The sequence below is a fragment of the Aethalodelphis obliquidens genome, unplaced genomic scaffold, assembly GCF_003676395.1.
Source record: "Aethalodelphis obliquidens isolate GAN/ISIS:26980383/991018 unplaced genomic scaffold, ASM367639v1 scaffold5, whole genome shotgun sequence".
Taxonomy (NCBI): Eukaryota; Metazoa; Chordata; class Mammalia; order Artiodactyla; family Delphinidae; genus Aethalodelphis; species Aethalodelphis obliquidens.
The window spans coordinates 45,438,945-45,708,009 of record NW_020837949.1 but is presented as its reverse complement, the minus strand read 5'-3'; the positions used below and the strand labels follow the sequence as shown (position 1 = coordinate 45,708,009).

The following is a 269,065-nucleotide window of genomic DNA, read 5'->3' as shown; positions in this document are numbered from 1 at the left end:
TGTGTGTGTGTGTGTGTGTGTGTGTGTGTGTGTGTGTGTGTGTGTGTGTTAAGAGTTCAAGGGGTGTCTAGACAGAAATGTGGCCAACACTGTTAGAAGTGCGTGGTAAGTGGGCTACACTGAACTAGTTTAACGACATCTGGGTTGGATGACTTGGACTCCTCCACCACTAATCTCTCCCTTAACCTCAGATACCTGTTGGAGTAGGGCCATTTCACTAAGTAGTTTTGCTTAGTGAAATGCCAAGGTGTACTCTGAAGCATTCTTTTTTTTTTTTTTTTCTGAAGCATTCTTGAGGTTTTCTCTTTGATTCATTTGTCCCATACCCTGTGCATTGTACCAGTCTTCCACTACTCTTGGAAGCAGAGTCTTTTTAGTAATAGACAGGAAGGATGAATCCTGCTTTCCTGATGGATATTGCTGTTGGGATGAGAGGGTTAGGCTATGCAAGAGGAGGGCCAGAAGAGGTTTATTAGTTCCTGAAGTACCTTGGGATATCCTTGTATTAGATTAGGTCAAGGAGTCAAGCCCCGCCCCCCCATTCACTAATCTAATACGGCGTATCCATGGGAACTTTCACAAAATCTCCAAATTGTTTCAAAGGTGCTCCTGAAGATAACTTGGAACTTCCTAGACCAGGAGTTTCTACAAGGAAAGCCTGTGAGAATAATAGAAGCTTAACACCTGAAAGGGAATTGTTCTAAAATGTCAAAGATGCTTATATTCATAAATATTGCCACATGATTTAAAATTTGGTTTCCCACATAGAGTGAAAACAGTTTTTCTGCAGTAAGTACCTTAATGACAGAGTTGTTATACATACAGTGCCTTATTTCTGTGGTTCTTTCCTGTAAACTTATGAATTCCGTGTTCACTATTTTATGAGATTTCTAAAAGTATCTGACCAAAAAATATCTTTCCAACAAAATCAGTTTGAGATTTAAATGCTTTTGGATTGTCTTGATCATTTAGTAGCTGGATAACTGAAAGCAAACTGTACAGTATTAGCAATGTAAATTTGTATTTTGGGAAAATACCAAGTTACTGTATGTCATGAGCCTTTCAGAGTAACTCATTAATATTTGAAATGTTATTAAATCTGTAAATGTTAAGGATATTCATGTCCAGGTATTCAGAGGATAGCCGTCAAGGAAGTCGAACGGTATATGGTTCAACCATTGCTGGAACTCAAACATTGCAAAGGCTATAAAGGCCTTCCTGAGGTATTTCAGTATCCAAACTATTATCATTTTAGTATATAATCAGTTTAAAAACTACCAATGAAGTATTTTACATTCTTTTTGTTTTTCAGTCTTTGAAATCTGATATAAATTTTATATTTATAGCACATCTGTATTCAGAACTAGCCATATTTTAAGTGCTCGAGAGCCATATGAGACCAGTGGCTACCGTGTTGGACGCACAGGTCTAGATGACTGGGAGGTTGTTTTTCGACTCTGTCCTTAACCTGAATATTTTTGAAAGCCTTGTAATTCCAACTTTGTGAAGACCTGAGTTTCTCAAAGTTAATGTAGCTACAACGCATGAGCAGAGCTGGTCCTATGTTGTTACTAAATTGAGGTAGAGTTGCCAGATTTTTTTCAGTGAAGAGGGCTGGAAATATTTTGAAAAGGTCGATGGTCTAATGAATCCTCTTTGTGTGCTCTCATAGATGTCACTGGCTTTTGTCATCATCAGTTTTCTTGGTGAGCACACACAGGCTCTGAATAACTGGTCAGTTTGATAGTTAGGAATTAGCGTATGAAGTTTTAGCCAAATGACCAGTAGGAATTGTGAGCAGTGCTGATGATAGCACTAGTCTAAGTTGTCCCCTGTGTTGAGCTCTGTGGGGGCAGTTTCATGAGTTTCAGGCCTTCTAGCCAGTAGTTGACTTTTTTACCACATCCATGCTTAAACTTCTAAACTTGTTCACCTGACCCTCATTCACAAAACTGAGACTCTTCAAAATCCAGCTTGAGAGTCACCAATAGTCAGTTCTAAGCTCTCTTCAGTAAGATGTTCTCTAGTTTGTGTGGGATTCTGTGCTCAAGTGTGCTGTTGAAAGGAGTCGGGGTGGGATTGCCAGGGAGTTTGTCTGCAAGAATGGACTACACCGAGGGAAGACAGATATTATACTCTTCTGCTTTGGGATCCTCATAAGCCAGTGATTCTCAGCACTTGGCTAAACATTAGATCAACTCAGAAGGTAGGAAGGGAAGGCAGAGGCAGCTTTTTAAAGATATTAAAGATCCCACCCCAGAGATTCTTGAGTTGACTGTTCTGGTGTGATCCTGTTGTGTAGCCAGCGTACAGCCCTTATCTAGGGCTTCCTCACACCCCCAAAATAGGGTGTCAGCTGTTGAGGAGGAGAGTGCCAGACATGTTTCAGACCTCTGCAACTAGCTTCATCCCCTTCAATTCTCTTTCCTGCTTGATGGAACTCTTGGATCTTTTGAATGAGAAAACTGCTCCTGTATTTTTATGCATTCTTCCCAGCTCTGTGGTTCGTAGAATAAACTACTTTATCCAGCCAGGCTTACATCCTTGATTTGCACAGCAAAGTTTATAGATTCTTAAAAGCCCTTTCTGCCTCCAGAACACGGCTCTGATAAATCAAAAGCCCTTTGGCTTTCAGGCTCCCGTCTCTTCCTTTGGCTTTCAAAAACTCAGCTTTGACACTTGAAATTGAAATTGTCTTTGTTTTAATCCATATTGTCTCTCCCTCCTGAAGCAGCAGCTGCCAGTGAGTCACTGAGTAAGCTGCCATAGCAACCAGGAATGCAAGGAATGAAAAATGTAGCAGTTAATAATTCAAAGATAGTGTTTTATTACACTCACATCAATCACTAGAAAGCACTGTGGTAACTGTGTGGGCATGTGAGTAGCTATAGTCTCGTATAGTTTTCATTCTTAATGTTGGTAATCTTCAGAAGTCTTTCTCACCATGAAGAATGTGTGGGAGTTACTTGAACTAGAATGCAGGGTAAACTGAAGTGGTTCATTCATTTAGCACATATTGATTGAACATTTGAGAGATGGAAGATACTGTGTGAGACACTGCGTGAACACTGATAAGGAAAAAAGATAGATCCTGCCTTTACGGAGCTTATGGTTCAGTATTCCTATAGCAGAGGTTGGTAATCAGCTATGGCACAGCAGATGCATAAGTAACATGGATGCATGAAATCTAGCTCTTTTTCTTTCTTTCCAGTTTTATCAAGCACGTGTAAGTTTAAGGTGTACAGCGTAATGATTTGACTTACATACATCATGAAATGATTACCACAATAAGCTTATTAAACATATATCATCTCATGTAGATACAGAATAAAAGAAAAAAATTTTGTGCTGAAAACTCTTAGGATTTACTGACTTAACTTTCATATATAATACATCAGTATTTATTATATTTATCATGTTGAATATTACATCCCTAATAATTATTTATCTTATAACTGAAAGTTTGTGCCTTTTGACCACCTTCTAGCCTGGTTCTTAAATAAGCATTTGTGTCAGATCTTTCAAGGCCTAAGATTATTAAAGTCATCAGAAAATATTTGTGCATCTGGTAACAGTTGTGTACCCTGTGCCAAACCTGGGTATGTGTCAGTACTGCTAAAACAAAGGTGAAAACAGATGAAAGTGCTCCAAACACTAGGATTACAGTAAAGACAAGCAGACAGATTTGTTAACTCCTTTCCATTTTTAGAGGCCTGTTTCCTCAATGAGAACAGTGTTATATTTCTAATCAAATTTTTTTCTTCTCAGCATATTAAAAGCAACTAATACTTTATAATTTACATAGGGCAATAACATCCATTGTAAGTATACAATCTGATGAGTTTGGACACACACATACACTTTTGAAACTGTCACTACAACCAAGATGAGTACATTTCCATCCCCCCTCAAAAGTTACCTCAAGCCCCTTTGCAGTCAGTTTCCACCCATCCACCCTCAGGCCTGGACAGCCGTTGATCTGCTTTGTGCCACTATAGATTAGATGAAAACATTCAGTGTGTACTTTGTGTCCGGCTTGTTTGGCTCAGCATATTTGTGAGAGGCAGCAGTGTTGTTGCTTGAATCAGTTCTTTTTTATTGCTGAGTAGTAGTATATGAATGTGAGTATCATATAGTATGTTATCCATTCTCCTGTTGGTGGACACATGAGCTATTTCTAGTTTGGGGCTATTATGAATAAAGTGGCTATGAACATTTATATATAAATCTTTATGTGAACATGTGATTTAATTTCTCTTTAATAAATACCTATGAGTGGAATGACTGAATTGTATGGTAAATATTTGTTTAACTTTATAAGATACCACCAGACTGTTTCCAGAGTTGGCTGTACCATTTTACATAACATTTACATTTACATTTACATTTCCACCAGCATGAAGATTTTGCCACATCACTGTCTTTTCAATTTTAACCATTCTAGTGGGTATGTTGTGGTACCTTCTGGTTCAGTTTGAATTGACCTAACCACTAATAACGTTAAGCATCTTTTTATGTGCTCATTTGCCACTCATATTTTTTTAGTGAAAGGTCTGTTCAAATATTTATCCTATTACTTTTAACAGTTTTGTTGAGGTATAATTTGCATAACCATAAAATCCAACCATTTAAAGTGCACAATTCCATGGCTTTTAGTATATTTACAAAGTTGTGCAATCCTCAACATGTCTAATTCTATAATATTTTTATCACCATAAAGAAACTTTATACCCATTAACAATCACTCCTCATTTCCCCCTTCTCAGCACTTAGGCAACCACTAGTCTATATTCTGTCTCCATAATTTCCCTTTTCTGGATATTTCATATAAAGAGAATAATACAAAATATGGTCTTTTGCATCTAGCTTCTTTCACCTAACGTGTTTCTGAGGTTCACACATGTTTAGCATGTATTATTCTTTACCTAGTTTTGCTGAGTAGTATTCTGTTGTACGTATTGATATATACCACATTTGTTCATTTACTGATGGATAAAATTTGGATTGTTCCCACTTTTTTGTTATGAATAATGCTGTTAGAAACATTCGCCTTCAAGTCTTTGTGTGGATATATATTTTTCATTTGTCTTAGGTAAGTACCTAGAAGTAGAATTGTTGGGCTATATGCATGCAGTTGTCATCCCATCCCAGCCTGAGGTTATGTTGGAGGCTCACTGTTATTCGCATGTCACTATGTTAAGTTTCTGCTGTTCTGTTCACCTGTTGCTTGGCACAAGTAGTGTCTCATCCTCAGGCTAGCTGTAATGTTTGGCCTTCTCTGGTTGCCCCCAAGATGATACTTTTTCCAACAATACCCCTGAGCATGAGTTTTCTTACATTTTGCTCCAAATCAGTCTAACCCCTCCAGCAGGAAGGCTGCAGATACAGCCTGCCCACTCTGGTCGAATTACAGTGCCACCAACTTGGGAGATTTCTGGGGAGAGGTGGAGCTGCTCCAGGCTGAAGTGCTGGGCTCCCACTGATTTTGCCAAGATTCAGTAGGTTTTCTTAAGTAAATGTTGCCTGTTTGTTGCATGCCTTTGGTCAGTTTCCAGTTTTGAAATGATAGTTTTGATAGTTTTGTCAAATTTTGTCATTATTTTGTGGGGATGAAATTTGCCATACTTCTTACCTAGTTATTCCTAAAGTCTCACAGGGCTGCTTATTTTTAAATTGGGTTGTGCATCATTTCATTATTGAGTTGCAAGAGTTCTTTGTATGTTCTGCACGCAAATCTGTAATCAGATACATGATTTGCAAATACATTCAGTCTATGGCTTGCCTTTTCATTTTCTTAACAGTGTCTTTGAAAGAGCAAAAGTTTTCAATTTTGATGAAGTTCAATTTCCTTATTTTTTTCCTGTTTATGCTTTTTGTGTCCTAAGAAATCCTTGCTTAATACAGAGATCTTTCTCCATAGCTCTTACATTTAGATCTGTGATACAATTCGAGATAATTGTTGTATATGGTGTGAAGGTAAGTATTGAGGTTTATGTTTATCCATATGACTCTCCAGCTTATTTAGATCATTTGTTGAAATGATTCTCTTTTCCCTGTTGAATTAATTTGGCATTTTTGTTGAAATTAACTTGGCATTTTGTTGAAAATCAAATGATATGTGTGGATCTGTTTCTGGGATCTGTTTTGTTCCATTGAACTATATGTCTTATGCCAATGTTACATTGTCTTGATTATTGTAGATTTATAGTCTTAAATCATTGCCTTCAGTTTTTGTTTTTTGTTTTGTTTTGTTTTGCGGTACGCGGGCCTCTCACTGCCATGGCCTCCCCCGCCGCGGAGCACAGGCTCCGGATGCGCAGGCCCAGCGGCCATGGCCCACGAGCCCAGCCGCTCCGCGGCATGCGGGATCCCCCCGGGCCGGGTCACGAACCCGCGTCCCCTGCATCTGCAGGCGGACCCCCAACCACTGCACCACCAGGGAAGCCCTACCTTCAGTTTTGAAAAAAAAATTCGCTGGGCATAGAATTCTACATTGTAATTTTTTTTTCCTTCAGTACTTTAAAGATACTGCTTCATCATCTTCTCTCTTACATAGCTTCAGGCAAGAAGTTTGCCATCGTTCTTTTTTTTAAATTTTTAATTGAGACATAATTTGTATACCATAAAATTCACCATTTTTAAGGGTACTATTCAGTGTTTTTGGTTTATTCACAAGGTTATGCAACCACCACGACTGTCTAATTCCAAAACATTTACACTACTCCAGAAGGAAACCCCATGCCCATTAGTAGTCCCACCCCATTTTCCCCTTCCCCCTTGCCCCTGGTAACTGCTAAACTACTGTCTCTCTCTATGCATCTTCCTATTCTGGACATTTCATCAAATGGAATCATAGAATATGTGTTCTTTGGTATTTGGTTTCTTTCACTTAGCATGATGTTCTCAAGGTTTATCCATGCTGTAACACATAGTAGTACTTCATTTCTTTTTATGGTTGAATAATATTCCATTGTATGGATATACCACAGTTTTTGATGGACATTGGGTTGTTTCCATTTTTTACTATCTTAAATAGTATTACTGCGATCATTTGTGTACAAGTCTTTTTGTAAAAGTATGTTTTCAATTACCTTTGGTATGTACCTAGTAGTAGAATTGCTGGGTCATATATATGGCAACTCTGTGATTAACTTTCTGTAAACTACCAAACTTTCTCCAAAATGGCTGCATCAGTTTACATTCCCACCAGCAATGCATAAAGGTTCCGATTTCTCCACATCCTCACCAACACATGTTGTTCATCGTTTTTAATATAGCCATCCTAGTGACTTCGTGAGGTGGTATTTCACTGTGGCTTTGATTTGCATTTCCATGACTATGTTCAGCATCTTTTCATGTGCTTATTGGCCATTTGTATATCTTTGGAGAAATGTCTTCAGATCCTTTCCCTGTCTTTAAATTATTTGCCTTTTTATTGTTGAGTTTCAAGAATTCTTTTTAATATGTTCTGGATTCTTAGACCCTTATCAGATATATGATTTGCAAATATTTAAATATTTTCTGGGTTGTCTTCTCACATTTTTGATAAAGTGACTTTTGTAACACAAAAGATTTTAATTTTGATGAAGTACAGTTTTATCTATTTTTTTCCTTGGCTTCTTGTGTTTAGGTGTCATCTGTGAAACCATTGCCTAATCCAAAGTTAGAAAGATTTACACCTATGTTTTCTTCTAAGAATTTTATAATTTAAGCCCTTACATTTAGGTAAGGTCTTTGATCTATTTGGAGTTAATTTTTATGTATAGTATGAGGTATTGGGGTCCAAGTTCATTCTTTTGCGTGTAAGCATCCAGTTCCAGCACTATTTATTGAAAAGACTATTCTTTCCCCCATATTCCTTTTTTGAAAGTCAGTTGACTATAAATGTATGGATTAATTTCTCAACTCAGTTTTATTCCATTGATCTATGTCTGTCCTTTTGCCAGTATCACACAGTCCTGATCACTATATGTTTGTAATATGTTTTGAAGCTGGGAAGTGTACTTGGCTTAGAAATGTAGGAAGTTTCCCATGGCAGTTGACCTAAAGATAAGGTGATACCAGTTTGTAAGTATTAGCATAGCTTTACATTTTTGTACACAGTAAATGATGATGTAATCCAAATGGTAGGAAGATCCTTGATTGGGCACTCTTCCACTATTAGAGTTGACGAATTTTTGCTTGATAGTATTTTCATAAATACTATACTTTACCTTTTCTAGCAAGGTGAGACATCAAACCATGTTGATGGTTGCTGGTATTTGATTTGTTAGCTGACAGTCAAGTCAGGACAGCTTTTTAAAAAATCTTCCTTTGAAGATATCCCACGCTCTTGAATTAGAAGAATTAATATTTTTAAAATGGCCCTACTACCCAAAGCAGTCTGCAGATTTAATGTGATCCCTATCAAATTACCCATGTCATTTTTCACAGAACTAGAACAAATAATCCTGAAATTTATGCGGAGCCATAAAAGACCCAGAATTGCCAAAGGAATCCTGAGGAAAAAGAACAAAGGTGGAGGCATAACCCTCCAGACTTAAGCTGAATACTACACAGCTGAAGTAATCAAAACAGCATGGTATTGGCACAAAAACAGACATATGGATCAGTGGAACAGAATAGAGAGCCTCAAACCCACACACCTAAGGTCAATTAATTTTCGACAGAGGAGGCAAGAATATACAATGGAGAAAAGACAGTCTCTTCTGCAAGTGGTGTTGGGAAAGCTGGACAGCCGCATGTAAATCAGTGAAGTTAGATGTCTCCCTCATACCCTACACAAAAATAAACTCAAAATGGCTTAAAGACTTGAATAGAAGACATAATGCCATAACACTCCTAGAAGAGAACATAGGCAAAACATTCTCTGACATAAATTGTAGCAGTGTTTTAAGTCAGTCTCCCAAGGCAATAGAAATAAAAGCAAAAATGAACAAATGGGACCTAATCAAACTTACAGGCTTCCTTTGCACAGCAAAAGAAACCATAAAACGAAAAGGCAACCTACAGACTGGGAGAAAATATTTGCAAATGATGCAACGGACAAGGGCTTAATTCCCCAAATATAAAAACAGCTCATACAGTCCAATAACCAAACAAAAAACCAACACAGTCCCATCAAAAAATGGGCAGAAGACCTAAATAGACATTCCTCCAAAGAAGACATACAAATGGCCAATAGGCACATGAAAAGATGTTCAACTTCCCTAATTAGGACAGAAATGCAAATCCAAACTACGGTGAGGTATCACCTCACACCAGTCAGAATAGCCATCATTAAAAAGTCTATAAATAACAAATGCTGGAGAGGGTGTGGAGGAAAGGTGACCCTCCTACACTGTTGGTGGGAACAGCCACTATGGAAGACAGTTTTATATATTTACATAAACTGAATCACTTTGCTGTACACCAGAAACTAACACAATATTGTAAATTAACTATACTTCAATCTAAAAATACCTGGTGGAATAAAAAAATAAAATCTATCTTTGAGACAATTGCAAAAGTAAATATGTAAGTACTTAAGTAATACTACCTCAGATCTTACAGTATAAACCACTGTTAATATTTGGTGAATATATCACTTATCAACCTGTGCAAACATAATTTTACATAAATAGTGTCATACCATACATGTTTTCTTTCAGTCTGCACATTCAACAAATATATCATAGATACCTTTGTCGTTAAATACAGATGTATTTCATAGTTTTGATGATAGCATTATACCACTGTTGAAGTAACTATAATTTCATTAATACTCTTATTGTTGAAATTTCAAGTTTTTTTGTTTTTTGGTTTTTTTTAACATCTTTATTGGGGTATAATTGCTTTACAATGGTGTGTTAGTTTCTGCTTTATAACAAAGTGAATCCGTTATACATATACATATGTTCCCATATGTCTTCCCTCTTGTGTCTCCCTCCCTCCCACCCTCCCAATCCCACCCCTCCAGGCTGTCACAAAGCACCGAGCCAATATCCCTGTGCCATGCGGCTGCTTCCCACTAGCTATCTACCTTACTACGTTTGTTAGTGTGTATATGTCCATGACTCTCTCTCGCCCTGTCACAGCTCACCCTTCCCCCTCCCCATATCCTCAAGTCCGTTCTCCAGTAGGTCTGTGTCTTTATTCCTGTCTTACCCCTAGGTTCTTCATGACATTTTTTTTTCTTAAATTCCATATATATGTGTTAGCATATGGTATTTGTCCTTTTCTTTCTGACTTACTTCACTCTGTATGACAGACTCTAGGTCTATCCATCTCATTACAAATAGCTCAATTTCATTTCTTTTTAAGGCTGAGTAATATTCCATTGTATATATGTGCCACATCTTCATTATCCATTCATCCGATGATGGGCACTTAGGTTGTTTCCATCTCTGGGCTATTGTAAATAGAGCTGCAATGAACATTTTGGTACGTGACTCTTTTTGAATTTTGGTTTTCTCTGTGTATATGTCCAATAGTGGGATTGCTGGGTCATATGGTAATTCTATTTGTAGTTTTTTAAGGAACCTCCATACTGTTCTCCATAGTGGCTGAACCAATTCATATTCCCACCAGCAGTGCAGGAGTGTTCCCTTTTCTCCACACCCTCTCCAGCATTTATTGTTTCTTTTTTTGGTGATGGCCATTCTGACTGGTGTGAGATGATATCTCATTGTAGTTTTGATTTGCATTTCTCTAATGATTAATGATGTTGAGCATTCTTTCATGTGTTTGTTGGCAGTCTGTATATCTTCTTTGGAGAAATGTCTATTTAGGTCTTCTGCCCATTTTTGGATTGGGTTGTTTGTTTTTTTGTTATTGAGCTGCATGAGCTGCTTGTAAATTTTGGAGATTAATCCTTTGTCACTTGCTTCATTTGCAAATATTTTCTCCCATTCTGAGGGTTGTCTTTTGGTCTTGTTTATGGTTTCCTTTGCTGTGCAAAAGCTTTGAAGTTTCATTAGGTCCCATTTGTTTATTTTTGTTTCCATTACTCTAGTAGGTGGGTCAGAAAGGATCTTGCTGTGATTTCTGTCATTGAGTGTTCTGCCTATGTTTTCCTCTAAGAGTTTGATAGTTTCTGGCCTTACATTTAGGTCTTTAATCCATTTTGAGCTTATTTTTGTGTATGGTGTTAGGGAGTGATCTAATCTCATACTTTTACATGTACCTGTCCAGTTTTCCCAGCACCACTTATTGAAGAGGCTGTCCTTTCTCCACTGTACATTCCTGCCACCTTTATCAAAGATAAGGTGTCCATATGTGCGTGGGTTTATCTCTGGGCTTTCTATCCTGTTCCATTGATCTATATTTCTGTTTTTGTGCCAGTACCATACTGTCTTGATTACTGTAGCTTTGTAGTATAGTCTGAAGTCAGGGAACCTGAGTCATCCAGCTCCTTTTTTCGTTCTCAAGATTGCTTTGGCTATTCCGGGTCTTTTGTGTTTCCATACAAACTGCGAAATTTTTTGTTCTAGTTCTGTGAAAAATACCAGTGGTAGTTTGATAGGGATTGCATTGAATCTATAGATTGCTTTGGGTAGTAGAGTCATTTTCACAATGTTGATTCTTCCAATCCAAGAACATGGTATATCTCTCCATCTATTTGTATCATCTTTAATTTCTTTCATCAGTGTCTTATAATTTTCTGCATACAGGTCTTTTGTCTCCTTAGGTAGGTTTATTCCTAGATATTTTATTCTTTTTGTTGCAATGGTAAATGGGAGTGTTTTCTTGATTTCACTTTCAGATTTTTCATCATTAGTGTATAGGAATGCCAGAGATTTCTGTCCTTTAATTTTGTATCCTGCTACTTTACCAAATTCATTGATTAGCTCTAGTAGTTTTCTGGTAGCATCTTTAGGATTCTCTATGTATAGTATCATGTCATCTGCAAACAGTGACAGCTTTACTTCTTCTTTTCCAATTTGGATTCCTTTTATTTCCTTTTCTTCTCTGATTGCTGTGGCTAAAACTTCCAAAACTATGTTGAATAAGAGTGGTGAGAGTGGGCAACCTTGTCTTGTTCCTGATCTTAGTGGAAATGCTTTCAGTTTTTCACCATTGAGGATGATGTTTGCTGTGGGCTTGTCATATATGGCCTTTATTATGTTGAGGAAAGTTCCCTCTATGCCTACTTTCTGCAGGGTTTTTATCATAAACGTGTTGAATTTTGTCGAAAGCTTTCTCTGTATCTATTGAGATGATCATATGGTTTTTCTCCTTCAATTTGTTAATATGGTTTATCACATTGATAGATTTGCATATATTGAAGAATCCTTGCATTCCTGGGATAAACCCCACTTGATCGTGGTGTATGATCCTTTTATCGTGCTGTTGGATTCTGTTTGCTAGTATTTTGTTGAGGATTTTTGCATCTATGTTCATCCGTGATATTGGCCTGTAGTTTTCTTTCTTTGTGACATCCTTGTCTGGTTTTGGTATCAAGGTGATGGTGGCCTCGTAGAAGGAATTTGGGAGTGTTCCTCCCTCTGCTATATTTTGGAAGAGTTTGAGAAGGATAGGTGTTAGTTCTTCTCTAAATGTTTGATAGAATTCGCCTGTGAAGCCATCTGGTCCTGGGCTTTTGTTTGTTGGAAGATTTTTAATCACAGTTTCAATTTCAGTGCTTGTGATTGGTCTGTTCATCTTTTGTATTTCTTCCTGATTCAGTCTTGGCAGGTTGTGCATTTCTAAGAATTTGTCCATTTCTTCCAGATTGTCCATTTTATTGGCATAGAGTTGCTTGTAGTAATCTCTCATGATCTTTTTTATTTCTGCAGTGTCAGTTGTTACTTCTCCTTTTTCATTTCTAAATCTATTGATTTGAGTCTTCTCCCTTTTTTTCTGGATGAGTCTGGCTAGTGGTTTATCTATTTTGTTTATCCTTTCAAAGAACCAGCTTTTAGTTTTATTGATCTTTGCTATCGTTTCCTTCATTTCTTTTTCATTTATTTCTGATCTGATTTTTATGATTTCTTTCCTTCTGCTAGCTTTGGGGTTTTTTTGTTCTTCTTTCTCTAATTGCTTGAGGTGCAAGGTTAGGTTGTTTATTCGAGATGCTTCCTGCTTCTTAAGGGGGGCTTGTATTGCTATAAACTTCCCCCTTAGAACTGCTTTTGCTGCATCCCATAGGTTTTGGGTCGTTGTGTCTCCATTGTCATTTGTTTCTAGGTATTTTTTTATTTCCCCTTTGATTTCTTCAGTGATCACTTCATTATTAAGTAGTGTATTGTTTAGCCTCCATGTGTTTGTATTTTTTACAGATCTTTTCCTGTAATTGATATCTAGTCTCATGGTGTTGTGGTCAGAAAAGATACTTGATACAATTTCAATTTTCTTAAATTTACCAAGGCTTGATTTGTGACCCAAGATATGATCTGTCCTGGAGAATGTTCCATGAGCACTTGAGAAAAATGTGTATTCTGTTATTTTTGGATGGAATGTCCTATAAATATCAATTAAGTCCATCTTGTTTAATGTATCATTTAAAGCTTGTGTTTCCTTATTTATTTTCATTTTGGATGATCTGTCCATTGAAATTTCAAGTTTTATTCAACTTAACACTCCCACCAACAGGACACGTAAGTGCAAATTTTACTTTGGGCAAAACTGAGTTTTGTCACTATTTTTCTATCTTTGCTATATCTACCATTGTTCTATATCCTCTTCCCTGTTTAATTTTCTTCTGTTAAGATGTTGTGTGAAAGAAGTTCACTAATCCACCAATATCTCTTGAAATTATAAATTAAAAAGAGGGCAACTGAAGAGTATAATTGAGTATAAATTGAAACTGTGGAGTCGTGTAATGCCAGGGGCATAGGTTAACCACACATGATGATAAAAATAAAACTATTAATTAAGCTTTTCACACCAACCCTTTGATAGTTCTTTTTATTAGGGTTTTGTGTAATGAGCTTATGCTAATAAAAGTGATATCTCGTATTTTGGAACACTCACTGTGTGCCAGCAGTCATGCTAGGCACAGATATCTCATTTAATGCTTACAACAGCCTTGTCAGAAAGGGATTTTCATCCTTATCTTCATAGATGAGGAAGCTTGAGGTTAAGTGATTTGACCAAGAGAAAACCATGGGTAGGTGACTGAACCAAAATTGTGATTATGAATATTAGGGTTCCTGGCTCCAGAAATTTGATAGTGTACCACCAGAAGATTATAGAGAGGTTATAAAAGCAGAGGTTGATAAGATGTTAGTCTAGGATTTCCTAGTATCAGAAATAGCAAACCCTTTTATCTTAATGGAGCTGATCAGTGAAGCTATCTTATAGTAAGTAGGTTGCTTGATTAGTCATGGGATGCCTCAATAGAGGTTAAACAGAAAGAACAGATGTGTCAAGGACCTTGAGGATCCTCTGTCTCCAAAGGCAGATTGACTGGAAACCTCAAAGCCCAATGAGGGGGAGTAGGACCTAAGTTGAAGGTCAGTTTGGAGAAGTTGTAGGGGCTACAGGGTTACAGATTTAGTTAGGCACTTAATTTGTAGCTGAGGAGAATAAGGCCCTTAGTAAACCTCACCTGAGTGTGCCTAGGAGCTTTTAACGCCTCAGATTTGAAATACAGTACTTCAATACTGTAACCAAACTCTATCTTTTCAACCACATACACTATTCTTTTCCATGTACCCTAAGCCCCAGTTAAACAAAATCATTTGCTATATCTTCAAAAGACCTTTGTAGCAATCTAAGGGAATGGATGTCTAGGTTATTTTTCCCTCATATCTTTGCTTATGAACATTCTGCCATTCTATAAGACCTTTCAAAATGTCCTTTCTTAGAGAAAGCTGCTTCTGATTGTGCTAAAACCTATTATGAACCACACCCCATAATTAATAATTTATAAATACTTCCTTCATCACACTTAGCCTAATGCCCTTCATTAGTTATTTATTTTCTTGTCTGATTCCATCTAATAGCCTTTAAGCCAGAGGGTGAACTAGTTTTAAGTCACGTCCACAAATTCTTTGGTGTGTCCCCAATCAAGAGGTAGAATATCAACTTCATTTCTCTTGAGTGTGGACTGGACCTCCTAATTTCTAACGAATGCAGTGGAAGTGATACTGTAGGACTTCTGAGGCTTGGTTAAAAAAGGCAGTATGCTTCTGTCTGGCTCTCTCAGGAAGTTTTCCCATGGGGCCAAGTTTTCATGCTCTGGGGAAGCCCAGGCCATATCAGCTGCCAGATAGTTGAGTGAGGAAGGCTTCTAGATGACTCCAACGCCAGCTGCTATCAGATTACATACAACCATGCGAGAGACCCTGGGTGAGAACTACCTAGCTGAGTCCATTCAGCCCCCAGAATTGTGAGAGATGATGATACCTGATATTTGTGTTTTATGCTACTAAATTTGGGGTGGTTTGTTACACAGCAGTCACTAGAGCAGAGACCTCTGCTAGAAACACTGGAGAACATCCACTGGGATGGTCCACCATCTTCATGTTTGGCTGCTTCTCAAGCAGTGCCCATGGCATGTGTTTTTTCTAAATCCTCTGTTGACCAGGGCTCTTACAAAAGCTGCTCTTTGTCTCAGCATCCTGATGCTCTTGGAATCCTTGCAGTTACAAGAAATGTACAGACAACTTTCCAAAAATGGGCAAGCAAAGTTAAATCAATAAAGATACTACTAAATTCAAGCAAGAAGGAAAGTAGTACAAGTTAAAACAGTTGTTGAGGACAGTTAACCTTATTCTCTTTAAGCGCTTCCTGAATGTCAGTGGCTCATTCTAGATATTTGTTAGCCACATACATGCTGCTTAGTTAATATTCATTTTTGCTTATTGTCCTAGGAGCTGAAATGGGCTGTGTATAATTGTTTGGAGCTTAAGGTAAAGCAAAGAAAAAGGTTATTTTAGTGATGGTTCTAATAATTAATCCTTTAGATATTTTAAAATAAAAAATTTTCAGCAAAATACTGGATATTTGTTGTAGAAATTTTCAAAAATACGAGTAAAGCACAAAGGAGAAAACATCATTTGTTTTTTTTGGTATATATCATTCCAGACTCTTACTCTATGCCTATAGGTTCACGGGATGCTGTTATGTAATACCAGATCATGTTACTCCTCTGCTGAAAATCCTCCATGGATCCCATCTTACTCAAAGCCACAACTGAAGTCTTTACCATGACCTAAAAGACCCTATAACATCTGGAGTGTGTGCATGCATACACAGATGTATGCGTTCCAGTGGCTCTTTCTCTTTAAGTCGTTTCCCCCGCTCTTCCTCCTGTTCCCTTGTGGCCATATTGATCATTTAATGTTCGTAAAATACAGCAGGCAAGCCCCTGCACCAGAGCCTTTGCACTTGCTCATCTCTCTGCCTGTGACCTTCCTTCAGGTCTCACAAGCATCCTCTTCCACTTTTTTTTGCTTTGGTTCAGCTGTTGCCTTATCAGAGAGACTTTCCTTAACCATACAGTACAAAACAGGAATACCTTACCAGCCCATTGAGCTCCCCTCACCCTCACATCTCCTGTTTTCCTTACCCTGCCTTACTCTTTTTCTGTATCACATATTTGACGAATTTGGCCCATGAGCCTTAGTTTGCTGACTCGTGTTCTAGAAGATTTAGGTGTTATATTTAGTCTGTGATCCATTTCCAATTTTTTTTTTTTTTTTTTTTTTACTGTGGTACAAAGTATGGGTTGAGGCACTTTTTTTTTTTGTATATGAACAATTATTCTAGCACCACTTGTTTAAAAGGCTGTTCTTTGATTATATTGTGTCAAAAATCAATTATCTGTACATGTGTGGGTTTGTTTCTGGATTCTCTGTTCTGCCTGTTTCTGCCCTTCCCCTGTACTACACTATCTTGATTGCTGTAGCTTTGTGCTTTGTAGTAAGTTTTGAAATGAGGTAGTGTGAGTCTTCCAACTTTGTTCTTTTTTTTCACCAAATATTTTAGTTTTTCTAGTTCCTCCCTCCCTCCTTCCCCTCCTCTCTCCGTTCCTTACTTCCCTTTTATTACATTGGCTAGGATCTCCAGTGTGATGTGAATGAAAATGCTGAAAGCTGAGAACCTCGCTTGTTCTGGAACTTAAAGGGAAAGCCTTCAGTCTCACTACTAAGTTTACGTTAGCTTAGGTGTTTTGTAGATGCCATTTATAAAATTGAGGAAGTTGCCTTTTGTTCCTATTTCCTAAGACAATTTATCATGAATGGATATTGAATTTTGTCAAGTGCTTTTTCTCTCATCTGTTGAGATGATTATAAGGTTTTTCTTCTTTGATCTGCTAATATGATGAATTTCACTGATTTTTGAATGTTGAACCAACCTTTTATATATTTCTCAATTCAATTTGCTAATATTAGTTAAGGATTTTTGTTTGTTTGTTTTTGGGTTTTTTTCTTTCTATGGCCAGGAAGGATGTTGGTCTATAGTTTTCTTGCAGTATCTTTGCAGGATAATGGAGGTCTCATTAAAAGACGTTGAGACGTGTTCCTTCCTCTTTTATTTTCTGAAAGAGTTTGTGTAGAATGGTGTAAAATTTCCTTTGTGCTCCGCTTTAGCTGTATCCCACAAACTGTGATATGCTGGTTGAAAACAAGGTTGGTTGAAAACAAGGATGGGGGCAGACTATATTGGTAGTATAAATAACATTTATCACATTAGACTTGAGCCCACTGCTTGTCTCTCGAGGCAGACAGATTCCCTGAGTGAAGACAAAGAATTCTTCCAAAGCAGGCTGAAGAGTCTCTGAAGAGAACAGACTGACCATTGCCACCAGCATAGCGCCAGTATCTGTTCCCACTCCTAATGAGCTTATAATGTTTGTACAGTAATGATTTCAGCAGAAGTATTTTGTTGACTTGAGGTTAGGTTCCAATTTTTATAAGACTGAAGGGTTGGGGTTAATAAATGTGAGGAAAATTCAAATATCATAAAAGACCTGCCATCCGATGCATATAAAGTAACAGCTGTCACTTTAAATTCTTGTCAATGAGGTCAGGTTGGGGATGAAAATAATCTAGGAGTCAATCAGATGTAGAGCAGTAACTGGACTGAGAAGAACACACGAGGGGTTTTGCCTTTTCTTATACCACAGAGACAGTGGGAGAATGAAAATACAGCAGTGAGAATTGTGAAAGCATTCTGTGAAAACATTAGGTGATACCTAGGGGGCACCAAAGTACGGTAACAAATAAGATTAGCAGTAAAGAAGAAAATCTGAGATATCAGGAAATTAATCTTATTCCACCATGTTGGGTGGAGGCTGTCTACTTTGTCGTCATCTCTTTGATCTGAGGACCTTGGGTTGGCAGTCTTCATCTGAAGATCATCTGCTCCTAGAGGATTGTTAAGACCCGAGCTTAAGATCTCCTGGAAAGGTCTGTTTCATCAGGACTCAAAGGTATTGATAATTTTTTCTCATATTAAATCATTTTAAAAATTTCTATTATGATTTGTATGTTTTTGTTCTTTTAGCCCTAGTTTTGAAAATTAAAGAGAGCTCTCAAAATACTTTTAAGTTAGTTAAAATTCAAATTACCAAACAAATTATTTCTACTTTTCTTCCTTTTATAATGTGAAGAAGCAAATCACAAGTTACCTTGTAATCATTACAGGATACCCAAAAAACACTGAGTTGTAAAAGACACATTGGAAGTTTTAGTATTCTCAAATTGGGAAAGGCAAAAATAAAGAAGATTGACAAGGAGACAAGATAGAAACATAGTAAGAAGTATCTAACTGCAGTTTTTACAAGTTGACAATGTAAAAACAGCAGCAATAAGTGATGATTATAGGAAACTTTAACACAGTTTCTTCTTTTTGAAAAAATTATTTAAGAGTATGCCAAAAACACATAGATTTCACAATATTTTTATCTTTAAGAAGAAACTACTACCTGGGCACAAAATAAGTTGGGTCATTTTACAGAAAGAAAACCCTAATTTTAATTTGATTCTTGTGTTATATCACCCAAATAATGATTCACAGTGAAGGCTCTGTCTGCCTTTCGTTAATGCAACTTTCTAAAGCCTTCCTAAATATTTGTTAAGACATATGTAAACATGTAATTTAAAGTGTTAGTTCTCCTTTAAAATAGGATTACCTATTACATTGAATTTACCATCTTAGTAAAATGAACAGTTTCAATGATAAATGGTTAAACCATATTCATTATCTGATGTGTATGAGATGTATTATTTTGTTACTATACTATAATATAGTCTCAACCATTTTATTAGTTACTGCCTTAACCAAAATAACTCATTTTATTTTCCTCCAAACAACTAGAATACATAAAACCAAAAAGTGTTTAAATTTTTTTCTCCATGCATGGCTGCACATTTTGTATCTTTTACAGATTTTAAGATTTTGCAAAAATAAATATTTTCCAATGCATCTGCACTTACTCTTTAGTCATTCTATAATTTTAAAAATAGGAAACAAGCATAAATTTAAACCATATTACATGACCAGCATTTTGTATCTTTTTCTTAGAAATTGTCAAGGTATCCAAAGATTGTTTATTAATTTAGCTCAATTTAATATTATCCTAAGTTATTAACAAAGTTAACTATGGATTGGGAAGCTGCAATTTAAGTGTACACATTAAGTCTTTATAAGGTTTGTAGCATAATAAGAATTGCACATGACTAAATCAACTTGACCTAAAATGCAAGCGATTTAGAAAAGTTCAAATCATAAAAACGTTAAATCCAAGTCTTATACAAACCAGTACACTGCACTAAGATGATTTTTACGTGATGGTACATCAGTGAGAAGACCGAGAGCTGTTTTTAAACTGAAGTCATTCCAATTTGTCCAGAGGGATATGATCAGGAATATTACGTGAACTCTTTTCTAGTATTAACTCTTTATTTCTGATATACGATGAACCTCTGCATCCATAAACCAAAAATTTATATTATGTCAAAAGTTTTAACTTTCTGGCTTTTTGAATCTGATAGTCTAGCTTCTAATGCCATTACTCAAAACTAACAATTAACTTTTTTCTCTTGTATTAGTTTTAGCAAGAAAAAATTGAAAAGGCAATATGTGTAAAGCTTGAGACTTTAAAAAATTTTACTCGAATTTTATCTGGACTAGATGAATATGTGAGTAACAACAGATAACTTTTTGATTAATTTTTAAAAAATAATTCCTAGGGAAAAGAGATGGGGGAGGAGGGAGCCAGCTATAGGCAGATGAGATGGGAAAAGTTAATCTACTATCTGGTAATTATATAATTCTGAAAAGTATAATTTTATATTTATAGAAAGAGCTGTAGGATTTATAGTACAACCTGTGTCCATTTGAAAGGATTGTTTCTATCCTTCTGTCAGAGATAATCATCTTGTTGGGCCAAGAGAATCATTGGGATTTGGATGCTACAGTTTCCCTTGGGCCCCCTTTATGATCGCCTAGAGGCTTCTAGTTCTTCCTCTTTTTGGCTAGAATGGGAGAATTTTCCAGTGGTTTACAGTGTCAAGTTCTTGCATCTCCTGGACCCATCGATGGAAAGAAGTGCTTGAATGAGGTCAAGAAAGTTTGGAGTATATGGGCCAGGACAGGACTTGGGAAGTCCTTAATGATGGCACAATGATCTGAATATAACCTGGATTAGAAGTTGACATATTAGGGACTTCTTCATATAAAGGTTGCAATTTTAAGGGACTCTGAATTATTATGGATCATTCCGAAGATGGAAAAGGAGAGAAGAGAAAGGCAAGATAACAAACTGGAAAGTGCAGAACAGGGTTTAGGTGAATCCACAGGTGAGGCAGATTTTTAATTTTTTACATTTTATTGGTCTAGGGAAAGAGTCTTTTAGGGAAATTTTAGAATCTGGACTGTATTTAGAAGCCTCTCCTACCAATTTTAGCTATATTTTAAAGTAACTTTATACTCACAAAGAATTGCAAAAAATAGGACTGAGAATTCCTGTGTCTCTTCACCCAGAATTCCCCAGATGGCCCAGTGGTAAGACCTTATATAACCATAGTTCCTTATCAAAAACAAGAAGTTGACAGTGGTACAGTGCTTTTAACTAACTACAGACTTATTCAATTTTTACCAAGTTTTACACGCATTCTTTTTTTTTAAATGTATAGTTCTATGACATTTTATCACATATATAGATTCCTATACCTACCACAACAATCAGGATACACAACGTTCCCATTGCCACAAATAAATTCTCTCATGCTAATGTTTTTATAATCATACCTTCTCTATAGTTGTAACCACTGGCAACCACTGATCTGTTCTTTCTCACTATAATTTTGTCATTTCAAAATGGAAATTTATAATTTCTATAAATGGAATCATACAGTGTATAACCTTTTGAAATTGGCTTTTTTTACTCAGGATAATAGCCTTGAGATCCTTTCAATGTATTGCAGGTATCAATAGTTCCTTCCTTTTTATTGATGAGTAGTATTCCTTTTTATTGATGAGGAGTATTCCATTGTATGGATGTACCAAAGTTGATCCATTCACTTTTTGTAGGACATTTTTGATTGTTTCCAGAGTTCAGATTATGAATAAAGCTGCTGTAAACATTCATGTACAGATTTTTGTGTGGACAGATTTTTGTGTTTTCCTTTCTCTAGGATAAATACCCAGGAGTATGATTGCTGATTCTTATGGTAAGTCTATGTTTAACTTAATAAGACACTGCCAAACATTTTTCCAAAGTAGGTGTATCATTTCGTATTCCCACCAGCAATGTATGAGAGATCCAGTTGCTCTGTATCCTCACCAGCAGTTGGTATTGTGGATTTTTTCATGCCATTCTAGTAGGTTTCTAATTGAATTTTTTGTTTTCTACTCTTGTATTTAGAGAATTCCTTATATCTTATGAAAATAGGTCTCACATGAGAACTGTGAATTGCAAATGTATCTCCTAGTTCATATCTTATATTTTCATCCTCTTAACAGGGTCTTTCTCATAGCAAAAGGATTTGATATTGATAAAATTCAATTTGTTGGTATTTTTCTTTTATGATCATGATTTTGGTGTCATGGCTAAGAACTGTACCTAACCCATAAGATTCTTTCCTATGTTGTCTTTTAAAAGATTCATGATTTCACTTTTCACATTTATATCTATGATCCATCTTGAGTTAATTTTTGTGTCAGATGTGAGGTTTATGTTGAAGCCTAAAAATGTACAGTTATTCTAACACCATTTATTGAAAAGCCATTTTTTCTCCTTTGACTTGCTTTTGCCCTTCTGTCAAAATCTGTACTTGGTGGGTTATTTCTGGCACTCTTTTCTGTCCTGTCCTTCTACCAATACTACATTGTCTTTTTATATATATATATATATAAATTTTTAAAATATTTATTTATTTAGTTAGTTGCACCGGGTCTTAGTTTCAGCACATGGGCTCCTTAGTTGTGGCATGTGAACTCTTAGTTGTGGCATGCATGTGGGGTCTAGTTCCCTGGCCAGGGATTGAACCCGGGCCCCCTGCATTGGGAGCGTGGAGTCTTAACCACTGCACACCAGGAAAGTCCCCTTCTTTCTGAAATTTTTTGTTTTGTTTTTATATTTCCATATAAATTTAGAAAGCTTCTCTATGTCTACAAAAAATCCTTCTGAGATTTTGATAAAAATTGCATTAAGCCTGTAGATCAATTGGGGGAGACTTGACATCTTTAATGTGTTAAGTCATTTTTCAATCCATAAACACAGTAGATTTCTCTCTTTATTTAGGTCTTTAAAAATATATTCATCAGAGTCTTGTAATTTTCTTCATACTAATCCTGTGCATCTTTTGTTGGATTTAGACTGTAGCATTTCTCATTTTTTTGTGGAGCAATTGTAAGTGGTTTTGTGTTTTTAATTTCATTTTTGATATGTTTGTTGCTAGCATATAGAAATTCAATTGATTTTTGTGTGTGAATCTTGTATCTTGCAGACCTGTAAAGCTCAATTTTAAGTGCTTTCCTCTCTTCTGTTTCCTGGAAGAAATGGTGTAAAATTGCTGTTATTTATTCTTTCAGTGTTTGATACAATTAAGCAATGAAACCATCTGGCCCAGAGATTTCTTTATCAAAAGGTTTTATACTGTGGATTCAATTTTTTTAGTATTTACAAAACTATTCAGGTTATCTGTTTCATTTGGGGTGAGTTTGGAGAGCTGTAGCTTTTGAGGAATTTGTTGATTTTATCCAAGTTGTCGAATTTATGGGCATAGAGTTGTTTTCCCTTATTATCTTTTTAATGTCTGCTGAGTCTGTAGTGATATTTCTTCTTTCATTCATGATGTTGGTAATTTGTCTCATCTCTTTCTTGTAGATAGAAAAATACTTTTTTATCTATTGGGTCAATTTCCTTTAAATCGTGTATAGACTACTTACATTTAATGTAATTTTGGTATGTTAGGATTTAAGTCTGCTAGTTTGTATTCTCTTTGTTCTTTCTGTTTTTCATTGATCTTTCCTACCTTCTTATGAGTTACTTGAACATTTTTTTAGTATTCCATTTAAATTGATTTACAGTGTTAATAAGTGTATCTCTTTGTATAATTTTTAGGTGGTTATTGTACATTTGCATAAATAAGTTATATGTAGCAGTCTACCAGTATCTGCATTATGCCACTTCAAATGGAATGTAGAAACAGACCATTGGATAGTTGGGATTTTGTTTCCTTTTTGTGCTAAAGTGCCTGTCAGATGAATAACATTGTTTATGTCAGATTTCTCCAAAGTGACCATTGCAGTACCTAATTGTCCTTGATGAAATTATGCAACTTGGAAAGATGTGTACATGATTTAGCAATGTAACAGGTATCATGAAGGAAAAGGTATTTGGCCTGAAGGGAATGCAAACTTAGACTAAAAAGTTCTCATGAGGATTATTGCATTGATTATGTGCTTGTGCAACTGCATGTCTCCAGAATATGGTCATGGACCAGATTGCCAACTGAGGGCTGGTTTTAAAACAAGAAAGAAAAAAGCAGATCTAGGAAGACACAACTATAGAAAGGAAGTCTTAAAATATCTTGAAAGGTGACTGTTGTGGGTTGAATTGTTTGCCAAAAAGTTACGTTGAAGTCTAAACCCCAAGGTACCTGTGAATGTGAGATTATTTGGAAATAGGGTGAAGTTAAGATGGGGTCATACTGGGTTAGGATGGGCCCGAAATCCAATGGCTGGTGTCTTTATAAGGAGAGGGAGATTTGGAGACACACGAAGAGGAAAGTAGGCCATGTAATGACAGAGGCTGAGATTGGAGGGCTGCAGCTATAAGCTAAGGAAGACCAAAGATTGCAGCAACCACCAGAAGCTAAGAAGGATTCAAGTAACACAGTGACCCAAGGCAGAGTTTGTTCTAAGGATGCAGGGCTGATGAGATGAAATGTTCTGAACTTAGCAGCCATCAGAACCAGCCTCACTGACAATTTATCTGGTATGTGTCCCTCACTATAGGCTTTTCTCTTATAGAGGAGTAATTGTCAAGAAAGTGGGGACACAGTTTTTGAGGCACTAGCCTGCTGTGTTCCCCCCTTTGCCTGGCAAAGAATAAAGCCACCCTTTCTTTATCCTCCAAAAAAAAAAAAAAAAGTGGACAACTGGGCAGATAATAGGAATGCTGAGTTAAATGCTTAGCAGCCGAATTTTACCAAGGATCAGTACAAGATCAGAATTCCAAAGTCCCAAGAACCAAATATAAGGCTAACATTGAAGGGCTCAGCAAATTATTTGGAACTCACATTCAGCTGCAGTTGTCTTGGCAAGGACGGCCTTGAGACTGGAGATTCAAGGAGTTTGAGATTTCCACACTATTTCTAAGTCAAGCATGGTTTGTGTCAGGGAAGGGTCTAAGCCAGATCTCAGGAAGATCCACTGTTGTCAAAGCTCACCAGCCAGAGTCCACCATGAACAGAACTGAGGTCAAAGTGAGGTTTTTTTAGCTAGGTGAGGACCTGAGGGGCATCCTTTTAAGAGGTTTTGGACTTGTGATTCAAAGAAGGGTTAATAAAAGTGGAGGCTGGTAGTGATTTGGGTGCTGTCAGGAGCTTGGGGCTATTCAGTGATTGTGTACCTTGGTAATTTTATCTAGGAGTCAGTACACTTAAAGCAGAGCTAGAGTTACTGTTGGCAAAAAAAAAAAGAAAAGTCATGTCAGAAGCAGGAGGTATATAATTACTTTTGTGGCTTTGTCTGTCTCTTGTTTGAGACATGTTCACTGAGTGGTTGTGCTCTGTCTCAGTCCACTGTGTTCACAGAGCTGCCTTTTCTGATCATTGTTGACATATTGTGACCATTGTTTATATTTAGATGGGACTGTTTAGCCTTTCTATTAGTAGCCAAGGCTCTTTTTCCTTTTCTAGGGGCCTGGCCTGGAGACAGCATTTATCACTTCTGCCTACATTCCATTGGTTAGGACACAGTCATGTGGCTACACCTAAGAGGCTGGGAAGTAGATTTTAGCTGTGTGACAGAAGGAAATGTGAATTAAGTTTAGTAATTACATAACACTCTTTTTGTTGTTCTTCTTCTTTTAAAACAATATTTTCTCTCTTTATCCCCATTCCCACTCCCATAAGACATACACCTTATTATTTAATATGTGTCCTTCAGATCTACCTTCCATATATTTAGATTCTATAGATTTTTATGAATCTTTGAAAGATGCATAGGATTGCTTTGAGTGCATTCTTAAAATGTAAATAAATGTTCATTGTATATCATTCAATGATTATTATTGAAAATTAATGATTATTAACTTTTTACTGTGTTTTTGAGATCTGTGCTGCTACATAAAAATCTAATTTATATCTCCTGATTGCTTCAAAATATTACATTTTATTCATATTCATTTGACATTTTCTTATCATTTCACCAAGTACAAAACGTCAAAAGCTTTACTAACTTAATTTGTCATATTTATTCTTCCAGTTATAAAGCACCCCTTAGTGGCTTAAGATAATGACAGTCATTTTACTCACAGATCTGCAGTTTGGACTAGGATTGTCAGAGACAGCTCATCTCTGCTCCATGCAGTATTAGCTAGTGCTGGGAGCTTCTCAGCTGGTTGGGGCTGGAGTCAACTGAGTGCTCAGTCACATCTGGTGGTTGATGTTGACTGTTTGCTGGGGCTGTTTGCCGGAGCACCTACACATAGCATGTCCATGTAGCTGCTTGGCTTCCTCACAGTGTGGTGGCTTGGTTCCAAGGGCAGTTGTCTCAAGAGAGCAAGGCAGAAAGGAGTGCATGAGTTTCTTGTGACCTTGTCTCAAAGTCACGTAGAGTCACTTCCACTGTACATTCTTGGTTGAGGAGGACACAGAGGTCTTCCTAGGTTCACAGGTAGAAGGTGTAGACCCCACCACCCAATAGAAGAAACATCAATGTTACACAGTCCAAAAAAAAAAAAAGGCACGTGGAATGGGATATACTGTTGTATCCATCTTTAGGAAAGACAATCTGCCACATTTGTGAAAATTAAGAATCTGATTTGGATATAAAACATGATTTTGAGACTAATTAGCAAAGATTTTAACTGTAAAAATACAACTTTTTAATAGTCCAAATACACTCTTTCCTTTTGGACCAAGTACTAGACTGTGGCCGACAAACTCTTGCTCCCTGTATCCCTAGACTTCTTCTCTAAAGTTATCAATATCTTTCCCCCCGGTCCTTATTTTTCATGTGATCATTGTAACAGATGAGATCAGCCACTTCCTAGAACATGATTACAAAACCTATGCACACCTTCGGTGTCATAAAGAGAAAGTGATTTTTTTTTTTTCCTTCAGAAAATACATCTTATGAGAAAGAAATAGTAACTAGTTCTCAGGCTTTCTCCTTTTGTTTTGTGCTGCTGACCAGAGGATCTTTTATGTGCTGGATATTCTGATTCGATTCGATGCCCTCAATACACAATGTGACTATTCTGAAAGCTTATTGTTTCCATCACTAGAAAGTAGATCCATAATTTTTGTGGTTCTCATGCTTTTTTCTCCAACCTGTTCTCTCCTGAGACTCCATTAAACATGATGGTGCTTGAGGAAAGCACTGCCAAAATAGCTGTCTGCTTTTCTCTTTTTAAATTTTGTTTTGTTTTTGTTTTTTGCGGTACGTAGGCCTCTCACTGTTGTGGCCTCTCCCGCTGCGGAGCACAGGCTCCGGACGCGCAGGCTCAGCGGCCATGGCTCACGGGCCCAGCCGCTCCGCGGCATGTGGGATCCTCCCGGACCGGGGCACGAACCTGTGTCCCCTGCATCGGCAGGTGGACTCTCAACCACTGCGCCACCAGGGAAGCCCTGTCTGCTTTTCTTAAGGTGATAGGATGTGAGGAGAATGGGGAAGTGTTCTAGCAATCAGTAGGCCTAGGAGAGGTTGTAATTGAGTTCACCTAGGCCTATCAAGTCTTGATTTCTATACATCATTTTAGCCATATCCCTCAAAATCCAGAAAGACTGTAGCCAGGTAGATGATAATGCATAGCATAGCAGTGCTTCCCTTTTAGATAAAGTTTTCACCAAAGCAGAAAATCACAGGTAAAACAGTAAGGTGGGCCAATCAAGTCCATCCCTCTTTCTTCTTGAATCTCTAGGCCAAGATGAGATCGGTCTTGGGCTTTTGTTTTCCCTCATTTGTTTGTTTAGTGGAAATTTTCAAATGTATACAAAAGTAATGAGAATACAATAGTGAACTCCCATGTACCCATCCCCTGACTTTAGCAATTATCAGCCCAAGGCCAATCCTGCAATGTATGTTCTCCACCTTCCTTCCCCAAATGTATTTTAAATGCATTATTTTAAAGCAAAACCTTGATACAGTTTCATCTGTTAAGTACTCAATATGTATGTGTAAAAGGTAGAGACTCTTTATAACCACAATAACATTATCACACATTTAAAAATAAGCAATTCTGGAGGCTGTTGAAACATGCAAAAGGTGTATTTGTAATCGAGGAGCATGAAGCAAAGTTACATAACATGAAAAAGGAAGTTTTAGTTTCCAAAGTCCTGGAAGAGGTTCCAGTTCAGCAGGTCTGTCTGACGTTGAGAGCTACACCCGGTCTTTCTGTCCTTCTAATAAATCCCCTCCTTTTGTGATAAGACTGATTTGTTAGACTTTCATGATTTACACTTGGAACTGTCACGACAGTCCTCCTGCTATGTAGATACCTTAATGTTGCTCTTTATTTCTCTCCATATTCTTTGATTTCTCACACTACTCAATTTAGTTATAATAATAATGCCATCAGCTCCCATTTATTGAATGCCTATCACGTGCCAGACACTCTACCAAATACTTGACATTTAAACCTCACAACAACCCACTGAGGACGGTAATTTCCCTATTTTGTAGAGGAAGAAATAAGAATTTACATGGATTAGGTCATTTGCTCAGGTTACACAGTTAATAAGAACCAAAATCCTACCCAGATCTTTCTACTCCTCAGTCTGTTTTCCCACTCTGCCATGCTGGACCTGACAGGCATGATTTTTGTTTCCTAAAAATCCAATACAGTTCTATAGCATCAAGCTGTGAGTTGTTCATCAAACCGTTTTCTCCTATTGCTAGGCACATGACTAGACTCCTTCACTGCAGTTAGGCTTGGCCACATGGTTGAGTTCTACCTATAAAAGGTGAACAGAAGAGTTATGCCCTATTTCTTGGCCAGGCCCAATAAAATTTCCCATTTGCTGTCCTCTATGCTCTGCTTCTGCTATTTAGTTTATGGTGCCTAAAGTGACCTTGGAAGCCACATGTTGACGATGGCAAAAACTGACAGCCTGGGTCCCTGACAGAGGCCCCTGCCACCAATCTCAAATCTCCTTGAACTATTTATATGAGCAGGAGATAAACTTCTGTTGTATTTAAGCCATTATGTATTTAGGGGTCTATTTATTACAGTAGTTAGCCTTCCTTAATTTTTATGTACTATTTCAATTATGCTTTCCCGGGTAACAAACACCTCAAAATTTTAGTGGCTTAAAACCACAGTCTTAACTCATGATTCTGTGAATCAGAAACTTAGGCTCTTGCCTATACTTGTTCATGCAACTACAATCAGCAGGTGGGTCAGCTGGGGGCTGACTGGTCTAGCATTGCCTGCCTCACATGCCTGGAGATAAGAATGGCTGCTGGCTGGACCACGTGTCTCCAGCAGGTTTGCCTGGGGTTATTCACGTGGTAGTGGAAGTGTTCTCTGCAGCAAGAGCGGGCAAGCCCCGATCTGCAAGTACTTTTCAGGCTTCTGCTTGCGTGTGTTTGCCAGTGTACCATTATCCAATGCAAGTCACAGAGGTAGAGGGAAATGTAATTTATTAAGGAGCATTTACTGCAGCACTCTCCCATATATACTAACAGTACTAATGCACAAATTAGGCAAATCGTTCACATATGTACAACAGCTCAGTCGCATATTTGACAATAGAGTGCAGCTTTTTTTTTTTTTTCTATTAATTTTTGGCTGTGCTGGGTCTTCATTGCTGTGCGCGGGCTTTCTCTAGTTGCGACGAGTGGGGGGCTACTCTAAGTTGCGGTGCAAGGACTTCTCATTGCTGTGGCTTCTCTTGTTGAGGAGCACGGGCTCTAGGCACGCGGGCTTCAGTAGTTGTGGCGCACAGGCTTAGTTGCTCCGCGGCATGTGAGATCTTCCCGGGCCAGGGCTCGAACCCATGTCCCCTGCATTGGCAGGCGGATTCTTAACCACTGTGCCACCAGGGAAGCCCTAGAGTGCAGCTTTAAGGCTGTTTTCATAACCCTTGAATCAAGTTGTAATATCGGGGTTGGTTTTAATAAAAATTATATTGATTTTGTTTTAAAATTACATTTCAGGTTTATATATAAGAAGTGAAATATTTACCAATACATGATAAATTCATAGCATTGGCACTATAACAGAGATGTTGTAGCTTATGGCCTAAATTTACCTGAGGTTTAATGAATCCAATTTATCAAGATCCTATGGATTTGTAGCCAAATCCATACTTTAAAACAGTCTTTAAAGGGTTAGTTTCACCCTTATTTAGAGTAACTTGTAAGAAAATGATTAAGTTCTAAGTTCAGTACTTCTTCACTTTCCTTAACTTTTCCTTTATTAGGCCACATTTAACCACCTGTAAGGGCAGAATGCTTTCCTCCACTGCTCAGGGCAAAGTACTCTGCAGTGCCTTACCTCCACAATGCTATTGATATGGTGGTTAAAGGCCTGAGTTCTGGAGCCAGAATGTGCAGGTTCACATCCTGTCATTTCTGCTTGTTGTGTGACCCTGGGCAAGTTAACTACTCGGTACCTCAGTTTCTTCACCTATAAAATGGGAATAATTACCACAACCTAACTCATAGGGCTGTTGTGAGGATTAAATGAGATAAAGTATCTAAAAAAGCCCTTAGTTCAGAGCCTAACCCAGGTTATAAGAGGTCATACTGATTTTCTTTTTAAATTTCAGCTTTCTTGAGGTATAATGGACAATTTTATTTTTAACTACTCTTCAGACCTGTATGTGAGAATGAAATATTTACAAATACATTATAGACTTAGGTTTGTAGGAGATTGCCTGTTTTCTTAGGAGATGCATGCTAAAATATTGAGATAAAGTCTCATTTGAAAGTTGTATAGCAACTTTCAAATGCTATACAAAAAGAAAAAATATGTGGAAAATATAGAACGTTAAATATGGTGCCATGTTAATACTTGTTAATATATGTAGGATATGAATGTTCATTGTATTATGTCAAGTTTTCTGTAGGTTTGAAATCTTTCGTAATAAAACTTGGAGGGAGGATGGAAATACTTTCCCCAGTTCTCTCAGTGTCTCATTTTTCTTTTCATTTCTTCTTCCTCCCTCTGTTATCTCCCCCAAATTGTCTCTCATATCTCTCCCTTGCAGGGCCCCTTGTCTCTCCTCATCTACAGGTTATCTCTTTATTATGTACGTGTTAATAGCCGCAGCTTAGTGTAAGTGGTTAAACATACAAACTCTGGAGCCGGACTGTCTGTTAGAGTATCTGCCATCTCACTTATTGTGCGACCTTGGGCAAGTTACTTTAAACTCTCTGTAGCTCACTTTCCTCCTGTGGTTATCGTAAGGAGTAAAGAAACAATGAGTATCTATAAATGATTAGAAGAGGGTCTGGTATATTGTCAGCCTCTGTAGGAATTTGCCATAATGATAATAATAATCTCTTGGTGTCCCTCACGTCTTTCCTTCTGTTCAGTGGTGATAGGCCCTGGAGCCGTCCTCCTGAGGAGAGGGAGTTGGGAGAAGACTGCAAATGCTTCTTACTTAATACCTTTTTTTTTTTTTTTTTCCCTGAACACAAAAGGAATTGAAGTGGGCAAAAATCCTCCTGAAAAATGTTTCCACGTTTAGAATAAATATGTTCTACTCTGTTTTTGCTTTCTGATTTCCCCCTGAAAAGATAATTATTTAACAGTAAAACCTTGCATTAACCCTGGACGTTGGTAGTGGCATCAACACCTTACCCTTAACCTCACAGGCCCATCTAGTCTGCACTGTCTTCTCCTTTCTCACTCTTGAAATGGCACAGCCCTTCTTCCTGTACGAAGGTCAGCCTCTCACCTGTGCTGGAGATCCCAGCCTCCTCATCTTCTGAGGAACCTTGCATTCTCATTTACTCCTTCTCTCTTCTGTACTCACCTCTCCCTCCCAATTACGTCTTTTCCATGAACATTTAACTCCTTCTCATCTTAAGTTGGACGAGGGAACCCTCCCTAGATTCCATCTCCCCTTTGAGCTACTGTCTTATCTTTTCTGCTTCACATGATATTTCTTGAAAGAGATTCTCATTTTCCAGTTACTTCTCAGCCCACTCCAGTGGCTTCCCTGCTGTCAGTTTAACAAAACAGCTGTTACTAAGGTGAGCCATAAACTGTATGTCACTAAATCCTCGGGCATTTTTTAGGACTAACGTTATTACTTTGACTTACAAAAACATTCAGCAGTTCGACTGTAATCTCCTTATTGAAACCTCTTTATTCACCATTGGCTGTTTGTTGTTCTGTGAATAATAAAGTACTGTGTCTCTGACCCAGGAGTCTCAGGTCTCATGCTAGCATCCATGAAACAGTGTCTGACTTATTAAATAACTTGTGAGTGGACTAAAATACAGTCCCAGACTTGACACTAACCATCGTATTCCTAGCAGCCCACAGTGCCTGGCATGAAGTAGGTGTTCAGTATTTATTTGTGAGATGGCTGGATGGACGGATGGACTTTCTCAGCTCTGCCAAAACATTGCAGGGATAAGACCTTTCAGAAGAGCCAACCAGGTTCTGGGATTGTGAGGGAGACAGCTGAGAGAACGCGAACATTAATTTGATCTGAGGTTTCTCTGGGTTTATGTGTCTAATTGGAGAGTATTTTGATCAGCCAGCTTCTCTTCTGAAATGTAAACCATCTGACAGAGGTAATCCTATTAATTCCATTTTATTCTGAATTAGTTGAGTTGGCGTAATGTTCTAATATTTAGCTGAGTGTAGCGGTGGTGCGTGGGGAGGGCTGATGTGGGAGGTCGGCAGCCTGTGGTGGGCAGAGGCCTGGGTTCTCTTTCGAAGGGGGAATTCTGGATATTCCTGGGTTTCTTAGAGAGGGTGTGCAGGTGGGGGAACCAGGAAGTGAGAGAGAGAAGTGGGATAACAGCAAAGGCACGCTTGCTCAGCCTCAAGATCTGCCCGAAGCCTGCTGTCGGTCGCTGTGGACACACCATAGAAGTTCATCTCTGAAGCTGCTGGTGCCAGAGTGCTTCAGACTTTAACTGTCCCTGTAAGGATGGACTGTTCCCCTTTTACAAACAGCATTTTTTAAAGTAACCTAAGCAAAGTTTTACATAGGATAAAATTGTTTTCAGGACAGATAAAAAGAGTGAAAAGAATGCATGAGAATATTAAATGTACAACTATTAAGATTTCTAGAATTAGAAACTGAATAATTGTGTAGAAAGGCAAACAGCCTTTAGGGTGACAGAGGGGTTCTTGGAGTTGACAAGAGTGACAAGAATTATCTAGGGTTTGACTCTCAACAGGAGGGATATCACCCCAAGGGGGTAAAAATTGGTTCTTGGGGGACAAAAAACGGCCTGCATGGCCAGGGTACCTAAACAGAAATACAGTATATTTGTGGTATTAGAATTTCATGGTGGCAAAGGGCTTTAGGTAAATATGTCTTAAAAGTCTCCTTACAGGGCGGTAACAAAAAAAAAAGTTGAGAAACACTGGACCTGTTGATTCAAATGGAAGGATTTTGTTGATCACCAGTGGGTCCCCCTGGGAAGACGAACTGGAAATGTGTGTTGACTCAGCAGAAGGAAAAAGATCTCACATGTTGTCTAGTGAGTATCCACTGGGAGATCTAAAAGCAGCGGTGGGCAGCTGGGCCGTCCCCCAGAGCTGCTCAGTAGGTGATGAGCTTCTGGCCCCATACAGATTCAGTGCCCAGGAGGCCAGGCTGATGGCCTCAGACACACGCAGCCAGTTCCTGGACACGGCAATAGGACAGTATGAATTGGGTGGGAGTTCGGATTCCAGTAGTTAAACCACCCACCTTCCACCCTCCCGATTTGTTTTGCTGTGTTCTGTTCTTAGCTACCTCCCTCCCTACTCTTCTCTCCTGCTACCTCTCAAGACTCCCATTATTCATTTCTGCTGCAGGCAGGGGGATCAGTAGCAATGTTGAATGAAAAGAATGCTAGACACAGAACCACATGCTGACATCAAAGAAAGAAGTGACCTTCAGCCATACAATTTTAGTGTGGAAAGCCAGATAGTACACTCTTAACATCTGTGAAATCAGATTAAAATGCAAGTAGACTTTTAGCTTTCCTAATCCCTGCTTCTGAATAGGACCTGGACATGCAGGTCCTTAACAAAATAAAAATGAAGACAATATCAGGTATAGGGAATGGTTAGTTCTTACCCCACAGGTATTTGGCCTTGGAAATGGCTTCTGGTCTCTCAGCAGCATATAAGTCTAGACTTTGCTATGAGTTCGAAAATGGCAGTGTTGTTTCAGAGGGGCTCCTAAGTGTGGGAAGGATGGCCTAGCACAGTCTCCTCTTTTGCCCTATCCCTGATGCTCATTAAGGTCATGCTAGAAGGGAAAGGTCTGATTAGATAACCAACGTTGCTACTTCTGGAGCTCTACTACATGTCAGGCACTGTTTTAAGTGCTTTACATATATTAATTACTTCTCATAACCAAACAACCCTGCAAAGGGCGCACTATTATTACAGATGGTAAGCTCAGGCACAGGAAAGCCAAGTCACTTGTCCAAGGTCACACAAATTCTGGTACCACTGGAATTTGAACCCAGATCTTCAGTACCCACAGAGCTTGCTGTAACTCTGCTGTTTATATGCCTTGGGGCCAACTCTCCCTAACTTAACACTGTCTTTGAAGTCATGGATGAATGGGCTTACAATGAAGTTGCTCTTAACACCATGTACTTGGGATTTTTATGTAAGTAGAACATTGGGTCAGTCATCAGGCCTCCTAAGCAGTTGAATCCTTTAGGCCACTTACATAATGGACTAACTGCTGGATACGTGCTGCCCTCTTGTGATGAAAATAATCCCAATACGACCTTCTCGAGCTCTCCAGAATGCACCTACTTCCTTTAGTCCAGTCCCATGGTTGGGGGTAGAAGATACGTGGGCTCTGAAAATCCAGACTCTTGTGTCACCTGACGTTTTCCAGGGTGTTCCTAGCCTTGTGACTCTGTCAGTGAGGCTTGTAAACGTGATTCCAGAGTCTGTAAATTTTAGCACCATTAATACAGAAGAGACCAGGCTTCCCAAAGGGGCACTAAAGAGACCCCACCTGTGTCCTTGGGGGGAGAGTTCATTTTGTTTAACTTGCCCTAGTGAATTGGGATCAGGTTTAAGAGGCTTGGCAGAAAAAAGGTCAGTTGGAGAATGAACTGAAGGTCACAAACTATCAGAACAGAGGGAAAATAAAGCCAGCAGAAGGCCTGTGTTCGGGTTCTTGCCGTAGTGATAATACAGCGTGTGGCCTTGGGCAAGTCGCTTTGCTCTCTGACGCCAGTGTCTGCGCTGGCAGGGTAAGAGGGGTGAACTAAGTGAGCTCAAAATCTTAGATATTACCAGGTCCAACCTTCTGCATTTGCCAAAATCCCTTTCCTAAAGGGTGTTGCTTCACCACCACCACCCCCATTTTTATAGGCATCCTCATTAGTAAAACAAGATACATATCCACACTCACTAGTTCTCAGTTTCCTCACTCGGGAAGTAACCCCTACTGGACAGGGTTGTTGGGAAGAACCAGTTTCCATTTGACACAGTGCTAATGGGTTCAGTCAGACTGGGTTTGTTTAGGCAAAGACACACGCACACATACAAATGCTTAAAATCAAGGAAGACTGATTTTGAAGATACACCTACCCAGTTATAAGTGACTATCTTCACAGTGCCACTTGAAAACATGCTGATTTATGGGTTACTCATTATTCCCTGCAGCTGTAGTTATTACCAGCGCCTGCCTGTGGCTGTAACACATCTATGTGTGTGGGCAGTGCCTGGGTACCATCTAGGGTGAACGGTCCAGGGCAGGGAGTCTCATTCGTATTCAAAGAAGACATGACATTGTTCTGTAACTTCCACCTGCTTCCAAACCATTTATTAGACTCCTATACTTGACGGGTTCACGTAGATTGGAAAAAAAAAAAATTCATAGCAAGAATCTTTGACTTGCTAATCCCGCTGCAAAGAAATAATCCTAAAGAACTTTCTACTTCCATAGAAATGTCTGTAAGAATCACCACAACCACCACAGCCAGTCTGGAAACCTGAATGTCCATCTAACACTTGGAACATAATTGAGCAGATTATCAAACCAATAGAATACAAATGATAATTATAAAGGTTAACAATGTGGGAAAATGATTGAAAGAAATTGCAGGTGTACACTGTGATTATAACTATGTAAAAAGATGTCAAAATAGTCAACCTTAAAAAAGAAATTCTGACATGGATGAACTTTGAGGACATCATGCTAAGTGAAATAAGCCAGTCATAAGAAGACAAACACTGTATGGCTTCACTTATATGAGGGACCTGGGATAGTCAGAATCATAGAGAAAGTAAGTACAAGGGTGGTTGCCAGGGGCTTGGGGGATGGGGAAATGGGGAATTATTGTTTAATGAGTATAGAATTTTGGTTTTACAAGAAGAGTAATTCTGGAGATCGGCGTTGGTGATGGTTACACAACATATGGATGTGTTTATACCACTGAAATGTACACTTAAAAATGATTAAGATGGTAAATTGTATATTATGTGTATTTTACCACAACAAAAAAGTCTCCGAGTAGGCAAAATATGGAAAAATAGCATGCAAAAATAAGTAGCTGTGTTAGCATTGTGTTATTATAAGCGTTATTTGAATCTTTTCCTTTAACATTGTGATACTGCTTTTGCAACACAAATGTGACAGAAAAAGTCAAGGAAAAAAATTCGAGTTATTTCGATATTTGTTATTTGCCCAAAAAAGCACCTGAGTAGTCTTGGGGAAAATCAGAAACTTAACATCCTTGAACTTATTTTATAATTTACTATTGTTTAAAATCTTTTTTTTTTTTTTCATTACAGATCATCGGGGGCCTGTAATCTTTTCAGTACTTAGTGCTTCTAAAAGTTTTAAGCTGGTCTTGGGTGCAGTTAATTCAGTTTTAAGTGAGAATCACGCTGGGATGGCCCCTGGGCCCTGCAGCTCTGCTGCCAGCCCATCTGTGTGGTAACATGAGCTTTGTCCTCCTTACCAGCTAATTCCACTTTCATTAAAATTCCTCTCTGTGGACCTGGGATAATGGTCATGGTTCTGCCTTTCAGCTCCAGAGCAAGGATTTTTTTTTTTCCTGTAAGTGAGCAATTGTTACTGGAAATAGATGTGTGTAACACCTGGAAGTGGATGAAAACACCAGTGAGCCAAATGCTCCTTCCCAGTTGGGCAGCTGAAAGGGACACCTGGCAAAGGCTGGAGAGCCTGGCTTTGTGCAGTGGTGCCGGCTCCTGCTCTGCTCTTACTGTGCAGTGAAGACCTGGATGTGCCTCCCTCTGTTCAGTGAGTGACAAATGGTAGGGCTCTTTGGTAAGAATGATGACAACTAACAGCTATGCTTTTCACTGACAGAGCCAGGATATTGCAGGAAGCTTGATGTTGAATGTTTTTAGACTTGACTTTGAGAACTTCCAGTCCCATATTTGACCTTGTTGGGAAGTTCCCTAAGCCTAAGAGTGTAAAGAGGACGCCTGGGGGTGCCATTGTGAGCAGAAATGAGAAACGTTGGTTTAATGCTATTGTATATTGAGCACTGACCCTGCACTGGGCATTGTGCTAACTGCTTTCCACGCTTCAGCTCATTTAATCCTCACAGCAACCCTGGGAGTCAGTACTCTGGGATTCCTGTTTTTCAAGGAGGAAATTGAGATTCTGACAGTCTTAAAATGTGACCCAAAGCCCCACAGTGATTTGACATGGCTTATTTTAATAAGTTCCAAATCAGCAAGGACAAGCCATAAATGTAGTTCTGAAATACAGGAGCTATAGTTTCTCTCCCTAAATCAACTCAGTTCCTGTGGAAAGAAAGAGTCATATCTTAAGTTTGTGGAATTCCTTTATTTCCCCAAATTTTCTGTTATCTTTTTCTTAATTAGGAAAAGTCTCCACTTCTCTGCACAGAAGCTCACCTGTGGGTAATGGAGAACTTTAGTGAATTAGGAGCCTGATTTTACTTTTATAAGAAAAATAGAAAATCTATCATTCACCATCTAAAAGACTAAAGTATTTCCAAGTTAGAATTTAAGCCAATAACACACAAATTCAGTTTCCCTTAGAGGCAGCAGTTTTAATTTTGGTAGTCTCTAAAAGCAGTAATATTTGGTAGTTTCTGGATACATTTTAGACTCTCAAAAGTTTAGTTTTAGCAGCTTAATAAAGTATGAATTTGTCAGCTGAGAAGTGTGCTTCTCTCACTCGGCAAGCCTGAAGTCTGAAGCACCCTTGACCAGTGCTCATTCCTTTGTGCTTTCTGGGCATATCTGCTGCCCAGAATCTCTGGTAGAGAGTTGCTGCCTCAGGGGCTATTAGGCAAATACCCTAATCTGGGGGTGTGGGCAGAGTGGGTAGGAGCCGCCAAAGCAGTGCCTTAGGGGAATGGCCCCCATGTGCTGAGTGACTGTCACAGGATTTTCCCCCTAACTTTCAGGACCAACTTCCTGAATTGTACCCTTCCTAACTGGGGCTGCTGTATAAAGTCAGGCTGGACTTCTGAGAACTCCAAGGTACTGCTGGAGGGCCCCCTCACCCCTGCCCCTCTCATGCTTGGCCCCTGTCAGCTCGGTGCCTCTTGCCACAGCGGGTCCAGGCCCACCTCTGTCCTCCCCTCGGCAGTGAACAGCCGAGGAAGATAGTGGACGTCAAACCCGGCCTGCCAGGGCCCATCATGGCACGGTGCTGAGGGATGAGGTTCGGCCATGCCAGCGTACCCTGGCCCCAGCCACTGGGGACTCAAGTTACTCCCTCTGAGAAGCCACCGGTGTGGATCGAGTGGTCAAATGGAGAGGCCTCAGATGCTTCCTCTGCTTTTTTCGGTCCCTTGGTGGGTAGAGAGGCCTGCGAAGGATCACACTGAGGATGCCTCTTGCCTTCCCTCGTCAGGCTCTCCTCGTAGCACGTCACCCCAGGGCCCCACCCCATGCAGTAAGTGCCTCTGAAGGGGTCACAGTGTGCTTGCCAGGCCGAGTCCCTTTTTAAAATCCCAGGCTCAGGCAGTTAGAAAAAATGAGTGTTTTCAGTATTTTACTAACAAATGAATTGGCAAAAGAACAAGTTCTCTGGTGAAACCTCCTTTCCCCCACTTAGCATCCACCAGGTGCCCGCCATGGTGGCAGGGGTCTGACGTGCTTGCTGGGTTCTCAGCGGCTTGCCTTGCCTCCAACTCAGTCACTCGCACAACTGCTCGAGGGCAGGAAGAGACTTCCCTTCCTCAAAAGGGTAGGAGAGAGAGAGAGAGAAGCTCCTGTTTGGATGCCGGAGCCACATGGGCAAGCCAGGCCTTATTCCTTTTGAAGGACGGCGCTGATTCTTCTTCCTGGGACAGAGAACCTCTGCCCACAGCATCAGTCTTCCGAAGGTCAGCCCCGACCCACGAAAGCCCTGAGTGGAGCCTCAGCATTACGAAGGCATTGTCCTGTCCCTCAGACTGGCTAAGAGGAGGGCATCCTGCGATCTTTGTCAGCAGACGGTGAGACTCCAGGACTAAGACGTAAGCCCATGGCGGGTCCTTCCTTTGGCACCAAGTCCCTACAGAACCTTGGATGAGTCAGATCCCCACACTGTACCCCCCCCCTCAGTATCCACAGCTCTGAAGTGGGAATGATATCAACACATGGGGAAGTACTGAGGAGGAAGAGAACATTGCAGGTAAAACACTTTTGTTCGTTGAGCACCTTTTCCCCAAGAAACATGGCACCAACTTTGCACCATGTCCCCAACTCTTCATTGAATGCGGCAGTGACCGACTCACTCTCCCTGGTCTTTGGGCAGGCGTTTCTATGAGCTCAAAGTCTCATTCCTCTAATTTCAGATTAAAATAATCATGCATTAACATCTCTTCAGAGTATGTTTACAGTCACTAAAACAGCTCATACTTTTCCTGCAGAATTGTAACAGCTACTCAGGGACTCTGCCAATCAGAGTGCCCGCACAGAGCTCGTTTTGCACCACGAAGGCAGGAATCCTGGAAGCTCCACCTCGGCAGACGCTGGATGTTTCAGACATCCAAGACAGGCAACTGCACAGAGTCACCCCCATGGCCAAGATCCACCCACAGAAAAAAATCCCCTCAGAAACAGACAATCCGCTTCTCGTCTTCAAAGACTTTGGCCTCCTCTGGCTTTATCAAGTTTCCGTTTAAGCTGTTGGAGAAAAACAAAGAACACAAGTAAGTGTGAGAGACTACTGTATGCTCCTTCCCATTATGTGTTCCTAACACACTCTTGTGCTTCACACAACCCTGAAATTAAGGAACAGAATCTGTCCAACACTTGTTTTTACTTTTTTCTTTTTTAAAATTGAAGTATAGTTGATTTATAGTATTGTGTTAATTTCAGGTGTATAGCATGGTGATTCAGTATTTCTGCAGATAATATTCTGTTACAGGTTATTACAAGATAATGGATATAATTCCTTGTGCTATACAGGATATTCTTGTTTGTCTATTTTATATATAGTAATTTGTATCTGTTAATCCCATACCCCTGATTTGTCCCTCTCCCCTTTGGTAACTACAAGTTTATTTTCTATATCTGTGAGTCTATTTCTGTTTTGCATATACAAGCATTTGTATTATTTTTAGATTCCACATGTAACTGATATATAGTATTTGTTTTTCTTCTTCTGACTTATTTCAATTAGCATAATTTTCTCTAGATCCATCCACGTTGCTGTAAATTGTAATATTTCATTCTTTTTTATGGCTGAGTAATATTCCAGTGTGTGTGTGTGTGTGTGTGTGTGTGTGTGTGTGTGTATCACATATTAATCCAATCATCTGTCGATGGGCACTTGGGTTGCTTCCCTGTCTTGGCTATTGTAAATAGTGCTGTTTTGAACACCGAGGTGCATGTATCTTTCCAAATTGGTGTTTTAGTTTTTTGTGGATATATACCCAGGAATGGAATTGCTAGATCATATGGTAGTTCTATTGTTAGTTTTTTAAGGAACCTCCATACTGTTTTCCATAGTGGTTGCACCAATTTACATTCCCACCAGCAGTGTACAAGGGTTCCCTTTTTTCTATATCCTTTCCAGCATTATTTGTAGACTTTTTGATGATAGCTATTCTAACAGGCGTGAAGTGATACCTCATTGTGGTTTTGATTTGCATTTTCTAATAATTAGCGATGTTGAGCACCTTTTCATGTGCCTGTTGGCCATCTGTAAGTCTTCTGTGGTAAAATACCTATTCAGATCGTATACCCATTTTTTAATTGGGCTTTTTCTTTTATGTTAAATTGTATGAGCTGTTTGTATATTCTGGACATTAACCCCTTGTTGATTGCATCATTTGCAAATGTTTTCTCCCATTATGTAGGTTGTCTTTTCATTTTTTCGATGGTTTCCTTTATGGTGCAAAAGCTTTTAAGTTTAATTAGGTCCCATTTGTTTATTTTTGCTTTTATTCCTTTTGCCTTAGGAGACTGACCCAAGAAAAAATATTGCTATGATTGATGTTAAAGAGTGTTCCCGCTATGTTCTCTCCTAGGAACTTTATGGTTTCCAGTCTTACATTTAGGTCTCTAAGCCATTTTGAGTTTATTTTTGTATATGATGGGAGGGAATGTTCTCATTGTTTTACATGTAGCTGACCAGTTTTATCAGCATCACTTGTTGAAGACATTGTCTTTTCTCCATTGTACTGTATATTCTTACCTCCTTTGTTGTAGATTAATTTACCATAGGTGCATGGGTTTATTTCTGGGCTCTGTATTCTGTTCCACTGATCTGTTTGTTTTTGTGCTGATACCGTGCTGTTTTGATTACTGTGGCTTTGTAGTATAGTGTGAAGTCCAGGAGGGTCAGACCTCCAAATTTGTTCTTTTTTCTCAGGATTGCTTTGGCAATTCAGGGTCTACTGTGGTTCCATATAAATTTTAGGATTATTTGTTTTAGTTCTGTGAAAAATATCGTGGGTATTTTTACAGGTATTGTATTAAATCCGTAGATTGCTTTGGGCAGTATGGCCATTTTAATATTTATTCTTCCAATCCAAGAGCATGGGATATCTTTCCATTTGTTTGAATCACCTTCAATTTCCATCATCAGTGTTCTATAGAGTATAGGTCTTGCACCTCCTTGGTTAAGTTTATTCCTAGGTATTTTATTTTTCTGACATGATATTTTTTTTTTTTTTTTTTTTTGCGGTACGCGGGCCTCTCACTGTTGTGGCCTCTCCCGTTGCAGAGCACAGGCTCCGGACGCACAGGCTCAGGGCCATGGGTCACGGGCCCAGCCACTCCGCGGCATGTGGGATCTTCCCAGACCGGGGCACAAACCCGTGTCCCCTGCATCGGCAGGCGGACTCTCAACCACTGCGCCACCAGGGAAGCCCTCTGACATGATTTTAAATGGGATTTCTAAAACTTTTCTCTTTCTAATATTTCATCATCAGTGTTACAGAAACACAACCTATTTCTATATATTAATCTTGTATACTTCCACCTTGCTGAATTCATTTAGTAGTTGTAAGTTTTTGTGGGGAGACTTCAGGGTTTTCTATATAGTATCATGTCATCTGCAAATAGTGACAATTTTACCTCTTCCCTTTCAATTTGGATACCTTTTATTTCTTTTTTTTTGTCTGAGTGATGTGGCTAGGACTTCCAATGCTATTTTAAATCAAAGTGGTGAGAGTGGACATCTTTGTCTTGTTCCTGAATTTAGCAGAAAGGCTTTCAGCTTTTCACCATTGAGTACTATACTGGCTGTGGGTTTGTCACAAATGACCTTTATGATGTTGAAATATGTTCCCTCTATACCCACCCACTTTGATGAGAGTTTTTATCATGAATGGATGTTGAATCTTGTCAGGTGCTTTTCCTGTGTCTGTTGAGATGATCATGTGGTTTCTTTTGTCTTTCGTTAATGCGGTGTATCACTGATTGATTTGCGTATGTTGACCCATCCTTGCGTCCTGGAATAAATTTAGTTTATCATGGTGTATGATCCTTTTTATGTATTGTTGGATTTAGTTTGCTAATATTTTGTTGAGGATTTTTGCATTTATATAAAAAATATTGGCCTGTAGTTTTCTTTTTTGTAGTGTCGTCTGGTTTTGATATCAGGGTAATAGTGACCTCCTAGAATAAATTTGGGAGTGTTCCCTCCTCTTCAATTTTTTGAAATAGTTTAAGAAGGATAGGTATAAGTTCTTTATATGTTTGCTAGAATTCCTTTGTGAAGCTGTCTGGTCCTGGACTTTTGTTTGCTGAGAGTTTTGTTTGTTTGGTTTGGTTTGGTTTGAAGATTCAATTTCACTTCACTTCTAGTGATCAGTCTGTTAAAATTGCCTGTTTCTCCTTGACTCAGTCTTGGTAGGCTATATGTGTCTAGAAATTTGTCCATTTCTTCTACATTGTCCAAGTTGTGAGCATATAAATGTTCATAGTATTCTCTTAGGATTTTCTGTATCTCTGTGGTATCAGTTGTTATTTCTCCTTTCATTTCTTATTTTATTTGGGTCCACTCTTTTTTCTTCTTGGTGAGCCTGGCTAAAGGCTTATCAATTTTGTTTCTCTTTTCAAAAAACCAGCTCTTGGTTTCATTGATCTTTTCTACTTTTTTTTTAAATCTCTTTTATTTCCTCTCCAATCTTTATTATTTCCTTCCTTCTGCTGACTTTGGGCTTTGTTCTTCTTTTTCTAATTCCCTTAGGTGGTATGTTAGGTTGTTTGAGATTTTTCTTATTCTCTGAGGAAGGTCTGTATCACTATGAACTTTCCTCTTAGAACTGCTTTTGCTGCATCCCAGAGATTTTGGAAAAATGTGTTTTCATTTTCAGTTGGTCTTGAGGTATTTTCTGATTTCCTCTTTGAGTTCATCATTGACCCATTGGTTTTTTAGTAGCATATTGTTTAGTCTCCACATGTTTGTTGTTCTCTCATTTTTCTTTCTGTAGTTGATTTCTAGTTTCGTACTATTGTGGTCAGGAAAAATGCTTGATATAATTACTATCCTCTTAAGTTTGCTGAGGCTTGTTTTGTGACCTAGTATGTGATCTATCCTAGAGAATGTTCCATAGGCACTTTAAAAGAATGTGTATTCTGCTTTTTTTGGCTGTAGTGTCCTATAGATATCAATTAAGTCCAACTGGTCTGCTGTGTCATTTAGGACCTCTACTGCCTTACTGATTTTCTATCTGCATGATCTGTCCATTGTTGTAAGTAGGGTGTTAAAGTACCTCACTATTGTATTATTGTCAGTTTCTCCCTTTATGTCTTTTAGTATTTGCTTTATGTATTTAGGTGCTCCTGTATTGGGTGTATATGTTAATGAGTGTAATATCCTCTTCTTGTATTGATTCCTTTATCATTATATAATGCCCTTCTTTGTCTTTGTTTTAGCCTTTGTTTTAGTTTATTTTGTCTAATACGAGTATTGCTCCCCCTGCTATCTTGTCATTTCCATGTGAATGAAGTTTTTTTCCATCCCCTCACTTTCACTCTGAATGTGACTTTTGCCCTGAAGTGAGTCTCTTGTAGGTAGCATATTGAAGGGTCTTGCTTTTTTATCCAGTAAGCCACCCCTTATCTTTTGATGGGAGCATTTAGTCCACTGACATTTAAGGTAATTACTGATCGGTATGTACTTATTGTCATTTTATTCCTTGTTTTCCAGTTGTTTTTGTAGTTCTTCTTTGTCCATTTCTTCTTCTTTTTGTCTCTCCCATTGTGGTTTGATGCATTTCTTTATAGTATACTTGAGTTCCTTTCTTTTTGGTTTTTGTGTATCTATTGTAGGCTTTTGAATTGTGATTACCATGGAGTTCATATATGTTGACCCATAATTATATATAGTTGCTTTAAACTGATAATAATTTAAGTTCAGACACATTCTAAAAGATCTACATTTTTTACTCCTGATATCATATTTTATTTTATTTTATATTTTTAACACCTTTATTGGAGTATAATTGCTTTACAATGGTGTTAGTTTCTGCTTTACAACAAAATGAATCAGTTATATATATACACGTTCCCATATTTCTTCCCTCTTGCGTCTCCCTGCCTCCCACCCCTCCAGGCGGTCACAAAGCACCAAGCTCATCTCCCTGTGCTATGCGGCTGCTTCCCACTAGCTATCTACCTTACGTTTGGTAGTGTATATATGTCCATGACTCTCTCTCGCTTTGTCACAGTTCACCCTTCCCCCTCCCCATATCCTCAAGTCCATTCTCCAGTAGGTCTGTGTCTTTATTCCTGTCTTACCCCTAGGTTCTTCATGACATTTTTTTCCTTAAATTCCATATATATGTGTTAGCATACAGTATTTGTCTCTCTCTTTCTGACTTACTTCACTCTGTATGACAGACTCTAGGTCTATCCACCTCATTACAAATAGCTCAATTTCGTTTCTTTTTATGGCTGAGTAATATTCCATTGTATATATGTGCCACATCTTCTTTATCCATTCATCTGAAGATGGACACTTAGGTTGTTTCCATCTCCGGGCTATTGTAAATAGAGCTGCAATGAACATTTTGGTACATGACTCTTTTGAAATTATGGTTTTCTCAGGGTATATGCCCAGTAGTGGGATTGCTGGGTCATATGGTAGTTCTGTTTGTAGTTTTTTAAGGAACCTCCATACTGTTCTCCACAGTGGCTGTATCAAATTACATTCCCACCAACAGTGCAAGAGGGTTCCCTTTTCTCCACACCCTCTCCAGCATTTATTGTTTCTAGATTTTTTGATGGTAGCCATTCTGACTGGTGTGAGATGATATCTCATTGTAGTTTTGATTTGCATTTCTCTAATGATTAGTGATGTTGAGCATTCTTTCATGTGTTTGTTGGCAGTCTGTATATCTTCTTTGGAGAAATGTCTATTTAGGTCTTCTGCCCATTTTTGGATTGGGTTGTTTGTTTTTTTGTTACTAAGCTGCATGAGCTGCTTATAAATTTTGGAGATTCTTTGTCAGTTGCTTCATTTGCAAATATTTTCTCCCATTCTGAGGGTTGTCTTTTGGTCTTGTTTATGGTTTCCTTTGCTGTGCAAAAGCTTTGAAGTTTCATTAGGTCCCATTTGTTTATTTTTGTTTCCATTTCTCTAGGAGGTGGGTCAAAAAGGATCTTGCTGTGATTTATGTCATAGAGTGTCCTGCCTATATTTTTCTCTAAGAGTTTGATAGTTTCTGGCCTTACATTTAGGTCTTTAATCCATTTTGAGCTTATTTTTGTGTATGGTGTTAGGGAGTGATCTAATCTCATACTTTTACATGTACCTGTCCAGTTTTCCCAGCACTACTTATTGAAGAGGCTGTCCTTTCTCCACTGTACATTTTGCCTCTATCAAAGATAAGGTGACCATATGTGCGTGGGTTTACCTCTGGGCTTTCTATCCTGTTCCATTGATCTATATTTCTGTTTTTGTGCCAGTACCATACTGTCTTGATTACTGTAGCTTTGAAGTATAGTCTGAAGTCAGGGAGCATGATTCCTCCAGCTCCGTTTTTCGTTCTCAAGATTGCTTTGGCTATTCGGGGTCTTTTGTGTTTCCATACAAATTGTGAAATTTTTTGTTCTAATTCTGTGAAAAAATGCCATTGGTAGTTTGATAGGGATTGCATTGAATCTGTAGATTGCTTTGGGTAGTAGAGTCATTTTCACAATGTTGATTCTTCCAATCCAAGAACATGGTATATCTCTCCATCTATTTGTATCATCTTTAATTTCTTTCATCAGTGTCTTATAATTTTTCTGCATACAGGTCTTTTGTCTCCTTAGGCAGATTTATTCCTAGATATTTTATTCTTTTTGTTGCAGTGGTAAATGGGAATGATTTCTTGATTTCACCTTCAGATTTTTCATCATTAGTGTATAGGAATGCCAGAGATTTCTGTCCTTTAATTTTGTATCCTGCTACTTTACCAAATTCATTGATTAGCTCTAGTAGTTTTCTGGTAGCATCTTTAGGATTCTCTATGTATAGTATCATGTCATCTGCAAACAGTGACAGCTTTACTTCTTCTTTTCCGATTTGGATTCCTTTTATTTCCTTTTCTTCTCTGATTGCTGTGGCTAAAACTTCCAAAACTATGTTGAATAAGAGTGGTAAGGGTGGGCAACCTTGTCTTGTTCCTGATCTTAGTGGAAATGCTTTCAGTTTTTCACCATTGAGGACGATGTTGGCTGTGGCTTTGTCATATATGGCCTTTATTATGTTGAGGAAGGTTCCCTCTATGCCTACTTTCGGCAGGATTTTTATCATAAATGGGTGTTGAATTTTGTCGAAAGCTTTCTCTGCATCTATTGAGATGATCATATGGTTTTTCTCCTTCAAATTGTTAATATGGTGTATTACGTTGATTGATTTCCGTATATTGAAGAATCCTTGCATTCCTGAAATAAACCCCACTTGATCGTGGTGTATGATCCATTTAACGTGCTGTTGGATTCTGTTTGCTAGTATTTTGTTGAGGATTTTTGCATCTATGTTTATCCGTGATATTGGCCTGTAGTTTTCTTTCTTTGTGACATCCTTGTCTGGTTTTGGTATCAGGGTGATGGTGGCCTTGTAGAAGGAGTTTGGGAGTGTTCCTCCCTCTGCTATATTTCGGAAGAGTTTGAGAAGGATAGGTGTTAGCTCTTCTCTAAATGTTTGATAGAATCACCTGTGAAGCCATCTGGTCCTGGGCTTTTGTTTGTTGGAAGATTTTTAATCACAGTTTCAATTTCAGTGCTTGTGATTGGTCTGTTCATATTTTCTATTTCTTCCTGATTCAGTCTTGGCAGGTTGTGCATTTCTAAGAATTTGTGCATTTCTTCCATGTTGTCCATTTTATTGGCATAGAGTTGCTTGTAGTAATCTCTCATGATCATTTGCATTTCTGCAGTGTCAGTTGTTATTTCTTTTTTTTCATTTCTAATTCTATTGATTTGAGTCTTCTCCCTTTTTTTCTTGATGAGTCTGGCTAATGGTTTATTAATTTTGTTTATCTTCTCAAAGAACCAGCTTTTAGTTTTATTGATCTTTGCTCTGATGTCATATTTTATATCTCCGTGCTTATCCCTTTACTGTTTATTGTAGTTATAGTCACTTTTACAATTTTTTTTTTATTATGATGGTTTTATTAACAAGTATATAATATACTGCATACTGTACACACGAGGACTGTACAGTACAAATTTATGTTCACAGTTTGACATTACAAAATGTCATTATTCCGTCTTTTTTTGAAACCACATACTGGTTTAAGTGATCTTCAATATATATTTGTCTTTCCTATTGTTATTTTCCCTTTCCTATAGATGCTTCTTTTCCATTTAGAGAAGACTCTTCAACATTTCTTTCAGAGTATGTTTAGTATCACTGAATTCTTTCAGGTTTTTGCTTGTCTGAGAAATCCTTCTCTCCTTATATAATCTTTTCTCCTTGATAATCTTGCTGGGTTGAGTATCCTAGGTTGTAGGTTTTTCCCCTTCAGGACTTTGAATATCATGCCACTCCTTCTAGCCTGCAAGGTTTCTGCAGAGAAACCAGATGATAGCCTTATGCGGGGGTGGGGGGGTTCCCTTGTGTATGATGCTGTTTTATACTTGCTGCCTTTAGAATTCTAACTTTTGCCATTTTAATTATGATATGTCTTGGTGTGGGTGTGTTTGGGTTCCTCTTGTTTGGGACCCTCTGTGCTTCCTGTACCTAGATATTTATTTCCTTCTTTAGGTTTGGGAAGTTTTCAGCCATAATTTCTTCAAATACATTTTTGATTCTCTTCTCTCTTCTCATTCTGGGAACCCTATAATGCAGATGTTGGCACATTTTATATTATCCCATAGATCTCATATGTTGCTTTCATTTTTTTTCATTTTCTTTCTGTCTGCCGTACTGATTTGATAGTTTCCATTTTTTAATCTTCCAGATCATTTATGTGTTCTGTGTCATTTAGTCTGCTATTCATTGCTCTTAGGGTGCTTTGTGTCTACAATGGAATTATTTTTGATTGGGTCTTTTTATAGTTTTTGTTAAAATGATCTGTGCTCTAGATCAACTCTTTGTTGATCAACTTAGATCAACTCTTTCTTCATTCAGTTAGCATTTTTATTACCAACTTTTTGAACTCATTGTTACCTCTGTTTCATTAGTTTTTCGGGGGGAGGGTCTCTTGCTCTTTCAATTGGGAATAGTTCCTCTGCTTTTTCATTTTACTTAACTTTCTCTGTCTCAATGAATTTAGGTGAAACAGTTACCTACTGTGGTCTTGAAGGGGTGTTTGTTTTTATGTGGGAGTGTCCCCATGTAGACTGTGTGCCCAGTGTTTTTGGTGTGAGGATGGGTTTTGACGTGGATACCAGTCATGTCTTCTTCAGGATGTGCGGGCCCCTATCAGCTTGATGGGGGTGTGGCTAGAATTGAAAGAGCTAGAGCCTGCACAGGGTGTGATGCAGGACTTCCTCTCTGCTCAGTGGCCATCACACAGGGCAGGGGGCTGCTCCTAAGTTGCTGGAGTGAATGCCCTGAGGGTTGGGCTCAAGCTGGCTCTGTTCCTTTTAAGTGTATGTTTTTCCTTCTCCCTGCACTGGGGCTTGTGCACTTACAGAGGTCCAATGGCACCACCTGTGTAGGCAGCTGCAGCTCTGCTCAGATGCAGCCCAAGGTCATGTCTTTTCCCCATTGTGGTCATCCCAGATCTAGTGCAAGGTTGTGGTGTGGAGTGGGTGGGGCTGGAGCATTTGCTCAGCTAGCACTAGGGGTCATGGCATTATGGCTGTGGGAGTTGAAGCAGCTATGCTGCCATCAGACGTCTGGGCTGCTTCTGTAGTGCTGTTTTAGTAAGTGCTAACAGTGGCTGCTACTGCCCTACCTGGACCACCCCCCAGGTTCCTGGGCCACCTCTGCATCTCTAGATCGAGTCTTCTCCCAGGACCTGGCTGCCCTAGATCTAGTGCCAAGCTGTGGTGTGGAATGAGTGGGGCTGGGGTGGTTGCTCAGCTGGGACTGGTGAGTGTGGTGACACCACCATGCTAGGGCAGACCTCACTTTGCCCTCTCTGGTGGTAAGCAAGCACCCATGCACTCCTCACAACTGGAGTCTAGGCTTCTCCAGCCTTTCTGTCTGTCCTAGCAGTTCTCCAAGCAGCCAATGGGGCTTGTCTCCTCTGTGTGGCTCAACCTGCTCACTCCCCAGGGCGAGTATCCACCTGTCTGGTCTTCCTTTTCCTCTTGGTCCCCTCCCATGGGCTCTGTCCTGACCTGATGCTTTTTTTTCCCATCCTCTGTGATTACATGGGAATCTTTCTTGCAGCCTTGGTTGTACAGGAGTTCTCCTGCCAGTTTCCAGTTAGTTTTCCACAAGACTTGTTCCACATGTAGATGTATTTTTGATGTGTTTGTGGGGGAGGTAAGCTCCACGTCCTCTTACCCTGCCATCTTGATGACTTGTTTGATATTCACATATTAATCCTTTCCAGCTACCATCACTCTATGGACTGGGTCTCACTAAGGTAACCAATAGCCTCTATAAACCTGAACTTAAATGACAGTTTTTAGCCCTTGTCTTTCCTGACCCTCACAGGCATTTGGCTGTCCTGCCCTCTCCCTCCTCCTTGAAACACCACCTTCCCTTGGTTTGATATTATGCTCTCTGGTTTCTTTCCTACATCTGGCCACTCCATCGCTGTCTCCTTTTTTATGTCCTCCTCCATGTGACCTCCAAATAATGGATTTCCTCCAGGCTTGGGGCCTGGCCCTCTTCCCCAGAAGAACCTCATCTATCCCTGGCCTCATTCATATGTCATTGAGCTGGGCCAGACCGCTCCACTGTGGGGCCGCTTACCTACTTGACACCTTCATCTGGACACCTCCCAGGTACCTCAAAGTGGGCACATCTCCCCAGGGTTCCCTAGCTCCCTGAATGGTACAACTCTACATCCAGTTGTGCAAGTTAGTAACCTGGGGGTCAACCTTCGTCCTCATCTTCATATTCTATCTATCTATCACAGAGTTCTATTCCCTAAATACCCCTAGAATGGGCTCCCTGGAACCTCTCCGTATGTTCAGCACCACCATCCTGACCTAAGCACCCATCATCTCTTCTCTGGCTCACTGCAGTGTCCTACTGACCGTCCCTTTACATGGCCTCCTCCAATCCGCTTTCCTAGAGGAGCCAGAGTGGTCTTTTTACAATGCACATCTGATCACATCCCTCTTTGCTTCAAACTGTTCAATCACTTTCCCTTGCTTTTAGGATAAAGACCAAAATACTTAACATGACCCACATGACCCACAGATATTTTATGGTCTAGTCTCCGCCTGTCTCCTCTGCCTCCTGTTGCTCCCTCTTCCACACTGTCTGAACCACAGGCCCATCTGCTTCTTGCTGTTCTTCAAGGGCACCATGTTTTTTCATGCCTCAGAGCCTTTGCACGTACTGTTTCCCCACCTGGAACACTTTCAGCTGATGAACTCGTATTCATCCTTCATGGCTCAGTTTAAATGCCACTTCCTTAGGGAGACCTTCCCTGAAACCTCATCTGTATTAGGTTCCCTTCTTAGCTTTCCCCTTTCTAGCACTCATCATGATTGTAATTAAATAGTTACTTGAATGATTTGTTTCTTAACTGTGTCTTCCTCACTAGAGGGTACACGCATGAGGGCAGGTCCATTTTGTTCACCACTGGACTCTTGGTACCAGCATCGTGCCTGGCACACAAGCACTTTGTTGTTCAACAAATGAAGATGCGGTGCTTTCCCTGGGGACTCAGCAGTGACCATGACACAGGCCCTACCCTCAGGCTGTCTCGTCTAGACTGTAGCTCCTTCACAGGAAGCTATTACAATGGAGTGCAGTAAATGCTATAATTTACAATACCAGGTCATTGAACACCGCTAACTTCTGTCTTTGAAGACTGAGGGACTTCAGACCTCAGGTTCTTTTTGGACAGGGACAAGGCAGAAATAAATGTCAGTACAGATAATGAGTCCAAAGCGATGGTCCAAGGTCATCTGTGCCAGTGTGGCCCCAGGCAGAGCTGCTCCCTCATCTCCACTCCCCTGCTGGCTCAACCCCTGGACAGGGCCAACACAGCCAGCACTCTCACCGAGCCCAGTCCCAGGGAGTCAGACACCTGGGCTGAGCCAGGGGCTGAAGTAAAGATACTCCTGGGCCAGCACCCGAGCCCTCCTCCTTGTCCTCTTTCCGAGTCCTCCCTGACACCAGTGCCGCTTTCAGGCTCTGCAGAGCATGCCTTGAAGATCGACACCTGGTCCTACACAAATAATTCCTTGTGTAGGAACAGCGGTTGTCTGTTGGTAGGTGACAAAGGCCCATTTCAAGCTTGACGGACTTAAAGCAGCTGCATATCCTTACAACCATCCTAACCAGCCCCTGAGAAGGGTGGAAGCCAGCTGTAGTCCACAGACTGTCCTGCAGCCTGGCCTCCCCTCCTCTGCCTGCTGTCCTCAAACAATAGAGTCAGCAGGAAACGGGGTGGTTCTAGGAAAGGATCACAGGCTGAGGGTGGTTGGAGATTAACGCGAATTAAAATCCCACTGGCTCTCCAGTGCCTTTGAGGGCTGAGCAGCGGGCTTCGGCCTTGAAGGCACACATGCCACAGCCTCTCCATCGGTCTGCCTTGGAGCTGGGCTTTCTACTCTAGGACAGTGTTTTCAAATGTTTTTCTGACTGTGACCTCAAATAAGAACATTTTACATTGTGAACCAGCATCTGTGTATACGTACACACCCACATCTGAAATGAGATTATGAAAGAATATTTCATACTAGGCACAGAGCATTCTGGCTCTGTTTCATTTTTTAAATAATGCTGGTTGCAACCCACCAAACCAATTTTATGGTCCACTAACAAATTCTAAAGCGAAATTTAAAAAGGTCAGGGAGGTAGCTGTACCTTGCTCCATTGTTTTTGGCTGTGAAATTCTTCTCCCCAGTCATGAAGAAAGAAATGTAGTTAACGAGCAACTACCCCCTGAGCTGAGGGTTTGGCTCACCGTGAGGCTGCTCCGTGGATCTCAGGGCCCACAGTGGTAGCCTGAACTCCTGTGGTCTCTGTCCTCACGGGGCCCTGGATTTGTGTCATGGTTCCCATGCAGGTCTGAGCCTCACACACTGCTGGGCTGTCTCAGGCCAGGCCTCGGGTAGATAGCAATTTCCAGGGCACTTGGGGGTCTGGATTCAGAGACACGGAGCCCTCTGTTCTCAGCTCGGTTACATCAGTACTCTGAGGCAGTCAGGGACCTTTCTGTCCAGTTAACTGCTGTTTCCCTAGCATTTAACCCAGTGGTGTAACCATTGTCACTAATGGGACACACACACTCCCCCACCCCCGAATATGCTACAGGCCCAGTCCTACCTCGGGGCTGTGTGTCCCGTAGGAGGCACAAGAAAGGAAATGGGGCTCAACATTGCAGCAAAGCAGAGCACATGCCTTCCTTCTGCTAGCATAACAGAAACAGGAAGTCGAAAAAGAGTACAGTCAGCTCAAATACAGCCTGGAAGCCCAGAGAAGGAAAAGAACATGCTTTAAACTCTGGGCCAGCATGGTCATCTCTCAGGCTCATGAGTCCCAGAGTGATTAACTTTCAGTGGGAATCCCTTTCCCAGTCTGTCTGCCCCCGTGCAACCCAGGACAGTAGGCAGGACAGGGGGGCTGGGGAGGAGAGCCCTGACTATAGAGTCGTAGTCTGAGCTGAATTTCAGCTTCTCTTAGGTGTGACCTTGGTCTGGGCCTTAGTTTCTACATCTGTGAAATGGAGACAATACTACCTACATTACAGATTGTTGGAAAGATGGGAGATAAATGGACAGTGCCCTGCATTGTACGTGGCACACAGTAAATGGTGCTGAGTAAATAATCGTTGTTATCATTACAAGTGGTAGATTGGTCTTACCAAATCTCCATTATGCCAGTGTTCTTCTGTAATGCATCTGCCAACTGGGCAATCCCCTTGGCTGTAATCTGGTTCTGGATAAGCCTGAAAGAAGAATATATCTTTTGTATCAAGTAATACTGGATTAAATCTGCCCACTTCATTAGGGGGTTGGAAGGATACGATGGGATAAGAGACAGGGTCAGGGGAAGAACTGAGTCCCCTTAACTTTCGATCTTGCTGAGATTGTGTCAATCAGATCCATGAAAATAAAGAACATGCTTTAAAATGTTTAATTTTTCTGATGGGCAGAAGACCTAAATAGACATTTCTCCAAAGACGACATACAGATGGCCAAGAGGCACATGAAAAGATGCTCATCATCGCTAATAATTAGAGAAATGCAAATTAAAACAACAATGAGGTATCACCTCACACCAGTCAGAATGGCCATCATCAAAATGTCTACATACAATAAATGCTGGAGAGGGTGTGGAGAAAAGGAAACCCTCCTACACTGTCGGTGGGAATGTAAATTGGTACAGCCACTATGGAGAACAGTATGGATAGTCCTTAAAAAACTAAAAATAGAGCTACCATATGATCCAGCAATCCCACTCCTGGGCATATATCCAGAGAAAACCATAATTCAAAAGGATACGTGCACCCCAGTATTCACAGCAGCACTATTTACAATAGCCAGGACATGGAAGCAACCTAAATGTCCATCGACAGATGAATGGATAAAGAAGATATGGTGTGTATATATATATATATATATATATATATATATATATATATACAATGGTTTATTAGCCATAAAAAAATGAAATCATGCCATTTGCAGCAACATGGGTGGACCCAGACATTATCATACTAAGCAAATTAAGTCATTAAGAGATAGACAAATACCATATGATATCACTTATATGTGAAATCTGAAATACGACACAAATGAACATATCTATGAAACAAAAACAGACTCACAAATAGAACAGACTTGTGGTTGCCAAGGGGGAGGGAAGGTTTGGGATTAGCAGATGCAAATTATTATATATAGGATAAACAACAAGGTCCTACTGTATAGCACAGGGGACTGTATTCAAACTCCTGTGATAAACCATAATGGAAAAGAATATATATATGTATAACTGAGTTACTTTCCTGTACAGCAGAAATTAAATACAACACTGTAAATTAACTACACTTAAGTAAAATTTTTTTAAATGTTTAACTTTTCTGTGTATTTTTATAGTGAGCATAATATATCTGTATATTCATATGTAGGTAATTTAATATATGAACATATATGTATGCATGTGTGCTTGACATTTTTCACTGCAGGGGTGCCCAGTCAAAAATGTTTGGAGACTACCAGTCTGAACAACAAATTCTTGGAGACTACCAGTCTGAACAACAAATTCTAAGGAACACATCTGGGGAACAGGCAGTCTGATGTCTCCTTCCAGATGGCTGGAGAAAGGCAAGGCAGTTTTTAAAGTTAAGTATTTTTTAAAGAGCTGGCCATTCTCTTCTTTGGGGGAAACAAAGGCTTCCAAGATGGAGGGAGGAAGAACAGTTCTGCTGCTACTCATGGGTCCCAGTGGAAAAGCATCAATAATGGGGCCTCTAAGAGTATACCCCATTATGTTGGGTGGCATTGATTCTAATGAAACAAAGATTTCAGATATAGCTGGGAAGCCTGGGCAATTCCCAAATTGCTCCCCTGGGAAGCCATGCGTCTAACCCACCCAGGAAAGAGCAGCACAAGTCAGTGATACGTCTGTGCTTCATCACAGGTTCACTCCTCACCCCCCAGCTATTTGTAGCATAAGGCTACTATTGAACTTGACCTTTAGAAATTCTGGGCACTGATCCAAGAAGGTAGCTGTGCACCAGGAAGATAATGACCTATATTACTGTGACTAATGAGATTATAGAAATTAAGCCAGTTCCTTAAGGAGGCAGTATAGCATCCTGGTTAAAAGCTCTCCTCATATACATACACCCACTCCCCACTTCTCAGCTGCAGATCCTTGAAGAAATAAACTTAAGCTTTCTATTCCTCAGCTGCCTGATCTATAAAATGGGAATAACTATAAGAGAACCCCGCTACCCTGGGTGTGTGAGATTTCAATAGGAGGATGTGTATGAAGTAGTTCTCATCATTTCTACCGTGGCGCCCAGGGGAAGGGAGCTCTTGTCACCATTCCTGCCCAAGCACACAGGACTCGGTGGCTGTGCTGCAGCCAGGACCCAGTGATCCCCGCCACATCTCTCAAAGACTGGGGCTCCTGGGCCAAGTGGCAGAGGTGAGACCTTCTGGTAAGCACAGCCACAGTGTGACTTGGACATTTTTGCAAAAGGAGCAAAAATAGAACCTGGAAGTGGGCACTGAGTTCTGCATTCAGTTAAATTCTGCCGTTTCCTAATCACCCCTTCCGGAAAGCTGCAAACACTGCCACCACCTACACCTTGCTGGGGGGAGGGTGAGCTGCCTGAAGCCTAGACCTGGCAAGAGGCTGGGTAGGAGAAGAAGTAAAAAGCCTGGCAGTGCTCAGGTACATATGCCCACTGGCTACCTTCACTGCAGACAGTGTAGTCTGTACTGGCACCAAGAGCTAAGAGTCACTCTCTAGCCCTGTTCTAGCTCTGTTCTCGTGAAGGGGCTGGCCTGACACCTAGGGAAGGGCATAAAAGAACGTCTACAGGTCAGAAAGAAAAGGAATAAAACAAACACAGATGTAAAAGTAGCACACTCTGGGTTTTTTGGGGGTTTTTTGTTTTTACAGAAATTGACTTGGTCATCTAAAATTCACATGGAAATGCTAGAGACCCAGAATAGTCAAAACAATATTGAGAAAGAAGAACAAAGTTGGAAGACCCACATTTCCTGGTTTCAAAACTTACTACAAAGTTACAATAATCAGGACAGTGTGGTCCTGGCATGATGATAAACATATGGCTCAATGAACTAGAATAGAAGGTCCAGAAATAAACTCACAGATTTATGGTCAACTGAGTTTTGACAAAAGCGTCAGGGCCATTCAAAATGGAAAGAGACTTTTCAACATGTGGTGCTGGGACAACTGGATATCTACATGCAATAATATGAAGCTGGACCCCTAACACCTCATACCATACACAGAAATGAACTCCAAATGGATCAAAGACCTAAATGTAAGAGCAAAACTATAACACTTAAAGGAAATCTTTGGGATCTTGGATTAGCCAGTGATTTCTTACTAAGATACCTAAAGCACAGGCAACTAAACAAAAAATAGATAAATTGGACTTTATCAAAATTAAATACTTTGGTGCTTCAAAGGTCACTCTCAAGAAAGTGAAAAACCTCACAGAAAGAGAAGAAATATTTGCAAATCGCGTATCTAGTAAATGTCTAGCACCCAGAATATATAAAGAACTCTAACAACTCAGCAATTAAAAGGCATATAACCCAATTTACAAATGGACAAAGGATGTGGAGACAGTTCTCTAAAGAAGGTACACAAATGGCCAATATGCACATGAAAAGACACCCAACACTGTTAGCAGTCAGGGAAATGCAAATCAAAACCATGATGAGGGCTTCCCTGGTGGCGCAGTGGCTGAGAGTCCGCCTGCCGATGCAGGGGACACGGGTTCATGCCCTGGTCCGGGAAGATCCCACATGCTGCAGAGCGGCTGGGCCCATAAGCCATGGCCGCTGAGCCTGCGCATCCGGAGCCTGTGCTCCGCAACGGGAGAGGCCACAACAGTGAGAGGCCCGCGTACCGAGAAAAAAAAAAAAAAAAAAAAAAAAAACCCATGGTGAGATACCACTTTACACCCACTAGGATGGCATTACCCAAAAAAGACAGACAATAGCAAGTGTTTGTGAGGACATGGAGAAATGGGGACCTTCATACATGACTGGTGGAAATGTAAATAGCACAACCACTTTGAAAAACAGTTTGGCATTTAACAGAGTGACCATACGACCCAGCAATTCTATCCCAAGAGAAATGAAAACATTTCACATACAAACATGTGCGCGAATGTTCACAGTAGCATTATTCATGATAGTCATAAAGTAGAAACAACCCAAATGTCCACCAACTGAAGAATGGACAAACAAAACATGGACTGTCCATACAATGGAATATCATTCAGCCATAAAAAGCAATGGAGTACTGATATATGCTACAATGTAGGTGAACCTTGAAAACTTTCGCTAGTGAAAGAACATAGAAACAAAAGGTCATATATTGTATGACTGCATTTCTATGAAATGCCCAGAAGAGGCAAATCCATAGAGACTGGAAGTAGATTAGCAGGTGCCAGGGACTAAGGGAGGAGAAGGATGGGGAGTGATGACTTAACGCGTACAGGTTTCTGGCGGGTAGGGGAGGTGGGTAGTTTTGTAAAATGTTCTAGAATTAGATAGTGGTGATGGTTGCACCACCTTATAAATATGCTAAAAACCACTGAACTGTACACTTAAAAAGTGTGACTTTATGATATGTGAATCTCAAAAAATATTTCAAAAGATATATCTCAAAGAATATTTTTTTAAAAAGCACAGTGTTTAAATCTGAATTACCATAAATGTTTCAACGTCTGGTTGACTTTCAACATCTCTGCCAAGCTCTCTGCCACTTCATCATCAAGTTCATTTTTGGTGAGCCTGGAAAAGAAAGGAAGTGTCGACTCAGGACAGCGCTACCTGGCACCCACTCTCCACTGAGTTCACAGAAGCGGGATCCCAGCCCCGGCGTCTGCATCTTATGCAGCTCATCACTTGCTGAGAACCCAGCAAACAGCCAGGCTCCAAGCCAGCCTCTGAGCCCCACAGACAATAAACGGAGGTTCATTTCTAGTGCAACCCTTCACCCAAGCTCCTACTTCTTAGCCGTGCTGCTGCTGGGGGAGCCCATACTCCCTCCCCATCCTTGCTGAGCCCTCAGATCTCTCAGAAGACGGGCCCACAGAAAGCGAGGGGCCAGTGCCTGCTTCTCGGGTCTCCAGCCGTTAAGATCCCTTGAACACCACGGACAGTGTGTTACTAAACTCAGTCAGATGAAGACCTAGAAAAGCCTGCCGACTGCGCGTTAAAATGTGTTCATCACTTTGCTCCGAGGCCACTTATGAAGGACCCGAGTTCTGTGACTGAAAGTTCAGGAAGTCTCTCAGTTGTTCGTAAAAGCAGGAAGTGGTCTGGATAAAGTACAGAGGGCTAGAAGTTCCTGGTTGTAAAGAGAATTAAACCCTGTTGTGCCAGTGGATGAAAGAATAAATAAGGAAGGAGAAATGAATATAAAGAACATTTAAAAAATCATTCCTTGAAGAGCAATTTGGTAGTGTCTATCCACACTTTAAATGTGTTTCACTTTGGGCCAACAATTCAACGTCTAGAAATCCACCCTATGGTGTGCAAAGACATTACACACAGGTTCTATACATGCAGTATTGGTTGCAGTCTTTTCGGTCGTAACATAAGATGTGAACAAATTTCAGTATCAGTAGAGGCAGCCAGCAAAATACATTGTGAGTGTACATTCAAGGGACACTGTGCAACCTTTAGAGAGAATGAGGTAGGATAAAGAAAGAGGCAGAAGAGCATGGGGCTCAAGATGCTCTGAGCCAGACATGCCGGCTGGCAATGGCTTACTAGCAGGGCGACCACAGCACGTGGTTGAACTTCTCTGGGCCTGAGTTTTCTCACCAGCAAATGTGAACAGTAATGGTACAGCCCTCATAACACAGTTGTGAGAATGAGTTAATACATGGAAAAGGCTGAGAACAATGTGTGATGTACAGTGAGTACTCAAGAGATTTTGGGGATTGACATTATTATTATCCCTCTAGACCTGTGGTTCTCAACTGGGGTGACTTCTCCAGGGGACACTTGCCAATGTCTGGAGACAATTTTGACTGTCACAATTAGGGGTTACTACTGGTATCTAATGGGTAGAGGCCAGGGATTCTGCTAAATATCTTACAATACACAGGACAGCCTCTCAACAAAAAAGAATTATTTGGACCCAAATGTCAACAGTGTTGAGATTGAGAAACCCTGACATAAAAGGACATGTCAGATATGTACAATATATGGTTGAGATATTTTTTCTTTAGTCACTTGCTAAATGCTATTCAGTTTCATAAGAAAAGCGATATTTATTTGAATATACATTCAAATGCTAGAAATAAAAGATTATATTTAGAAAGCATGAGGGAGGAGGTTCTTTCACTTCCTACTTTCCCGACTTCAGTGTATTATATTTTTTTCAAAAAAGCACGTATTACTTTTCAAAATCTTTTAAAAGAAAAGATTTTTTTGAGGGAAAAAGGAAAATGCACTTACTGGCCAGCAGGTCTAGTATCTGAATTCTCATAATGACGACATTTTCATTAACTAATGTAGCCAATATCTCATGAGGAGGATACAGAGACATGTAATATAACTTCCTTTCCCAGAAGCAATTTATGATACAGGCAAGTAAATAAATAAAAATACGGTAAATGACCAAAAAAAGGAACAACCAAAAGAAAGAAAAAAAGCATCACTTTCAGAAGGTAACACACAGTTAACTAGTGGCCCTGGAGTGCAGAGAGGGAGCGAGGGCTGTGGGCTTCCCGTGACAGGTGAGCTGGAGCATGAAGGCCAAGTCCTGATGTGACTACCTGGGGACAGAGGAGGCTGCACGGGGGGTAGGCAGTTTAAGAGGAAGAAGGGAGAAAGTTCTGAGACAAGTGCATGAAAGTTGGACTCCTCAAGGCATATCTGAGGGTGTTCCGAGGATATCCTGACAGAATAGCTAGCCGCCTGGTTTTCCTGAGGCCTAGGGTGGGCAAAGAAGGCTAAGGTCTCAAACTCATGTTCCTGGGACCCATTCCACCCATTCTGTACTTGTTTGTGCTTCTGGGAATGGCTATTTTCTTCTTTAGGAGGAAATGAAATTATAAACCTTCCTTTGAGGAAAGGCCTAGAGCCTTTACAACAGAGAGGCACTCTTTCAGTTAAGATTCCAGGCTGTGCACAGTCTTTGGAAAAATCCCTGAGACCCAACCGTTCAAAATGACTCTGGTCATTACCAGAATATTTTCAGAGACGCATTCTGCTGCAGGGCCCATGCGAGGCTCTTTCCTCCTTCTGTAGAAATGCCATTGAATGCAAGACTAGGAAGGAAAAACATTTGGGGTAGGTTATTAAAAACACGTCTACATTTGGCTTTGGTTTCAGCAACCAAAACAGCTGGCAAGACTCCACCTGGACGTGGTTCCTGCCTGGGCTGATTTGAAGCAGGAAGCGTAAGTGCCAGCCTCACCAGCAGCCACTCAGCCTTTGCTGCTCCAGAGCCCAGGACGAGGCCAAATCACCAGACTGCTCGAGGAGAGGCCAGACAGGAAATGAACATGGCAAGACCTGGTCACACGGGCTGAGGACGCCTGGCGAGCTCTGCTTCGGAGGCTGACACCTTACAGGCGCCTGTCGGGGAGGCCTGGAGAAGTTTCCTCTGTTCTTGTATGGAAGGAACTCTGCTACTGCCCCCACCGTATTTAACCCTTTGTCAGTGACAGGAAGGACACGGGCAACCAGGAGACCCCCGAGTCTCAGAGATTTGGCCAGAGGCCTAAAGGAGGGCCAGGGAGGACCAAGTCTGTTTACAGAGGTGAAGGGTCCCCTCTTGTCCCAGCACCATCCTGAGAAATGAGGAGGGGGCAGGAATCTGTGGCCCAGTGTCTTTCAGTTTTGTCTGGACTGAAGAATTCCTCCCCAACCCCCAAGGGGCACGGGAAGACTACAGAGGGGCTGGCAATGTCTAGTCTTGATCTGACTGGTGTGTGCACATGTCACATCACAGAGCTGAAAACTTAAGCATAATATACTTAACTGTATGCCTCTTCTATGTCGATACAAACGTTTTTAAAAAGAAAAAGAAAAACCACACACACAAATACCTTCCCTGTTAGGAATGCCAGCCGCCCTCTTTCCCCTGGCTCCTCCTCTGGTAAAACAAGAGGAACACGGAGTGACCAGGTTGGCCCTGAAGACGGCAGTTCTCAGAAGGCAGCAGTTACCTCAAGTTAGTCAAGCTCGGGTGGTTCCTCAGAGCCTCTGCAAAGGCCCTTGCTCCTTCATCACCGATTTGATTGCCCCACATCCTGAGGGCAGAGGGAAGACAGTGAAAGTTACCTCATGCTCATCCCTTATTTTCTGCTCAAGGCCATGGCATGTATACTCAACACGCAGATGTTTCTGCTCCATCCCTGGAGCTGTGGCCTGGAGATGAATCCCTCCACCAGCCCCTTAGTGAGCTGCTCTGGAGGAAAAAAAGCAGTAGAAGGCTTGTGAACAGAAGTCAAATCAGACAGCTGCACAATTAGGAACCAAGTCTCACCCCTGAGCTTTTGTGAGCCTAAGCTCACAACTATCCCTGAAATGTCACCTGCAGGATATACAGGTTGGTGGCAGCTTGAAAGGAAGGCCTGTGGCGGTGCCAGACCCAATATCCATTTGACCCTGTGCAGGGGTGCCGGACATTCTTGAAGACATAGTCGGTCTTGCATGAAGCAAAGATCAGAAAGCACACTGAGAAAACTTATCGGCAATTTCCCTGGTATGTAAAGAGGAGGTGACCAAACCATGTTGTTCAGATTGTTGCAGTTTGGGTAGGGAGGTGCCATGACAAGCTGTATTCTCTCCCCCACAGTAGAAAGCCTTAGAGGATCTGGCTAAGTCGAGGGTCTGCATGGTAAGACGTTGGGCTCCCATCCTGGCCCTGCCCCCCACCACCTGGGCGTGCTTGGGTAATGCATAGTCTCTGAGGTCTTAGTCTCATCTGTAAAGCAGGTATAAGAAGAGCATTTTCTCATAGAGTTGTTGTGAGGATTAAGTGAGTTAATATATGCAAAGCACTCCAAACAGTGCTGAGCCTATAGTAAGAGTCAGCTATTCCTAAAAGGCTGAGGGTCACTGTCTACAGAAAGCAAGTCTGCCAGGCTCACCACAGAACTGGGGCTGCCTCAGCTACATGCTCTCACCAGGCAAGCGGCCTGCTGACGTCCCTGCCGGTATGGCTTCTGAAACCCCAGAAAGAGAGTTTTCAGCATTTTGCGTAAAAAGTGTGTGTACTAGATAAAACTGCATGGTATCAAACTTTGAATAAAGTGAAAAACTACTCATGACATGAGATTAAGTGAAAAAAGGTAGAATAAAATTCTGTACAGATAGTTTGACGTCTACCATATTAAAAAAAATAGTATAGAGAGAACATAAACTGCATGAGAGAGAGCAAGAAAGCTTACCTGACCTCAAGTGTTAACAATAATTATTTCTGAGAAGATGATCTCCATTATACTGTTCATATTTTCCATAGTTTACAAATAAAATTATCTATGTGTCTTCTAGAATCAGAGAAAAAATCATAACTCTATGAAAAGCTGTAGTCTCCTGAATCAAAACCATAATGAAATATCACCTCACACCCATATGGATGGTTACTATCAAAACACCAGAAAATAACAAGTTGTTGGTAAGGATGTGGAGAAATTGGAACCCCTGTGCACTGTTAGTAGGAATGTAAAATGGTATAGCTGCTGCAGAAAACAATATGGTGGTTCCTCAAAAAATTAAAAATAGAATTACCATGTGATCCAGCAATTCCACTTCTGGGTATATACCCAAAAGGATTTACAGCAGGGTCTCAAAGAGATCCATGTACACCCATGTACATAGCAGCATTATTCACAAGAGCTAAAAGGTGGAAACAATCCAAGTGTCCACTGACAGGTGAATGGATAAACAACTGTGGTATATATATAGAATGGTCTATTACACCGCCTTAGAAAGGAAGGAAAGTCTGACACATGCTACAACATGGATAAACCTTGAGGACATCATGCTAAGTGAAATAAGCCAGTCACAAAAGAAGACAAATACTGTATGACTCCACTTATATGACTCCCTACAGTAGTCAAATTCACAGGAACAGAGGATACTATAGAAAGGTGGTTGCCAGGGCTGAGGGGAGGGGAGAATGAGTTTCTGTTTCGCAAGATAGAGTTCTGGAGATGGATAATGGTGATGGTTGCACAACTATACAAATGTGGTTGCACAACTATATGAATGTACTTAATGCCACTGAACTGTACACTTAAAAGGTTAAGATGGTAACTTTTGTTATGTGTATTTTCAATAAAAAATTGAATTAAAAAAGCCTCCAGAGGGCTTCCCTGGTGGCGCAGTGGTTAAGAGTCCGCCTGCAAATGCAGGGGACACGGGTTCATGCCCCAGTCCGGGAAGATCCCACATGCCATGGAGCGGCTAGGCCTGTGAGCCATGGCCACTGAGCCTGCGCATCTGGAGCCTGTGCTCCGCAGCGGGAGAGGCCACAACAGTGAGAAGCCCACTTACCGCAAAAAAAAAAAAAAAAAAAAAAGCCTCCAGAGACAAGGTGGCAGAGTAGAAGGATGTGAGCTCACCTCTTCTTATGAAAACACCAAAATTACAACTAAATGATGAAAAACCATTGATGAAAAAAATGCTGGAACCTACCAAACAAGATGTCCTACATCCAAAGACAAAGAAGAACCCACAACGAGACAGTTTGAGGGGAGCAATTGTGATAAAATCAAATCCCATACCCACCAAGTGGACAACCCCTAAACTGGAAAACTATCACAGAAGTTCTCCCACAGGAGTGAAAGTTCTGAGCTTCACGTCAGGCTCCCCAGCCTGGGGGTCTGACAATGGGAGGAGGAAGAGCCCCAGAGAATCTGCCTTTGAAGGCCAGCGGGATTTGATCACAGGAATTCCACAGGACTGGAGGAAACAGAAACTCCACTCTTGGAGGGCACACACAAGGGATTGTGCACACCAGGACCCAGGGAAAAAAGCAGTGACCTCTCCTAAGAGCCTAGGCCAGACCTATATGCTGGTGTTGGAGGGTCTCCTGCAAAGGCAGGGGGCAGCTGTAGCTCACTGTGGGGACAAAGACACTGGTGGCGGTAGTTCTCGGGAGTACTCATTGGTGTGAGCCCTCCTGGAGGCTGCCATATTTTCACCAACACCTGGCCCCACCCAATAGCATGTTGGCTCCAGTGCTGGGTCACCTCAGGCCAACCAAGTGGGAACACAGCCCCACCCATCAGCAGACAGGCTGCTTAAAGTCTTCCTGACCACACAACTGCCGGCTGAACACACCTCCTGACACAGCCCTGTGCATCAGAGGGATAAGACCCAGCTCCACCCACCAGTGGGCAGGAACCAGTCCCTCCCACCAGGAAGCCTGCACAAGCCTCTTAGACCAGCCTCATCCACCAGGGGGCAGACAGCAGAAGCAACAAGAACTACAACCCTGCAGACTGTGGAAAGGAAACCACAATCACAGAAAGTTAGACAAAATGAGACAGCAGAGGAATATTTCCCAGATGAAGGAACAAGATAAAACCTCAGAAGAACAACTGAGTGAAGTGGAGATAGGCAATCTACCCAGGAAAGAATTTAGAGTAATGATAAGAAAGATGATCCAAGATCTCGGAAAAAGAATGGAGGCACAGATTGAGAAGATACAAGAAATGTTTAACAAAGACCTTGAAGAACTAAAGAACAAACAAACAGACAAACAATAAAATAACTGAAATAAAAAATACAGCAGAAGGAATCAATAGCGGGATAAGTGAGGCAGAAGAACAGATAAGTGAGCTGGAAGCCAGAATGGTGGAAATCACTGCTACAGAACAGAATAAAGAAAAAAGAATGAAAAGAAATGAAGACGGGCTTCCCTGGTGGCGCAGTGGTTGAGAATCTGCCTGCTAATGCAGGGGACACGGGTTTGAGCCCTGGTCTGGGAAGATGCCACATGCTGTGGAGCAGCTAGGCCCGTGAGCCACAACTACTGAGCCTGCGCATCTGGAGCCTGTGCTCCGCAACAAGAGAGGCCGCGATAGTGAGAGGCCCGCGCACCGCAATGAAGAGTGGCCCCCGCTTGCCACAACTAGAGAAAGCCCTTGCACAGAAACGAAGACCCAACACAGCCAAAAATAAATAAATAAACAAATGTGGGGTTTTTTTAAAAAAAAAAAGGTTGGCCCAGTTTAAAAAAAAAAAATGACAATCTTAAAAGACCTCTGGGATGACACTAAATGCACCAATGTTCACATTATAGGGGTCCCAGAAGGAGAAGAGAGACAGAAAGGACGTGAGAAAATATGTGAAGAGATAATAGCTGAAAACTTCCCTAACGTGGGAAAAGAAACAGTCACCCAAGTCCAGGAGGTGCAGAGAGTCCCAGACAAGATAAACCCAAGGAGGAACACACCAAGACACATAGTTATCAAATTGACAAAAATTAAAGAAAAAATATTAAAAGCAACAAGGGAAAAATGACAACATACAAGGGAACTCCCATAAGGATATCAGCTGATTTCTCACCAGAAACTCTGCAGGCCGGAAGGGAGTGGCATGATATATTTAAAGTGATGAAAGGGAAGAACCTACAACGAAGATTACTCTACCCGGCAAGGATCTCATTCAGGTTAGACAGAAAAATCAAAAGCTTTACAGACAAGTAAAACCTAAGAGAATTCAGCACAACCAGACCAGCTTTGCAACAAATGTGAAAGGAACTCCTCTAGGTGGGAAAGAAGCCAGTAACTTAAAACAACCTTGTACATATATAGACTGCCATATCAAAACCTCATGGGAGGCAGAAATAGAGACACAGATGTAGAGAACAAACGTATGGACACCAAGTTGGGGAAAGCGGCGGGGGTAGTGGTGGTGTGATGAACTGGGCAATTGGGATTGACATGTATACACTGATGTGTATAAAATTGATGACTAATAAGAACCTGCTGTATACTAGGAATAGACCTACCTAGGGAAACAAAAGACCTGTATGCAGAAAACTATAAGACACTGATGAAAGAAATTAAACATGATACCAACAGATGGAGAGATGTACCATGTTCTTGGATTGGAAGAATCAATATTGTAAAGATGACTATACTACCCAAAGCAATCTACAGATTCAATGCAATCCCTATTAAATTACCAATGGCATTTTTTTACGGAACTAGAACAAATCATCTTAAAATTTGTATGGAGACACAAAAGACCCCAAATAGCCAAAGCAGTCTTGAGGGAAAAAAACGGAGCTGGAGGAATCAGGCTCCCTGACTTCAGACTATACTACAAAGCTACAGTAATCAAGACAGTATGGTACTGGCACAAAAACAGAAACATAGATCAATGGAACAAGATAGAAAGCCCAGAGATAAACCCATGCACCTATGGTCAACTAATCTATGACAAAGGAGGCAAAGGTATACAATGGAGAAGAGACAGTCTCTTCAATAAGTGGTGCTGGGAAAACTGGACAGCTACATGTAAAAGAATGAAATTAGAACACTCCTTAACACCATACACAAAAATAAACTCAAAATGGATTCGAGACCTAAATGTAAGACCGGACACTGTAAAACTCTTAGAGGAAAACATAGGAAGAACACTCTTTGACATAAATCACAGCAAGATCTGTTTTGATCCACCTCCTAGAGTAATGGAAATAAAAACAAAAATAAACAAATGGGATCTAATGAAAGTTCAAAGCTTTTGCACAGCAAAGGAAACCATAAACAAGATGAAAAGACAACCCTCAGAATGGGAGAAAATATTTGCAAACGAATCAACAGACAAAGGATTAATCTCCAAAATATATAAACAGCTCATGCAGCTCAATATTAAAGAAACAAACAACGCAATCCAAAAATGGGCAGAAGACCTAAATTTTAGAGGTATAAGTAATAAATCAATAGTGGAAACAAAATGTAATCATTAAAAAAAAATCCCCATTAATGCAAGAAAAAGGAAAAAAGAAACAAAGAAAAGTTTGGACCAAACGGAAAAGAGCTGGCAAAGTAATAGATTTTAATCCAATCAGTAATCACATTAAATGTGAATAATCTAAACATACCAATTAAAAAGAGACTGTCAGTTTAGATAAAAAGGCAAAACTCAACTAGATGCTGCCTACAGACAAAGATGACAGTGAAGTTGTAAAGGGGGTGTGCATATTTGGAGTTTTGGGGGTTACTGATTTGGGTGGTAGTTGTACAAAGTATTTCCTTTGTAATTGCTTGTTAAACTCCATTTTATATACTTGATATGTATATTCCCAATAAATAAATAAAGTTAACTGGCAATCAAATGTCTGCTGAGGTTGGGGGGGGGAAGAACCTGCTGTATAAAAAAACAAATAAAATAAAATTTAAAAATTAAAAAACATCATGGGAACAGCAAACCCAAAAACTACAATAGATACACACACACAAAAGAAAAAGCAACCCAAACACAACTCTAAAGATGGTCATCAAACCACAAGAGAAGAGAACAAAAGAGGAAGGGAAGAAAACAGACCTACAAAAACAAACTCAGGCTTCCCTGGTGGTGCAGTGGATGTGGGTCCGTGCCCCAGTCCAGGAAGATCCCACATGCCACGGAGCAGCTACTAGGCCTGTGAGCCATGGCCGCTAGGCCTGCGCGTCCGGAGCCTGTTTTCCGCAACGGGAGAGGCCACAACAGTGAGAGGCCCGCGTACCGCAAAAAAAAAAAAACCAAAATGATTAAGAAAATGGCAATAGGAACATACATATGGATAATTACCTTGAATGTAAATGGATTAAATGCTCCAACAAAAAGACACAGACTGGCTGAATGGATACAAAAACAAGACCCGTATATATGCTGTCTACAACAGGCCCACTTCAGACCTAGGGACACAAACAGGCTGAAACTGAGGGGATGGAAGAAGGTATTCTATGCAAGTGGAAATCAAAAGAAAGCTGGAGTAGCAATACTCATATCAGACAAAATAGACTTTAAAATAAAGACTATTACAAGAGACAAAGAAGGACACTATATAATAATCATGGGATCAATCCAAGAAGAAGATATAACAACTGTAAATATATATGCATCCAACATAGGAGCACCTCAATATATAAGGCAAATACTAACAGCCATAAAGGGAGAAATCAACAGTAACACAGTAATGGTGGAGGACTTTAACATCCCACCACTTTCATCAATGGACAGATCATCCAGACAGAAAATCAGTAAAGAAACACAGGCCTTAAATGACACATTAGACTACATGGACTTAATTGATATTTATACAGCATTCCATCCAAAAGCAGCAGAATACACATTCTTCAAGTGCAAATGGAACATTCTCCAGGACTGACCACATGCTGGGCCACAAAGCGAGCCTTGGTAAATTTACAAAAAGTGAAATCATATCAAGCATCTTTTCTGACCACAATGCTATGAGATTAGAAGTCAACTACAAGAAAAAAACTGTAAAAATCACAAACACATGGAGGCTAAACAATATGCTACTAAACAACCAGTGGATCACTGAAGAAATCAAAGAGGAAATCAAAAAATACCTAGAGACAAATGAAAATGAAAAGCACAACAATCCAAAACCTATGGAATGCAGCAAAAGCAGTTCTAAGAGGGGAGTTTATAGCTATACAATCTTACCTCAGGAAACAAGAAAAATCTCAAATAAACAACCTAACCTTAAACCTAAAGCACTAGAGACAGAAGAACAAACAAAACCTAAAGTTAGTAGCAGAAAAGAAATCATAAAGATCAGCGCAGAAACAAATGAAACAGAAACAAAACAGTAGCAAAGATCAATGAAACTAAAAGCTGGTTCTTTGAAAAGATAAACAAAATTGATAAATCTTTAAGCCAGACTCATCAAGAGAAAAGGGCGAGGACTCAAATCAATAAAATTAGAAATGAAAAAGGAGAAGTTACAACAAACACCACAGAAATACAAAGGATCAAAAGAGACTACTATGAGCAACTGTATGCAAATAAAATGGACAACCTGGAAGAAACGGACAGATTCTTAGAGAAAGGTACAATCTCCCAAGACCGAACAAGGAAGAAATAGAAAATATGAGTAGACCAATCGCAAGCACTGGAATTGAAACTGTGATTTTTAAAACTCCCAACAAACAAAAGGACAGGACCTGGTGGCTTCACAGAATTCTACCAAACGTTTAGAGAAGAGCTAACACCTCTCCTTCTCAAACTCTTCCAAAAAATTGCAGAGGGAGGAAAACTCCCAAACTCATTCTATGAGGCCACCATCACCCTGATACCAAAACCAGACAAAATTACCACACAAAAAAGAAAATTACACTCCAATATCACTGATGAACATAGATGCAAAAATCCTCAACAAAATACTAGCAATACATTAAGAGGATCATACGCCATGATCAAGTGGGATTTATCCCAGGGATGCAAGGCTTTTTCAATATCCGCAAATCAATCAGTGTGATACACCATGTCAACAGACTGAAGAATAAAAACCATATGATCATCTCAATAGATTCAGGAACAGCTTTTGACAAAATTCAACACCAATTTATGATAAAAACTCTCCAGAAAGTGGGCATAGAGGGAACATACCTCAACATAATAAAGGCCATATATGACAAACCTACAGCTAACATCATGGTCAACAGTGAAAAGCTGAAAGCATTTCCTCTAAGATCAGGAACAAGACAAGGATGTCCACTCTCACCACTTTTATTCAACATAGTTTTGGAAGTCCTAGCTATGGCAATCAGAGAAGAAATAAATAAATAAAAGGAATCCAAATTGGAAAAGAAGAAGTTAAACTGTCACTGTTTGCAGATGATATGATACTATACATAGAAAACCCTAAGGATACTTACTACCAGAAAACTACTAGAGCTCAGCAATGAATTTGGTAAAGTTGCAGGTTACAAAATTAATACACAAGAATCTGTTGCATTTCTGTACATTTACAATGAAAGATCAGAAAGAGAAATTCAAGAAACAATCCCGTTTCCCATCACATCAAAAAGAATAAAATACCAAGGAATAAACCTACCTAAGAAGACAAAAGACCTGTACTCTGAAAACTATAAGACGCTGATGAAAGAAATCGAAGATGACACAAACAGATGGAAAGATATACCATGTTCTTGGATTGGAAGAATCAATATTGTCAAAATGACTTGGGTAGCCAAGGCAATCTACAGATTCAGTGCAATCCTTATCAAATTACCAATGGCATTTTTCACAGAATTAGAACAAAAAAATCTTAAAATTTGTATGGAAACACAAAAGACCCTGAATAGCCAAAGCAATCTTAAGAAGAACGGAGCTGGGGAAATTATGCTCCGACTTCAGACTATACTATGAAGCTACAGCCATCAAACCAGTATGGTACTGGTACAAAAACAAATACAGATCAATGGACCAGGATAGAAAGCCCAGAAATAAACCCATGCACCTATGGTCAATTAATCTACGACAAAGGAGGCATGACCATACAATGGGGGAAAGGCAGTCTCTTCGATAAACGGTGCTGCGAAAACTGGACAGCTACATGTAAAGGAATGAAATTAGAACATTCTTTAATCACCATCACAAAAATAAACTCAAAATGGATTAAAGACCTAAATGTAAGACCTGGTGCTATAAAACTCTTAGAGGAAAACATAGGAAGAACACTCTTTGACATAAATCACATTAATATTTTTTTCTACCCATCTCCTAGAGTAATGGAAATAAAAACAAAAATAAACAAATGGGACCTAATTAAACTCAAAAGCTTTTGCACAGCAAAGGAAACTATACACAAAAAGACAACCCACAGAATGGGAGAAAATACTTACAAACAATGCAACTGACAAGAGATTAATCTCCAAAATCTACAAACAGCTCATGCAGCTCAATATCAAAAAAACAGACAACTCAATCAAAAAATGGGCAGAAGACCTAAATAGACATTTCTCCAAAGAAGACAAACAATAGCCAAAGCAATATCATATCATGGCCAAGAGGCACATGAAAAGATGCCCAACATCACTAATTATTAGAGAAATGCAAATCAAAACTACAATGAGATATCACCTCACACCAGTCAGAATGGCCATCATCAAAATGTCTACAAACAATAAATGATGATGAAGGTGTGGAGAAAAGGGAACCCTCCTACACTGTTGGTGGGAATGTAAACTGATACAGCCGCTATGGAGAACAGTATGGAGGTTCCTTAAAAAATTAAAAATAGAGCCACCATATGATCCAGCAACCCCACTCCTGGGCATATATCCAGAGAAAACCATAATTCCAAAGGATACATGCACCCCAATGTTCACTGCAGCACTATTTACAATAGCCAAGACATGCAAGCAACCTAAATGTCCAAAGACGAAGAATGGATAAAAAAGATGTAGTACATATATACAATGGAATATTACTCAGCCATTAAAAAAGGATGAAATAATGCCATTTGCAGCAACCTGGATGGACCTGGAGATTATCATACTGAGTGACGTAAATCAGAGAAAGACAAATATCATATGATATCACATGCGGAATCTAAAAAAACCCGATACAAATGAATTTATTTACAAAATAGAAACAGACTCACAGACTTAGAAAACAAACTTACGGTTACCAAAGGAGAAAGGTGGGGGGGCAGGGAAGGGATAAATTGGGAGTGTGGGATTGACAAATACACACTACTGTGTTTAAATAGATAACTAATAAGGACCTACTGTATAGCACAAGGACGTCTGCTAATAAGGACCTCCTGTATAGCACAAGGAAGTCTACTCAATATGCTATAATAACCTAAATGGGAAAAGAATTTGAAAAAGAATAGATACGTGTATAGCTGAATCACTTTGCTCTACACCTGAAAGTAACACAACATTATTAACTATACTCCAATATAAAATAAACATTTTTTAAAAGCCTCCAGAGACTATATAATCTTAAAATGAAGCACACCTGCCTGAGGAAGTTTACCACATAGGGCTAAAACTCCATTTGCTAGCTCCCTCCATTTGCTGGTGGTGATAAATACTGCCTTTTGCATGAATTAAATAAAGTCCATGCGATTAAAGTGGCAGTCAAACCTGGGACTTGCCACAACATTTCCCACGCAGGAGCCAGTGGGGCCCAGCCACCAGGGCATCTACGATGGAGGCTCTCTGTGGCCTCTGCCCCACAGCTTGCGCCAGCGATCCTTTGGCTAGATGGATGTACGAAAAGACCAGCAGGCGCTCCTGTACACAGAGCAGGCTGCATACGCACACCCGTGTGCATCCGTCTCTACTCACCCAACTTCAAAGATGGATTTGCTGTTCTTCACAGCCAGGGCGAGGCACTTTCCTCCTTCGCTTGTTATTTTGTTTTTTCCCAGTCTGCAGAGAGAGTCGTGTACACGTCAGCTACAGCTATGAGGGGACTCCAGCATCAGCCACCCTTGTCCTTGGCACAGAGCCCCTCTGGTCCCTCCTAGGAGGGGTGGTCTTTCTCCTGGGACCTACAGCAGCCCTCCCTGGGCGTCCTCTCAGGGAGGGGCCCAAAGCCCTGAAGAAAGCCAGTCGTGATTCCTCTCCAGGTGGTCACAATCTCTGCAGAGACTCAGGGACCCAAGTTCCCCCGGAGGTTCTTTAAATGACCTCTGAGCATCACTCATTTCCATCAGCAGACCAGAAGGTTCCCACTTCAACTGCAAATGGTCAAGGGGTAGGTTACCATCACCAGGGCAGCATCACCAGGCTCCTCCAAGGCTGGTGCTCTGACACCTTTGGCAGGACATTCCTGTGACACAGCCAGGGATCAGGCTCTCATGTGCAATGTTATGGCCTGAAGGTTTGCCTCCCCCTACCCCTACCAGAATCCATATGTTGAAATCCTAACCCCTAAGTGATGGTGCTAGGAGGTGGAACCTTTGGGAAGTGATAAAGTCACTCATCACAGCCCTCACAAATGGGATTAGTGACTTAGGAGTGAAGTCCAAGAAAGCTCCCTTTCCCCTTTTTCCACCACCACGTGAGGACACAGTGAGAAGGCACCATCTAAGAACAAGGCATTGGGCCCTCACCAGGCACCTAATCTGCTGGTGCCTCGATCCTAAGGTTCCCCAGCCTCCAGAACGGTCAGAAATAAATCTCTGGTGTTTATAAGCAACCTCGTTTATGGTATTTTGTTACAGAAGCCAAAATGGACGAAGACAATGTGGGACTTCCTCAGGGGAAAACGATCTCCAGAAAGGGTGATAGTTGTGGCCTTTCTTCCCGTTAGGAGTTAATGAAATCAAAATGCCACACTCTCGCCCCACCCATGGTAGGGGGCCCTTCCAAACACCAAGCCTCACCCACAGCTCACCTTCTACACACAGGTGTCCTGATTTGACCTGATTTGGCCCTGGGGCAAGCAGAAGGCAGCTCTAGGGTGGCATTTATTCTTTGCTTGAACGATGAAGGGTGACCAAGAGAAGCTACTGAAGACCCCGCTCGCTGTGCCCACCCCACTTACTTCAGGTGCGTGAGGCCTGTGCACTCATCCAGGATTCTGGCGATGTACGTGGCTCCGACATCGGTGATTTGGTTGTTGTATAAGCTTTGAGAGAAAGCATGGCCGTGAGAATTTAGGACCCCATTTTTTAAAGTGAGTGGGGGCTGTCTGCTGACTTACAAAGTCTAGGTCAAAAGGAGAAAGGAAGGGCACGTGGAGGGCTGAGTTTGGGGCTGTGGGGTCTCAGGCTGGGTTCAAGGCCAACTCTGCACGTTCCCCAGCTTTATGACCTGGGGCAAGGTACCGAGCTTCTCTGTGCCTCAGTTTCTCCATGTGTAATACAGGGGTAAGAGTTACGGCTCCCTCGCAGGGTCGTTATGAGGATTGTATGAGATCATCCCAAGCCCTTGCGTGTAAGTGCTCGATAAATGGCAGTTGAGGGGTACTTTCAGATTAAGATCACGATTGGCATCTTAAGGGATAAAAGCTTCTAAGCGTTAGAACCAACTCAGTGTCTACCTTTTCGTCACTTTACCACTTGACACCAATTCAACAATAAGGCAGAAAGGAGTTGCAAGTGGTAAGGAGACAGGTTTCCAGTGTTCCACAGTCATGCAGAACTCCAGAGCCAAAAGGCAACCTGGGATTCAGGGCTTCAGTGTTCTCATGTGACAGCTGAGAAAACGGAGGCCCAAGGAAGCTGACGGGCTGGCTCCAGCTCAGAGAGTCAACGGCAGCCGTGGGGCTGGCGGGGCTGTGGCCCACAGTCTCTCCTGTCAAACCCCAAAACCCCAAAGGCTCTGAAAACCCAAACTTCTTCCTAACTATTTTGGCAACCGACGTGGAGCTGTTCATGGTCTTTATCCCAACTGGTTTGAATGTTTATACCTTTTGCTGCAGAAATGTTAAAGTATCTGAAAATGGGGTACTGCCCTAGATCCCACTGGTCATGTCACTGCTAGGTAGCACGGGCACTAATTTCTGATTTGTGTCTTGCCCCAAGGGCTCTGGATGACAGATCATGGACCCGCCATAGTGAAATCTACCACATGAACAGTATTCTCACGTCAATAAAACATACCCCCAGGAATTCTGTCATTACAGCAATCAGTCCCCACCTGTAAAACTATCTGACTCTATTAGGATCCCAGTTATACAAGGGGGATGAGAAGGCTGAGGCTCAGTGAGGTTTCCTGGCTTGCTCAGAGCGGGCTGCTAGCCGAGCCAAAAGCAGGACCCAGGACTCCTGGCTCCCAATTCAGTGCTCTTCCTGGTACCCTGGGGCCATCAGTCTCAACCACCCGGTAATCCATAGGAATGGCAACCTCCTGCTGCTCTGTACTCTTACCATGTAGCTGTCGCAGTGTTCTAGAGAAATACATACCCTAAAAATGTCAGAATTTTGTATTTGGTCAGCTCTTCACACAGCACCTTCACCCCACTGTCGGTGATCTGGTTCACACTGAGTCTGAAAACAGCAAAGAAAGTTAAAAATCAGAGCGGCTGCTCACGGTGAAAGAGCATGAATTCCACAAGGATGCACAAGTCTATAGGTCCTGGAGTCTTCCCAGCTATAGATGTCCCCCCGAGAGAACTGGCCATAGCAGACAGCCACACAGCCCCTACAGACCCTGGTCTTCACGGGGCTGAGAGACCCACGAGAACCAGTCCATTGGCAAGGCTACAGCACAGCCCTGATTCAACACAAGGGCAACAAGGGACACCTGAAGGACACGTGTGGACAGCCACCTCTGATATCCTGCATTTGCCGGTGGCCTATGTGTCAATGTGGCTCTCACTGCACAGCGGGGGGCCATGGGATTTGGACATGTGTAGAGCTGCATTTAGTGGTCATAAGGCTGGGGGAGTGGACGCTCCACCATCTTGCAAGTGCAGCCAGAAATGTGAGGGGTCCTGCAAAAGGCAGGACAGTCCCCACAAGAACTGTCCCACCCAAAATGCCAAGAGCCTTTCCATCTGGAAATGCATGTGTGAAACCTGACTTGCCACCTGAAAAGGTCAATCGAGGGACACAGCTCCTGAGGTGTGGTTCTGTGCGGGAAGTTCAACAGCAAGGGAGAAACAGCTGGATGAGGCAGGTCAGGGAGAGTGTGAGAGGTCCACACTCTCCCACTCCTCTTTAATGCAAATGCTGCTTCAGCAGGCCAGGCTTTAAGAGGGAGAGGGAAAAGAGGGCCTCAGGATGATGGATATCTCCTGGACAAGGCCCAGCGTGTACAGGGATTGCTCTTTGAAAGCCCTATATTAGCAGGATATTTTGATTTGGCTAAAATGCAAAACAATTTTTTTTACTACCAAGTACTCTCTATAAACAGACTACCCTGATCTTCTCAATTCTCCACCCCTTTATTTAGGTGAGTCTGAGGGACAGAGTAAGGCTCAGAGATGGAGGAGCGTGAGGAATGAGCGAGGGTCAGGGGTGGGTGAAGGAACAGACCAGAGCTCAGCAATTTTTTTCTGTAAAGGGTCAGATAACAAATTTTTAAGCTCTGTAGGCCATCTGGTCTCTATTGCAACCACTCAGCTCTGCAGAGTGAAGCAGCCAATATATAAATAAATGAGTGTGACTGTATTCTAATAAAACTTTATCTATAAACACAAGCCGTGGGCCAAACTGGGCCACTTACTACACACTGTCCTCTGTGATAAGTAAAAGGCTGAAGAGGTAAAAGCTTGATTTTTAGGCCAATCAAAATGATCACGTCACTCTGAACCCCTCCACTCATGGTACCCACCTTGGTGCTGGGGCACAGTGTGTACATACACTGCATGACTATCCCAGGGTGGCAGAGCCAACTAGTCACTCCCAATATCTGTGCTTACTTAGAAAGAGAATCCCTCATTTTTTAGCTGGGCACATGTGCTTAGGTTCTGCCCAGTAAGATCTAAGCAGAAGTCTCATTAGCAATAGCGGAGAAGTCTTCTTAAAAGAATGGGGTGTGTCCTAAACTTTAACTCAAAGATACATGTGCCCTTATGTTCACAGCAGCACTAGTCACAATAGTCAAGACATGGAAACAACATGGAAGTCCATCAACACATGAACAGATAAAGATGTGGCACATATATACAATAGAATACTACTCAGCCATAAAAAATAATGCCATTTGCAGCAACATGGATGAACCTAGAGATTATCGTACTAAGTGAAGGAAGTCAGAAAGAGAAAGACAAATATCATATGATATCACTTCCATGCAAAATCTAAAAAAAAACATACAAATGAACTTATTTACAAAAGAGAAACAGATTCACAGACTTCACAAACGAACTTACAGTTACCAAAGGGGAAAGGTGTGGGGGAGGGATGAATTGGGAGTTTGGGATTGACATATACACACTACCATATTTAAAACAGATAACCAACAAGGACCTACTGTATAGCACAGGGAACTCTGCTCAATATGCTGTAATAACCTAAATGGAAAAAGAATTTGAAAAAAACAGACACATGTATGTGTATCACTGAATCACTTTGCTGTACACCTGAAACTAACAACATTGTTAACTATACTCCAATATAAAAAAAAAATGTGGTACATATATACAATGGAATACTACTCAGCCATGGAAAAGAATGAAATAATGCCATTTGCAGCAATGTGGATGGACCTAGAGATTACCATACTAAGTGAAGTAAGAAAGAGAAACTCAAATACCATATAACATCACTTATATGTGGAATCTAAAATATGACAGAAATGAACTTCTCTACGAAACAGAAACAGACTCACAGACATAGAGAACAGACTTGTGGCTGCCAAGGGTGGGGAAGGTAGGGATGGACTGGGAGTTTGGGATTAGCAGATGCAAACTATTATATACAGAATGGATATACAACAAGGTCCTACTGTACAGCACAGGGAACTATATTCAATATCCTGTGATAAACCATAATGGAAAAGAATATGAAAAAGAATATATATGTATGTATAACTGAATCACTTTGCTGCACAGCAGAAATTAACACAACACTGTAAATCAACTGTACCGCAATAAAATTAATTGAAAAAAAAGAATGGGGTGTGTCCTTTGCCCTTCCTTCTTCCTGGTGACTAGAATGTCAACTGAATGGCTGGAGCATGAGCAGGCATTTTGGGCCAAGATATAGTAGTCAGGCACTGAGGACAGCAGAGCAGTAAGCAGGAGAGAGCCTGGGCTCTTGATGGTCATTGAGACCTCACAGCAGCCCAGAACTGCCCTCCTTTAGATTTTTGCATGAGAGACAAATAAGTCTGTAACTTCTCTAAGCCACCAGTATTGTGAGTTTTCTCTAACAGCCAAAACTAATCCTCACTGATGCCCTCAGGGAGCTCAAAATGCTTCCTTAGGGTTGCCCATTTCTTCCTGCCTTCTCTTGTGCTGGTTTGGAGGCAAACCTGGGGACCACCATACTGGTGCAGAGCTTCCATCTTATGAAATGGTCATAGGGAGGCACTGAGTGTGAGGTTGCCTGAGGCTACAAACAGAGTCGCTGCCTGAGAGCTCAGAGAATAGATTCCAGGCTTTCCAATGCCCAGGCCGGGGCAGGTTTGGGCTCCCTACATCCCCCCCATCCCCCCACAATGTACACCCTGGCGCTTGTGTAACAGGTACCCGGAATCGGTTCCAAATCCCATCTGCTCTTCAGAAATGCATGAGCCAAGTAGTGGAGAACCGAAACCCCCGTAGAGATTTACAAGGTGTATTTAATACAGAAAATGCTACTAGAAGAAAGGAGACTGGTTTTTCTTTCCTCTAAACCATCCAGCAGGAAACGAATCAAGAGTCAGCATTCTTTACTGAGATCCACTGGCAGCTCAGGGCTGCCCGCTTTTTTCGTGGAAGTTAACTAACGCTCATAAGCACAAAGTGTGCTGCTTCTACCACCATAAAGCTTTCACGTGCCAGAAACATTTCACGGGCTATCTCTGAGCCTCACATGAATCTCAAATGGTTCTTTACGATTCTGGCTCCACCATGGCCCACCTGTGTGACCTTGAGCCACTTAACTTCTCTGTGCCTCTGCTTCCTCGTTTGCCAAAATGGAGATGATAACAGTACCTACCTGATAGTGTTGTTAAAAGGATTAAACCAGGTAGTATTTTTAATGCACTTCACCCATTCTCAATAAATGCTGATTGTTATTACTGTAATTGTTAGGATATGAGAATCTCTCTTCCAGATGAGGACGCTGAAGCTCAAAGAGGTTAAGCAGCTTTTGCTCAAGAACACCCAGCTGGGGCCCATCCAGGTCCACCTGACTTCGGAGCTTTGCTCGTTACCCTCTGCCACCCTGAGACAGAGAAGCTCTGGATGTTCCCAGACCCCCGGCCATGAGTTCCAGGATAATCCAGGAGATCCCGCTCCACAGTGCCAGTCCTGGTGTCCCCTGAGCCCTGGCGGCCCCGCCAGCTGCTCCCGGAACCTGGAGGTCTCACCTGATGACGGTGAGGCGGCTGAAGCAGGGCTGCAGTTCCCGCACACCATAGTCATTGAGATTGTTGTTGTCCAGGTCGAGCGCAAGGCGCTTGGGGAAGTGGTGCAGGACGAAGGAGAGGGCGCTGCAGTCGGCCGAGCAGACGTTGCAGAAGGTCAGCTTGAGGTAGTTGGCGCAGATGCCCCTGGCCGCCAGCTGCCCCACCTTCTCGCTCTGCGTCTCATAGATGCAGCGCAGCATCCAGACGAAGGTGGGCATGGCCTGCACCTGGCTGAATCCCCCAGACCGAACTCGGGGCAGGTGCTTCAGGTGGGAGCGCAGGCTGGCGAACAGGTAAGCCCACAGGGCCCTGCGCTTTCTCCGCAGGGTGGCGGCAGGCACCAGGTGCCGCAGGAGTTTCTGTTTGTCTTTGGATAGCAGCCCGCACAGGAAGAGGTTGGTGAAATGAAAGTGATCCTTGTTCTTAAAGGGGTCTTCCCCGGCCAGGCCACGGCCCCTCAGGCACTGGATGGGTAGGAAGCGGGGATAGCAGGACGCAGCTGCTGCCTCCCCGTGAGGAGCCCACTCCTGGAAGAAGCAGAGCAGCTCCCGAGTGCCCACCTTGTCGTCCACCACCAGAAAAAAGGCAGCAAAGAAGGCCTGGAGGGTGAGGTGGAAGAACTCATAGGACTGCTGGTCCCCTTCGAGGCCCAGCTCCGGCACGGCCCGCAGGAAACCCAGCTGCAGGTCCCCCTCCTGCACCTCGGACGCCTGCACCTCCTCCTGGCTGAAGACGAAGAAGCTCTTCTCCATGCCCCGGTGAGCCACCTGGCCCAGTGAGTGCAGGGTGCCCCGGCCGGCGCGGAAGGTCTCCGTCTGGCTCCGCGTGTTCCGCTGCACCAGGCTGGTGGGCTGCGTCCTGTTCAGGTGGACCTCGGTGACCAGCAGGAAGACGTCGGTCAGCGTCACCGCGCAGTCGGGCAGCTGCAGGAGGCCGTCGAAGGTGTCGTAGAAGTGCTGGAAGCACCGGAAGATGATCCAGCAGAAGAGGGGCACGGCGCACAGGCTGAAGAGGTTGGCGTTGGCTTCCAGCTGATCCAGCAGGCGCTGGCGCACGGCGCGCTCGGGGAACATCCTCCCAGCGTAGGCGCGCAGGTGGCTGGGGGAGAAGCCGCGCAGGAGCACCTTCTTCCAGAGGAGATGCCGCGGGATCTCGACGCCCGTGCGGGCCGTGAGCAACTTGTGCGCCCCCTTGAGCAGCTTCCCGCTGAGCAGGTTGGCCAGCAGGACCAGGGGGTGGGCGGGCTCCCAGGGGGAGGAGGTGTCGGGCTCGCCGCTCAGGTCGAAGTCCGAGTGAAGCTCGTCCAGGCCGTCGAAGGTGAAGAGGGCCGTGTGCGGGAAGCGCAGCAGGAAGGCGAACACCTCCTCGGGGTCCTGCTCCGGGTAGCAGTAGTGCTTGAAGAGCAGGTCCTGCAGGCACAGCGAGGCGCTCTCCTTGAAGCAGCTGAAGGTGCGGCAGCGGAAGTGGAAGAAGAACCTGAGCTCAGCGTCCAGCTGGCCCGCGGCCCAGAGGCTCTGCAGCCGCTGCAGCAGCATGGACTTGCCCACGCCCGCGTCACCAAAGATGAAGATGGTCTCGCCCTGCTCGTTGAGGACCCCCGTGGAGGGGTCCAGGAGGCAGGCAAGGCTGCCCAGGCTGCCCAGGCTCTCGTTGCCGAAGTCGACCAGCTCCACAACAGTGTCCGTGTACATCTCCTCCAGCAGCAGCTCCTCCTTCTGGGCGTAGCACAGGACGAACTTGGAGTCGCGGCCCAGTTGCTGTCGCAGCTTCTGGCTGTATCTGCTCACTGCAGGGAGAGTGGCTCCAGGTGAGAGGTGGAAGTAGGTGGGGAGAGAGAGACACAGGTGGAAAGTGCACCAAATAGGGAGGTCTCAGGCGGAGGAGCAAGCACACAGGAAAACAAACCCGCAGCCTGGACGCTCAGGCTAAGTGCGAGCACTCCTCAAGTACAAAGAGCCGGCGCTCCAAATCTGCGGGCCCTTGGGCCTCCACCCCTCTGTCTGACCTCAGATTTGGCCAGCCAGCGGGGACAGAATTCAACTGGGATCAGTGTCAGAGACAGGCTCCCTACTCCTCTGCGCAAGTTGTCACTGAACTCCAGCTAAAAACTGAAGCCCCCTCAAATGTGACGGCCAGACCACGTGGCCCTGCTGCCCCAGCCCAACCCCAGGGTCCTGCTCAAACAGCGCAAGCCAGTCCCCACTGAAACTTGTATCGTTGAGGAAGAAATTGCCCTAACCTTTCTTGTGCTTATGACACTGTTCTTAAAACAAAGTCTCATAAAACCTAATGCCGAAACTTGTTGCGATGAGATACAACAGTTGACGTTGATATGGACTAAAAAGGGGCTGTGCTTCACCGTAACTGAGTGAGCAAACTAAAGTGAAAACCGGCCTTCTTACACTACACAGGGCGCAGAGGCCCTGGTCCCAAAGCTGAGGCCTGGGGATCACGGACGCTCAGCACGTGCCGCAGGGGGAGCCCTGGGCTTGCCCACGGGGAAGTACATGGGTTAATATGCTGACATGGGGTAACATGCTGACGTACGTGCCATGCTCTCAGCAGAAACGAGCTACAAAATGAGCTTACTCCAGACAAAAAAAGGGTGTTCCAAAATTCCTTTAAATCGTTTTTGGGTCTTAATGATAATTCAATTAACAAAAATTGGACACACTTTGCACATTTCCAGATTCATCTACAACCCTTTCCCATCAACTTAGTCCCACTTGGTTGTCAGCTTAAAATTTGTGAAGTGAGTTCTATTTTTTTAGTTTTGGTAACGGAAAATTTACAGACTATAAATTCACCTATTTTACAGCAGGTATTGTTGTCAATGATTTTTAGTAAGTTTACAGAGTTAACGCAAACATAACTAAAATCCAGGGGTACACTCTACATCGTAAGTGCATTTGCAGACGATCTCTGCCCCACCCCTGGCCCTAGGAAACTGCTGACCTGCTTCCCGTTTCTATAAATTTGCCTTTTCTGGACATTGATATCAATGGATTCATACAATATGTCGTCTTTCACATCTGGCTTCTTGTAGAGTGAATTATACTTTCAAAGCTGTTACAGGAGCTGGGTAAAGGAGCCAGTGGAGAAGTCTTCTGCAAGAACTCCATCACAGGAATATTTTCCTCTTATCTTGGGGAAGGTAACAAAGTGAGGTGGGCAGGGGCAGTAACAGTAAGAAGCTAGCAGTGGCCGGCTGGTAACTGCAGAAGCAAGAGCTTGTCCCTGACACTCTGTCTCTTGGTCTGGTTTCCCCTAAATACACACTTGACACTCTGGGACACTGTCCTTTGTTTCTGTTTTCAAGGTCAAACTGGATTCTTTAAAACTCAGAGTTTGGAAGCTCAGTGCTGGTATGTTGCCAACAACTGTCTGGAAGTGGAGAGACCACAGGCACGGAAAGATGATTCCCTGGTCCCCAGACCAGACTGTGGTCCCAATGTTGTGCTCTCTCAGCACCTTGAACTGCTGTTGTCCTTATCACCATTTGCAACTACACATTTGTGTCATTATTTACTGCCAGTCTCCTGCATTAACCTCTGAGGTCCCTGAGGGCAGGAACCATAGCTGGGTCTGCTCCCTATTGTACCCCTGGCATCCAGCACACCCCGCCCTGGCACATGCCGAGTACATCATAAATACCTGTTGAACTAATCATTTAACTAAAAGGGGCCCATGGTGCTTTGGAAATAAGGACTGGCAGTCAGGGGTGATAGAAGAATTCTTTGCCTGGAATCAAATTTGGAAAGATCTTCAAGAAGGAAAGAAATGCAAACTTGAATTTGTACAACCACTAAAATGTCTAGATAGGTCAGAAAAGGAAGTCAGAAAGAGGTCAGAACAGAGGTCATTCCTACACTTCCATGGCTCCCTACGTAAATCAGACCAGCTATCTGTGGTCAGTTCAATCACGGTTCCCTTGGCTGCACTAGGGTGACAGGGACCAGCTCTCCTTTCTAAAAGGAACACAGCAGCCAAGCCTGCTGCCTGAGGTGGAAGGCAGGGCTGGTCAAGGCGGACCCCGCCTTTATCCCCTGCTGGACCCACACAGATAACATTGCCAAGCCCCGGGGGCCTTGCTTGCTTGGGGGCTGCGGTCTCCCCGGGGGCTGACTCATACCTGGATCGGTGTTGACCACAGCTTTGCTCTGAATGAGCTGGGAAGGGGAGAAGCTGATCTCCGACAGCCAAGGCCTGAGGTCCACGTAAGCGTCTGTGAGTCGCTGTAGCACATAGAGGAAGAACTCGGACACCTCCTCGCCCTTGCTCTGCACCAGGTCCAGAATTCTGCGGACCTAGTGCGGCACAAGCAGTAAGGTGTGAGCCGGCACTAGGGGTGTCTGCCCCCTGGAGAGGCTCCCATGCGGGGCTCTGAGCTCTTACTACAGCCTCGAGCTTGACCGTCCACCCAGCTGGTATGAGATGCTACACGCCAAATGCCCAGGATCTGTAAAATGGACCGCCTGAGCAAGAAACAAACTGCACAGCTCTAGGAAACCAGAGGCTTCCAGGAGCCTAAAAATAGAAAGGTCAGACTCACAGCTAGAGCTGAGCGCCCCCCTGGAATTTCCCTTTCCCTCCTTTTCTCCTTTGCCCTCTTAAGCTAACACTTTTGCTCTCTGGGAATGAGTGCTGAGGGGGAGAAAGTTACCCGTTAGGCATAATGAGACGGGTGCTGGGCCACACAGCCAGGGGACAGCAGACCCCCGTGTAAGGGGTACCTTACAAAAGCTTTTCGTCTTATTAAAAATTCAGGGAAAAAACCCACAACAGTGTTCTACTGTGCTTTTCCCAGAAACCCTTCTGGTCTCTCCCAAGCCCAACAGGATCATGTTACAAATGAGTTCTGTCACTCCTCTCCCCAAGAAGGAGGTTTTCCTCTTGCCATTCCCTTTTTCAGAAGATGACACAAAGCTAAAGTGAAACTAAGGGCTGTGAAGACTTCCCACAGTGGAGTGTGGAAGATTCTTTACCGTGGACCCAGGCTGGGATGCAGCCATTCCTCAACCAGAGGAATTCTCAGAGCCGTTCCCAGCTGTGAGCAGCTCTCCAGAGTTGAAGGGCACGGACTGGGCAGCACTGCTAGTGTTTCCTGCTCGTTTTCTTTTTAAAGAATTCACTCATTTAAAGTGAACTGGAAAACAAGTTGTTTGGGAACCAATACGCACAGCAAGGAGAATGGAGAGGTCAGAAGAGTTTGCCGTGTTTCAGGAACACAGAAGTGAAATATGTAACTGTGGAATGAGCTGGTAACTCAAGCCTTTCTGTGCGGTAGATAAGCCCCGACAGGAAATTCCACCCAATGTACCGCACTCCCAAAGCTCTTCACCCAGGTCAGTGGGGAGAAGCCCCGTCTGGCCACCAAGGCTGGCATCCCTGTCACCGGCACCTTGTCAGGCTGCGTGGGGCAGGCACACACGATCTCCACGTCTTCGGCGGAGAAGTACTCATTCTGCAGCAAGTTGTCCAGCAGACACTGAGTGTTGCGGACGTGAGTGACCAGATGCTCCCGGTTGACCTTCAACAATTTGATGTAGGAGTGCGACTCTGACCGGATTATTTCCATCTCACTGCGGCCCTGCTTTTCCATGGTTACAGGAGCAAGTGGCTGCTTTTCCCAAATTCATTTTTGGCTGCATGTGCCTTCCTGGCAGAAGGGCGATCAGGATCCACGGCCACAGCCTCTCAGTGCAAACCCTGAAGAGACAAAGGAAGTCACCAACAAAACCAAAGCCATGGGAAAGATCCCTCCCCCTTTCTCCGGTCCTGGAATTTCTCTATTTAGAACAGGAAGGAGTCATACTTACGATATTTGATCTGAGACGCAATAAAGTAAAAATCATAATTTAATTGCTCCCGCTTGTGGGTTACACCACTAGGGTAGATGACCAGAGGTAGACAACACTATTGTTTAACAAAACTTCTTAATTATTATTATTTTTTTAGTGTGCCTCAGTCCTAGATTGGGATAGGGGTGCAAAGGTATATTTTCCAAATTAGGTCACTGGAATTGGAAGTTTCCACGTGCCCTATGAGGGGACAGCACCCAGACTTGGGAGCAGAGGAGCTATGAGGTTGGTGGGAGAGAGGGTCTGAGCACAAAACGGCCCGAGGAGAGCGCGAGCCGGCATGAAGTCTCCTGTGGTAGCCACAGCCCACGAACCTGGGAACAGTGATGTGTCAGTCATTACTGCCTGTGCTGGGTTGTGCTGTAGCTCTCCCCACACCCCTGCCCCAGCTCTCCTTATATCTCCAGCCAAGTTGGCTACATACAAGCACCTTAGGGAATGAAGGAGCAGCAATGGCCATTATGGAGTGAAGCAGGACAGAAGAAAGGTGAGAGGGAGAGGTGACAACGTCTCCCTGGAAATCCCTGAAAACCTCATGCATGTGCTGAACTTCCTGCCTCGGTAGGGACAGGGGCCCAAGCTCTTTTATTTGGGTATTAAAAAAATACCTTGAGTTTATCTGCACTACCCCAGAACTGCACTGATTTCTTTCTTTTAGAGTAAGATCTCTCAGCCACTTAATTCTCCAGTCATCCTGTGGATATAAATGGATCACACGCTTGGAAGTAGAAAGGCCTTGAACTGGCCACTTAGTCCTTTGTCTAAAATGCACACACTCTGGAGAGAGAGTTTTAAATGTTTTTTTGTAGAACTCAAAAAAAAAAATTCATAGACCTCTAAACATGTATGTTTCATGAGCCCACATATGTTAACATTCAGGTCTAGTGGTTCTCACATTTTTTCCACAAAGTCACATACTAGTCTCCGATCTTTGACACACCTGCATTTTTTCTTCTTTTACCTATCAAGTTGCCAAATGCAAGCCTTATACAGATTCTCAGTGGGACCCCACACAGTAACCTTCCTTTCATAACCTGACTGATTGAGCAAAAGACAGTACATTCTAACATTCTAAACAACAGAAAGGGACTTCCCTGGTGGCGCGGTGGTTAAGAATCCGCCTGCCAACGCAGGAGACATGGGTTTGAGCCCTGGTCCGGGAAGATCCCACATGCTGTGGAGCAACTAAGCCCATGCACCACAACTACTGAGCCCGCGCTCTAGAGCCTGCAAGCCACAACTACTGAGCCCATGCACCACAACTACTAAAGCCTACGTGCTCCAGGGCCCACGTGCCGCAACTACTGAGCCCGTGTGCCACAACTACTGAAGCCCGAACGCCTAGAGTCCATGCTCCACAACAGGAGAAACCACCGTAACGAGAAGCCCGCGCACCACAACGAATAGTAGCCCCTGCTCGCCACAACTAGAGAAAAGCCTGCGTGCAGCAACGAAGACCCAACGCAGCCAAAAATAAATAAATTAAAAAAAATAAACAACACAAAGGCAAGAGATTCTTACCAAATGGAATTTAAAGGGATGAAAATGAGCGATTAGCTACTATTGCACTAAAAGTATGCTGATTGATTTGACTCTAATTCAGCTTTTTCTATTGTCGTCAATTCTATGACCCACTTAAGGATCCATAGCTTTAGAAAATTAGTTCCCTTAAGGGATACCAGTTGATAATGTTAAATGTATATTTAAATTACTGGTTAATAATACCTTTTTAAGTTTTTGTCATGTGTTCTTTGAAGAAAGTGAGAATATTTTAAAACAACATTCTCTCCTTAAATCTTCAATTTCCAATTTCTTTCTGGAATCTGAAAAGTCAAAAAGAAAAATGAGAGAGAAAGGTTTCTTTGAAAACACTCTTAGGGCTTCCCTGGTGGCACAGTGGTTAAGAATTTGCCTGCCAATGCAAGGGACATGGGTTCGAGCCCTGGTCCGGGAAGATCCCACATGCCGGGGAGCAACTAAGCCTGTGTGCCACAACTACTGAGCCTGCGAGCCACAACTACTGAAGCCCACGTGCCTAGAGCCCGTGCTCCGCAACAAGAGAAGCCAATGCGATGAGAAGCCCGCGCACCGCAACAAAGAGTAGCCCCCCCCCACTCGCGGCAACTAGAGAAAGCCCACGCACAGCAACGAAGACCCAACACAGCCAAAAATAAATAAATAAATTTATATTTAAAAAAAACACTTGTGCTAAATGGTGAGCAAATAAATGAATGAATGAATGAAATTGGAGAAAGAATAATTTTTTAAATCCACAACTGTAGGATCTCAGAGTACTCTCTTTATCTTCTTCCTTTGGGACAGTGTTTTCGAAATCTCAGTCATTCAGGCACCATAATCACTTTTCTTGGCCATAATTGAGTCCCATAAGCAAAGTTATTTGCTTAACTTTTTGCTTTAAATTGACTTTACTTTACAACTCAGACTAATTTTAAAGGAAAATTTATATTACCATTGTAAACAAAAAAATCATTTGCAATAAATAGAAAGTAATACAAAAATAAATTCGCTAGAAATAAAATCATGCTATTGTACTCCAGCTCAACAGTGTTGAAAGGTTCTTGGTCTGAGGCCTGTTTTCTCTTAGAAGCATTTGAGAGGTATTAAAGACATAGTAGCACAAGACTGAGACTTTCTCTTTGAGATCATGGTAAATCTGAGAGAGCTGGAAAGGGAATTGCCTTCCCCCCTTGGTGATTCAGGGTTTTTTCATCCTTGGCTCCATTCTTACCAAGGCTTGGAATGGGTGTTATGCAATGCCCCTCACTCCTCCACTCCCAACCCGCATCCATCCTCACTGTGGGTCCCATTTCACTCCTGGCTTCTGCCTCTTCCAAGCCTGTGATTCCCACAAAACTAGTGACGTGTCTTCCCAGCCCTTCCCCGTAGTATCACCCACAGACATCACTACCTCTTACCATCAAAGGCAGAAACTTAAGGAAAATCCCCTTATTTATGACCACCCAACCAAAGCAATGAATTACATGTCAGCCAGTTGGCAAGGAGGCTGTCGTTTTGCAACATCCAGAGCTCTGGTTTGAGATTTAATCAGATTTGCAGAGTTTGCTCAATTCAGCAGGAACTTAACAAGGCATGGACGATGGGAAAGGAAACAAAGAGAGCTGATCCTGTCCCGGTAAACAGAATCCAAGGGCAGAGACCAACTCAACATCACGGAACACTGCAGAGAGACTCAGTTCATGGGCATCTGGTTCCCAGAACTACTGATGCCAGAAACGACTCTGAATTAGCTTTTCAGATTAGTTTCTCAGAAAGTCAGCGAGATGGGGGTTAAAGAAGTAAGGTCACTGATGATTCTGTAAACTCAGGAAGAAAATAAGTATAGGACCTAGTGGTTTAGAATGAAGGGAAATTCCTTTCAGTGATTAGATTCAATTTTGCATGCTTGAAAATATCAGAAAATAAGATACAAAAATGCTATTGATCGCACGGTGAGACAGGAACTTTCATACCAGGAATGTAAACGGATGGAAAACTTCCAGAAAGCCATTTGACGTATTTATCAAGAGCCTGTGAAAAGTTTCGATTTAGTAACTTCTCATTCTAGAACTCTGCCTTCTGAAAAGGTTCAGAGGTTCGGACAATTTTTTTTTTTTTAAACAAGGGGCTTCCACTGCCAGCTCTGATAAGGTAGCTTGTTGTTCCCACAGAGGGCAACTACAGGTGGGTGGATCAGCAGGTTGGGGTACATTCATACAGTAGAGTGCTATTCAAAAGTAAATGTGAGGGACTTCCTGGTGGCACAGTGGTTAAGAATCCACTTAACCAGGGGACACAGGTTCAAGCCCTGATCCGGGAAGATCCCACATGCCGCAGAGCAACTAAGGCCATGCACCACAACTACTGAGCCTGTGCTCTAGAGCCTGCAAGCCACACCTACTGAGCCCACGTGCCACAACTACTGAAGCCCGTGTGCCTAGAGCCCGTGCTCCACAACAAGAGAAGCCACCGCAATGAGAAGCCCGCGTGCCGCAAGGAAGAGTAGCCCCCGCTCGCCGCAACTAGAGAAAGCCCGCACACAGCAACGAAGACCCAACGCAGCCAAAAATAATTTAAAATAAATTTTAAAATAAATTTGAATGAAATACTAATATGACATGAATGAGTATCAAAGATGTTATGCTGAGAGAAAGAAGACTCAAAAAAACATGTAGTATATGATTCCATTCATATGATTCTAGAAATCTGATCTAGATCAGAGCAGTGGTTTCCTGGGTAGGGGGACAGGAGCAAAGGAGAAATTGACTGCATATTGCTGGGGTGATAGAAATGTTCTTTATCTTGCAGTATCATATATATATATTTATATTTATATATTTATATATATATATATATATATATATATAATACATGTGTATATATATTATACATACATATACATGTCACATGTGAATATATGTATCACTATGCATAAATGTGTGTATATATGCACATCACATGTGTATGTGTGGTGTGTGCATATACAACATATGTGTATGTATGTATATTATGCATACACACATACATATGATTTGTCAAAAGTCATCAACTTGTACACAGAAAATCTCTGAATGTTACTGTATGGAAAAAAAAACTTCACTGAAGTATTATGTAAAGGCAGAATACATTTCCAGGTAAACAAAAACTGAGAGACATTGTGGCCAGCATAGCTGCACTAAAATAAGTACTGAAGATTCTTTTAGGTAGAAGAAAAATGATCCCAAACTAAAACAAAATGAGAGCAACAGAAAGTTTTAATATGTGGGTAAATATAAATGTATATTGACTGAACAAAACATTATTATCTTGTGGGGTCTAAAATATATGTAGAATTAACATTTAAACAAGGGAGACTGTGCAAGATGGCAGACTAGAAAGGCCCTGAGCTCACCTCCTCCTATGGAACACCAAAATCACAACTATTTGCAGAACCATTGATGAAAATGACTGGAACCTGCCAGAAAATTTCTTATACAACTAAAGATATAAAAAAGGAAGCATAGAGAGGCAGGTAGGAGGGGCAGAGCTGCCATATAGTCAAGTCCCATATCCCTGGCTGGGCAATCCACAAACAGCAGAATAATTATGACCGCACAGGTTCTCCCAAAGGAGTGAGAGGTCTGAGCCGTGTGTCAGGCTCCCAGCCCAGGGGTCCTGCACCAGGAAGATGAGCCCCCAGAACATTTGGCTTTGAAGTTCAGTGGGCTTACTTCTGAGAGTCCAAGAGCGCTGGAGGAAACAGAGACTTCACACTGAAAGGACATATAAAATCTCACATCCTCTGGAACTCAGGGCAGAAGCAGTAATTTGACCTGAGGCTGGGTCAAACCTACCTGCTATTCCTAGCGAGTCTCCTGGAGAGGCAGGAGGCAACTGCAGCTCACCCTGGGGACACAGGCACTGGCAAAAGCCATTTCGGGGAGCTCTTTCTACCATGTGGACACTGGTGCTGGAATCCTCCCTCTAGCTTATTAACCCCAGGCCCCAGCCCCACTTGGGGCACCAGTGCTGGGACACCTCAGGCCAAGCAACTAACAGGGCACGGACACATCCCCACCCACCAACAGAGAGGCTGCTTTAAGACCCTTTGATCCACAACTGCCTCTGGACACAGCCCTGCCCACCAGAGGACCCAGGACCCGGCTCCACACACCAGTACACAGGCACTAGAACCAAGACCACCAGGACCCTCCAGCCGGAGTCCCTGGGACCCAGCTCCACCCAGCAGTGGTCAGGAACCAGCACCAGAATCCCCAGGGCACCAGCCTCACCCACCAGTGAGCCTGCTCTAGCCCCCCCGACCAGCTCCACCCACCAGGGGGCAGACAGCAGTTGCAAGAAAAACACAGTCCTGCAGCCTGCAGACCTCCCCGATCACTAGCTGCTCAGACCCTGCCCTCGGACCAGTTGTGCCCAGGACCCGCCCACTAGCAACACAGCTTCCAGACACCTCAGGTCCTGCAGCCAGACCCCAGGACCCAGCTCTGCCTACCAGTAGGCCAGTACTAGCCCCAGGACCTGGCTTCGCCCACCAGTGGGTAAGCAACAGCCCCCAGGGTCTCCTGGACCCTGACTCAACCCACCAGTAACCCAGCACTAGTATAGTCCCCTGGAGTTCTGCAGTCAGTCACCCCATGACCCAGTCCCACGAACCAGCAGCCAACAGCCTCTGCACAAGGCAGGAACTGGCAACCAAACAGACCAAGGGCCAACCAAGCTTACCAGACTGTCCACATAGTCAGCCCACCACAACAGAAAGACCCACGCAGCCCTCATGGGGGAAGCCCTAGAGCATACAGCTCTGGTGATGAAAGGGAAGTATCCTGAGACACACAGGTTGTCTACAAAAGGCTTATTCTTCAAGGCTGGGAAATGTAACCAACCTACCAGACACATAAAAAAAAAACAAACAAACAGCAACTTAGGCAAAATCAGGCGGCAGAATAACATGTTCCAAATGAAGAATCAAGATAAAACCCCAGAAAAAGAACTAAGTGAAGTGGACACAGGCAATCTACCTGAGAATGAGTTCAAGGTAACGATCATAAAGATGATCAAAGAACTCGGAAGAATGGATGCACAGAATGAGGAGTCAGAAGCTTTTAACAAGGAGTTAGAAAATCTAAAGAACCAAACAGATATGAAGACTACAGTAACAAATAAAAAATACACTAGAAGAACCAACAATAGACTAAATGATACAGAGGAATGGATCGGCGAGCTGGAAGACAGTAGAGGAAATCACTGATGCTGGACAGAAAAAAGAAAAAAGCATGAAAAAAAATGAGGACCGTTTAAGAGACCTCTGGGAAAATATCAAACACACCATATTTGCATTATAGGGGTCCCAGAAGGAGAAGGGAGACAGAAAGGGGCTGAGAACATAATTGAAGGCATACTAATTGAAAACTTCCCTAACCTAGGAAAGGAAACATACATCCATGTCCAGGAGGTACAGAGAGTCCCAAACAGGATCAACTCAAAGGGGAATACACCAACACGCACTGTAATTAAAATGGCAAAAATTAAAGATAATGAGAGAATATTAAAAGCAGCAATGGAAAAGCAACATGTTATGTACAAGGGAACTCCCATAAGGCTATCAGCTGACTTTTCAGCAGTAACTCTGCAGGGCAGAAGAGAGTTGCACACTATAAAGTGATGAAACGGAAAAACCTACAACCAAGAGTACTCTACCCAGAAAGACTCTCACTCAGATTTCATGCGGAGATCAAAAGCTTTACAGACAAGCAAAAGCTTTTAAAAGAGTTCAGCACCTCCAATCCAGCTTTACAAGAAATGTTAAAGGCACTGCCCTGAGCAAAAATGAGAAGGACACAATTAGCAACATGAAAATCATGAAAGGAAAAAAAATCTCATCAGTAAAGACCAACATATACATGAAAAGATGCTCAACATCACTAATTATTAGAGAAATGCAAATCAAAACTACAATGAGGTATCACCTCACACCGGTCAGAATGGCCATTATCAAAAAATCTAGAAACAATAAATGCCGGAAAGGTGTGGTGAAAAGGGAACCCTCCTGCACTGTTGGTGGGAATGTAAATTGATACAGCCACTATGGAGAACAGTATGGAGGTTCCTTAAAAAACTAAAAATAGAACTACCATATGACCCAGCAATCTCACTACTGGGCATATACCCTGAGAAAACCGTAATTCAAAAAGAGACATGTACCACAATGTTCACTGCAGCACTATTTACAGTAGCCAGGACATGGAAGCAACCTAAATGTCCATCGACAGATGAATGGATAAAGAAGATGTGGCACATGTATACAATGGAATATTACTCAGCCATAAAAAGGAATGAAACTGAGTTATTTGTAGTGAGGTGGATGGACCTAGAGTCTGTCATACAGAGTGAAGTAAGTCAGAAAGAGAGAAACAAATACCATATGCTAACACATATATATGGAATCTAAAAAAAATGGTACTGTTGAACCTAGTTGCAGGGCAGGAATAAAGAGGTAGACATAGAGAATGGACTTGAGGATATGGGGTGGGAGGGCGAAGCTGGGGCGAAGTGAGAGTAGCACTGACGATATATACAGTACTGAATGTAAAATAGTTGGCTGGTGGGAAGCAGCAGCACAGCACAGGGAGATTGGCTCAGTGCTTTGTGATGACCTAGAGGGCGGGATAGGGAGGATGGGAGGGAGGCTCAAGAGGGAGGGGATATGGCTGATTCGCTTTGTTGTGCAAACAGAAACTAACACAGTATTGTGAAGCAATTATACTCCAATAAAGATCTATTAAAGAAAAAAACAAGACAAACATATAGTAAAAGTAGGAAATCATCCACACACAAAACTAATAGGAAGGTTAAAAGACAAAAGTAGTAAAATTACTTATATCAACCATAAGCAGTTAAGGGATACACAGAACAATTAAATGTAAAACATGATATCCAAAACACTAACCATGAGGGGAGGAGAGTACAAACACAGAGTTGTTAAAATGCATTTGTTAAGAGATCAGCAACTTAAAACAATCACATATATACATAGATAGATAGACAGATTGCTATATATAAACCTCACAGTAACCACAAAACAAAAATCTAAATTAGATACACACACAAAAAAGAAAAAGGAATCCAAACATAATACTAAAGATAGTCTTCAAATCACAAGAGAACAAAAGAAGAAATGAACAAAATGACCTAAAATACAATCCCCAATTAACAAAGTGACAATAAGAACACAATATCAATAATTACTTTAAATGTAAATGGAACAAATGCTCCAATCAAGACATAGAGTGGCTGAATGGAAACAAAAAAAGACCCCTATATATGCTGCCTACAAGACACTCACTTCAAATCTAGAGACACACACAGGATGAAAGTGAGGGGATGGAAAAAGGTATTCCATGCAAATGGAAAGCGAAAGAAAGCCAAGGTAGCAATACTTATAACGGACAAAATAGACTTTAAAATAAAGACTGTTACAAGAGACAAAGAAGGACATTACCTAATGATCAAGGAATCAATCCAAAAAATATAACAATTGTAAATATATATACACCCAACATAGGAGCACATAAACACATAAAGCAAATATTAAAAGACATAAAAGGAGAAACTGAGAATAGCACAATAATAGTAGGGGACTTTTAACACCCCACTTACATCAATGGACAGGTCATCCAGACAGAAAACCAATAAGAAAACACTGGCATTAAACGACACATTAAACCAGGTGGACTTAATAGATATATATAGGGCATTCCATCCAAAAGCAGAAGAATACATATTTTTCAAGTACACATGGAACATTCTCCAGGACAGATCACATGTGAGGCCACAAAACAAACTTCAGTAAATTTAAGAAGACTGAAATCATATCAAGCATCTTTTCCCACCACAATGCTATGAGACTAGAAATCAACTACAAGAAAAAAACTGCAAAAAACACAAACACTTGGAGGCTAAACAATATGCTACTACACAACAAATGGATCACCAAAGAAATCAAAGAGGAAATCCAAAATACCTGGAGACAAATGAAAACAAAAACACAATGATCCAAAATCTATGGGACACAGCAAAAACAGTACTAAGAGAGAACTTTATAGCAATACAAGCTTACCTCAGGAAACAAGAAAAATCTCAAATAAAAAACCTAACCTTATACCTCAGGGAGCTAAAAAAAGAACAAACAGGGCTTCCCTGGTGGCGCAGTGGTTGAGAGTCCGCCTGCCGATGCAGGGGACGCGAGTTCGTGCCCCGGTTCGGGAAGATCCCGCATGCCGCGGAGCAGCTGGGCCCGTGATCCATGGCCGCTGAGCCTGCGCGTCCGGAGCCTGTGCTCTGCGACGGGAGAGGCCACAACAGTGAGAGGACCACGTACCGCAAAAAAAAGAAGAACAAACAAAATCTGAAGTTAGTAGAAGGAAAGAAATCATAAAGGTTAGTGCAGAAATAAGTGAAATAGAGACTAAAAGAACAGAAAAGATCAATGAAACTTAGAGCTGGCTCTTTGAAAAGATAAACTAATAAACCTTTAGCCAGACTCATCAAAAAAGACAGAGAGAGAGAGGCCAAATCAATACAATCAGAAATGAAAAAGAAATTACAACCAACACCACAGAGATACAAAGGATCATAAGGGAATACTGAGAACTATATGCCAATAAAATGGATAATCTAGAAAAAATGGACAAATTCCTAGAAATGTACCATCTCCCAAGACTGAACCAGGAATAGAAAATATGAACAGACCAATTGCCAGTAATGAAATTGAATCAGTAACTTAAAAAAAAAAAAACTCCCAACAAACAAAAGTCCAGGACCAGATGGCTTCACAGGTGAATTGTACCAAGCATTTAAAGAAAAGTTAACACCTATACTCAAACTATTCCAAAATATTACAAAGGAAGGAATGCTTCTGAACTCACTCTACAAGGCCAGCATCACCCTGACAGCAAAACCAGACAAAGATATCACACAAAAGAAAGTTACAGGCCAATATCGCCAGTTAACATAGACACAAAAATCCTCAACAAAATATTAACAAACCAAATCCAACAACTCTTTAAAAAAAAATCATACACCATGATCAAGTGGAATTTATCCCAGGGATGCAAGGATTTTTCAATATCTGCAAAATCAATCAATGTGTTATACCATATTAACAAATTGAAGAATAAAAACCATATGATCATCTCAACAGATTCAGAAAAAGCTTTTGACAAAATTCAATATCATTTACAATAAAAACTCTCCAGAAAGAGGGCAGAGGGAACATACTTCAACATAATAAAGGCCATATATGACAAGTCCACAGCTAACATCATACTCAGTGGTGAGAATCTGAAAGCATTTACACTAAGGTTAGGAAGAAGACAAGGACACCAACTCCTGCCACTTTTATCCAACATAGTATTGAAGTCCTAGCAACAGCAATGAGACAAGAAATAAAAGGAATCCAAATTGGGAAAGAAGAAGTAAAACTGTCACTGCTTGCAGATGACATGACTATACATAGAGAATCCTAAAGATGCCACCAAAAAACTACTAGAGCTCATCAATGAACTCAGTAAAGTTGCAGCATACAAAATTAAAATACAGAAATCTGTTGCATTTCTATACACGAACAACAAACTACCAGAAAGAGAAGTTAAGGAAACAATCCCATTTAGCACTGCATGAAAAAGAATAAAATACCTAGGAATAAACGTACCTAAGGAGGTAAAAGACCTGTACTCGGAAAACCATAGGACACTGATTGAAAAGACTGAAGATGATACAAACATACAGATATACCATGGTTGGGGCTTCCCTGGTGGCGCAGTGGTTAAGAATCTGCCTGCCAATGCAGGGGACACGGGTTCGAGCCATGGTCCAGGAAGATCCCACATGCCACAGAGTAACTAAGCCCATGTGCCACAACTACTGAGCCTGAGCTCTAGAGCCCATAAGCCACAACTACTGAGCCCATGTGCCATAACTACTGAAGTCTGCACGCCTAGAGCCTGTGCTCTGCAACAAGAGAAGCCACCACAATGAGAAGCCCGTGCACTGCAACGAAGAGTAGCCCCCGCTCACCACAACTAGAGAAAGCACACACGCAGCAACGAAGACCCAACGCAGCCAAAAATAAGTAAATAAATAAAATAAACCAATTTTTTTAAGAAGTGAATGTCTTAAAAAAAAAAGGTATTTCATGGTCATGGATTGGGAGAATTATTATTGTTAAAAACGACCATACTACACAAGGCAATCTACAGATTCAATGCAATCCCTATCAGAATACCAGTGGCAGAGCATGGGATGAAGATGGCAGAGTAGCAGGATATGAAGCTCACCTTCTCTCACAAATACATCAAAAATACATCTACCTGTGGAACGATTCTCACAGAATGTCTACTGAATGCTGGAAGAATACTTCAGACTGCTGAAAGGGCAAGAAAATCTCCATGTGACCAGGTAGGAAATAGAAAAAATAGAAAGCGAGAAAGGTCTCACGACAGCACCTGTGCTCCTGGGAGGGAGCTGTGCAAGAGGAAAGGTCCCTGCACCGTGGGAAGCCCCCCCACCAGTGGGGAGATCTGCTGGGACAGAAAGGGAGCTTCAGAGCCTCGTAAAAGAGTGCTGCTGGTTTGCAGCAGCCAGAGCAGAGGGAGAACTGCACAGATGGTCAGTGCTGCCGCCCTGCACTGCCCTGCACTCCCCAGCCTAAGACAGGCATCCGCCAGTACGGGCAGGGGCTGGGTGCTGGAACCTGGGCTTCAGATATCGGAACCGGGGAGAGGACTGGGGTTGGCCATGTGAAGATGGCCTGGGGGGGGCGCTGGAATCCAGTGCAACCATGGCTGGGGGCGTACGCGGAGGAAGTTTGGGCCAACTTAGAGACCAGTCGCCACTGTTTGGGGAGTGCATGAGGGGAGGCGCGGGACCCAGACTGTAGCCTTTTACCAGGTGCATGTGCTCACAGAGGGCAGGACACTGCCTGCCCAGGCTGCAGGAGCAGTCGTGAGCCACAACCACCCCCTTGCAGACTCCAGGAGTGGTTGGGAGCCACTGCCGCCTCCCTCCTGGACCCCAGGAGTGGTCATGAGCCACCACTTCTGTCCCCATCATGTGCTCTGGGGGTGCACCTGAGATGCCACCACTGCCAAGAACCCTAGGGCCGGGCACCAGCCACAACATCTGCACACCCCTTATCAAGGGGAGAATAACCAACACACACTGAGGAAAGGGGCGACAGGCATCCATACTTAAAACAGCCCTGGCACCAAATATATTCAACCCACACGAGTTACACAGGGACACCCCCACATATAAATAGCCTTCCAAGACCACACCAGATAATCGTTTCTCCTAAACTCAGAGTAAGAGAACTAGAAGTAAAATGAAGCTGAGGAACCACTCCCAGGTAAGAGACCAACAGCATTCCCCTGAAAGAACATGCAGTGAAGCAGACCTCTCCAGACTAGTAGACACTGATTTCAAAAAGGAGACAATGAAAATACTGAAGGAATTAAGAAACACTATCAATGGAAATGCAGAGTACTGTAAAAAGGAACCAGAAACTATAAAGAGGAACCAAAAAATATAAAACTCATTTGCAGGGAATTCCCTGGCAGTCCAGTGGTTAGGGCTTGGCACTTTCACTGCCGAGGGCTGGTTAAATCCCTGTGGGAACCGGGATCCCACAAGCCATACTCTACCCAGCAACATTATCATTTAGAATAGAAGGAGAGACAAATAATTTCTCAGACAAGCAAAAACTAACAGAATACAGCAATACTAAACCTATCCTAAAGGATATATTGAAAGGTCTTCTCTAAATAGAAAAAAAGTAAGAACCTATAGGAAAGAAAAAAATCACAATTGGAAAATAAATCACTTAAATAAGCCAGTATACAGATTTAAAGTTTCTGTGAAAGTGATGAACAATAATGAACAGCAAAAGGACGAGAATGAAGGTGTAAAAGAGGACATCAAAACCACAAAATGTGGGGGAGGGGAGTAAGAAAATGTAGATTTTTTTTTTTTCCTATAATGTGTTTGAGCCTATATGACTACCAGTCTAAGGCAAGTAGACATAGGAATAGGTTAACATACTTGAAAAACAGGGTAACCACACATCAAAAACATACAATAGCTTCACAAAAGCCAAAAGGAAGAGAACGTAAGTATAATACAAAAAAAAAAAAAAAGGCCATCAAAAAAAAAAAAAAAAAAAAAAAAAAAAAAAAAAGGCAATAAATACATATATCAATAATTACCTCAAATGTCAATGGACTAAATGCTCCAATCAAAAGACACAGAGTGGCAGATTGGATAAAAACATAAAAGCCTAAAATATGCTGCCTACAAGAGATGCACTTTAGGGCAAAGGACACACATAGATTGAAAGTGAGGGGGTGGAAAAAGATATATCATGAAAAGGTGGGGATCACAATACTCATATGAGACTAAATAGACTTCAAAACAAAGGCTATAAAGAAAGATAAAGAAGGACACTATATAGTAATAAAAGGATCAATACAAGAAAAGGATTTTACACTTGTCAACATATATGCACCTAATATAGGAGCACCCAAATGCATAAAACAAATACTAACAGACATAATAGGAGAAACTGACAGGAATACAATAATAGTAGGAGACTTTAACACCCCACTCACATCAATGGACAGGTCTTCCAGACAGAAAATCAATAAGGCAACAGAGATCCTAAATGATACAATAGAACAGTTAGACTTAATTGATATTTTCAGGACATTACCTCCAAAAAAACCAGAATACACATTCTTTTCAAGTGCACATGGAACATTCTCTAGGGCTGATCACATACTAAGGTTCGAAACAAGCCTCAACAAATTTAAGAGTATAGAAATTATCTCAAGCATCTTTTCTGACCACAATGGCATGAAACTAGAAATTAACCACAGAAAAAGAAATGAGAAAAAATAAATGATTACATGGAGACTAAACAACATGGCACTAAACAACCAATGGGTCAACAATGAAATCAAAGAGGAAATTTTAAAATACCTTGAGACAAATGACAATGAAAATACAACCATACAAAAATCTATGGGATGCAGCAAAAGCAGTTCTTAGAGGGAAGTTCATAGTGATACATACAGGCCTTTCTCAAAAAACAAGAAAAATCTAAACAACCTAACCTACCACTTAAAAGAATTTTAAAAACAAGAGCAAACAAAACCTAAAGTCAGCAGAAGGAAGGAAATAATAAAGAACAGAGAGGAAATAAAATAGAGATAAAAAAACAATAAAACCAAGAGCTGGTTCTTTGAAAGGATAAACAAAATTGACAAACCTCTGGCCAGGCTCACCAAGAAGAAAAGATAGAGAACTCAAATAAACAAAATAAGAAAAAGAGAAATAACAACTGATAGCAAAGAAATACAAAAAACCATAAATACAAAAAACCATATGAACAGTTATATGCCAACAAATTCAACAACCCAGAAGAAATGAACAAGTTTCTAGAAACATACAGCCCACCAAAATTTTATCAAGAAGAAACAGATACTTTGAAGAGACCAATCACTAGAAGTAAACACAATCTATAATTTTAAAACTCCCGACAAACAAAAGTCCAGGACCAGATGGCTTCACAGGTGAATCCTAGCAAACATACAAAGAAGAACTTATACCAATCCTTCTCCAACTCTTCCAAAAAAACTGAAGAGGAGGGAACACTCCCAAGGATATTCTATGAAGCCACCATCACCCTGGGATACCAAAACCAGACAAAGATACCAGCAAAACAGAAAATTACAGGTCAATATCTTTGAAGAATATAGATGCAAAAATTCTCAACAAAATATTAGCAAACCGAATCCAACCACACATAAAAAAGATCAAATACCATGACCAAGTGGGATTCATCCCAAGTTCACAAGGATGGTTCAACATACGCAAATCAATCAATATGATACACCACATAAACAAAAGAAAAGGTGAAAACTACATGCTCATCTCAATAGATGCAGAAAAAGCATTCGACAAAATCCAACATCCACTCAAGATAAAAACTCTTACCAAAGTGGGTATAAAAGGAACATATCTCAAGATAGTAAAAGCTATTCATGGGCTTCGCTGGTGGCGCAGTGGTTGAGAGTCCGCCTGCCAATGCAGGGGACACGGGTTCGTGCCCCGGTCCGGGAAGATCCCACATGTCGCGGAGCGGCTGGGCCCATGAGGCATGGCCGCTGAGCCTGCGTGTCCGGAGCCTGTGCTCTGCAAGAGGAGAGGCCACAGCAGTGAGAGGCCCATGTACCAAAACAAAACAAAACAAAAATGCTATTCATGACAAATCCACAGCCAGTATAAATGGTGAAAAGCTGAAAGCCTTCCCACCAAAATCTGGAAGAAGACAAGGATGCCCACTGTCACCTCTTCTATTCAACATAGTATTGGAAGTCGTAGCTACATCAATCATACAGGAAAAAGAAACAAAAGGTATCCAGATTGGAAGGGAAGAGGTAAAACTGTCATTATATGTAGATGATATGATACCATATATACAAAACCCTAAAGACTCCACACAAAAACTACTAGGATTGATAAACGAATTCAGCAAGGTAGCAGGATACAAGATTAACATGTGGAAATCGGTTGCATTTCTTTACACCAATAATGAAATATCAGAAAGGGAATGTAAAAAAGCAATATCTTTTAAAATTGCAACTCCAGGGGCTTCCCTGGTGGTGCAGTGGCTGAGAGTCCGCCTGCTGATGCAGGGGACATGGGTTCGTGCCCCGGTCCGGGAAGATCCCATATGCCGCAGAGCGGCTGGGCCCGTGAGCCATGGCCGCTGAGCCTGCGCGTCTGGAGCCTGTGCCCCGCAATGGGAGAGGTCACAACAGTGAGAGGCCCGCGTACCGCCAAAAATAAATAAATAAATAAATAAATAAATAAATAAAATTGCAACTCCAGAAATAAATTATTTAGGAATAAACCTCACCAAGGAGGAAGACATATGCTGAGAACTATAAAACACTAATAAAGGAAATTCAAGATCATTCAAAGAAATGAGAAAGATATTCCATGCTCTAGGATTGGAAGAATATTGTTAAAATGGCCATACTACCCAAAGCAATCTACAGATTAAATGCAGTCTGTATCAAATTACCCATGACATTTTTCACAGGACTAGAACAAATAATCCTAAAATTCATATGGAATCATAAAAGACCCAGAATTCCCAAAGCAATCCTGAAGCAAAAGAACAAAGCAGAAGGCATAACCATCCCAGACTTCAGACAATATTACAAAGCTACAGTAACCAAAAAAAGCATAGTATTGGCACAAAACCAGACATATGGATCAATGGAACAGAATAGAGTCCAGAAATAAACCTAAACACCTATGGTCAATTAACCTTCGACATTAACCTTCGACAAAGGAGGCAAGAATATACAATGGGAAAAAGATGGTCTCTTCAGCAAGTGGTGTTGGGAAAGTTGGACAGCCGCATGTTAAATCAAGAAATTTAAAACACACCCTCTCACTATACACAAAAATAAGCTCAAAATGGCTTAAAGACTTAAACAGAAGACATGACACCATAAAACTCCTAGCAGAAAACACAGGCAAAACATTCTCTGACATAGATCATACCAATGTTTTCTAGGTCAGTGTCCCAAGGCAATAGAAATAAAAACAAAAATAAACAAATGGGACCTAATCAAACTTACAAGCTTTTGCACAGCAAAGGAAACCATAAACAAAATGAAAAGACAGAGCTTCCCTGGTGGCGCAGTAGTTGAGAATCCGCCTGCCAATGCAGGGGACACGGGTTTTGAGCCCTGGTCCGGGAAGATCCCACATGCCACGGAGCAGCTATGCCCATGCGCCACAACTACTGAGCCTGCACTCTAGAGCCTGCGAGCCACAACTACTGAGCCCACGCGCCTAGCCCATGCTCCACAACAAGAGAAGCCACCTCAATGAGAAGCCCACACACTACAATAGAGTAGCCCCCACTCGCCACAACTAGAGAAAAGCCCACACGCAGCAACAAAGACCCAACGCAGCCAAAAATAAATAAATAAAATAAAGTTGCTAAAAAAAAAAAAATGAAAAGACAACCTACAGAATGGGAGAAAATATTTGCAAATGATGCGACAGACAAGAGCTTAGTTTCCAAAACATACAAACAGCTCATACAACAACAAAAACAAACAACCCAATTGAAAAATGGGCAGAAGACCTAAAGAGACATTTCTCTGAAGAAGAAATACAGATGACCAATAGGCACATGAAAAGATGCTCAACATCGCTAATTATTAGAGAATGCAAAATGAAACCACAATGAGCTACCTCCCCACACTGGTCAGAATGGCCATCATCAAAAGTCTACTGCTGAAGAAGGTGTGGAGAAAAGGGAACCCTCCTACTCTGTTGGTGGGAATGTAAGTTGGTGCAGCCACTGTGGAAAACAGTATGGAGGTTCCTCAGAAAACTAAAAATAGAACTACCATATGATCCAGCAATACCACTTCTGGACATATGTCCAGACAAAATTATAATTCAAAAAGATACATGCACCCCTATGTTCATAGCAGCACTATTCACAATAGCCAAGACAGGGAAACAACCTAAATGTCCATTGACAGATGAATGGATAAAGAAGATGTGGTACATATATGCAATGGAATACTACTGAGCCGTAAAAAAGAATGAAATAATGCCATTTGCAGCAACATGGATGCAACTAGAGATTATCAAACTAAGTGAAGTAAGTGAGAAAGAGAAAGACAAATACCATATGAATTCACTTATATGTGGAATCTAAAATATGACACAAATGAACCTATGTATGAAACAGAATCAATGACATAAAGAACAGACTGGTAGTTGCCAAGTGGGGGGATAGGGATGGATTGGGAATTTGGGATTAGCAGATGTAAACTTTTATATATAGAATGGATAAACAACAAGGTCCTACTATATAGCACAGAGAACTATATTTGATATCCTATGATAAAGCATAATGGAAAAGAATATTAAGAATGTATATATACATATAACTGAATCACTTTGCTGTACAGCAGTAATTAACACATTTTAAATCACCTATACTTCAATTAAAAAATGAAAAAAATATCGATGCCATTTTTCATGGACTAAAACATGTAATTCTAAAATTTGTATGGAAAAACAAAAGATCTTGAATAGCCAAAACAATCTTGAAAAAGAACAGAAGGAATCATGTTTCCTGACTTCAGACTATACAACAAAGCTACAGTAATCAAAGGAGTATGGTACTGGCACAAAAAGGCACATAGATCAATGGAACAGAATAGAGAGCCTAGAAATAAACCCACACACTTATGGTCAATTATTTTATGACACAGGAGGCAAGAATATACAATGGAGAAAAGACAGTCTCTTCAATAAGTAGTGCTGGGAAAACTGGACAGCTACACATAAAAGAATAAAATTAGAACATTCTCTAACACCATATACAAATATAAACTCAAAATGGATTAAAGACCTAAATGTAAGACCAGAAACCATAAAACTCCCAGGAGAAAACATAGATGGAATACTCTGACATAAATCGTAGCAATATTTTTTTGGATCTGTCTCCTAAAGCAAAGGAAATAAAAGCATAAACAAACAAATGGGACATAATTAAACTTAAAAGCTTTTGCACAGCAAAAGAAACCATCAACAAAACAAAAAACACCTTACTGAATTGGAGAAAACATTTACAAATGATATAACAGATGAGGTGTTAATATTCAAAATATATAAACAGCTTATACAACTCAACATCAAAAACCAAACAACCGGGCTTCCCTGGTGGCGCAGTGGTTGAGAGTCCGCCTGCCGATTCAGGGGACATGGGTTCATGCCCCGGTCCGGGAAGATCCCACATGCCACGGAGTGGCTGGGCCCGTGAGCCATGGCCGCTGAGCCTATGCGTCCAGAGCCTGTGCTCCGCAACGGGAGAGGCCACAACAGTGAGAGGCCCACGTACCGCAAAAAAAAAAAAAAAAAAAACCTAGACCTCCCTGACGTCCCCTGGTTAAGACCCCACGCTTCCACTGCAGAAGGTATGGGTTTGATCCCTGGTCAGGGAACTAAGATCCCACAAGCCACACAGTGCAGTCAAAAAAAGAAAACAAAAAACAAAATACTACAAACAACCCATTTAAAAAATGAGCAGAAGACTTGAAAAGACATTTTTCCAATGAAGACATAGATGGCCAACAGGCATGTGAAAGGATGCTCAACGTCATTAATCATCAGAGAAATGCAAATTAAAACCTCAAAGAGATATCACCTCACACGTGTCAGAATGGCTATCATCACAAAGAACACAAATAACAAATGTTGGCAAGGATGTGCTGAAATGGAACCCTTGTACACTGTTGGTGGGACTGTAAACTGGTGCAGCCACTATGAAAAACAGTATGGAGGTTTCTCAGAAAACTAAAAATAGAACTACCATATGACCCAGCAATTCCACTCCTGGGTATTTATTCGGGAAAAAAACCATGAAAACAATAATTCAAAAAGATACATGCACCCCAATGTGCATAGCAGCATTGTTTACAATTGGCAAGATATGAAGCAACATAAGTATCCATCAACAGATGAATGGATAAAGAAGATGTGAGATACACACACACACACACACACACACACACACACAATGGAATACTACTCGGCCATAAAAAAGAATGAAATGTGCAGCAACACAGATGGACTTGCAGGGTATTGTGCCAAGTGAAGTAAGTCAGACAGAGAAAGACAATGTATAATACAATTTATATGTGGAATCTAAAAAATAGAACAAATTAGTAAATTTAACAAAAAAGAAGCAGACTCCCAGATATAGAGAACAAACTGTTGGTGATCAGCAGGGAGAGGAAAAGGAGAGGGGCAAGATAGGGGTAGGGGATTAAAAGGTACAAACTATTATGTATAAAATAAATAAGCTACAAGTATATATAGTGTAACACAGGGAATATAGCCAATATTTTATAATATCATAAATGGGATATAACCTTTAAAAATCATGAATCACTATGTTGTACACATGAAACATAACGCTGTACATCAACTATACCTCAACTAAAAAAAAAACAAAAACATTTAAACAGTAATAACACAAAAAGGTGGAAGGGAGTAAATGGAGTTAAAGTGTTCTAAGTTCAAAGCATTTTCTGGTAATAGGCAAAAGTATTACTTTATATTAGACAGTAATAATTCAAGGATCCAGGTCTTAATCTCTAAAATTGCTATTAATAAAAATAGCAAGAGAATACAAGACAATAGAAGGAGGTAATATAATAATAAATATGCTTAACTCTAAAGGCAGGGAGAGGGGAAAAAAGAATGCAAAAGTGGTGAGACTAATAAAAACTAGACAACATATATAAATCCAAATATGTTAGTAATTCAATTAAATAAAAATGGACTAAATATACCAATTATACAACATAGGTTGGCAGACTTGAGAAAAAAACTATATGCTGCTTTAAAAGATACACCTTAATTAAACCCTGTCACTTTACTTCATTCATTCATTTACTCATTCCCCCAAGTGGGAAATGATATACTAGGTATAAACTAACCAAAAGAGAGCTGGTAGAGCTATATTAAAATTAAAGTAGAATCTAAGGAAAGATATGTTAGTAGAGGTAAAGGAACATTTCATAATGATAAAATAATTACTTTTAAAGGTTGTTATAGAAATGTTAGTTTGTATGCACGTAGTAACTTATTTTCAAAATATATAAAGCAAAGATTGACAAACGTAATAAGGAGGAATATACAAACCCACAGTCAGTGAGGATTTTCAAACAGTGAGGGACTTTATTTCTCAGAATGACTGAAATAGACCAAAAAATGAAAGAATATGGAGAATATGAACAAAATGTCTCGACTGACATCTATAGAACACTGCAGCCAACAGCAACAGAATGCCCAGCATTTAGAGTGCATGTGGAGTGTCTGTAAAGTTGACCAATACACTGGGCCACAAAGCAAGTTCTTAACACATTTTAAAGAACTGAAATCACTCAGAAAATGTTCTCTGACCACAGTGGAATAAAGCTAGAAATAAAAAATTTAAAATACCTAGAAAAATCCCCAAACCACAAGTCAAAGAAGAAATAAAAGTGGAAATTAGGAAATATTTTGAATTGCATAATAATGAAATTACAACATACAAAATTGGTGGGATACAATTTAAAAAGTCACAGAAATATATAGCCTTATATGCATATATTAGAAAAGGAAAACAAAAACTTAAGTCATATTATTTATATTGTGCGTTTCCACCTGCTCACTGTGGAAAATTTGGAAATGCAAAAAAAAAAAAAAGTTCAGATAAACAAAACTCACCCATCACCCACTGTTAACATTTTGGAGTATTTTCCCTTTCTGCTTTTCTCTACGTTCAGTTACACCTATACTGATCTTTTTTGCACGTTTGCCATCACACTATATGTATGTGGTGTACCTCTACCATTATCTCATGTTTCTTTGTAACCGCCAAGGCCCTCTTTTGAGCTGCAGAAGCTGGTTTCTGACAGATGCTTTGCTTTCCCTGGTTTTTATTTTATAGAGTAAGAAACACCTGCCACTTTTTGCTGCTTTAAAGCCTCGTTCCTGAGAAACTCCATGCGTCAAACAGAGGATCAAAATTGATGCCAAATGGTAGCCCCTTTCTTGGCTGGGCCCTGCCTGCCTGAACTGCCAGGGCAAATCTGCACACCACGCTCTGCAGCCTCCACCAGCTACCAGGCACACAATGGCATGCTATCCATCACGGACAGGCCTGAGGAAGGGCTTCAGTGGGTAGGCAGGGGTCAGGATGCTGGGCAGACTCTGGGATCCACAGCTTCGGGCATCCTTCCCTGGAAACCCAGTATCAAGCCTGTGCTGCTCGGGGCCCCAGCAGAGCCCTGACAGTCATTGCTAAAACTGAGTGAGCACTTCTCTAGGGGCCCAGTGTTGACCTAACACTTGCCACTCATTGCGGGAGGCCGGATAACATAAGGATTCAAAGTGGTCTCTGGAGCCAGTGGGCTGAGTTCAGACGTGACTCCACTGCTCATCAGCGAGTCAGCTATCCTCTCTGTGCCTCAGTTTCCTCCAAGTCTCTGACAGTCCCTACCTCCAAGTGTTGCTGTAGGGTTGAGTCCATGGTCACGAAGTGCCTAGACCAGGGCTGGCATACAGTGAATACTCAGTAATTATCACCTTGCATAATCTTCTCTGTTCTCTGGCAAAGGTCATTGTTACTACGAATTTACAATGAGGAAACTGAGGCACACGGAGGGTAAGCAGCTCCCAACACCCACAGAGGTTACAACGCAGCCGGGCGGATGGACACAGAACAAGGGACTACAAGAGTGACTGAGAAATGACCACAGAGAGCCAAGGCTGTCTGTAGCTCTCCCAAAGGCTTCCTTGGTCCCGCTGGAGCCTCTGTAGTAAAAGGTGACAGAGAGAAGCGGCGAGAGCCTCAATCTCTTAGAGAGTTTGGATCCAGGACACCCAGAGAGATGCCGAGCCCTGATAACATGCAGCACGCAAGCTAAGGGCTAAAGACTGCCCACTGCTCAGTGTCATGGTCTCCACAGCCACCCAGGTGTGCCATCCCATCCCATGCATCATTAGAATAAACCCCAGAGGGGCTATTCAGGAAGATGGCGGAAGAGTAAGACGCGGAGATCACCTTCCTCCCCACAGATACACCAGAAATACATCTACACGTGGAACAACTCCTACAGAACACCTACTGAAGGCTGGCAGAAGACCTCAGACCTCCCAAAAGGCAAGAAACTCCCCACGTACCTGGGTAGGGCAAAAGAAAAAAGAATAAACAGAGACAAAAGGATAGGGACGGGACCTGCACCAGTGGGAGGGAGCTGTGAAGGAGGAAAAGTTTCCACACACTAGAAGCCCCTTCACGGGCGGAGACTGCGGGAGGCGGAGGGGGGAGCTTCGAAGTCGCGGAGGAGAGCGCAGCAACAGGAGTGCGGAGAGCAAAGCGGAAAGATTCCCGCACAGAGGATCGGTGCCAACCGGCACTCACCAGCCCGAGAGGCTTGTCTGCTCACCCGCCGGGGCGGGCGGGGCTGCGAGCTGAGGTTCGGGCTTCGGTCGGAGCGCCAGGAGAGGACTGGGGTTGGCGGCTTGAACACAGCCTGCAGGGGGTTAGTGCACCACGGCTAGCCGGGAGGGAGTCCGGGAAAAAGTCTGCACCTGCCAAAGAGGCAAGAAACTTTTTCTTCCCTCTATGTTTCCTGGTGCGCGAGGAGAGGGTTTTAAGAGCGCTGCTTAAAGGAACTACAGAGATGGGCGCGAGCCGCGGCTAAAAGCGCGGACCTCAGGGGCGGGCGGGAGACGCTAAGGCTGCTGCTGCCGCCACCAAGGGGCCTGTGTGCGAGCACAGGTCACTATCCACACCCCCCTTCCGGGGAGCCTGTGCAGCCCGCCACTGCCAGGTTCCCGGGATCCAGGGACAACTTCCCCGGGGGAACGCACGGCGAGCCTCAGGCTGGTGCAACGTCACGCCGGCCTCTGCCGCCGCAGGCTCGCCCCGCACGCAGTGCCCCTCCCTCCCCCCCCGGCCTGAGTGCATCAGGGCCCCCGAATCAGCGGCTCCTTTAACCCCATCCTGTCTGAGCAAAAAACAGACACCCTCCAGCGACCTACACGCAGAGGCAGGGCCAAATCCAAAGCTGAGCCCCTGTAAGCTGTGAGAACAAAGAAGAGAAAGGGAAATCTCTCCCAGCAGCCTCGGGTGCAGCGGATTAAAGCTCCACAATCAACTTGATGTACCCTGCATCTGTGGAATACATGAATAGACAACGAGTCATCCCAAATTGAGGAGGTGGGCTTCGAGAGCAAGATCTATGATTTTTTCCCCTTTTCCTCTTTTTGTGAATGTGTATGTGTATGCTTCTGTGTGAGACCTTGTCTGTATAGCTTTGCTTCCACCATTTGTCCTAGGGTTCTATCCGTCCATGGTTTTTTAAAAAATTTTTTTTCTTAATATTTAATTTTAATAACTTTATATACTTTACCTTCGTTCTTTCTTTCTTTCCTTCCCGCCTTTAGACAACGAATCATCCCAAATTGAGGAGGTGGTCTCTGAGAGCAAGATTTATGATTTTTTCCCCTTTACCTCTTTTTGTGAGGGTGTATGTGTATGCTTCTGTGTAAGATTTTGTCTGTATAGCTTTGCTTCCAACATTTGTCCTAAGGTTCTATCCCTTTTTTTTCTAAATATTTTTAAATTCAATAACTTTATTATACTTTATTTTATTTACTGTATCTTCTTTCTTTCTGTATTTTTTCCTTCCTTCCCTCCTTCCTTCCTTCCTCCCTCCCTCTTTCCCTTTCTTTCCTTCTTGCCTTCTTTCCTTCTTTGCTTCTTTCTTTCTTTCTTCCTTCCTTCCCTCCTTTCTTTCTTTCTTCATACTTCTACAAATTCTCTCTACTTTTTCTCCCTTTTATTCTGAGCCGTGTGGATGAAAGGCTCTTGGTGCTCCAGCCAGGAGTCAGGGCTCTGCCTCTGAGGTGGGAAAGCCAACTTCAGGACACTGGTCAACAAAGGACCTCCCAGCTCCACATAATATCAAAAGGTGAAAATCTCCCAGAGACCTCCATCTTAACACCAGCACCCAACTTCACTCAACGACTAGCAAGCTACAGTGCTGGACAACCTATGCCAAACAACTAGCAAAACAGGAACACAGCCCCACCCATTAGCAGAGAGGCTGCCTAAAATCATAATAAGGCCACAGACACCCCAAAACACACCACCAGATGTGAACCTGCCCACTAGAGAGACAAGATCCAGCCTTATCGACCACAACACAGGCACTAGTCCCCTCCACCAGGAAGCCTACACAACCCACTGAACCAACCTTAGCCACTGGAGACAGACATCAAAAACAGCGGGAACTACGAACCTGCAGCCTGCAAAAAGGAGACCCCAAACACAGTAAGATAAGCAAAATGAGAAGACAGAAAAACACACAGCAGATGAGGAGCAAGATAAAAATGCACCAGACCTAACAAATGAAGAGGAAATAGGCAGTCTACCTAAAAAAGAATTCAGAATAATGATAGTAAGGGTGATCCAAATCTTGGAAATAGAATGGACAAAATGCAAGAAACAGTTAACAAGGACCTAAAAGAAATAAAGATGAAACAAGCAACGATGAACAACACAATAAATGAAATTAAAAGTACTCTAGATGGGATCAATAGCAGAATAACTGAGGCAGAAGAACGGATAAGTGACCTGGAAGATAAAATAGTGGAAATAACTACTGCAGAGCAGAAGAAAGAAAAAAGAATGAAAAGAACTGAGGACAGTCTCAGAGACCTCTGGGACAACATTCAACGCACCAACATTCGAATTATAGGGGTTCCAGAAGAAGAAGAGAAAAAGAAAGGGACTGAGAAAATATTTGAAGAGATTATAGTTGAAAACTTCCCTAATATGGGAAAGGAAACAGTTAATCAAGTCCAGGAAGCACAGAGAGTCCCATACAGGATAAATCCAAGGAGAAATACACCAAGACACATATTAATCAAACTGTCAAAAATTAAATACAAAGAAAACATATTAAAAGCAGCAAGGGAAAAACAACAAATAACACACAAGGGAATCCCCATAAGGTTAACAGCTGATCTCTCAGCAGAAACCCTGCAAGCCAGAAGGGACTGGCAGGACATATTTAAAGAGATGAAGGAGAAAAACCTACAACCAAGATTACTCTACCCAGCAAGGATCTCATTCAGATTTGATGGAGAAATTAAAACCTTTACAGACAAGCAAAAGCTGAGAGAGTTGAGCACCACCAAACCAGCTTTACAACAAATGCTAAAGGAACTTCTCTAGGCAAGAAACACAAGAGAAGGAAAAGACCTATAATAATGAACCCAAAACAATTTAGAAAATGGGAATAGGAACATACATATCAATAATTACCTTAAATGTAAATGGACTAAATGCTCCCACCAAAAGACACAGATTGGCTGAATGGATACAAAAACAAGACCCTTATATATGCTGTCTATAAGAGACCCACTTCAGACCTAGAGACTCATACAGACTGAAAGTAAGGGGATGGAAAAAGATATTCCATGCAAATGGAAACCAAAAGAAAGCTGGAGTAGCAATTCTCATATCAGACAAAATAGACTTTAAAATAAAGACTATTAGAAGAGACAAAGAAGGACACTACATAATGATCAAGGGATTGATCCAAGAAGAAGATATAACAATTGTAAATATTTATGCACCCAACATAGGAGCACCTCAATACATAAGGCAAATACTAACAGCCATAAAAGGGGAAATCGACAGTAACACATTCATAGTAGGGGACATTAACACCCCACTTTCACCCATGGACAGATCATCCAAAATGAAAATAAATAAGGAAACACAAGCTTTAAATGATACATTAAACAAGATGGACTTAATTGATATTTATAGGACACTCCATCCAGAAACAACAGAATACACATTTTTCTCAAGTGCTCATGGAACATTCTCCAGTATAGATCATATCTTGGGTCACAGATATAACTTTGGCAAATTTAAGAAAATTGAAATTGTATCAAGTATTTTTTCCGACCACAACGCCATGAGACTAGATATCAATTACAGGAAAATATCTGTAAAAAATACAAACACATGGAGGCTAAACAATACACTACTTAATAACGAAGTGATCACTGAAGAAATCAAAGAGGAAATAAAAAAATACCTAGAAACAAATGACAATGGAGACACAACGACCCAAAACCTATGGAATGCAGCAAAAGCAGTTCTAAGGGGGAAGTTTATAGCAATACAAGCCCACCTTAAGAAGCAGGAAACATCTCGAATAAACAACCTAAACTTGCACCTCAAGCAATTAGAGAAAGAACAAAAAAACCCCAAAGCTAGCAGAAGGAAAGAAATCATAAAAATCAGATCAGAAATGAAAAAGAGATGAAAGAAACAATAGCAAAGATCAATAAAACTAAAAGCTGGTTCTTTGAGAACATAAACAAAATAGATAAACCACTAGCCAGACTCATCAAGAAAAAAAGGGAGAAGACTCAAATCAATAGAATTAGAAATGAAAAAGGAGAAGTAACAACTGACACTGCAGAAATAAAAAAGATCATGAGAGATTACTACAAGCAACTCTATGCCAATAAAATGGACAACATGGAAGAAATGGACAAATTCTTAGAAATGCACAACCTGCCAAGACTGAATCAGGAAGAAATAGAAAAGATGAACACACCAATCACAAGCACTGAAAATGAAACTGTGATTAAAAATCTTCCAACAAACAAAAGCCCAGGACCAGATGGCTTCACAGGCGAATTCTATCAAACATTTAGAGAAGAGCTAACACCTATCCTTCTCAAACTCTTCCAAAATATAGCAGAGGGAGGAACACTCCCAAATTCCTTCTACGAGGCCACCATCACCTTGATACCAAAACCAGACAAGGGTGTCACAAAGAAAGAAAACTACAGGCCAATATCACTGATGAACATAGACGCAAAAATCCTCAACAAAATACTAGCAAACAGAATCCAACAGCACATTAAAAGGATCATACACCATGATCAAGTGGGGTTTATTTCAGGAATGCAAGGATTCTTCAATATACGCAAATCAATCAATGTGATAAACCATATTAACAAATTGAAGGAGAAAAACCATATGATCATCTCAATAGATGCAGAGAAAGCTTTTGACAAAATTCAACACCCATTTATGATAAAAAACCCTGCAGAAAGTAGGCATAGAGGGAACTTTCCTCAACATAATAAAGGCCATATATGACAAGCCCACAGCCAACATCGTCCTCAATGGTGAAAAACTGAAAGCATTTCCACTAAGATCGGGAACAAGACAAGGTTGCCCACTCTCACCACTCTTATTCAACATAGTTTTGGAAGTTATAGCCACAGAAATCAGAGAAGAAAAGGAAATAAAAGGAATCCAAATCGGAAAAGAAGTAAAGCTGTCACTGTTTGCAGATGACATGATACTATACATAGAGAATCCTAAAGATGCTACCAGAAAACTACTAGAGCTAATCAATGAATTTGGTAAAGTAGCAGGATACAAAATTAATGCACAGAAATCTCTTGCGTTCCTATACACTAATGATGAAAAATCTGAAAGTGAAATCAAGAAAACATTCCCATTTACCATTGCAGCAAAAAGAATAAAATATCTAGGAATAAACCTATCTAAGGAGACAAGAGACCTGTATGCAGAAAATTATAAGACACTGATGAAAGAAATTAAAGATGATACAAATAGATGGAGAGATATACCATGTTCTTGGATTGGAAGAATCAACGTTGTGAAAATGACTCTACTACCCAAAGCAATCTACAGATTCAATGCAATCCCTATCAAACTACCACTGGCATTTTTCACAGAACTAGAACAAAAAATTTCACAATTTGTATGGAAACACAAAAGACCCCGAATAGCCAAAGCAATCTTGAGAACGAAAAACGGAGCTGGAGGAATCAGGCTCCCTGACTTCAGACTATACTTCAAAGCTACAGTAATCAAGACAGTATGGTACTGGCACAAAAACAGAAATATAGATCAATGGAACAGGATAGAAAGCCCGGAAATAAACCCACGCACATATGGACACCTTATCTTTGATAAAGGTGGCTGGAATGTACAGTGGAGAAAGGACAGCCTCTTCAATAAGTGGTGCTGGGAAAACTGGACAGGTACATATAAAAGTATGAGATTAGATCACTCCCTAACACCATACACAAAAATAAGCTCAAAATGGATTAAAGACCTAAATGTAAGGCAAGAAACTATCAAACTCTTAGAGGAAAACATAGGCAGAACACTATGACATAAATCACAGCAAGATCCTTTCTGACCCACCTCCTAGAGAAATGGAAATAAAAACAAAAATAAACAAATGGGACCTAATGAAACTTCAAAGCTTTTGCACAGCAAAGGAAACCATAAACAAGACCAAAAGACAACCCTCAGAATAGGAGAAAATATTTGCAAATGAAGCAACTGACAAAGGATTAATCTCCAAAATTTACACACAGCTCATGCAGCTCAATAACAAAAAAACAAACAACCCAATCCAAAAATGGGCAGAAGGCCTTAATAGACATTTCTCCAAAGAAGATATACAGACTGCCAACAAACACATGAAAGAATGCTCAACATCATTAATCATTAGAGAAATGCAAATCAAAACTACAATGAGATATCATCTCACACCAGTCAGAATGGCCATCATCAAAAAATCTAGAAACAATAAATGCTGGAGAGGGTGTGGAGAAAAGGGAACACTCTTGCACTGCTGGTGGGAATGTGAATTGGTTCAGCCACTAGAACAGTATGGAGGTTCCTTAAAAAACTACTAATAGAACTACCATATGACCCAGCAATCCCACTACTGGGCATATACCCTGAGAAAACCAAAATTCAAAGAGTCATGTACCAAAATGTTCATTGCAGCTCTATTTACAATAGCCCAGAGATGGAAACAACCTGAGTGACCATCATTGGATGAGTGGATAAAGAAGATGTGGCACATATATACAATGGAATATTACTCAGCCATAAAAAGAAACGAAATTGAGCTATTTGTAATGAGGTGGATAGACCTAGAGTCTGTCATACAGAGTGAAGTAAGTCAGAAGGAGAAGGACAAATACCGTATGCTAACACATATATATGGAATTTAAGAAAAAAAATGTCATGAAGAACCTAGGGGTAAGACAGGAATAAAGACACAGACCTACTGGAGAACGGACTTGAGGATATGGGGAGGGGGAAGGGTGAGCTGTGACAAAGCTAGAGAGAGGCATGGACATATATACACTACCAAACGTAAGGTAGATAGCTAGTGGGAAGCAGCCGCATGGCACAGGGATATCGGCTCCGTGCTTTGTGACCGCCTGGAGGGGAGGAATAGGGAGGGTGGGAGGAAGGGAGACGCAAGAGGGAAGAGATATGGGAACATATGTATATGTATAACTGATTCACTTTGTTATAAAGCAGAAACTAACACACCATTGTAAAGCAATTATACCTCAGTAAAGATGTTTAAAAAAAAAAGAATAAACCCCAAAGAGAAATCACCTCAATGTTCCCTGAAGTTACTGGCAAACACGTCCATTCAGCAGCAGCTTTGTTCTGTGCATAATCATCCAGCAGAGCCCAAGTGCAGAGGTTATCCTGCCCACAGTGTGGATGTGAATGCTGACTCCCAGGTCGAGCAGACAATTTGGCCTCCATCCCAACTGAAGGGGGTGTGGAGGCTAGATGGAGAACAGAAACCTCAAGAAAATCATTTCCCAACATCCACACTGGCCTCATGATTTCATTCTTTTCTTACACACCCAACTGTTGGGAGTCATCAGTCACATATATATATGTTTCAAAATAAACGACACAGCTTTCTGCAAATTGGTATTGCAATACCAGCAGATAAGACTCCTAACAGATCCCAGCCTTGGTCCTTAAAACATTCTTTAACAGTGTGGAAGATGCTAACGTAGACAGGCAACCCAGAGTTCTTTAAACAATGAGCTCCAAGTACTCAGGCCATTCTACAAGTATTTCTGCCGCCGACTTTTTCTTCACACAGGCTGGAAACAAGTACAAACATAAGCACAGTCAAGGCCGGCCTTGCTGGTGTCCAGGTGCTGGCTCAGGGCCATCAGCCTCTGATCCCTTCCTGACTGTTCCCCACCCCAGCTCTGGTCATTTCTGAAAATGTGATCCCCATACATGATGCTGTTCTCTGGAACGTTGGAGGTCACAGGAAAAGGTTGATGATCCTATACATACAGAAAGGATTAGCTTCTGGGATATGACTTTCCTGACCACAGGACAGTTTTCACAGACTTTCCTAACCCTTTCTTGACAAACAACACCGTGAGAAAAGCATGCTGCTCATCGCATAGCTTGGATCCTCCTCCCAGGTACCAGGTAGGATTACATGTTACTGATGTTATCTGCTTTGACTCATGACATGTGAGCAGCAGCAGAACGAGTTACTCAGCATTGGTGCGTCACTTGTCAGCGTGCGACTCTCCTTTTCCTCTGGCACTAGGACCAACCAGCAACATTCTAGCTGGTAGCTGCTCCATCCACCTGGCCCACAGGTAATGACAGTAAGGGGAGCCCCTTGCGAGCTTGTGATGGGCATAGAGTGTGAACAAGAAACAAACCTTTGTTGTTTGAGCTGCTGAGATTTTTGGAATTATCTGTTACTGCAGCACAACCTAGCCTAGCCCGACGGCTACTATAACAGTGGACAAGAAAAGTATTTAGCACATTAAGAAACTGAGACCCAGAGGGGTGAACTGAGCTGTCAAACGCCAGGCGGCTGGTGGAAGGCAGAGCAGGAGGGCTGGAACGCTTGCCACAGCCCCTCACTGCCCTCACACGACAGCAGTTTCTACAGGACAGAGACCCACGACATGAAAGGACTACTCACTGTAAAGATAAAGTCACTACCATCTTTTTTTTTCCAGATACTGTAAAACCGACTTTAGAATTAAGAGTTAAGTTAAAATGAAGCCTCATTTCCTACCTACCTCAGACTTAGAAGTAATCTATACAAGAAAATGCTAATTTATTTAAAGGGGGGAAAAAAGGCACAAGGGTAAGCCACACATTCTCACCATTTGTACTGAGGTGGCCAAGTCTGCTTGTTGTGGTCCCAGGTCCCCGTCACCTCACTCCACCCAGCTTCTTGTCCCACATCAGAACCTCAGCCCAGTCTACCACCACCACTTCTGTCAGAATCATCCAGTAGGAACCATAGAAGCTAAAGAGACAGGATCAGCGATGAAAAAGAATGTGGTGGAGCTCCATGTACCGACAGAAAGATCTTCAAGACATATTGTCATTTGAAAAATACAAGTTTTGGAAAGAGCATAACAGCACATATAATTTGCCCATATTGTCTCCCTACAGACACGCGAAACCGTATACATTTTCTACAAGTATACATCTATGAACATAGATGCAAAGAAAAATATCTGGAAGAAGACATACTTTATGAGAAGAGAGATTACTTCCAGAAAGGGAAGGAAGGGCACCAGGATTGGTATAGTACTTTTATTCATAATGTTTTAATTTTTTATAAGAAGAATATATACTCAAAGTTACTTAAACTTTAAATAAGCCTTTTTATTCATCAGGGCATCTTAGGAAACCTTGAGGCAGCTCAATGCAACCTTCTCCGCAATCACCATCTGTTAGGGAACTTTGAGTTTCAGCTCACCCTCCTAGGAAAAAACGCTCAGTCCCCATTAAATTAAACGACAATCCATTAAAATCAAACAAACTCTGATGGCATGGTATGACTCCTTCTGTGCGCCTGTCAATAAACGGAACACTCCTCCTGATTTGGTGAAATATCATAATCAAGCTGATGGATGTCTTCGGTTTAGTAGGAGTCTGTCAACTCATGGTATTGCCACTAAACCTGGTTCGAAATAAGGTGAAAAATCAAGCCCTACAAAAACAGAATGGAGCAAAAGAGTCAACAGAACTGACTTTCAAGTAGATTTTTTTTTAAACTTTAGGAGCTTAGGCAATACCACATTAAAAAAATGCTCCATAATTACCAAAGGTCTCTTCATTTCCTTTGTCTTGTATTTCCTTTCATGTAATGCAAGCTTCTGAACACTTTAAAATAACATGGGCTCAACTGCCTTCTGTGTAACATTCTGACCCCGAGTGATGGATGATGCCAAAGGTACCTCACACTTTCCACCCAATATCTCCTCCCCACCTAAGTGGCTACTGTTACCAAGGAAACCACTTTAGATTCTCCCTTCCCTTCTGCTAAAACCACATCCTATGGCTAAAGTCTATCCAGCAAATACCATCTCTGGCAGAGCCACATCTGCCACGCACGATATGGCCTTCTAAAAACATTCTGTCTACCGCAGTCCTGGACAACAGGAATTGATCATTGCTATTTACTTACTGAATTCAGATTTAAGATAATGTAAAATAAAGCCATCCCTCCCTGCCTACCTCAGGGATGACATTCCTCAGATTGCAAAATGCCAACAAAAATAAACTCTGCCAGGGGCTTCCCTGGTGGCGCAGTGGTTGAGAGTCCGCCTGCCGATGCAGGGGACACGGGTTCGTGCCCCGGTCCGGGAAGATCCCACATGTCGCGGAGCGGCTGGGCCCGTGAGGCATGGCCGCTGAGCCTGCGCGTCCAGAGCCTGTGCTCCGCAACGGGAGAGGCCACAACAGTGAGAGGCCCGCGTACCACAAAAAAAATTAAAAATTAAAAAAAAATAGGCTCTGCCAACCTGATCATAAACCCCTGCGTAACCTGAACACATACAGCGTCGAACACATCTGGACGCTCCTCGAGGAAGTGACTTCTCTCTGGAATAAGGTTCATTTTGGCGAAGTCTTACAGTGTCAGCCCAGTCTTACAGTGAGGAAGACAATTATACCGTATTTGCTGACATCGATCATGTGGACAGGAAGCCTCCACCCTGCTTCAAGTTGCCCAACAATGAGGTGGGTGGGCCAACACCTCCCATCAGCAATTGAACAGGAAGCTAAGACCAAGCACGTTTTTATACAATACTGATAGAACCGCACAGAGATCACACACAATGGGTCAACTCAAACAGGGTCCTACTTTCCCTGCTGCGTAAGCCACAGAACACGAGCTCAGTTCTGCTTCCAGGCTTCAGAAACTAGACAAACTCAAGTTGCCATTCTTTAAGGGGTCTTCATGGAGCCCTGTTTCTCTCAGGTTTGGGGTTTTGGGAGGGGGGTGGTTATTCATTTTTCATGTTTTGGTTTCAATTTCTTAACCTGGAAAACAAGCCCAGTCCTGTATGCCGCTGCCATTCCAGAAAACTACTAACAGCCCCCTCTGGAAAAAATTTAGCAGACGGATGAGGCTACAGTCATTTGAAGCTTTTAAGTTCCATTAATATTCATTTACTTCAAGTATCTGAAAGCACATAATCCCTCAGAATTTCAAAGCAGATCGAAAAGGCAGTCTGTCCTCTCAATATCTCCTCTCTCTCCCTCTCTCCCATCTCTCAATCTCCTTTTTTCCTCTTGTGAAAGCACCACAGTTTGAACTCCAGATACAGACTCTGCCACCTTGCCTACTACAAGCGCAGGAATGCAGACAGAGGATGTGAGCACTTGGGGGTGGGGGTGGGGGTGGGGGTGGGGTGGAGGCTGATGGAATGCAGATAACCTTTCAGGCCTTCTGGGAACTCAAATGTTTGACTCCACATCCTCAGAGCCCAGTACCTCCTCTGGTCAAGAAACCCCGTTCAGAGTGTGCGCAGAGCCAGCCCCTCCCTTCTCTGCTGGAACCACAGACTTCTGGAGTGGAAAAGAGTACGGTCCAACACCCCCATTTTAGAGATGAGGAAACTGAGGCCCTAGGCAAGGCCAAGACTTGTCTGGATCAACCAGAGCTAGGTCCCAGGTCTCTTGGCACTGAGGCAAATGCTCTTTTATTTCCTTCTGGTTAGGGTAGCCCCCTCAGCAGCCGAGAGTCTCACCCCATCCCCACAGCAGGGACTGGCGCCTGTCAGATGGGCAGGGGCCCCGCCTCACCATGTTCCTCCCCTCAGTCCCTCTCTCCCCACTGGGAATTCCCATGGTACTTTATCCCCACCACTCTCACAGGATGTGGTAGTTAACTTTACTACTTAGATGACACTTAGCCCAACACTGGTCACACTGCAAATATTCATCATGACGAAGGAGAGGGCAGTGCAAGCTGGAGCTTCTGTCTGGTTCATCTTTGAGGCCCAGCATTTGCCTGTGAGGGATGGTGTCCATCTGGTTAGTCCCCGTATCCCCAGCACAGAGAGGATGCTAGATTAAAAAATGTTGAATGAATGAATCTAGCACAGCACACTGCTTATAACGGGAGCTTCGTTAATGCTCATTGAACGAATATGTGGATTTCCAGAATTCACGGGCTCACACAGGGAGCGTCACTGGCCGAGTTCGTTAGTAGATAAATTCGGATTTGCAGGCACCAATATTTTCTATTGTTCTAAGACTTTTCTGTTAGCAGCTGCCTTGAAAAGTTTAACCAAAGCCCAGCTCTCAATTTCCAGAGCATAGTCTATACATTCTCTTGGTACATAATCACCTATTGTTTTGTGACAATGCCCTCCATTGTGCCTTATAGGGCTGATATACAATTGCTGTTTGACATTTTCCTGGTGTTACCCAGGCTTTGAAAAACAAAGTTCCAAAGACACCCTGCTCGGTATTCATCTCTGAGGGCCCAGTGAATAAAAATACCTTAATAAAAAAAGCCAACAGAAGACAACAGAGCCTTGAATCAGAAACCCTGACCTGGAACTCTATTTAAGAGTTTAAGTGCTTCCGCAGAAGAAAGTTCTACGGAAGGGGCAGGTTCGGAAGCCAGAGGACGTCTGGAGATGGCATTGAGGACGGACACAGAAAGTGTCTGGAGCTTCTCAAATGAAAGGCAATTTACAAGAACAAAATACTTCAGTCACCTCAGAGGCTTGAATTGAAACCTGGCCTCGAACGCATAAACGCTCAGCTGATCGCTGGCCAAATGCTTAACAGGAGACTTTTATTGTCTGGGACACAAATCTACCTGGAGCTCGGCCAGATGGTACCTGGGATGTGTAGGAGGGGACTCCCGAGGGCCACCGGGAGACTGAGAAGATGCCAAGTTCTTCCCAGAGGCGGCACACCCTGGGGAGCAGGCCCTCCCCGACAGCCAAGATACACGTGACCTGCCAGGCCTCTCACTCTGTGACCTCATGACAGCTTCACAGGAGTGAGCAGAAAGGGGGTAATGCAGGCGTCCCACAGCAAGAGGCTTTTTCTGTGATCCGAAAGCTCCAAACAAAGAATTTTTTTTTCTAAACACCCTGGTATTTTAAGTGGATGCAAATTCCCTAGTAGATGAACAAAGTGGGGAAAGCACCTCTTTCAGGGCTTTGGGGCTAAAGCCAGAGAAAAACAGACAAGCATGAAAAACTGTCCAAAGCCCTTTCCCTTGGCCAGGGGATTCCCAGAATTTTTATCCGCAGACTCTGACACCCACGCAGCCAGCCTGCCTCTGCTCTTTGGGCCCTTGTGTTCCTGCTTCCAAGGAGCCAGGAAGGACCGGCCTCCACCCACGTGCATCCACCGAGGCTCCTGCTGAAGGATGCTGGCGCCTGGCCGGCCCGCACGCACTTACGCACATCCACTCCCAAAAACCGCGGAGCTGGTGCAGTGGGCAAAGCAGACCAGGCTCTGCGTCCCGGTTCTGCCATCTTTTCTCTGCTGAGCTTCGGTTCCTTCATTAGAAATTGAAAAACATAATTTCTGCCTCCATAATTGTCTCACATTAAGTCAAGGTTTATAAAGCTTAACAAGTAGGGGTTATTATCTTTTTCTTGTAGATCACTAACATCAAGAAAAGGCAGCGGTGGGAACTCCTCAAGGCCTCCCACTGTCCTTTACAATAAATGTCCAAATCCTTCCCAGCCCAGGAGGCTCTGCTTGGCCTTCCTCACTGTAACTTCCTCAATACACCCTGTTCTTTCCACCTCTGAGCCTTCAACCATGCTGTTCCCCGAATCTGGCATGCTCTAACCCCTCCTCATCCCCAGCAACTAGTTGAAAAGGCTCATTCTTGGAGGAGCAGATCCCAGACTCCCCTAATCCTAGCACAGCTCTGATAATCTGTCTCATGACATACATACTGTTATTTTCACTCACAGCACTTAACCCATTTATAACTATGTATTTGTGTGTACCGCCCCTTCCTCTTCCAGTAGCCAGCAAATTCCATTTGGCCAGGCGCTGAGCCCCTGGATTCATTCGTTGCTGTATCCCCAAAACTTGAGAGATTCCTGGCACCAGCAAGGTCTCTGATAATATTTGTTCAATCAGTGTGTTGAAGAACTAAAGCTCCAAAGAGCCAGGAGGAACCAGGAGCTACAAATAGCTCTCTGACAGCTTGCAGCACCAGGCTGGGGAGCAAGCAGAGCACTTCATACCCATGGGAAAGCCAGGAAAACAATTACCAGCTCATTATCAGAAATGCTAAAGCACCCACAATTCACTCAATGGGGAATTCCCTCTTCTGGGCTCTGAGTTCCACAGGCCTCTTGGAAGATTGCCAGAGCTCCAAAAGACATAAAACCTACTGGGGTGTAAAGAAGAAGGGAGATGAGTATGGATTTTCTTAAAAAGGTAGTGTACTTGGAACAGGTCATTGCATTTTCAATGGGGTGTATTTAAATACTGTCATGTCTACCCGAGTCCCATCCTGGGAAATTCCAGGCCTGGTTTCTGTTTTCTCAAATACCCAGCACACCTGTCTGGGTGAATGCTTTAGAATATGTTTAGAAACACAGAATGTCTGCCTGTTTTATCACACCCAAGCTAACAATCTCAGTGCACTGAGATGACATTTATCCAAAAATAAACATCATAATCCACTCTAATAAAGTCGGTCAACACCAGTATCACCACCACCACCCCGAGTGGATATTAGGTCACCCAGTGTAAGCAATGGTTGAGGTTTAAATGTTATAAATCGGAGTGCGGGTGTTCCCGTGTTCATTCCATAAGCAGGCAGAGCCAGGCGGTTCTTTGGAAGGGCCTTGTATCCAGAAGGACAGCTCTACGAAGAGCACAAGCACATCTGTGGGTCAATTCCAGGAGGCAAGCATAGGGATGGGGAGGTGGGCAGAGAGGGAGGGACGCTCACTGAGTCCCGTTCAGTGGTTAGCATCCGGATTTCTGCTTCAAATCCTGGGTGCAGCACTAACAATCTGTTGACTTTGGGCTGGTTATTTAATCTCATTGAGCCTCAACTGTCTTATCTGTAAAACAGGAGAAACGATAACTACAGTATAGGGTTGTTGGGAAGATAAAGTGAGCTAAAAAGCAAAAACAAAAAAAAAAAACTAAAGCCCTTTGACCAGTGTTGTACATTGTAAATCTATGTAAGTGTTTGCTATCAGACGCATCTTTATTTCATTTCAAAGCCTCAAGCCAAACCTTCCGCATTGATAGTTATTCCCTTTTTGCAGATAGAAAAACTGAGGCTCATGAGGGTTAAGTAGCTTATTCAAAGCCACACAACTAGGAGATGGCAAGACCAGCACTTGAACCCAATCATCGTAATTACCATTTCCTGAAAGCCAGGTGGTATGCCGAGCACTTCACAGCAACAATCTCATCAAACACTCAAAACCACTCTGTAAGGCAAGAATGACTAAAACTATTTCATACAGACGAGAACACAGGATTGGAGAGGTTAACTATCTTGGCTGAAGTCACACAGTTAGTTAAGGAACAAAGCAGGGGCTTGATCCCAGCTCTGACACCAAAGTCCATGGTCTCCTCCATTTAAGTCCTGCCTAATATTTGTTATAGATCTAGTAACTCCACTTGAAATCATCAACATGCCTGAATTCATATTAAATGGAAAACACTGGCCTTGTTAAGTGGAGTCCAGGAATGGCCCTCTCCATGAAGGGGCCTGCTGTCCTGAATCACAAGGAGTTAGGATATCCCCAAAGAAAAGCCTAGCTTTCCACCCAGTTCCTTTCCTTCTAGAAGGTTTGGTTTGGGGTCATAGATAGCAACTGGGGAATGTGTTAAAATGAAGCACGGGAAGTTCTTAGTCACTAGACTTTCATCTTTTGGGAATTAGAACAACACAAATATTTTCCCACGTAAATCATCATCGGTCCCAGCTCTGCTACCATGGAGGGGTTTTCCTTAGCAATATGTGACTGCCCTACCCAGCTAAGTGCGACTCTGAAAATATCTACCCAGTCATTCCATCCTCCCAACTCTTTTCTGTCCCTAACCTGTATTGTGGGAATGACAGAGAAGAGTCAGTATCAACACCCTGATACAAAGATATAGTAGTGGTGACTTCTCATGGTTTTTGGCTTTTTTTTTTGGATGCGTTGGCTCTTCGTTGCTGCGCACGGGCTTTCTCTAGCTGCGAGGAGCAGGGGCTACTCCTTGTTGCGGAGCATGGGCTCTACGTGCGCAGGCTTCAGTAGTTGTGGCGTGCAGGCTCTACAGCGCAGGCTCAGTAGTTGTGGCGTGCAGGCTCTACAGCGCAGGCTCAGTAGTTGTGGCGCATGGGCTTAGTTGCTCCACGGCATGTGGGATCTTCCTGGGCCAGGGCTCGAACCCTTGTCCCCTGCATTGGCAGGTGGATTCTTAATCACTGTACCACCTGGTAGGCCCAGGTTAATATTTTAATAAAACATGAGGGGCTTCCCTGGTGGCGCAGTGGTTAAGAATCCGCCTGCCAACGCAGGGGACAAGGGTTCGAGCCCTGGCCCAGGAAGATCCCACATGCCGTGGAGCAACTAAGCCCGTGCGCCACAACTACTGAGCCTGCGCTCTAGAGCCCGTGAGACACAACTACTGAACCCGAGGGCCACAACTACTGAAGCCCACGCGCCTAGAGCCCGTGCTCTGCAACAAGAGAAGCCACTGCAATGAGAAGCCTGCGCACCGCAACAAAGAGTAGCCCCTGCTCGCCGCAAGTAGAGAAAGCCCGTGTGCAGCAACGAAGACCCAACACAGCCAAAAATAAAAAATAATTAATTAATTAAAAAATTAAACTACCAAAACCTGGTGCTGATCTGGTGCTTTGCAAATTACCTGGACCCTCATGTTGACCTATTCATCAGTTCCATAGAAAACTATAGTTTTCTTTAAAGAAAAATGACTACTCAGCAAAAAAATACCAAAGTGACAGCTTACTAGAGTACTCTAAATGATTTTAATGAAGTATAATAGAACACAAAATTGCCTTGCTGGTTCCGAAACGGAGCAGGACCCTATGGTCCTTCCCTACCACGTCCTCTGCCTGCCTTTTGCCTGTGGAAAAACTTCATCTAAAAAATTAGTTTGATCAGAGAAGCGAGAAAATGCAGAAACAAAGGAAAACAGTCCAATAAGACTAAATAATAGTAGTTTAGTCATTAAGCATAGTTAAGGACCTTTAGTTCCTCCTCAAGGGCTGTAGATAATATTCTGAGCCATCTCCTGTGAGCTGTCTTGTAGATACTGAAACGCCCACCTGGTGAAAGAAGTTAACTACATGGTGATCTTACTGTAGCCATGACATAAGCTGCCACAAGTCTGTGAACTGGCCTCAAAGAAATGAAAACAAACCGACCCTGCAACTGAAGACTAACTGTACCTAAAACAACCAAAATGACACTGGTCAGACCACCACATGACCAATTTCAAGATGACTGTCAGAGCTGACTGCACAGTTTCTGCATGTAGCCCCCTACCCCCGTCTATAAAAGCTCTTGCCCCCTGATTGTCACGGGGGGAGTTGGCCTTTGGACAGGCGTCCGCCCTCTCCCCCGGTTGCCGGCATCCAAAACGAAGCAAACTTTCCTTTCCACCAACCTGGCCTCTTCAATGGCTTTTGAATGGCAAGCAGTCGGACCCCACTCTTGGTTACAGTTCTATAGAGGCAGACCCCTCGTTAGGGCACTGTGCCCCTTCTGAGGGTCAAGGTAAGATCCCCTTAGACTAAAAGCATCCCAGGCCTCACTGGCTCAGCTCCAGAGGGTGGAAGGATGGTGAAGGGGAGGAGGGATGGTGATGAGCTTGTCTTGGTCAACTCTGCACCAAAATCTCTGCCCACAGTTTGGTCTGTGGCAGTTTCTAGATAAAATACATAAATAAGAATGCAAGCCAGAATGTCTTGCTTTGACAAACTTTCTAGCACTGAGTAAAAACCATCAATGAATTGAAATGGCAATGATTAGTCTCCTCTTACTACAAGAGTCAAGTTTGGAAAAAAACACTTGCTGTCACTGAGTGTCTGATGCACCAAAGAGTTTCCCTCAAAACAACTTTGGACCCTATAGATGGATGAAAGGAAGCCCTTTGTGTAAAACTCAACTGACTTTGCCCGGAAGATAAAAGGAAACAGGACTTCCAGAAACCTGCAAAATACCTACAGCTTCTGCCTGACAAAAATTCAGCACAAGTATAAACTTTACCTTTTTAAATTTCACCTTGCCTCAAACCCCCAAAAAAGAAGAATCGTAGAAGGAACTGGTAATATAAACCTCAAATCCTAGGTTTATGTCTTAAATATCGAGTAAACATTGAACTCTTTTCTTTGGATAAAAAGAGACAAGAATTTGATATTCTCATTAGGCAAGTTAGCGATAGCACTGTAAAAAAACACTTGAGGGCTTCCCTGGTGGCACAGTGGTTGAGAGTCCGCCTGCCGATGCAGGGGACACGGGTTTGTGCCCCGGTCCGGGAAGATCCCACATGCCTCGGAGCGGCTGGGCCCGTAAGCCATGGCCACTGAGCCTCCGCGTCCAGAGCCTGTGCTCTGCAACAGGAGAGGCCACAACAATGAGAGGCCCGCGTACCGCAAAAAGAAAAACCACTTGATCTTTATACCTACATTGCATCACTGTTTATAGTATTTCTAATGTCTAATCTAAAATAAACAGTGCTGCTGTTACTATCAAAGTGATCATCAGTGACACACAGAGTGGGACCAAGCTGGGATATGGGATACCCCCTGACAATTGTAGGATGTGGGTCCTCCCTTCTCCAAATTCCTGACTTCTTGATCATCTAGGAAGGATTCACTGCCCCTAGGCCAAGGGTCAGTAGCAAAACAGGTACAACCGGGGCACGGCCTGAGGATGCTGCCAAAAGGAAAGTCATCTGTGTGTGCCCATGTCAATTCTGAGGCCCTGTAAACAGCCCAGCTTTGGGGGAGCCCATTTTTTGATATATGGGGCAGTGGGGTGGAGGAAGTCTCAAGATTAAGGACCACTTTCTTTTGCCAAGAAATTCATTCCTATCGCATGGAGTAAAACTGTATTCCAGAGCCATCAATAAGCCCTGTTGGGGGAAAGGGTGGTGGCCTGAAATTCCAGACTGCAAAGTACACAGTGCCCAAGGGGGAAGGAGCTACAGAGCCCTCCCCCGAGCAGGGCAGGAGAAGAACAGGGGAATGGAGCAACTACTGGCCACTCTCCCTCACCGTGGCTGTACTAAACAAACAACTGTTGAACACAGATCACCATCGCAGTGGCTAGTAACTGCCACTGATGGAGCAGCCACCACGTGCCACCCGCCGTGCCAGGCGTTTGATACACCCTATCTCATTTAACCTCACGACAGAGCTCTTTAGATCCCCATTTTACGAGAAAGAAAACAGGGGTTCAGAGAGATCACATATAACACGCCCACGGTCACGCATCACAGAAGTGACAGAATCTGAATCGGGGCACAGGTTTGATGGGCTCCAAAGCTTGAACTTGAATTTCTTCATTACACAAAAACACAATCTACTCTTCTTAGACCCTTTGGAAGCCCTCTCTTCTCCTAGGCTGTCATTTGTTTTAAATCCACCTTTCTTATCTGCAGTAAAAGTCTGTGTCTCGTCCAGTGGCCCCACTTGCTGAGATTAGAGCTATCTGTCCCCAGGGTGAGAACAGGATAAATCCTGTAAACTCCTAATATCCAAGCCAGAGTTACTATTCCCTGGATGTGGGAAATCTCAGATAGGCGGCTTTTAGGAGCGACAAACCCGACCCTGTGGCAAGCACAGCTAGCTTCATCCTTAAAGCAGAAAACCCAGTAGTTAAGGCCATGGGTTTACTGGCTTCCCGCAACTTAATTTTAAAGGCCAACAACGGAGGCATTTCCCAGAAAGCAGAACTAAAGGGGCATCGTGATCTGGCAATCCTTCTGTTTTTCACAATATGCCAAAAGACTCTATGCATATCTGAGGCTGCATATCTGTTCTGAACACACTGTTCAGGCCACCCTGCCAAGCCTTGTCTCATTTCCCTTCTTTGCATTTCAGGAAGCTGGAGGGAAGTCCACTGCCCCCTCCCCAGGGTCACGCAAGACACTGGGAGCAGCCGGATCCGTCTGCAGGCTGTACTCCATCAAGGCCCCTGCCGGCCTTTCCACCTTCTCTTGGCAGCCACACTTTGGTCATTGTTGCTCAACGCTGAACGCACAGTGGAATCAGCTGGGGATACAGAGGCCTGGGTCCCACCCCCAGGGATTCTGATAGATCCAGCCTGGGCATCTGAATTTTACAAACGCCCCAGGTGATTCTAAGATACAGACAGGATTGAGAAACTCTGCCCGGACCACCGTGGGATAAACGATTCCCCTAACACTGAAGTTCATCCCCCCGAACTTTCGTGGCATGCCACAAACTCCCGGGTTTCTCCGCCTTACTCCACCCGGGGCTCTTCTAGAGCAGCTTTGAATCCCGTCTGCTCGCAGGATGACGCCTCCCTGCTCCTCCTCCCTCGCAGCGCCCAGGACCCCAGAAAACTTGTGCCCCGCGCGACCCACCCCCGTCGCTGGGACTTACTTGGTCGCTAGGTGTGCAGACCTCGCAGCAGCAGGGAGCAGCAGACCTCGCAGGGAGCGAGAGCCTGATGCGCCGGGAGGGCGCGAGCGGGAACGCTGAGACTGGGGAACGCCGAGACTGGGGAACGCCGGGCCGGGAGCGCGCGGCGCCCGCAGCTTCACCAGGACCGGGGAGGGAGCAGCCGCGGCACCGGCTGGGAACGGGAACTGGCCCGACCGCAGCGAAGGCCGCGCCCCTGTGGCCGCGCCCCGAGCCTCTGCAGCCTGCGCGGGGAAGGCGAGGCCGGGCCCGGGCAAGCGAGTTGGGGTCGGCGGGGCGGCCGCTCGCCCGGACCGGGCGGGGGAAGCCGGGAGAGGCGGCGCGCAGAAAGTAGCCCGGGGCAGCCGAGAGGGGCGGTCCCTGCCCCAGCAGAGCAGCCACGCCACCGCTCAGGCCGAGCGGGCAGGCCTGAGAGCTCGCCCAGGGGTGACACATCGCGAACTAGACACCAGCTCGGTCTTCGCCTCCGCGAGCCTAGGCCCGTCCCCTTAAATGAGCCAACCGGAGGCAGCAGCACCTGAGCAAGATGGTGAAACGCCTGTTAAAACGTTAACAAGTGCTCCCGGGTGAAACTCGCGTTAAAACGTGACACCTGCTCCCCGGTGAAAAGTAGCTCAAAATCATCAAGCCTTTTACGACAGAGCATATACTTCGATTTACACTTTTTAAAATGTAAGCTTTTCTTCATGTCCTTAAATCTCTTCTTGGCAGTGTACGTTTTATAGTCTATACATTATGCTGTGAAGACCTGTAAGGGACTTTTTAACATGCTAATACCTTTCGCAATAAAATGTTTTTTAAACGTTTTAAATGGAGAATCTACATAAGGCATAACGATGCTATAAATAAGTTGTCACATTCACACTAGAGTACATTCAATCACATGACCACATATGCTCATGAATATTTAGATTACCATCAAAGGCTGCCTTCTGATAAAAGTTTGTTCGTAACTCAAAAGCGAAACTTTGCAAACGTAAACTTGATGGGCTACCTTGTGCAAACTTGTAAGCTCCAATATAGAGATGCTAAAGATACCAATTCCTCCAGTTTATACCCTTACAGGAACCTCTGGTAGAAAAATTACAAAATTTTTCTTTTCTCTAGGATTCTGGATTTTATCTTCCATATCTTTTAAACTCATATTTTCCATATCCTGTTTCTCTGGCTGCATTCTGAATAACTTCTCAGTTGTCTTTCCATCAATGAATTCTTTCGTGGCTATTCCAACCCCGCTGTGTTACTCATCTGTGTTAGGCGGAATACTCCCTACACCTGGAACCTGTGAATATGGCAAAGGAGAATTAAAGTAGCAGGTGGAATTAAGGGTGCAAATCAGCTGACCTTGAGATGGGAAGATAATCATGGACTATTGGTATGTGCCCGATGTAATCACAAGGGTCCTTATAAATGGAAGAGGGAGGAAGAAGAAGGAGAACTAAAGAGATAGCAGCCTGAGAAGGATTTGGCCTGATGTTGCTGGTTTTGAAGATGGAGGAATGGGTCTATGAGCCAAGAAATGAGGGTGGCTTCTAGAAGCTGGAAAAGGCAAGGAAGTGGGTTCTCCAGTAGAGCCTCCAGAAGTAATACAGTCCTGCTAACACTTTGATTTTAGCCCATTGAGACTCACTTTAGACTACTGACCTCCAGAACCGTAAGATAATAAATTTGTGTTGTTTTAAGCCACTAACTTTGTGGTAACTCGTTACAGCAGCAATAGGAAACCAATACACCATCCATTTAAGTTCTTAATTTCAACAATAATATATTTTCTAAGAGTGTTTTGGTTCTATTTCTAATTTTCTTGGTCATTTTTAATAGTCTCCTGTTCTCTACTGATTCCATCACTTAAAAAATTCATAGTTATTTTTGTTTTTAATTAAACTTTTTATTTGGGCTAATTGTAAATTCACATGCAGCTGTAAGAAATAATGCAGAGAGACCCTTATACCCTTAACCCAATTTCCCTTCATGGTAACATCTTGCAGAACCAGGCTGTAGGCATTGGTACAGTCAAAATACAGAACACTTCCACCACTACAACGATCCTTCATATTGCCCTGTTTTATCATACCACTCCCTCATTAACCCCTGACAATCACTAATCTGTTCCCCGTTTCTATAATATGTCATTTCAAGAACATTATATAAATGGAAGCACACGGTATGTACTGGGATTTTGTGATCTTGTTTGGGGATTGTTTTGTTCACTCGGCATAATTCTCTGGAGATTCATCTAGGGCATTGCATATATCAATAGTTCTTTCTTTTTTATTACTGAGTAGTATTTCATGGTGATACCACAGTTTAACCATTCACATGTTAAACAACATTTGGATTATTTCCTGTTTTTGGCTATTATGACTAAAGCTGCTATAGACATTAAACTACAGGTTCATATGCAAACGTAAGTTTTCATTTCCCTGGGATAAATGTCCAGGAGTGCAACTGATAGGTCATATGGTGGTTGCATGTTTAGTTTAAGAAACAGCCAAACTCTTTTCCACAGTGGCTGGACCATTTACATTCCCAACAGCAATGTCTAAGTGATCCAGTTTTGCAACACCTTTGTCAGCATTTGGTGCCGTCACAATGTTTTATTTTAGCCATTCTGATAGGTGTGTAGTGTATCATTATAGTTTTAATTTGCTAATGATGTTGAACACCTTTTTATGTGCTTACTTGCCATCTGTGTCTCCTCTTGGGTGGAATGTCTCTTTGTCTTATTCATTTATTAACTCGACTGTTTGCTTTTTTACTGTTGAGTTTTGAAAGTTCTTTATGTATTGTAGATAACAGCCCTTTGTTAGATATGTGATTTGCAAATATTTTGTCCCACTCCAAGCTTGTCTTTTCATTCTCTTAATAGGATCTTTCACAGAGCAAACATTTTAAATTTTGATGCTCCCTAGCTTATCAGTTTTTCCTGGTATGGATCATGCTTTTGGTATTCAGTCTAAGAACTCTTTGAAAAACCCTAGATGTTAAAGAATTTCTCCTTTCTTTCCCCAAAAGTTCAGTTTTATGTCAGACATTTGAGTTAATTTTGAGTTAATTTTGAAATGAGACTTAAGGTTAATTTTATTATAATTGTTACTTTTGCCTATGGATGTCCAATTGCTGCTACAGAATCACCGTTGAAAAGCTATCTTTCCTCCATTAAATTACCTCTCCACCTTTGTGTGGGTCTATTTCTGGGTTCTCCATTCTGTTCCGTTGATCTGTGTGTTTATCCCTCTGCCAATACCATACAATCTTGAATTGGGTCGATGGATTCCTACCATTTTATTCTTTTTTTTTCAAAGTTGCTTTACCTATTCTAATTCCTTTGCCTTTCCATATAAATTTTAGAAAAATAATCTTGCTGGGATTTTGATAGGAATTGTGTTAAACCTGTATTGGAGAGAATTGACATCTTTATTATATTAAGCCTTCCAAACCATGAACATGGTATGCCTCTCCATTTATTTAGATCTTTGATTTCTTTCATCAGTGTTTTGTAGTTTTCAGTATACAAGTCTTACACATGTTTGGTTAAGTTTGCACTTAAGTATTTCCTTTTAAAAACGTGTATATGTTGTTGGTAAGAATGTAAAATTGTTCAGCCAACGCAGGAAACAGTTTGGCAGTTCCTCAAAAAGTTAAACGTAGAATTACCATATGACCCGGCAATTCCACTCCTAGGTATAAACCCAAAATAAGTGACAAGAGGTACTGAAAAATATATATGTACACACATGTTCATAGCAGCATTATTCACAATAGTCAAAAGGTGAAAACAGTCCAAATGTCCATCAATGGATGGATAAACAAATCGTTATACACATACGATAGAATATTATACAGCCACGAAAAAGAAAGAAGTGTTGATACATGCTACAGTGTTGCTAAGCCTCAAAGATATTATGCTAAGTGAAAGAAGTCAGACATAAAAGGTCATATATTTTATGAGTCCTTTAATATGAAATAACCAGAATAGGTAAATTCATAGGGACAGAAAGTAGATTGGTGTTTGCCAGGGAATGGGGGTGGGGGAGGGAAGAATGGATGTGTGGTTCCTTTTGGGGTGATGGAAATGTTTTGGAAGTAAATAGTGATGGTGGTTGGACAACATTGTGAGTGTATTAAATGCTACTGAGTCGTTCACTTTCAAATGGTTAATTTTATGTTATGTGAATTTCATCACAATTAAAAAGTTACAGTTAAAAAAAAGCAATTGTAAATGGTATTATATTTTTAATTTCCGTGTCCAAGTATATAGAATACAATTGATTTTTGTATGTTTATCTTGTAACCTGTGACCTTGCTGAACTGACTTCTTGGTTCTAAGGGATACTTTTTTATAGATTCCTAGGGGTTTTCTACATAGATAATCATGTCATCTGTACATAGAGACTGTTTCATTTATTTCTTTCCCATCTGTATGCCTTTCATTTCCCTTTCTTGCCTCACTACACTGGTTAGAACTTCCAGCACTATGTTGAATAAGAATAGTGAGAGCAGACATCCTTGCCTTGTCCCCAGTTTTAAGGGAAAAGCATTCAGTCTTTTACTATTAAGTATAATGTTAGCTGTACGTATTTTATAGATGCTCTTTATCAAGTTGTTGATGTTCCCTTCTGTTCCTATTTTTCTGAGGAATTTTTTTTATCATAAATGGGTATTGAATTGTGCCACTTTTATGCGTCTACTGATGTGATCACATGATTTGTAATAATAGTTAAAATACAGTGGATTACTTTGATTGATGTTCAAGTATTGAACCAGACTTGCAGCTCTGGAATAACCCGCCTTGGTCATGGTATAGAATTCCTTTTATGTATTGCTAAATTCTATTTGCTAGTATTTTTTTAAAGAATCTTTGAATCAATATTCATAAGGGATATTGGTCTGCAGGCTTATTTTTGTTTGGTTGGTTTTTTCTACTGTGCCTGGTTTTGGTATACTGACTTCACTAGCTTCACAAAATGAACTGGTAAGGGTTACCATAATGCCCCCTGTCTCTGGTAATTTTCTTTGCCCTGAAATCTACTCTATCTAATATTAATAAAGCCACTCATTCTTTCCTTTGATTAATGTTTGCATCATATATCTTTTTCTATCCTTTTATTTTCAAGCTGCTTATATTGTTATAGTTGAAGTGAGTTTCTTGTAGACAGCATAAATAAGGCTGGGTCATGTTTTTAATCCACTCCACCAGTTTCTGTGTTTTAATTGGTGTCTTGAGATCATTTACACTGAATGTACTTATTGATATGTTAGGGCAGTGGTCTCCAACCGTTTTGGCACCAGGGACCGGTTTCGTGGAAGACAATTTTTCCATGAATGGGGGGCGGATTGTTCAGGCAGTAATGCAAGCGATGGGGGGGATGGTTCAGACAGTAATGGGAATGATGGGGAGCAGCAGGTGAAGCTTCACTTGCTGGCCCACTGCTCACCACCTGCTGTGTGGCCCAGTTCCCCAGGGGTTGGGGACGCCTGTGTTAGGGTTTTGGGGTTTTGTTTTTTGTTTTTACCTTTGACTGCGTTGGGTCTTCATTGCTGCACGCAGGCTTTCTCTAGTTGCGGCAAGCGGGGGCTACTCTTCACTGCAGTGCGCGGGCTTCTCATTGCAGTGGCTTCTCGTTGCGGAGCATGGGCTCTAGGCGCACTGGCTTCAGTAGTTGTGGCACGTGGGCTCAGTAATTGTGGCTCACAGGCTCTAGAGCGCAGGCTCAGTAGCTGTGGAGCGTGGGGTTAGTTGCTGCACGGCATGTGGGATCTTCCAGTACCAGGTTTCAAACCCATGTCCCCTGCATTGGCAGGTGGATTCCTAACCACTGCACCACCAGGGAAGCCCCTATAATTGTTTTAAATAGTACCTCTACACATATTCAGAACCACAACTCACAATATTTTAATTTTTGCTTCAACCATTATGTAAGAAACTCAAGAGAAGGAAACTCTATTGTATTTAACCATACTTTTGCTTACCATGTTATTTTTTTCCTTTCTGATGTTTCCAAGTTCCTTCTTTTATCATTTCCTTCCTGTTAAGAGAACTTCCTTCAGTCATTCTTTCAGGGTAGGTCAGTTGGCCACAAATTTTCCTTTTTTTCCTTCATCTGAGAATGTCTTGATTTTTCCCTTCATTCTCAAAGGCTATTTTCACTGGATTCTGGGTAGACGGTCCTTTTCTTTCAGCACTTGAAAAATGTGCCACTTCCTTCTGGTCTCCCTGGTTTCTGATGAGAAATCTGGTGTAATTGAAATTGTTTTTCTCCTGTAGGTAAGGTATCATCTCTTACTTGCTGCTCTCAAGAATTTTTGTCTTTAGTGTTCAGAAGTTTGACTACAATGTGTCTGGTGTGGTTTCCTTTGGGTTTATGTTTGGAGTTCACTCAGATTTTTCTTTCCTTTTTAAATGTTAATTACTATTTATTAGACAACAGCTGTATACCAGCCATTGTGCTGGGCATTTTATGTACACTGTTGCTAATCCCACCCACAAACTTGGGAGTTAGGTGTCTGTTAGGTTAAAGCATGTGAGACTGTCATGGCTTCATTAAACTTCTTTAATCTGTAGGTTTGTGGCTTTTGCCAAATTCAGAATGTTTAAACCATTATTTCTTTGGTCACTTTTTCAGCCTGTCCTCTCCCCTCTCCTTCTGAGACTCCCACGACACAAATGTTAGATCTTCTGTTATATCCCCACAGGTCCCTAAGGCTCTGTTTTGTTTTTTGGGTTTTTTTCAGTCTGTTTTCTCTCTGCTTTTCAGACAAGGTTAATTTCTATTGTTCTGTCTCCCAGTTCACTGATTCTTTCCTCTGTTCCCTCCATTCTGCTGTTGGACCCATCCTCTGAGTTTTTAATTTCACTGTAATTTTACTGTATTTTTCAGTCCTAAAGTTTCCATCTAGTTCTTCTTTATATCTTCCATTTCTTTACTGAGAATGTTTGTGTTTTCATTTGTTTCAAACACACTCCTCATTGCTCACTAAAGCATTTTTATGATGTCTGCTTTAAAATATTTGTCAAATAATTTTAACATATCTGTCATTGTCTGTTTTGGCATCTACTGATTGTCTTTCTTCATTTAGTTTGAGATCTTCCTGGTTCTTGGAATGATGAGTGATTTTTCAGTTGAAGCCTGGACATTTTGGAAATTATGAGACTCTGGATCTTATTGAAATCTCCTATTTTAGCCGGATTACTCTGAAACCATTCCAGCAGAGGAAGGTGTGGGCCACTGCCTCGATACTGCTAAATGGAGGTAGAAGTTCAGGTTCTCACCCAGCTTCTGGTGTCACCCAAGGGAGAGTCCACCTTGTTACTATGGAGGGGAGGTAGGAGCCTCAGCTTCCCACTAGGTCTCCACAGATACCTCCTTGGCTGGGAGGAGTAGGAATGCCTCATTACTGCCCCCTACATGGCCTTCACTGACACCACAGGGAAGGGTGGCTTTGTTACCACCAGGCAATAAAGTCCTAATCTGTCACTTGGTCTCCTCTGACACCACCCAGCAGGGACAGGGAGGGGCACCTTGTTACTGCCAGATGGGGTTTTAAGTACAGGCTCCTCACATGGTCTCCACTGACACTACTGGTGGGGGGGAGGGGGGAAGGGGAGTGATTGTTACTGCTGGGCGGCTCCCTACTCAGCCTTTTCTGACACTACCCTGGCAATGCTGGTGGGGGACAGGGTTAGGGTGCCTTGTTACAACCTGGCAAGGGTGGAAGTTCAGGCTTCCCTCTTGAACTTTTGCTGGCTTGGGTGGAGGTGAGGGTTCTAGTTTTTCTCCATGGTGTTTGGCTGGGGTAAAGCACTTATTCTCTGAGTTTTATCTGGCTAGACTGTCCATTTCCCAGTCCTTTGGCTAGAGAGCAGCTTTTCTTGTTTTGTTTGTTTGTTTTTCATCTCTGCTCATGCTCATTGGTGCTTTCAGGTTGCTGGCTTCTTCAGCTAGAAGTCTGAGATGCATGAGGCAGAAGAAAATCCAGAGAATTCAGCACCATGTCATGCCTTGGGTCCTAAGGTCTCTAGCTGTTCTGCTTGTTTTATATATTATGTTCAGGGATTTTAGTTGTACTTAACTAAAGGAATAGGGAAGAGTATGTCTATTCCATCTTCCCAGAAGTCAGTCTCCAAATATAGTTATATTCTGTTTTTGATCATTTCAATATCCTGAAACCTTAGGGATGTAAATTTGTTTTTTCTGTTCTCATTCATAGTGTATCATTTTCCTTATTATCATCTTTTAAATTTTTAAGTGGAAAACCTGAGAACCTGAATTAGGATCGCTTTCTTCAGAGAGGACTTGCATCTATCTCTGCTGGGAGCCACCAGGCTTACTAACTGGGGACTGTTTTAGTTCTCTTCAAGGGTCCTGGTTTCATACAGAATTCTCAGGTTCAGTTTTCCTGTCCTGCAAGGGTTAGTCATCAAATTCTGGGGCTATTATTGGCAAGGATATCTGGGCCATTTGTTTACCATTACTGTCTAGCCTTTCAGCTCACTTTATCTTCTTTCTTTTTGTGGGAGAGGGGCTGGTACAACTTCAAGATTTTCCTTATTTTCTTTCAAGCCCAGAAATGCTTTTCAAAAAACTATGTTTGCTATAGTATATCCAGGAGCTGGTTGTATTGTGGTTAGAGGGCCAAAATCACTGGTAGAAATGGAAATTCCTTACATATGACATTTGCTAGTACTACCTAGAAAACAACTGGAAAAATAGTCATGATTAACAGATTTTTGTTAAAAGGCCAGACATGAAGATTTTACTGTTAACGTTTTAAATTCCTTAATGAAAGCTGTCATTTTAGGTAGGAGAGACAGATTTTAGAATAATATGCAATTTTTAGTACCTACAGCACAACTGAGCCTTGCTTACTATATTACCATAACTGTGTTCTGGGTCACAGACAAACTTGGTCTTTTGGGGAGGAGTTAACAACTATCGAAAACTGGAATACTGGAGGGTATACTTGAAAACAGTGGGGTGTAACAGCTATGAAACATGGTCAAACCTGTAGTCTATGGCTCAGCCTCACTACAGAATTGCAGCTGTAGCTGAAAAGTCCTTTGGTCCTTCTTCCCAAGAGGAAAAACCAAATCTTTGTTTTATGCTGCTGTGGCTTGTTCCCTCTCATTCTAATAACCTGTTTGGAAGGTCCAGCTCACTGCATTCCACAGAGACATAAGAGAATTTTTGATAACCAGTGTTGTTTTATTCATGACTCTTCTTTCTTCCACTTATTCAGTGAGTAAATTTAAGAAGGTGACCATTTCTTGGTAAGCCAAGAATCAAATTTCAGCTTCCAGGAAACACATTTCCCTCATAATCGTGACCCTTCTACTTTAAAGTCTTGTTCCAAGGATAGCTCTGTGCAAACTTAATTCTTCAGTAAGAACAATAATGATTGCTAATACTTATTATATGCCAGGCTCTGTTCTAAGCTTATTTTTATATATATATATATATATATATACTCCTCAAAACAATCCTAAGACATAGATATTTGGACTGTCCTCAGTCTGCAGGCAAGGAAGCTGAGGCACAGTCATATAATCCAAAGTTTCCCAGCTAGAAAGTGCTGGAACTGACAGTCAATCCTCGGCTGTCTGGTTACACAGTCTGTGCAGTTATCCTTTAGTATAGATTGGCTATAGACCAAGACCAGATCCAGTATGTGTGATGATGTGAGTCTCTCTAACAAAATGAAATGTAGTATTTTAGTAGGGACTATAGGTGAAACCACAAATACATTTATTCCTCTAAGAACAGTATGCCATCTTTTAAAGTTTGAAGTTGTTATAATCAATTGCTTCTGCAGTTTGCTTGCTCTTAGTAAGCTGACTAAGAAAAAAATCCCAGAGCAGAGTGATTTACCAGCACCATCCTTAAGTTGCAAATCTACCCTTTATCACAGAGCAAAAATACACTTCAGATCAACTCAATAAAATAACTTTAAGGGTTCACAGAAGGAATACTCACATCTACTTGTCATGCATTCCAATGCCGCAAGGCCCCCTTTTCAATTGTCTAACTCCTATCCTGGCCTTTTTATAGCCTGAAAACAAGGAATCACCCAAGTGAGATACCCCTTCAGAACACTGTTGAAAATATATTAAACAGAGAGATATCCCAGATTCCCGTTCTAAATGTTAAAAATGTATTAGCATATAGAGAAAATATCTGTAGACGTATTCTATTAGGTTCTAATGAGTTTTTGCTTCCCCCTTTTTGATAATGTCTTCAATTTCTTCTGAGACCTTTCCTTTGTAGTCATTTGGTTCTATTGCGTTTAACTTCTTTTGATAGTCCGGTGGCAAACCATTCTCTTTTGCACCCAGGCAAATCACCTAGAAATGGTTAAAATAAACAAAAAACCCTTTAGTTAGGAACATAATTTAATTTAGTACACCACAGCTTTATTTGTAGTATCAAAGTATGAAATATTAGCTTTCCGATAACTCTGGAATAAACAATTCTAGAACAAAATGGAGGGATAGTCATTCCTCTCACAATGAGCAGGAATGTGCAGGGAGTTTTCAAAGCCACAAGATCCACGCTTACGGAAGAGCAATTGTACTCAGTAATATGATTTAAAATGTTCTTATATTAAGAGAAAAACTTATCGTACAGAATTTGCATGATTTTTTAAGAAACAAACACCATTCTCCAAAACAATTTCCAGTTTACAGGCAGCAGTTGTAGTTGAATCCTGGAGTCTACTCTACCTCTGAATTAGACGTGAGGGAATAAATAGCAAGTGTGTCCAGTGGTACTTCCCAGATCCATACCAGGCTTAATTCCTCTAGGGTCCTTCTAGAAAATTCCAGATTAGGCCCAGGAACTGGGTCACCCTCTCCAGGTATCATGTCCTGACTGGGCCTGCCAACAGGTACCTAAGTTTGGGTTTCTGAAAAGGGATGTTGGACTCTCTATCCTGAATTCTTTTCTGGTGCTTGAGGGAGTGGTATCCCTGATTCTGAAAAGCAGTGTGACTTATTTTTCCCTCCATCTGGAAATGGAAAACATTTCAGCAGTAGGAAATATATTTTTTACCTACAAAAATGAATCTTGGTGTTCATGAAATACTGTTTTATGGAGGAAGAAAAAAATGATTATAAAAGCATGGGTATAGAATAACTCTACAAAAAATACACACATACATGCTATTTTCTACTTTAAAAAAGTAAAAAACATGTCTAGAATTATGACTCAAATACATTTCTACAAGCTTTTTTCTAATAAATGAAGTTTTAGGGACATATTTCTATCATTATAAATAAATCTGAACATTTAGTTATTCGGTAAATAAATATCATTTTTGTATTAAAAAACATTTTGATTAAAATGAATTGTACATGTAGAATTTAAAACACACAAAACCTTTTAAAAACAAGATATTCTTTAGTTTAGCTCAGTAAAAATTAACAAAGTCTTTGTAAGTAGTTAGTTAAAAGCATACCTTTTTATACTGGGGTGATGGGGGAACACGCTCATAATTTGTCATCTGATAACTTCGACAGGTTATTTCTTTTCCTTCTTGAGTAGAAACATTAACTTCTATTGGGACATACATTCCACTTTTAACCCCTTCTTGCCTGAAACCAGAACAGTCAAATTTTAATCATACTTGACTTAGCCAAGTTAGTTTACCAGATTAAAAATTTTAACTATTTATGGATGTACTTGCTCCCTGTATATTTTGGGATAGAGCAGAAGTATCACCGCATCAAAAGGAAGTTTAGCCTTTCAGTTAGAAAGCTGGAGACTTACTATTACTGGGTATGCTTCTAATAGACCTCTATATTTAGCCTATCTGAAAACATGCTTCAGTGTAGTTATTTCAAGCTTTGTGACACTGAAACATTGCTCTCTAGGCTACAAAAACGACTGTGTGCTGACAGCAAGAGAATATCCACCCAGAGAAAAGTAGAGAGGATGGCTCATTCCTGTTTGCAAGTGAAGTAAAGTATTAAGCATGTCAGATGATTGTCTGCTCTTCTCAAATCCTACTCTTCTCTGCCACTTTCTTTGCATTAAATGCTCTGCCACACAACTCTTGAGTTCTATTTATAAAGCGCATCAAAGCATTTCTAATATGTTTTGAAGTTTTTACAAATGATTATTACTGTTTTTACTGATTCAACTGCCACCTTAAAGAATTATTTTTTAAAAACTAATAAAAACTGAGCTGTTGAAATCAATAAAAGTATATAACAATTACAAAAATCTTCATGCCTTCTCACAATATGAAACTACAAAGATATTTTTATTAAAAAACAAATAGAATGAAAATAAGGACTTCCATCAATTATAGAAGAGATTACAAATGTCTCCCCAAATCTCAATCAGAGAGTGTGACCCTTCTAGGCTTTTCTTTTTAGGAATGAACATTATACCTTTTAGGTTAACTCTAAAGTATAAAGAATATGTCCGTAGTATATGGTTTTGAAAAACCAACACATATATACACATCCTTGCATATGATCCACTTTCTAAATTAGTAATTATTTAACTTTTAATTAGAAGTCACCTACTTATCTAGAGAACTTAAATTGCTTTTGTTCATTTTCCATACTACTCCCCATACTTCATCGCCAGGACTTTCAAAAATGGTGGCTATACCTCCATGCCAAGTTTCACTAGTTTTGCCTTGGGGATTGCCAAAGTCAAGCTTAAAATCCTACAAAGGAAACCAAAGTGATATGATCAGTATCCACGTGAACCAAAATTTCCTTCTTCAAAATAAAAAAAGATTTACCTTGAACTCCATGCAACTAAAACAAACTTTGAGTTCCTTCTGTTAAAAACACAAAAATAAACAACCAAGGACCCAGATCTCAAGGACTATGATTTTTCATATTTTTCTTTAAAAATGAACTGTACACTGAATATGTACACGTATCTCACCATAAACAAGAGGCTTAAAAGGGAAAATAAATCCCATAATCCTGAGGCCTTAACACAGCTATCTTTATTTTTGAAAACTACTTCCCAGCCCGCTTACATAGATTTTAACTTAGAGACAATCATAGTGTACATAATTGTTGAAGCTGGGTGATGGCTACCTAAGGGTTATAACATTCTTCCCACTTTTATGTATGTAAGTGTATCCTATTAGCATTATTTTTTTTTGTCCTAAGGGAGTTGGCATTTGAGGGTGATCTGTGCACTCATAAATTTAATATTCCTGAATTGTATTAACATATCTATAATAATGATAAGAGCAGCTAACACTTACTGGAAAATTACTGGGTTCTATACACTGTGCTATGAGCTTTATATGGACTTTTTAAAAATCCTGTCAACAACTTTTTATACCCATTTAACAGAAAGAAAAACTGTGGCTTAAAAAGATTAAGCAACTTGCCTAAGGTCTCACAACTAATAAGTAATGGAGTCAAGGTTTCGAGTTTAGTTTCCTCCCTCACAGAGATGAGTAATCAAAGGACACAGCCAGGAAGATTAAAAATCCTTACTTGGCTGTTTGGTCTAAGAAGATTTCTTTCCATCTTTCCAGAGCTTAGCTTCCTTAATGATTAAAAAAAAAAAAAAAGGTTAGACTAGACAATAAATCTAAGGTTTATATTTTATCTCTGTCACCTTTATTTTCTTAAAAACCTGTCAGAATTTCACAAAAATGGTCGGTTTGAGTGACCCGTACCTTCAATTGGTATACTGGATGTTCTAGGACCAGGTATGCCTGACAGGACATCAGGGGATCTGATAAAAGTTACAACCACACTAGGAACTGGTTGTCTATTGTTAATCCAATAGACAATTTTCATTCCTTGTCTTGCTCTACTTCTCAGCTGCTTCTGACATCATTAACCACCAGGTCTTGATCTGTCTCCTTTCTTTTAGGCTGTTCCTTGATCTCCTCAATCCCCTTTGCCAACTCCTTCTCCACTACCTGGTCTTTAAATGTTGGGAGTTTCTGAGGGCTCAGTTTAGGCCCTTTTCTCTGTTCAGCAATTTGCTCAGGACACTCTCATCCCCTCCAATGGCTTCAAATACCATCCAATATTCCAGTCGTCTTCTAATCCAGCTCAGATCTCTCCTCTGAGCTTCAAAAGTGCTTAGAATATAGTGAGTATTTAATGAATGTTCACTAATATTTTTCTGCTCACTTGGATATACAACAAGCGTCTCAAACTCAGTACTGCTGACCCTTGAATAACACGGGTTTGAACTACACAGGTCCACGTACACGTGAATTTTTTTCAATAAATATAGCATCTATATTTTCCTTTTACATATCATCAAATTAACTAAGTATGGGGAAAAATTCGAGTAGAGATTAAAATAGAGAATATGTGGTATCAAAAGAACTAGGGTCTGAGTCCCGATTCTATCCAAACTTTTTCAGCTTCCTGCCCTTGGGTGAGTCATGTATCAATTCCTTTGTTTTTGAGGTAGAGATGGCAGTTCTGATTTTCGGCTGGGTGAAGGGTCGGCACCACTAATCCCGGCATTGTTTAAGGGCCAAATACATGTCCAAACTGAGCTTGATTTTCCCTCCCAAACTAATTCTCCTCTTCTTTTCACAAACATCACCGTCATCTACTCTGTTGCGTCAAAAACCTTAGTCATCCCCATTATCTCCTCTTCCTTTCACAATCAATCACCAAGGCCTAACAGTACTCACTCCTAAATATCTCCCAAACCCAGCTACCCTCCACTGCTACCACTGCAGGGTACCATTATCTTTAGCATGGACTGCTGCAAAAGCTTCCTAACTGGGCTCCCTACATCCACTGCTCCCAATCCATTTTCCATAGCAACCAGAACCAGCTTTCAAAGATGTAAATCTGATGTTTCATTTGCTTAAATTTGGCAGAGGTCCTCTCATTGGTCTCAAGATAAAGACCCAAGCCTTCTCTGGCCTCTGTGGTCCTGTAAAATGTGGCCCTTCCCGACCTCTCTAGTCTTCATGCTACACCCTCTCCTCACACACTAGATTCCAGCCACACTAGCTGGAAGGTCCAGCTTTTTTCTTTCCTGAGGTCTTTGGTCCCTGCTGTTCATTCTATCTGTTTGCTTCCCCCCTCCCCAGTCATTCAGGTCTCAGTTTAAAAGTCACATTTTCAGGAATGGCTTTACTGAGCATCCCGGTTAGGTCAGGTCCCCAAGTCATACACTTCCATAGCACCTTGAATGGATCCTTTAAAAAAAAAAAAAAAGATTTCACTTTTTTTTAGAGCAGTTTTAAGTTCAGAACAAAACAGAGAGTAAGGTATAATATATCTCCTTTTAAGACTGACCATACCTGTGATGGAATAATCATTTGCTTGATAGCTCTTTGCTGCATTCCAATTATAAACCATCTGAACTTCTTTCCCACGTTTGGGGAATTCCCTGCCTTATGAGTTTGGGGGCAGACAGTGTTCAGAGCCTGACTCCCATTTTTGAAGTTTCAAATGCCAGAAGTTGGTTCTCCCAGCTTTTCTTGAAGTCAGGGCATGGGCACGTGGCCAAGACTTAGCCAATCAGGACACCCACCTAGGGCTTTGAATTAGAAACTAGTGACCCAGGGCAGCAAAAAAGTCCACCTTGGTGGTGGCAACCAGATTTGGGTTTCAGGAACTCGGAGATGTAGTGAGAGTAGCAGGCAGGGTCCAGCGCAGGTGATGCACAATGCAACGTCCATGTTTACCAAGCTTAGCGGCGATGCAACAGTGGCCTCCTGGGCTGGTTCTGTTGGTGTGATACTGGCTGTTTTAGAGCTTCCCTTTTATGCCTGCTTGTTTTGTCAGCTTTGTGGTCCTACCTTCCTGGTCATTCTGTGAGCTCTTCAAACGGCCTTTCAACACATTCTTTTTCTGCTTGAATCAGCCACTTCTGTTGCTTGCTACTAAGAACCCTGACAACGATAGCAGAGACCATGTTTGTTTGGTTCAACAATGTCAAAAGGCTTTGTACATAACTTGTTCGAGTGTCTCTCCTATAGATTGGGAGGTCCTGAAAGCAGCCAGGTTTACTCAATCATCTTTGTATCTCCAGGTAAGTGCTGGAAGAATAAGCCCTAAATGAATAAATGGACTGTACTAAGAGCAATGATTCTTACCAAGGCAAGCGAAGGTTCATCCAGCCACTTGATTTTACTGAGCACAGCCCTTACTGTGAATAAGAAACGGCTCCAGCTTTCAGGACCTCTCAGATCGGGAGCAAAAGGCAGGTAAATGGATTTTTACAAAACCAGGTGACAAGTCCTGGAGCAAAGTGGGGTACAGAACAGAAAGCAACTGATTCCCTGACTTGGGTCAGAGAAGGCTTCTCAGAGGGACCAACCGAATGGATTCTGTGATGATGCCCCTAAATCAGTGGCCAAGGGAGAGGCGCTGGGATCTGGGCAGAACGCGCAGCTGGTGAGAACGTCAGGAGAGAGACGTCAGGGTAGCCTGGGAGGCACAGGTGCCAGAGTAGCACAGCTCAGCAGGGGTCAAGCACAGGGCTGAGGGCGAGAGCGACCGGCCCGGGGTCGTGCAAGGAACCCTGATGTACTTTGAGCAGAAAGAGCTGCATTCCCGGCCCAGTGCTGCCAACAAGCGGCGAAGAGAAAGCGAGTTCTCGAAATCCTGGCTCCCTCGTCTGCAGAGGGGGGCAGAGGCCATCGCAGGGGCCAGAGGCCATCGCAGGGGCCAGGAGGAGAGCACTGACCTGCAGGCGGGCCACGCTGCAGAACACGGCCGAGGGGTTTCGGAGGTGGATCCGCTCCGTCAGCAGGTTGCTGCCATAGGCGAAGTAGAGAAAATTCTCCCCTTCCTGGCTCCGGAGGTCCTCGCCGCCCGAGTTCGCCATGTCCCGCCGGACGCCTGCACGGACCTGGGATCTGTAGCAGGAGAGTGAGGCGAGGACGAGCATAGCGCGGTGGCCGACGACCCCAGCCCAGGAAGCGCGGCGCCGCGCAGCCTTAGAGCTTAGGGGAAAGGCGGGAAGCTGGGGCCGGGCGAGTCATCTGCGACCACTCTTCTGAATGGCTGCCAGTACCCAACGCTGTGAGTTGCTCCCTCTGATTGGCCAGCCCACCGCCTCCTCTTCGCTCGCTGCTAGGACTTTGCAATACTCTGCCCTGAGGCGACCCAGGGCTGATTCCACATTGGACCCGCTCCTCTGTTGTCCCGCCCCCGTGTTCAAGGCTCCCTCTGATTGGCTCCCTCTTCGCGGGGACGGGTCAGGTCCCCCATTTGTGGGTCGTAGCTCGCCCGTCCTGGCCAGATTTTCTTACCTTTGGGTGGCTCCTGCGTGGTTCACTGGCAGTGTGTGCTCTTTAGGGAATTTTTGGTCCATTTAAGATGAAACAGCAGCTCTGGCCATGCCCCCCACGGTCCATAACCCAGCAGGTCGTCCCTGTCCCGCTCTCTGCTTTTGGAGTCGGGACGTATATTCACCCCCACACGCTGGTACCCGCACCCCTAGCCCTGATCACCTCCCTGATACCTTTTCTAAGGACGCTTGGCTTCCTGGAAAAGCTCCTCTGAGTGTCAGGGGCTCCCTTCCCCGGTGGAAGTAGCGTGCAGCGTTCAAATCACGACGCTTGCTGTTTACTTGGAAGCCTAACCTCCGGCACTTCTCGTCTCTGGTTCCTCCTTTTTTTTTTTTTTTTTTTTTTTGGTTTTCTTTTTAAACATCTTTATTGGAGTATAATTGCTTGACAACGTTGTGTTAGTTGCTGCTGTATAACAAAGTGAATCAGCTATACGTGTACATATATCCCCGTATCTCCTCCCTCTTACATATCCCTCCCTCCCACCCTCCCTATCCCACCCCTGTAAGTGGTCACAAAGCACCCAGCTGATCTCCCTGTGCCATACGGCTGCTTCCCACTAGCTAGCTGTTTTACATTTAGTAGTGTATATATGTCCATGCCACTCCCTCACTTCGTCCCAGCTTACCCTTCCCCCTCCCCGTGTCCTCAAGTCTATTCTCTATGTCTGTGTCTTTATTCCGGTCCTGCCCCTAGGTTCTTCAGACCATTTTTAGATTCCATATGTATGTGTTAGCATATGGTATTTGTTTTTCTCTTTCTGACTTACTTTACTCTGTATGACAGTCTCTAGGTCCATCCACCTCACTACAAATAACTCAATTTCGTTTCTTGTTATATCTGAGTAATAGTCCATTGTATGTATGTGCCACATCTTCTTTATCCATTCATCTGTCGATGGACACTTAGGTTGCTTCCATGTCCTGGCTATTGTAAATAGAGCTGCAATGATCTGGCTCCTCCTTTAAAATAGAGATTATAAGATGTTATGATCACAATTACATAAGTTATGATCACCTATCTCCTAGGGTTGGTGTAAGTATTAAAAGTAACTTTGTTAATGTTAATTAGGTGCAAAAGCTCCAGTGTAAAGACACAGAAGTATTGTATAATAACAATGACATAAAAACTCTATATTGTTAACTTTGAAATGAAAATATTAATATGAACTCAGGGCCTAGAAGCAATGACTATCCTTGGCACCCAGATGTTGATCTCTAAATACCACTTTTCCACTAAAAGGTACCAGGGCTCCTTGGAGAAATGGCTGATGTCAGTCGGGTCAAGAGCTGAGAAATAACAGGAGCACTTAGAACATCACGTGACAGAAAGTCAGGAGGTATTAAAAAACAAGGTCCTTTGAAAAGAACACAGAAGCTAGCTTGAAGGAATGTCCGCTGGCCAAAGTTAGAACAATTTGAGCATCAAAATTAATAACCGCAATTTATTTAAAATGTCAAACATAAAATTCATTTCCACTAAAGTGTAAAGCAAATCTAAAAAAACAACAGTTTTAAAAAACTTCCTTTGCCATACTACTGGCAGTGACTATCACACCAACTCTTTACTCTGAAAAGTGGTAATTTAAGAAAATTACCATTTATCCTGCTTTTCTAGCTGCAGCTGTATTTCAGGGTAACCAAATGGCCTCAGTTGATGAGGAAACTGTTCTCTTTACAAAAACATGCCAGCTAAATAATGTAAAATGAAGGACAGAATTAGAAATTCACCATTTTGCAGTCCCTAGTTGAATAATTGATTCCTGCCAGGATCATCAATGTGACCAGTTGGTGAGAGTGAGATAGGGAACAGGATATTCACATAGAGCCAGGGATTATGTGCCAATCATCAGGGAAATCCATAATGACAATGGAGAAATCTGGCCGCTTCCCACCTTAACCTAGATCGATCTTATCAGTAAAATGGACCAACCTGACATTATGTGTCTCCAGATGTGATACAGTATGAAGCACCAGCATCATTTGAGAAGTATTGTTTCCAAAAATCTTTAACCTCAGTATAATCAAGCAGGAACTACAAGGATAGAAGTAGACAATCAGAAAAATCCAGAACAAATGGTGAGACATCCTGCAGAACAAATGGCTCAATTTCTTAAATTAACTCAGTGCCATAAAAAAAAAAGAAAGAAAGAAAGAAAGAAGAAGAGAAATAAAGCAGTACTGAGGGAGGGCTGTTTTGATTAAAAGAAACCTAAGAAACGTCGTAACCAAATACAATGGCTTGTCCTCGGTTCTGATTTAATAAACCAGACATAAAAGATATTTTGTGAGCAATTGGAGAATCTGAATACAGACTAAAACATTAGATGATATTACACAGTTGTTTTTTTAATTAGGTATGATAATGGCATTGTGCTTATGTAGAAAAATCTCTTTTTAGATACACATATTGGTGTATTTAGGGGTAAAATGTTTGCTATCTATACTTTTAAATAATTCAGAAAAATTAAAATATGGAAAGTGTTAAATGTGAAACTGAGTACATATATGGATGCTTGTTTTATTATTCTTTTCTATGTATTTGAATATTTTCATGTTAAAAATTCAAAAAAGAAAAATGGTGATATAGGTAAAGCACTTGACATAGTAAGCATTCAATAATAAATTTGTTTTTGTATAATCTGCAAATAGGAAGGTTCATACCTTCTCCTGACCCCCAAACATTAAGGCAGAACTTGACATACATATTTGGTCATTTCAGTAAGCAAGTTGCCTTCCTTGACAAGATAGCCCTCTATTGCACCGTGAATTCCCAAGGTCTCTGCTTCGGAGCACTACCATTTAAAACATGCGTCTGTGTTTTAAACTGCTTTCAACATTTAAAATGTATTTATTATTTAATTAATTATTTTTAAGGTATTTTACTTCTTTTCTCTTCCTACACTTCTCACTAATTGCTTAATTTTATGGTGACTGATTTTTCTCAACACTATTCTGTGAAAATTTTCTGAAGTTAAACATTGATGTTTCCTCAGACACGGAAAATCTTTTCTTACCCCAGTGAAGCATTTTATTTAGCTTCCCCATGTTGGTTGCCATGTACTGACCCCTGTTGGCCAACAAGAGTCAGTAGGTAACAAGGGGTTTTGTCTTTTCAAATTTAACCAAAATAGATAACCAACAAGGAGCCACTGTATAGCACAGAGAACTATACTCAATATTTTGTAATAACCTATAAGGGAAAAGAATCTGAAAAAGAATATATATATATGTATGTATAACTGAATCACTTTGCTGAACACCTGAAACTAACACAACATTGTAAACCAACTATACTTCAATAAATTTCTTTTTTAATTTTAAAATTAAGAAAAGTTTTTTAACTTTTTTAAGAAAGCAAAGCACACTTAGGAAAAAAAGAACAAATTTAACCAAAGCCTGGTTAATATTAGTTAACATTCATTGAGTACTTATTAAATGCCGGTCTAAACTCTTACATATATTAGTTCATTTAATCCTGAAAGTGGTCCTATGCAGAAAGTACTAATATATCCTCATTTTACAGTTGAGGAAACATATGTGCAGTAGGTCAACTAACTTTCCCCAGGCTGTAGTTAGCGATGACTGAAGCAGAGATTAAGCAATCTGATTCTAAAGTCATCACTGGGTGTTGCTTCCCAAATTTCTCATATTGTAAAGCCCTCATGGTCTAGATATAACTGGTTATTAATAGCTCGCTTTCAAGTACAATCTCTATCATATCTATAAGGACACTATGAAATAATAGTACTAGCATTCAATTACTTGATAATAAAGGTAATGAGGTCAGATTTCCTCTAAATGCCATCTTTTAATCCAGTGGACTTAAAGTTTTTGGTTGTATCATTAAAATTTTTGAGCACATATTCTCTCTATATAATAATATATATAAAACTATATATATGATATAATATCCACAAAATAGAAATTTAATCTGGACTCTGCTTTTCTGTGGAGATGGGTTAAGGGTGAGAATCACATGAAGACAGCACAGACGTGGGTTTGGGGAGTGGTGAGTAGTTCAATTTCAATAGAGCAATGGATTTATATCAGGAAATGGGAGACAAGTCTGGAAGGAGATTAGCATAGTTGATGGGAGGGCCTTGAATTTTCACTCAGAAGTTCATACTATTTGGTGGTCAAAGGGGAGACTTTTTTTTACTTTTGAGCCCTCTCCTGCACCTTTGGAAACTCCTTCTTGTGGCTGTGTGTAGGATGGCCTGGGAGTGGGTAGGATGGGGAGATGGCTGAGTGCTGGATGTAAGTTCACTGCAGTAGGCAAGGTCATGAAAGCCTGAACTGGGGCAGTAATTATGTAGGGGAAATGAAGGGATGCAAGGGGGTAAAGACATAGTCTTTTAATTTTTTAAAAAATTTTTTATTGTATCACTCCTTTGAGTAGAAACCTTCAGAGGCTGCCTGCTGTTTATCATTTTATCAAGTTCAAGCCCTTGTGCAAGCCTTTATTATCTGATTCCATTCTGTCTGGCTGGTCTGATTTCTCAGGTGATAGTAAACCCACTGGAGGTGGGGACCACACTTTATATTTCTGTATACCTACAATGCTTACTACAGCAGAGATGAATAGTAAATACTTGCTGATTAATTGAACCAGAGTCAAAATCTCCCCTACCCGTTGCACAGGCTCCCAAATCTTTTTTTCTCTTTGATTTTTTCCAGCTTTCCTTGATTTACTGAGAGGCATTTCAGCTCTGAGTTATTTTAAAATTTATACTAATGCTCTAACATATGGGATCCTATGTAAATTTTATTAGCCATAGTAGTATTTATGTCTCCTCCCAGCTTATGGTCTGGCATATGACAGGGAAACATGTCAGAATATGTTAAACCCAAAATGTTTTTTTGGTTGTTTTTTTGTTTTGTTTTTTACTTTTTTTTTTTTTTTTTTGTGATACGCGGGCCTCTCACTGTTGTGGCCTCTCCCGTTGCGGAGCACAGGCTCCGTACACGCAGGCTCAGCGGCCATGGCTCATGGGCCCAGCCGCTCCGCGGCATGTGGGATCCTCCCGGACCAGGGCACGAACCCGTGTCCCCTGCATTGGCAGGCAGACTCTCAACCACTGCGCCACCAGGGAAGCCCTTGTTTTTTACTTTTTGGCTGCACCTCGCAGCATGTGGGATCTTAGTTCCCTGACCAGGGATCGAACTCTCACCCTCTGCAGTGGAAGCTCAGAGTCCTAACTGCTGGACCGCCAGGGAAGTCCCCAAAATGTTTTTTGGGGGGGCAAAAAAGAATAGTAAAACTCCAGGAGGCAGTAATTTCTCAGTAATTTGATAGATTTGATAGTTAATCTGTATTCTTGTTTTGAGATTAACCCTGAAAAGTAGTTCCAATAAAGTTTATTATTTAGTGCTTGGGTAAATGGTCTCTTCTGATATCTATCTCTATGTCTATTTATATCTATAACAATACACTTTGGAAAGGCATCCACCAAACTGTTAACGGCGCTTACCTGTGGGAAGGGAAATGGCACTGGGAGGGGAGCAAGTTGAACAAAAAGCTTTCATCTTTTCATTCTGTATTCTTTTATTTTTTTGACATGTTTCAGCATGTATTCTTATATTTCTTTTATTATTTAAAAATACATATATTATTAATATTATTAAATTCACATCTTATGTAATTTTAGGTCAATATCTGGAGATCTCATGTCACAAGGATAAAAAGAGGGTAATGACTAAATAAATTGCCTAAACAGAAAATGGATGCAGCAAATACATTTCCAAGTTGGCCTACCTCTCAACGCATCAATCAGATAATTAGGTCAGATCAACTCAACCTTGCTCTGTGGAAGGATATGATCTCATTCTGCAGGCCCCAAAGCTGTAGACTCTTACGATGCCTATCTGGATGTTCCCTCTTTGCTCTCTGAGATGTCAGTGCATACAAGATCATTTCCCTAATCTGGCATTGAAGAAGGTCTCACATATGTTCTAGGATAATGATCTGTTAGATCCTACTGCCAACCTTAAATCAGTTACAGAAGGTCGTGGAAATATACAGCAATTCAGCTATCTCCATGTTACTTACCACAGGTATATTAGATCCAGAGGACCCATTCTCAAGATTTACTACTGTTAATGTTAAAGCCTGACAAACTGCATCATAATATATTCATTTTCTCAGCTTATATGTCCATGTTATTTCTAACACTTTAAATTCAGCTGAAATTAAAATGTAAAAAAAAATTTTGCTGCATGTGTTTACTGTTAATAATAGGAGTAATCTAAGTAATAACATTTTAGAATGTAGATTTACTTAAATGAAAATCCCAATGTTTCCCTTGGTGATAGACCTCATTCTTTTCTTCCTAGAAAGAAATTTAAACTTAGAAAACTCTTAATACCATGCACAGTAATTAGATGAGAGCCCAGCTTTTCTTAATGTCCCCATAAGAAGACTGACTTTGGACTGAGGCCTAGGTTAAGCATTTGGAAACATTTTTGGAAAGTGAGAACTATGCTTGGGTTCTCTGCTCCATTAACGTTCTTGGATTTCACGTTTTCAGTCTATTCAACAATATTTAATTGATAATTAACTCTTCTCAGAGACATATATGCAAGTGAAGCTGGTTTACCTGACTATAATACAACTCTGGATATTTCAAAATCTTTCCAGAAGAGCTGATCTAGTGCTGGTGTCAACCTTTTTTCTTCTTTATTATTTCTGCTTTCACATGGGACCCACACATTCCAATAATAGAGCTACCAAAAGGCATCTCTACTTATTGTCTTTGTTAAACGCTTATTGGCTGAGAAGACAACAGACACTCTATACAGCTGAGTAACACAAACTCAAATGGCTCACTGGAAATGAACGGTATTCACGGGAGAAATAGGTATGTTTTGTGTATAGAGAAGAAACTTGCTTCAGTAAGTCATTCTCTAAGCTTCCTGTGGGTAGTGCATTTTATATGCATGTTTTCTCAATGCATAAAAACTATGTCTCAAGCTAGCTAAATCATATGAACTGTGTGATTTGCCTTATGGTGCCACAAAATTGCAGTAGCAAAACTTTATTTCCATGACCCAACAATTCCACTCCAGGGTACATACCCAAATGAATTGAAAACAGGTATTCAAATACATGAACCTTCATAGCAGTACTATTCACAATAGTCAAAAGGTGGAAACAACCCAAAGTCCATCAAGGGATAAATGGATAAACACATGGTGATATATCCATACAGTGGGAAATCATTCAGGCACTACCAAATGTAAAATAGATAGCTAGTGGGAAGCAGCAGCATAGCACAGGGAGATCATCTCGGTGCTTTGCGACGCCCTAGAGGGGTGGGGTAGGGGGGGTGGGAGGGAGGTTCAAGAGGGAAGGGACATGGGGATATATGTATGCATATGGCTGATTCGCTGTTTTGTGCAACAGGAACTAACACAGTATTGTGAAGCGATTATACTCCAATAAAGATGTATTAAAAAAAAAAGGAATGATGTAGATGTTACATCCACATGCTACAATGTGGGTAAATCTTAAAAAACATTATGGTAATTGAAAGAAGCCAGATACAAAAGGTCACATATTGTACGATTCCATTTATATGAAATAGGTAAGTCCACAGAAACAGAAAGGTGATTGGTGGTTACCAGGGCTGCGGGGAGAGGGGAATGGGGAGTAACTTAATGGGTATGAGGTTTTATCTTGGAACTGTCTTGTAACTAGAAAGAGGTGGTTGCATAACATTGTGAATGCACTGGATATTACATGCCACTGAAATGTTCATTTTGAATGGTTAATTTTATGTTATGTCAATTTTACCTCAATAGAAAATATAGAAAAATAAAAACTTTATTTCCAAGGGTTTCTAATTAGTGGTTGTGAGAGGTAACAGCAGAATATTGGTAGGTAACTTGGACATCAAATTCCTTTGATTTGAAGTGGGGTTGAAGAGGTTAAAGGATTTGTCATGTCTCCCTAACAAGTCACTCCCATTCCCATATGCACTGCACTCAAGGAATGCAAGGCCCTTACTATTTTGAAAGGGATGGTGCCAGAACCCTTGCCCCTAGTAGGTAGTCAGTGGATGCTGTGGGAAGGGAAAGTCAGTCACTACTAATATGCTGCCCCTTCCCTGGAGTATCCTTCTTAGCGTGTCCACTGCTCTATTAACAATGTGGAGTGTTTGAGAATAACAAGTATACTTGAACAGCAATATTCCCCAAAGTATGCTCTGTGGGACATCAACCCCATCAGATTGTCTTGCATTCAAAAACATCTTCTGGTGAGAGTAGCATCAACATATATACACTACTGAATGTAAAACAGCTGGCTGGTGGGAAGCAGCATCACAGCACGGGGAGATTGGCTCAGTGCTTTGTGATGACCTAGAGGGTGGGATAGGAAGGATGGGAAGGAGGCTCAAGAGGGAGGGGATATGGGGACATGTGTATGCATATGGCTGATTCACTTTGTTGTGCAACGGAAACTAACACAGTATTGTGAAGCAATTATACTCCAACACAGATTTTAAAAAAAAAACAAAACAGCTTCTGTGGTCAAATGAGCTGGAAACCACTATATTCTATATTTCCTCCTGGAGATCCATGATGTCTGCTACCACACAAAGAAATCTGAGGGATGCCTGTAGTAAAGAAACCTTGTGAGCTCTGTTTACTCCTGACTTTCCCAAACCTTCTCTGTCACAGAACCCCTTTGAAGTGGACAGCATAGTACTGAGAGTGTGGGAAATGCTGCTCTGTGTTAATGATAGTCTGGCCTTGATTTGTTTAGGATGATTGTTCAGTTCTTGAAAAATCATATTAAATAAAATCCTAAATTATCCAGAAAATTGAAGACAAGCAGTGGTATGTCAGCTAGAAAGGGAAGATTCTAAATCTTTGTACTGCTCTGGTTTACCACTGCCTGGCTCAGCAGGTGATAACCCTTTCTCCTGGGACTGACTCAGCGAAACGTTGCATGGCTTTGCTGGTTAAACACCTGAGAATCAGTCTGAAACTGCAGTTATGTATAAAAATACTCATCAACCATCAACCTCTATTAAATGCAGTAATGGCTGCAAGCTGTTGGAAATAAGAATTTGATGGCAAGGCTGAGTGCAAACGTGATAGAATCCAAAATTCTCCATTAAACTGGAAAGAGATTTGACTCGTTGGCTCTTTCAATTTCCCATCCTTCTTACTTTGTTCCTTGTTCATTCCTTTAAGATTGTCAAAGCAGTTTACAGGCTTAATAGAACAGGTGAGACAACTGCATGGAAATTATCTAATCAGCATTGGTAACAGTGGCAGGTGTTGTTAGGCCAGTAGCTTCTTGAGACAAAATGCTTGAGCTTAGTCATTAAAACATTTTACGAAGTGTCAGTATTGATTCATGTTTTCTGCTGCAAATAAGAGTTCTTTCTAAATTCCAATTTGGAGGAATCTGTGGACTTAGCAAGTTCTACTCCCTGGTGTAATGTGATTTTCCATGCTGTCAAGTAATTAAAAATTTTCTCTATATATAATCACTAATGAACTGATGATGACCAATTTGGTTATTATATTTGGCGGTTCCAAGTCCTTCTGCCAGTCTGGTGTACAATATCTGATGGGTTCCTAAGCTACTCCAAAGTGAGCAAATAACAGTAAACACTGGTCTGGCAACGAACAAGGTGTGTTTTCTGGGTTCTCAGCCAGGTGTCAGAAAGGAAGGTTTAGTGGTAATAGGGAGACCATTTTTAGGAAGACTATCTTCCATTTGTCTTAGAAATTACAATAAATTAAAATATTTCTGAGGAAGAAACTTAAAATACATCTTTTTTTCCTTGAATTCATTTCAACCACTCTGTCAAAAATAATCTCTTCTCTATAATTGTTTTGCATCTAACTTTGCCAACCGGTCATTGCCTAGGGAACAAAAGCAAAAATAAACTCAAAAGATTGAAACCCAGCAAAATATTGATTAATATTTATATTAGCAAATTAGGATTAGATTGGAGTGAAAAGAATCCTGCTAAAAATAAGACCTGTGAATTTGGGGCTGCATGCAAAGACTTTTCCTACATTCCTTTCCTGGAAAAACTCTTATTTGTTCTTCAAGATCAAACAAATGTTACTTCCTTTATCAAACCATCCCTAACTTCCAGGTAGATACAGTCCTCTATATTTATAATACTGGAATTATTCCTTTACTATTGCACTAAAACCATTGTAATTACTTGTTAACATGCTTCCCTCCCCCTACTAGACTAGGATGCCCATAGAGGGCAGGAATTATCATTCATTCAGCACAAATTTATTGAGTGATACTCAATAAATATATGTGCCAGCAGGCCATTTTGCCACTCCTCAAGACCATAGTATTCATCTTTTTATTCCCAACACTTAGTACATGCCGGTCCCATTATTATTATTTTTTTTTTGGCGGTACGCGGGCCTCTCACTGCTGTTGTCTCTCCCGTTGCAGAGCACAGGCTCCAGATGCGCAGGCTCAGCAGCCATGGCTCAGGGGCCCAGCCGCTTCGCGGCACGTGGGACCTTCCCGAACCGGGGCACGAACCCGTGTCCCCTGCATCGGCAGGCGGACTCTCAACCACTGCGCCACCAGGGAAGCCCCCGGTCCCATTATTGAGTAGGCACTCAATAATGAGTTGCTAAATAATTGAATAACTGAGTGAAAGGATGAATGAATGAATTGAATGTATTGTGTAATGTAGAAAAGGTACCAGTTTTGCAATACAGTTTAAGTTTCCCAGTTTGCAAACAGAATCAGTACAAAGCGAAGTTAAGCTCCCAAGGAGAGCAGGAACTGTCATTCTGTAAGGAGACACAGTGATTCAATTCCTGGTGGGCCTTTAGGGTTTAAAGAGACCAAGGCTATAAGGTGGTATAACTGGGAGAGGGCAGCCTTAACCTGGCCTCTTCTATGTGCTGGAGCTCCACCTTGTTCTGTGATAAAGATTGATAGCTGGCTAAATCAGGAGAATTCCCAGGGCTCCCTTGCTAATAACCAGAGAGGAGGGGCAGAGGGAAAATGGACCAAGGATGAAAGAATAATACAAATGAGATATTTAAAAGACTGTAGGGCTTTCCCTTTACTGCAATATGCTTGTGGCAGAATCCATAAGGCCTGTCGATTTTTCTCTTATAATATTTCCCTCTGATAGTCTATCCCTCTTCATAAATAATATGTTAGGCTCTACACAGCTGTGGCTAATCATTCTTGACAGCAGGGAGTACTTTCCCAAGATGAACCTGAGCCATCCTCAGCCCTGAACTCACTCATTAGCAGTTTGACCAAACAGGCAGTCTCTGGGGCTGGCTCAGACAGGCTGCAATGCCCCTGAATTTCACACTTGACGTGAAGGCTCAGTGCATGGGGGCTGATCTAGTTCCAATATCAAGTGTGATTTCTGTGGTTGCGTTTGGCATAAAGGAAGAGAGGCACGAAAGGGAATCATTAATCTTACTTGTGTTCCTAGTAGATTCCCTTGCCTATTTTCTGCCTGTCTCTTCTGCCAGTCTCATCAAGCTACCTCATGGTCAGCAAATAACACGTCTTGTATTTTAATCTTAAGAGAAAATAGAGACCATCAGGCACCTACCTTTTCTCCTTTCCATATCATGCCTGTCCTCACCTATCATTCTCCACTTTCTGTCTCAGAGAAAGAGGGAGTGTTCGTTTTCTATTGCTGTGTAACAAGTCATCCCTAGATTTAGTAGCTTAAAAGTATGCTTATTATCTCAGAGGTCCCATGAGTCAGGAATTTTGAAGTAGCTTAATTGGGAGAGCCTGGCTCAGGGTCCTTCATGAGGTTGCAGTTAAGAGGTCAGCTCGGGCTACACTCATGTGAAAGCTTAACTGGGGCTAGAAGACCAACTTCCAAGATGGATCACTCACCTGGCTGTTGGCAGAAGGCCTGAATCCCTTACCACATGGGCCTCTCCACTGAAATGCTTGCATGTTCTCATGAAATATCAGCTGGCTTCCCCCAGACTGAGTAATCCAAAGAACAAGTATGGGGGCCACAACACCTTTTATAACTTACTCTCAAAGTTGCATACTGTCACTCCCACCACATTCTATTAGTTAGAGATGATTCACCAAGTACTACCTACACTCAAGGGGAGGGTAATTAGGGTCCATTTTTTGAAGGAAAGGGGATCAAAGAGTTTATGTACATCTTTTAGTACCACCACATAGGGATCCCTCCTCCTTTTCAGGGCTAATTCCTCCACCTATGAACTTGATTCCATCCTTTCCCACCTGCATTTGGCTAATCAGTTATGTTCTTTCTTAATCTCTTAATAGTAGATCTCATTTATTGAGCATTTAATATGTCCTGGCCACTGTGCCAAAAACTTCATTAAGTGGATAATCTCACTTAATACATACAACTCCATGAAGTAGGGGAATGATTACCCTGCTGTTACAAATGAGTAGACCAAGGCTCAGAAGGTCTAATTGAAACATCCAGTGTCAGATAACTAGTAAGTAGAAAAGTGACTACTTAAACCCAGCCCCGACTGACTCCACAGCTGTACCCCTCTCCACTAATCTACTCTATCCTGCCCAACATGGACCTTTGGTCTCTACCTCTCCATCAGCTGCTTCTTAACTTTCAAAGAGGCTCAGTTCTTCTTCATACAAAAATTACCTTCATTTGTGTCCTGCCTCTTTCAAGCTTCATCACATCTTCCCATTTGTTAAGTAGTGGTCAGCAAACAGTTCCTACTTCCACACTCCCATTTGCTCCAACTCACAGCCATCCAGTTCTGCACTTACCAACTTAGTGAAATGGATTAACCAATGACTCCCTAATTTCCAAATCCAATGCCTCCTCTTCAGTCCACATTCAGAAATACATTCTGCTGTATTTCGTCAATGCTAAGATGCTCAATTTTCAACATTTCTGAAATAGAGATGTCTTAAAAGCAATGGCACTTTGTATGTGATCAAATAAATTTCTTTGCTCCTCTTTAATTTCATTGCATGGCTCAGTCCGTCTTCTTTGCCTGCTCCTCTCCTTCAGACATCCCTCAGATGGTGGCGTAGTTAATTTGTTGGTGTAGGAGAGCAAAATTTGCCACCCCAAAGTATCTCTTTGGCATGTGGATTATTTCGAGATGAAAACAATCAAGGCCCAAAAGACTCATGAAGAACCTCTGGCCGGCCCCCTAACTGCCTAAAGAATGTAGACAGAGGACCTGTTCCAGGAAAGGAACTATCACCATAGATAACTATAGTGTGAACTAGGTGTATAGACAGGGAGGAAGCTAGCAAAGTCTGTTTGTTAGAATTTCTCTCTCTGTGTCCCATTGTCTCTCTGTGGCCCAGCAAACATTTGTTTACCAAACACTTGCTTTTCCGTCTTCACGTAAATTGCCTTCTTCTCCTTTGAGGTCCGAAACAACAACCCCCAACATCCTCTTTTGTCTTTAGCTAAAAGAGGTATTTAAGGTGAGGGTTTCAGTCATTTATGAGAGTTGTTCAGTTTTCCTGGGCTCTCCCATGTATACATGTTATTAAACCTTTGTTTGATTTTCTCCTGTTAATCTGTCTCATGTCAATTTAATTCTTAGACCAACCAGAAGAACCTAGAAGGATAGAAGAAAATTTCTTCCTCTCAGACAGTGGTGACTCACCATTTTAACATTATGCACTACTGGGTAATCTATTACAAAATCTTCCGTACCACATCTGTGTTAATCACCTCTAATTTCTGCTTCAGCCTCCATCTTTCCTTTAATTAATTGCTTATCACCTGTATGTCCTTTACAAGTACCACAAACTCGGCATGTTCCAAACGTTAACCCCTTTCCAGACTAACTTCCCTGCTTTTATTCCCTATCTTGGATGTTGACATCACCCTTGTTAAAGAACATCTCAGAGACATTAATTTAAAGCACAGCTGACATTTACTCATCTATAAGGGAGATTACTTGTATACAGATTGCCATCCAATAGACAAAACAGGGTTTATGGAGGGAACACTCTCAGTCAGGGGAGAAATGACAAAACGTTTTGTTTTGTTTTGTCCTTGGGTGTGCTGATTGGCTAAAACTATCAAGAGGGCAATTTGCACCCAAGCAGACTGCATTATTACCAGGGAAGGTAATTTTAGTTACTCGTCATTTTTCCAAGAAATCTTGTGACTCCAGCTGTGGAGTAGGAAGGTGGTATGTTCACCTTGCATATTTCCTGCTGATGTCCTTCCTTTGGTATCTACACCATAGTCGAGCTAGGACTTATTATAAATACTTACTCCCTTTTTGTGGTCAAATTCAGATCAACGTCCGTGGTTGACCACGAAGAATTTTGTGTCTTCTTGATGTGGTATCATCCACTAGATGTTGGTTTGAGATAACAGTTTATAGTAATATTTGAACACATATTGGAAGTGCTCAAGAAATAGAATAATTACAAATATAATTTAAAAATTTGGAACCATTTGTATCCAGTTTCCTAGTCGGCCTACACCTAATCAGGAGAATTAGTCTCATGTCTCTTTATCCCTCATATTCCTTGGATTCCTTTGAGGCCTTTGTACATTTTAGGTACAGCAGCTAACGGTTGGGGGCCTAGGTTCAGTGAAGACATATGGATGTATGTTAGCAGGTCTTATTAAAGGAGTCTGAAGACAGATGGTAAAACCACTTGTTGGAAAAATTGGCAGCCACTACAATTGTTGGAGACAGGTAAATAAGGGCGTTCAAAGAGTTTATGGGAAAGAAGACAGCTGAGAGAAAGGCAAAAACAACCACGGCATTTATTTTACAGTCTAATACCTTGACTCATACAAAGGAAAGAAGTAATAAAAGGAGCCAAATGTTAAACTGTTATATCCTAATCACAGATCTTAATCTAAAAGTCTTGTATAGGAACTTGAGTAGCTACCCACTTTCAGAGCTCTGTGCTTCCAAAGCTTTTTACTGAGCCCTAGGTTTATACATCTCCAGTGGGACTGGATGTCCAGGTTGTAGAACCCTTAGTGACTTCACACTGGGAATCATAAACCCATGAATATATACCCTAGAGTTTAAGAGCATTATTTGTGGTTAAATATACTAGATATGACCTTTCCAAGGCTGACGTCTTGGCATCCTCAGTACATTCCTCTTTCTGACTTACTTCACTTAGTATGATGATCTCTAGTTGCATCCATGTTGCTGCAAATGGCATTATCTTTTTTAATGGCTGAGTAGTATTCCATTATATATATATATAATATATATATATCTCAAATCTTCTTTATGCATTCATCTGTCAATGGACATTTAGGTTGTTTCCATCTCTTGGCTATTGTAACTAGTACTGCTATGAACACTGGGGTTCGTGTATCTTTTCGAATTACAGTTTTGTCTGGATATATGCACAGGGGTGGGATTGCTGGATCATATGGTAGTTCTATTTTTAGTTTTTTGAGGAACCTCCATACTGTTCTCCATAGTGGCTGTACCAATTTACATTCCCACTGACAGTGTAGGAGGGTTCCCTTTTCTCCACACCCTCTCCAACCTTTATTACTTGTGGACTTTTTGATGATCGTTATTCTGATATATACCGGTGTGAGGTGGTACCTTATAGTTTTGATTTGCATTTCTCTAATAATTAGCGATGTTGAGCATCTTCAGCAAGTGGTTTTGAATCCTTAAATCTTTAACCAGGTGGCGTGCTCTTGTTAAGAGGCAGAGAGTTCAGAAGTTACAGCTTATGCAGCACAGAATGTACTTTATTTTAAAGATAAGAACTATGAAAAAATAATGTATCAGCATTGGCCAGGGGACAGAGAATGCTGAGTTTGAAGAGCTATTCAGCAGTCGTGGGGTTCATTTTTATTAGGAGGGGGAGCTAGATTGGTTTCCTTAGGTTGGAAACTAAGGAAATAGGATTACTATTTCCTAGAATTACTAGGGAAAAAAAACCTAGGATTACTTAGCTTAGAGTGGTTCTTGACAATTATGTGGGAATTAGACAACGAAAAAATGCCATAGGTGAAATGTGACTATTGTTTTGAAACAATTAGGTTTGAACAGCAAATCTTATGAAGGCAGTGAGTGAGAAGGGGAGTAGAATAATTCCCGCTGAGGCACCAACTAGCTTCGTTGTTTCTGCCACAACACCACAGCAATAAACAAGGTAGCTAAACCTACCACAGGCTTGCGATGAGATTTTAGCTTTTGCATAAGCACTTTTAAAGCACAACTTGCCTTTTCTGTACGAGCAATTATGAAGGATTCAGTATAGTCAGGCTGCCCAAAGTCAGGCGTTGCTCTAATGTCCGAGTAGGAAAGAAAAAGGCCTATTTAACATTTGGCTCCCAAGGGAACATCTGTTTTAGTTTGCTTTTGTAATGACTGAGCTAAAAGCAATATGGAAAAACCCAACATGCTAATGATCTCTAGGAGACGAACAGTGCTGCCCAGTGCCCTTCTGAGGAGGGTCTAGATTGCAAGAAGTTCTTAACAAATTTGCTAGTTTGAATTGAGGGCTTGAATATGGGAAATGCAAAATAAAAGAGTTATCACAGGTGAGACGTGAACATACATAAAGATCAGAGCATAAGCAATGGGTGTCTAAAGATAAGAAAATTGTTACAATCTTTGTAAGACGGACAATTTAAAATAAAATTTTTAAAGTAACAATAACTACTAGGAATCCTAAGTTAGAAGTAAAGAACTTTTGTTTAAAAATGATTCAAAAGTATGACAAAAAACAAAAAAAAGGTATCCAAAGATCATTCTTTTTCTGAACTGTCATTAACAAACTCTTTTACTAATTCACATGCCATATATATATATATATACACACACACACAATACACACATGCACATATAATTAAATGATAAATTTATAGTTTTATAAGACATATATATCACATTAAACTTACCATCTTAATAAAACTACAGCAATTTCCTTGAAAACCCAACAAAACAATTACCTTACATATTTGTATGTCTTTGCAACTACTATTTGAATACTCATTTAATTACCACTTTTAACCAAAGAAACTAACTTCTGTTCCCTCTCAGGCACAGAGAAAACTGGAAAGGAAGCAAAGGAGCACTGTCTGCCATACTCAGGCACCTAGCAGCAGACCACAGCTCTACAAGGATGTCTGCTTGTGTACCACCAGCTCACATGCCACATTCATTCATTCTGCATGTTGATGCTATAAAATAATACAGTCACTGCTGATATCAAAAAGATTGTCAGACAGATGATATTATGAAATTTATGTAGACAGTGGAAATAGAGTAACTAGTTTTTAACATTTTTTGAAATTCTTAAGAGCAAATACTTTTAAAAGATATAATTATAACTCAGTGTAGTTGGACATACAAATTTCTTACGCTTTTATGTTATTAAATAATTACTAATGTAAGCTTATCTGAAGAACAAGACTAGTAAAAGATTTAGGGAGTCCAGATTAATATGGATTTCTATGAGTAAACAAATCCAGGTCTTGCAAAAGTTAGAATATTAGCTAACATGATTTTTTACCCTGTTAAAAACAGAGAAAACTTATTATTGTTTTCAAATCAAAATTGTCAAACCGGTAGATTCAAAGTGTATGGAATTAAATCTTTCTTTTCTTGAATTCTATTTATATGAAAGAGGATTAGCTTCCTAAGTCAATCAAAATAGAAGCTCATTTACTTTTAAAGGGCTTTATAATTTATAAGGTTTCTTGGAGATAGGCAAAGACACACCAATCTATTTGTTTAGAAATTATTTATGCCCTAGATTTGTCAGAGTTCTCCAGAGAAACAGAGCCAATAGGATGTGGACCTATACGGAGATTTATTATATGGAACTGGCTCACACAATTATGGAAGCTGCAAGTACCAATCTGCAGTGTGGGGCAGCGGGCTGGAAACCCAGGAGAGCTGATGGTACAGACGAAGTCGGCAGACAGTCTGCTGGCAAACTCCCTCTTGCTCAGGGAGGCCAGTCTTTTGGTCTATTCAGGTCTTCAACTGATTGGATGAGGCCTACCCACATTATGATGGGCAGTCCAGATTTAAATATTAATCTCATTCCAAAGCACCCTCCAAGACAACAGAAAATTAACCATTACATACCCATACAATGAGAAAATCTTATCAAACTCTCAGGAAAGCTAGGTAATTATAGAGGGATATAGAGCTGAACTTCTACTTTATGATATGCTATTTTTCCATACTTGTTCAGTCCATCTGTAAGTTGAGCTAGGGGTTCAGCTTTCAGATTTATTGACACCTTGCTGTTGGGTCACAAAGCTTTCCCTCAAATCTTGACATTGCTCATTTGTATTTGTATGTTCTTCTGTAGAACTTCCCTATTTCTTTTACTAGAGAATGGAGGAATAGTCTTGTACTTAGAACCCTTTCAATTTCTTAGGATGTCATGAAGCTAAGGACAAGCCAGAAGCAATCATTCTTATTCCATCTGCATTCCCAAGACACATGTTTAGATACATTTATACAACTGCTATACAATTAGAGTTCTTTATTTTTCAAGTCATAAAAAAAGTTCCAATTTTTTCTTTTTTCTTTGCCAACGTTTCCCTCCCATCTGATAGCAGATGTGTCTGAGTTAGATATAACCTATGGTGTTCACAAATAACAAATTCCTGTGGCTAATCTCCGGTAATTACCAACAACAACCAAAAGAAGCTGTCTGATGGGACTTCTGAGATGCTGGTGCGAGTAGCCAAATAAATTTGAAAAGAACACAATTGGGAGATTCACACTTTCTGATTTCAGAACTTATTACAAAGCAGCAAGACAATGTGGTCCTGGCATAAAGAAAAACGTACAGATCAATGAATTGAGAGTCTAGAAGCAAACCCTTGTGTTTATAGTCAATTGATTTTCAACAAAGGTAATTCAGGGGGGAAAGAACAGGCTTTTCAACAAATGGTGCTGGGACAACTATGTATCGACATGCAAAAGAGTGTAGTTGGACTCTTCTCATATCGTATACAAAAATTACCTCAAAATGGTCATAGACCTAAAAATGAGGGTTAACACTATAAAATTCTTAGAAATATAGGGGAGTGTCTTCATTACCTTGGGTTAGACAAAGCCTACTAAAATGTGACATTGAAAGCACAAGTGAAAAAGAAAAAAAGTAGATAAACTGAACTTTATCAAAATTAAGAACTTTTGGGCTTACCTGGTGGCGCAGTGGTTGAGAGTCCGCCTGCCGATGCAGGGGACACGGGTTCGTGCCCCGGTCCGGGAAGATCCCACATGCCGCGGAGTGGCTGGGCCCGTGAGCCATGGCCGCTAAGCCTGCGCGTCCGGAGCCTGTGCTCCGCAACGGAAGAGGCCACAACAGTGAGAGGTCCACGTACCGCAAAAAAAAAAAAAAATTAAGAACTTTTGTGCTTCAAAGGGCATCATCAAGAAAGTGAAAAGAAAACACACAGAGTGGGAGAAAGCAAAAATCACGCAGTAGGTGAAACACTGAGCCTTGGATTTTGCCTTTGGGCAAGTTGATTGCCTGAAAACTACCAAGGAGAACAGTTTGCCCCAGAGGAGCAGAAGGGAATTTCAGTTATTTCTTGCTCTAGTTCAGGTCCCTATCATCGGCAGCCTCTTAACTGGATGCCCCCATCCATCTGCCACATGGGTGCCAAAATTATCATAACAAAACACAGATGTTTGCCATCCCTCTGTTTAGCAGCCTGGATGGACTCTATATTGCCAGTAGAATTAAATCCAAATGACTTATAAAAATGGCATTCAAGGCTCTTCACAATCTAGCCCCTATGAACTCCGGCAGCTACATCTCCACCAGAACTCCAGCCCCACCTGCCCTTCCCTGGATGCCATCACCTGAGCTCCTCTTTCTATCACAGTTCCCTCTACCTGGATGCTCTCTCCTTCTCTGCAAGGAAAACCTCCACTCAGCCTTCAAATGTTACCTCTTCCGTGAAGCCTCCCCTGATTTGCTCATCAAAGCAAGTCACTTCCTTACTTGTGTTCCCAAAGCACTTCGTACTTACTTCCACGCCATTACTTAGCACTTACCACATCGTATGGCAATTATGTGGCTGCTTTGCTCTCACCCTGAGGCCAGGGGCAGTGACTGTGTTGTCTCTGTACCCTCTAGTGCCTATCTTCTGATTTGGCTCCGAGAAGCTTCTCAATTCGTATTTGGTCAATGAATGTGTCATCCATCACAGGGACATTGATCAGTGAGCGTTTTTCAGTGTCTGTACTAACACTGCAGGTGAAAAAAAAAAAAAAAGAGTTTATAGTCTGGCGAAGGTTAAAAGAAGTAAATATGAATAGCATAAACTATACAGCAAGCTAGAAGCCATAAGAGAATTATGAAGCAAATATTACGGGGGTCAGGTAAGGGAGAATGAATCCTAGAGAAAATTCTAAAGATTTCTACAGTTAGTGATGGGGGCCAGGTGATGGTAGGGAAGGGGCAGCCGAGGAGCTGTTTACAAATTGGACACAAGCCAATGTTGACAATTTCAATAACTTTCAGTGTCATACGCTATTGCTGAAATTAAAAGTCAGGGGTATTAGGGATTTTATAAAAGGGTTTCCCTCTCTGGGAACTCCCTCCACTTATACAGACAATATAACGGGAGTGCGTCCTTTGGCTGTCAAGGTGACCTTCCACTTGTTGGGGAAGAGTTGTTCTCACGGAGACTCCTGAGTCTGTCCACACTGCAGCAGAGGCTCCCTTATTGTCCCCAAAACTTTCAGCTTTGGTTAGTGGCAAAGCCTGGAACTTCTGGACCACTGTCCCCACCTTGATCTGATATTTCTATGACTACACTGGCCTGAGTGGAGGAAGGAGCAAAGAAAGCTTCACTCCTACAGCTCCACCACCACTAGACTTTTGGGCTGAAACACCTCAAGCTTTTGTTGACTGAAATAAGGACGCACAGCATAAAAGTTGTGAGTCAAGTTTTATTTGGGGACCTTACGGAGGACTATAGCCTCAGAGACAGCCTCGCAGGTAGCTCTGAGGAACTGCTCTGAAGAAGTAAGGGAGGAACCAGGACGTATATGAATTTCTTTGGGCTGGAAAAAAACATGTAGTTGAACATCAAAAGACTACTGCAAATCACAAAGAACAGACATCTCAAGTTAATGATGTTAGTGATTTTCTATATATAGGAATATGCAATAATCTAGGGTCATTTGAAATTTGTCCTTAGAGATGCATCTTAACTATCTAGGGGCCAGCACAGAATGCAGAATGCTTCCTGTTTTTCTCCATCCTGAATTCCTCTCAGGAATACAATAATAGTAGGAGACTTTAATACCCCACTCACATCAATGGACAGATCCTCTATACAGAAAATCAACAAGGCAACAGATCCTAAATGATACAATAGAACAGTTAGACTTAATTGATATTTTCAGAACATTACATCCAGAAAAACCAGAATACACATTCTTTTCAAGTGCACATGAAACATTCTCTAGGATTGACCACAAAACAAACCTCAACAAATTTAAGAGTATGGAAATTATTTCAAGCATCTTCTCTGACCACAACAACATGAAACAAGAAATCAACCACAGAAAAAGAAATGAGAAAAAAACTATTACATGGAGACTAAACAACATGCTACTAAAAAAAAAATGGGTCATTGAGGAAATCAAAAAGATAATTAAAAAATACCTTGAGACAAATGACAGTGAAAACACAACCATACAAAATCTATGGGATGCAGCAAAAGCAGTTGGAGGGAAGTTCACAGTGAATTCCCCTCAGGTGCACTGTCAGTGGGCAACTCCAGTGGCTAATGGCTTTATCCTTGTAGAACTGGAATAGCAGGCAACATATTTTTCTTTACAGTCTGGTAGTGAGAGACTGAATATACAAATGGACAATGGCCAGACCATATATAAAACAGAACTCTGACCCACAGTCTGGAGCAACCAGCTCAGGAAGCCAACCTACTATCTGCAAGTCAGACTTCTATCTCTAACAACTAGTCCAGGAAGTGAAACAATAACTCCTGTAACAATCGGTCCCAAATGGCCAGGACTTTATTAATATCTGATAGCCTCCCTAATTTTTGTTGCAGCTTCCAACTTGGGATCAACTGGAGAAAGCAAATATGCTCCCCTGACCTATCACATAGGACGCCATGCTTCTGGTTAGCCTGCCTTCAGCTTCCCATGTCAACAGCCTCCAATCAGAGCACACCTGCAGGGTTCCTCTTCGTCCAGTACAAAGCTTTCCCACTCCTCTGCCTGCCTTTGGGTGTCTGCCAAAACCTAAGTGATGTTGGCTGACTCTTGCTATAGCAAGCCCTGAATAAACACCTTTTGCTTGATCTCAATCGGTTGGTATTTCTTTCCACAGTAGAAGAGGGTTTTTAAAACCAGATGCTAAATATTATTCCCAGAATCAAAGTGGGGAAAATGGTAAATGACTTATAAGAGTTCTCTCATGGGATAACCAGCTTTCGCCTCACTTTTTTCTCAGATTTAACCACCTTGTCAATTCCCTAGGCTGTGTAGGGAAGCATACACAGGCTGATCTCGCCCTGGTATCTCTTCCTCCACCCTGAACAGCACAGTGGAGCGTGATAGTCCACAGGAATCCCTTTCCCCAAGTATGAGTCCAGTTTAGAATCATATCACCAAGGAGCTCCAACAGAGGAGCATGGGGTAGGCACTGGCCCCCCACCCAGGGCAAGGTGAGGTCACAGCTCCTCCTGTTGCCTATAATCTTCCTGCCCCTGAGGGTGACTCTTGGACGGAAGCCCACAGCTCGCATGATAAACAAAGCTCAGAGACAGTACACTGGGGAGCCTCATCAAGGAAGAAGAATATTTTCCTACAGCAGCATGATTGGAAAAGAATGTCCTCTTCCTTCTATATGACCTCGCAGGGAAGTTTTACTTGCACCGCCCCTCCTCCACTGCCCGGCCTGCCCTGGGTCCTCTTGCCCACAACGGTGTCCTGCTGTTTCCCCTTCCCACAAGCCGAGACCCCTCACTCTGGGCGTCCTCACTAAAAGACGCGGAAAATTAGAAGATTTCTCAGTTGTTTTTCATTTCTAGTTTATATTCTGAGGCTCAGCTCTGTCTTCCTACCAGGCTGGATTAAGAAGAAAGGCAGTTGATAAGGTTTGCTCTCCCTGTATCCAGAGCAAACCCCAGGGACTGGGGTGTGAGGAAGACGAAGGGGAGTTTTTCTTGTCAACCTTGGGTATGAACATACAATTTTTTTTTTTTTTTCGGTACGCAGGCCTCTCACTGCTGTGGCCTCTCCCGTTGCAGAGCACAGGCTCCGGACGCGCAGGCTCAGCGGCCATGGCTCACGGGCCCACCCGCTCCGCGACATGTGGGATCTTCCCGGACCGGGGCACGAACCCGTGTCCCCTGCATCAGCAGGCGGACTCCCAACCACTGCGCCACCAGGGAAGCCCTGAACATACAATTTAAATGAACTAAATATTCCTGCTTTAAAATTTTTTTTAAATGTGGTAAAATACACATAAAATTTCCATCTTAACCATTTTAAGCGTACAGTTCAGTGGTGTTAAATACATTCACATCGTTGTGCAAACAATGTCTAGAACTCTTTTCATCTTTTTTTTAGACATTCTTTTTTAATATTCTTTTCCATTATGGTTTATCACAGGATATTGAATAGAGTTCCCTGTACTATTGTTGTTTATCCATCTTATATATAATAGTTTATATCTGCTAATCCCAAATTCCCGGTCCTTCCCTCCCCCAAACTCCTCCCCCTTGACAACCATAAGTCTGTTCTCGATGTCTATGAGTCTGTTTCTGTTTCATAGATAGGTTCATTTGTGCCATATTTTAGATTCCACTTATAAGTGATATCATATGGTATTTGTCTTTCTCTTTCTGACTTAACTTAGTATGATAATCTCTAGTTGCATCCATGTTGCTGCAAATGGCATTATTTCATTCTTTTTTATGGCTGAGTAGTATTCCACTGCATATATGTACCACCTCTTTATCCATTCATCTGTCAATGGACATTTAGGTGTTCCCATATTTTGGCTATTGTGAATAGCACTGCTACGAACATAGGGGAACAATCCAGTGGGATTGCTGGATCATATGGTAACTCTATTTTTAGTTTTCTGAGGAACCTCCACACTGTTTTCCATAGTGGCTGCACCAATTTACATTCCCACCAACAGTGTAGGAGGGTTCCCTTTTCTCCACACCCTCTCTAGTGTTTGTTATTTGTAGACTTTTTAATGATGGCCATTCTGACTGGTGTGACGTGGTACCTCATTATAGTTTTGATGTGCATTTCTCTAATAATTAGTGATGTTGAGCATCTTTTCATGTGTCTACTGGCCATCTGTATGTCTTCTTTGGAGAAATGTCTGTTTAGGTCTTCTGCCCATTTTTCGATTTGGTTGTTTGTTTTTTTGTTGTTGAGTTGCATGAACTGTTTATATATTTTGGAGATGAAGCCCTCGTCTGTCACATCATTTGCAAATATTTTCTCCCATTCTGTAGGTTGTTTTTTCATTTTTTTTATGGTTTCCTTTGCCGTGCAAAAGGTTGTAAGTTTGATTAGGTCCCATTTATTTTTGTTTTTATTGCTATTGCCTTGGGAGACTGACCTAAGAAAACATTGGTACGATTTATGTCAGAGAACGTTTTGCCTATGTTCTCTTCTAGGAGTAGAACTCTTTTCATCCTGAAAAACTGAAACCCAGTACCCAGGATTAAACAACTCCCCATTCCCCCCACCCCTGCCCCTGGCAACCACCCTTCTACTTTCTGTCCCTGTGATTTTGACTACCCTAAGTACCACATATAAGTGGAGTGTCAAACAGTATTTGTCTTTTTGAGACTGGCTTATTTCACTCAGCATCATGTCCTAGAGGTTCATCCATGTTGTAGCACGTGTCAGAATTTCCTTACTTTTTAAGGCTGAAAAATAGGCCATTGTATGTATTTACCACATTTAGTTTATCCATTCATCTGTCAATGGACACTAGGGTCGTTTCAGCCTTTTGGCTATCGTGAATAATGCTGTTATGAATATGGATGTTATTTTCTTTATTCCTTTGTTCTTGACTCTTGCCAGAGATACTGATAGTACCTCAAGCAGTGTTATTAGGATGAAAATAATCAATGTTCAGTTTATAAACTTATTATATTGTTTTACTTCTGAAATACACTTTAAAGGAAAGTCTGAGGAGAACAGATCCGCAAGTTTTTGCCAAACAATAGATTTTGAAAGAAAACAGAACAGAGCTTCTCAGCTCTGGCTGCACTGAGGAAATTTGAAAGAGCACCTATGTCCAGATCCTAGGCCCCGGAGAGCCTGAAAGAATTGATCTGGGCTTGTGAGCGTCACCTGAGAGCTTTTACATGGCACAATGCCCAGGCTCTACTCGAGACCCATTAAATTAGAGCTTCTGGGGGTGGGGCCCAGGCACTGATGTACTTTAAAGCTTCCCCAGGTGAGTTTATGGCTAGCTGGGACTAAGAACCACTGGCACAGCCCACACCTTCACCCCTAGAGGGACTAAAGATGGGCCACTTGGACTGGAATGGAGTAGGGAGAGGGCTGGGGCATGAGCTTATAGAAAAAGGGACACCTGGGTGGGATTCAGGTAGAGGGAGGCCATCCCCTGAACCTATTCACATCTGTGTAAGTGTCCTTTCATTAAACTCTCCTCAATTACCTTGTCTGAGTGAGTCACCTTTTCCTGCTAGATTCTGACTGATATACTTGCCCTCACCTTGACAAGGTTGCAAAAATCACTGAAGGGGCTTCCCTGGTGGTGCAGTGGTTGAGAGTCCGCCTGCCGATGCAGGTGACATGGGTTCGTGCCCCGGTCCGGGAAGATCCCACATGCTGTGGAGCGGCTGGGCCTGTGAGCCATGGCCGCTGAGCCTGTGCGTCTGGAGCCTGTGCTCCACAATGGGAGAGGCCACAGCAGTAAGAGGCCCGCGTACCGCAAAAAAAAAAAAAAAAAAATCACTGAAGGTCAGTTTGCCATGCACAGATGCTCTAAGGCTACATCTGGAAAAGACCTGGATCAGGAAAGCTGTTAAGAGCCGAGCATGTTGAGAGACAGCTACTCCAGCGCACCCCCTCCCCGAGCCTCTCTCACACTCTCATCTCTGCTGCTTCTGACTCTGCTCTCTCCTTGCTGCCCCCAAATCTGCAGCCCCAATGCCAGCAGAGGGCACCTGGTCAGCCTCCGTCTCAGGTCCTGGCCGACCTGGTGCAGTGGCTGCCCCCCCCAACCCCACCCAGAGCAGCGCCTCGAGGTCCGCTGGGCAGAGGACTACAGGCAGGGCAGTGCCATCTAGGAGGGAGCACAAGACCAAACTGTGACTGACATTTCCGGGACACAGAGCCATCACTACCCGTTAGCCTGATGGATTTCACACATTATTTTCTTTCTACTTTTTTGCGGATTAATAAATTACACAAAGTGCATAAAACTGGATGCAGATGAATACATTTTTACATATGTGTACACCTGTGTAACCACCACTCAGAAGATAACAAAATTTCCAGCGCCCCAGGAGGCTCTCTTACACCCCTCCCAGTCAGCCTGCCCCCACAAGGCAAACGCTATTTTGCCTTCTTTCACTAGAGATTAATTTTGCTTATTCTTGAACTCCATGTCAATGAAATCACACCCTATGTACTCTTTCGGGTCTGGCTTCTCTTGCTCAATATTACATCTGTGAGATTCAGCCATATTAGTGCATGAAGCAGGAGTGTGTACTTTTCATTGCTGTGTGGAATTTCATTCACAAATACGTCACAATTTATTTATCCATCCTACTCTTTTTTTTTTTTTTTGCTATACGCGGGCCTCCCACCGCCGTGGCCCCTCCCATTGCAGAGCACAGGCTCTGGACGCTCAGGCCCAGCGGCCATGGCTCACGGGCCCAGCCGCTCCGCGGCACGTGGGATCCTCCCGGACCGGGCTACGAACCCGTGTCCCCTGCATCGGCAGGCGGACTCCCAACCACTGCGCCACCAGGGAAGCCCTATCCAACCTACTCTTAATAGACATTTGGGTTGTTAACAGATTGGGGACTATCATGTATAAAGCTGCTATGAACATTTTCCAATGCATCGTTTGGTGAACATAAGCACTCATTTCTCTTGGAAATATACCCAGGAGTGGAACTGCTGGGTCATAGGGTAGACATAGAAGATGCTGCCAATTTTCCAGAACGACTGTACCAACTTACACTCCCACCAGCAATATCTGAAAGTTCTAGTTGCACCACACTCTCATCAATACTTGATATTATCAGCTGTCCTAATTTTAGCCATTCTGGGAAGGGTATGGTTATACATCATTGCGGTTTTAATTCGCATATTTAGTATACTATTAAAGAAACTAGTGAATTTATAAAACAGAGATATCAAGGAGTTTTTTATGTTGTTGCCACTGTCAGGGAGGAAGAAATTGTCGTCTATCCTTTTAGGTTCTTCTGGATGGTCTAAGAATTAAACTGACATGTGACAGATTAACAGGAGAAAATCAAACAGAAGTTTAATAACATCTATATGTTGGGGCCCAGGGAAGCTCACCCCAAAATATGCAGCAATGACATACTGATTATTTTGAATTAAAGTTACTTAATAAACAGTCATTACAAGAGGGACACTCTGACCCTCCTTTCTGTCTCCCTGAAAGCAGGAAATAAATCTCCCATGTGAAAGGTGCACCCCTGCATCTGGAGGTAGAAGGACACCCTTATCCCCAGAGGTGGGGGAATTACAGGCCTAGAAGCCTCTGGAAACAAACCTTCTTACTTCTTTAATTTACTACCCCAAGCCCACATTCTGTTTTGATTCTTCACTAATTGGGCACCCCAAACCCGAGTTTCTTTGTCCTGTCAATTCCTCACAAATTTATTGTCTCTTTGTCTAAAAAGTATAAAAGCTGCCTGCTTCGGCCACTTCTTAGGTCCCATTTCCACGAGACCTCTGTGTGCATGAATTAAAATTTGTTGTTTTTTTCTCCTGTTAATCTGTCTTGCATCAATTTTGTTATTAGTCCAGCCACAAGAACTCAAAGAGGGGTAGAGGGGGAAATTTCCCCCTCCCCAACATACACATGGGAGAGACTCAGGAAAACTAACTCTCCAAGATGGCCAAAACCCTCGCCTTAAATACCACCTGTGGTTAAAGACAAAAGGAGATGTTGGCGGGGAGTGGTTTAGAACTTCAGAAAGGAGGAAGGCACTCCATATGAAGATGCAAAAGAAAATGTTTGGTAAATAAACGTGGGCTGGGCCACGCAGGGACAATGGGACACAGAGTGGACTCTGATCTTTATGCTTTTGCAATTCAAGTAAAAAAAAAATGATGGAGGCAGAGTCAAGATGGTGGTGGGGGAAGACACCGAGTTAGCGTCTCCCCACAACTAGGGCTCCTGCCGGCCACTGGGCGGGGTCTCTGATGCCCAAGGAACCTCAGAGTGAACTGGTAGGACGTAGCGGGACTGAGCGGGGGGAGGAGAAGTGGAGGCCAGACAGGATCGTCGCCCCTGAGTCTGGGGAGATCAGGAGAGGCAGGCAGGAGGGACTCTCCAGGAAGAGCGGGAGAGAAGCGGAGGGCGATTGCCTGGCCCACTCCGGCCAGGGAGCCTGCTGAGCTCCCAGGCCAGTACCCCGCCCTCCAAAGCCCGATCCAGGCCGCATGGGTCCTGGGGGCACAGGAGGGAGGCCGGGAAGATCAGGAGAGGCAAGTGGGAGGAGCCATCCTGGAGGAGCAGGAGAGGCGCAGAGGGCGACTGCCCTGCCCACTTGGGCATGGGGCGCCTGCTGATCTCCCAGGCTGGTTCCCTGCCCTCCAAAACTCCCTCCAGGCCATGTGGGTCCTTGGGGGCATAGGAGGGAGGCTGGGGAGATCAGGAGAGGCAGGCGGGAGGGGCCCTCCCAGACTGGAGGAGAAGGAAAAGAGAGAAGGGCATTTGCCCTGCCCACTCGAGCCCAGGAAGCCTGCTGGGCTCCCAGGTGAGGTCCCCTGCCCTCTGAGACCAGGGGTTGGGGGCACGCCTGGGCCCGTTCTGTTCCTTGAGCCTAAGCCCCACCGTCCGCAGCCTCCAGGGCCTTTTCCAGCCCTGTGGGTCCTGAGCATTGGCCCCATTCACCACCCAAACCTCACCCTTTCTTAGTTCCCGCCCTCCATAGCCAAGGCCTCCCCACCCCCCACCCCTTTTTTTTTCTTCCTTTTTCCTCCTCCTCTTTTTTACTATTGTGGTACTGATGTACCTTCCGGTTGTTGATTCATCTATATTTTTATTTTTATATTCTTCTTAACATATCTGCTGGTTCCCTAGTCTAATTTTATTCCTTACTTTGTTATTGTTTTTTTTTTTTGCCACCCCAGGCGGTTTGCAGGATCTTGGTTCATGAGCCCAGGGTTGGGCCAAAGCTCCTGTGGTGGGAGCTCCGAGTCTGAACCACTGGACTAACAGAGAATCTCACACCCCAGGGAGTATTCATTGGAGTGAGGTTTCACGGAGTTCCTCCTCTCAGCTCCAAGACCAAGCTCTACCCAAGAGCCTACAGACTCCACTGTTGGAAGCCTCAGGCCAAACAACCAGTAAGACAGGAACACAATCCCACTCATAGAAAAAAAAGGGGGGACGGCAAAAAAATATGTCACAGATGAAGGAGCACAGTAAAAACCTACAAGAACAAATAAATGAAGAGGAAATAGGCAGTCTACCTGAAAAAGAATTCAGAGTAATGATAGCAAAGATGATCCAGAATCTTGGAAATAGAATGGAGGCACGGACTGAGAAAATACAAGAAATGTTTAACAAAGATCTAGAAGAACTAAAGAATAAACAAACAGAGATGAACAACACAATAACTGAAATAAAAAATACACTAGAAGGAATCAATAACAGAATAAAAGAGGCAGAAGAACAAATAAGTGAGCTGGAAGACAAAATGGTGGAAATAACTGCCAAGGAGCAGAATAAAGAGAAGAGAATGAGAAGAATTGAAGACAATCTCAGAGACCTCTGGGACAACACTAAATGTACCAACATTTGAATTATAGGGGTCTGAGAAAAAGAAAGGGTCTGAGAAAATATTTGAAGAGATTACAGTTGAAAACTTCCCTAATATGGGAAAGGAAATAGTCACCCAAGTCCAGGAAGCACAGAGAGTCCCATACAGGATAAACACTAGGAAAAACACACCAAGACACATATTAATCAATCTAACAAAAATTAAATTCAAAGAAAAAATACTAAAAGCATCAAGGGAAAAACAAAAAATAATATACAAAGGAATCCGCATAAGCTTATCAGCTTATTTTTCAGCAGAAACTCTGCAGGTCAGAAGGGAGTGGCAGGATATACTTAAAGTGATTAAAGAGAAAAACCTACAACCAAGATTCCTCTACTCAGCAAGGATCTCATTCAGATTCAATGGTGAAGTCAAAAGCTTTTCAGACAAGCAAAAGCTGAGAGAATTCAGTACCACCAAACCAGCTATACAACAAATGCTAAAGGAACTTCTCTAAGCAGGAAACACAAGAGAAGAAAAAGACCCACAAAAACAAACCCAAAACAATTAAGAAAATGGTAATGGGAACATACATATTGATAATAACCTTGAATGTAAATGGATTAAATGTCCCAACCAAAAGCCACAGACTGGCTAAATGGATACAAAAACAAGACCCATATATATGCTGTCTACAAGAGACCCACTTCAGACCTAGGGACACATACAGACTGAAAGTGAGGGGATGGAATAAGATATTCCATGCAAATGGAAATCAGAAGAAAGCTGGAGTAACAATACTCGTATCAGAAAAGATAGACTTTAACATAAAGACTGTTAGAAGAGATAAGGAGGGACACTACATAATGATCAAGGGATCAATCCAAGAAGAAAATATAACAATTATAATGTTTATGCACCCAACATAGGAGCACCTCAATACATAAGCAAATGCTAACAACCATGAAAGGAGAAACTGACAGTAACACAATAATAGTAGGACTTTAACACCCCACTTACACCAATGGACAGATTGTCCAAACAGAAAATAAATAAGGAAACACAAGTTTTAAATGACACAAGAGACCACATAGATCTAATTGATATTCATAGAATATTCCACCCAAAAGTGGCAGAATACATTTTCTTCTAAAATGCACATGGAACATTCTCCAGGATAGATCACATCTTGGGTCACAAATCAAGCCTCAGAAAATTTCAGAAAATTGAAATCATATCAAGCATCTTTTCTGACTACAACGCTATAAGACTGGAAATCAATTACAGGAAAAAAACTATAAAAAACACAAATACGTGGAGGCTAAACAGTGTGCTACTAAATAACCAAGAGATCACTGAACAAATCAAAGAAGATATTTTAAAAATACATAGAAACAAATGACAACGAAAACACGACAATCCAAAACCTATGGGATGCAGCAAAAGCAGTTCTAAGAGGGAAGTTTATAGCAGTACAATCCTATCTCAAGAAACAAGAAAGATCTCAAATAAACAATCTAACCCTACACTTAAAACAACTAGAGAAAGAAGAACAAAGAAAACCCAAAGTCAGTGGAAGGAAAGAAATCATAAAGATCAGAGCAGAAATAAATGAAATAGAAATGAAGAAAACAATAGCAAAGATCAATAAAACTAAAAGCTGATTCTTTGAGAAGATAAACAAAATTGATAAACCCTTAGCCAGACTCATCAAGAAAAAAAGGGAGAGGACGCAAATCAATAAAATAGACATGAGAAAGGAGAAATCACAACTGACACCGCAGAAATACAAAGGATTATAAGAGACTACGACAAACAACTGTATGCCAATAAAATTAACAACCACGAAGAAATGGACAAATTCTTGGAAAGGTACAATTTTCCAAGACTGAACCAGGAAGAATTAGAAAATATAAACAGACCTATCACAAGTAATGAAATTGAAATTTTAATTAAAAATCTTCCAACAGGGCTTCCCTGGTGGCTCAGTGGTTGGGAGTCCCCCTGCCAATGCATGGGACGCGGGTTTGTGCCCCGGTCCAGGAGGATCCCGTATGCCACGGAGCGGCTGGGCCCGTAAGCCATGGCCACTGAGCCTGCGTGGCCGGAGCCTGTGTTCCGCAGCGGGAGAGGCCTCAACAGTGAGAGGCCAGTGTACTGCAAAAAAAAAAAAAAAAACTTCCAACAAACAGAAGTCCAGGACCAGATGGCTTCACAGGCAAATTCTATCAAACATTTAGGGAAGAGCTAACACCGATCCTTCTTAAACTCTTCCAAAAAATTGCAGAGGGAGAAACACTCCCAAATTCATTCTATGAAGCCACCATCACCCTTATACGAAAACCAGGAAAAGATGTCACAAAAAAAGAAAATTATAGACCAATATCACTGATGAGCATAGATGCAAAAATCCTGAACAAAATACTAGCACACAGAATCCAACAGCACACTGAAAGGATAATACACCATGATCAAGTGGGATTTATCCCAGGGATGCAAAGATTCTTCAATATACACAAATCAATCAATGTGATACACCATATTAACAAATTAAGGAATAGAAACCAGATGATCATCTCAATAGATGCAGAAAAAGCTTTTGACAAAATTCAACACCCATTTATGATAAAAACCCTCTAGAAAATGGGCATAGAGGGAACCTACCTCAACATAATAAAGGCCATATATGACAAACCCCCAGTAAGCATCATGCTCAATGGTGAAAAACTGAAAGCATTTCCACTAAGATCAGGAAGGATCTTAGTGGAGGATGTCCACTCTCGCCACTCATAGGCAACATAGTTTTGGAAGTCCTAGCCATGGCAATCAGAGAAGAAAAAGAAATAAAAGGAATACAAATTGGAAAAGAAGAAGTAAAACTGTCACTGTTTGTCGATGACATGATACTATACATAGAGAATCCTAAAGATGCCACCAGAAAACTACTAGAACTAATCAATGAATTTGGAAAGGTTTCAGGATACAAAATTAATGCACAAAAATCTCTGGCATTCCTATACACCAACAACGAAAATCAGAAAGAGAAATTAAGGAAACACTTCCATTTACCATTGCAATAAAAAGAATAAAATACCTAGGAATAAACCTACCTAAGGAGGTGAAAGACTTGTACTCAGAAAACAATCAAAGATGACATAAACAGATGGAGAAATATACCATGTTCTTGGATTGGAAGAATCAATATTGTGAAAATGATTATACTACCCAAAACAATCTACAGATTCAATGCAATCTCTATCAAACTGTCAATGGCATTCTTCACAGAATTAGAACAAAAAATTTTACAATTTGTCTGGAAACACAAAAGACCCCAAATAGCCAAAGCAATCTTGAGAAAGAAAAATGGAGTTGGAGGAATCAGGCTCCCTGACTTCAAACTATACCACAAAGCTACAGTAATCAAGACAGTACGGTACCGGCACAAAAACAAAAATATAGATCAATGGTACAGGATAGAATGACCAGAGATAAACCCACACACAAAGGCGCACCTAATTTATGACAAAGGAGGCAAGAACATACAATGGAGAAAAGACAGTCTTTTCAATAAATGGTGCTGGGAAAATTGGATAGCTACATGTAAAAGAATGAAATTAGAACACTCCCTAACATCATGCACAAAAATAAACTCCAAATGGATTAAAGACTTAAATGTAATACCAGACACTATAAAACTCTTAGAGGAAAACATAAGAAAAACACTCTTTGACATAAACCACAGCAAGATCTTTTTTTGACCCACCTCCTAGAGTAATGGAAATAAAAACAAAAATAAACAAATGGGACTTAAAAGCTTTTGCACAGCAAAGGAAACCATAAACAAGACCAAAAGATAACCTTCAGAATGGGAGAAAATATTTGCAAATGAAACAACAGACAAAGGATTAGTCTCCAAAATATACAAACAGCTCATGGAGCTCAATATCAAAAAAACAATCCAGTTAAAAAATGGGTGGAAGACCTAAATAGACATTTCACCAAGGAAGACATACAGATGGCCAAGAGGCACACGAAAAGCTGCTCAACATCACTAATTATTAGAGAAATGCAAATCAAAACTACAGTGAGGTATCACTTCACACCAGTCAGAATGGCCATTATCAAAAAATCTAGAAACAAGAACAACAACAAAAATCTAGAAACAATAAATGCTGGAAAGGGTGTGGTGAAAAGGGAACCCTCCTGCACTGTTGGTGAGAATGTAAATTGATACAACCACTATGGAGAACAGTATGCAGGTTCCTTAAAACACTACAAATAGAACTACTATATGACCCAGCAATCTCACTACTGGGCATATACCCTGAGAAAAGCATAATTCAAAAAGAGACATGTACCAAAATGTTCATTGCAGCTGTATTTACAATAGCCAGGACATGGAAGTAACCTAAGTGTCCATCAACAGATGAATGGATAAAGCAGATGTGGCACATATATACAATGGAATATTACTCAGCCATAAAAAGAAATGAATTTGAGTTATTTGTAGTGAGGTGGGTAGACCTAGAGTCTGTCATACAGAGTGAAGTAAGTCAGAAAGAGAAAAATAAATACCGTATGCTAACACATATATATGGAATCTTAAAAAAAAAAAAAAAAAAGTGGTTCTGAAGATCCTAGGAGCAGGACAGGAATAAAGACGCAGACGCAGAGAATGGACTTGAGGACACGGGGAGGGGGAAGGGTAAGCTGGGACGAAGTGAGAGAGTGGCATGGACATATATACACTACCAAATGTAAAATAGATAGCTAGTGGGAAGCAGCCGCATAGCACAGGGAGATAGGCTCAGTGCTTTGCAATGACCTAGAGGGGTGAGATACGGAGGATGGAAGGGAGGCTCAAGAGGGAGGGGATATGGTGACATGAATATGCAGATGGCTGATTCGCTTTTTTGTGCTACAGGAACTAACACAGTATTGTGAAGCAATTATACTCCTATAAAGATCTATTTTTTAAAAATGAGGGGCTTCCCTGGTGGCGCAGTGGTTGAGAGTCTGCCTGCCGATGCAGGGGACACGGGTTCGTGCCCCGGTCCGGGAAGACCCCACATGCCGCGGAGCAGCTGGGCCCGTGAGCCATGGCCGCTGAGCCTGTGCGTCTGGAGCCTGTGCTCCGCGGTGGGAGGGGCCACAACAGTGAGAGGCCCGTGTACCGCAAAAAAAAAAAAAAAAAAAAATGAGGACCAGGGGAATTAAGCACCCAAAGTCACCAAGATTTTATGAGCAGAGCCAGGCTCAGAACGTAGGACCCCCTTATTGTCACCCAGGGCCTCTGACACAGTCTCTGATGATATGATTCTCACACAACCTCTGATGATCTTTAGTTCTGTCTGGAGGTCTCAAGGCTGAAAGGATAAAAGTCTGTCTGACCTGTGTCCAGGCTGACCCTTCATCACTTGTTGGATTCCTCAGGCGAAGCCGTGTAAATCAAAATGTTTATTTAAAAGTAAGTTATTTCAAATCAGTTTTAATGCTAATTAGTTTAACAATAATTCATACTAATAGTGCATGTGGTGTGGATCATTGGAGCACCCCATAATTAGAAGGACCCTCTGAAGGGTTCCAGGCAACGATTGTGAACCTTTGGGTAGGTATCATTTTCAGAAGCAGTTGAAAACTCTCAAATTTCTCCCCAGGGAAAAAAAGCACGCATTTTCTGACAAATTCCATCTTGCCTAATATTTCACGGGGCATATAGACTCCTTGAAGCCCAGCCCTGAACTTGAGATTGTGTTCTATAGCATGTATCTCCTCTCACAGACATCCTGGACTGGACTTTTCATCTACCTTTGACAGAGATCCAGATACCAAAAACTTTATAATTTTGGACATACATCTCTTTATTTTAAACTTATTTTTATCTAATTAATAGAGATATAAAACAATGATCACGATTCTCTAAGTTTTTGTGTTAGAAAAGGGAATAATAAGGAGAATTGAGTCAAGTCGTCAGTATACATGGGTCCAATGGCAGGGGGGCTTTTGCTGTCATTAGTACCAGGATGACTAAGATCTCCTATCCTAGGCAAAGAGTGAGACGAACAAACCCAACGGATAGCACTTTAAAAAAAAAATCATTTATTTTATTTTTGGCTGCGTTGGGTCTTCGTTGCTGCATGCGGGCTTTCTCTAGTTGTGGTGAGCGGGGGCCACTCCTCGTTGCGGTGCATGGGCTTCTCATTGCGGTGTCTTCTCTTATTGTGCAGCACGGGCTCTAGGGGCACGGGCTCTAGGCTCGTGGGCTTCAGTAGTTGTGGCACGCGGGCTCAGTGTTGTGGCGCATGGGCTTTGTTGCTCCAAGGCATGTGGGATCTTCCAGGACCAGGGCTCGAACCCGTTGTCCCCTGCATTGGTAGAAGGATTCCCAACCACTGCACCACCAGGGAAGCCCCGTGGATAGCACTTTTTGATCACTTACTTTGTGCCCTGTTCTTAATGTTAGCTGCCAATCAAATGGCTCCTGATAATGACCTCGTATAACATTTGTTGTCGTCTACTAAGCATTTAAGGTGTGTGAACATCAAAGGTAATTTCATTACAATAAAGTATAGGGAAAAAAACATTTTAATTTAATTAGTACAGGGACATATGCATAATCTGTTTTTCCAAGCCTGGTCAGGATGTGGTGAGAGTTACGGGGTCACGGTAGCAGTTACAACTCTTGTCCCTACCTGTTAGTGCAAGGCTTCCCACTTCTTGCAAATTTCTCTCCAAATACTTCTTCTCCATCCCTGGGAATGTTTGTCTCTCAGGGCTGGTTTTGCGGGACACAGTGTCCTACACCACTTTCTCCACCAGGTGGCAGCACTACAGTAGCAGGGACAGCCTTCAATTCACCAAGCCCTCCTCCCAGATTATGACGAAGAATTCCTTTCTCCCCTTTGCATTACTTTTAAAGAGTTCCCAAGGAGACCAAGTTTTACACCATTTGTAAAGCAATTACACTCCAATAAAGATGTTAAAAAACAAAAAGAGACCAAGTTTTTTTGTTTTTAGAGGATATAGCTTTCTCAGCCTCTGTCTCTCCATACAAATCAGACATTAGTCCCCTGAAAGCCAAATCTGAGTCACAGCCATAGGGCTGTATTGAGAATAGCCTTGCCCCTCTAATAGTGAAGTCTTTGCTGCTGGGTCCTTCCAGTCCCTGGGCTGGTTGAGAGCTTGGGAATAAGACAGATCTCAAATGAGTCCTACCTCTTCCCATCCCTAACTATGAGATTTTGAGCAAATTAATCTCAAAACCTCTGTGTTCTCATCTGTAAAATGGGGACAATGATGGTACCCACTTCATCGTGCTGACGTGCAGATTAAGTGAGACTATATCATAGTCCCTGGCACATGGAATGCATTGATCAGTGTTAGCACTTATTATAAACATATATACCTACAAAAAAGATATAAATTATTAACAGGGGTTATTTCTGGTGGCGGGATTGGAGTGGATTTTTAATTTCTTCTTTGTTTTCCAAATTCTTTTCACTAGGCATGTACTGTTTTTAAAATCAGGAAAAAAAGGCAATTAAAATATGATAGATTGTTAACTCCAGTTCCTGATGATTCCACTGAAACACTGAAATACTTTCTCCACTGCTCAATGAGATCTGGAGGGCTGGGCCTATGTCTTAATCTACTTTGGTATATTTAACATTAAATATATCATTTGATGCCCAGTAGGTAGTCAATACTCATTTTCTGAACAAAATCTCCATGGTAATTGCTTCAGATTTTAATTTCTCAGTGTAACTGGACATCTTTTCCTTCTTCATGAATTCTTTTTTCTTACTTAGGTTCTATTTCGAATCCTTTTACGCATTTAATTGAATCCTCTCCAAATTCTCCCCATCAAAATTCCTCTTAGACTGTTGAGTTGGTTTCAGGTGAGTTTTCAGAAAGCCTTTCACCTGAGCTCCACACAACTCTTACCAGGAAGGGATATGGATAGGGTCACTGAGCTGGGATCAATCTTTTTAGTAGCTAAACAAAGACACAAGGGCTGTTTCCTTCTGCGAGAGCACAAGAATCACAACTAACTGCTGAACAATCATCGACAGGAAGACACTGGAACCCACCAAAAAAGATACCCCACATCCAAAGACAAAGAAAAAGCTGCAATGAGACGGTAGGAGGGGCGCAATCACAATAAAATCAAATCCCATAACCTCTGGGTGGGTGACTCACAAACTAGAAAACACTTATACCACAGAAGTCCACCCACTGCAGTGAAGGTTCTGAGCCCCATGTCAGGCTTCCCAACCAGGGGGTCCAGCAATGGGAGGAGGAATTCCTAGAGAATCAGATTTTGAAGCCTAGTGGGATTTCATTGCAGGACTTTGACAGGACTGGGGGAACAGACATTTCACTCTTGGAGGGCACACACAAAGTAGTGTGCACATCGGGACCCAGGGGAAGGAGCGGTGACCCCATAGGAAACTGAACCAGACATATCTGCTAGTGTTGGAGGGTCTCCTGCACAGGCAGGGGGTGGCTGTGGCTCACCATGGGGACAAGGACACTGGCAGCAGAACTTCTGGGAAGAACTCACTCCTTGGCGTGAGCCCACCCACAGTCTGCCATTAGCCCCACCAAAGAGCCAGGTAGGCTCCAGTGCTGGGTCATCTCAGGCTAAACAACCAACAGGGAAGGAACCCAGCCCCAACCATCAGCAGACAAGTGGATTAAAGTGTTACTGAGCTCTGCCCACAAGAGCAACACCTACTTCTACCCACCACCAGTCTTTCCCATCAGGAAGCTTGCACAAGCCTCTTAGATAGCCTCATCCACCAGAGGGCAGACAGCAGAAGCAAGAAGAACTACAATTCGGCAGCCTGTGGAAGGAAAACCACATTCACAGAAAGACAGACAAAATGAAAAGGCAGAAGACTGGGTACCAGATGAAGGAACAAGACAAAACCCTAGAAAAACAACTAAATGAAGTGGAGATAGGCAACCTTCCAGAAAAAGAATTCAGAATAATGATAGTGAAGATGATCCAGGACCTCGGAAAAAGAATGGAGGCAAAGATCAAGAAGATGCAAGAAATGTTTAACAAAGACCTAGAAGAATTAAAGAACAAATACATAGAAGAATTAAAGAACAAACAAACAGATGAATGATACAATAACTGAAATGAAATACACTAGAAGCAATCAATAGCAGAATAACTGAGGCAGAAGAACGGATAAGTGACCTGGAAGACAGAATGCTGGAATTCACTGTCACAAAACAGAATAAAGAAGAAGAATGAAAAGAAATGAAGACAGCCTAAGAGACCTCTGGGACAACATTAAACGCACCAACGTTCACATTACAGGGGTCCCAGAAGGAGAAGAGAGAGAGAAAGGACCTGAGAAAATATTTGAAGAGATTATAGTCAAAAACTTCCCTAACGTGGGAAAGGAGATAGCCACCCAAGTCCAGGAAGTGCAGAGAGTCCCAGGCAGGATAAACCCAAGGAGAAACATGCTGAGACACATGGTAATCAAACTGACAAAAATTAAAGACAAAGAAAAATTATTAAAAGCAACAAAGGAAAAATGACAAATAACATACAAGGGAACTCCCATAAGGTTAACAGCTGATTTCTCAGCAGAAACTGTACAAGCCAGAAGGGAGTGGCATGATATATTTAAAGTGATGAAAGGGAAGAACTTACAACCAAGATTATTCTACCCGGAAAGGGTCTCATTCAGATTCCATGGAGAAATCAAAAGCTTTACAGACAAGCAAAAGCTAAGAGAATTCAGCACCACCAAACCAGCTATACAACAAACGCTAAAGGAACTTCTTTAAGTGGGAAACACAAGAGGAGAAAAGGACCTACAAAAACAAACCCAAAACAATTAAGAAAATGGTAATAGGAATATACATATCGATAATTACCTTAAATGTGACTGGATTAAATGCTCTAACCAAAAGACACAGGCTCACTGAATGGATACAAAAAAAAGACCCATATATATGCTGTCTACAAGAGACCCACTTCAGACCTAGGGACACATACAGACTGAAAGTGAGGGGATGGAAAAAGATATTCCATGCAAATGGAAATCAAAAGAAAACTGTAGCAGCAATACTCATATCAGTAAAATAGACTTTAAAATAAAGAATGCTACAAGAGACAAGAAGGACACTACATAATGATCAAGGGATCAACCCAAGATGAAGATATAACAATTATAAATATATATGCACTCGACATAGAAGCACCTCAATACATAAGGCAAATGCTAACAGCTATAAAAGAGGAAATGGACAGTAACACAATAATAGCGGGGGACTCTAACAGCTCACTTACACAATGGACAGATCATCCAGACAGAAAATTAATAAGGAAACGCAAGCTTTAAATGACATAATAGACCAGATAGATTTCATTGATATTTATAGGACATTCCATCCGAAAACAGCAGATTACACTTTCTTCTCAAGTGCACAAGGAACATTCTCCAGGATAGATCTCATCTTGGGTCACAAATCAAGCCTCAGTAAATTTAAGAAAATTGAAATCATATCAAGCAACTTTTCTGACCACAAGGCTGTGAGATTAGAAATCAATTAAAGGGAAAAAAACGTAAAAAACACAAACACATGGAGGCTAAACAATAAGTTACTAAATAACCAGGAGATCACTGAAGATTTCAAAGAGCAAATCAAAAAATACCTAGAGACAAATGACAACGAAAACATGACAATCCAAAACCTATGGGAGGCAGCAAAAGCAGTTCTAAGAGGGAAGTTTATAGTAATACAATCCTACCTCAAGAAACAAGCAAAATCTCAAGTAAACAATCTAACCTTACATCTAAAGGAACTAGAGAGAGAAGAACAAACAAAACCCAAAGTTAGTAGAAGGAAAGAAATCATCAAGATCAGAGCAGAAATAAATGAAATAGAATCAAAGAAAACAATAGCAAAGATCAATAAAACTAATAGCTGGTTCTTTGAGAAGATGAACAAAATTGATAAACCTTTAGCCAGACTCTTTAAGAAAAAGAGGGAGAGGTTGGAAATCAATAAAATTAGAAATGAAAATGGAGAAGTTACAATGACACTGCAGAAATACAAAGCATCATAAGAGACTACTACAAGCAACTCTATGCCAATAAAATGGACAACTTGGAAGAAATGCACAAATTCTTAGAAAGGTATAACCTTCCAAGAATGAGCCAGGAAGAAATAGAAAATATGAACAGCCCAATCACAAGTAATGAAATTGAAACTGTGATTAAAAATCTTCCAACAAACAAAAGCCCAGGACCAGATGGCTTCACAGGTGAATTCTATCGAACATTTAGAGAAGAGCTAACACCTATCCTTCTCAAACTCTACCAAAAAATTGCAGAGGAAGAAACACTCCCAAACTCATTCTACTAGGCCACCATCACCCTGATACCAAAACCACACAGAGATACTACAAATAAAGAAAATTACAAACCAATATCACTGATGAATATAGATGCAAAAAATCCTCAACAAAATACTAGCAAACAGAATCCAACAGCACACTGAAAGGATAATACACCATGATCAAGTGGGATTTATCCCAGGGATGCAAAGATTCTTCAATATACACAAATCAATCAATGTGATACACCATATTAACAAATTAAGGAATAGAAACCAGATGATTATCTCAATAGATGCAGAAAAAGCTTTTGACAAAATTCAACACCCATTTATGATAAAAAACCCTCTAGAAAATGGGCATAGAGGGAACCTACCTCAACATAATAAAGGCCATATATGACAAACCCACAGCAAATGTCATTCTCAATGGTGAAAAACTGAAAGCATTTCCTCTAGGATCAGGAACAAGAGAAGGATGTCCACTCTCACCACTATTATTCAACATAGCTTTGGAAGTCCTAGCCATGGCAATCAGAGAAGAAAAAGAAATAAAAGGAATACAAATTGGAAAAGAAGAAGTAAAACTGTCACTGTTTGTCGATGACACGATACTATACATAGAAAATGTAAAGATGTCACCAGAAAACTACTAGAACTAATCAATGAATTTGGTAAGGTTTCAGGATACAAAATTAATGCACAAAAATCTCTGGCATTCTTATACACCAGCAATGAAAATCAAAAAGAAATTAAGGAAACACTTCCATTTACCATTGCAACAAAAAGAATAAAATACCTAGGAATAAACCTACTTAAGGAGGTAAAAGACCTGTATGCAGAAAACTATAAGACCCTGATGAAAGAAATCAAAGCTGACACAAACAGATGGAAAGATATACCATGTTCTTGGATTGGAAGAATCAATAATGTGAAAATGACTATATTACCCAAAGCAACCTACAGATTCAATGCAATCCCTATCAAATTACCAACGGCATTTTTTACAGAACTAGAACAAAAAAATCTTAAAATCTGTATGGAGACACAAAAGACCCCGAATAGCCAAATCAGTCTTGAGGGAAAAAAATGGAGCTGGAGGAATCAGACTTCCTGATTTCAGACTATACTACAAAGCTACAGTAATCAGGACAATATGGTACCAGGACAAAAACAGAAATATAGATCAATGGAACAGGATAGAAAGCCCAGAGATAAACCCACGCACCTATGGTCAACTAATCTCTGACAAAGGAGGCAAGGACATACAATGGAGAAAAGACAGTGTCTTCAATAAGTGGTGCTGGGAAAACTGGACAGCTACTTGTTAAAGAATGGAATTAGAACACTCCCTAACCCCATACACAAAAAGAAACGCAAAGTGGATTAGAGACCTAAATGTAAGACTGGACACTATAAAACTCTTAGAGGAAAACATAGGAAGAACACTCTTTGACATAAATCACAGCAAGATCTCTTTTGAGCCACCTCCTCGAGTAATGGAAATAAAAACAAAAATAAACAAATGGGACGTAATGAAACTTAAAAGCTTTTGCACAGCAAAGGAAACTATAACAAGACGAAAAGACAGCCCTCAGAATGGGAGAAAATATTTGCAAACGAATCAACGGACAAAGGATTAATCTCCAAAATATATAAACAGCTGATGCGGCTCATATTTAAAAAAACAAACAATCCAATCAAAAAATGGGCAGAAGACCTAAATAGACATTTCTCCAAAGAAGACACACAGATGGCCAAGAAGCACATGAAAAGCTGCTCAGTGGATGAAAGGCTCTTGGTGCTGCAGCCAGGAGTCAGGGCTGTGCCTCTGAGGTGGGAGAGCCAACTTCAAGACACTGGTCAACAAGAGACCTCCCAGCTCCACATAATATCAAAAGGTAAAAATCTCCCAGAGATCTCCATCTCAACACCAGCACCCAGCTTCACTGAACGACCAGCAAGCTACAGTGCTGGACACCCTATGTCAAACAACTAGCAAAACAGGAACACAACCCCACCCATTAGCAGAGAGGCTGCCTAAGATCATAATAAGTCCACAGACACCCCAAAACATACCACCAGACGTGGACCTGCCCACCAGAGAGACAAGATGCAGCCTCATCCACCAGAACACAGGCACTAGTCCCCTCCATCAGGAAGCCTACACAACCCACTGAACCAACCTTAGCCACTGGGGACAGACATCAAAAACAACGGGAACTACAAACGTGCAGGCTGCAAAAAGGAGACGCCAAACACAGCAAGATAAGCAAAATGAGAAGACAGAAAAACACACAGCAGATGAAGGAGCAAGATAAAAATGCACCAGACCTAACAAATGAAGAGGAAATAGGCAGTCTACCTGAAAAAGAATTCAGAGTAATGATAGTATAGATGATCCAAAATCTTGGAAATAGAATAGACAAAATGCAAGAAACATTTAACAAGGACCTAGAAGAATTAAAGATGAAACAAACAATGATGAACAACACAACAAATGAAATGAAAAATACTCTAGATGGGATCAATAGCAGAATAACTGAGGCAGAAGAATGGATAAGTGACCTGGAAGATAAAATAGTGGAAATAACTACTGCAGAGCAGAATAAAGAAAAAAGAATGAAAAGAACTGAGAACAGTCTCAGAGACCTCTGGGACAACATTAAACGCACCAACATTCGAATTATAGGGGTTCCAGAAGAAGAAGAGAAAAAGAAAGGGACTGAGAAAATATTTGAAGAGATTATAGTTGAAAACTTCCCTAATATGGGAAAGGAAATAGTTAATCAAGTCCAGGAAGCACAGAGAGTCCCATACAGGATAAATCCAAGGAGAAATACTCCAAGACACATATTAATCAAACTGTCAAAAATTAAATACAAAGAAAACATATTAGAAGCAGCAAGGGAAAAACAACAAATAACACACAAGGGAATCCCCATAAGGTTAACAGCTGATCTCTCAGTAGAAACCCTACAAGCCAGAAGGGAGTGGCAGGACATACTGAAAGTGATGAAGGAGAAAAATCTGCAACCAAGATTACTCTACCCAGCAAGGATCTCATTCAGATTTGATGGAGAAATTAAAACCTTTACAGACAAGCAAAAGTTGTGAGAGTTCAGCACCACCAAACCAGCTTTACAACAAATGCTAAAGGAACTTCTCTAGGCAAGAAACACAAGAGAAGGAAAAGACCTAAAATAATGAACTCAAAACAATTTAGAAAATAGGAATAGGAACATACATATCAATAATTACCTTAAATGTAAATGGACTAAATGCTCCCACCAAAAGACACAGATTGGCTGAATGGATACAAAAACAAGACCCATATATATGCTGTCTACAGGAGACCCACTTCAGACCTAGAGACACATACAGACTGAAAGTAAGGGGATGGAAAAAGATATTCCATGCAAATGGAAACCAAAAGAAAGCTGGAGTAGCAATTCTCATATCAGACAAAATAGGTTTTAAAATAAAGACTATTAGAAGAGACAAAGAAGGACACTACATAATGATCAAGGGATCGATCCAAGAAAAAGATATAACAATTGTAAATATTTCTGCACCCAACATAGGAGCACCTCAATACATAAGGCAAATACTAACAGCCATAAAAGGGGAAATCGACAGTAACACATTCATAGAAGGGGACTTTTAACACCCCACTTTCACCAATGGACAGATCACCCAAAATGAAAATAAACAAGGAAACACAAGCTTTAAATGATACATTAAACAAGATGGATGTAATTGATATTTATAGGACACTCCACCCAAAAACAACAGAATACACATTTTTCTCAAGTGCTCATGGAACATTCTCCAGGATAGATCGTATCTTGGGTCACAGATATAACCTTGGCAAATTTAAGAAAATTGAAATTGTATCAAGTATCTTTTCTGACCGCAACACCATAAGACTAGATATCAATTGCAGGAAAAGATCTGTAAAAAATACAAACATATGGAGGCTAAACAATACACTACTTAATAACAAAGTGATCACTGAAGAAATCAAAGAGGAAATAAAAAAATACCTAGAAACAAATGACAATGGAGACATGACGACCCAAAACCTGTGGGATGCAGCAAAAGCAGTTCTAAGAGGGAAGTTTATAGCAATACAAGCCCACCTTAAGAAACAGGAAGCATCTCGAATAAACAACCTAACCTTGCACCTAAAGCAATCAGAGAAAGAAGAACAAAAAAACCCCAAAGTTAGCAGAAGGAAAGAAATCATAAAAATCAGATCAGAAATAAATGAAAAATAAATGAAGGAAACAATAGCAAAGATCAATAAAACTAAAAGCTGGTTCTTTGAGAAGATAAACATAATTGATAAACCCTTAGCCAGATTCATCAAGAAAAAAAGGGAGAAGACTCAAATCAATAAAATTAGAAATGAAAAAGGAGAAGTAACAACTGACACTGCAGAAATAAAAAAGATCATGAGAGATTACTACAAGCAACTCTATGCCAATAAAATGGACAATCTGGAAGAAACGGACAAATTCTTAGAAATGCACAACCTGCCAAGACTGAATCAGGAAGAAATACAAAATATGAACAGACCAATCACAAGCACTGAAATTGAAACTGTGATTAAAAATCTTCCAACAAACAAAAGCCCAGGACCAGATGGCTTCACAGGCGAATTCTATCAAACATTTAGAGAAGAGCTAACACCTATTCTTCTCAAACTCTTCCGAAATATAGCAGAGGGAGGAACACTCCCAAATTCCTTCTACAAGGCCACCATCACCTTGATACCAAAACCAGACAAGGATGTCACAAAGAAAGAAAACTACAGGCCAATATCACTGATGAACATAGATGCAAAAATCCTCAACAAAATACTAGCAAACAGAATCCAACAGCACATTAAAAGGATCATACACCATGATCAAGTGGTGTTTATCCCAGGGATGCAAGGATTCTTTAATATACGCAAATCAATCAATGTGATAAACCATATTAACAAATTGAAGGAGAAATACCATATGATCATCTCAATATATGCAGAGAAAGCTTTTGACCAAATTCAACACCCATTTATGATAAAAACCCTGCAGAAAGTAGGCACAGAGGGAACTTTCCTCAACATAATAAAGGCCATAAATGACAAACCCACAGCCAACATCATCCTCAATGCTGAAAAACTGAAAGCATGTCCACTAAGATCAGGAAGAAAACAAGGTTGTCCACTCTCACCACTCTTATTCAATATAGTTTTGGAAGTTTTAGCACAGCAATCAGAGAAGAAAAGGAAATAAAAGGAATCCAAATCGGAAAAGAAGAAGTAAAGCTCTCACTGTTTGCAGATGACATGATACTATACATAGAGAATCCTAAAGATGCTACCAGAAAACTACTAGAGCTAATCAATGAATTTGGTAAAGTTGCAGGATACAAAATTAATGCACAGAAATCTCTTGCGTTCCTATACACTAATGATGAAAAATCTGAAAGTGAAATCAAGAAAACACTCCCATTTACCACTGCAACAAAAAGAATAAAATATCTAGGAATAAACCTACCTAAGGAGACAAAAGACCTGTATGCAGAAAATTATAAGACACTGATAAAAGAAATTAAAGATGATAAAAATAGATGGAGAGATATACCATGTTCTTGGATTGGAAGAATCAACATTGTGAAAATGACTCTACTACCCAAAGCAATCTACATATTCAATGCAATCCCTATCAAACTACCAATGGCATTTTTCACAGAACTAGAACAAAAAATTTCACAATTTGTATGGAAACACAAAAGACCCCGAATAGCAAAAGCAATCTTGAGAACGAAAAATGGAGCTAGAGGAATCATGCTCCCTGACTTCAGACTATACTACAAAGCTACAGTAATCAAGACAGTATGGTACTGGCACAAAAACAGAAAGATCAATGGAACAGGACAGAAAGCCCAGAGATAAACCCATGCACATATGGTCACCCTATCTTTGAAAAAGGAGGCAGGAATGTACAGTGGAGAAAGGACAGCCTGTTCAATAAGTGGTGCTGGGAAAACTGGACAGGTACATGTAAAAGTATGAGATTAGATCACTCCCTAACACCATACACAAAAATAAGCTCAAAATGGATTAAAGACCTAAATGTAAGGCCAGAAACTATCAAACTCTTAGAGGAAAACATAGGCAGAACACTCTATGACATAAATCACAGCAAGATCCTTTTTGACCCACCTCCTAGAGAAATGGAAATAAAAACAAAAATAAACAAATGGAACCTAATGAAATTTCAAAGCTTTTGCATAGCAAATGAAACCATAAAGAAGACCAAAAGACAACCCTCAGAATGGGAGAAAATATTTGCAAATGAAGCAACTGACAAAGCATTAATTTCCAAAATTTATAAGCAGCTCATGCAGCTCAATAACAAAAAAACAAACAACCCAATCCAAAAATGGGCAGAAGACCTAAACAGACATTTCTCCAAAGAAGATATATAGATTGCCAACAAACACATGAAAGAATGCTCAACATCATTAATCATTAGGGAAATGCAAATCAAAACTACAATGAGATATCATCTCACACCAGTCAGAATGGCCATCATCAAAAAATCTAGAAAGAATAAATGCTGGAGAGGGTGTGGAGAAAAGGGAACACTCCTGCACTGCTGGTGGGAATGTGAATTGGTTCAGCCACTATGGAGAACAGTATGGAGGTTCCTTAAAAAACTACAAATAGAACTACCATATGACCCAGCAATCCCACTACTGGGCATATACCCTGAGAAAACCATAATTCAAAAAGAGTTATGTACCAACATGTTCACTGCAGCTCTATTTACAATAGCCCGGAGATGGAAACAACCTAAGTGCCCATCATCGGATGAATGGATAAAGAAGATGTGGCACATATATACAATGGAATATTACTCAGCCATAAAGAGAAATGAAATTGAGCTATCTGTAATGAGGTGGATAGACCTAGAGTCTGTCATACAGAGTGAAGTAAGTCAGAAAGAGAAAGACAAATACCGTATGCTAACACATATACATGGAATTTAAGAAAAAAAAAATGTCATGAAGAACCTAGGGGTAAGACAGGAATAAAGACACAGACCTACTGGAGAACGGACTTGAGGATATGGGGAGGGGGAAAGGTGAGCTGTGACAAAGCGAGAGAGAGGCATGGACATATATACACTACAAAACGTAAGGTAGATAGCTAGTGGGAAGCAGCCGCATGGCACAGGGATATCGGCTCGGTGCTTTGTGACCGCCTGGAGGGGTGGGATAGGGAGGGTGGGAGGGAGGAAGATGCAAGAGCGAAGAGATATGGGAACACATGTATATGTATAACTGATCCACTTTGTTATAAAGCAGAAACTAACACCATTGTAAAGCAATTATACCCCAATCAAGATGTTAAAAAAAAAAGAAAAAGAAAAGCTGCTCAACATCACTAATTATTAGAGAAATGCAAATAAAAAGTGCAAAGAGGTATCACCTCACACCAGTTAGAATGGGCATCATCAGAAAATCTACAAACAACAAATGCTGGAGAGGGTGTAGAGAAAAGGGAACCCTCTTGCACTGTTGGTGGGAATGTAAATTGATACAGCCACTATGGAGAACAGTATGGAGGTTCCTTAAAAAACGAAAAATAGAATTACCATAGGACCCAGCAATCCCACTACCGGGCATATACCCAAAAAAAACCATAATTCGAAAAGACGCATGCACCCTAATGTTCATTGCAGCACTATTTACAATAGCCAGGTCATGGAAGCAACCTAAGTGTCCATCGACAGATGAATGGATAAAGCAGATGTGGTACAAATATACAATGGACTATTACTCAGCCACAGAAAGGAATGAAATTGGGTCATTTGTAGAGACTTGGATGGATCTAGAGACTGTCATACAGAGTGAAGTAAGTCAGAAAGAGAAAAACAAATATCGTATATTAATGCATAGATATGGAATCTAGAAAAATGGTACAGATGAACCAGTTTGCAAGGCAGAAATAGAGACAGAGATGTAGAGAACAAACGTATGGACACGAAGGGGGGAAAGTGGCCGGGTGGGTGGTGGTGGTGGGATAAATTGGGAGATTGGGATTGACATGTATACACTAATATGTATAAAATAGATAACTAATAAGAACCTGCTGTATTAAAAATAAGTAAATAAAATGAAATTTTAAAAAAAGACATCAGGGCGAGGGTAACCTAGATTATGCAAAAAGGTTTTAAAAGGAAATAGACTTTTTGAGAAACGTATCATATTTTAACTTGAAATCCATGGTGAAGAGGGTGGTTGTCTTACCTATAGGGTAAAGAGTGAAGGGTTATTGATGATAAAGCTTGGCTGTTGCTCTCCTTTGGTTCCTTTGATCTTCACTTTGCATGAGTGGAACCGTCAGGATCTCTCTAGAGAGGACAGGTTCCGGCACAATGCTGCACCGGCGTTTCTTCTAGTGAAGCAAGAGCAAAATAGATGACATCAGGCTTTGGCAACTGATACATTTTAGTTCTTTCCACACATTGTTGATACACCTTAGCTTCTCTCTTTCCAGGGAATTTGAATCTGATGGGGAGTCCAAAGATGATTATCACTGAGCCACCTGCAGCAGGGCCTCTGAGAGACATGGAAACTCTACAGCAGCGCCCCATCTCTTCAGAGTCTCGATATTCAATCCCTCTTTTGACCCCACGATCTACATTAGATACTTCTTCGATTAAGATGTCCAAACACTTAGACTCCTAACTGGGTCTTAAAATATTCTAAGCCAGGCTTGGGTCCAGGGCCCAGGTGGAGGTGGTGAGGCGTGTTGAGATGTGACAAGATGTGGCGATGGTGGCCCTGTCACTGACGGCTGCATCAAGACCATGTGGAAGGTGGAGGGAGAAAGGAAAGTTGGGTGCTTGCACACGTTGGTCAGGCTGGTTTCTGTCCCCAGTGACCTAAGATTTCAGTTGACGTGATGCCAAAGCAGGGCTGTGTTCCCTTTGGCCCCTGCACCTGAGCCCCCGATCTTGGCAGGAATGTGAAGAAGCTCTTGCCGCCTCTGCCGTGCTCTTGCATCTCACCTGGGCATGTGGCCCTCTGACAAAACAGCTCTGTCTTCTGCTGCCTGGAGGCTCCTCTCTGCAGACGGCTCAAACCTGGTCCTTGTGAGGCTGAAGTGCAGACACTGTCTTTCCACCCTCTGTCTCTGCCCCCAGGCACTAGGACGTAAATGTCCTCTCCCAGCATTTAGGCAACAAAGGAATAAATAAGTGAAAGTCAAATCATGCAAGTCTCCTTGACAGAGGCCAAGTATCTCTGTGTTGCCAAACTTGCCCTGACACGCCTGAGCTGAGAAGTAAAGGCCGATCAAACTCACATCTAAAACCCTGGATCATAAGGAAAATTCCAGCTAACAGGGACCGTTGCCCTGACCCCTCCCCTACGATGCTTCAGCAAAGAGCTGGTCTGGGAAAAACTCTACTCGTTCAAAGATGAGTCAGCAAAAAGGAAGCTGCAAAGGATCTCTCCAAGCAGAGGAAAGGGATAGGAAACGCAAGTGGCAAATGCAGAATCCTCACCAGAAACACTGCCTTAGAGCAGACGAGAGCTGTAACCAAACAACTGCCAGGCATTTTAAAAAACTTAATGAAATGGTTGCCTCTAAGAAGACAGAGTACAGGGAAAAATGGTGAGACCTCTGGAGGCGAAACATGAGCTCAGGAAAAAAAAGTGGAAAAAGAAAAGAAAATAGAAATTAGCCCAAGGAAGGAAAAACACTGCGGAAAATGTAAGGACATAGAGGGCAGTAATAACAAAAAGTCAGCAAAACTAAATGGAAATAAAAGGGTTTAAAAGGCAAAGTCACCTGATGTTTATTAACTGATTAAGCACCTATGATGTACCAGGCATTATTCTAGGCACTAGTGTAGCGGAGCAAAACTTGCCCACCCCAAAATATCTCTTTGCCATGCAGATTATTTTGAGCTGAAAACAATCAAGGCCCAAAAGACTCAGGAAGAGACTTTGATCTTCTCCTTAACTGCCTGAAAGAATTTAGATAGAGGCCCTGTTCCTGGAATAGAGCTATCACCAGGGATATCTGCAAAGAATATGGGCCAGGGGGCTTTCCTGGTGGCGCAGTGGTTGAGAGTCCGCCTACCGATGCAGGGGACACGGGTTCATGCCCCGGTCTGGGAAGATCCCACATGCCGCGGAGCGGCTGGGCCCGTGAGCCATGGCCGCTGAGCCTGCGCATCCGGAGCCTGTGCTCCGCAACGGAAGAGGCCACAACAGTGAGAGGCCCGCCACCTGGTTATCAAACAGTTGCTTTTCCATCTCCATATGAATTGCCTTCCTCCCCTTTGTAGCCCCAAACCACTTCCCCCAAAGTTGTCTTTTGTCTTTAGCTGAAGATAGTACTTAAGGTGAGGCTTTCACTCATTTTGGAGAGTTACTCAGCTTTCCTGGGGCTCACCCATCTATACATGTTATTAAACTTTCATTTGAAAGTTATTAAACTTTCGTTTGATTTTCACCTGTTAATCAGTCTCATGTCAATTGAACTCCTACACCAGCCAGAAGAACCTAAAAGGGTAGAGGAACATTTCTCCCTCCCTGACTCTGGGAATACAGCAGCTCCATAATGACACTGGCCAGGCCCTTACGGCCCTTGAAACAAAATTGGGTCTCGTTTTCTGCTTTCTACACCATCTACGGTCGAAAATGCAAAGACCACTGTCGAAGGATCAGGGGAATGGAAAGTGCCCATTGAACTGAGAAGGTATCTTGAGACAAAAAAATAAGGCAGGCAGCTCCGTATAATCAATGGATCCGTTGATTATAGGGTAACTTACTCACCGGGTGGGATCTGGATCAGGTGGCCCACAATCCAGAGCATTTACAGCTGCACTCACACCACCGAGGGGCCACGGGGACAATTTTGTAGTTAACCTAAGATATGGGGGCAGGTGCTTGGAAACAGGACATGCATTCCCAAGGCAAGATTTATGAATGGGTAATTAGTCTCATGGGTGCTGGGAATAGGTCAGCAAAGGTTTTCATCATTGTTTGGGGACTGACTGAGCATAGAGGCCACCTGGTCTTAATGATTATTAAACAGTATCTATTAACTACAAAGCCCTTGATGACACAGAAGTGATTTACTGGACAGTACAGTCCTGGGTAGGGTCAGCAGAAGGAAAGGAAACTGTAAGGTCTCAAGACGGGGTCAGTTATGCTAACAGCCATACAACCACCCAACAGAGGATCCATAGTCAAGGTATTCCATGGACCTCTCCTGCTCCCTCCCATTGACAGGCATCTGGTATGACCCAGCATTTGAATAGCCTCCTCAAAAACGAATTTTCCCAAGATTTCTAACTTTACCTTGTCATCTCCTCCACACCTTGGTCACTGTTATGGGCTGAATTGTGTCCCCCCACGCTGCAGTTTATAGGATGAAGCCCTAATCTCCCCAATGTGACTGTCTTTGGAGATATGGCCTTTAGGGAGCTAATTAAGGTTAAATGAGGTCATAAGAGTGGGGCCCTGATCCAATATGACTGGTGTCCTTATAAGAAGAGGAAGAGGGCTTCCCTGGTGGCGCAGTGGTTGAGAGTCCGCCTGCCGATGCAGGGGACACGGGTTCGTGCCCCGGTCCGGGAGGATCCCGCATGCCGCGGAGCGGCTGGGCCCGTGAGCCATGGCCGCTGAGCCTGCGCGTCCGGAGCCTGTGCTCTGCAACAGGAGAGGCCACGACAGTGAGAGGCCCGCATACCACAAAAAAAAAAAAAGAAGAGGAAGAGACACAGGAATGGGTGCACACACAGAAGAGGCCAGGTGAGGACACGTTGAGAAGGAAGCCAGCTACAGGCCGGGTAGAGGCTCTTAGCTGAAACCGAATTTGTGGCACCTTGATCGTGGACCCCTAGCCTGCAGAACTGTGAGAAAGTAAATGTCTATGGTTTAAGCCACCCAGCCTGTGGTATTTTATTACTACAGCTCAAGCAATCTATGTAATACAGTCACTGAATTAGATAGATTACAATCTATCTAATACAGATGCCCAGAGAGGGACCATCTCCTCTTTTTGTTTCCTGGGTAATGATCAGAACAAAAGTGGTGGTGAGCCATATAAGCTTATTTTGAAATTTTGAGATTCCACCCTGACCATTCCTAGGCATGATGTTTCTTTTTTTTCCCTAGATGCAACACCAGGCCAGGCTGGTGTATACCCTCCTGGTGGCAGATCAACCAAAAAGGGACTGAGGGGATCCAAACTGAATTCTGGTTCAGCCACGCAGATTTTCTTCTTGGCTTGAGATGGTCCTAGAGCATAAAGATAATAGCTACTTGGTTGACAGCCCTGCTTGGGGCTCCTCCTGGAGCAGCCCATGTAAGCACTCTTGTGGGTCTCTGTGAATTTGGTAAAAGTGCCCTTGTCCCTCTCGTATGTGACCCTTCTGGACGGAAGGTCTGGGCAGGTTGTGGGGATGACTGAAGGAAAGATGAAGGTATAGGCACTGGAACAGGGTGTGCCAATTTTGCAGTGGTAGAGGAAGAACAATAACCCTGGCATCCATGGAGGGCACGCCTTGGACCCTGGAGCTGTTGAGTTGCAGGGTCAGGGGTGCAATTAATGGCTCCTTGTCCACAAGACCTGGCACAGTCACACTGTCTGCCTAGACCAGGCAGCAGCTATTACTACAACCTGCCCTTCTGTGGGTTTTGTCACCCCGGTCTGAATACAATGAAAATAGGAAAATTCATGTGGGCACGGCCGCTTCTGAAGTACCCTTCTGTCCCTGACGCTGCCAGGCGCAGCCCCAGTCACGCCTCCCAGAGCCCCCTCATACTGCTCAAACACTCGGACTGATACAACCTCGTCTCTATTTGATGGACACAAAATTCACATGCTTCTTCTGATGCCCAACTCGTTATGCCATATGTGGTAATCAAGGCTGCATCAACTTGGTGACCTGTTTATGTTCCTATCTAACCCACCACAGGGGTGACACAAATCAAACTGAACAACTAATCCCAAACTGGAGTGACCCATGCCCCCTTGGATTGTCTCTTTGTATGTGAGGGAGAATGGGTCACAGAATGTCTCTCCAATGGGGTCTGAGTCTCAGCCCTGGAAAAGGCCTTCTGCAAGGTGACTTCTTCCTTGGGTACTCCTTCAGTCCTAGATCCACTCTTCCTGTACTTTTTTTTTTTTTTCTGTTGTGGTAAAATGAACATAAATTGTACACTTAAAATAGTTAAAATGGTAAACTTTGTGTCATTATGATGACATTCACGACATTGGATTAACCATCACCATTACCTATTTCCAGACTTTTCCATCACCCCAAACTGAAACTCTATACTCATTAAGCAATAACTCCCCATTCCCCTTCCATCAGCCCCTGGTAACCTCTACTCTTCTTTCTGTTTCCATGAATTCACCTCATATAAGTGGAACCATATATTTGTCCTTCTGTGCTTGGCTTATTTCACTTAGCAAAACATTTTCAGGGTTCATCCATGTTGGTGCATGTGTCAGAATTTCCTCCCTTTCTTCGGCAGAATAATATTCTGTTGTATGTATATACCATATTTTGTTTATCCGTTTCTCTCTTTCCGTGCTCTTCAGAGTTTTTACCCTTTAGTGGTTAACCCTCTGTTATCAGTTAATAATTATTCGTATTAAACTTTCCTTGTTCACATAGTAGTTCCTGTCTCCTGACTGGGACCCTGACCGACACACCTGCCTTTGGGAACTGCCTTTCTCTTCTCACTCAGTGTGACTTTGATGGGGCCAACCATGGAACCTTGTTTCCCTCATCATGAATCATACTGCCCCATCAATCTAGTAACGGTGATGAGTTTCAGGGCAGGAACACGACCCAACCAGTGCCCATCAGAATCCTTCCCCAGGATGGATGGGTGAATACGGGAATCCCCATGGGATTGCTTCTCTGGAGTTCTTGCAGCCACATTCCCAGACACGTACAGGAGGCTTATCTTGTGGTAGGATAAACTGAGACCAATATTCAAAGAGAACTAGAGATGGAAATGGGAAATGAAGAGGTTTCTGATATGCCTAGAGGCAGTGTAGCTGGAGAAGAAGGTCAGCATTTAAGGAAGTGGGGGAGTCAATAAGAATAGTGAGAAAGGGCAGCCAGACAGCAGAGGAAGCATCAGGAGCTGGTGGTATCCCGCTATTGTGATCAAGACAGGATCTTTCCTTTTTCTTCTTTTTTTTTTTAACATCTTTATTGGAGTATAATTGCTTTACAGTGTTGTGTTAGTTTCTGCTGTATAACAAAGTGAATCAGCTATATGTATACATATATCCCCATATCCCCTCCCTCTTGCATCTCCCTCCCACCCACCCTATCCCACCCCTCTAGGTGGTCACAAAGCACCGAGCTGATCTCCCTGTGCTATGTGGCTGCTTCCCACTAGCTATCTATTTTACATTTGGTAGTGTATATATGTCAATGCCACTCTCTTACTTCGTCCCAGCTTACCCTTCCCCCTCCCCGTGTCCTCAAGTCCATTCTCTACGTCTGTGTCTTTATTCCAAGACAGGATCTTTTAAGAGAAAGGAGGGGGTGGGAGTTCCCTGGTGGTCCAGTGGCTAGGAGTTGGGCTTTCACTGTCATGGGCCTGGGGTTCAATCCCTGGTTGGGGAACTGAAATCCCGCAAGCCACGCGGCGCAGCCAAAAAAAAAAAAAAAGAGAAGGAAGGGGGTTAAAAAATGGGCTGGAGAATGGCCCCTGGACTGGGCGCTAGCTGATGGTGGACCCCAGTGAGAGCAGTGTGGGCAGAGCACTCTGGTTTAGCACCGTGGGCCTCTCCCTGTCTGTCTCTGGGACCCTCGAGGGCCCTAGTCTCAGGCCATGCTTGCTGCTCCTTAAAGGTGCTCTCAAGCTTCCCCAGCTCATCCTTTTGACCAAGTCTGACTGATTCTCCCAAATTCAGCTCGAGCTCAGCTCTTCAGAGAGGCCCAGCAGACCAGCTTCTTGATCCAAAGAGGAGAAGCGATTCCCGCGGCCCTCGGTGTGTTCCTTCCTCGGTCAATCACTTATCACGCTGTTGCCTTCGCAGGCTTGTCTCCTGCTCCAGCCTGTGGACTCCTTTAAATCGGGGACTTTGGTTTATACATCTCTGTGTTCCAAGCACTCAGCACAGGGCCTGGCCTTGAAAGGAGCTCAGTGCACACAAATGGATCAATGTCTGCAGGGGCGCACTTGTGATTCTTCTGTGAGAGGAGAATGCGATCTGGTTGCCATGGTGCTGAGAGAGAGATTTCTCCACCTGCTGTTTCCAAAAGGAACAAGGCACAGTGAGCTGACTGCATTTGGGCATCTGGCCAGCAGGATCTGCAGAATCCAGCAAGATGGATGCGGTGCTCACCCTGAGGTGGCCGAGACACTGTTCCAGCTATGCAGACCTTTCTGCCCTTTTCGCCCAGGCAGGTAAGCTGTCAAGTACCAACAAAGAATTGTCTTCTTTCTGTCCTTGGCAGATTTAAAGGGCTCCTCTTTTGCCAATATTCCCTTAGCTCTCATGGCAGTTTTTTCTCTCCCCTTGCACTGTTCTTTCTACCTCCTTGCCCACTGCTACCCTAAGACAGGGGCTTCCAAACTATAGCCTGTGGGCCAAATCCTCAGAGGACCTCAGTCTTTTCCTAAAGGCTGTCTTCACCTGATTGGACGAGGCCCACCTACATGGTGGAGATTTACTTTACTCGAAGTCGACTGATTTAAATGTTAATCTCATCTAAAAAATTCCTTCATAGCCACATCCAGATGTGTTTGCCCAAATATCTGGACACTGCGGCCTAGCCAAGGTGACATAACATTAAACATCACACTGTATGGCCCAGTGCTGGTCAACGGGATGTCAGCAGAAGTTGTTGAGCGGGGAGGGCTCCTGAAGAGGGAGGCAGCTATGCTTGCCCACGTTCTGTTATTTCTTCCTCATCCTTCCTGCCCAAGAGGTGAGCCTGGTGTTCGGCACTTCACTAGCCATCTTGAACTCGCCCTGGAAAAGTCAAGAGAAGCTCAAAGAACTCAATATCCTCAAGCCCCGCATCTGCCCTGGACTTGTCACCTTTGGGCTTCTTCTCAGATGAGAGAAAAACAGAGCACTGTGTTATTAGGCCTGCTGTTCATGTCTCTGTTGCTCGCGGCCAGAAGCGATTCCTGACTAATACTCTCTGCTTCTTGGCCATTCAGACCTCTCTCAGGTCTGAGCATTCTTGAGCCTGGCCCCCAGGCTCCCACTGAGACTCCCGGCTGTCCCTCCAGTAGGTGTCCTGTCATTTGGGCTAGCCTGAATGGGATCTTGTTTGTACCCAAGAACACTCCCCGGTATAAAGCATAAGCCAGGTGGGAAGGACTAAGGAGATTAGGGGCATGATGGGGGTGAGGGGGCGGTGGAGATGAAAGAAAATGTTCCAGGTAGAGATATGAGTATGTGCAGAGGCCAAAGGTGAAAGACCATGCCTCCTGCAGGATAGTAAGGCTGGATCATAGAGTGCAAGGGAGGACTGGCTAGAGTGAGGCTGAGAGGTAGGCTACGGTGAGAATGGATTTTAACCCCAAGGGTAAGGGGAGTCGTGGGCAGGTTCTATGTGTGTATGTATAGGTCACATGACCATATTTCCAAACTGGGAAGCTCACTGTAATTGTAGCAAGGAGAAAGGATTACAAGGGGCCAGTCTGAAGACAGCAACCTGTTGCAGGGATGCAGGTAAGGAATGATGGAGGCAGTGGGGAAAGAAGAAACAAATTTTAGAGAGGTTTGGAGATAAAAGAGTCAAGAACTATATTTGAAGGGTAAAGGCGAAAAAGATGTCAAGTTCAGAATCAAGAATTCTGTCTTGATGAATGGATAAAGAAGATGTGGTATATATACACAATGCAGTATTACTCAGCCATAAAAAAGAATGAAATATTGCCATTTGCAGTAACATAAGTGGACTTATAGACTATCATACTAAGTTAAGTAAGACAGAGAAGGACAAGATTATATGATATCACTTATATATGGAATCTAAAAGATATGAATGAATTTATTAACAAAACAGACACAGACTCACAGAAAACAAACTTATGGTTACCAAAGGGGAAAGGGGAGGGGAGGAATAAATTAGGAGTTTGGGATTAACATACACACACTACTATATATAAAATAGACAAATAACAAGGATTTACTGTATAGCACAGGGAACTATACTCAGTATCTTATAAACTTACAATGGAAAAGAATCTGGAAATATATATATATATACACAATTGAATCACTTTGCTGTATACCTGAAACATAATACTGTAAATCAACTATACTCCAATAAAATAAAGAATTCTGTCTTGAGCACCCAGATGGATACCATTTTTTCCCTCCAGCAGGCAGTTTAGCATCCTCACACCACACCCCTGTACCTGTGGAAGTGTTCTCGGACCAAAGAACACACCGTCTCTCATCTCTCCCCTGGAGTCACAATGGTCACAGCCTTTCAGATGGTCTCAGGCTGCATCATCAAAGGTACTGAGTTCAGAACAAGGCAGGTGATGCTCCTGCCCTCTTGACTCTGGTTAGAACATATACCAGGCGTATTGTGTCTAGTCTTGGTCCCTAACCACAAAGAGAAGTTTAACAACTGGAGCTTGTCCAGGTAAGGCGACCGTCAGGAAACCACAGCGATGAGGGCGTTCTGAGGGACCAGGGACCAGACAAACTTTAAGGGGATGAGCCTCCTGTGCGTAAATGTCTAAAGGCGGAGGGAGCAGAGGGTTCTCAGTGGCCCTAGGACACAGCAAGGACTGCTGGGCCGAAGCTGTAGGGATGCAGATTTTTGCAATGTAAAAACCCCGTGTGGACAGGAAGCCTGGGGACGGAATGAACAGCCCATGCTGAGAGGGGTCTGGAGGGCAGCCGAGGGGTTCCCCCTCCCAGATGCCAGGGACATGTGGAACAGAGACCACAGATCAAATGCCCACAGGTGCCAGGTGAGGCACTCAGAGGAGCGGTCCAGCTAAAGGTACAAAAATTCAAAATTAAAACCAATGGCAACAACAGCAAGCACTGTGCACGTGGAACGAAGTCTGCTGCAGAGGTGGGACTGAGTGGATGCACAGCCTCTGCGCAGGAATGCGGGGCGGCGTGTGTTATTTCCTGGGGCTGCCATAACCAAGTCCCCCAAACGGGTGGCTTCAGAGAAATTTATCATCTCTCAGTTCTGGAGGCTAGAAGTCCAAAATCAAAGTGATGGTGGGGTCGTGCTCCCTCTGAAGCTTCTGAGGAAGGATCCTTCCAGCTTCTAGCAGCCCCAGGTGTTTCTTGGCTTCTGGCAGCAGGACTCCAATCTCTGCCTCCGTCTCCACGCAGCCATCTTTCCCCTGTGTTTCCCTCTTCTTACAGACACCAGTCACATTGGAGTAGAGGTCCACCCTACTCCAGTAGGAACTCATCTTAACTTAATTAGTTACATCTGCCCTGACCCTATTTCCAAATGAGGTCATATTCTGAGGTGACCTTGTCTTTTTGAGGGACACAATTCAAACCATAACTGGGAGTCTGAGGTCCCGTCCAGCTGGAGACATGTCAACCTAGAGGTAGCCACTAGCTTTGGTGAATTTGTGTGGTTTTGCTGTCTTGTCTTCCCAGCTTGCGTAAGCTTTCTCCTCCCCACCTAACTGGCAAAGCCAGAGCCCCACTGATATTTAGGGACTGACCCACCCTGTCTCTGCCGGACAGGTGTAGAGGGCCGGGATGCCTTAAGGAAGGGCTGAGAAGGGGCTCCAGGGCTTCCCTGTGGTCACTCTCTGGGGCCTGGGTCTCTGGGGCTCAGAAGTCTGGCTCAGAGGCTACTTCCCGCACGAAGGCCTCAGAAGCTGGGCCTGCATAGGGCTGTCCCAGCGCTCATGCTGCTTAGCTGCTAGTTTGTGCGGAGATGCTCCCCTCTGCTGGGCAGAGGGAAATCTGCTGTCCTTCCATTTCTTAGCGGTTTGTCTCCCTAAGTCGCAAGTTCACAAACCCACAGTAAACACAGTCAGGGGCCAGAGGCCAGCAGGGCCAGTTCCCCCATTTTTCAGTGGGGGAGATTGAGGCTGGAGAGGGGAAAGGCCTTGTGTAAGGCCACACAGAGACCAGACGTGTGCCACCTCCCTCCCACACCAAGGTCTGGGAAGCATCTCTTAGGATCCTGGAGGCGCGGGCTCGAAGAAAGCCAGGGTGGGGCTCCTGGGAAGCCTGCATACAGCTGAGCTTGGAGGAAAAATGGCCAGAGAAGGAGAAGGCAAAGAAGGTGGGCACCTTACTTCAAGTACAGGCCTCAGAAAGCTGGCCAGGTACTGACCCGGCGAAGAGAACCAGGACTGCCAGTCAGTCCACTCACTCTGGACGATTCCCCATCAGCCTGTGTGAGTGATCCCAGCATAGCCTAACTCCATACTCCTAAGAAGTCATGTACATACAGAACTTTTGTAAGTCAGATGCTCTTTGTACCCTCTCCCTCCTTCTCCTGTGTCCCAGATACCCTGATCATCTTTCTCATACGTGGCCCAGTGGTAGCACAGTAGTTAGGGCAAGTTTACTGCTCTAACAGGTAGGCCAGAAGGCATCATAGCTCAAACGCAATGGAAACTTACTTTTTGCTTGTGTCAACAGTTCACGGAGTTTATCAGAAAGGGTTGGGGCGAGGGGCTCTGTCCCCCATAGTCTCTCAGGGACCAGGCTCTGCCGTCTTTAACATATGGACATCGAGAGACAATCAGCAGAAAAGGGAAGAGCGTAGAGGATGACACACAGGAGTTCTCCTAAGCCAGGCTGGGAAGTGCTGTACAGTACATTTTAGTCATGTTCCATAAGCTAGAACACAAAGGATCCAGAAAGGACAAGAACAACCTGGGTTACATGGTGGGCTGATGGGAGCTGTGGCAAGAATACACCTCACAGACCTCCTCCCACAGCTGCTGCTCTTTGGAATCCATGACAGAGCTTGTGCCAAAGCACGCCTCCTACAGGCTGCTCCCTGCCAGTGACTGAGTGCAGCTGATGCACTAAGGCAGCTGGTTCCTTGAAGTACAGCGGACTCCTGTACTGTCAACTTTCGTTCCAGAACTCCCAGTGGCTTTGCTGAACCTTCCTTAGACTATGTGGCAGGTTAGGATGCTTCACCCAACTGTCATTCCCTCTTTCCTTCCCTTGGGGTCAGACTTGCATCATGGTCTGGTGGTTCTCCGTCTCTCTGGCTTCCTCCCGCTTTCCTTTCACAGAGGTGTTTCTCTTAATAAAATCCTTGCACACTCAATCCCATCTTGGTGTCTGCATCTTGGAGGACTCAGTCTAGCACAGGAGACTACTCCCTGGTATTCTGACTACCCCAACTCTCGTTGGGGTCATTTAACCCAGGTGGTGAAGATGGACCAGACTTGTTTGAACAAAAGATGCTCTGGGTAATCCCAGAACCTGCTAATTTCATATAGAGAGGTACCAGGGGTTAGGATTTCAACATACTTTTTTGGGGGGAGGTGCAATTCAACTCATAACAGTCTTCACCTTTGGTTGGGCCTCCAGTACCAGCCTGACTCCTGTCCACATTTCCCCAACAGCGTTACTCTAACTGTTCTTCACAAGGGCTTTTCCAAACCTTCTCCACCCTCTTCAACATTTCAGCCCTGAAACTTTCCCTTTCATATTCAACAAATGACTTTACCTACCCCTTCACAGAAAAACAGACACCGACAGAAGGGGGGTCCCTTAACCTCACGCCGTGTCTGCCTCTCACTTTCTCCATCTGAAGGCTTTTCCTGTCCTACTCACCGTGTTTTTCCTCAAGTCTAATCTATGTTCTCTTTTTTGGATCCCTTTCCTCTGATGTAGGGGCCCTGCATGTCTCCCAATTTTCTCCACATCAGGAAATGACACCATACCACAATCTACCCCACTGGCTCATGCTAAAATATCTACAAGCCCATCTTTTTTTTTTTTTTTTTTGCGGTACGCGGGCCTCTCACTGTTGTGGCCTCTCCTGTTGTGGAGCACAGCCTCCGGACGTGCAGGCTCAGCGGCCATGGCTCACGGGCCCAGCCGCTCCACGGCATGTGGGATCTTCCCGGACCGGGGCACGAACCCGTGTCCCCTGCATCGGCAGGTGGACTCTCAACCACTGTACCACCAGGGAAGCCCAAGCCCATCTTTATTATTTGCTTTTCCTGACTCTCCTTCATCCTCCAACACAACTAATCTACAGCATGATTTGCTTTACCTTCAGAATATTTCCTAAATCCAACCCCTTTCAATATCACCACTATTACTACTCTGATCTAGGCAATCTAATGGGCAACTATGGGTAACTACCTCTTAACTGGTCTCACCACCTCCACTGTTAAGTTATTTCACCCCAATCTCCACACACAGCCAGAATGATCATCTTAAAAGACACATCAGACCATTCACTCCCCTGCTTCAAATGTTTCAATGACTTCTCTTTGCACTGAAAATAAATAATTTTTTTTTTTAACCATGGCCAACAAGGTCTATATGATCTGGTCTCTGTTTACTTCTCTGATATTATTTCATGCTTCTCTCCTCTTCACTCACAACATTCCAAGCACATGGGTTTTCCTACTGTTCTTTACACAGGCCAAGTAGGTAATGCTATTACCTCAGATCTTCTCATGGTTGATTCCTTGTCAGCTTTATAGCCTTCAAATGTCACCTCCTGAAAGAGGCCTGACCATCTATCTACAGACCACCTTGACCTCAGATCATGCTCTATACAATTTCTCCACTTTGGTATTTTTAGAGTCTTTATCACTGTCTGAAACTATTTACGAATCAGTTCATTTTTATCTTGCCAGTCTGGTCCCAAAGAACGTAAGCTCCTTGTGAACAGGAAGTCTGTCTGCCTTGTTCATTGCTGTCCCTCCAGTGTCTAGAACAATGTCTGGCACCTAGTAGGCACTCTGTAAATGTCACTGAACGACTATGTGACAGGTGCCAGGGTTTTTAAGCAGCATGAAAGGTTCAGGTAGGCCACTGTCTCTCTGCTGGGACATTCACTGAACAAGTCCTAAGAAGTCCCTTGAAGGCCAATCGTCTGGTCACTTGCATGCCAAGCTGGAACACAGGAATCCTTTCAAAGGCCAGGAGTCCTGGCACTTGGATCCAGCCTCCCTAGGGGTGCTGCATAAGCGTTTCTCACCGAGACCCTGGCACTGTGGCCAGAACGGTGTTTCGCAACACTTGCTGGTCTCCGTTCCTTGAGATCTGCAGACCTTGGTTCCCTGTCTCAGAGAAAATCCTGCCACTCTAGCCACTTCTGCTCCTCACTTTCCAAGCCCCTGGTTGGGCATCTTTCCCCATGCCCCCTAATTTCACAGTGTTAGAAGGTAAAAGTCTTCCTTTAACTATGCCCTGGGAATCAAGGAGGGAAGAAAAGGGAAGCAGTTTTCTTTCTCCTGATGCTTCTACATCAGTAAAATCAAACCAGAAATTAATCTGATGATAAACTCATCTGCCTCAGCCACAGACGACTTCACTCAGGTTCAAGGGATCTTGCCTCCTTATTCTTAGAGGACAGAAGCTGAAATAAACCTTTGCTAAGGCAGGCTGGAGGCTGAGGCAAAACTTTGCTAATGACCCAGGAGCCAGAAAAGAAAGTCAGTGAGAGAGAAGCAAGGAAGCTAGCTCAGCCGGAGCACAGGGTGTGTTCACTCACCCTGCATTTAAAATCTTTTTCAGGCCGTCTCCCTGCTTTAGCCCCCATTTGAGCTGCCTGCACCTAAGGGAAGAAGACCCAGAAAATCAAGCCTTGGAGACCTCTGCGTCTCAAGTAAAAGGTAACTGTTTACCGAACAACTGTATGACAGGTTCCTGGCTCTTCTGTACATAGTAACGAGATTCATGGAGGACACTATTCTTACGGCTGTGACACTGTCACTGCCAAAGCCCCACAAGGTCTCTTGAAGGCCAAAAGTTTGGCCACTCACTTCTCAAGAAAAGGGACTGTATGGTCAATTCAGGGGAGAACTCTGTATTAGTTATCTATATTTTGTGTAACAAATGACCCCAAATTCTATCAGCTTAAAAAACAACAAATATCGGGACTCCCCTGGCAGTCCAGGGGTTAGGACTCCACACTTGCACTGCCGGGGCCTGGGTCCCATCCCTGGTCGGGGAACTGAGATCCCACAAGCCACAGGGCAGGGCCAAAAAAAAAAACCCCTCAAACCCCCAGAAAACCAACAAAAAAGAAAACCAACAAATATTTATTACCTCACAGTTTTTGTAGGTCAGAAATTTGGGAGCAGTTTAGCTGGGTGGTTCTGGATTAGGACCTTCCAGAAGGTTGCAGTCAAGATGTTGGCTGGAACAAAACAAGGCTGCCCACTCTCACCACTCTTATTCAACATAGTTTTGGAAGTTATAGCCACAGAAATCAGAGAAGAAAAGGAAATAAAAGGAATCCAAATCGGAAAAGAAGAAGTAAAGCTGTCACTGTTTGCAGATGACATGATACTATACATAGAGCATCCTAAAGATGCTACCAGAAAACTACTAGAGCTAATCAATGAATTTGGTAAAGTAGCAGGATACAAAATTAATGCACAGAAATCTCTGGCATTCCTATACACTAAGGACGAAAAATCTGAAAGTGAAATCAAGAAAACACTCCCATTTACCATTGCAACAAAAAGAATAAAATATCTAGGAATAAACCTACCTAAGGAGACAAAAGACATGTATGCAGAAAATTATAAGACACTGATGAAAGAAATTAAAGATGACACAAATAGATGGAGAGATATACCATGTTCTTGGATTGGAAGAATCAACATTGTGAAAATGACTCTACAACCCGAAGCAATCTACAGACTCAATGCAAACTATCAAACTACCACTGGTATTTTTCACAGAACTAGAACAAAAAATTTCACAATTTGTATGGAAACACAAAAGACCCCGAATAGCCAAAGCAATCTTGAGAACGAAAAACGGAGCTGGAGGAATCAGGCTCCCTGACTTCAGACTATACTACAAAGCTACAGTAATCAAGACAGTATGGTACTGGCACAAAAACAGAAAGATAGATCAATGGAACAGGATAGAAAGCCCAGAGATAAACCCACGCACATATGGTCACCTTATCTTTGATAAAGGGCAGAAGACCTAAATAGACATTTCTCCAAAGAAGATATACAGACTGCCAACAAACACATGAAAGAATGCTCAACATCATTAATCATTAGAGAAATGTAAATCAAAACTACAATGAGATATCATCTCACACCAGTCAGAATGGCCATCATCAAAAAATCTAGAAACAATAAATGCTGGAGAGGGTGTGGAGAAAAGGGAACCCTCTTGCACTGTTGGTGGGAATGTAAATTGATACAGCCACTGCGGAGAACAGTTTGGAGGTTCCTTAAAAAACTACAAATAGAACTACCATATGACCCAGCAGTTCCACTACTGGGCATATACCCTGAGAAAACCATAATTCAAAAAGAGTCATGTACCAAAATGTTCATTGCAGCTCTATTTACAATAGCCCGGAGATGGAAACAACCTAAGTGTCCATCATCGGATGAATGGATAAAGAAGATGTGGCACATATATACAATGGAATATTACTCAGCCATAAAGAGAAACGAAATTGAGCTATTTGTAATGAGGTGGATAGACCTAGAGTCTGTCATACAGAGTGAAGTAAGTCAGAAAGAGAGAGACAAATACCATATGCTAACACATATATATGGAATTTAAAAAAAATGTCATGAAGAACCTAGGGGTAAGACAGGAATAAAGACACAGACCTACTAGAGAATGGACTTGAGGATGTGGGGAGGGGGAAGGGTAAGCTGTGACAAAGCGAGAGAGAGGCATGGACATATATACACTACAAAACGTAAGGTAGATAGCTAGTGGGAAGCAGCCGCATAGCACAGGGAGAGCAGCTCGGTGCTTTGTGACCGCCTGGAGGGGTGGTATAGGGAGGGTGGGAGGGAGGGAGACGTAAGAGGGAAGAGATATGGGAACATATGTATATGTATAACTGATTCACTTTGTTATAAAGCAGAAACTAACACACCATTGTAAAGCAATTATACTCCAATAAAGATGTAAAAAAAAAAAAAAAAAAAGATGTTGGCTGGTGCTGCAGTCATCTGAAAGCCAGACTGGGGCTAGGAACTTGTTTCCTAGGTGGCTCAGTCACTTGGCTTATGGTAGGAGGATTCAGCTCTGCATTGGCCATTGGCACTAATCATAAAAAAGCTGGACTGCCTATACTCACATGAGACTAAATACGTTTAAAGACAAGAGGTATATTTAGAGATGAACATTTCAGAATAACAAAAATGTCATTTGGCAAGAAGATGTAACAATTACAAATGTGTATGTGCTGAATAAATTCAAAATATGTGAAGCAAACGTGACAGAACTAAAGGGAGAAAGAGACAAATTCACAATCATAGAGATTTTCACATCCTCTTAGTTATGGATAGAACCAGTAGACAAAAAAATTAATAATGAAGAGGATCTGAACAGCATCATGAACCACCTTGTCTAGCTGACATTTATAAAACACTAAACATAACAACTGCATACTGCACGTTCTTTTTAAGGCATGGAACGGTCAGCAAGGTATGCCATATGTTGGGTCATAAAACTGATCGGAGTCAGCAAATTTCAAAAGTTTTTCCCAGACCACAGAAGAATTAAACTAGAAAGTAATTCTAAAAATAATAAGATATGTTTAAAAGCCCCAACTATTTGAAAATTAAATAATGCTCCTCTCAAGAACTAATAGGACAAGGAAGAAATCATAAGGAAAATTAGAATTTTGGACTAAATGGAAATAAAAACAACAATCAAATTTTGGGGATTCAACTAGAACAGTACTTAGAGGCAAATCTATAGTTTTAAATGTTTGATTTAGGAAAGAAGAAAGGTTTACAATAAATTATCTAGGTTTCTACGTTGAGAAGCCAGAAAAAGAAGGGCAATTTAAACCCAAATTAAGTAAAAGGAAAAATTATAAAGATAAAAGTAGAAATCAATGTAATAGAAAATGGACAAAACAATAGAGGGTATTAACAGAGCCCAGGAGGGAACTTTGTGAGGTGAGGGAAACACTCATTATCTTGTTTGGGATGTGGGTTATAAGTGGGAATTCCTTTGTTAAAATCCATTGAACTATGCTTAAGATTTGTACATTACAATGTAGGCAAATTTCACCCCTTCAAATAAAGAACTTTAATAAAGAAAGAAAAAAATATGACCATGTGTAGCCAGTGCTAGGGCCTCTTCCAGAGCCTTGAGAGAGTGCATCCAAACGAGGAGGTTCCCATGCTCACTAAAAGCTTCACCAGCTTCATGAGTTGCACGGCAAAACTGCCACTCCCCTCCACTCCCTGCCCCAGCCTCATATTCTGGTCTCCACTCTCAGTAGTTGTGTGACCATAGCTGTTTAATCTCTTAGTGTATTGAATCCTGAATTTGTAAAATGGGAATTATTATGTAGCCTGTCTCACTGGATTGGTGAGTAAATTACACGAGATAACTCAGAACACTAACTGGTACCTAGTAAGCGTTCAAAGAATATAAGTCATTATTACTGTCTTGCAGAAGTAGTTTCCTAAGGAAAACCACTTAGGAAATTCTACTAAGGGCCATGTGGACCTAATGGGGTGTCCTGAGCAGAGGTGCAACAAGCACAGCTTTGTCTTTTAGAAATACTCACTGAGGCAGCAGTGGGGAGGATGAACTGGAGCAGGGAAAGGATAGATTTGGAGACTAGTGATGAGACTATCCTCACATGAACACAGATGAGACATTACTGACCTAAAGAATTTTTAAAAATATGTAACTGTATTCAAAGTGTACAGAATTTGAACATACACAAAAATGTAACTAAGAGTATGTGTAAAAATTTTAACTGCTTTTCATATTGAAAACTATTAATATAAATTCAAAATTACCTTTAAAATACAGCCAAGGGGCGTCCCTTGTGGCACAGTGGTTGGGAATCCTCCTATCAATGCAGGGGATACGGGTTCGAGCCCTGGTCTGGGAAGATCCCACATGCCGCGGAGCAACTGGGCCCGTGAGCCACACCTACTGAGCCTGCGCGTCTGGAGCCTGTGCTCCGCAACAAGAGAGGCCGCGACAGTGAGAGGCCCGCGCACCGCGATGAAGAGTGGCCCCCGCTCGCCACAACTAGAGAAAGCCCTCGCACGGAAACGAAGACCCAACACAGCCAAAAATAAATAAATAAATTTTAAAATACAGCCAAATAAAAATTACGGTTAATAAATATCAAATTTTGAAATAAAAGTTTTAAAAATGCAAATAATTGTAAAATTTGTATGGAAATACAAAAGACCCTGAATAAACAAAACGATCTTGAGAAAGAAAAACAGAGCTGGAGGAATCATGCTCCCTGACTTCAGACTTTACTATATAAAGCTACAATAATCAAAACATAGTACTGGCACAAAAACAGACAGATCAATGGAACAGGATAGAGAGCCCAGAAATAAACACACACACTTACGGTCAATTAATCTATGACAAAGGAGCCAAGAATATACACTGGAGAAAAGATAGTCTCTTCAATAAATGGTTCTGGGAAAATCAGACAGCTATATATAAAAGAATGAAATTAGAACATTCCCTCACACCATATACAAAAATAAAATCAAAATGTATTAAAGACCTAAATGTAAGACCAGAAACCACAAAACTCCTAAAGGAAAACAGAGGCAGAACATTCTTTGACATAAATTGTAGCAATATTTTTTTGGGATCTGTCTCCTAAAGCAAAGGAAATAAAAGCAAAAATAAACAAATGGGACCTAATTAAACTTAAAAGCTTTTGCACAACAGAGGAAACCATCGACAAAACAAAAAGAAACCTACTGAATAGGAGAAATATTTGCAATGCTATGACTGTTAAAGGGTTAATATCCAACATATATAAACAGCTCATACAACTAAAGATTAAAAAAAAAAAAAAGGCAAAAACCCAAACAACCCTATTAAAAAAATGGGCAGAAGAACTGAATAGACATTTCTCCAAAGAGGAAAAGCAGGTGGCTAACAGGCACTTGAAAAGATGCTCAACATCGCTAATCCAAGGAAATGCAAACCAAAACCACAATGAGATATCACCTCTCACCTGCCAGAACGGTTATCATCAAAAAGAACACAGATAACAAGGCTTCCCTGGTGGCGCAGTGGTTGAGAGTCCGCCTGCCAATGCAGGCGACACGGGTTCGTGCCCTGGTCCGGGAAGATCCCACATGCCGCGGAGTGGCTGGGCCCATGAGCCATGGCCGTTGAGCCTGCGCGTCCGGAGCCTGTGCTCCGCAACGGGAGAGGCCACAACAGAGAGAGGCCCGCGTACTGCAAAAAAAAGAAGAATACAGATAACAAATGTTGGTGAGGACGTGAAGAAAAGGGAACCCTCATATACTGTTGGTGGGAATGTAAATTGGTGCAGCCACTGTGGGAAACAGTACAGAGGTTTCTCAAAAAACTAAAATATCACTTATATGTGGAGTCTAAAAAATTAAACTAGTGACTATAACAGAAAAGAAATAGACTCACAGATATAGAGAACAAACTATTGGTTACCAGTGGGGAGAAGGGGGAGGGGCAATATAGTGGCAAGGGATTAACAGGTACAAACTATTAGGTATAAAATAAGCTGCAAGGATATATTGTACAACACGGAGAACATAGCCAATATTTTATAATAACTATAAATGGAGTATAACCTTTAAAAATTGTGAATCACCTTCTCGTACACCTGTAACATATAATATTGTATATCAACTATACTTCAATTAAAATTTTTTAAATTACCTATTAAAATAAAGCCAAATAAAAATTATGATTAGTAAATATCAAATCTTGAAATAAAAGTTTTAAAAATACAAATTGTTTAATATTGCAGAAGGTCCTTCTGTACCTGCTCTGCTTATGGGAAATTGTGTGTACTTCTCCAGAACCAAAAACCGGAACAGGAAGAGAATATGAAATTTCACAGTTCTGGGAAAGGTGACTTCACTCTGTTGAGCTTGTCTACTCTTGTATACTCCGAGGGTGGAACTGCTGGTCACCCATAAGGTGTGTATGGTTGGCTTCAGTAGCCACTGTCAAAGAGTTCTCCAAAGTGGCTGTACAAATCCACATTCCTCTCAGCTGTGTGCGAGAGTCCCAGAGCATCACTGCACTTTCCATCATTTCCATTTTAGGCATTCTGGTGGGTGTGTGCAATCCTATTTCTATAACTAATACATTCTTTATTTTTCTATTCCCTCTGTAGAAAGGGAATCCAGCTTTTGCAGCCAACCCGCCCTTAGGGCAGGAGGAAGGGAAGAAGCCATTTCCGGAGGGTCCATCAGCGGTGGCCTAACTACAAGAGGGAGGTCAGCTGAAGCAAGGCCAGGCAGAGGGAATCTCAGGCACCTGGACGCTCATCTCCACTCTCTGGCACATTATCTTTTCCCAGACTTTCCTCATCTCTGCTGATTCAAATCTTGTTCGCCCTTCAAAGGCTGGTCAGCACTGATCTTCTCCAAAAAGCCCGTCATTCTTCCCCTTCCTTTCCCCAACTTTTATCTTGACATTGGAAGGCATGGATGGGTGAAGGTGGGCAAATCATTAACCTCTCGATCTGTTTCCTTATCGGAGGATCATCTGAGCTGAGCAACACTGAGTCTAAGTCCTTATCTGATGTGATGTCTAATGAGCCTTTAAGAACCAGGGGGCGAAAGAACACAAACAGAAGTGTGTACTCCCGTCGGTCAGCCAGGGCGTCAGTGCCCCTGTAGAAGCCTGTGCTCTGAAGGTCCTCGTGAGTTTCGGTCAGCATGTGTCGGATGGAGCTGCGTCCTTGAAGGCCCACTGACGCATAATCGTGCAAATCTGTTCGCTGGGGGGGGGGGGGGGGGTTCTACCTGGGACCTCGCAGCCCTCCCGTGCGCCCACTGTGGGGTAAGCCCTCTCGGGGCTCTGAGGGACTCCGGGTCCTTCCGGGATTTTGTGTCGAATCGGCTGGTGGCGACCCGACGCCGCGTCGGGGGTGGGGAATGTGCGGCTGCGCGCGCACCGCGGCGTTTACGCGGCGATTTCATCATGCACCCGGCCTGGCCGCGCGCGCCGCTTCCGCCGCCGCCCCCTCCGGACTTCCCAGGGCAGCGGTCTCATGCCCTCTCTGCGCCCGGCGCTGCTTAGAGCCACCCGCGCCGCTCTGCTGCTGTCGCCGCTGCCCCGGCTCCCGGCCCGGCCTCCTCTTCTGCCCTGCCGGCCCATCAGCAAGCCAGCCCGCGCCCCGACCTCGTTCCCCGCTGCCGCCTCCCGGAGCAGCATGGATGGTGCGGGGGCTGAGGAGGTGCTGGCACCTCTCAGGCTAGCGGTGCGCCAGCAGGTACCGGCATTCTTCGCCTTCCCCTCAGCCCCGGCTCTCCTCTCCCTGGTCCCCTCCTTCTCCTCCTCTCTCTCTCTTCCCCGGGCACCGGTCCACCTCACCGATTATCCCTCTCCTTCATTCTCTGGAAGCCCTTGGTTTCTAGGCATCTTCCTCGCCTTCCCCACGTTGGACCGAAGTCCCCGCGTGCGCCGGCCACCTTCCCTCCGGTGGACCCCTGTCCTCCCCCCTCCTGGGGTGATTTCCTCGGATCCCTCGACGTTCTGCCTCCCTCCTCATGCGATCTGTTCTCCCTTCCCAATCCTTGTTACTGCCCGTACCACTTGCTTCTCCGATGGCGCTGGGATCTGTGACCCTTTGCTTCTCCTCCTGTCCTAGCTCAATAGCCTCAACTGAAGATTTCCAGTCCCTGCTGTGTTCTTTGTGCTTCCTGGGTGGCGAGATTCCTAATTCTTCCCTGATCAATTACGTGCCGAAGCTGCGGGTTCTCCTCTTCTCACTGCCTGACTCTTGTTTTTTAATCTTCAGGATGCTTTGAATAGTGTTTCCTCCTTGACATCTTCCTTCATTCGGTGCTTAGTTAGCAGAATGGTCCGTTGAGGAAATAAAAATAGTTGAAACGTGGATGTGGGGAGGTGTTGAACTTTTTTTTTTTTCGTTTCTAATAATGTGAGTTGATCGTCCTTCACTTCTGTCACCTTTTCTGGGTTCCCCAGAATGAGTGAGCTTTCAGATCGTAAACGTGGGAAGCTGTAAATGTCCCTGAGTGACTCGGTGAAGTCAGCCATCCTTCGTATGGAACATTTTGAAATTTGATTTTGCGGAAGGGAGGGAGGTTTCATGGGCTGGAGAGCTTGGTGATCTAATACAGGCCTCCTTTTCCTAGGGCACTGCATGAGTGTCAGAATTTAGAGAGGACAAGGAAAAGATTATTTCAAAGGGATTCTCACATCCAGTCAGGTAGAGCCAAAAGCTCGGAATAGGACCCCGAGGATTGATGACCTAGTAGTGAACACCGAATGGGTTTCTCCTGCACGGGCGCCTGATGCAATAACTTGCCTTAGCTATGGAGGGTGGATCCCTCCCTCGGAAATAATTCATTGGGGCAGAGCTGCCGAAAATTCGGCAAATTCTGCCACTTTATCTACTTCTTTCTAGTTTGAGCCTGACTGATTCAGTAGTGTTTTATTTTGAAATTTCACTATGGGCTTAATTTTTTCTTTATTCTTGATACCAAAGCTCTGTGAATGCTTATTCTCCATGTCCCTCCACCCACCCTTCCCAAATGAAATTAGGTGTGGTTCCTTTGTCTTTTCTCTAACTCTCAACTTTTTGTTTTTTTCACTTCACTTTAGAAGGGAGAATACATCTAATTTGGAAAAACATACACCCAAACCCCTCCCTCTGCCACGTTAGCCTGGAACTGCAGTGCAAATTATCCATCTGTAGTAAGACTGTGGAACTAGTTAACTGAAGTAAACTTTGATGATGGAATAGCCTTCCGATGTTATTACTATCTTGTGTATTGTTTATGTTGGCTTGATTGTTAGTTTTTTGGTACTTCAAGGTATTTTTTGAATATGTAAGTTAGTTTATGTAAGTTAGTTTTTGTTTTTTTCCGTACTTTTCCAGGTCCACACATATATTAGTTAACTACCTGGAACTTTGAATCGCACTGATTCCAGGGTCAGTTGGAAGGGAATTTAAAGATCATCTAGTTAAACCGTTTTTTTCCCTTGGTTTTTTTGTTTGTTTGTTTGTTTGCTTATATGAGGAAATGAGACACACGGTCACTTCTTCTCATTCTACATACTTCCACTGTGAAGTTTGTGCAGTTGAAGGCATCCTTGGAGTGGGATTTTTTAAGGTGCTTAATAACTGGTCTTGTTAGTGGCATGTGTTTCCGATAAATATGTATTTCATATATATTTCCCAATCTGCTATGCTACGTGGATGCTGTTTTTTAATGATTTGGTTTGTTGATTGACTGAAATGTATCAACAAACTACCATCTTATTTCCCCTTTCATTTCATAAAAGAAAGTGTATTTTAATACCAAAGAAAGGACAGACCATAACTCAGAATAAAGAACAGTCTTTTATATTTAGCAGGTTTAGCTTTGAAAAAAGGTCTAATACATTGTCTTTTTTTTTTTCTTTTTTTCCCCTCTTTTACTGCATATTGGTGAAAACTTTGTCCTGGAGTATCTTGTTTGGGAACTATTGCTCTAGGGCAGTGGTTCTTAAAGTGTGGTCTGCAAATTCTTGGAGGTCTCCAGGGTCAAAACCATTTTTATAATAAAACTAAGAATGTTATTTGCATTTTACACTGTGTTGACATTTGCACTGATGGTGCAAAGCATGGTGAGTAGAACTGCTGGCCCTGAGCACTAATCAAGTCAGGGATACTAAGCCAAGTCATTATATTCTCTGCCACACTCTCACGTGTTTTAAAAAAACCCAAAAAACAAAACAAAACCTCAGTTTTGCTTTAGAGTATCCTTGAAAAAGCAGTAAGAATTATTATTATTATTTTAAATATTTATTTATTTTTTTTTTGCTGCATTGGGTCTTCGTTGCTGTGCACGGGCTTTCTCTAGTTGCGGTGAGCTGGGGCTACTCTTGCGGTGTGTGGGCTTCTCATTGTGGTGGCTTCTCTTGTTGCAGAGCACAGGCTCTAGGTGAGTGGGCTTCAGTAGTTGTGGCGCATGGGCCTAGTTGCTCCGCGGCATGTGTGATCTTCCCGGACCAGGGATCGAACCCGTGTCCCCTGCATTGGCAGGCTGATTCTTAACCACTGCACCACCTGGGAAGTCCCAATAAGAATTATTAATTTTATTAAATTCGGACCTTTGTGCACACATCTTTTTAATATTCTGTGTGACTAAATGGGAAGTATGCATAAAGCATACCCACATATGATGATTGCCTGAGGAAGAGCACTTATGATTGTTCGAGTTGCAAGAATGAAACACTCTAAAATGTCTGACAAAAAATTGTTATTCAGTCTTGGGTTCCGGAAAATGAGTGAAGTGAGACTGTCACTTCAAAAAGCAACTGATAGTATTTGTGGCCAATAATAAAATTCAATTTTGGGAAATTTTAGAGCCCTGGATTTTTCTCTGCTTTGATTTTCTGAACTGAGAGTGCCCATTAAAACTGTTGCTTAATCCACAAAGGACAAATGATAAGTTTATGAAGTTTTTGTCAATGGTTATAAAACTTGGAAATCTGAAATTAACTTTTTAATCTTAACAAGAACCTTCTAGGCCCATGTGTAAAGCCAAACATCTTAAAAAGGTGAGGAAATGTTTTCTTGTTTTTCCTTGGCCAACTGAATATGCATCATGATATAGCCAAACATCTTAAAAAGGTGAGGAAATGTTTTCTTGTTTTTCCTTGGCCAACTGAATATGCATCATGATATATATGAAGGATGCATGAAAAAGATCCCTTGAAGTGATTTCTCACCTAATAAGTATTCTGCTTTATAATCACAGACTCTTAGTTCTAATATATGTCTTTATGGTAAGAATTTATACAGGAATTAAGCTTCTAGATGATGTTTCTTAAAGGTAATTTAGAAATATTGATGATGTTTCACATCGGTTTCGTTCAACACACACACACACTATAGTTGGTGGTGAAGAAAGAGGGAAGAAAATAATTAGAAATTAGGAATCCTTAAGTACTTACTTTCCATGTTTCGATCACCTCCAATTCTTTTGTTTACACAATTAAATCATTACAAATCATGGTTTTAATTATTCCATTATTCAAAATAAACACAATTATTTCCTTAATTCACTGAGATTTTTTAGAGATGATTAACTCAGTGTAGGAATCCTCACTTTCCCACTGCTTCTGTTGATAGCTAGCCTATCCTTGAATGTATGTGTGCCTGATTGTGTGCCTGAACTTTAAGAGACAGAAAAATGATTCAGGAAAACTAATTTTAATTTTAAAAATTTTAAATTCTTCCTACCTTTACCTTTACCTACTTGTGGCCTTGCTTACCCAGTGTCCTTTGAAAAGCTCCAAAAGAAAATATGGGAGTGCCAATACTTGACACATAAGGGTAGGTATTCAAAAGAACTGCTTGCTTACTTCTTTAAGACATTCAAAAAGAACTGCTTGCCACTCTCTTTTCAGAACACAGACCCTCACAAGGTTCTTATCCCTATCAAAAAGCACTATCAGTGAACATTTATGAGATAAGTGTTCTGACGGGTAGAGGAAGGGAAAAGAACCACTGAATGAGTAAAGAATAAGCCAGTAGATATTTACCAAGTACTAAGTGCTTAGCGTTGTGCTAGGTTTAGGTTGTGATAGCAGGCAACAAATGTTTGAGTGCCAGAATTGACATGCCGGAGTTCCTGTCTTAAAAGAGCCTGCTTTATAATGACAGGGACAGATAAAATGTGTGTAAATAAAGAAGCCAATCAATTGATAGGGTGATTTCAGGTATTGTACGTGTAATAAAGAAATTAAAGTTAGAAGGTGACTAAGGATGTTGCTTTAGCTAGAGAGGTCAAGATAATAGAATAAAAACTGCTAGTATAATAACAGACCAGATTTATTTGTACACAGTAAGAGATTGAGAGGAAGAACCAATTCAGTGGTTCTCAACTATATCAGACCCAGTGTACCCTTTTACACCAGATATTTTGGAATTCTCCATTACTACCCTGTAATGAAATTCATATGAAATATCTACATAAATTAAAGAAAGATATGTGTACGCATAATGCTCTAAATGTAATACAAATAAATAAAAAATGATTTATATTAAAATGATATTATTTTAATATGTAGATTTGGGGGTATGACTCCACTGGAAGTTATATTGAATTAAGCAGATGCTTATACCTCTACGTAGATTTACTGTGGATACAGTTGCTCTAAGTGCACATTGATAAAGGTATACTGTATCGTTTACTCAGGATGGCAGCATAGCCTGTGGTCACATGGTTTGTTTTTTATTTCAAATAATAACAACTTTGTAAAATTCTGAACAAAGCAAGGTACAATTTTCCTTTTTTTAAAAAAACTGAAGTATAGTTGATTTTAGTCTTCCTTTAAATTACATTTTCCTGGGTGCATTCCTGGAGAATTCATGTATGTTAAAACTGGGGAAATTCTTCTCATGGTATATAAGCAGAGTTAGGCTCTAGGTTGAGATCATTTTAAACAGCTTTTTCACCTCCTAACTGGGACATTCTAAAGTAGAATGAATTGCAGGAGAGGGGGACTCATTGAATGAGGGAAAATAGGCAGGAGCTTAGAAAACATCAACAACAGGGAGAAAGGTTGATGACAGGCTCAAAGGAGCTGGAGTTTTAGAAGGAGAAAAGAGGAATTAGTTTGAAAATACAGAGGGGAATAAGGAGGACATCTATCCCATTTCCATTCTCTTCTCTGTGTCTCATTACCTCATTTGTATTTTCAACTTTGTCTCTCTGCTACATTCCATGGGATGGAAATTATCCACAGATAATTTCTTTAGGTCGTTCTTCTAGGTCACTAATTCTCTCTTCAGCTGTGTCTGATCTGCTATTTAAACTGTCCAGTGAGTTTTGAACTTCAGTGATTTATTTCCAGATCATCTGTGTGGTTCTTTTTCAAGTCCCCTGATTGTTTCTGATATTCTCTTGTTCTTTGCTCATGTTGTTGATTCCTCCTTTTATTTTAGTTTTAACATCTTGAGCATTTAAAAAGTATATTTGGTCATTCTAATACTTTTAAAGGATCTAATTTTGTTATTTGTCATTTCTGCTGAGTCTCACACATGGTGGCTTCTTTCCTCATGGATTTTTAAATTTTGAGTTTAGTGCTTATTATTTTGGTAACCCTAATCTGTGAAAATCCTGAAAGGCCTATGGAAGGTCTACTCCTTTAGAGAGCAGTTGCTTCTGTTGGGCACCCAAGGGCTCTATTAATTTGATAACTTTAATTTCTCATCTTGAAGTTTCCCAGACCGTGTGATAGTGTTTTGTTTTCTCAGATTGCCTATTCCACCACATTGCTGTAATAAAATCAGTGTACAGGGTTGTTGGAAGTGAATAAAGTAGTCTAAAGAAAGTAGCAAGGAAAAAATTCCAACAATAAAGGGCAGAGGAAGATTAGCCAGTAATGACTGAGAAGAAATGGTCAGAGAAGTAAGCGGAAAACTAAGTTAGTCATTTTTTTGTATGCAAGAAAGGAGAGGGGTTCAAGGAGAGGGTAGTCTATTTATTGGTTCTTCTGTGTTCTCAGTAGTTATATTGCTCTTTACTTTTTTTTTTTGCTCTTTACTTTTTATCAATGCTTTTCTCTCCACCATCTGTCTCCTCCCCACAAAGAAAACAAACAAACAAACCAGTAATAATCACCCTGCAAGCATAGTTATTTATGTACTTGTATTTGGATATTCTGCTAGATTATAAATGCTGAGGGCAACGACCTACAGTTATTCATAATGACCTTTCACATAATAAACATTTGAATTTCCTCATTCTTACACGGATACTTTTTAAAAGGCATGCTTAAAAACCCATTCCTAACTTTTCTTGACTTCTGAAACCAGTTGTGAATACAGATTCTCTTTGTTGGCTAGGGAGATCTTGTGCGAAAACTGAAAGAAGATAAAGCACCCCAGGTCGATGTAGACAAAGCAGTAGCTGAGCTCAAAGCCCGGAAGAGGGTTCTGGAAGCAAAGGTGAGTCTCAGGATCCTCAAAAAGGAATGTAAGTAGGTATAGGATTGTTTATCTTTATTTAGTCTCTTTGGGCAGGAGAGACCTAGAAAAGTTTCTGAACAAGTAACATTTGCTTTATCTCTATTTATCCAGTATGCCTTCCTCTCCTCCCCCTCTACCTGGCAGACTCCTTCTTCATCCTTTCAACGTGTAATTCAAAATTTCTCTACAAAGCCTTCCTCAACCCTGACCTACCCCTTCTCCCCCCAGACTCAGATCCTAGACTGGTTATGTTTCATGAATTTCCCTGGAAGGCATTGTGTTCTTTATGAATTCTCCTATACCTGCAAATAATGGTTATGCTGCTTTAAATTATTTTCTTTTAAGGAAAAGTTCTAGTCACCTGATACCTGCTTCCAAACTTTTCAAATTATAAACGTCCCATCAACAAACTGAAATCGTTTGGAGTTTTTTCTTTTTTTGGCTGCACTGCATGGCTTGTGGGATCTTAGTTCCCCAACCAGGGATTGAACCCAGCCCTGGCAGTGAAAGCACCGAGTCCTAACCACTGGACCATCAGGGAATTTCCTGTTTGGAGTTTTAAGTCGCTATTTTGCTACAGGGATCCACTAAAAATTCAGATATTGCTTATCAGTATCTGCATCTAAGTAAGCTTAGTCTTGTAATCTTGGAAATGATCGTATACTTTCCTAAATAATTAAGTAAAAGTATCTTTTCTGTAACTCAAAGGGGAAAAAAACCCTAAGGTTTCTTTTGTTTTAAGGGTATCAAAATCTTGTCTGATAAATTTATAGTGAATTCTGCTGAGGAATAAAGTAAATTCACATGTATAAATTGAAATTCCCATTCACTTGTTCAATCACATATTTTCTCTTTAAAAATCCCTTACAGGAACTAGCGTTACAGCCCAAAGATGATGTTGTAGACAGAGCGAAAATGGAAGATACCCTGAAGAGGAGGTTTTTCTACGATCAAGCTTTTGCTATTTATGGAGGTAGGGGATTAATGAGAGAAAGAAAAACTGTGTTGTTAGTGGCTTTAATATTGTTCTTAAATCAAAACCACAGCTTGCTTGATATCTAATAGTTTCAGGTCACACAAAGCAGGGGATAGATATCTTGCTTTCATTTGTTTAGAGTCATTCATTTGGCATGATATCAGTTCTTATTTCCCTCAACCCTATTTATTTTTGGAGATAGCGTTTTTCCATTAAGACTTAGGGAATTTGGAGAGGCCCAGATATTAAGTGTTTGATGTGTCCATGTACATATCAGACCCTTCTTAAAATGCCAGTGAAGACCTGAGAGCAGTAGAGGGCCATTCTAGCACTGGCTGACTGTACTGTGCCGCTCCCCACAAGGGCAGTGGTAAACCACAGTTTCTAGATTATTCATTATGGCAACTGCCAGGAGAAAACGTTCTTCATGGCTATGCAGATAAATCTCTACATTTTTCTGAACACTATGAATTTATGTAGACAAGTATAATTCACTGATATTTTTCATAGTTAACAGAGATTACTGCAACAATATTAGACTTTCAGTACTTTGCCACTGAAACTTGATTTGAGTTTTAGTCTGAGCAGATCTCTAAATGTCTTACTTCTTGAGGTTTAAATAGTGGCTCAAATACCCAAGAATAAATTAGAGAATTGGGTGCTAAAATTTGAGATCATTGTTATTCAGCTGATGCAGCAAATTATTTTCTGATTTCTATAATCTGCTTTTTCATTTTGTTTCTTACATATGGAGGAACTTCTTTTGTTTTTAGTTTTTTGCTATTCCTACTTGAAATTTCAAATATGGAAATACTGCAGTTAATGGAGTAAGACCATTTTAGTTTTACTTCTGTCAGCTACCTGGAAATAAGGCTCTTCAGTGTTAAGGGATTTGAAGTGTTGACTTGAATACATTTTTAGGGAGTATGTGAAGTCTTACAAGTATCAGTTTCTCCCATCTGCTTGCTTTGATTCGTGCAGAGTGACAAGGTAGAGTACCCGTTTTCCTGTCATATTTTGCAGGTGTTAGTGGTCTCTATGATTTTGGGCCAGTTGGATGTGCTTTGAAAAACAATATTATTCAGACGTGGAGGCAGCACTTTATCCAAGAGGAACAGATTCTGGAGATTGATTGCACCATGCTCACCCCTGAGCCAGTTTTAAAGTAAGGTCCCTACTTTGAGGGTTGACATTCTTGAATATGCATACTTAAGTAACTTTTTGATTCAAAAAAACTACCCATGTTCATTGTGAAAATCTGGAAAATAAAGAAAAACGAAGAAAATATATACTCATTGCCCACAGGTAGCCATGTTAAAAATGTTGTATTTATCCTTTCTGTCTTTTTAAGTTCATGTGCGTTTAGTAGCGCAGTGCTTTTTTTCACATAATATAGGTGAACATTATGTCATTAAGTATTCTTCTAAAGTATTTTTAATGACGTGCCATAATTTACTTAACTAGTGAATGAGGGTAGGCATTTAAGTTGTTTCTTATGTTTGATTACATTGAACATCCCAATAGATGAGTTTTTATGTATATCCTGATTATTTCCTTAGTATAAATTCATAGAAGCTCTGGGCAAAGGTGTGTATATATTGTAAGTCAAATGCTACTATTTGTATTGATGTTTCAATGCAGAAATTTAGATTATTCCTACCAACTTTGTTGAAAGCAGGTCAGGATTTCTCAAATACGAAACTGAAAGAGGAATTCTTACATTTTGTATCTCATCACTTCATTCATTTAATGTTGCCTGTTAAAGAGCTATTTTTCGCTATTTATATAGTTTAGGCTCTCTCCTAGTTTCAGCCAATTAAAACAAGTTGAATTCTTGATGATGGATCAGGACAGCCTATTCTTTAGCTACTTGCCCCACTAATAGCTGTACAGAGATGATGCCAGTGTCCAACCAGGTTTCAGTGGCAGAAAACTCTTTCCTTAAGGTTCAGTGTCTATACTGAGTTATCACAAAGTCTTGGCTAGTCAAATTCCCCATGGTTTTGGCCTTTGCTTAGATCAGTAATAATAATGGGATAGGTATGGATTTATTGATTCTGCAAAGTAGCACAGACTTTATGACAATTTGTGGAAAAGTGTAATCTAGTTAGTATTTTTTTTCCTAAGGGGAGGAAGAAGTTGGGGAGAGGGTGAGAATAGATTTGAGGAAGAATTTTCTTTGGTGTACATTTTTATCTACCATGGGATATCTCATAATAGATATGGGAGCTTCCATCTTTCAGATATACAGATGTAAACTTTGGATAAATATATAGAAGGGAGATAGTCTTATAAGGTAAAGTTTATGGGTTAATTTGTATGAAAATGACTAATTGGCTTGGCATTTATTAACTTAGGACTTCTGGCCATGTAGACAAATTTGCTGACTTCATGGTGAAAGATGTAAAAAATGGAGAGTGTTTTCGTGCTGACCATCTATTGAAAGGTATGGTTCTTCATCTCAGATAAATAACCTTTCGAGTAGGATTGATCAAAACAAAGGGTTTGGATTAAACTTTTTTCTCAAGTTTTTAAATTTTTTCTTGGGACATAACATATAAAGAGTAAAGTGCACCGATCTTAAGTATACAGAACAAGTCCCTTATTGAAAAAGAAAGTTATATACAGATAATTAGAAGTTCTAAGTCATGGAAAGAATCAAGACAATATCATGACTGTCCCTGTAAAATCAACCATGGGATTCATATAAATTAAGAACATTATCCTTAGTTTCGTTTTTTTACCTGCCCAACATTGAAACTCAAAAGTACATTGTCCTGGGGCTTCCCTGGTGGCGCAGTGGTTGAGAATCTGCCTGCCAACGCAGGGGACACGGGTTCGAGCCCTGGTCTGGGAAGATCCCACATGCCGCAGAACAACTAGGCCCGTGAGCCACAACTACTGAGCCTGCGCATCTGGAGCTTGTGCTCCACAACAAGAGAGGCCGCGATAGTGAGAGGCCCGCACACCGCGATGAAGAGTGGCCCCCGCTTGCCACAACTAGAGAAAGCCCTCGCACAGAAACGAAGACCCAACACAGCCAAACGTACATACATACATACATACATACATACATACATACATAAATAAAATTTTTAAAAAAAAGTACATCGTCCTTTTTCCCATTGATTGAAATTGACATGTACTAATACTTGTTCTTATATAGCTCATTTACAGAAATTGATGTCTGATAAGAAGTGTTCTGCTGAGAAGAAATCAGAGATGGAAAGTGTCTTGGCCCAGGTGAGTACTTGAGAGATCGCAATAACCCAGGTAGGTGCTGTCTGTCTTTCAGCATTTGTTAACTGTTGAATTCCATATTGTGCTGGCCTGGTCACAATAGTAAAAAAAGGAGAGTTTACCTTCTGTCCCTCATATCATCTCTTTTTGCATTTTCTTCTCTGTCAGCCTTTTGTGGCTAACCTTTATTTCTGTCAAACTAGCAAGTCAATGTAAATAGGCGTGAAATTAGTTCTCTCTCCTTGGAAACCAGTTTTCTGGATTTAATAGCAAAAACCAGGACAGTGTCTAATGATGGATAGCGTTCAGTGTGGAGATTTAGGGCAGATATCTATATGAGCACTGTCTCATCAGCCACTTGATCTGCTTCTGGTTGCACTGTCCCTGACTACATGCTTCTTTTTAGAACCTGATGGAGCAGACCCCTGCTTTTCCTGTAGACCTTTAGTTTTATAACTTGTATTGAAGTTGACAAGTTTTAGGAAAGGCATTGAGATCATCTATTCTGACTTTTACCAAGTGCAGAAATACCTTCTATATCAGAAGTAGTTCTTATCCTTTTTTTAGGTCACATACTACATTAAAAATATGATGAAAACTGCACACCTTTGCCCCAGGAAGTTGAACATGCCTGTATGTGGATGTTGCTGATTTCTCACCTCATCCATCGTTTTATGCAAAGTACATTTCTCCAGCACCATATTTGATCATGAGGTCCACCAGGGCTCACCTCTTAAACTTCTTTTACTTCCTTGGATAAAAGAAAACAACCACCAGTGCTGTGTTTATATATTTTTTCTTTACATTGGTATATAAATGAGGCTGAATGTAGGACTCTAACTCTGCTTTTCTCTCATGAAAATTACTGGATACTTCTCCACTGTCGCCCTAATTTTTTTAAACATGCTGATTTTCCTCTGTGGTATCTAGCTTTCCAACATTAGCTGAGAAATTTTCTCCTTCCTCATTTAAATTGAAAAACCTCTTAATCTGGCTATTGACTCATCTGCCAATTTATTTTGAACCTTGTGAAGTATATTTTATCCCTTGCTTGAAGCTCATTGCTTTAGTGTTGTTACTCATGGTTTAGAAAATCAGTTCTTGTTCTTTGATACTGTTATGGCCACACCCTCATTTCTCATTTCCTTCCTTTTCCAAAGGTATGACCTTTATAAGAAAGAAGAAATAAAAAGCACCTCAAATTACCCTTAAATTATTCTGTTTCCCGTTCAGAATTTTAGACTTATTAAGGTTTTGTGTGCACATGTCTTTGAGTGTCTTTGATCTTAACAGTTTTGTTCATTTCCAAATAAATTGTCAGAGACAGGAAGTAATTAGTTGTTTTGTTAAGTCATAATTTATAGTTTGAGCACTTCCTGTTTCATCTCAGGTACATGTTCCAGGAGAACAGTTTGGGTTTTGATTTGCCATATTGTATCATTTGTTGACCCTTGAACAACGTGGGTTTGAACTGTTTAGGTCCACTTACACTCTGCTATTTTTCAGTAGCAAATACTACAGTACTACACGGTTTGTGGTTGGTTGAATCTGCAGATGCAGGGGAACTGCAGTTATAGAGGCTCAGCTGTAAGTTTTATGTGTTGTTCAAGGGTCAGTTGTATATAGCTGTCAATTTAATCTTTAGTGAAATGTTAGGAACCCATGGAAATGGCCTGATACTCAGAAATGGCCTCAGTGGATTCCCTGGCCAGAGGTGCATCTGTTGCTTCAGCACATAATGGCATTTTCTGGACCTGTTAGTGCCTGTGACTCCTTGTTAGCTTTATGAAGCATGATAGTTTATCTAAAAGGCATTGAGGGGGCTTCCCTGGTGGCGCAGTAGTTAAGAATCCGCCTGCCAATGCAGGGGACGTGGGTTCGAGCCCTGTTCTGGGACAATCCCATATGCCGTGGAGCAACTACTGAGCCTGCGCTCTAGAGCTCGCGAGCCACAACTACTGAAGCCCATGCGCCTAGAGCCCGTACTCCTCAACAAGAGAAGCCATCTCAATGAGAAGCCCGCCCACTGCAACGAAGAGTAGCCCCCGCTCGCTGCAACTAGAGAAAGCTGCGTGCAGCAACAAAGACCCAATGCAGCAAAAAATAAATAATAAACTTAAAAAAAAATTAAAAAAACATAAAAGGCATTGACGGACTTCCCTAGTGGCACAGTGGTTAAGAATCCACCTGCCAATGCAGGGGACATGGGTTCAAGCCCTGGTCCAGTAAGATCCCACATGCTGCGGAGCAACTAAGCCCCGTGTGCCACAGCTACTGATCCTGCGCTCTAGAGCCCGCGAGCCACAACTACTGAAGCCTGTGCGCCACAACTACTGAAGCCCACGTGCCTAGAGCCTATGCTCTGCAACAAGAGAAGCCACCGCAATGAGAAGCCCGCGCACCACAACAAAGAGTAGCTCCCCGCTCGCCGCAACTAGAGAAAGCCTTTGAGCAACAATGAAGGCCCAATGCAACCAAAAATAAATAGATAAATAAAAAATTTTTAAAAAATAAATAAAAGGCACTGATTCACCCTCTGTGGTTAAGAAGTGAGGTAGAATCTGTTCTCCCCATTTTACAGATAAGCAAACTGAGGCTCAGAGAGATTAGGTTGGAACTTGATCCTGAATCACACAACCCATAAGTGGTAGAGTTGGGTGATTTACCCTGGTTTTTCTGACCCCACATGCCATCACTCATTAGTTGATTTATCTAATTATTTTATTTCTATTAGAAGTTTTTTTTTAAGTTTTAAATATTCTTTACTATTAGATGGTTTGTCATAGTCATTTGAAGGTTTTGAATTGGAGCTCATATATCATTTTAGAGGGTTTGGCATTGATATCAATGTATAGGATGTGCAGTGCCCTGGAAAATGCAGAAGTGAATAAGACACAGCTTCTACCTTCAAGGAACTTAATATCTGGTGGGAAAGGAAAGTTACATGCACATTTAATTAATAGACAGGGAAGTGCACCTGGCTCTTAAGTGTACAGAGTAGTAAAATTCAACTGTGAAAACTTATTTATGTGATTCAGATTCTTGCCAACCAGGAACTACTATAATTGAACAAGAGGTATTTTACCTTATCTTTCATTGTACCGTTGTATCTTTCAATGGTATGTGTGTGAATTTTAGGTCGGTCCCAGAAAGATACTCCATTTCTCTGTTGGTAAATGGAAAGAGTATAAACTGTTTATGGGTTTAATGTAAATATCTTGAAGGTTAGGTTAATTCTGATGGTTTTATTTTGGGTGAATTTTAATGATGGATGGGGTTTTATATATAATACTTTATTGTATGCCTTGTTTTTTCTGTCTTTTACACTGATCATTTTCTTGATGTATTCTTTAGCTCGATAACTATGGACAGCAAGAACTGGGGGATCTTTTTGTGAACTATAATGTAAAATCCCCCACTACTGGAAATGATCTTTCCCCTCCAGTGCCTTTTAACTTAATGTTCAAGACCTTCATTGGGCCTGGAGGAAACATGCCTGGGTATGTATCACTTATTGTTTATGTAATGAAGTTATTAAAATTACTTGTAATAAAAGGTAAATATCAATATCAGCCATGAAGGAAGATGTTTGAAAAGTGATTTGTAGAAAGTATAGACAAATATATTAAGGAGAAATAATGACAGATGTATTCTTAAATTTTATTTCTTCTAATTCTTTCTGAAAATAGTTTTTATTTTTTAGTATATATGATGATTTTTTTTTGGTCACAAAATAAACACAGAAGTCTGTGATCATCACATCTTGTAGTTATAGCTGCATAGGGCGGGAGAGAGGGTTGAAGAACGATTTTGAAAGACATTGAACTTACTGTCGAAGGAGACTTTGGAAACCATTTGTTGTAGATCAGCACTGCCCAACGGAACTTTCTGCAGTGGTGGAGATATTCTATAATCTGCTGTCCAGTATGGTAGCCATTAGCCACATGGGGCTGTTGTGTACTTGAAATGGGGCTAGTGCTTCTGAGGAACTGAATTTCTAAATTTATTTAATTTTAAGAATTTAAATAGACATGTGACTAGTGACCTACCATGTTGGACAGGATACGTTTAGTTTGTTGATTCAAGCTAAAGTGTGGTTTTCACAGATAGAGTAAAGAAAACCTGAGCAGTTTACAATATGATTCAGAAGAAGAATCTGTATGTCCAGATTCCTTGTCCATTGTTAACAAACTTAGTCAAAGTATTCCATCTCATAGCTTCAGATGTTTTTCTCATGGTCTCATTTTAGGGGAAGAGGATGGGTTTTGCTAGATGAAGCTAGATAGATCATATTTCCTGGAGTAGAAACTAAAGAATAATAAAAATTAATTGTGACAGAATGTATTATTGGAATTATTTTAATAAGACAGTGGGTTGATTTAGGATATTTTGTGGAAAGAGGCCAAGGGTGAACCTTTCATTTTGGCAATACATACAGAGAGTCATAAAATGGGCCGTGCCCTCTGACCTGCCTTCCCACTCCTGTGAATTTATCTAACGAAATAACTCAAAGGAAAGGAAGCTATACTTACCAAGAGTGTATAAATGAAAAGTAGAAATAACCTATTTATCCCATAGTTTCAGGACGGTTAAATAAATTATAGTAAAGTAGGTTATTTTAGTAGAATACTCTGCAACTGTTAAATATGAGAAAATTTTACAATTTTTTTAGAAAATACAAAAGTATAAAGTATAATTTAGTACACTCTACTTAATAAATGTACATATTAACTGTAACTATACTTATATTTGGATAAAAACCACAAAATGAAAAGAGTTGTTGAAGAGAAGAGTGAGACGAGAGTAAAATTTTAATTTTTCTTTACTTTAAAGTTGTTTTCATAAAACGTTTCTTTTGAAGTAGGCTGTTGGGAGCGCTTTCTTATGTGATGTTTTGCCCAGAATATTGTCTCTGAAATTGAGAAGAAAACAATGGCTCTCAGGGTGTATTTGAGTGACTGTAACTTTTTGAAATGTGGAGAAATACAGAAGAGGCCTCTGGCTGAAGATATAAAGTACCACAAAGAGTCGATCATTCTGGACTTCTCTATTTCTTTGTGTCTCTGGGTACAAAGAAGAAAATGATATGAAAAACCCTGAAAATTGCTTGCCATGGTGTGATGATTGTGATGAGTGAGCTCTAATGTTAAATGTCAGCCCATACCGGCTTCTTTTTAGCTCCACGGTTATGCTTTAATATGTAGGTTAACAGCAGAGGTATACTTACTTTATTTTCAAAAGGATCTAAAATTGTCATCTGCCTCCAAAGTAAATGATTAGTCAGGAGAATATCAGAGGTTTTAGAGATACTGTAAGAGAGGTCATGTGTGATTCACTGGAGTGATGAAATTAAATGACATGTCTAACAGTGGTATTGCCCTGCCAGCCACCTGATACCTTCTCTATTACCTGTTTGAGAATGTTTGCTACTGAGGAAAATTTCTATTTCGAAAACTTCTTTTTATTTTTAGGGCCCATACAGCTTTGTGTGAAGATAGTATATTTAGGACTTTTAGGATTTGTATCTAGAATTTCAGATTTATTGGAAAACATAATTTCCTCCTTTATAACAGACTGATTTGTTTAAATTTCCAGATACTTGAGACCAGAAACTGCACAGGGGATTTTCCTGAATTTCAAACGACTTTTGGAATTCAACCAAGGAAAGTTGCCTTTTGCTGCGGCCCAGATTGGAAATTCTTTCAGAAATGAGATCTCCCCTCGATCTGGACTGATCCGAGTCAGGTACTGCCCATGTTATTCTTCTGGTGAAATTAGTAAATGATTTTGGCATTGAAGTGGAAACAAAAGCTTGCTGTTTCAACAACCTTCTTCCTTCTTACGTGATTATATACTTGTTGTTTGTTTGTTACCTCCAAATGTAATCTCTGGGATGATGGACAGTTTTGAGTGACTGAAGTGGACTTGAAGGGAAAGGAAGGAGGGTGAAGAGTAGCTGAAGTTTCACATCTGATCCAAAATGATGTTTTCTCCTTGTTCATCTTATGTTTTGAGGATGGCAAGATCTTGATTGTCTACACCGAGGCATTTTCTGGCGGTGGTGGTATAGATGAATGTAGGGTGAGGTGGGGAGGAAGTGATGGTTAGGGCAGGAGGGCCATTCTAGGTGTCCAGGGCAGATGGCATTGCTGGTATTGGGGTGAGGGTGTTTCAGCAGCCAGATGGTGTTCCTCCAGATATTTGGGGCACCTTTATGACAGTGTCCAGCTAGCAAGCTTACTGCTATCTATGCTAGTTCAGATGCTCTCTTGTCTCTATTCTAATAACCTCCCTTCATCAGGTGTATCCAGAATGTGCGGGAAGGCATCCTGGCACTTCTGAGTTACATTTTTCTTTAGAAACTTATTATGACTTAGATATTTATGACTTAAGTTTTTTGAGATTTCTATACATTTTCTTACTGATATCATCTCTTCAGGTAGTAAATTCGATATAAAAATGGGATATATAGGTAAACTTAACTTTCTTAGACTCCAAAAGTATTTTCCACAGCTCCAGTGACCTTCATGGGGAAGGAGCTTGCACAGCCTAGAGAAATGGAGTGGGGAGGACCCTCCTGGACCTTGCTGCAGAGAGAAGAGATCGTCCTAAACTTTAACTAGGTGTTGTAACAATGAAAAACTTGTCAGACTTAAATCTGTTTTATTTCTCAGTGTCTGGGTTTCTTCGTATCTCTTCTCGTCTTGCTTCTGGGCTTCCCCTCTGTCCCAGTAGTGTCTGCACGCATGCTTTCAGAATACTGAGGAAGCTGTGTGAGACTGAGCTTGTCTAAAGCCACTGTTTTGGAGACGATTTACATAAAGTAGAGTAGCTGTTGGATGATTATAAAGGACCGTGAAGTAAGCAAAACCTGGGGCCTGTGGAATAAGAAGTGGTAAATAGGAAACCCAGCTCAGAACAGAGGAGCAATCCCAGGAGTTAACTGGGGAAAGTCTCTTGGGGCTTCCTGACATTTTATTCCTTGGTCACTTTCAGTTCAAAATATTCCATCTGGATTTTGGTTGGTTTTGTCATGTGCTTCTGCAAGATCCTGGCTGGAAATCCACTCATCCTTCCACGAGTCAGTATCCCCATGGCCTTTGTTTCATGGTAGGGCTAGGACTTGTTTGTTTAGTGTTTCTTCTTGACATAGAGTTATCAGGTGATACGTCTTTGTATAGCTATGGTTCCTTTGATTTAGGTTGGGAGCATTGGATTGTTCATATGAAATTTTTTTAAATTAAATTTTATTTTGATTGGCTGGCTCTGTCTTCTAGTCCTGTGTCTATTTTATATCTCCAGGGTTCCAGGTAGACTCTCTGAACTCAAAGACAACAGACAGCTGGTACAATCAGTATTAGTGTTGATTTCTGTCTCCTGTCTTTGAGCTGCGATTACTTCCAGAACAGATGGAAAGACTGGCAGCAGATGATTTGGGGATTCTGGACAAGGTCCTTATTTTAGATGTTCTGTTGCTGTCATCCCACTTGGAAGCTGTGTGAGGACAGACATCATGCTTCTCTCTCTCATATTTCTATGCGTACAGAATGTTTGATAGCTGTTGAAAGACAAGACATAGGTGCTGCTGGACCAAATAAGGGATACCATTAAAAACTAAAATTGAAAAAAATATCAAAGCTCTTTTGCAATGCATTTCATGTATTTTTAGGAACCATTTAAGCAATTTTTCATTACTTCTTAAACATCTGAGATAATCATGAAAGTGCACTAGTAAATTGTGTGTGTGTTTTAAAGAAGAGAGACTTGATTTTGACTCCTAAAATTAACTTAAAACTCTTTTCCACCCAATAGCTACTAAATTACCATTCAGGGAAATCTCTTTGGGAAACCATTACTGTGTGCCTACTTATTTCATCATTATGCAGTTAGCTTGATGTTAGCTTTTTCAATTCATGCCTTATGTCCTCTGCCTTGAATAACACTTTATTTGAGAAGCTGCTACTCTCAAGGCACCAGCTGTATGGTGCCATTAGCAGTCATTTACTTGTTCAGAGCAAGAAAAAGGAAGAAATCACACTGTTATAAAAGCTAAAGGATAATTTCAATTCACTTTTAATTTCCCATTCTATGAAAAGTAAATAATCAGGACTTCATTTCGTGTACGTCTATAAAGACTTGCTAATGCTTTAAGGAAAATCATTTTATTTGGAAGCCATTATTCAGTATCCCATTTTTTGTGTGTGTCTGATGTTCGCTCAGGTTTTCCTAACTTTAAAAAACTGTATCAATCTGTTCTCTAAAACTGTTTTCCATATCATTCTATATCATTGTAGAATGAAGTTGAAAATAATGGCTTTTGTTTATTGTCTTTTATAGTGAAGTGTGCAATTTTTATCCCTTATATTTTGGCTTTCAGAGAATTCACAATGGCAGAAATTGAGCACTTTGTAGATCCCAGTGAGAAAGACCATCCCAAGTTCCAGAATGTGGCAGACCTCCACCTGTATTTGTATTCAGCGAAAGCCCAGGTCAGCGGACAGTCTGCTCGGAAAATGCGCCTAGGAGATGCTGTTGAACAGGTAAGATTCCATAGGTAACTTAATTTAGATTATACCTATTCCAGGTTTTCGGCACTTAGCAAATTCTGTGTACTGGATGACAAAATATTGTATTTTGGCAGGCATTTTATTTTGATACAGTATGTGTTTTTATACAGTATTTATTACACACTATTATAGTGGGAGGAAATTACCTGAACACGCCACCGTGTGGACCATTGGGGCTAACATGAAAAATATGTTTAGCAGAGCACTTGGAAAAAAGTTCTTGGTTTGAACTGTGCCCCGTCAATCTGACCTTTAACAGTGTATATACTACTTTGGGGGAGACATTTTGACTCACAGAAAGCAAGCCCTCTGGATTTTAAACTCTTCTGCATTACCCATAGCAATTGGGGTAAGGCCTTGCCTGTAATAGAATTTCTCCGATCATTTGCTTGGAGAAATAAGTGAGTGAAAACATTCCAACGGTAGCTGCTGCCTAAGAGTGGAATGAATTGCCCTGGGAACAATGAGCTTCCTGTCTGAAAATATTCAAGTAGAGGCTGAGTGATAACTTGTCAGTTGTTTTGCAGAAAAGAGCCCTGCAGGGACTAGGAGACGGGGCTAGACGATTTCTAAGATCCTTCTGTACTAAAAATATAAGACTACATGTACTATGTGGGATTCACAAATTTCAGTGGGTAAGAGTACATTAAAATCCCCTCAACATGTCTTATGACTTTTGCTAATTCAGAAGGAATATATTTACAATTCCTTAGGACCATTATTATGAATGTCATTTTTAGCACTGTAGGTTTAGAAGGTATGAGGTATTAGGCTGAATTTTTGCTGACCCAGTGAGTATGGTAGAAAGATGACGCCAATAATGACGCCATTATTATCTGCTTGTTCTCTTGACAGTTAAACCTTTTGAAAATAGCCAAGATCACATTTTGGGTATTTAAGATTGTTCTGAAAGCTGGATAAATTGGCTTACCTTGTGTTTCAAAAATGTTTCAGTAGATGATGAATAACTCAATGGAAAATGGTACCTTGGCCTTCAAAAGCATTAATGTTTGTGTTTTTGTTCGTTCCTCTATGCTTGCTTGCGTGATGCTTGCCTATTTATCTACTTAGTTGTCTATTCATTTATTTTTAGGGCGTGATTAACAACTCAGTGTTAGGCTATTTCATTGGCCGCATCTACCTCTACCTCGTGAAGGTTGGCGTATCTCCAGATAAGCTCCGCTTCCGACAGCACATGGAGAATGAGATGGCCCATTATGCCTGTGACTGTTGGGATGCCGAATCCAAAACATCCTACGTAAGTAGAATGCAATGGTTTTCACCATGTGATTTTCACATTGTTAACCTAGAAGCATGGATATCAGAGTTGCCTTTTGTGTGTTTCATGTCAGAGTGGAACAAAAAGAAAAAAACAGATTTCTTCCTGAGCTAAATGGAAAAAATAGTTGCCCCCCTGCGCTCTCATAAGTGGGGGTCTACTCTTGTGTCCCAGAAGCCCTTTGTAGACTTGGATGGCTTTTACAGAGAGAGTAAGAGTGAGAGAGAGCGAGAGAAGGCCACTGATGGGGCAGTGCTGGTGTGTCCTTTCCTGGTGTGGGCAGTGTGATTGGTAATATCCCTGAGTGCAGCTAAGATGGGGTGGCCTTCCTCCTGACAAGGACCCCGGCAAACGTTGGACGTGGTGGTGAGGCTGAGTAAAGAAGGTCATAGTGCTCTTAGTTTCGAGAGTTACTTGGTAGATTTGGGGGATAGACTAGTAGATTCTGATCTCTTGTTTAGGAACTACCTTTTCTCAAATTCTGTATATTTAATAATAATTCAGAGAAGACCTCCAGGTTACCTCTTCACTGTTGCTTCCCACCCCCAACCCTCAAACATGAACATTAGTGCTAAAACGTAGGATTGAAAGGCATTTGGATATAGGAGATGCTTCCTGCATTGGTGGCAGTGGGAACAGGGTGGCATCCAAAACAAGGGGGCCAAGAGCCTTCTGGTGTCTCCCTCGTTTGGTGCTAGGGAGGCTTCTCACCCATATGGAGACTTTAGCCCAGGAGTCCGTGGTTCCCACATGTCCTTGGTTGCACTTTTTACTTTTTAAAGTGACTTCCTTTTAATGGATACATTTTTTTTAATTAAAAATAAAAGTCATTAAAAAAATGATGACCCCTTTTTGTAAAACAGAAAGCAAAAAATAATTCTTAAGTGTGTTATGTAGAAAGGGAAACTTCCTATTGTATGCTCCCCAGAAGTGTTTCATGTCTCTTTTCTAGATCAGGCATGAACAAATGTTTTCTTTAGTAAATATTTTAGGCTTTGTGGATCTCTGTTGCCTCTCTTCTTGGTTGGGGGGTTTTGTTTTTTGTTTTCGTTTAACAACCCTTTAAAAATCTAAAAACCATTCTTAGCCTATGAGCCTTGGTTTGTCAACCCCTATTCAAGATAATTTTATATGCTTTACAAACATATACACATGTGTACATGCATAATGATATGCATATACCTGTAGTGGCTGTTACTGATATTGTTTTTAACATGTTCTCTTTCCTTTGTGGAATTAGGAAAGAATCTGTTAGGTTTTTCTTGTCACTTTACTTTCTTCACAAGCTTACTTGACATATGCTAAAATGATAGTAGTAATTATTTTTGGATTGTAGGTGATCATTAACTTCAAAATGTATTACATTTTCTGGAATTTCTTTTCATTTTCAAATTAAGCCAATAAACTATTTTCTGTTTTGTATGAGAAGATTTCAAGCTAAACTGGACACAAAGTCTCTTTTTTAATAGATTTATATTATTTATTTGTTTATTTATTTATTTATTGGCTGCGTTGGGTCTTCGTTGCTGTGCGCGGGCTTTTCTCTAGTTGCGGCGAGCGGGGGCTACTCTTCATTGCAGTGCGCAGGCTTCTCATTGCGGTGGCTCCTCTTGTTGCGGAGCAGAGGCTCTACGCGCGCAGGCTTCAGTAGTTTTGGCACGTGGGCTCAGTAGTTGTGGCTCACAGGCTCTAGAGTTCAGACACAGTAGTTGTGGCACACGGGCTTAGTTGCTCCGCGGTGTGTGGGATCTTCCCAGACCAGGGCTCAAACCCGTGTCCCCTGTGTTGGCAGGCAGATTCTTAACCATTGCACCACCAGGGAAGTCCTGGACACAAATTCTTGCTATCTCAATTTAGATTCTGAATCTACGTTTCATTTGTTTGTTCATTTAATATTTGGAACTGTTAAGGGCTGTATACCGTTCTAAGTGTATTATTATCTTATGTAATCCTCACAGTGATTCTGTGCATTGGTCCTATTTCTGAGGAAACTGAAGTGCTGAGAGGTTAGGTAATTTGCCCGAGTCTCACAGCTAGTGAGTGTTGGAGCTGGGATGTGAGCCAGGGCTATCTGACTCCAGGCCCCTGCTCTTAACCATTGTGCTACACTGCTTTCATAAACCCTACTGCATTCCTGCTCATCCTTTCCTGAGTGTTACTGTGAGCTGTGGCCAAACCCTCAAGGATGAGAGATCAGAAAATGTGAGCCTAATAAGTCCTGAGGATGTAATGTACAGCATGGTAACTATAGTTAATAGTACTGTATTATATATTTGAAATTTGCTTAGAGAGTAGGTCTTAAGAGTTCTCATCACAAGAAAAAAAAATTGTAACTGTGTGTGGTGACGGATGTTACCTAGACTTACTGTGATGATCATTTTGCAGTATATACAAATATCGAATCATTATGCTGTACACCTGAAACTATTGTAATCTTATATGTTAATTATACCTAAATCTAAAAGAATTAAGAAAAAAATTTAAAAACAGAAATGTGGGCCTAGCTTTGAGATTAGGCTACAGTGTTTTGTGTAAGGTCATTGGAAGACTGGACTAGAACAAAACCAGAAGCTCCGAAGTAACAGACTTCGAAGGAGAGGGGAGAACTCCTTTAAAGCCTTTAATATTTTCTTTCTGTGTGCTTCATATTTTATTTTTTTAATAAAAAAGTTACTGATATAGCTAACGTTCCACCCTTTTCCTCTCTCTGCTCAGAGGTAACCACGATCCCAAAGTTGTTGTCTACCATTCTTAGGCGTGTTTTTGTAGTGTCACCTTTCAGTACATAAATATGTTCATTGACATCTTTAGTAAATGATAATGAGCACGTTTATATGTTTAAGGGCATAGATATACTAGTTGACATCTTTAGTGACTGTCAAATGATCCAGTTACATGTTTTTTTTTTTTTTTTTTTGCGGTACGCGGGCCCCTCACTGCTGTGGCCTCTCCCGCCGCGGAGCACAGGCTCCGGACGCGCAGGCCCAGCGGCCACGGCTCACGGGCCCAGCCGCTCCGAGGCATGCGGGACCCTCCCGGACCGGGGCACGAACCCGTGTCCCCCGCACCGGCAGGCGGACTCCCAACCACTGCGCCACCAGGGAAGCCCCAGTTACATGTTTTTAAGCTTATTTCTTTAATTCCTGTTTTTTTGTTGTTGTTAAGTGTTGGGGTTTCTGAGCTTATATGAGTTTTATATTTGCCTCTTTATTTGAAATACCCCATGTGGTAGCTTGTGCTTGGAAAACTTAGTAGTTGTGATGGTTGAATTTTCCCAAACTCTTTTGATTAAAGGCAAAAGTAAGTATTCATGAGAAGGACTAACTAGATATCTACTTGACTAAGCTTTTAACCTCTTTTGTTCTTATTCAAATAACAGGTTCTTAAGAATTTTTGAAAACACTTTGCTTTTGAAAAGTAACTTAGGCGTTAACAAGAAGTGGAACCTGCCACCCCTGTGGTAGTAAATGCTGTTATTAAGTTTTATTCTGTGACCGAAACAGTACCTGTTCTTCACTGAGTTTTCTTTTGTTGGGTAGGAAACTGAATTGAGCACAAATGCCCACATTTGTGGCCGGCTTAGCTGTGTGTTTACTACAGCTATCTGATGCCAAGTTTTGAGGGCAGTAGACACTTCATACAGAGGGAATACCGTCATCCCTTGGTGTCTGCTGAGGCTTGGTTCCACAATCCCCACGGACACCAAAATCCTGGATGCTCAAGTCTCTTATATAAAATGGCTTAGTATCTGCATAGACCCTATATGCACATCCTCCCGTATACTTTAAATCATCTTTAGGTTACTTATAATACCGAACACAATGTAAATGCTATACCAGTAGTTGCCAGATTCGCAGCAAATTTAGGTTTTGCTTTTTGGAACTTCCCGGAATTTTTTTTTCTGAGTATGTTTCATTCACAGTTGGTTGAATTCGCAGATGCGGAGCCCACAGATACAGAGGGCTGGCTGTATTATTGGGTGTTAACACTTAAGTACACCCTTCAGAATCTACTTAACAGTTTTTTCAAAACTTTTTAGAGGCAGAAAGTCAATAAAACAATGAAATAGCAATATAGAAAAAGTTCCTTTTTCCTCTTTGAGCATCTGTCCTCCGTCCATTCTATTTACCCTTCAAGGCTGATGGGATGCGTTAGCACTCTATTCATTTCCTCCTTCTTGTGATGCATCGTAATCTATTATTTTTCTTTCCTTTTTTTTTTTAATTAAAAATTTTGCGGGGGGGGGCCACGCAGCGTGGCTTGAGGGATCTCAGTTCCTCAACCAGGGATTGAACCCGGGCCCCAGCAGTGAAAGCCCAGAATCCTAACCACTAGGCCACCAGAGAACTACCTTTCTTTCCTTTTTTTTTTTTTGTTTTTTAATTTATTTATTTATTTTTGGCTGTGTTGGGTCTTCGTTTCTGTGCGAGGGCTTTCTCTAGTTGCGGTGAGCGGGGGCCGCTCTGCATCGCGGTGCGTGGGCCTCTTACTATCTCGGCCTCTCTTGTTGCGGAGCACAGGCTCCAGACGCGCAGGCTCAGTAGTTGTGGCTCACGGGCCCAGTTGCTCTGCGGCATGTGGAATCTTCCCAGACCAGGGCTCGAACCCGTGTCCCCTGCATTGGCAGGCAGATTCTCAACCACTGCGCCACCAGGGAAGCCCCTCTTTCCTTTTTAATGGTTCAGAAAAATGCATACACACTATATTGTTTTCTTTGTAATTTCTCATAAGAGTCTTCTGGCGAAGAGTTATGAACCTGAGTGACGTAGGTGCAGGGCATGCTGTGATATAACAAACTCCTGACGGATTTCCCCGCACACGTGTTGCCCTTCGTAACTTTGTCACCTATGTTCAGACTTACCATCACCACAGCATCATAATAGCATGTTCTTATTTCTGCTGCTCTTTTATTGTAATGTCATGATTTCTGTTGTAATATCTCCTCTTCTCACGTTGCTAATCCCCTTGGGGAATCCTTGCCTTCCCACCTGCTGCTGTTGACCTTATTTTTTGTCACCTGTGTTGACCTCTGAACCCTAAAGGGATTTTCAGGTGGCTAATGGGGTCACTAACCCATGAACTGTTGTTATCTGTGGTAAAGACTGGTGAAGTACTTCCTCCTCTTAACTATCTTCCATGCTTTTAAAAGATCAGGAAAGTTTTTCTTCCTGTTTTCCTTCTCCACAAACCTTTTTTTGAGGTGAGCACCAGGTTTAGATTTGTGGGTGCATATGTTCTGTGTGGCCTCACAAAAAGGATCTTGGTTGACCCCTCAACCCTTCGTGTGTGTGGCGCTAGGAAGTCTCTGGGAATGTGCTGTTTGTGCACTCTGTGGAATTCAGGAGGTCGAATTCTGGCCAGGGATGTGATTTACTTGCCTGGTGTAGGGCTCTTCCGAAACAGCCATGCCCTTCTCTTTGGCAGTTCTTAAAAATGCACAGAGAAGAATGACTTTGCAGGTTTTACTTCTTTGATTTGAGCCAGAGTTTTAACAACATAAATGTATGAGTGTGAGGGGGGAAGAACCATTACAGTGGTCCCTCGGTATCTGTCGGGGATCGTTATCCAGGAAACCCCCTGCAAGTTTGCCAAAATTCATGGATGCTAAAGCCCCTTATGTAACACAGTGTTGCCCTAGCGGATTTTGCCAGATTCATTTTGAATCCTGGTCACAAATTGGAAACAGATCTGCTGCCAGTTTTGTCTTGGTTCACATTTTATTTCCATAACTAAATCCTAGAAAATATTAGTTTACCCCACATTCACAATATGGCAAAATATTTCTGTCCAGAAAATGAAAAGACTACTTTGTGTACATGTGTGAATTATATTTTGTAAGGGTGTTACTACCCGATGTATAAAACTATTCCCATTTCAAACGTTTATAAAAGTTGAGTGAAGATTCTGTAATTGAATTATTCTTGAGTATGTGAAAGAGTTACCTATAGTCCGCATGCATTTGTGAATGAACCTTGTGTGACTTACAAATGTTTTTCTCTATTATGTCTTCTTAGGGCTGGATTGAGATTGTCGGATGTGCTGACCGTTCCTGTTATGACCTTTCTTGTCATGCGAGAGCCACCAAAGTCCCACTCGTAGCTGAGAAGCCTCTGAAAGAGCCCATATCCTTTCTGGTCACTTCAGCAGCTCAGGACTACAGTGTAAACATCTTGGAAATGGATAAGTCCAAGTCTATACCTTGTTCTATGGATAAACTGAGATGTTTGTGCACTATTTACACCTATTATTTTACCCATCTCATTGCTCCTTTCCTATTCTCTTTACTTGTAATCTGACATGTGCCCGCTCAGTGTCTGGTCCTTGAAAGAAAAATGCTCTGTATGTCTTTCAGGATGTTGACCAATTTTTCTCAGCCATTTCCCACACCTTCATCTACATACATGCTCTTTAATTAAAGGGTGCCTGGTGAATACTTTCTCTATTAAAAGATGAGTGCCTTTTATGGTAGATGAAATAATTTAGTTCACTTGATCTGTAGATCGTCAAAGGAGAAATTTTCTTCTTTTACAAGCCAGTGAGATTGTGAGCTGATCTAAGGGCTAGGCCAGTGACAGGAAATAGATCCTGTCATGTTGAGATATTTGAGAAATGAATGAATTGTTTTCAGAGGTTATTATGCTATGTATTGGGTTATACTGCTGATCAGATAATATCCCTTTATCTCACTGTAACTTTGAAAAAGTCTTTCTTGATGATGTTTACTTATTTTGACTGAGGTTTATCTGAATGATTCTGTGGGTGGTTGTTTCATCTTGCACTGGAAATCAGCATATAGAGGATCTCGGACACCAATAGGGAACTGATAGCTGTTTTAAGTCGATGATGGCTTGTCCTCAAGATCATTTCCCGAAATACGAAGGCAGTTCTGTAGTTTTGTATTCCTTGACTACTTCATACAAAACAGTCAATGTTGTTCAGTTTGAACCTAATAAGGGAGCAATTGGCAAGGCATATAAGAAGGATGCAAAGCTGGTGATGGAGTACCTTGCCGTTTGTGATGAGTGTTACATTACAGAAATGGAGAAACTACTGAGTGAAAAAGGGTAAGGTTTAAGATGCGTACTTTTACATGGGCTCCAGTCAGCTATGTCTTCTCCGCCAGGTTTTGAAAGTTAGGGTGAGATGAGTTTCTTTAGAAATGTTTTGCAGGTAAGTACTATCTCTTGGCTACATTTAAAGGACTGTGTTTGTCTAGATTTTGGCATTATGGCCTGGAAATAGACTTGATATGGACTATAAAGATTTTGTTTTTTCCCCAATAACTTTCTTAGAGGAGGAGACTTATCCAAGGTAATTAGAAACTACATCTATCTCTTAAGTCAGTGCTCTTTTTTTGAACTTTGGAGTCGTCTGTGTAATTGTTGTAAGTATAAATGTAAAAATGATAGAGAAGAATCTTTAAAGGAATTCAACAAAATCCATCACTAAACAATGTAAAATTTACTGTGTCTGGCAAACAATAAAAAATTTCTAGACATATGAGAAAGCATGAAAATATGACTCATAAAGAGGAGAAAAATCAGTCAAAAGAAACACCCAGAAATGACAAACGTGATGAAAGTAATACAGAAGGATGTTAAAACAGTTATTATAGGGGCTTCCCTGGTGGCACAGTTGTTGAGAATCCGCCTGCCAGTGCAGGGGAGACGGGTTCGACCCCTGGTCCGGGAAGATCCCACATGCCGCGGAGCAAGTAAGCCTGTGAGCCACAACTATTGAGCCCTCGTGCCACAACTACTAAAGCCTGTGCACCTAGAACCTGTGCTCCACAACAAGAGAAGCCACTACAATGAGAAGAACGCGCACCACAGCGAAGAGTAGCCCCCGCTCGCCGCAACTAGAGAAAGCCAACCCATAGCAACAAAGACCCAACACAGCCAAAAAGAAATTTTAAAAAAACAACAGTTACTATAAATATGCTTCCTGCGCTCAAGGACGTTAAGAGAAAAAATGAACGTATGAGGAGAGAAATGGGAATGTATATGTAAAAAAGAACCAAATAGAACATCTAGAGGCAGTATCTCAAATGAAATTGTGTGTACCTACCCACAATACAATAGAATTAAATCTTTTTAAGTGCTTACAGACAAAAGCCGTATACCCAGCAAAAATATCTTTCAAAAATGAAGAGAAAATATTTTCAGACAAAAACTCAAGAGGATACATTGCCAGCCAGACCTACACTGCAAGAAATGTTAAAGAAAGTCCTTCAGGCAGAAGTGTGGAAATTTAGAGGTACCCAAAGAAATTAAGAGCTCTAGAAATAATAAATATGTGGGTGAATATGAGTAACGTTTTCTTTCATTTCTTTAAAATGACATCTCTGAATTTCTTTAAAAGATAATGGGTTATTTAAAGCAAAAACAATAACAATGTATTGTGAAATTTATAATGTGTAGAAGTAAAATGTATGACATCAGTAGCCCAAAGGATGGGAGCGAAGACTTGGGAATACGTAAGAACATGTATACTGTTTTGAGGTGTGTACATTACGTGTGGAGGTACATATACCATGGTAAGTTTAGAAAAGGACATACCGTAAACTCCAGAGCAATTGCCTGGATAAAACACACAGAAACCAAAGGGATATAACTAATAACCCAATGAGAGGGCTAAAATAGGATAATAAAAAATGCTCCAGAAAAAGACAGGAGAAGAGGAAAAATGAACCACGAACAGATGAGACCAATAGAAAATAACTCGGGAAATGGTAGATTTCAACTCAACAATATTGATAGTTATATTAAATATAATGATGTAAACACTCAAATTAATAGCTTTTAACTGTCAAACTGGTTAAAAGATTCGAGACCCAGTTAAATGCTGTTTCCAGGAAACTGGCTGTAACTGTCATATACGGGCATACCTCGGACATATTGTGGGTTCAGTTCCAGACCACTGCAATAAAGTGAATGTTGCAATAATGTGAGTCACACAAAATTTTTTTGGTTTCCCAGTGCATGTAAAATTTATGTTTACACTGTAACCTACTCTATCAAGTGTGCAATAACCGTTATATTTTTAAAATAGGGGGCTTCCCTGTTGGCGCAGTGGTTGAGAGTCCGCCTGCCGATGCAGGGGACACGGGTTTGTGCCCCGGTCCGGGAGGATCCCACGTGCCGCAGAGCGGCTGGGCCTGTGAGCCATGGCCGCTGAGCCTGTGCATCCGGAGCCTGTGCTCCGCAACGGGAGAGGCCACAACAGTGAGAGGCCCGCGTACAGGAAAAAAAAAAAAAAAATAGGGAATTCCCTGGTGGTCCCGTGATTAGGGCTCCATGCTTCCACTGCAGGGAGCATGGGCTTGATCCCTGGTCAGGGAACTAAGATCCCACATGCCATGCGGCGTGGCCAAAAGAATAAAAAATAAAAACCAATGTACATACCTTAATTGAAAAATACTTCATTTCTGAAAAATGCTAACGACCATCTGAGCCTTCAGCAAGTTGAAATCTTTAGTGACGTCAAAGACCACTGATCATAGATCACCATAACAAATATAATAATGATGAAAAAGTTTGAAATTTTGTGAGAATTACCAAAATATGACTCAGAGACATGAAGTGAGCACATGCTGTTGGAGAAATAGCACTGAGAGATTTATCGATGCTGGGTGGCCATAAACCTTCAATTTGCAAAAAATGCGGTATCAGTGAAGCACAATAAAACATGGTATGCCTGTACACAAATAGGCTTAAAAGGAAAAGAATTTTAAACTATTTCCCATACAAACATTAATCAAGAAGGTGGAGTGGCTTATTAACATCAGGCAAAGTAAACTTCACAACAAGGAGAATTACCAGGTTGCATTTCATAATGGTAAAGGGATCAATTCATCAAGAAGGCACATCACCTCTAACCTTGTATGCCACTAAAAACAACCTCAAAATATATAAAGCAAACTTACCAGAACTGAAAGGAAAGTTAGACAAATCTACCATCACAGTTGGCGGTTTCTACACCCCTGTCTCAGTGATCAGTAGAGCAAGTAGACAAAAAAGAATCAATAGGAATTTGAAGATATAAACACTGTTAATCAACTTACTCACCATTTATAGAATACCTGATAACCAAAGAGTATACATTTTAAGTACACTTGAAACATCTTTCATATTGTTTTTTGTACCACTATCTAGCTAACAATGACTTGCATTTTCAAAGCATTGTTTAAAAAAACAGAGTATGAGAGTCTGCATATGGCCTGCAAACCCTATTTCATACACAGAAATTTTGCCAAACCCCTTTTACACAAAGGATTATACGCCAAATTCTAGGAAAGACAAATCTAGTTTATAGCGATAGAAACAGTGAAGGGGATTGAAGGAGAAGGGACTTAGGGGAACATTTGGGGCGATGGTGGTTGCATGTGTATGGGTATTTGTCAAAAGAACTATCATAAGATGAACTCTTGTAAGTTGAAGATAAAATTTACAAGAAATTTTAAAACATTTCTGGTCTCCCAGAATTAATGTCTGTTTATGCTAAAATAACATCAAATGCCAATAAAGTAAACATAGGTTACTAGCAGATATCATTATCTGCAAACAAGACAGGTTTTAAAAAATTATTCTCAAATAATGGCTATCTCCTTGCTAATTTCAGCTTTTTTATAATTGTTACCTACTCTACACTTAGATTGTGCTCACAGAGACAATATATATGATACTGTTTATATGGAGTCTTTAATGCATGTGTGCACAGACTTCAGACAGAATAGTAAAAGTGGAGGCAATCAATGAAAACCATTCATATGATGCATGAGATTATCACTGCAGGAAACTAGCAAAACGCAGTGTACCATGTATCAGCCATACAGCTTCAAGGACAACCACATGAGGGCACTCTTTTCCCTGCCCTGAGCTGCTTGTGAGATGAGACACATCCAAATTGATCTTCATAATATGAGGAAATACTTCATAAGCTGAAATACAGGTATTACACGAAGTGCTTTATAAAGGTGAATTTTTTTTAAAAAAAATTTTTTTATTTATTTATTTTTGGTTGCGTTGGGTCTTCATTGCTGTGTGCGGGCTTTCTCTAGTTGTGGCGCGCGGGCTTCTTATTGCAGTGGCTTCTTTTGTTGCAGTGCACGGGCTTTAGGCGCGCGGGCTTCAGTAGTTGCAGCACGTGGGCTCAGTAGTTGTGGCTCACGGGCTCTAGAGCGCAGGCTCAGTAGTTGTGGCGCACGGACTTAGTTGCTCCACGGCATGTGGGATCTTCCCGGACCAGGGCTTGAACCCGTGTCCCCTGCATTGGCAGGCAGATTCTTAACCACTGCACCACCAGGCAAGTCCCAAGGTGAATTCTTATAACCTGAAATGGAATGGGCGTATCTCAGGATGTGAACATACGGCATGCAGGCAGTAATTTTTGTGGGGATAGTATTTTATATTGACATGTCAAGCAGAATCCTTAAACTTCTTTTAAGCTGATCTTCATCAACGTAAGTGTCAAAGTTTATTTTGGAAATAGTGTGGGAGTTTTAAAATTTCTTTCTGTAAGATGACAAGTTGGTCATTTTTACATTTGTTGGGACAGTAGTGAGAACAGTGGTCTTTTTGCCAGCAGGCCTGTTTTTGACAAATTTATTGTAATTATTCTAAAACTGAATTTTAAAAAATTTTTCTTTGGTTTTACCTTGATCTCAAAACCAAAAGAATTGGTCATAAGTCACTTGTGGAATTTTATAAGACTAACCACATTTTTGGGTGCCTCCCCAAATACTGTTTGGTGCCGTTGTTAGAATAATTAATTTGGTATTCCTTATGAACTAATTTAAATTTGACTTCAGCTATTATATCTGGATTGTTGACCAAGTTGTATTACACTTAAAATGAAAAACAGTTTAGCAGTCTGTATAACTTCTTTAAACTAAGGCATAGGATATGTGTTTTCACCAATATGTAATGTGCCTTGTTTCTTTGCAGGGAATTTACTATTGAAACTGAAGGGAAAACATTTCAGTTGACAAAAGACATGGTCATTGTGAAGAGGTTCCAGAAAACACTACATGGTAAATTTGTAAAAATAATTAAGGAACAAACAAACAAAAATCATTACTCCTTAAAGGCATTTTGTTTTTTTAAGTTTCATAGCATAACCATTTTATGGAAAATTTGAAGAAGAAAAATCCTTAATGCTATAACCCTAAATTTGATGAATATGTTCAAGGTATTATCTCAGGTTTTTTTTTTAAAAAAACATAATTGTACTCATACTGAAGAATAATTTGTAATGCCACCTTTATGTTTCCTGTGTGACCTGAGGTACATATGAAGAATATCTCTTGGATTAAAAACATCTTTTTTTTTCTTTTCTCACTTTAAGGAAAAGTCCTTTTGTTTCTTAAGCAAAAGAGAGAACTCATCCCTTCTGTCTATTTTAGCAAATTAACTTGTTAAAAGTAGTTTAGATTAGTGATCTTTCATGCTTTTTTAAAAGGCAAGGAGATGATTATTTTTGGTAGAACAAATTCCGTGAATTGGGAAATGACTATTTTGGAGAATATACGAAGGATGCTTGTGGTTAACTGGCTGAATTGAAGCTTCTGGAAACTAAGAGTAGTGGGTATTTGAGATGCTACTGCCCATGGAGCAAGCAGGCCTCCTTTTCCATTTGTGTTTGGCCTGCATCGTTGTCACCAGGCTGCAATGAGCTGTAAAAGGAGTCTGAAAAGTGATAGGAGGAAGCAGGGGATCCTTCTTCTTGCTCTGGGGCTTTTTAGCCACTATCCTGGCAGCTGGCTCAGAGCTGTACTTCACCATTGCTTGGATGCCAGGAAAGGATGGGCGGGAAATGCCTTGATCATATTTCTGAAATGTTATTCTCATGTGTAAGTTTTTGGTTCCAATTATCTCATTTCTCTTGAAACATAAATTCTCCAAGGTTAGGGTCAGTTACCTTAGACCTGGATAGTGCTTAGCCATGCTTCCTTTCTGAATAATAAGTAACAATGAAGACAGTTCCTGTGTATGCCACAGGCATAGCCTCACCCATGGGAAGAGCCGTGGTGCCCCACGTAAATGTATTGGATTGAGTGCTGGTCCCTGAGCCAACTCTTCTCTGAGGGGCTCCTGACCCCAGAACCTTGGAAATACGATGGCAGTAACTTGGCTCTCTTAAGGAGTTCTCATCCAGATAGCAAGATAAAGAGTAAAACACAAATCAATGACACTTGTTGTATGTAGGAGTTGTTTTTGTTAATTTTGCCAGCTGTGGTGGTAGATTTTTTAATTCTAACGAAGTCTTACAGATGCTCTAGAGTTTTAATGCTTTCTGCATAGCCGAGGCAGATGATAGAGTGTGGTAGCTGTTGTTCATAGCTTACCAACTGGGGAAGGAATACCCTGGTATCTTGTTTCATTTTTATGCTGTATAAACAAAATTAAATTTGGTAAAAAAATTTTCACTCCGGTTTTCTCTTTAAAGGCACTGTGTTTTCTACCAGGAAATAGTTTTTAGGATTGTTCTGATTTCTTTGTCCTGATGTACAAGGTCGATCACCATCTATCTAGAATAGAAATATTTTTAGGGCCAGTAAGAATTGTTTAGAGAGGACCTGAAATGCATTATGTGAGATTTGAGAGAGTGTTATTGAATTTCTCTCTCTCTTGCAGTGGAAGAAGTTGTTCCGAGTGTAATCGAACCCTCATTTGGCCTGGGTAGGATCATGTATACAGTATTTGAACATACATTCCAAATACGCGAGGGAGATGAACAGAGAACGGTGAGTTGTCACGTACAGTGTACTGTTTGTTCTCTTACAGTGTCAGAGAACAACATTTACTGAGTGATGTTAAGACAACTCTGAAACAATCAGTTGTTATTTACTGTAATGTTAACACCTTTGTTTAACTGTTTACAAAGCAAAGCACTTTTTTATCTCATTTGAGCTTGGATGTGTAGGTTATTCTAGATGCCATTGTTTTAGTTGCATTTGAGTTCTGAGACAGAACATATTACTTTGGGAGAACTGTCTGTATTGCATCAATGGAAGGAATGGTACTTTCTGGATATACTCGTGTTTTCAGAAAATTGGGAAGGAGGAGATAATTCATAGAATTTGGTCAAACCAAAAAACTGTATTTATACATTGGTAAAGCATTGAAAGGAACCTTCTCAAATTGCATAAAATAGTCTGGGGTTTGTTGGGGGTAAAAGATGTAAATTCCTAGGTTCTATTCCAGAGATACTGATTCTCACTAGGTCTGAGACTCAGGGATCTGGTTTTTTGGTTCTTTTTTAAATAAGAACCCCAGGTGATTCCAGTGTGGGAGATTGACAGATAATAAATTGGGCAGTAGCATGTGAGGTGTAGCCTTTCCTAACATTCAAGCCTAGCTAAAGATAAATGTTTTTAAGAAGTTTTCATCCACTCCCTCAAGTTTTCTTTTGGCTCGGATGCTTTTGAATCACTGCTGCATGCCTACCACGTATCTCTTCATTCTGGCTAATTTCACTTTTCTCACCTCGCCTCTGCCTGTGGAAATTATACTCCTTTAATTTATAGCTTCAGGTTTCCAGGAAAGGCACTCAGAAGAAGAATGCTAGGGAGGAGAGGTTGTATAGGTCAAATTAACTGAAAGAAGCATTGTTACCTGCATGACCAGCTAAAGCTGAGTGTGTACCCAATGTTGGACATGTAGTTCTTTCTAGGGTGTTTCTTCTTGAAAACGGACTGATGAGTTCTTGGCACCAGTATTTTTAAAAGTCTGACGTACCATGGGTAACGTGTAGCTAATAAAACTACTTTTATTCTCTGCCGTAAAGTTATATCTTCATTTCCTGACATTTAAGGAGCAGCTTTTCATTCATTAACAGATAGTAAGCACCTGAGCTGGACGCCAGACATGCAAACATAAGGCATGGTTCTTCCTGAGGAATGATGTCATACTTAACGGAATGTGCTCTTTTTAGAAGTCAAGTTTGCTTCAAGCTTTTCCTGCTATTTTTCTAATGAAAAGTTTTTTAAAAAATCTTTTAGCTGTTCCTTTGAATCTAATGATATTGATATAACTAGAGTTTTAATAAAAATTTCATAAAGGCTAGGCAAGAATAAATTATAGTGTTTTATGAATTGCATAGAGATTCTCATCATGGAGAGAAATTTGATTAGGCTGTGAGAAGCCAAGTATGTTTCTAAATTGTTAGCACATAGTCCCTCGATCCATCTTCCTGTAAATTTGGTATAAAAGCATTGCTAGTGAGATAAAAAAAATTAATTTTCTATAAAGGCAGGTCCCCACTTCTCTCTCACATTAAATGAAATTATCACAAGATGGAGGAGAGGAGTAGAATTCTGAGTGTTCCATGATTCAGGTACTATGTTGGTAGAGTCTAGGGTTTACTTACAGTGGAATATTCACCATTGCTTGGCATTGAAGATTAATCAGGCTTTGGGGGGGCTACACTGGACCCTGTGTCATTCATTATTTTAATGGGACCTATTCATTCTGAGTCTCATATTCTTGCCTTCAAGTGAACCTTTTTTACAGATATTATTTAAGAACTATCTTCAGCTCTCATTTCCACCCCCAAATGGTAGACTAGTTTGCCTTCAGCAGAGTATCTTTGTTTTATTTCTGAATAAATCTGAAACCTGTTTCAGGAGCAGTTTAGGGGGGCTGTACTTTTCTATGGGTATACAGAGCATCTTTCTTGTTTGTTTTCTACTATTTCTCTGGCACACACATTTGTGAGCTGATTAAGCTTTTCTGTTTTACTTAGTCACTAAGGCTCAGAGAGCCTTCACCTATGCTGAATCTCTTAAAGGACAGAATGGAATTTTGTCTTTTGACACTACTTCTCTGATGATTTGGGAGGAGGTTCTTTAGGGATCTCCACAGAAAGAAGTAAGGCTTTTAAGTGGTACCAAATAATTACCGTCTTAGATGGTAGCTTTCAGAATGCCTTTACATCATTTAACTTTCTTACAACAGACCTGCCAAGTAAGCAGAGCAGATGGTAGAGATCTACTTTTTAGATGGAGAAACTATGCTCCAGAGAGGGAGAGTTCACTGAGTTGGTCCAAATTCAGAACTGAGAACGAGATCTTTCTGATTCTAGTTCTGGATATCCTGCTGTCTCTGGTTTGTCACACTGCTTTTTCATATCATGTTTTCTAGTACTTTAACAGTGAAGATTGGACATTAATGTTTAGATCTTTATACACTAACGTATTTGGATTTCTTTCTTTCCAAACCATCTAGTTCTTCAGTTTCCCTGCTGTAGTAGCTCCATTCAAATGTTCCGTCCTTCCACTGAGCCAAAACCAGGAGTTCATGCCGTTTGTCAAGGAATTATGTAAGCAAATCCAGTTGGGTGATCTCCATGGGAATACTGTCAAGTAGACTGAATTTTAGGAAATGTTTCTCTTTGTTTTATATATATAAATTTATTTATTTATTTATTTATTTATGGCTGTGTTGTGTCTTCATTGCTGCGCGGGCTTTCTCTAGTTGTGGCGAGCGGGGGCTACTCTTCATTGTGGTGCGTGGGCTTCTCACTGCGGTGGCTTCTCTTGTTGTGGAGCACGGGCTCTAGGCACACGGGCTCAGTAGTTGTGGCTCACGGGCTGTAGAGCACAGGCTCAGTAGTTGTGGCACACGGGCTTAGTTGCTCTGCGGCATGTGGGATCTTCCTGGACTGGGGCTCGAACCCGTGTCCCCTGCATTGGCAGGCGGATTCTGAACCACTGTGCCACCAGGGAAGCCCCAGAAATGTCTCTTTTCTTCAATAAAAATACATATTGAATGAAGACTAAATCTAAGGGATTTTAGCATCTGGTCTTATTTCTAAGAGAGAGAGTATGCTTGCTCGGGTTGTTTTCTCCTGCATTTGAATGAGTCAGCGTAGGACCCAAGAGTCAGGTTTCAAACATCCTTGCTTCTCCTGTTGACGCTGCTGCTTGCTTCATCAGGGGAACCCTAGTGGAGGGTAACATCCCCAGTGGGTCTACAGCCACTGGACCCACAGCACTGAAAGGGATCCTAGTGGCCACCTGGTGTGGCCCACATATTTCAGAGTTGGGAAACAGGAAGCGTTCACTGAGCTGCTCAGGGTCATGCAAGCCTCCTGGCCTTGGCTCCTAGTCTGATGCTCGTTCCCCTGCAGCTGAATGAGACGTAGGTATGAGTGAGGGGTTGGGCGCCAGCAAGGGATGATACTTTTGGAATTTTTCTTTCTCTTGCAACTGCAACTTACTGCTCTTTGGTGTAAGTCCCTTTTATAAGCGTCCTGAGCTTGTACGACATTGAGATGACATTGGGACTTTCTCATTTTTAAATTTTTAATTTACTTAATTTATTTTGGATAGCGGAAGCCTTGACCCGGCACGGCATCTCTCACAAAGTAGACGATTCCTCGGGGTCCATCGGAAGACGCTACGCCAGGACTGATGAGATCGGCGTGGCTTTCGGCATCACCATTGACTTTGATACAGTGAACAAGGCCCCTCACACGGCAACCCTGCGGGACCGAGACTCCATGCGGCAGATAAGAGCAGAGGTGGCTGCCTTCTCTTTGGCATTTTTAATCTTAGAAATGTGTACTGGTTCCTTCTGATTTGAGATGGATTTTGTTGTGTTTATGCTCCCCTTTTTTTTTCTTTTTAATTTTAATTATAAGTTACTATCAGAGCACAGATTCCAAACCTCCTTGGCTTAATTATGAAAATATTCATTAACACTTCTCTAATATATATATATATATATATATATTTTTTTTTTTTTTTTTTTTTTTTTTGCGGTACGCGGGCCTCTCACTGTTGTGGCCTCTCCCGTTGCGGAGCACAGGCTCCAGACGCGCAGGCCCAGCGGCCATAGCTCACGGGCCCAGCCGCCCCGCAGCATGTGGGATCCCCCCGGACCGGGGCACAAACCCGCGTCCCCTGCATCGGCAGACGGACTCTCAACCACTGCGCCACCAGGGAAGCCCTCTCTAATATTTTATAGCCATTTAGATCACTCTGGGCTCATTCTCTCACAGTTCCCTTTTATAGTTATTTATTTGGACAAGGGAAATATGATCCCTGGTGGTTGTTGCCATAGCTTTATTGGTAGGCTTTCGGGGGCGTAGACAGTTTTATCTTTATATTTCTATATAAATGTACACATGAGTACGTATAAACTTTTTCAATTAATCAATTCAAAACAGTGAATAATGTTTCAGTAATTTTACTTGATGGGAAGGGAACAGTGGAGATGGGAAAAGTACAGGAGGGAAAGGAAAGAGTGGCCACTTTAATTGACAGCCGCCTGACTATCTTGAGCAGGTTTTTATTTAGAGTGCCTATCGTGTGCTCTGCTTGTTACAGAGAGTAATAGGGAAAACATAAGTGAAAGACTGCTTTTTTCCAAGGGAATTTTTAGTCTACTACAGAGGTCACAGATTTCTGGCTCATCTTTTTACAGAACCAGATCTGGCTACTCTGAACCGATGTTCCCGTCGGGCAGGGGTTCTCAAAGTGTGGTCCCTGGGCCAGCAGCACCTGCATCACCTGGGAACTTGTTAGGAAAGAGAAGTCTCCACCCCAGACCTACTAAATCAGAAACTGGGTTGGGGGAGAGAGAGAGAGGTCGGGCAGAACTGGTTTAACAAGCCCTCCAGGTGATTCTGATGGTTACTCAAGTCTGAGAACCCCTGCTGTGTGGCAGCCAATGTTCGGTTCTGGCTGAGGAACAGCTGGCCCCCTTCATGGGAGCTCTCCAGTTTCCCAGCTCCCTTCACTCATGTTACTTGATTGACCCCAGTTTTAAGAGTTAAATTTTACACACATGAAGTAACTTCAAGTGGCACAGAGATTTGGAATAATTAGGAAAGGCTGTGCGGGAGAATTGAGTTATCCAGGGAGCAGGCAGCCGTTCTGGGCGGGAAGAAGAGCCTGAACCCAGGCCTGGGAAGGAGGTAAAGAGGCTTCAGTGGGAGTCACAAGAAACATGGTATGGGGACCAGTTTGTAGAGGGATCCTGTCATTGTGTAGACACTGCCTTGGCTCTCTATATAGTTTCCTGAGTTCAGGGTGAATCCTCTTTTGGACAATCTAATCGAGGTGGTTGATTCTGGGACTTCTCTTTCCTTTTACCCCAGGTCTCTGAACTGCCCAGCGTAGTTCGCGATCTGGCCAATGGCAGCATCACGTGGGCTGATGTGGAGGCCAGATATCCTCTCTTTGAAGGTCAAGAAACTGGGAAAAAAGAGACAATCGAAGAATGAGGACAGTTTTGGCAACTTTTGACCATTTGCGCTAATAAAAGAATAACTCTCATCATGTCCACTTTACAAAAAGAAAAACAGCATTGCATCTCCTCCCGGGGACTGCATTTTATCCTCAGTGGCTGCCTGATCTTACTCCCACAATTAAAGCTGAAGGAATTCTGAACAAACCTGTAATCCGCTTGCTCATCTTTCCGCGTTCTCAGCAAAGCTATTTCTCCTACCTTTGGGTAGACACTCACGGCTTAATGTTAAACACAGTTAATACATTTTAAAGTTAACTTTATTCAGAGAGCCGTAAAGTTCACCTGTTTGAAGCTTACAATCTGATGGCGTTTAGTGTATTTACAGAGCTGTGTAACTGCCTTCCAATTTTAGAACATCTCCGTCGCTCCAAAAGGAGCTCTCATGCGCCTCCCAGCCCCAGCTGCAAGCAGCCACTCATCTGTCTGTGGACTTGCCTTTTCTATCCTTTCTCTTTCTCCGAGAAGGTGGTGATGCACTGTGCCAAAGAGGCAGCAGTCTCTGAGTAGGTGGGCGGCTTCTGGGAGGAGCTGAGGTGCGGAGGAGGCTTGCTGGGGTGGGGTCAGGGCTGCTGACCCCATTCTCCTGCTGACAGAGTCTCCGGGAGGGGGTGCCTTGACAGAAAGCCTCTATTTGAATTTTAAGACGTGCTTGTACTTAGCTTCCCAGGTAGCCCTGGAAATCACTAGTATTTTTTTGGCTCAGCTTTTGAGGGACTTTACTTCTATGATGTTTTTGTACAGGACACTCAGAACACAGATGTTTATTTGTTAGGAAAAAATTCAAGGATGTGCCAATTTGAGCAGCTCTTTATTTACAGACCTAAGACTGTCTGGCTTCCCATCTTCCTCTCAGACAGTAGAGGGGAGGGGAGGGGCCCTTTCCAGAATGTTTTCCTTTGTCTTGGGTGTGAAGAGCAGTTGAAGAGTGCCCCAGGGATTCTCTCATCTTTATCTCATCTCCGATGACGCCTACCACAGTATTGCACGTAGTAGGTCGTCAATAAATAGACTTTGGATGAGTCTTGAAGTTTTGAACAAATATGGGGAAGAAAGCCTTTCACTGAAACTTATTTCTCTTCTACCCAGTGCTTTTCAAAGTATTCATCATTAAATTAGAAGGAACTAGCTTTTAAATAAACTGAGTTTTTATTTTCTAGGGATTCTTTTCACCTCAGATTCCTAATAATCTAGCTCTTCACTTGGGGTGTATTCCAGCATTGTCACATTGGGGCTGGAGTAGGGGTGGGGGGCAGTTGTCTTTACTTCTTCCCATTTATTTAACTTCCTTTTACAGTGGGCACCTCCATAGTCAGACAGTCACCGCCACCTCAGACATTGTTATGAGCTCCTTGATGGGAAAAGATACATTAAACACATAGTGGGATTTACCTGCTTCGGATCATAAAGGGATTGGAACCCAAGCGCTCTTCGCTTTTCATTGGAAAATACATTTGCCATGAGTTAGTTGCTGGATATTAATTCTACCAGCCCTGCCTTCTCTGTTCTTTCCTCTATGTGCAATGCGTGATTTCTCCTGAGACAACACCCGGTGTCTCTGAAGCGACTGATTCCCTGAGTGGGGAAGATGGGCCAGTGGCAGAGCCCTCTGGTTCTGTGTCACGTGTCTTGCTTGTGAGCACAAGCAGCGAAAGAGTTGTTTTCTAAACAAAGAGGCTCTTTACACACAAGAGTTGTGTGCACGCACCCCTCTCCTCTGTTCAAGCCCGATGCGGATATAAGGCCAGGGTCTTTCTGGCTTGATATACTGTAAGGCCCTTATTATTTATGTATTTGTATGTAGCAAACTGGGCTGTAGCTCAAGAGCTGGGTAAGTAGCACTGCCTCTCAGGGAAGCCACATCTGTTCTTCACTGTCCTGAAAAACAGGGACGGGGAAGGGTCAGATTCTAACTGGTTTCCGTGGAATGTACATAGGAACACAGGAGTTCCTTTAAAACTTCGGTTGGAATTCAGGAGTTGAGTCTAGAGAGGTGTCCTGTGCCTGAGTTCTGCAGGAGTCCAGAACCTTAGTAGTGCTTGATAGCTCATAGTAGTAAAATACTGAATACAGATGAGCGTTCCAGAAAAGGAAATCATTGCCAAGTCGTGTAAATACAGAAATGATCTTACTAATTGGGTGAGATGGTACTGGAGACGTCTGATGTCCAAAGGTCTTTGTGACAACAATTTGCAAAATTATTTTGTTCAATAAATCACTTGAAATACATTCACTCTAGACCTTTATTTATTTTTGGTCCCTTAACCAGTATAAACTTAGGGTAACGGTAGTGACTGTCTTAGCCAGTGGAGTCTATTCACAAGAGAACCAGATCACCTGGAAATAAATGCAAATGATCTCTGGTTACAGCTGCTCCTAAATTAACCTCCTGTCACCAGAGGAAACTATTAATCTGTGTCTCTTGCGGGGGGGGGGGGCACTTAGGATGGAGAGATTTTGATGGCGTCACTCATGTGAGAGAGCCTTGCACCAGCATCTTTGCTGATAGTCTGACTGTGTGTAAGGCATAGTAGGTAGGCAGGTTTTGTTTGTTTGGCATTTGGCCTACAGCACAAAGAAATCTAGCTGAAGATTCAGCAAATGAATGGATGAATAATTTTGCTGTGCCTCAAAATTCGCCTCTTGTCTCTTCAATAATTCTTGGTTACTGGGCTGTGTCTAACCAATAATTGTGTTAAGACCATGTGGAGGGGATTAATATCTCTTCCGAAATTGGAATGTAATTTGGGAGCTTCACCAGGAAATGCCTGAGAGCAGTAGCCTGTGGCCCTGCCCTCCTGCCAGGAGCCCCTCTGGTGCTGGTGACTTCTGTTCTCCCAGCTGGGATGGTGTACCTTCCTTGCATGTTTCAGGACACATCTTTTTAAACCTGTCGCAGCAGTGAGTTAGTTCTCAACCCTGGCTGCACACTGGAGACACTGGAGCTTTAAAAATTGCTCACATCTGTGCTTCCCTCAAACCAATGTATTGAGTTCTGTTGCCCGGGCATCAGTCTTTTGAAAGCACCTTAGGAAAACCTCTGCTATAACGGAGGCTTCACCTCAAGCCATAAAGAGCCTGAACCCCGCCCCCCTCACTCCGGGGTGGGGAAGGGTCTTCTGAACAAAGTTTCTAATGACAACAGGGGTCAAAAGTTGTCAACACCAAAGTTCCCAGAAAAGATGGATTTAGCGGGCATTGTTTTCATTGCTCCGCTGTGAGCATGAAATGTGAATGTGCGCTCACGAACCCTCTACAGCTCACATCCTGCTTCCCTTGCCCAGTGTTGGGGGGTGAATTCCCCTCCTCGGCCCCATAGGCTGGCCTGTCCCATTCCCCAGGACTTCAGTGGTTGGAGCACAGTGTTTCCAGGGAGAAGGGCACGTTTGCTGGGTGCCTACCACGTGCCAGGCTGTTCTAAGAGAGGTCCCTTGTGCTCTCTCTTTCTACCCTTACAATAATTTAAGTATCCTTATTGTCCTTGTACATAAAAGAAAAAGGAAGCAGAAGCTTTACAGGTTCACTCAGCTAGTAGGGGGCAGAACCAGTTTTGAACCAAGTTCAAAGTACACGATCAAATCGCACTACGCTGTCACCTGTGCTCTGCTAGTTTCTACCTTTGTGGCTGGGGATGAAGATGACGAGAGGAAGCGTGCCTTGAAGCGTCCGAAGAAATCTTTCCTTTAAGAAGAGAAGTGCTCCGGCGTATTCAGCCTCAGAGAATGAGGAAATCCGTGTGTTCTCTGACAGCCGTGGAAACTTACCTTCTCAAATGCTGGGAAAGCTTGACCTTTTGCAAATCCAAATAGCTGACCTTGAGTTTTATCACTCGGTACCGTAGAGTCGTGGAGTTGGCTTTGTGGCTAACTGGACAGGTTCGTAGGTCTGTAAGGGATGGGGCTCCTGGAGGAGCCTACAACTTACTTCCCGTCCTTGTCACTATCCTAACTGCACCTAAGCCTTACTCAGTCACTTTTTACAAAGCTTAGACAGTTTGTTGCCATCCGGAAAGTCTTACTTGTATACAACCTCGCCCTGCAACTCAAGACCTTTCCTTATGTCCCACACTTTGGAGTTTGTAGCAGCAGATTCTCAGCCACGTTAGGAAGTCTAGTTTTCTCAGCCATGACTCATTTCACGAGAAACCTGTGCCTTCCCTCATCTTCCTCTCTCTGTTGCCCGCACTAGAGAGGAAGATGAGGGAAGTGGCAAGAAGACTGTCCACAGGCTCACTGGTAGACTATAGCACTGATATTCTCTGTCTCCACGAACCCATTTCTGTCCTCAACCACCAATTTTGCTTAATGTCCTATCAAGCTAAAATTTTCCTCTTCTCATCTCTCTCTCGCCCTTGCTTATTTCCTACTTTTATCTCTTGTCCACTGTTCAACGTTTGCCCATTTGGGGTATTTCCCATAAAATGCATGCAATTTTTGCTTGGCATCAGGATGTTCACAGCATTCCTGTCCGCCTCGATATATAGATTTACCAAAACCATTTAGGCATCATTTGTGAAGCCATTTAAGATTCTTTTGCCCAGGTTAGGGCATGTGTCAGAACTGAGTCATCAGGGACTTCCCTGGTCGCACAGTGGTTAAGAATCTGCCTGCCAAGGCAGGGGACACGGGTTTGAGCCCTGGTCCGGGAAGATCCCACATGCGGAGCAACTAAGCCCGTGCGCCACAACTACTGAGCCTGTGCTCTAGAGCCCGTAAGCCACAACTACTGAAGCCCGCACGCCTAGAGCCCGTGTGCCTAGAGCCCGTGCTCCACAATAAAAGACACCGCAATGAGAAGCCTATGCACCGCAACGAGGAGTGGCCCCCGCTCGCCGCAACTAGAGAAAGCCCACCTGCAGCAAGGAAGACCCAGCGCAGCCATAAATAAATAAATAAATTTATTTAAAAAAAAAAACTGAGTCATCAGTGCAAGCAGCTAGGGCGTAAACATGCGCACCGCTGTCTGCCGTCTGGGTCTGGGAGGAGTGCTAAGAGTTATCACACGGGAACCGTAAGAGGCTCTCACCTGGAGAGGGGAGAACGGTCACCTGAGTCCCTCATTCCTTTTTCTCCTCTCCTTGAGCGTTCGTTTCCTTTTCTGAAAGCTGGTTGAACAGGATGGTTTAAGTTTTTAGTCGGTCCATCCACGAACAGCTGAGTAATACCTTTCCCTTCGCTCCTGCGAGTTGCACCGGAGCCAGCTGAGTGGGAGGTGCCTGTCTTTGGCCTGACTGCTCTGTGCTTGTTGATACTTGGGTCCAGAACCTATAACCATTCTCGTTTTCCTGCCCGATGTCATTTCCTGCGGCTGAGGTATCATCATAGTAAAGGGTAGACTCTGGAGGCAGACACTTCCACAAGTGAGTCAACTCAGACACGCAGGCAGTGTTACTGTGGGCAACGTGTGTGACCTAAAGCTGACAATTCTTTACCATTAAAGAAACTGTGTCCTCATTTAGAAAGAAAGAAAGAAGAAAGCCTCCATCAGCACAACTTTAGGCAGGTGAACCTGCGTTGGGCCCTGTGGGGTGGGGCTGGTGGGTGACCCTTGTGTTAAATGAGAAAGGCTTGATTCATTTTTTAATTCTAAGCCCACTCCACGTTGGCCAGAGCGGAGATTGCAGAACTGCAGCTGTGGACACTGGATGGAGAGACCCAGTCCTGGGTCATGGACAGTTGGATTCGTTGGATTTCAAAGAGAAAGGGTCTGTTTGAATGAGCAAATGTGCACCGTCTGTCTCCTCTGTGGGAGCCCAGATGCTGTGGACTGTACGTGTTGGGGACAGGGACAGTGTATCAAGATGAGCCTTAGGGGCTCCCTCAGAGAGGGCGTCGTTCCTCTTGTTCCCTTCAGTGTTTTGCCTACTCTTGCACCGTTGTGCACTTTCTTGCCATGTGAAGTGCTGGACCCATCACTCTCCCGAAAGGAGCTTCTCTTTGACAATGTGAATTTAAAAGAACCTTGTATCCAGTGACACAGTTAGACAAGCAGGTGTGGGGATGGGGAAGCGGGATTTCGGTTTCCCTGGGTGATTTTATTTAAGGAGCTGTGATCTTGCTGGATGGGGGTGGGTGCAGCTGTGAGCTCTGTGTCGGAAACCCTGCAAAGTGGATTCCAGTCCTGACTCTTCGAGAATCTAGCTGTGATAGCCCTGCTCTAACCCTCCACACCTCTGTCCCAGGCCACAGCCTGAGCCTGAACCTAATGGAAGTTTCTTGAGCTTGGGCCTGGGAAGAGAGAGCCCTTCTCTTTGGGAACCAAAGCTCACCGCCCTCCTCTTTTACCATTCAGGACTTGGTGCAGAAGCGAGCCGAAGTAGAATTTTTCCAGCCAATGTCTGCATTTGTTGGGTCTTAAAACTCAATCACCAGCAATTAGTGCAGAAGCAGTCATGCTAACTAGAACAGCTCATGCTAATTAAAACCTTCTTTGGCTCATCCAAACCCACTGTTCTGCATCTGAGGACGAGTTAATTGACAGTGAGATTAAGCAGGATGAGATTATGGGAAAGAAAAAAAGCACTGACAAGCTTTAAAAAATCTTTATGAACATTCTTTTTTAAATTGAGGCCAGAGCTCCCATCTTTCTAAGAAGAGTTCTGAAGCAAGCTTGCAAACTGGTCCACTCCATTAACCTCTCCTCTGGGTTAGTGACAACAGATGTCAGTCTTGAGTTTTCTCTCTTGTGTCCCGCATCCAGGCCATCAGATCCATCTTCACTAGCTATTCAGAATTGGGCCACCGCCCTGGTCCAAGGCACTGCCATCTCCCGCCTGCTCTATAGCCAAAGACTCTTACCTGAACTCTTCGCTGTACCTGCACCCCTTCACAATCTGTGTCACACCCAGCAGCCAAAGTGATCCCATTCAACCTAAAAGCTCAGTGGCTTTTCTTGTCACCCAAGAATAACACCTGCGTGGCCCCCATCCCCCTCCCCACCACACACACACACACACACACACACACACACACACACACACACGCTGATTTCTGTCCTGTTTGCCCAGCACACACAGAAGCGGGCCCTTGGCCCTCTCTGTTCATCTGCCTGCAATGTTTTCCATCCCAATCCTTACACATTCTCCCTCACTGCCTCCAGGACTTTGTTCCGCCATCACCCCAGTGAACACTCCCCCAGCCATTCCATCTACAGTTTCAACATTGAGCCACACCCTCTCCCCATCAGGCACATTAAGATCCGTACACCCTTCGTACCCCCATTCCTTGTCCTCTTCTCCTCTTTAGAGCTTAACACTTCATAACACATTTTGCTTGTTTGTCTTGTTTAATTTTCAGTCTCCCCATCAGAATGTAAGTTCCATGAGGACAAGGATTTGGGTCACTTCATTCAAGGCTATGTCCTCCATTATGCCCAGCGGAGTAACTGGCACTCAGTAGGTGCTCAAGAAATATCAATACTTGAATGACTTCTGAAGGCATCTTCTCCAGGGCAGCTGCCACGTTCAGTGTTTTGGTGTAAAAAACGGCTTACTTCTAGATGACTTCCCTGGACATACATACATAGATCAACACTTGGTTCAAAACACCTGCCCCACTTGGCAAAAACCCCACAGCCTCTGAGCCGTTCTGACCAAGGCAGGTTCTCAAACTTGGTATTGTAGTGGACTTTGTAGAAGAAACAGGTCTCTAAACCCCCTGGAACACATCAGGGAATCCTCAGTATGAGAAACTTGAGCTAAAGTTTTGTACTGTTAAACTGTCTTTCAATTGATCCTATGAAAAAGGTGTTTTAAGGTAAAATATGTTTTACTAAATTTTTTAGATTATAACCAAAATGAAAGTAGTAAATTTAAAAATTTTTATAAAACTTGTAGACCTAAGAAGAGATTCCAGACAGAGAAACTCTTAAGATTCCAGGGCCTTTTAGAGACAAGAGTTCCTGGATCTGCGTGAGGCCCCCTAAAAGGAACTGGTAACTCATGGTAGCTACCTTTTTTTTTCTTTTTAAACTGAGTTTTCTATATTGCAGGATTTAAAAAAAAATTTTTTTTTAATTTTTTGGCCACACTGTGTGGCATATGGGATCTTAGTTCCCTGACCAGGGATTGAACCTGCGCCCCCTGCATTGGAAGTGTGGAGTCCTAACCACTGGACTGCCAGAGAAGTTCCTGTATTGCAGGATTTTTCAGAAGATTAAATGAGAAACTTTTAGTCCAATCTGCCATGCAGAGCCATGCAATGTTCACGTCTTCCTTCCTTTCTCCACATTCAATGCACTGATCCACCTGGACCTACAATTTCTACAAATTTGTGTACTGTCTTTTTTCATTCCACTGTGCCTCAGTAGAAGGTCCCTCCAGCAATCTCACTTAGAAAACTACTTCCTACCCCGCAGGGCACCAAAAGGAAAGAGGCCAAGGTGAGATAGGATGGGACTTGGGGCAATTATGAACAATAAGATACAAAAACGCCACAAACCAACTGTCATTTCTGAGGTGCTGGGAGCAAAAGCAGGGTACTGGGCGTGCCCCCTGCACACAGCGCCACCAAGCAGGGGGGCAGACCTCCTAAGCCACCCCTGCTTCCCAACCCACCACTTCACCCCTACGCATTTAAGGGACCAGCTTGTCACCCTCCCCCACTTGGGGAGGGATCGAGGGCACCTGTTACTTGGTTTCGCTCCCTCGCGCTGCAGCATGAATCCCAGTGAAGTCTTGCCTGAATTTCTCGTCTGACCTCCTATCAATTTCTACTGATTAAAGAATCCAAGGACCCAGGTCGGTAACAAAGGCACTAAAATTGTGCAAGTTCAGTGGTTTTCAGATTCATGCTTTTGGAACCCTTAGTTCAAATGAAATCTCTCTCTTGAAACCCTGACATTTCCTGGGTACTGGCAATTCAGGGCTGGGGCAGACAAGCCCCTGCCCTCATGCCGTTCATGACCTGCTGGAGGAGAGCCAACCTTACATAAATACTGTAGGTGAGTGTGGCCACTGAAGAGGATCTGGGAAAGAGTTGCCCACTGCCAGGGCAGGTGGGCACAGTGGGAGACACAGCACGGGACACACCTTGTGTGCTGGGGGCTCCCAGGGCCCTCCTGTGTGAGGATGCTTGTTAAAAGTGCGAGTTTCCACCTCCCGGGATCGTGTTTCGGGAGGTCTGGAGTGGGCTCAGAAACCTGTGCGGCTTTAAATGCCCTGGTGCTTCTAACAGACACCACCAACACAGGGAATTCTTATTAGCTGAATCAGAGTATTTACATTTTATCCGGAGGTCAGGGGCTTTTAAACTTGGATCCGTGGTTCCTTTGATGGTTTCTGTAGACATGTCGTGTGCTATTGAATACGCTGTAATTTTGCACATTATACATTTATACTTTTCTAGGGAAGAGAATCGCCCCCCCATCCCATTTCCAAGGAAGAACTTCTTTCTCCTCATTCCTTCAGATGCAGACTTTACCATTCAGGTGTGCCTGTTGATGGTGCTGGGGAGAGCCCAGAACCTGTGTCAGGCAGAGGAATGAGATGGATTTAGAGACACAGGGCTGGGGGAGTTCATTTGCTTAGGAACTAGCGACACAGACCCCTAGTGCACCCTTTGGAAAGCCCTGAAAGGACGATGTATTTGGGGCTGAGCTGGAAGAATAAGAAGGAAAGGAGGCAGCTGCAGGGTCGCTCGCAGGTCTACCACCAGCCTTCCCCAGAGAACTGGAGGCCAGAACTGGAGGAGGCAGGAAGAAATGGCAGGTCTTTGAATTTCTCCACCTTCTTGGGCAGAGGGGCCTCCATGGGGATCCATGATGCCGGATTGTTTATCGCCAGTTGGGCCTCAGGGAACCAGAGGGAGCCTTACTCAGTGCCCTGAAGAGCTAATTAAGAATCACAATTAATTACTTTGTTGTATTCACAACAGAGGCTGAGGGATGAATTTCGTTCTTCCAGATCTAGAATCAGCTCCTCTCTGCCCCTCCATGCTCAGGCATTTGTCCAACAAGCAGATATCCAGACTGGACATGGGACTCTACCTCAGAGGGTCCCTTCTATACAGGCTCTCCTTCCAAAGCGTAGTAGCTAACGTCTGGAAGTTTCTGGGGATCTGGCTCTCATTCATTTATTCAAGCAGGATTTGTGGCCCCTACTATGAACTCAGACAAGTCTGAGATTTTTCATTTCATTTTTCCCAGCCAAATTTAAAGAGGACTTAATCAAGTGGCCAGCTGACAGATCACTTTTGATGATAAATCACCCTGCAATTTTGGGCACGCATCTCAGAAGGAATGCAGAGAATTGGACGACATCTCCTTATTTGTGTGAAAGGCTTCTCAGCATGTAGCGCTCTAAAAATGGAAAAAGAAAATGATGCTGAATCCTGATTCATCCCTAGATTCACAAATAATTAATTTCTTATCTGTTTCACTAAGATGTGTTTTCAGTATTTTCCTTTTTAGGTTTAACAATTACTTATAAAATTTTTAGTATCTATGTTGTTTTAATCAACTGTACCTTATATTTTACATCAAAAATTAGTTGTAATAACTCAATCCAGAAGACTTTCTAAAAAACTCTTAGCAACTTTGGTCGCAGGAAATTATTTCAATTCCGATTCCTAAATATATATTTGTGGCAGAGAAGTATATGATAAGGTGAGCGATAAAAAACTTGCAACGGTAAAAAGTGCTGCATTAGCAAAAACAATTCTGTAGGGGGAATGGAGTGAAAACATAGGTTCAAAGAGAAAAGGAACAACCTAGAATTTCCAACTGTTAAAGAAGAGCAGGTTGTGGGTTTTGTTTTTTTTGTTTTGAAATAGATGA

At 41.7% G+C, this 269,065-nt stretch overlaps 3 protein-coding genes and 2 long non-coding RNA genes across 10 annotated transcripts; 1 reads left to right on the top strand and 4 right to left on the bottom strand.

Annotated features, from left to right (window-relative positions):
- Positions 1 to 37,786: 37,786 nt before the first annotated feature.
- Positions 37,787 to 129,700, bottom strand: NOD1 (nucleotide binding oligomerization domain containing 1). 5 transcript variants are annotated; one of them, XM_027102276.1, is made up of 13 exons: positions 129,215 to 129,669; positions 86,988 to 87,085; positions 84,803 to 85,110; positions 83,534 to 83,708; positions 79,363 to 81,187; positions 75,306 to 75,389; positions 73,943 to 74,026; positions 72,739 to 72,822; positions 61,633 to 61,716; positions 60,646 to 60,729; positions 58,154 to 58,237; positions 53,593 to 53,676; positions 37,787 to 39,883 (listed from the first exon to the last, which is right to left on the bottom strand). In XM_027102276.1, exons 3-13 carry the CDS (start codon positions 85,001 to 85,003, stop codon positions 39,811 to 39,813), a joined length of 2,862 nt encoding a protein of 953 aa, XP_026958077.1. In that variant the 5' UTR covers positions 85,004 to 85,110; positions 86,988 to 87,085; positions 129,215 to 129,669; the 3' UTR covers positions 37,787 to 39,810. The 5 variants fall into 5 exon arrangements, with proteins under 5 accessions (XP_026958077.1, XP_026958076.1, XP_026958078.1 ...); XM_027102275.1 differs by lacking the exon at positions 86,988 to 87,085 and having other exon boundaries at positions 129,215 to 129,668; XM_027102277.1 differs by lacking the exons at positions 53,593 to 53,676; positions 86,988 to 87,085 and having other exon boundaries at positions 129,215 to 129,700.
- Positions 129,701 to 137,987: 8,287 nt separating this feature from the next.
- GGCT (gamma-glutamylcyclotransferase) lies at positions 137,988 to 146,637 on the bottom strand. The gene is made up of 5 exons (XM_027102273.1): positions 146,474 to 146,637; positions 145,906 to 146,077; positions 141,783 to 141,928; positions 140,708 to 140,843; positions 137,988 to 139,595 (listed from the first exon to the last, which is right to left on the bottom strand). Exons 1-5 carry the CDS (start codon positions 146,533 to 146,535, stop codon positions 139,452 to 139,454), a joined length of 660 nt encoding a protein of 219 aa, XP_026958074.1. The 5' UTR covers positions 146,536 to 146,637; the 3' UTR covers positions 137,988 to 139,451.
- Positions 146,638 to 147,435: 798 nt separating this feature from the next.
- Positions 147,436 to 165,696, bottom strand: LOC113618266 (uncharacterized). The gene is made up of 3 exons (XR_003431949.1): positions 165,647 to 165,696; positions 148,445 to 148,546; positions 147,436 to 147,474 (listed from the first exon to the last, which is right to left on the bottom strand). It is a non-coding gene; the product is annotated as an uncharacterized LOC113618266 (long non-coding RNA).
- A 34-nt stretch (positions 165,697 to 165,730) lies between these two features.
- On the bottom strand, positions 165,731 to 196,335 carry LOC113617840 (uncharacterized). Its single transcript, XR_003431783.1, has 3 exons — positions 196,137 to 196,335; positions 166,507 to 166,702; positions 165,731 to 165,780 (listed from the first exon to the last, which is right to left on the bottom strand). It is a non-coding gene; the product is annotated as an uncharacterized LOC113617840 (long non-coding RNA).
- Positions 196,336 to 217,862: 21,527 nt separating this feature from the next.
- On the top strand, positions 217,863 to 258,443 carry GARS1 (glycyl-tRNA synthetase 1). 2 transcript variants are annotated; one of them, XM_027102271.1, is made up of 17 exons: positions 217,863 to 218,260; positions 224,855 to 224,956; positions 225,848 to 225,950; positions 226,977 to 227,118; positions 228,311 to 228,399; positions 229,120 to 229,196; positions 232,548 to 232,693; positions 234,789 to 234,938; positions 237,571 to 237,733; positions 238,854 to 239,018; positions 245,054 to 245,161; positions 245,958 to 246,103; positions 250,985 to 251,070; positions 252,674 to 252,783; positions 255,266 to 255,359; positions 256,372 to 256,562; positions 258,144 to 258,443. In XM_027102271.1, exons 1-17 carry the CDS (start codon positions 218,039 to 218,041, stop codon positions 258,267 to 258,269), a joined length of 2,220 nt encoding a protein of 739 aa, XP_026958072.1. In that variant the 5' UTR covers positions 217,863 to 218,038; the 3' UTR covers positions 258,270 to 258,443. The 2 variants fall into 2 exon arrangements, with proteins under 2 accessions (XP_026958072.1, XP_026958073.1); XM_027102272.1 differs by lacking the exons at positions 252,674 to 252,783; positions 258,144 to 258,443 and having other exon boundaries at positions 218,008 to 218,260; positions 256,372 to 256,535.
- The last annotated feature ends 10,622 nt before the right edge of the window (positions 258,444 to 269,065 follow it).

Bases quoted from the DNA above. Each gene is read 5' to 3' on its own strand.
- NOD1 (XM_027102276.1), bottom strand. From the start codon at position 85,003: ATGGAAAAGCAGGGCCGCAGTGAGATGGAAATAATCCGGTCAGAGTCG. The intron at 58,238-60,645 runs GTAATGACCAGA...TTTCTTTTCCAG, and splicing joins GCGTCTCTGAAAATATTCTG to GCTCACCAAAAATGAACTTG. The intron at 39,884-53,592 runs GTAAGACCAATC...TTTCTCCAACAG, and splicing joins ACTGGCATAATGGAGATTTG to CTTAAACGGAAACTTGATAA.
- GGCT (XM_027102273.1), bottom strand. From the start codon at position 146,535: ATGGACCAAAAATTCCCTAAAGAGCACACACTGCCAGTGAACCACGCA. The intron at 140,844-141,782 runs GTAGGTGACTTC...TTCTGGTTTCAG, and splicing joins AATTTAAGTTCTCTAGATAA to GCAAGAAGGGGTTAAAAGTG. The intron at 139,596-140,707 runs GTATGCTTTTAA...AACCATTTCTAG, and splicing joins CATCACCCCAGTATAAAAAG to GTGATTTGCCTGGGTGCAAA.
- GARS1 (XM_027102271.1), top strand. From the start codon at position 218,039: ATGCCCTCTCTGCGCCCGGCGCTGCTTAGAGCCACCCGCGCCGCTCTG. The intron at 224,957-225,847 runs GTGAGTCTCAGG...AATCCCTTACAG, and splicing joins AGAGGGTTCTGGAAGCAAAG to GAACTAGCGTTACAGCCCAA. The intron at 237,734-238,853 runs GTAAGATTCCAT...ATTTATTTTTAG, and splicing joins TAGGAGATGCTGTTGAACAG to GGCGTGATTAACAACTCAGT.